This window comes from Plectropomus leopardus, chromosome 21 (assembly GCF_008729295.1).
Source record: "Plectropomus leopardus isolate mb chromosome 21, YSFRI_Pleo_2.0, whole genome shotgun sequence".
NCBI classification, from domain to species: domain Eukaryota; kingdom Metazoa; phylum Chordata; class Actinopteri; order Perciformes; family Serranidae; genus Plectropomus; species Plectropomus leopardus.
In genome coordinates this window covers 25514488-25802845 of record NC_056483.1, presented here as the reverse complement: position 1 = coordinate 25802845, position 288358 = coordinate 25514488, and the positions used below count along the sequence as shown (strand labels likewise).

The 288358-nt window shown below is 40.1% G+C and overlaps 4 protein-coding genes across 4 annotated transcripts in view; all 4 read right to left on the bottom strand.

Moving 5' to 3' along the window:
• The window catches only part of abcd3a (ATP-binding cassette, sub-family D (ALD), member 3a), a 29421-nt gene extending 11660 nt beyond the window's left edge, over nt 1-17761 (bottom strand). Inside the window, exons 1-11 of the mRNA XM_042510913.1 lie at nt 17604-17761; nt 12726-12762; nt 12541-12639; nt 11403-11491; nt 6745-6814; nt 4924-5021; nt 4068-4191; nt 3159-3215; nt 2063-2205; nt 1909-1978; nt 1387-1456 (exon numbers count right to left, since the gene is read on the bottom strand). Of these exons, the coding sequence (XP_042366847.1) occupies nt 1387-1456; nt 1909-1978; nt 2063-2205; nt 3159-3215; nt 4068-4191; nt 4924-5021; nt 6745-6814; nt 11403-11491; nt 12541-12639; nt 12726-12762; nt 17604-17746 (1000 nt within the window). The 5' untranslated portion in view covers nt 17747-17761. The remainder of the gene's footprint in view (nt 1-1386; nt 1457-1908; nt 1979-2062; nt 2206-3158; nt 3216-4067; nt 4192-4923; nt 5022-6744; nt 6815-11402; nt 11492-12540; nt 12640-12725; nt 12763-17603) is intronic.
• A 36794-nt stretch (nt 17762-54555) lies between these two features.
• On the bottom strand, nt 54556-78937 carry palmdb (palmdelphin b). The gene is made up of 4 exons (XM_042510030.1): nt 78917-78937; nt 56373-58773; nt 56163-56254; nt 54556-55798 (listed from the first exon to the last, which is right to left on the bottom strand). The coding sequence occupies exons 2-4, from the start codon at nt 58681-58683 to the stop codon at nt 55715-55717; spliced, it is 2487 nt and encodes an 828-aa protein (XP_042365964.1). The 5' UTR covers nt 58684-58773; nt 78917-78937; the 3' UTR covers nt 54556-55714.
• Nucleotides 78938-99278: 20341 nt separating this feature from the next.
• LOC121960373 (palmdelphin-like) lies at nt 99279-156662 on the bottom strand. Its single transcript, XM_042510031.1, has 8 exons — nt 156511-156662; nt 137008-137057; nt 118265-118345; nt 116559-116689; nt 111471-111585; nt 108582-108606; nt 107119-107226; nt 99279-100568 (listed from the first exon to the last, which is right to left on the bottom strand). Exons 2-8 carry the CDS (start codon nt 137050-137052, stop codon nt 99355-99357), a joined length of 1719 nt encoding a protein of 572 aa, XP_042365965.1. The 5' UTR covers nt 137053-137057; nt 156511-156662; the 3' UTR covers nt 99279-99354.
• A 14113-nt stretch (nt 156663-170775) lies between these two features.
• Nucleotides 170776-280878, bottom strand: cubn (cubilin (intrinsic factor-cobalamin receptor)). The gene is given in 69 exon segments (XM_042510417.1): nt 170776-170932; nt 171413-171648; nt 172705-172870; nt 173694-173875; nt 174923-175067; nt 178162-178370; nt 179464-179626; nt 180694-180893; nt 184182-184399; nt 185219-185348; nt 186681-186866; nt 186993-187142; nt 187317-187470; nt 190427-190614; nt 191842-192070; nt 192374-192495; nt 192599-192748; nt 194571-194774; nt 196519-196690; nt 197113-197297; nt 201225-201365; nt 201696-201905; nt 203491-203669; nt 205537-205711; nt 206023-206191; nt 208288-208475; nt 210721-210867; nt 213201-213398; nt 213625-213817; nt 219933-220114; nt 221204-221409; nt 224199-224301; nt 224304-224330; nt 224460-224493; nt 224495-224589; nt 225789-225902; nt 225999-226115; nt 226990-227146; nt 227706-227887; nt 228601-228769; nt 230771-230952; nt 233002-233161; nt 238155-238345; nt 239149-239305; nt 239894-240075; nt 241865-242025; nt 242994-243183; nt 244578-244708; nt 246641-246866; nt 247827-247992; nt 249129-249304; nt 250683-250839; nt 253676-253866; nt 256912-257074; nt 258623-258804; nt 260670-260904; nt 261272-261390; nt 261589-261781; nt 264378-264502; nt 265708-265803; nt 269001-269132; nt 270042-270210; nt 272027-272153; nt 272890-272993; nt 274490-274591; nt 274682-274720; nt 274981-275076; nt 279730-279859; nt 280760-280878. Coding segments are annotated over 69 exon segments (10884 nt in total). The 3' UTR covers nt 170776-170824.
• Between the last annotated feature and the right edge of the window lie 7480 nt (nt 280879-288358).

Genomic DNA, 288358 nt, shown 5'->3' with positions numbered 1-288358 from the left:
CACAGGTGACTCACTGTAAAGAAGTCACAGTAAACATGATGTGTTTATTTTTAAGATAAGCCTTACTTTATCATTCATCAAGAAGGCATCTACAAAACAAGACAACTGCTATTTTTGGCATTTGTTGACAGCAGGTCAGTTTGAAATACTGTAATGAAACAGCCAGAAGCAGCCACAATGAGCTGGTAGATAAAGAGCTGCAGGTGACAGCGTGCACACCTCCAACTTCTTAGCCATGTTATCAACTCCTTCTCCCTCATTAACATTATCAGGTTCCCTGTTAAACCTGGGTTTAAACTGTTGGCTCTTTATCTTTTTGCTTTAACACGAAACCCTCTGCCACTGTCTTACCAGTCAATTGTCCTTACTGGTTGATGAAATCAGACTTCTGGTACACTGTGCTGTGACTATTGTTCCGCTAAGTAGCGATTAAAAAAAAAAAAAGGCAAAACGACAGTGGTGGCGCTGGGAGCGTGGCTCAACAGATAAATAGACCTACCTCTATAACTGTTGAACCAAACTTGCAGGAAATATCCACATAAGTACGTGCAACATACCCGTAAAGTTAATCTTAAATCAACCACTAGGGGGCACCACAAATGCAAACAATGGATGCTAGACCATGTGTAAAATCATCACAACGCAATTTTGGATTTTTAAAAAACAAATTTTCGACATCTCCTAAACCATAGGTCTGACTAGCACCAAATTTTATGTGGATCATTGCTACACCAGGCTTATCAACAGTACTCAAAATCTTAATGATGTCTTGAGTTTTGAAAATATTGACCAATGAACTTCAAAAGAGGCATAGCTCAGAAACTATAAATCAGAAATTGCTTGTCTAATCATTACAAAAGTCACAGGATGCATTTCATAACAATGTACTGCATGTGGAAAATTAGACAGAAATGTCCAAATAATGGTCACCACCAGTTCCATGTTGGCCTTGATCAAAATTTGGCCATAAATGGAAAACAAGGCAAAACAGCAGGTCAATGGTTTATTTAAAAATCACCAGACTTATTGGATATTTTGAATAAAGTAAATGGCTTGGTAGAAACTTGGACATAAATGAATGAGCGTCTAAGTGATCATCATAAAACCTGTTGTCATTAATGCAAGTGTCAGAAACCACTAAAGGTCTTGATCCTTTGAAGCTTTACAATTCTAAATATAAATGCTGTTCTGAAACCCAGAGTCGCCTCTTGCGTCTGTATTTATCTTTGTGTTTTTCTTTGCTCAGCAATTTTTCCTAATATTTAATATGAATTATTGTAAAGGGAAGGTTTTTTCTCTCTACTTACATTTGGCACAGCAAGGCAAATACATTCAATTCAGGGATATGACCTAAATATTGTCAATTAAAGATATAATTCTACTCACACTTAGCAATTATGCTGTCCACAAATCCCATGGAGAAGCGAAAGAAGATAAAGTTATGCAAGTGGTCCACCTGGAAGACAAAATAAATTTGTTCACATGCTGAGGTTAAGAAAACACACACTAACATGAACACTGACATTACTTTGGATGTGTGGATTGAATTTAAGGGATCAAGCATAGGATGGTTCTCTGGGCAACACACTTTGAACTTTCTGTCTGCTGTTTTCAAAGTTGTAAAAAGTATGAAATGAAACTGTTGCATGTAAAGCACTGCCTTTCACTAAATGCTGCAGGATCACCCCTGAAAATATTGGTTTTACTTTCTAGTGGTTTACCTTTCTCCTGGCTTACAAGTCCTTACAAGTGTAATTAAGCACACTCTGACCTTACCCAACCACAGCAGTTACAGATGCTGCTGTGCTCAGACGTGACACCTACTCATTCTATTGTAAATTATTAATGAAGTCTTTTTATGGACTAATATTTTCACCTTGTAGGAAACACTGCTGAACTGTTACCTACCAGTTTCTTGAATGCAGTATAAATGGTCTGCTTTTCCCTCATGTTCCCATTGTAGAAGGCAATCTCCTCACTGAAGAGAAAGACAGAGATCCACGTAGTGTTGTAGTACACAGCTGTGCAGTAACAGGGTCTAAGCAGGTGCTGTTGTCTTTACCTGTTGGTAATGAGGCGAGAGTTGACATAACGATACTCTCCCTCGTAACGCTGCTCAGTGACGGTCATCTTGCCTATAGGTCTTCTCAGTCTTGTCAGGAACAGTCCTGAGATCAGTAGGTAGGACATCATGATGGTTGGGCCCTGGGGAGGAGAGGTGGAACAACTGTCATTTCCTGTTCTATTCTGAAAATGATGTCACAGCTAACAGCCCATGATAAAAGGTTCAAGCCACTGCTGAAGTGCTGAAACCAACCATCTTTTTTAAATTTTACACACACACACGCACACACAAACACGGGCTTTCAAATAATTCATTTTAAATTATAATAATTAATAGCAACATTTCTATAGTTGATCGCCATAATCACATATTTTAAATGCATGTTTTCAGTTCCATTATTTTGCATTTTGAACAGTTATGAAGTCCATATTGACAGGGTGAGGCAAAAGCAAAGAGTATTTCCTGTATCCTCCTGTATGCTTAAAATGTATTTGTTGTGGCCCACCACATACTGAGTTTTTAAGATAAGATAAGATGAGATGAGATGAGATAAGACTTCACTGTCCGTTTGCACGGAAATTTGGCTTGCATTACAAGCTCATCAATCCTCACAAACATCACACATGTAAAAGACATCATAAAAACGACAAAAGTTTAATTAAAAACAATACTGATGTTTACAGCACATAACAATATCGTTTTGGGGGGTTGCATGCCCCATTTCTGCTCTCTCTCTCACATTGAAAATGGTGACCTGAAGTACTAGAATTTGTTTTATTCTTGTTAAAATCTTTCATCACCACTTTCTGTCATAAATGCAGAAGTCCACACAGGGGTCTGCTCTGACCAGAGAGAAATAATGGATTGTCTTTGACGCTGACCTCTAATGGACAAGGCTGAAACACAGCTTTCCAGTTTTCTAAGTTCGATGCAATGAAAAAAAAAAGAAGATATTTTACACATTTTGCATTTAATTATGATGCAGTATATGTAAAGACGTTCACGTATATGAAAAAAAAAAATCCTCATGTGTTTCAGTGGTATGGTATAGATTTACTGTATAGCAAGAATATGCAGAAGATAACCTTCTTACCTGGGCACCGATGGCACTTGTCAACTTGAAGATGTACAAACCAATATCCAACAGAGGCTGCAAGACAGACACACACACGCAGGCTCCAGCATCATAAAGGTATGGTCAGAAATGTGTTCCTATTGCTAAGTGGACAGTGTGCAGGAGTTTGTCTGCAAACTGTGTCCAACCTGTTCCTCTGCTACACAGATAGCTGCTGATGACAAAGAGCTTTACAGACACTAAATGGAGAACAAGAAACAGCAGTTAACTCCAGTAAAATCTGGATATTAAATTAATCTTGTATCTTTCAGTGTGGCTCAACTTTTAATTGTTTAATTGAGCATGACAAATTATACCATACATTTACCAAACTAATCTCTTTCTGTGAATGCCTCTTCATTTATTGAGGTGTCACACAGAAAGAAGGCTGTTACACTGCGTTAAACTGCCTCTTCACAGGGCTACTGTTTTTACATAAACTACATGTGGGCAATTAAAAATGTACAAACCACCAAATTCGGGGGTTTGTTTGCCTGTGGGGCGAGTGCTTGTAAACATTAGCATCCAACCCTGCCCTGTTAAGAGTTAAATTTGGGATGTGTTGTGTGTGATTGATGGACATATGGAAAAAGGTCATTCCAATATTTTAACATGGGAATGATGATGTCTAGGTTACATGCAGGTTCTCAAACTGCTGGTCTACAGTGAGCCTGCAGTGAACACTGTTGGGTATATGAGGCTGTGGTATGTGATGCAGGAGGTGTGGGTCATAAAGGAAGGGGATCTGCCTGGCACACAGAACCTGAGCAGTGATGCCACTGAGGCTCAGCCTCACTGCTCCAATCAATTGATGCTAGATTTGTCATTCACAATGTATGCTAGAAGATATCTGATCATTAATCATTTGAGAGCCATTAAAGTTGGTACCTTGCTGAGGTTTGAGTAAAGGTCCACCACACTGTTGCAGAACTTCTCCACATCCTGTGTCAGCAGCTGGTCTGCGTTGGCTATCCGGTTGTCTAGGTTTCCCATTTTGTAGTAGGTAAAACCTCTGAGGAGCCAGAACACAGAGTGAAGACTCAAAGAAGCCAAAGAACACAATGTCTACCTGTGACTGAACAGCAGGAGAACCACACAATCTCCATGTCTGGGTCACAAGTTCTACACAGCCAAAAACACTCAGGTCAGGGTTCCTTCTTGTCCTGCCCATAGAACGGGACAATATGTTGCAATCTGCTGCTAAATTGCATTTGACTATGCAGGGCTCGAAATACTACATGCATATACACAGTAGTACATTGGAGCCATGTGAAAGACTCTCAGTTCTACATGAAGCGGTGCAATAAATGGTATGCACTAACCACATGACTTGCAAAATTGATACTTTTCACATTCTCTCACACACTGCATGTTTATTTTATACACCTTCATGCTAATTTGCCATTACTAGTTAAAATTATGATTGAAATGTACACTACATTAGTCTGATGTAGCACACTGATTTTCATTATTTATGTGTTAATTTATTTTACAGCTAAAAAGGATTTGATGTTATGATTGACAGCTGTGTGAGCTAATCGGTGTGTTTTAATCAATGGTGCTGCTTGCAATTGGTCAGACAAGTATATGTGATATCAAAGGAAAAAAGCATACTGTAACCTTTAAGATGCTGAAATCAGAGAACGCTATGTGGTTTTGTTTAATACATGACATGAAAGATTTAAAGATCATCAGAAGATCACATTTAATGAGAAAGCAGCGTCAGTATTGCTGTGGTACTTACTGCAGGTACTGGTCATACAGGTTCTTTGTGAGCCTCTCACGGAACCTCAGCTTCAGCTCGTACAGACCCAACTTCAGGAAGTTGTTCACCAAGGCTATCTGGAATGACCCAGTCACACATAACACACATGTATACATCTCTCAGTGTGAACTCTGAGCTTCAGTACAACTGGACATCTAGCAGGATTTTACAGTCCGTTAAGTTTTCATGCTGATTGCTTGGTTTTTCAATTAGAATGAAGAGAATGAAGAAAGCATGCAAAAGCACCATATTTAGTGTGATTTTACAAGAGCAATACAAGCTCACAACATAACGAATCAGGCTGGAGATAATCTATGATTTTTATTGTCTTGATGTATCCTACAAATGTCAGTGTATCCAAAGTATGATATACCTCATTCCCCTGTGCCATAGAGATACATGTTGTTCCAAAACCATCTACAAAAGCTGTAACACTGTTGCACTGGATGAAATTTTTCTCAATTAGCGTAAGCACACACACACACACTGCAGTTTATTTTGACTACAGAGTCAAATGGCAATTTCTGTGCCATTTTGAAATTATGAAACAATATTTTTGAGATGTTTTTAAGCTTGAGGCTGAGAGCCACAGACAGGATAGGGACTCAGACAATATTGAGAGATGGATCAACACATTGTTTTTTTCTATTTTGGGGATTTGTTGACAATAAAAATATATAGAACATGACCAGCCTTATCATTTTAGTTTGAGACACAAAGAGGTACATTTGCATAACAGTGATAAACTGCCCATGTTAGCTCAAAATAATGACCATGCCAAATGGTTATTTTTAAGTGCATGAAATCATTCATTAAAAATATCCCCCATCACCAAGAAATTAGTAATTACACAGTCAAAAGGATATACATCATGTTCATCATATCTGGCCTCCTCTGTACTCTTCTCAGAAACTTTAACTTCCTTAACTATTTGCAGAAGTAAAACCCCAATACCAGAAAATGTTGGGAGGCTGTGTAAAACCTAGATAAAAACTGATTGCAAATCCGTTGTGACCTATATTCAATTAAATAAAGTGAAAAAAACAAGATTCATGATGTTCAAACTGATAAAGTTTGCTGTTGTTTTTCTGGAAATATACTCTTACAATAAATGTGATGCCTGCAACACGTTCCAAATAAGTTTAGACATGAACAACATGTCCCCCTTCCAAAACCCCACCTACCACATGCCGATGCCTGTCCTGTCCTCATGGCTCACCTCCCCACTCAGCTCAAGATGTACCCCTCCAACCAACCATGGAAAAAGGTTTGGGAGCAACATGCGCTGCCATCCAGATTTTTTTTTTTTTCATTTTTAGGGACGTCCCTGCTTATTACAGCAACGCAATGTCAAACCAGATTAGGCACGTGTTCAAACAGCATGGCTTCATAGTAAGAGAGTAAGAGTGTCATCAATTCACTTACTGAGTGCTGTTAAAAGAAAAGGTGATGTAGCATAGTGGTAAACATGCTCCTATCCCAACACTTTGGGAAAGTGTTCAAGGTATCAAATTGAGAATGAGTGTTTATTAAAAAAATTAAAATAAAATAAAGTTTATCAGTTTAAACATCAAATATGTTGTCTTTGATCTCTATTAAATTAAACATAGGGCAAAAGAGATTTACAAATCATTGCATTCTGTTTATATTTATCTTTTACACAACTTCCTAACTTTTTAGGTTTGTGGTTGTATAGAGTGACAATGAACTTCAGATGTATACAGAAAATGTATTCGCAATTAAGATCACACTTAAAAGTGTGGCAAAAATAGAAAAGTTAACAAAAAAAAACACACTTACAAGTGGCATGAATTTGATAAAGCTGAACAAGAAGGTCTTGAAATCTTTTGTTGAGCGACCGATAATTGCACTGCAAACCACAACATGCACAGAGATAAGCAAACATTGGCAAGAGTCAGAAGGACACATACTGATGCTTGATAAACTTCCTTTTCCTTTGGAACCAATGCAACTTTGCTAAACAGCATACAGTAACAGTGGAGTCCTGACATAGATGAACTCAGGAATACCATTCAATTTATATATGTTCATGTTATTTTTATGGTGCACGCTGACTTTATAGACAAATAATGGACATAAAGGTAAATAATAATAATGGTTGTGAAGCCATACACTAGCATCTCTTCAGTGAGCCTGAATAATACTGTTAAATCTGATAGTCTCTGTAATTTTGTATTCTCTTAAATCTCTAGTTATAGTTTGACATTAGATTAGACAGTAAAAACTTCTTTCTACAGTTAAGCTGTCCAGGAATAATGTGAAAGGCACTGGAGGGCATGTGTCAGTCTCAAGAGAAATCAGAATATTGTTGAAGAAGATGTTCCTGAACAGCAATTAGAGAATTTTCCTTGTTACTACTGAGCTGTAGAAGTTGCTTTGCCAAGATATGCTGATAAAGTCTGAAAATCCAAACTAGCACTACTGCAGAAATACTGCAAAAACACAACCACTCAAGTTGCAGTTACAGTTTACCATCCGTGTCTTTCCAGAATTATATGTAGCCATGACAGTAGACAGTGTTTTAAGTACCAATGTTGCTGCAAAGAAGCTGTATTCTAAAACAGGGACACTTTACACACATCTTCCTCCCAGCCGCACAGATCTCTACCATCAGCACAGTCTCAAGGAATTAGTGCCACCAAATCAATATCTGACTAAATGTCTCCCTCCTCTGTTCCTGAGTTATGGCAAAGTGTTTTTGCATGTTATGATATCACCATAAAGTTGAACTTTAGTCTTTTAGATATGAAATGCCACGACTTCATCATTTTATCCTCTATGAAATGTAAAATGAAAACATGAAATAACATGAAATTAACATTTGAATTCGTAAGGCCAAATATGTGGGTTTTTTTTAGGTCACAGTGGCTTTCACAAAATGTGATCAGTTCACTTGAGTCCAAGTGAACGTTTCTGCAAAATTTGAGGACATCTCCTGCACTTCTGCTCAGCAGGTGTTATTTGGCATTTTCCTTTGAATGCTTTTAGTTCTCAGACAGAATTAAGTGTTCATGGCCTCTACTGAATCTTTGTCCCATGACTCATGCTTCACTCTACTCAGTGGGCCCCAGACATGACTTCCATTTAAACTACTGGTATAATTAAACTGTAGAATATTTCTGTTCAAATACTAGCGGAATGTTAGTTGAATAATTCAGTTTTTAATGCATAAATTGCCGTGCATGCTTTTTCACTAAGTGCATTTGCTACCGAATGGAAATTTCCTGATCCTGATGATTTCCTGATGATGATATGGCCAAACTAAAGTGAGTGTAATTTTTGGTTTTGTATGTTTAATTTGATTGTTATTCAAAGTACAATCAGTGTATAAAATGTGTATGTGGTTTGTAGTATGTATGTAGTACCTGCATATGTATATGTCGTAACACATTCAGTATGTAGCACAGTTCCTGTGTAGTGCTTGGGGTATGCAGTACATGCAGTAATTTTAGTATGCACTCAAAGTAGACAGACACACACACATGCACACACGCACGCACGCACACACGCACGCACACACGCACACACATTATTTTAATGTTAAAATTAGGATGTGCACTGAGTTGAATCTATTCTCACTGGGGACATTTTAAATTGTAAACGGGGACCTGTGGAACAATATGGATTGCATTCAGCTTTTTAACAAATTTGTGTGTGATTGATAGATACTGTCAATCTGTACTGTCCTCATTTGAAAAAATGTTTTTGCATATATTATTACACTATTCAACCAACCATATTTTTCCAGCGGTAGAAAAAAGTTTGTTTGGCGATACAAATGTTACTGTCTACTCAATATGACATGTAAACCTCTGCTCATCCCCAGCACGTGAGGTAAGCGGTATGCATCCCACCATCGGGGCCAAAGGACACAGTTAACTCATTATCAGCGTGTCAGGGAACACACCCCGTGTTCTTTCCTGATAATACTACAGAATGAACCACAAGTTGACATTGGCAGGAGAAGAGCTTGTTGATGTTAGCTGTTAGCAGCTGGTAGCTGGAACTAACAGCTCACTGAGGTTGCACTAAGTTACACTGATGCTTTCAAGCTCTCTTCAGAAAAAAATGAGTATTAGGTGAAGGTATCTTTGTAATGCCCTTATTATGTGCTCAATTGGAATCTTGTTAAATAATGTTTTGGGTGATAAATTTGTATGAATACAGCTTAGAGGGAATTATCATATATATGAAAAAAATGCTTCAGATGAATTTTTTCAAAAAGACTTTTCCATGTGAAAAAAGGTTATATTTATGGTTGTGTCAGAAATGTGTATGACTGAATTTGTGGTCATTCAAAAGTAGTGTAATGAAGGTTTGAATATTTATAAATTCTTATAGTGAAGATTTCTTTGTTTTCCCCACAAATAAGGGGAATAAATAACAAATACATAAACAACATCAAAACATCACTGATTGGACAAATTGTTATTTTAAACATCAGTATCGGTATTGGCTCAGAATTCCAAACCAAGTCCATCCCTACATGTTATACAATTGTATTGTTCATTGATTTTAAGATTTTATACATAAACAGTATGGATTCTGAATTGATGAATTTAACACTGCAACTTTCTAGCTGATAAAAATGACACATTTTTTTATTCTGTCAGAAAGTCATTAGTGATGGGAGAAAGCCCTATGTCCATTACTAAACTATACCTAATACATGCTATTTTTGCAATGCTCTGTTTATAACCTCTAATTAGAAATACCAGTTGCAGTAAAGTTATGAACACATAAATTGAATAGAATTCCTTGTGAAAATGTTTTCTAGTTAATTTATGTCAAGATTGATTTTACCACCTGATAAAAACCGCAGGTCAGTGTTATGGCTTGGAAGGAAAAGTAAGTGATGAAAAGGTCAATACGACACTATTACAAAGCATGATGTTAAACCACAGTGTTAGGGGTCTAAAGCTGGGTGTCACACTTTTATGAGAGGCATGTGTCGGACAGTTACCCCTGGTATGACTGATATGTAGGAATAAAAGTGCTTCTTGAATAGACTGATGTCTCTGCTTATAATACCACTGTGGAGAATCAAAAGAAAGTCATCAGTTCCTGAAAAAAAAAAATCAAACAGCAATGCATGATGGTATTCCCATTCTAATCTTACACAAGAGAACGTGAACAGATTTGTTTCAGCTACAGTGTCTTTTTAAAGACTCCCTGCTGTGACTGACCAAAACCTACATCAGCCAAAAGACAACTGAAACATCATTTTAATGCTAACCACGGAAAAATAATTGATAAGGGTAAACAGCAAGTAGGTCAGATTGTTGGCATGCAGCAATAACTGCTTCAAATCTGTCATCTTTTTGACACTACACTCAGTGATGAGCACTGATTAATTCTGCATTGATTATGCACAGTGACAGTGGCAGTGGCAGTGGCAGTGACACACTTTGGGCTACAACCTACACAGAAATGACATTTGTTTTTTTTCTTCTCCTTAACTAATAATTGATAAAAAATAATCTGAAAAAAAAATCTTCAATTAATGAAATGTAAAATTCTGGGAACAGACACAAGACTTGGATCCATGTTCATATTGTGGCCCATGTAGAACAGCCCCTACCTGAATGTAGATCATGTGGACTTGTCTAAATGGCACTGATGAAATATTAACCCTGTAGAATGAAGTGACTTTGCAGAGACAGCACTACATAACACGCACAGTTTGAGACTTCAGTTCCCACTATGTAAAGCAGGTTAAATGTGCAGTGCAGTTCATTTATAGCAGGACAGTGACACATTTTCTTCTGGACAGTTTACATTGGAGCTCCTTAACTGCTACATTTCCAAAGCCATATTATCATTCGAACAAAAACTATCTTTTTCATATTCCCTCCCCACCAAAATCAGTGCGCGCATGCGACTTTTTCAAACACCAGTAAACCTGCTAAAAATAGGCTATAGACAGCTTTATCATTGCCAGTAGAGCAGAACTGCTACACTGCTCAGTGTATGTGGACTGTACACTTTCCCACTGCATTGAAATGCCAGAAGCTAGCGGGTGTTAGCAGGGTTTTTTGTTCAGTGGGAATGAAACTTTAGAAATGTATCACAGAGTGAGATGCTTGTTGTTTAAGGGTAAAGCACCTTTTAGTCTCCTTATTAGTCTGCCTGAAAAGACAAGGTTGACCACAGCTAACACAAAATGATACTGACCTGATACTTTAAAGTCCAATGTGCTGGAGTACCAAGCTAAGCCCAAAACAATGTGTCATGTCCTGATACTCACAGACTGCACTGTTCCGTAGATATGTTTCTGGTCAGTCTCTTATTGATTTATTTAACTTTAAAGACAAATTGCGATGTTGTGACTGCATCATTGTGACAACATAAAACCAACAATTTATTTTCAGCATAATGAACAGCAAAATCTTTGTTTTAAACTGAATAATAATCTAAGCGTAAATCTAGAGTCTGACCTTTCAATCATGGTGCCATTCTGGATCATCCATACGTCACAGTAGGTCCTGGCCACCAGCATGGCAGCAATCAGGATAAGACAGCCAGTCTGTGGTGAAGACAACAGCCATAGGAAAGAGTCAGTGGAGCCTGTAAAACTCTGCAGATCATAAAGTCCTTTATCGTCCTGCCCTTGCTTCTGCTCATATCTACTCAACCGATCGGATAAGACTAAAGAGAGCGAGAGGAGCAATGTGGCTTTGACCTTGGCTCATGGAGCGCATATAACTGGGTCAAAGGGCTCTGCTGTCCGTGCAGCTAGTCACTATGACTTTCTGTCCAAAAATGATAAAAGACCTGATGTGCAATTAATGCACCCACATTCTCAAATTATTACACTCGGCCCATCCAGTAGTTTGGGAAATCAAGGCAATGCAGCAGTAAAGTATTTAATCCATAAGGGACGCAATTTGTCCCATATTTCTGTAGACACCCTACTCTAACTCATAAACTATGTTTTCACATGCTTGAAAAGATATGAGAATGATTAAAACCATTAAAACCAAAGCGGGGAAATATTACATCAGAAGTTGCAGGAGAGACTGACACAGAATAACAGGCCTGTCACCCAGCCGCATGGTTGACAGGGTTTCGGAGACCGGGGAAATTCACTCTTAATAATTCAAACACCAGGTTATCCCTTCCTTCAGACACCCAGTTTTCATCACAGTGCTATTATTTGTAGCAGAGTATAAATACACAATGCTCCCATTGCAAAAAATCAACAACATACACTGCCCTCAGGGAAACACACTTTTCTTTCGATGAGCAGAGGCAGAGCTATCGCCACAGCTGAATTTGTGGCCATCTTCTACACATTGTTGTTGTTCTTCTTCCTTTCACCAGCAGATTAGAGCACTTGTCAGTTTAACCCAGCTGCTCAGTGGAGCTCCACTGCTGGCCTCAGTGCTCCATGACAGGCTTTAGGCAGACTGTGAGGAGCTGACCAAATAAGCTCAGTTCTCTGCACTACCAACATAATTCACTCAATACCCTTAAAAATATCAAGTTGGATACCCAACCGTAAGTGTCAGTTGTTGTGACATTCCTACAACATGATAAAGACAATAGCAACCTCACAGCAGTGAGATATCATACCTCCATGCAGAAAACTCGAGGTACCATGATCCGCAGAATCTTGAAGATTCGGAGGAAAAAAACTCTGTCCACTGCTGCGCGGTCTTTTCTGCCATCTTTCTGGATGAAGAGAGAAAAACAAAAAGGTAGGTTGTGACACATCTACAGAAACTATTTAGGACTAATTTTAAAGTTTTAAGACATACCTCAGTATTCAGCACTAAATCTGAGACTCCTTTTTTACTGCGAAGAAAGAACAATAATTGAATCAGACAGATGACATTGCTGTGTTATAGAAATTAGACAGTGAGTAAGTCCAGATGGACGGAATGATGGATAATAATTTATCACCCGGGAAATTCACTCTTAATAATTCAAAAACAGGTTATCCCCCTCTTCATGAGTGAGAGTGTTCAATAACAGTTTTTATAATTTTTCAGGATTTCATATCAATTCTAAATTACAACTGGATTGTTAGCTGCCATTTGTGTTTTTTAGAAATTTTGTAAGTTGCTCTTGGGCAACAATTTAATCAACTTTATCAACTCTCAGTGGAATCATCATTTTGGGAGTCTAGTAGCTCTATAATATCTCTGCTTCTATTGGGAGTGCTGTGGCCAGAGTTGCAAATCAGTACACTTCATGGTAATACTGAATTTTGACATGGTTCAATGTGATGAAGTTCCTTAATATACTCCTTAATATATAACCAGGTACTTCAACAGGTACTGCACACTTAAATGTTTTTAAAATTTTTCGGCCAGTTAACTAAAACGACTAAATTACTACTGATATTTAAATTTTATCTATACTTTATACTTTAATAAATAATAATATTAATACTTAAATAACCCAATATCTAAAATATCCAGTGTGTTTTCAGTTTTCACACAGAAGCACTGAGTTACTCTCAGGCAAACCCACCCTGTCCCATCTCAGAGCCTCTTGTCCTTTATTCAACCTTCTAACGACATCCTCAGGCCCGTTAGTTACACTGTTCATGTATTCGTTATTACAGAATAGGTTTATGCTCTCAATTACATTTCAGACAAAAAAAGTTGAGAAGATTTTAAAGATGCACTCACTGAAAATGCAGATAGTCAAAAGAAGCGTAGTTGTGTTGGTATAATTTTATTTTTGTTGATTTTTGTTTTCTTTTTAAAGGAGCACAATTACAATAAATGGAATAATTGCAGAGTGTTAATTTTCTATTTATGCTGATTCTTCAATTTCTGTAAAGGTGGTCATTTCCTCAATGCCTTGCCTAGTTTTCTCTGTCATGTATGTAACTAATTTGCTTTTGAATGTGGACTTGAAGTTACTTACACATCCTTTTGAAAGATTTGTGCCTGTATGGTTTCAAATAGTATTAAAGCTGCAAGCAGCGATGAATGGGCCCTCGCACCTCCACGCACGTTGAGGCTACCTGCTGGACACCGACTGATGCGGCCGCGTCTCTCTGAGAAAGGGCTACATCAAGGGCTACATGCATGCATCAGTGAATAGTGTTTCCATGTAGTGGTGGAGCAGGATACTTGTGAAGTGTCTTTAGAAGAGGTGTTTGTGTCTCCCTGACACTCCCTCTGACACTTTCCTGCATTATATGGTCTGTGAACAGAGTTTTCCTATCAGCTCATATGGGAAAAAATATGGGTGTGGCTCATTTGCTCCATTATGTCTGTAAAAGGCTAATATCAGTTGCTAATATATGTATATTGAAAAATCAGTCAGGCTTTAACAGAAATGGAAAGCAGAAAATTAAAAAGTGTGGACTTTCTGTTGGGTTTAGGGCATAGCTCCAAGAGGGTTTTCACTAAGACATGGGGTTTTACATATTTCCTCCATGTAGTGCTAAGGGTGGAGATGCGCTAAGTCACTTTAGCAGGTGTGTGTGTGTGTGTGTGTGTGTGTGTGTGTGTGTGTGTGAGTTGTGATCTGCCACCTACAGCGCTGTTGTGAGCTTACTCACAGCAACAAGCATGGGAAAAAATTACAGTATATTTCTCCTTTTTCCTGATGATCTAAATAAGTCCCTAAATGTGTCTCTTGTTGCTGCTTAAATATATTGTGCTAAGAGGGTCTGAAAATTTGCTAAACACAATAATGTCAGCTGGTTAGCAGTCCTCTCCTTCTATACCATAGAACCTGAGGTCATCTTGTTTGTTTGCAGAAAGATGAGACCATTGTTTTTTAACATAATAATATGTAATTCAATGTTGCTTATTATAAAAACAGTCTTACTGACTGCACCACCGTCCACTGTTCTGCAGTGCTCTCTGTCACAATGTCCTTGAGTGCTCAAAGTAGTTTAACAATGGCGTAAGACTGCACTGTGCTGGACAAACTATAGAATGCAACCATTTCAAAACCACCCCAGCATCATTCACAGCATTATATAGTCAGTGAACAGAGTTTTCCTATCAACGCATATGGGAAAAAACTATGCACCAACGCTGATTTACGCCATCATGTCTGTATATTATCAGCTGATAATAAAGGTATATTAAAAAAATCAGTCAGGCCAACGCCAACGCCAACTTTAGGAAATACTGGTGTCCAGATGTAAAGTCAATCAGATGAAATCTGTAGGATAAGTGTTTGATGAAACAAAGGCTAAAATTACAAAAAATATAAAAATTCTAATCAAAATGGCAGACTTCCTGTTGGGTTTAGGACTTGGCTCAGGGGCTGCTTCATCGAAATTTTTCTAGGTGGTGCTAAAGAGCCAATTTTGCACATCAGTGCAAAGAAATCATATGAGATATCACAATTTAGGACTTTTGATGTCTGTGCCACATTTGGTGAGTACTGGTGCATGCCTTGGTCCTTAAGAAAGTGCTTCCTGTTCCTAATAGTGCGTAACTATGGCAACATCGTTTGATGAAAACTCAAAAAGTTTTTTTCTGTGCATCATGAAAGTCTTTGCAGTCTTATGAGTGCATTTGAAGTTGCTCGGTGAACTTGCTACAGGGGAAACATTAAAGTGTAAAAAAAAGTAACTTCCTGTTACCACTAGTTGGCCCTATGATAGGGATTTAAAATTGTACTGCAGATGTGTTTAGTCCTGGGCTCTTATCAAATGTGTGAAATTTTGTTAAGATCTAACCATCTGGGATCAAGTTATGACAGTTTTTGATGTCATGTCGCAACATCGAAATTCACTGTGGCATCATGGGAACACCATTAAACAAAAAATGACAATATTCATTTTTCATCATAACCAACATCTTAATGATTTTTGACACAATTTTGAGATCAATCAAATCAACCTGCCAGGAGCTGGACCTCTTAGTGTAAAACTTTGTCTTTCCTGTGTCAATAGGTGGCGCTCTCACTATCGCTGAAAATAGTCATACAGATGTGTTCAGGACAGGACTTCTATCAAACATGAAGTTTGGGGCAGATTGGATCATGTACAATAGATTTAAAAACTGCTTCCTGTTTGGTGGCGAAACATGTAACTTCTTGGCCTGATAACTTCCACACCGTTAATATTAGATCAAAACTGGTCGCAATCTGGGGTCCCCCACATCTGAAGGTGGGAATTACAAATTTTGAAGTCAGTCCGTTGAAATCTTTAGGACTATTGCATTAAATTCCAACACCATGAAATCTCAAAAAATGACATTTCAATTCAAAATGGCAGACTTCCTGTTGGGTTTAGAGTATGGCTCCAACAGGATTTTTGTCCGTTGTAACATGTTCTATGTACCTCCAAATTTGAAATGGTTTGCCAGGGCTGGCATTCAGGGGGCGCTACTGAGCTCACCTATACACAGGACCTATACAATACAAAAATTTTCATCAGTCCCCATAAGCATGCCAAATTTCATGAGTTTTTGAGTATGATAAAGCCCCCCGAAATAATAATAATAATAATAAGAAGAAGAAGAAGAATAAAAAACGGACCAATCACAATAGGGTCCTTGCACTGTTCGGTGCTCTGGCCCTAATTAAGACACCAGGCCTCAGAGTCAGTGAAAGCTGTGCTCTTAAACACTTTAAAAACTAGAGTAAGTTGGCTTGATTTCTTAAAAAAAAAAAAAAAAAAAAAAAAAAACACGGGAGGGGGCTGAGCAATTTAACAAGAGATGGCCAAAAACAAGTTTTAAGAAAATTAGCCCACGCACATAGAAAATAGTGTAATAGAGTAAAAAAAACAAACAAATAAAAAAAGAAAATTATCCCTGACAGGTTTTTTTTCCTGTTACATAATGTAAAATATATAGTTAGGATCATCATAAATATAGTTTAGTCTATTTTTTTCCCTAGGTTTATATTTTACTTGATGTTTTTAGAAAATCAAATAATCCATCCCAGCTTATTTGCAGATCACTTCCTTGTCACCCTTTATTTATTTATTTGTAATTTGTGGTACATTTCTTACCAGGTTGCTCATTCTGTTTTCCCTGTGTTTATGAAAGAAACCAAACCAATATCTTCAGGGTTCAGAGGTCAGAATGATTGTGAAATGTGTCTGTATGCAGCACAAGAAAACTTTTGTCGATCCAGATGTGAAATGGTTAATACTTCTCTAATGAGAGCAACTTCAAGGGTAAGTTAACATCACTTTTTGCTGATATGGCAGGTACACATTAACTAGCCATTACTAAACTGGAGATTGGCCTATCTTTTCTCTTCAAGTCAGAGAATCACTTTTTAGATAAAATGATACCTTAAGGCGATGTCATTTTTTTCATGACAACCATCGACAGCTCAGCACAGACACCGAGCTCACAGACATGAGCTGTAAAAGCTAAGGCTGTCACCAAAGTTAGCCAAAGTTCCGCAGCTCGGCCGGTCCCGGTGAGCCTGCAGCTGTCTGTCATGGTGAGTTTGGTAGCTGAACAAAAATTCTGAAGGTTAATCATTAGTACGGGCAAAATAGCTGGTCGGGTCAGTGAGCAGGGCGCCAAACTGCGCAGAAAAAGGGCTGTCTGTTAACAAGAAACGGGGGTGAACTCTGCAAGTCGCCGTCACCTGTCAGAACTGGAAGCTAGCGGCTAATTAGCATCCAGACTCAGAAAGTCGCGTTTTTCTACGATTTACAGCGAACGCAACGGTTTAGACTGTCAGCCACTTACCCGTCCCGCCTGTGCGTCCTACGTCTGTGTTTGAGCAGGTACAGAACCAGCAGAATGCCGCCTGCTATGGACGAGTTCTTCGCTGTAAGATACTTACTGAAGGACGCCATTTTTCTAACAGAACGACCGGACTGATGAGACATAGAACGCGGCTACAGCCAGACACGTTCCGTCTGAAGACTGATACACACGCCCCCACCAACTGTCTGACACGCCCCCACTAACCAGGGCGAAGGGTACTCGGGTAATTGAACCCTGCAATGGCGATGTAGAAAATACATATGAGGACAAGCATGATAATAGTGGACTGTACCCATTCTAAATGGAGACGCGATTCTCCTTTTAAGTAACAGGATGTAACCTCATGCGAACTTCAACCGCCTTCCTTTTAACCTGATAATATATTGGTAGCTAAATGCTAATTTAGCATGTTGTACAGAGCTTCCGCTTCCGGACCAAGAGGGGGCGTGTTACGAAGCTGTGGGCGTGTTGTGATACCGCTGGAGCCGCAGCCAAATCAACTCGGGAATTCAGACGGTTGCTCCTACTCGACGTTACTGCTGTAGAGACGTTCAGGGTCACTGGGAAATTCTAAGGACGAATACAGAGAGCTTAAAATGGGACTAAATCTAACTCTTTATGGAAATATATATTATCTTCACGATTATTATCATTTGCTTTGCCAGAGGTTGAACAAAGACATTATTATTATTGATATTAATGGTGAGGGACATTTTTTCATTCTTACTTTTTTTTATAATATTGCCTGTGTTCATGCATATGGTACACAACGGAATAAAATTGAGCAACAGTATAACAGTGAATCAGAATCAAAAAGGAAATTGATCATGACATAATAAAACAAACAAATATGCATGTTAAACAAAAATATGGGAAATCTTTAAATAATATAGCAACAACAGCAATTGAGGTAAGCATTTTAATTGATTAACTGTGTGAAAACCAATCTCAGCGAATAATGACAGATTAACTTAACACTTTGAAAACTGAGCAAACTGGCTTGACTTTTTTCAAAGACATGTAAAGAAGGCAACCAACAGCTTCATAAGAAATGACCTAAAGATTAGCAAAATCTTCACAAAAAGTTAGGCCTACAAGACAAGTACCAGAAAGTAAACAAGAAAAAAAAGGAAATTACCTGAAAAAGGTACTCAAATAAAATAATAATGATAAATATAACAATAGCTACATTTAGTCTGTAATGTAATTTTAAAATATATAATTTCAATAATAATACATATTTTCCCTTTTTTAAAATTAATATAACATTCTCATGTTTATCTCTCTCTTTCTTTTAACCAATTTTCAGGTCATTATCTTGTCACCGTTTGCTTATTTCTTTAAAAAAAAAAACTGACACATCATGACAAGTTCCTAATTGCCTTTTATTTTTTGCCATGTTTTTGGCAGAAATTCAACCAGTTTACTCAGATTTCAGAATTTTAAATGCTTGTGAAAGCACAAGGAAACAGATATTGATTCAGGTTTTAAATGGTTAAACTGCTGCAATGTATGCTTACCATAATGAATAGCAGCAGTTACATTTTCACCTAAACATCCATATATGATAGCAATGTGAATGTGTATCTTTAAGCGTGTGTGCAGGGAGTTGGGGGTGTTCGGGGTATATGTAGCAGTAACATCTCTGAAGGTCTGGAGAAGAACCGGTCTCTGTATCAGAAAAGATCGGTCCTGTGGTGTCAGATAAAACATCAGCAAACAGGTGGCAGCTGTGCTGAGTTGACCTCTCCCTGATGCTGAGGAGTTGCATGGCTGCACTGCCTCTGATGACTCTGTTTCTCTGTCCATGTGGTTTCTGATTGTGTGATATCTGAAGAGGAGAGAAAAAAGTCACAAACACAGATGTGATAGGTCAGGCTGTGGGGGACAGGAGCAGGAGCAGGAGCTCTCAGTTATCTGCCACTGGCATTTGTGTTGATGAGGGCTGAATTCCTCCCTGATTTATACACTTCTTCACCCACACTGAACAACCAGTTAAGTAAAATGGTCTTAGAGCAATATCCCTTTCAAAGTTTTAAAATGCTGACTGGGCTAATAAACAAGCCTAATATCAGGGTGGTCAAACTCATTTTAGTTCAGGGGCCACATACAGCCCACATACGATTTTGATCGTAAGAGGGCCTGATCAGTTAAACCTAGACTGTATGTAAACATAGACAACACGCCCCCATGTTCCTGTGATGGGGGAGTTCCCACTAAAACAGCCGTCTTACCAACTGTGAGCAGCTCCATTGACTGGGTAATATCTGATGTCAAATTAATGTACAGACTGTAAGTGAAACATGCAGTCTGTGAGCTGTTCAAAGCAAGCTCACTTGCAGCGTGGCTGTCAGCTCTGGCAAATAGTGATCCGCTCAGATTAACTGGTGATACATCTATAGGCCATCATAGACTGTATCTTAAGATGGACAACATGACAGCTCCCCCCTTAAGTGTAACTTTTCACTTTGGACCGCCCCCTGGTGTCTCTCTGCAGTATAGCTCATAAACCCCGCCCCTCCATGTTAGTGAATGGACATTTTAGTCATGATTAGTTTTTTAATCATGCAAAGCGGGGATTTTCTGCCATGATTGACAGCTGTGACAGCCAATCCATGCGCTCACATTCAATGGAGCTGCTTGCGATTGGTCGGACTGATGTTTTGGCGGGAACTCCCCCAACATGGATACTACTTACTACTGTCCAGAATCTGGCTCTCAATGACATTGCCACTGCAATATGGCAACGCCCCTTTCTCGGATATTTTAACCTTACTTAGGCATAGTGGGGGTAAGTGGGGGCGTGTCGTCCATCTTGGTCATCTATGGTCATCAACCAATGCTCATGATTTATATTAAAAAACCTAAGACATTTATCACTGTCATCATCACTTTATCACAACGATATGCTACACCATTGAGTGCACATTCATCCAGAGTAGACATGATTGTTCAGCCGAAGCTGTGTCGCAATTCAGGGTCTGCATCCTTCGGAAGACGCAGCCTACGTGGCCAGGGTGACACCAGGCAGGACTTTAGACTAAACAGAGAGTCTCTTGCAGTGCTGCTGGACCTTCTCCACCATGAGCGGAGACATGGGTGGGGTGCCACAACAGAGACCTTGGTGTTCATAGAGGGTGGTCTCCATGGTGTTTGGGATGCCTCGCCCCACTGTCCACTGCATAGTCCACCGAGTCACAAAGTCATCTACCTCCCAAAGATCGCTGAAGACCTGGCGACAGTAACTTGTAGGTTTGCAGGGCTGGCAAGACACAGAGCTTTTATAAAAGCTGCTGGAGCAATCGATGGCTGCCATGTCAGGATGAAGCCACCAGGCAGCCCTGAGGGTCACTGTTACAAGAATAGGAAACTGTTTGCCTCAGTTATCCTGCAGGTAGTTTGTGAGCATCAGGGCTGGTTCATAGATACGTATGTGGGCTGGCCGGGGTCGGTGCACAACTTCAGTGTAGTCCAGCACAGCCCACAGTACAGGAGGGCCATCTCCCCTCCTCCAGGGCACTTCGACCTGCAGACGGTACAAAGTGTGGGAGCCCAGCGCTTCAACAGCCATCATTCCAGGGCGCACGCTATCACTGCACGTGCCTTTGGAATGATTAAGACCAGGTTTGGCTCCATCTTCCTGAAAGCGCTGGAGGTGCACCACACCTTTGTGCCTCAGGTAAGTCATCACTCAACAGGATTTCATTTTAATAGTAAAGCAGAAAAAAGTCAAAATTAATAATTCCTTTTTTCATTTTATTTTAGGTCATAACAGCATGTACTGTCCTGCACAACATCTGCCTGGGGACGACATGCCGGAGGATGAGGGGGAGAACGGGTTGGAGGCCATCAGTGGTGCTCCGTGACTGGACCAGCTGTCTGCTTGGGTGTCTGCCCTAGAGGACCACGAATATCTTTTGTAGGCAAGTAAAATCATTTGAAAGCTTTTATTCCTATTGAAAGTGTTTTGTAAACAGTTTTGTTTGTTGGAATAGTTTGTGGTTTGTGATTCTTCTTTCATAATAAGGTAGTGAAGTACTTTGTACTTTTTTAAATACCTCATATGAAATAGAAATAACATCTCCACAGTCACAATAACAAATAAGTCAATCTGTGAACGTCTGACATTTGAAAGTGAAGGCTTTTAAGGCTTAACCTCTGTAGGGATTTTGGCTTTAACCCAGGGCAACCCTTTCTGTGATTCAGAAATAATTAATAATTAATGATTTTTAAAAAATAATTATTAATTATGTTGAATAATGTGACTTAATCTACATTAAATCACCTTGTGGGGCACAATTCCCAGAAGGGGAAAATGATAGCCAATCAATAAAAACAGTCTCATAAAATACACTAAATTATCAATTTGGGAGTCTGATCAATAATTAGATTAGTAATTATAACCAAAAACATCATATTAATAATAAAGAGTGAAAAATTTACTCACTTTTGTACATTAAGCAGACAGCAAGTATGATTCCAAAAACATATATTCAAAAATAAAAGCAACACTAAACAAAACACACAATATAACCTAACAGCTAATATATACAAGTATATATACAACTATAGATGTGTAAATGTGTGTGTGTGTGGGTCTGTGTGCGAGTGAGAGAGAGACAAATAGAAGGTGTGTGTTGGTGTGAGCGTGAACACAGCAAGAGGCAGAAGTGGACAGACTAACAACAGAAGCTACAACAAAATGCCAGATTCAAGATGCTGGATCAAAGATGAGCGCAGAGCGGAGAAGGTCTTAGCTGACTATGTGGTTGGTCAGACAAAGGAACAAAGGAAAGGCAGGCTCTTTAAGTTCTTTCTCTGTGTGCTTCTGTTGAGAGCCAATATTTGAGTACATGTATGTGGTCTAAAATGTAGATAAGGTGCTTTGGTTCGTAAAAAGGTTGTTTATCTGCATGCGAGACCCTGTGTGAGGCATTAACAAAGTAACTTCCAGACTAACCAATAACCCAGTAACAAAGAGATCAGAAAAACGACTCATTCAATAGCATTAACATCAATACATGTTACTCATGATTTGACAAAAGACAAAGTAAACAGTCTTGCCCAGCCTGTACTTATGTCCTAACGCTTTGCCCAGATGTTACTTGCCAATCCAGGAGTGGTAGAAGAGTTCTTTGGGTTGCTGGCTGAAGAAAAGAGGTTCTGGTTCAGCCACTTCTGTGCAATTCCAAGGATCTGGGAGGAGGCTGACCAGTCCTGGTGTCCTTACAGAGATAGCAGTTCAGTGCTATCTCGGTTCTGTTCTCCTTTGACTTGAGAAGTCAGCTGTGGCTCTCTAACTTCTGCTAAGTCCCTTAAAACTTGTAAGTAGAGCTGAGACAAGGCTGCAGCTCCTGCTGAGAGCTTAGGTGTGAAAGGGGGAAGGGTAGCGCAGGTCCTCCAGAACCTGCAACCTTCCTAGGAAGAGGTTGGGAGCGAGAGCCAGAAGATCAGCAGATGCGTCTCTTCTTGTCTCTGTGACATCCTAGGGTGTCACAGTGGTGGACCAATCATGTCTGAAGATGGAATCTGTGGGAGAATGTAATACATAGGTGTACCTGAGGCACTCTGGGACATTTCAGTTTCAGAGTTCAAATGGCTGTTTTTTGTTTGAGGAACAAAGGAGACAACAGTAGCCATTTTGAGGATGAAACTCACTGGACATGTGACACATGTACAAATCATATGTGGAATTCCCAGGTCCCTACACTTCCAAAGGCTGAAACTGAGCTCCTGGCATCAAGCTAAATGGGCAGCAGAGCCTTGCTTGGTGGGCAGAGCACTCCTCTGCTGCGCATAGCACAGCGGGGCGACAGCTCCGAGCTGGTTCTACATTCCGATAGCTAGTATGCTAAGTGGCTACATGTTAGCATTACTAACATCATGTATTATAACAGAAATTAGGAGGTTTTAAGGTCCCTTGAAGTTTACCATACCTGACATTTGATTTTAAAATGAGTGAAAACCACTAACTTACATTTAAAAGTAAAATCCACGCTCCGGTCTTTGTTCTGTGCTGCATAACGACAAAAAATTTTTGAAGATCGCAGGTGTGCAAAGAATCTTGGGAAATGGAAGGCCGTGAAGGATAGTGGTGGTGTATCCTCCAAAGAGAGGAAAAAGAAGGCTGCATTCGTTGGCTGCATTTGAAGGAGCCTTCGAATTGGGACAGCATTTGCGTGGCGTTGTGACATAATCGGCCTTCGAATGCAGCCTCGATGCAGACCCTGAATTGCGACACAGCTCGAGTCTCACTCCGAAGACGTCACATTGTGACATTTGGCCAGTGACCGTCCATGTCAATTTATAACATGTCTGGTACCCTGGGCACATCAACATTTGATGAGGTCGCAGTAAGAATCGGTTGCGTTAGGCGGGGTGTGGAGAGATGGATGGGCCAAACAAACAAACGTATGTGCAGGAGTCTGGAGTTCGAGTCCCGTGTGTGTGTGTATGCATTTGTGTCCCCATTCGTGTTGTGTGTGTGTGTGTGTGTGTGTGTGTGTGCATGTGTTTGTGTGTGGTTTCTACTACTTACCACGGCCCATTTTGCCTAAACTTAACCACCCGTGACTGTGGTGCCTAATCCCCAGTGTTGCCACCTCCTCTGAAATGGAAGTAGCTGTTGGCTCTCCCAAAAGTAGCTAGAAGTATCTAGATGACATAATCAACTAATTTGAATAATATGCAATGCTGAAAGAGGCAAAATTATTAGAAAAAGCTGACCATATAGTTTACAAACTAAGTATTAACGTAAATGGTAAAGGGTAAATGGACTGTACTTGTATAGCTCTTTTCTAGTCTTATTGACCACTCGAAGCGCTTTTACACTACATTGTCACATTCACCGATTCACACACACATTCATACACTGGTGGCCGAGGCTAAAAACATCCTCCACAAAAAGACAATTATACAAAAACGTGGTCTTGTAGTTTATATTTGGTCAGAGGAACAAGAAGAGGGACAAGGAACTGACTGACACTGTGTGTGAGTGAGACTAACTGAGACAGAGAGAACCATGTGAGGGATTTTTGGGTGTGAAACTAAAAAAGACAAAAACATATCTACAAATATGTACTGAGCAACGGCTCTGCTGTAACTGTACAGAATCGTCTGTGATTGGTTGTAAGCTGTGCATGTGTGACTCATATGCAGAGCAGGCAGCTCTCAAAGCAGTCACAGAGTCCGCTCACTGCAGGTTGGGACTGTGGGGCTGCTGGTCAGACTGGCTGCATGAGCGCTGTGTGAGTGGTGAGGAGGAGATGGCAGCCGCCCTTGCTGTACTTGGCTCTCGTGAGCTCGGCTGTAAAATGAACCGCGGAACACAATCAAATGACCAGAAAAAGTCGCTAGATTTGTCGCTGGTCACTTTTGACCAATTAAATCACCAAGGGGGTCTAGAAAGACACTAGATATAGCAACGAAGTCGGCAAGTTGGCAACACTGCTAATCCCAACCAAATGTGCATTTGTTGATGTCAGGGTAATGGACTGCGTCATCCCACTATGTGCATTTCTGCAGCAGCAACCCAGCAAGTCATATTCTGACATGGGAGGGCAACCTAAAACGTTAAATTGACGTGGAAGGTCATTGACCAAACATCAGTATGTGTTGAGTTGGGAGTGAGAATGTGTTGGACTGTTAACCCATTTAGCAACTGTAATGGGATAAGAGAAAATATGTAATAGCATAACACAGGTGCAGCTAACTAGAATAATTAGGCATGGGATTGGTCAACAGGTAGGATCTTTGTGGGTTTTTACGTGAGGAGATTGAACAGGTATCAGAGAGAGAGACAAAGTGAGATTCAGAGTGCCAGGATTACAGAGTGAAAGAGGGAGTGAGCGTTGATTTTTCTTGTGAGTGATAGTGGGGGAGTCAGTAAGATATGCTTGTGTGTGCTTGAGAGAGGCTGGTATTGTAGGTTTGTGTGTATTTGTTATTTTTCTTGTGCATCTGTTGTATTTCTTTGTGTGTGAAGAGGTGATATTAGGTAGGAGCAGGTAGGAGTAGTGAGGTTCAGGAGGGAGTAGGTAGGTCATCAGTGGGTCAGGTCCTCTACTCCTTTTAGGTAGTTACATTTGACAAAACAGAAAAAAACTTTGGAAAACATGTCAACACTTCAGAAAACATAAAAGAGAAACAAAAAACACAGCATTTCACAAAACACAGCAGACCTAATCACACTGCAGACCAGTATAAAACTCTATGAACAGTTAAACATAGCTAACAGTGTATAAATGGAATTTAGAGTATAAGATGAAACAAAACTTTAAAACTTTTGTAGTGGACTGCCTTGTTTTATGAACCCAGAGGAGTTAACAGAGGGTTCTAAATTAACTTTGTTGAGTCTCCCCAGTTGACATCTGCAAACAGGTTCTGCTTTTAAGTCACAAGTGTAAGCCTTTGACACTTCCAGCTCAAGATGCCCTGGGAGATAAAAGTTTTGGGGAGTCTCTTCCAGTTCACACCAGGGTGTTGTGACATCTGTCAAGACAAATGAACTCCTGAGGTCATTTGGACCTACAAAATTGTGAATTAAGGTAAACCTAGTTCCCTAATCTTTCTCCTAGTAGGTCAAAGTTTATCTCTGTGTTTTAATGAGTAAGTAGAACCAACTCCCAGGTCTTAATTATTTAATTTGAAGGAGTAAGGTAAAATCATATTTTATTCCTTGTCTGTGATGGAGCCATACTGCCATCTAGTGGCCTTAGTGATTCGTAATTCCGTAATCAACTTTATAGTTCTATCGTATTTTGCATTTATTGTATAATGTAATTTTTTTTTTTTTTTTTTTTTTTTTTTTTTTTTTGCTATTTATATAGCCCATTATCACAAAACAAGGTTTGCCTCAGAGGGCTTCACAGTGTACGACATCCCTCTGCCCTTAGACCCTCACATCACCCAAGGAAAAACTCCCCAAAAAGAACCCCTGTAACGGGGAAAAAAAAGAGGAAGAAACCTCAGGAAGAGCGGTAGAGGATAGTGAGGGATCCCTCTTCCAGGACGGACAGACGAGCAATAGATGTCGTAAATAGCAAGTGAAATACAATCATGGCAAAAAAGGAAAGAGAAAGAGAGGGGGGGAGAGGGGGGAGAGAGGGGGGGGGGCACAGAACAATAGAAACAGATGCATGTCATATTACAATAATGGTAGGTGTGAAATTAGTAATTGCTCTCTATGATGATGTTGATAGAGATGATAACAGTCTCATGCATATGTGAAAGGGAGTTGTCCAAAAGGCAAGATCACGGCATCGGCGCAACCAGGACCAGACCACGATCAGGGCGAGCGGGGGGCACAGAATCAGCACAGCCACAGCACGAGCACAACCAAAGGCAGGGTCTCAGCATCAGCACAGCTATCACCACGGTCAGGCACAGTCAAGGTTACGGCCAGGATCCAGGGAAACTAGGAAACAAGGGAGCAGGAGCGCTCCCGAGAGGCAACGGGATTAGCGTAGTGCAGTTCAACAGACCCAGGCTCTGTAATCGCGAGCCCCAGGTGGTGAGAGTACCACATGGCTATCACAGAGCTAAGTTAAGCTTGCACATGGCAATGCAGTAAACAGACATGCATGATTTCTGATGGCAGCATTGAGAGAAGGAAAGGAGCTCAGCATATCAGAGGAAGTCCCCCGGCAGGTTAAACCTATGTCAGCCTAACTATGGGCTGGACCAGGCAACCTGAGCCAGCCCTAATTATAAGCTTTATCAAAGAGGAAGGTCTTAAGTCTACCCTTAAAAGTTGAAACGGTGTCTGCCTCCCTGACCGAAAATGGAAGATGGTTCCATAGGAGAGGAGCATGGTAGCTGAAGGCTCTGGTTCCTAACCTACTTTTGGAAATTTTGGGAACCACAAGTAACCCTGCGTTTTCAGAGCGCAGTGATCTAGAGGGTTGGTAAGGAACTATGAGCTGTGACAGATAGGATGGAGCCTGACCATTTAGAGCTTTATAAGTAAGGAGGAGGATTTTAAATTCAATCCTGGATTTCACAGGGAGCCAGTGCAAAGAAGCTAAAACAGGAGAAATATGATCCCTTTTCTTGCTTCCCGTTAAAACACGAGCAGCAGCGTTCTGCACCAGTTGGAGAGACCTAAGAGATTTGTTTGGGCAACCAAATAATAGGGAATTACAGTAATCCAGCCTAGAGGTGACAAATGCATGTACTAATTTTTCAGCATCTGTTTGTGATAGGATATGTCTAATTTTTGCGATGTTACGCAAGTGAAAGAAAGCCGTCCTTGAAGTTTGTTTTATATGGGAGGCAAAGGATAAATCCTGGTCAAATAAAACTCCGAGGTTCCTTACAGTTGTGCTAGAGGCCAAGGTAATGCCATCTAGAGAAATTAAATTGTTGGAAAAGGAGCTTCTGAGGTGTTTTGGGCCAAGAACAATAACTTCAGTTTTGTCTGAATTCAACATCAGGAAATTACGGCTCATCCAGGCTTTTACATCCTTAAGACATGTTTGAAGTCTAGATAGCTGATCAGTTTCATCTGGTTTCATAGATAGATATAATTGCGTATCATCAGCATAACAATGGAAATTTAAGGAATGTTTTCTAATTATGTTGCCTAGAGGAAGCATATATAAAGTGAAAAGGATTGGTCCGAGCACCGAACCTTGTGGCACTCCAAAGCAGACCTTTGTATGTGCGGAGGGTTGATCATTGATGTGAACAAATTGGGAACGATCTGATAAGTATGACCTAAACCAGGCTAGTGACGTTCCTTTAAGGCCAATTGAGGATTCAAGTCTGTGCAGTAAGATTTGATGGTCAATGGTGTCAAATGCAGCACTGAGATCTAATAGGATTAAAACAGAGACCAGACCTGTGTCAGAAGCGATAAATAAGTCGTTATTAATTTTTACTAGTGCCGTCTCTGTGCTATGATGAACTCTAAAGCCTGACTGAAAGTCCTCGAATAAACTGTTGTCTCGGAGAAAGTCACTGAGCTGATGAGCAACCACTCTCTCAAGGATTTTAGAAATAAAGGGGAGATTAGATATCGGTCTATAGTTAGCTAAAATCTCAGGATCGAGAGTGGGCTTCTTTGTGAATTAAGGTAAACCTAGTTCCCTAATCTTTCTCCTAGTAGGTCAAAGTTTATCTCTGTGTTTTAATGAGTAAGTAGAACCAACTCCCAGGTCTTAATTATTTAATTTGAAGGAGTAAGGTAAAATCATATTTTATTCCTTGTCTGTGATGGAGCCATACTGCCATCTAGTGGCTTTAGTGATTCGTAATTCCGTAATCAACTTTATAGTTCTATCGTATTTTGCATTTATTGTATAATGTTAAACGGTAATCCCATACCTAAGTAATTACTAAATTCTCTATAGTCCATTGGATAATGTTATGTTATGTGTAACCTTAGGTCTTCTAAAACTAAACCCCAGATGTGCGGCTGCTTGGCGCGAAGGTTCGCTACCCCGCCTTCCATTCGCACCCCAAAATTCATAGATTAAAACTTAGTTCTCAAACTGAGTTCTCATCTCAGGGCTTCTTTCTACTTTTCTTCTTGTGTATCCTCACTTGCACCTTTTTCTTTCTTCAATTTTACAAGAGGAGTTGCAACTGCCTATCAGAGCTGTGCTGAACTTTAACTTTTGAAGCTATTTTCTTTTAAATCTCTTTGAAAATAGTAATCAAAATAATAATTTAAAGTGACTTTGTCAGACCAAAGGGACTACTTTTGATTGTTTTTGCGAGTTTTATCTCATCTGAAATTGAAGGGGTGAGTTTTAATTGAGAAGGACACTCCGCGACCCGCCGTCAACTCTGCCACGGATCTAGAAGCAACACCTGCTGCACAGGTATCAGCATCCGTTGCCTGCCCTTAAAGACTTTGTTTAAAGACTTTTACCAGTTCACTGAGGCAGACACCGAGGCCAGTTAAAGACCGCCGTACACCGACTTCACCTGTCCTGCCGCTGCCGCCTATAAGCGGGTCACCTCTTCTGGAAGACGCGCAGCAGCTCTCCACTGGAGTGAAGCGACGACCTGGACCTCCCCAGAGACATCTAATCAAGTCGGCAAAAGTAGGCAGAATAACATCTTCTAGTGACCAGTGTTGATGTTGTATAACTAAGCTTTAATGCCACATTTCTAAATTCTACGTCACCATTCAGTGTGCATCCACGCTTTAGACGGTCACGTATTTCCACCCACTATCATCCATAATTAATCATTTATCATCTGTTATAATTTAAAATTTAACAAATGGAGAATGGTGCCCCTATTTTATGAAATGCTGTTGTGTTTCTTTTAAAACATTGGAGTTATTTTGTAATGTAATGAAAAAAATGTTGCGTTTTCCAAAATGCTGTGTTTTTAAATGTATGTTTTCCAAATGATCAGATTTGTCAGTGCATTCACAAATCTATGTACACATTTAAAGATCTCACTTGCAAATCTGATTGACTTTTTTTAAAGATTTAATTCATGTCTGTAATCAGAGTTTCTTTGTGCATAATCTGATTTGTAAGATTGTAAAAAAAAAAAAAGACAAAATCTGTGTTAAGATTTGCAAGTGAGATTTGTAAATGTGTAGACAGATCCTTAAATGCTGAATAGATCTGTGAATGCACAGACATATCTATAAATGTGAAGACAAAATCTGTATGTGCTCATAAATATCAATGGCTGAAAAGTTACGCTAGAACGCTAGAAATACAGACAAGTCATCAGTTACAACTCAGGCAGGCCTCTCAGTCGGCTGTCCTTTTACACATGACTTTTGTTACACTTCTGCCATGACACGGATCTGCCAGTGTGTGTGGAGGCTTGTCTGTGCCGTCTGCCCACACTGTGCCCCAGTGGCTATGCAGCCTACATACCAACAGTTGGCGGTAGCGCCCAGGAAATTGAAGCATGATATTGCTGGCTTGGTTAGTGATTATGGCCATAGACACACACAGTATAAACTGTACATAGAGGCATCAATATCAATGCCATATGGGACCAGGCAAGACTGGCCTGAGAACAAATACAGGTGAACATGGGACCTGTCAATGTTTACATTTCTCAACCAATTTCAGTGAGACATTTTTATATGATCTACATGGAGTGGGAAAAAAAAAAGAATATCGATTCATTGTTAATGCGTGGGTTTCAGGGAACTGAATTACTTATAGACTAAAAGGACTCTCTCATCTCAGTAAAGTGACATGGTGGTATAACAGTGTAACATATGATATGGTAAGAAACAGTAAAAATATAGTGCAGTATTAATAGTATAGAATATACATTAAGTTTAAGCTTAAATGAACAAAAATACATATTTTTCCTCTTTCCCATGGAAGTGTTTTATTGCTCGTTAGTTTGTTTTTCAAAGTGTTAGAGATATCAGCCATAGAGATGTCTGACTTCTCCCAATGAAATGGAACTTAGATGGCACTCGACTTGTGGTGCTTAAAGCACTGAACATACATTTGAAATACTCAGCAGCCATGTCCCTTTCCAGAAATCCTGACTCTGTTACTGGATGTAATCCACAGACCTTGTTGTTTTATGATTTTGATAGGATCCCCATTAGCTGAGGATTAACATCAGCTACTCTTTCTGGAGTACACACAAGTCATAAAAGACCAGGCTGTTCTTATTCTGAAGTCATAAAATAGGAGCGCTTTGATGGTGCTTTTGGAGTAAATTTGCAACGCCAAAAGGCACCTTTCCTGTGCGCATGAAGCGCTGCTGCAGTAGGTGAGAATGCGGTCAGACAGAACCATTCGTGGTGCACGGAATCAATCTACATGAAACATGGCAGGACGGTGTCAAGGCAGGACGCTGCTGCTAACAACGTAACATGAGGAGTGCAGGTGGCCTATAGGGCGGGCAGCAAGGGGTGGATGGGTTCCCCGAACCCCAGACTTTCATGTGGGAGTCTGGCGTTTGCTTTCCGTCTAAATGTGATGTCTTTTTTCTACACCTTACCATGTGCCTCCTTCCCCTCACCATGTGCCTCCTTCCCCTCACCGTGTGCCTCCTTCCCCTCATCCTAACCATCTGTGCCAGCATGTGCGTTTGTTGATGTGCCGGTGTTGGTAGTCATGTACCTTTGTTGCCTAAACATAACCATGTGCCACATCATCCCACCATGTACGTTTCTCGACATCATGATAGTAGCATCCCTGAATGTAAACAGCAGATGCAGGGTATTATACCTATAGTATAATATGTAAACACGGAAGTCCACTGCAAAGCAGCAACATGTGACAAGTTGGGATGAGAATGTGTTGAAATAATCCACAGGCCTTGTTGTTAACATTTTTATGTAGGATCTATTTTAATTTTACTGAACTACACCCACCAATCGTATCACTGTGCAGAAAGAAATATGCATCGACTGGAAGCTCACTTGAGTTAGCTTAGGTCACAGGCTTGCCAAGAAGGATGGCATTAATGTTTCTATTTTGTGCTATCATAAGCATGAGCCTCTCGTCCATGAGTATATGCAAGAAAATTGTTCCTACATGCTGCTCTTACTGCTGCACTCAAGAAAACCACTTGCTTCACCAATCTGCAGGTGCAGGTGCGCCTGTCTTTTAAAGGGATTGGGAGAATACACTGTGATTGGCTGGATTAATTTTACTCCCTAAACACACATTTGAGTGATTAATGGAGTTAAAACAACACCTTTGCTCCTGTGCTTTATTTTGTGGGCAGATTAAGCATTGTTTAACTTGATAAAATGAAGCTGGACAAGTCCTAAACGCACTTGTGCTATGTGCTTCAGATTGTTTAGATACGACCCTTATGTTGTGTTTTTTTGTGTGTTTGGGTTTTTGTTTTTTGCTGTTTTCTTTCCCTTCCCCTCCCTGTTCTGTTTCTCTACCTACAGCGTGTGGCACAAGGCATGGCTGGCACTCTCCTGAGTTGGCAACGAGGAACACCTGGTCTCAGTCACCTGCATCTACTCCATATAAGCCTGGTGTTCACTCCACCACTCTGCCAGATAATTCCGTCCTGTTTGTGTGTGCCTCGCTGCCTAACTGCCCATGGTATGCCTTTTACTTCAGTTTATTTTCCTGTGTTTCTTCTGGGAACTCACCTGCTCAGGTGTAGAGATCCTAAACAGCCAGCCTGCCTCCTGCCAGCTTTTTTTGTGAACTAATTTTTTAATTAAAACTTTAATCTGCTCTGTGTCCTTCTCTGCTATTTTGGTTCCAGGTCAGAAGAACCCTCACATCAACCCTTAGTCTTCACAGCCTTTCATAAATATACACACATACAGGTTTATGTATGCCATTACAGATGACATATTTGCAAATTGCAGTACACTTGCTGAATAATAATTTAGAAATTATTTATACATGTTTACAAATGCTATTATGCACACACGATTCTGAATAGACATTTACTTGTACACATTCATAGATGTGACAAGGCTGATCTGTTCATGATTATGATGACGTGATATGATTATTATTTTGGTTAGGTCAGTCTGAAGGTAGTATTTTCTTCAGTAAACTAAACTTTATTTCCTTAAGGAACGTGTTGTGCGATTCAACTTCTGCTGTGAACTCACTATTCAATAACTAGCTCGCACTGTTGTGCTTGTTATGTTTGTATGTTCCCCAACTTCACTGTGGTGTGTATGACTGAATGACTCAGCCCTGTTAGTCACATGCTGTTCTGTGGAGTGTTCAATCCATCCCAGCATTTGTTCATCCTAACTCACCGCAGAGGCTGAACCACCATAGTCTCTGTGCAAGGCTTAACTTCCGCAGCATGGAGGTGATGAGGGGTGTGCTGGTAATGGAGGTTTGATGCCTGCTGTGGATGTGCTATCTAGACTGAAGGTGGACAGATGCACATGATTAACACAGACCTTGAAGAATCACACTTCTCAAAGCAGTTAGACGGATTATAACTTCCTGTCTGGGTAGACTGTGGCTTTTTTACACATTTATATATATTTGTCTATATGGCATATAGTACAAAATGTACTATATGCCATAAAATAGCACCAAGGCAACCCCTCCCCCTCCTTAAATTTCAGATGAGAATTCTTAAAGAATTCTTTAGAAAATATTTTGTTTCTAAAAAAGAGTAAGAAATATCTTGACTCTTAATTAACATTTAATATTTTAGGTTGAAATATATCTGTGAGAAATATTTCAACCTTCATCCCGGGCATGTACATGTGGAGGAACATCTCTGCAGCCCGGACATTGAACCGCTTGCTGTGGGAATGCGCCCTTATTATTTGCCGAGAGAGTTTGCATCCACCATTGTGATTGCTGTTTACATTCCACCGTCAGCTGATGCAGCCGGGGCCCGTGACATCATCTGCTCCGCCGCTGCAAAGCTGCAAGCTCAACATCCTGATGCATCCTGATGCACTTCAGGTTTGCTTTGAGATGACAGACTGGGAAGTGCTCTGTGAGCCACATGGGGAGGACATTGATAACATGGTTGTCTGCATCACAGATTACATCAGATTCTGTGAAGACACCACCATGCCAGCCTGGACAGTACACTGCTTTCCGAACAACAAGCCATGGATCACCAGGGACCTGAAAGAACTTCTTAACAAAAAGAAGAGGGCTTTTAGGTCTGGAGACAGAGAGGAGCTGAGGAGAGTCCAGCATGACCTCAAGAAGATGCTGAGGACATGTAAAGACAATTATAGGAGGAAGCTAGAGGCCAAGCTCCAGCAGAACAGTGTGAGGGATGTGTGGACTGGAATGAAGCACATCACTGGGCTTAAGGGGACGAACAGACAGCCATCAGAGAGCCTGGAGAGAGCAAACCAGTTGAACCAGTTTTTTAACCGGTTCAGCTCACCATCTGTCACCCCTTCCACACTTTCAGCCCCCCACACACCTACACTGTCCCAATTGCCTCAGCCCCTCCCCCCTCACTCTCCAGCTCAGCTCCTCTCCTCCACCTCCTCCTCCTCCTCCTCCTCCTAGAGGACAGCACCTGCATGACCGTGACTACAGGCCAGGTTCAGGGACAGCTGGAAAGACTTCACCTGTGGAAGGCTGCAGGCCCTGATGGCATCACCCCCAGGATCCTGAGGACCTGCGCCAGCCAACTGTCATCTGTGCTGAGCTACATCTACATCCTGAGCCTGAGTCCTACTGCTGTGGAAGACGTCATGCCTGGTTCCTGTTCCCAAGAAGTCGACTTCAGGTGACCTGTCGGACCATCGACCAGTGGCTCTCACGTCTCACGTGATGAAGGTACTGGAGAGACTGGTCTTAGCCCAGCTGAGGCCACAGGTGAGGACTCTGTTGGACCCCCTGCAATTTGCCTATCAGCCCCATGTTGGAGTTGATGACGCCATCATCTACCTGCTGCAACGAGCTCATTTGCATCTGGATGGTGGAGGAGGCACAGTGAGGATCACATTCTTTGAGACAATAACAACTTGGCCTGAGAATGCACTCAGCGAGCTCCAGGACTGTTTTGAACTGACGGACTGGGACCTATTTGAACACCAAGACCTAGAAGCATTCACAGGATCAGTACTGGACTACATCAAGTTCTGTATGGAAACTGTGTCTGTGGTCAGAACCATCTGGGTTTTTCCAAACCAGAAACCATGGATGACCACCCAGGTCCGCTCTCTCCTCAGAAACCGCGACTCTGCTTTCAGGTCAGGTAACAGAGCTCTTTACAGCACAGCTCGAGCTGACCTGAAAAGAGGAATAAAAAACGCCAAAGCGGACTACAAGAGGAGGATAGAGTCCCACCTCGCCAGCAACAGACCACGGGAGGTGTGGCAGGGATTACAGAACATCACAAACTTCAGAGGCTGCACTGCTACACCGGGTGATATGAGCATGTTGCTGGCAGAGGAGCTTAACTGCTTCTTTGCCCGTTTTGAATCACCACAGCGACACCCATCTGATCCAGCCCCACCCACACCTGGTCCCAGCACCCCCCCACTCACTGTAGAAGAGCACGAGGTGAGACGGGTGCTCCAGTCAGTTAACTCCCGGAAGGCCGCTGGCCCAGACGGAGTACCTGGCAAGGTCCTCAGAGCATGTGCCCACCAGCTGTCCCACATCTTCTGTAGGATCTTCAACCTCTCCCTGGCCCAAGCAGTCATCCCCACCTGCCTGAAATCTGCCACAATCATCCCTGTCCTTAAAAAGACGACACCCATAACCAGCCTCAATGACTACTGCCCTGTTGCCCTCACACCCGTCATCATGAAGTGCTTCGAGAGACTGGTCCTACAGCACATCAAGGACTGTCTTCCCCCCACACTGGACCCGCACCAGTTCGCATACCGGGCGAACAGATCCACGGAGGACGCCATCGACATAGCTCTGCATGCAGTACTGTGTCACCTGGAACAGCAGCAGAGCTACGCCAGGATGCTCTTTGTGGATTATAGCTCGGCATTCAACACAATAATCCCGGACATTCTGACCACCAAACTGACCATCCTGGGCCTCCCTCCCCTCACATGCAGCTGGACAACAACCTGGCACTAAATACCGCAAAAACAAAGGAGATCATTATGGACTTCAGGAGAAACAGAACCGACCCGCCCCCCCTCTACATCAACGGTGAATGCGTGGAGAGGGTCCACACATTCAGGTTCCTGGGAGTCCAGATCTCCGACGACCTCTCCTGGACCGACAACACCACAGCGGTCATCAAGAAGGCTCAGCAGCGACTACACTTCCTGAGAATCCTCAGGAAGAACAACCTAGACAGGAAGCTGCTGCTGGCGTTCTACCGCTCGTCCATCGAGAGCCTGCTGACCTACTGCATCACCACCTGACACAGGAGCTGCACTGAGGCAGACAGGGAGAGGCTACGGAGGACAGTCAGAACAGCCCAGAAGATCATTGGCTGCCCTCTCCCCTCCCTGGAGGACATATACACCACCCGGTGCCTCAGCAGAGCACATAACATGATCAAGGACAGCTCACACCCTGGCGCTCAGCTGTTTGACCTGATGCCCTCAGGCAGGCGCTACAGGTGCATCAAGGCAAGGACAAACAGACTGAGAAACAGTTTCTTTCCGAGAGCCATCACCACCGTGAACTCTCACAAATAACCACCCCAGACACCACAACAGACAATAGACATTATACATCACATCCCTACCTCAATCCACCCGGTGCACACCCTAATTATCTTCCATGTGCAATATATTTCCTGTGCAATATATTTCTATCTGTGCAAAATACTTCACATACTGTGCAATATGTCATGCAATACACCGAGCCGCCCTACTCATATTAATTATTTAACTTATACCTCCACACCCATGTACATAGCTGTATATAAGTCTATTTTTATTTTTTATTTCTATCTCGTACTTAATTCTGTAAAAAGCTTTTGTACTTTGCACTGAAGGAATGGAGAAGCTCTCCAATCTCGTTATACACTGTATAATGACAATAAAGAGCATTCTGATTCTGATTCTGATTCTTTGATTTCCAGTGCTTTCAACACCATCCAGCCAGTGCTGCTGGGTGAGAAGCTGCGGGGGATGGGTGTTAGTGGCTCTGTGATCTCCTGGATTACTGACTACTTGACAGGCAGGCCACAGTTTGTCCGTCTGGGCAGTGTCGTGTCTGATGTGGTGGTCAGTGATATAGGAGCTCCGCAGAGGACTGTGCTCTCACCTTTCCTCTTCACGTTATACACCACTGATTTCCAGTACGACTCCGAGTCATGCCACTTGCAGAAATTTTCTGTTGACTCGGTGGTTGTTGGGTGTATAAGAGAGGGAGAGGAGGGGGAGTACAGGTCTCTGGTGGACAACTTTGTGGAGTGGTCTGAACAAAATCACCTGAGGCTGAATGTTAACAAGACCAGAGAGATGGTGATTGACCTCAGGAAGAAGAGGACGTCGTCACAGCCTTTACAGATCCGGAGGGAGACTGTGGAGGAGGTGGAGGCCTACAAATATCTGGGTGTAGTGATCAATAACAGACTGGACTGGAAATCTAACACTGACGCTGTGTACAAGAAGGGGATGAGCAGACTCTACTTCCTGAGGAAGCTACGATCCTTCAACGTGTGCAGCAAGATGTTGGAGATCTTCTACCAGTCTGTTGTCTCCAGTGCCATCTTCTTCGCTGCTGTTTGTTGGGGTAGCAGCATCAGAGCCAGTGACACCAACAGACTTAATAAAATCATTAAGAAAGCTGGCTCTGTGGTGGGTTTCAGGCTGGAGACCGTGGAGACTGTGGTGGAGAGGAGGACACTTAAAAAACTGCTCGCCATCATGAACAATGCTGAGCACCCCCTCCACCACACACTGGGCCGACAGCGGAGCACCTTCTCCAACAGACTGACTCAGCTTCGCTGTCGAAAGGACAGATACAGGAAATCTTTCCTGCCACAAGCCATTCATCTGTACAATAACTCACCTCTGTCTGCTCTTTAAACTCTGGTCTTAGCTCCATGTCACTCTACATTGCTGACTCTTGCACCTACAGTCTATTTATCTTATTTTTTTAAATTTTTATTTATTTTTTTATTCAGATACTGTCGGTTGTCTTATATTCCGGTCAAATTTTGCTTACTGTACCTCTGCAACTACAGCCACTCCGCACTTTACACATGTATATATGTATATATGTATAGTCTCTTAGTTTTTAGTTTTTTAAGCGTATTCCTTTTATATTCTATTAATATTGTTTGCTCTTTATTCTCTTTGTTCTTACTGTATGGCACTGCTACACCCAATTTCTCAGTTTTGAGATCAATAAAGTATATCTATCTATCTATCTATCTATCTAACCTAAAACATTAAATCCCTGAATCCCTTTTTAAATCTCACTTTAACATGCGACACCCATCACACCTATCCTGCCCATGGTCCCATCATCCCTGCTGTTGTGTGCATACAGAGATCATTTCTGTGCTGTTGCTACCTCCTATGGCCCCTTAAAAACAAGACCACTTATAAGACCACATGTTATATACAGAACAGTGAGGTGGCATATTGGCATCTTATTCCTGCATCAAACAGGCAGTGTAAATATGGCTTTTGTGCCTGTGTTTGCAGGCAAGTGAAAATTTGAAAGTACAATCTGATGCTCCTGCAATGGCCCTAGAGCCTCACATCCATTGACATCATCCAGTGGATCTGAGTAGGGAGATCTGGGTTTTTGTAAGACATAGAGAAGTTAAGCATATTTCATTTACATATACTATCCATGTTAGTCCAAGAGCCAGACCACCAATCGCAATAGAAAGGGTGGACAAATTCTTGTTGCTATTTTCTTCTTCCCATATGTCCACATTATATTTATTTATTAACTATTGGATGCCCAGTTTCAGAGTCAATCAGGTCAGTCTGTGTCCATGATCATCATGTCAAGGTCACCCTCTTGGGGTTGATTGTCACATGTTTACAACTTGCGCAGGTTTGTATATTTCAATCCGCAGCTCCTGGACAGCAGCTGCAGCACTGGAGACGACAAGTCCATTCCAGGGTGAGCTGACCATCAACATTTAAACAGGATCTTACAGGTCTTCTGACCTTTGATAGATGTCCTGGTTTGGCTTCATCTAATGGCGCAAACAAATACTATCTGCTGGGCCTTTCTGCAACTGCAAAGGTTATACTGGCACACAAGTTCTGAAATTTTTTTGCCCACTATTTGCGTATAGCAGTTTTATGGTTAAAGTAGTGAATGGATGATAAATATTGTTAAGCTTCTCTTCTGCAAAGGTTACAATACCAATAAATAATGTGGACATATAAAAAAGAAGAAAATAGCAACAAGAATTGGCCCACTCTTTCGATAGTGATCAGTGGTCTGGCTCATGGACTGAGTATGTTGTGATTTTCATCAAATTCGGACACAAATGTATCATTATTGTTACAGTAGGGCTTATTATCATTAGTATCACAGTAGGGCTCTTGATACAAGGAAAAAAATAACATTGAATTGATTTAGGCACCCTGAGTAGTCAAAAAGCCCTTGGAATTGTTTATAGTACCGAACAGGCACCGTACACAATCCGCTATAGGGGTCCACATATTTAATTATGATAACTACCACTATAAGCTACCTGTCTGCAATGGATATAATGCCAAACTGTAGATGAGGGATGTCTAGTAAGTCAAAAAAATAAACTAGAAATTGCCCACTCGTTCAATTGCCGTAATTCTGGGGTCTTGGCTCATGGACTATGTTGTTATGACACAAAGCTAGTTGAGAATTGGCAAAGTATCCCTTAAAGTGTGTATGGCTGCAGCAGTGTGCTGTGGCAGATTTGTTGATTAACTACTTCTCATTCATGCCTTGTCTGTGATTCTGCTGTGACTCTGAAATGTTCACAGACCACCTGCTGCATCTCCTCCTGCTCCTCACAGAGCCTTTTGAACTTAGTAGGTCTGCAAAGGTTTCTGCTGCACTATGGCCTTAGGCTGCTTTTAATGATATTCACACCAGTCTGAAAATATAACAGCTAAGATAAAAAAAGCTCATGTACACTTCAAACAACACTGCTCTTATCTCTTCATGATCAATGCTGTGTGTAGACCTAGAAAAATAAGAATACTACATGTTGAATCCATATCTATGTGTTTCCATTGATTTTATCAGAACTGTCATTCACAATATTTATGTGAGTGCTACACAATTGTTATAGACTTTCAAGAGGACAAGTGGATGTAGGCTAATCTAAAGCATTTCAAGACCAAAGTATTATCACAGATTACCTCATGTCAGTTGAATGATTTTTATCTTCTCTGCTAACTGGGACCTTATGACCACGTCGGGACAATTTTACAACAACACACAGCCATCCACATCACCAGTGTCCAGCAGTGCTGATTGTGGACTCTGTCTAACCAGGAGTCATATAGGGGTGTAGCAGACAGATTCGGTATATCCAAATCCACAGTCTTAACACATCTCCATCATTTTTGTTCCCTGGTCAACACACGTGTCTTATCACATCTAATAGCCCAGCGAAGAAGCTATTTAAACATCCCAGTTACAGTTTCAGATAGCTGGATTTCCAAATCCAGTGTGTAGTGGATGGATGTCACATATCAAACCACACTGCAATAACCCCAGAGCCTATTACAACCGCAAACTACTCTATTCTGTCATCCTCACCGGCTTCTGTGACAGTGAGCGGCACTTCTGTCATTTAATTAGAGGTCACTCTGGAAGATGGCATGACTCTAGAGCATTTAGAAACACTGAAGATGGATGACTGCTGGAAGTAGATCCCCAGGCCCCGGTCCCACAGGGAGTGCACATCATTGGTGACTCAGCCTACCCTCTCGTGAGGCATCTACAGGGAAGAAGCCCTTCAGGGATAATGGGCACCTAACCGCCAGGCAGAGGTGCCCATTCAGGAAACTGAATGCAGCTTGTGTGGCCATTGAGCATGCATTTGGAATCTTGAAGTCGAAGTCTAGGAGGCTCAAATGTCTGTACATAAAAACAGAGCCAGACATCAGTGCAACTGTCACAGCATGCTGCATTCTTTACATCTGCTTGGATTCAGTTGACCAACTCAATGCAGAAAAACAGGGTCTGGCCCATGAACTTCAAGATGATATTGAGGATCCACGCCCACCACAGCTCAACAACCAGGATGCATTTCATTACAGAGACAGGATTTGTGCCCACATTGAAGGACAGGATACACCCATCATAGTCATTCCTTTTCATTAGTTTTCTTTTCTATTCAGATCTTTGTGAACTAGTATGCAGTGTGCCACAGGTTGATAGGACTCACCTCAAATCAAATGGCAAGTTTAAAATCAAATACTACGTATTACAGTGTTTTAAGGAATTAAGTGAATAACCTTTTCATTGAAGTGCCTCTATATCATCAAGACTTCTGCTGTGCCTCCAAGTGGCAGTTCATGGTGACTGGGTTGTAAGAACTCAAGCAAAATCCGCAGGGGATCTCGGAGTATCAGTGGCTCTAGAGGTTCATGTGTCTAGCTTGTGAGTTTCAATTTACAAAACAGTCTTCAGTTTTCTGTTTCTTGACAACATATTGAAAAGACAGACACTTAAATATCATTTCACATTTTTATTTTTTATTGTTCTCTTTTAGAAAATCAATAATTTGTTGTTGCTGCTTTTCCATCTCCTTCAATTGATCCAGGATCTCACCCATGCATGTTGTCATTTTCCTTTCAAAGGCTTCTTTTCTCTTTCAGCCTCCTCCACCTTGTCCCCTTGGATGATGGGGTGTGACTGGGGAACAGTGGTGTGGAGATTATGGTGCCTGGTGGATCACTCCCGACCCCAAAGCTACCAAATATTTCATCCATTTGCTGTAAAAGAGAGAAATATCAGTCAAAATAAAGCCCACAGTGGAATTTTTCCCACTTGTCTGCTGCTTCCCCCTCTTCAATGTTGTAACTATGGGGCCCTGATGAAGCCTCATAAATTGTGTGTGGCAAAATACTAAACAGGAAAAAAATGGAAGCTTGATACACTTCAGTAAGTCCCACTAACACTGAAGATATATGTACAAAGCAACACGTATTGACTAGCATTTCCAAGTGATTTTGCCCTCTCCTGTTGCCTTTGTCCTTTTGTATGTTGTCAGTGTGTTACCAGCTTTCTTCCTTATTTTGTCATTTGGAAAATTATATCCATTTGCATTGAAAGTCTGTTCCAGTTTTTTGTAGAATGCTATTTTGTTCTGATTATAAAGGTGGTGATATGTAATATAAGTAATATTGTCCTTGGTGTGAAATCTGTAAAAAACATAATTTATTGTTAGAAATAAAATTATATTCTTTTTAAATCCTTACCCGGGACTTCCACTGCTTGCATGTGCGTTGTGTTATGGCTCTGCTGCAGTTTTGCTCTGTGCTCCCTCATCAGTCAATTCCCACTGATTGCGGTTTGAGTCTGGCACGGCGCAGCACTACTGGAGACCCAGCAGTTCCTGTGATAATTACAGAATCACACACATTACATCAGTACAGAAGAAGAAGTAGCCTAATAACTCCATTTACTCCCATAATTCCCAGTAAGTTGTTCTACACCATTTCCTTTTTATGTTTATCCCTATAAAACCGGATGTGTGGTGTCATAAATAATTTTGTGAATTTCCATTTCCATAATTAGCTTCTCTTTGTCCATGTTGTCGGTAGGCACCTCTGAAAACCTCTGACCTGTTGACTCCAGGCCTGGATCCGATCATTTTGACGTTTTGTTGATGCAGTTAACTGAAATATGCAATCAGCGGAGTGTTTTATTCTGAAAATTAACCGGATGTTATAATGTTGTATTGCTGTCTGACTTCCTTTCTGCTCTGTGTGAATTTTAGTTGAACTGATGTGAAGTGCTCTGGTGTCCGGCAAAAATAGGAGCCTATCTGATCTGCAAGAGTCCACACTGCCGTAGCTGAGACGGAGTTGATCCACAACGCAGAAGAGCCAGTGGAAATTGACATATAGACTACAGCAGGGGTCGGCTACTAAATTTGGCCTCAGGCCAATTTTTTTCTAAGCAATTAGATGGCGGGCCAGAACATAATCAAAGGCTAATTTAATAGGCCTAAATAGATTGTTAAAAAAATATATATAAAAGAAATTTGCAATAGACTGCCTTATAGGCCATACGTGTGGGATATGCAGAAAATGGATAAAAATAACATTAAAAAAAATAAAATTATAATAATAACAAATAACAGAGGACATGAATAGACCCATTATAAAATTCCATCATGAATTTCATTCATGAAATTGAGTCATGAAATGCTCTTAATGAGCTTCTGATGCCTACTGATCATGCAGGAGCCTAACGTACTCTAGTAATTATTTGACATAGTTTTACTCTCAGAATTATTTCTTAGTATTGGTGACCCCACTCCTGGTGTACAACGTAGCCTTTTAAAAATATTGTTTACATGCTGGAGGTATGATATAACGTTGAGTGCAGAGTGATGTTAAACACACACACATGCTACATACAGGTGTCCCTTTCCGCAAGGTCCGCTACTTGCCGCATAGAGGTTGATGTAAGAATGGATTGTCCGGAGGGAGGTGAACAGTATCTCCGCAGAAGATCATCAAATGCTCACAGTGAAATCAACCAGTCACAGGAGCATGTAGTTTCTGGCAGATTTTGTCAGTTTATCCGTCCCATAGACTGTATATAATATCTGTGTCTTTACATACAGTCTATGATCCGTCTGCAACATCAAAGTTAGATTATTTTCTCAAAGAAGTGGGGAAGGAGTTTACTACTCACTGTATGGAGCGGCATTACAGTGACAAAAGTGAAGAAATTAACAGTGAACAGTTGATTTCTTGCTAGCTAACGTTAGATATAACCCGGGTAACTGCACTCTCTTTCAGTAATTTTATAATTCTGCCGAGTTAAATCTCCATTAAAAGTGAATAATGTAAAAAATACAAGTATAAAGTAGTCCAATGGAGTTACTCAACTAAGGCTACCTCAAATTGTAACAAGCTAGATTACCTGAGTAAATATCAACCAGTATCAATAATTTACAAGACACTCATCATTGTGCTCTGAGTAACTCCTCATTCAACTCTAAATATCATTTCTCTTTCAGCTTCAACTGAACAAAACAAATTTACGTTTTGTGACACGTTCATGTTGTAACCGCTTTTGAGCTGATTTAAAAAGAGGTCTGGACATTCAGGCTGAATCTTTAAACATTTAATTAGCACGAGTGCAGTCCATGTAGTTACTATATGAATCTAAATAGTTACTATATGAATCTCACAGTTAGAGAAAGCTTTAGGTCCTCAATGTTAAAAAAAAATCTGCCAGAAACTACATGCTGGTGTGATTGGTTGGCTCCGCTGTGAGAATTTGATGACATGCAGCGGTGATCCCGCCCATCTCCCTCTGAGTGATCCATTCTAGCATCGAATGTGACAAGCGGTGGTGGACATTTGAAGCTGGGGAGTGTGGCACAGGGTGAATGTTGGAGGCTGAGTGGTGGAGAGGACAGGAGGTTGGGAGACATCACAGCTTGATTGTGGGCTTACTTCGGAGAAAGGCTTGGGCATCTAATTAGGATGCCTCCCGGACGCCTCCCTGGTGAGGTGTTCAGGGCACGTCCCACCGGTAGGAGACCCTGGGGAAGACCCAGAACATGCTGGAGAGAATATGTCTCTCAGCTGGCCTGGGAATGCCTTCGGATCCCCGGGAAGAACTGGATGAAGTGGCCCAGGAGAGGGAAGTCTGGGCTTCCATGCTTAGGCTGCTGCCCCTGCGACCCGACTCCGGATAAGCGGAAGAAGATGGATGGATGGATAGATGATTATTTATATCAACCACATCACATGCGTTTGGCAAATGAATCTTTATTGCACAACATGACACTAATCACCCACAATCTTAAATATTATAGTTAGCTTACACTGGATATTGTAATTACACAGAGGACTCTGATTTTCTACAAAACACAGTGTTTGTTTTTTACAAATGAGAGCCAGTCACGGAGGTATCTATTAGTTAAGATTTTGACCCTAATCCCCTTAAAAATCCTCACATTTAACTTACCAGAAGTCTTTTTGTTGCTAAATACTTCCATTATTTAAGGTGTGTGTGTGTGTGTGTGTGTGGGTGTGTGTGCGTGCATGTGTGTGTGTGTGTGTGTGTGTGTGTGTTGGCGTGAGCGTGATCCCCCTCCCTGGTCTCTCTGGTTCCTGTCTCTGCTCATCAAGCGCACCTGCTTCTCATCAGCTCATCAGTGTTTCTACCCTGGCCCTCCAACCGCTTACCGCCAGATTGTTGTCCAACCTTTGTGGATCATCACCCACCTGCCTGTCAACTCACCTGATTACCATGCTGCCTTCACCGTCTGCCCACACCTGCCCATGCCTGCCCACGCCTGCTTCATCTCAGCCTCCTCCACACGGACCCTGAACCCCAATCCTCCTTCCAACATTTTCATCTTTCCTTGTGGTAAAATGAACCCTCTTTTCACGGGACCATCTGTATCTGGGGGTTTGCTTTGTGTTTTCAACACTACAGACACAAGAGAAAAACATGATTTCATAATCCTTAAATTGTTTGTCCAATGCAAGCAACAACAAGTTTTGAATTTGGGATAAATCTGTGAACATATATCCTCAAATTTACATTTTTATATGTTTATGGTAATAAATAACAATGATTGGATTATTAAATTTGTAGACTAAGGAAATCGGCCTATTGATTCGAATTAAGTCCTTCCACAGTTAACACACTTAGGATCAGACCCAGGAAGGACTGATCATCTGTTTCAGACAGCCAAGAGTGCTGCTTTTAAAAGCATTTTCTTTTCATTTCAGCTACTCTGCTGACTATGCTGACTACTATACTTATCATGCCACATCTCATGCCACTTTCTGCTTCTACTCCACAAAATATCAAACCAAAAAAAAAAAAGATAAAAAAGAAGCCTAGTTGTGCTATAGACACATCCTGGCCCGCAAATCACATTCCAGATTTCAGGGAATATGCTTGTTTGGTACAGACCCCAGCAGAGACAACAACAACATCATCATCATCATCATCATCATCATCATCATCTCATTTTAATTTTTTTTTTCAGTGAAAATGAAAAACAAAACAGCCACTCCCAATAAAGTCACCACTCATAACACAACTGCAAAATCTATTAAAAACAATCTCAACAGGATTTTTTCATATCGTGCAGCCCGAATTTTGACTTTTATAAAAAGTCTAAGATAAACTGTGAAAACTTTGTGAGGACTTACTTTATCCCCTGGAGCAAATTACTGATCGTGGAGATTAACATAAATTGAAATCATGTCCCAAATGTTGTTGTGCCTTACGAATAGTGCCTAGTGCCTGGGCTTTAAACACATGATGATGTTCACAGTGTGCAGATCTGTTCACTCTTTGCAAACACCCTGATCAGATGGACCTGCTGGTGCAGTAGTATGATCCCTAGTAGAAATCCTCGTTGTCTAGTTGTCAAAGAGTTATTTGTTTTTGAGCTTTTCTAACAGTGATCACTGAGTGTGTGCTTTAAAGCTGTCAAAAACAACTCTTGAGAAATGCAGGTTTGTAAATGTATAGAAATTATTTCTGGTAAAAGGTATGTCTAAATGGAATTTCAACAATTGATACAACCTGTCAAGTAGTAATGTCTAAAGGTTTAACCTTCTCAGACATTTTTAGTGTTTGTTAACTAAAACTGGACTAAAACTATGAATGGTAAAAATGACTAAAATGTGACTAAAAGTAATAAGCAATTTTTGTCTAAAGCCTAAGACAACACTGCACCAGGCAACTCTTCAGCAAATGTGCTTTTAATGTTCTCTCCCGTCAGCTTTGGATTTGTTATTATTTACTGGAACTCACAGTTGGTATTACTTGTGTGTTTCAATTAGTGGTGAGTGCTGCTGCTGCCTGCACTGAGAAGTCTGTTGTTCTCATCCAACGCATTATGAAGCCAAAAATGATTATGGCATGTATTTGTGTGTGTATTTGTGTGTGTATGTGTGTCAGAGGTGGGTGTATTTATGTGGGTATGTGTGAATGCTAAGTAGCTTGGAAATGTCAAATCTCTTTTAATGGCAGGTCTAATAACCCTGCCATCATTTCAGAGGAACATTAGAGGGAAAACTGTGTGCTTTCACTATGCAGTGAAAAAAATGATTTGCTCTAAAACTTTGTGTGTTGTTTGGTATGTTTACATTGAGTCAAACATACATGACTCAATATTGCATATGTATCAACAAGAACAGTGATAATATTTAGTTTGCTCAGTTAGAGAAGCAGCAGCATGGAGAGCTGAGACTGACACCACACTTCTCTTTTTATGTGTTAAATTCATGTTATTGTAATTGCTCTTCCTCGCTTTATTGATTCTGCAAAGTAATTTCTTTCTTTCAGGAGTCCAAAGTCAAGACGCTGGTGTTTGTGGTATTCCTTATGGGGAAGACAGGGTCCCATGCTGTGTTTTTCAAAGCTATAGCAAGTATGTGAATGTCATAGATGATTATCTGTGATTATGTCTTGAAATGCTTACATTTATGCTTTTCAGGGACACCTTTTATCAGTTATCATATTACTTGGTGCAGATAGTTAATTTCCAGAATAATAACTCTGTTAGCCCTGGTGTATGATACTATACTGTATGGCAAATTCAAATGCTTTGCCCAGTAAAGGGATTGTTTGGACTTTTTGATGTTGGCTTGTTTGAGGTACTTACTCATAGTCAGGGTGTTACATTCAGATGTCAGTCAACATGCCCCAGGCTGGAGTCCCACACAGAAGCAATACTGCTATGAAGAGACCAGCAACAAAATGTGTTTTAACAACCTAAAAACAGTCCCAATTTTAAAAAATCAATATCAGTTTAAATGTAAGCTATATTGACAGTATTTTCACTGCTTTAGCATTCCATATACTGCTGCCTCCATCAGTATAGTTAGTGCTATTGTGTAACTTTGGTGTTTCTGAACTAACCTTTTCAAACACCAAAGTCACACAAAAACACAAACAGGTTAACTGATGGAGGCCGCTATAGACAAGCAGCTCTTGTGTTCACTGATGTTAAATCACTGTTTTTCTCAGTGGAGTCTGGCTTTGAAGGGAGCGATTTAACAGTTTCATTTTCCTGCTGGAATCCTGGGGGATACATTTATTTGACAGGCTGTGGAGAAAGGGGCATTAAGAGGGCAAATGTCATAATAATGAGAGAGACTGAAGGGGGAGATGGGTCAGCTACCCAGGTCATGTGACTTCATGCCAACATTAAAAAATATATTCATCATTAATATCAAAATTCAACTCAACCCCCCCCCCCCTTTCTCTTTCCTTTTTGCCATGATTGTATTTCATTTGTTATTTATGACATCTATTGCACGTCTGTCCGTCCTGGAAGAGGGATCCCACATCATCCTCTACCGCTCTTCCTGAGGTTTCTTCCTTTTTTTTCCCCGTTTCAGGGGTTCTTTTTCGGGAATTTTTCCTTGGGTGATGTGAGGGTCTAAGGACAGAAGGATGTCGTAAACTGTACGGCCCACTGAGGCAAACCATGTTTTGTGATAATGGGCTCTATAAATAAAATTGACTTGACTTGACTTGATGGAGGGAACCTGGGTCTTATTTAGAAGTTTTGTCCATCATTCCAATCAGTAATATAATATCAGACATAGCTTTGGGTTTGACACATTGAAAATAAGTCCAGCTGGTCAAAAATCAAACATGAGTGAATTTTTTATGTAGAGAAAACAAGGGTGAAGGTTGAAATTATTATCTAAGCGGTTGTTAGAGTCCATCTATCTCAATTCATAGCTGGTCACCAAAAATGGAAAAAAATGTGGTGTCAAGTATACCATTTAACTTATATGAAGGTCAAAGTTTTTAATGATAACACTTATTTTTAAAAAGGTGCAGTTATTTCGGAGAAATTTCTGGAAAAAAAAGCAACACAATGTCTGAACTTTGTCTCTCTCTGACAATGGCCTGGTAATCTCTTATCATTGGCAGAACACGCTCATGTACCTAAACACATAACACTGACCAACATTCATTATATATATCTTTTATTGTCGCACTAATCTTTTAAATACTTGCACGAGGAATACAAAGTAAAAAGCCCCCGCATATTTAGTCATATATAGCCCAATAAACCCAGGAAACCATGGGAGGGACTTTTTCACAGAATGTTTAAACATTAGCAAGCAATCCTTGAGATTTGTAAGCTATAATTTAACAATGAAGCATACAAACATAAAATGTAAAACAATGCTGTTTAAGGTCAGTTGAATCAAAGGTCAAGAAAGTACCAAGCTCTTCAAAGCTGCTTTCAGAGTAGCTGGAAATATTAAAGCTTTGCAAATATTAAAACCTTTAAATACCAGTAAAGGAAGCCACAAAAAAAGTGCTTAAAAATGAATTCTGCACGATTCCCCTGTTACATTGAATTTGAAAGAAGTGCTGGATGTTTGAAGATAGTCAGAATTTGATTTAACATCAACAAGAAGTTCATGTGAGTATACTGTAGTTTCACAGTAAGCAAACATTCATTTTATAATTCTATTGCATAAAAAATACAACACTTTCATTTATGAAATTTTCCAAAGCACTGAGATTTAGGATAGTTGATGTCCACTGCTCATATTGTGCCACTGGTCCTTTAGTTCTGAGCACTTTGACAGTACTGTTGAGAAATACCTGTACTTATTGGATTGTCCTACTATAGATCAGTTAGAATAATGTGACGCTAGTTAAGGGTGAATTCCAAGGATTTTGTGTCCTGAATTATCCCAGTCACTCAGAGAGCAACCACAGCTTTATATTTACTCCTTCTAAAATGTTGACATTCCCTACTGAAATCATGTTATTATTATGTGTGCAAGGTATGGGTGTATTATAGTTTCTATATTGTGCTGATTTATGTCCATCCAGCTCACCTTTAAGTATTAATTAGCGGCAAAAAAGCAAAGTACGAAAATACAATTAATATACACTCAGCAATGTAGCATTTGCTTTATCAAGACATACAATAACATCAAAATATGCTTTCAAATCTGAATTACATTTACAATGTCCAGAAAAGCTTAGCAAAGAGAAGACTCAATGATACATTTGTCTAACATTCAGGCATCCTTTAGTTTACTGTCGGCAGATTGTTGTCTTGTAAATAAAGGAAAGTTTCAGATTAAAAAAAAAAGTTTTTGTCTCTGTCTCAATAAAATATTCAAATGTCATATATATGTTTAAAGACTTCACTGTAATCATTCCTCATATCCATATCTGCCTTGAAGCAATCTCTTCATAGAGGTAATACACTGTAAAAGATGTCCCTCAGTCCCTCTCTGCAAAAATACATTCTTATGTTCATCTGAAACTAATACTGTATGAGTCAGTCTCTGCTGTTCTGTGTCTCCTTGTTGAACTGCAGCAGAGGAATACTTCTAAAGTCATTGGATGCAGAGTTACTGTTGGGATGCTGCCCCCTCCCCAGTTTGGCTCCTGATGAAAGCGGCATTATGACCATTATTTTCATAATTCCAATAGATCTAATGACTTAAAGTAATGCTAAAATTGTTGCTCACAGTCACTACATTTACATGATGTTAGAAAATGTCGAGGTAACACTTTCTATGATTATAGCTCTATAATGCATTATAACACATTATGAACATACTTAAAATTCATTATAATACTCCTATAATGCTGTATAATTATAGTTATAAGCACTCATGGTTATTTATAATGCTTTATAAAAATATCATAACTCATTATGATGCCAATGTCTATAATGAATTATGAACACACTTATAATGTGTTATAGTGTGCATATAGTTGTAAGCATTTCTAAATATACAGAATACTTTAGAACAACAGTCATCATTCTGTAACATAAAAGTCGTGTTTGTTATGTCTCCAAATCCCAAAAATTCAAGGTTTTATTCTGAAAACTCTTTCTAATGTGAAATGATGCAGGGTTTCTGGGTGATGAATTTCACCCCAGCTCAGTACGGCAGCTTCATACAGGACTGATTTTGTGCTTTAGGGTTTTACTTTTGTGACAACCAGAAAACACTGTTTTGTTCTTCTAATTGACTGCTTAACTGACGTTACGGCCATTCGCATTCACATTCATTCATAAATTCTGCTGCTCCCTTGCCCCCTTGTCTTTCTCTATCTCCCTTGTTGAGCTGAGGAAGAGTTATACCTCTAAATCATAGCTGAATAATACAGAAGACAATCTTCCATCTTCATGCTCATATCTGTATTATTATCTCTGTGTTGTTTTGAATGTTCATCATCACAAAGTTTGTACTGTATGTACATATCTGTTCAAAACTACGTTTTACAGCATATTATGTGCTGTTCTTTTTCTTTGTCACTTTACTTAAGGCAAACAAGGACCACTTATGATTTATGCACATTGCAACACATAATAAGTATGTTCATAATTCATTATAGACATTGGCATCATAATGAGTTATGATTTTTTTTTATAAAGCATTATAAATAACCATGGCTGCATTTAACTCTCATTATACAGCAATATAGAGGCATTCTAACACATTATAAGTATGTTTATAATGCATTATAATAAATAAGAGACATGGGCTTCATAGAAAGCGTTACAAAAGTTGTATTATTGTGTTAGTCCAACTAAAACTGGACTTTTACAACACATGTAAACATTCCAGTCTGACTGAAATTGTACTGAGACAAATTTCTAGGAAGTCAGACTAACACACCCAGATAATGCGGTTGAGGGTCGATTTGAATTTTTCATGTATACGCCTCAGTCGGACCTGAACTGGCCTAGGTGTTCAGTGCATGCTCAATGGTCCCCTAACCGGACTTTGACCAAGAAGTCCAACATCATAAATCTGGAGAAGAAAGCCAAGAAAAGCAAAAGAAGAAGGGAAGAAAACAAAACAAGATGAATTGCACAGCGCTGAAAAGATTCACCGTTCGACATGCAACACGTTTGCTGCTTGCTAACTTGGTATGTGATGTAATACATCAACTGGAAGCAGGTCCAATAGCAGCTAGCTAAAAGGGGCCATATCTCCATCTACTGTGGCGGAGTAGGACATACTCACATTGATTAATGAATTCTCCCCCAGTGCTCGTATACTGGGACAGGGTAGTCCAATTAAATGGCCTGATCTAGCTATAACCGTTGCTCCACTTAACTGTGCATGTAAATGTACTGACTGGTTTATCGACTTATTATTTTTATTTTTTTTTCAGTTTCTGTGCAGTCATTAACCCAATATCCAGAAGCTGCAGGCAGCTGTTTTGTATGAAAAAAAACTCTGATTAACTCACAAAATAAACCTCCTGCAAAGCACCAATCAGCAGACAGACAAAGTAAAATACTAGCTAACAAGAGCCATATGTGTTTCTTACATGTTAGTGGAGACCAGACAAAAGCTTAAAAGAGAGTGAATATTGGACAAGACTTCAAATGAATGACACTGTTCTGCCACCCAAATTGCCAGGATATATGTTGGCAATACAGGCCTTTGCAAACCATGGAGATGTAACATTTGTACCTTATCACAGGCTTCCATTTTAGGATCCCTCTTGTTTCATATCTGTATGTTTCTGTTTGGCCAAATCATACAAAGTAATAAGCTAGTCTTCCATAATTATGCAGATGACACGCAAATATACATATTGCTTTCACCAGGTGAATATAAACCCACTGAATGTCTGTGTTGTTGTATTGAGCAAACCAGTGATTAGATGCATCAAAATTTTCTCCAGCTCAACAGAGATAAGACCAACATCATTGTCATTGGCCACTGAAAGAAAGACAGTGTGACAGTGTCAGCTCTCACCTTGAGTTCCTCTCTCTCATAACTCAGAGCCAAGCCACAAACCTCAGGGTTATCTTGGACTCAGGTTTGAATTTCCACAGCCACTTCAAATCAGTAAGTTCATCTGCCTTCTACCATTTATTAAACATTGCCAGAGTCAGAGGACTAATGTCAAAGCGAGACCTTGAAAGGCGCACCCAGATTAGATTATTGCAACAGTCTGTTCAAAGGCCTTTCAAAATATGCTGTTATCAAGCAACTTCAGCTTATTCAGAATGCTGCTGCGAGAATCCTGAAAAAAATAAGAAATATGACCACATTACTCCAGTTCTAAAGTCCTTACACTGGCTACTCAGAGAACTGATCTGACTTCAAAATCTTGCTGCTTGTCTATAAATTACTCTGTGACTCAACACCTAAATATATCTCTGACATGTTTATGACATATACACCTTCTAAGACCCTCAGGACATCAGGGGTCGGCCTGCTGACCACCCAGTGAATCAGAACTAAACATGGTGAGGCAGTATTGTGTTATCACGTAGCACACACCTGGAATAACCTCCCAGAAGATGTTAGACAAACTTAGACCATGTTCCATTTTAGCACTGCCTACTCCACCCAGTAATGACTGGGACTTATTTTTAAACTGGACTCTAAATAATTTAAAATAATAATTTTATCTTGGCGCACCTTGCCTGCACTTGTGCTATTTTACATTTTTTTTTAAATTTATTGTAAATGATTTAGTAATTAATTTTACCTTTTATATATTTTCATTTTACTCTTTTACTGTAAGTCTCGATCCTTTAATATGGTTTTCTATTTTATTGTTCTGGCTTGTCAAGCCCCCTTGCCTTGCCTAATATGTAGTGTTGGACCTTAAAAAAAATACCTTAAAATGTCCTGTTCCTTTGGTGTCAAACTATGCCACTGGAAATGCCACCGAGGTGTTGCTAAGACACAACTGCTTTTGTTATTTGCTTGTGCTGAACAGTGGTCGACAATAATCTGAGCAACACCTCTTCAGAAAGGTTGATATGATACCCTTGAAATGTACAAATAGAACATATCTGTGGTTTGGTTCAAAGCCAACATTTTTGCCTGGCGGCTGGTTAATGTTTTAATAATGTCAGTGTTTTGCTTATAGCTTGTTAATGCTGCCCCCAATAAATCAATTAATCTAAAGAAAATGTAAAGGTCCAGACACTTCAAACCGACATCAGAGAACTAGCAGTGATGAAAGCCCCGTGTTGCAACACTGCCGTGTCTCAGCCAAAGAATTGCGCATAAACACACGTTCCTTCCATCTCTCTCTCTCTCTTGCTGTGTATGGGTGAGTACTCTATGTTGGCAGCTGGGTGAGGACTAAACAATCTGTATTCCTTTATTAATATTACTAATAAGTATGCTTTACACCCTAATTTATTTTATTTTGTGCATATTTGTTATGTGAAGCACATTGAGCCGACATTGTATGAAATGTGCTATATAAATAAAGCAAATGACTTTATTTATATAGCAATGACCAACCAGCATGTATGCAATGCACGTGCATGAGAGCAGATACCCCTCCATACCGACAGTCATCTGTTATAATCTTTCAAACAGGGAAACCGGGAGACCGTTTTGATGCTAGTTTGCCAGTTAGCACATTAGCAACACAATCTAATGTTGAAAGAACAAAGCAGATTTACCAACAAAACAAACCATCAGGAAACGTTTCTTTTCAGAGCCCATGTCAAAAGAAAAACAGTCTTACCCTATAGAATAAATTTGTTTTGACCCAAGTCCCTCGACCTTGTTTACATTTTTCAATTCCACTTGTCTTCTTGTGTACTGTGCTGAACCACCAACCAACTTTGACTGATGGACCATCGGCTTGGTGTGACATGGCCTTTAGCCCAAATTCCAACAGCTCACCTTTGTGGTATCAAACCTCATCCTAGCAACAACATAAATTATGCCCTATGTTCAACCTTAGAGGGCAGGTCTACAGAAAACACAAAGGAGGAAAATACTTCAACACAAGACCAATATACAACACTACAGGCAGCATTATACCATAAGTCTGCAATTGATGAGCACTGGATTTGTAAAACTCAGTGCTGAAGCCTCATACTAGTTTCAGTTGAACTCTCTTTACAGTGACCAGTAATTCTTTTAATGTACATATGGCATGTTATTCTGTATTAAGATAGTCTCAGCCTTTACTATCCTCAAACACAAGGCAGTTTTTTTCTTTTCTTTGAGATTTTTTTGAGATTCTGAGCTTGTGTATTGGACCTTTTAAACACTTCAATAGGCAAGTGGTAACCCACGAGAAGGCATACAGTTATAGAAAATTATTGCATGACACAAAAGCTTATAACTAGGGTTTGCCTCTCATTTATATCATCACCACTTGAAAAAACAACAACAAAATAATTAGTTTTAAATGGAAACTGTGTATTGGCACCATCCTTGTCAGTATTGTAATAAACCTTACTTCATAAAAACAGCAAGTTATAGAAGTTTTGGTCTAACTGGAGATAAAACCAGCAGCTCTGAGAGTTGATTAAAAAGGGATGAGGATAATTTAGTGCCATGTGGGGATCTGAAAATAGTGCATGATCTCAGACCAGAATCAAGGGTTATCTTGTTGATGGTACAGCATAATACTGTTTGGTTCTCTATTAACTTAACCTAAAGAAATGTGGCCACAAACATTCTCATTGTCTTAGTTTTGCCCAAAGCATCACAGAAGCGTTTAGTTTATGACACGATGTCAAGATGAAACAAACAACTGCAACACTGCATTTAACCTGACAGGGTAAAACACTGACAATTGATGCTTTTAGATGGCAAAATGTTGACTTGATCCTCTTCAGTCGTTTTTTGTAAACTCGCCTGCCTCCCAACGCAGAGCCATGGCACTCTTGCGTCTTCCTCCTGTGTAGACCTCTGGAAACTGAGAAAGACAGCTGATTGTTTACCTGCTCTCAAAGTGCAGCATCCACCTCCTCCTCCTTTACTTTCTCCCTCTCTCTCAGGTTATTAGACTGAAGGTGGAACAAGTAAATCACTGTCATGTAATGCTAATGGTATGGTAATTGCTGTTCAGGGTTACCTAGCAACACTTTGCTACAATTATGTCTTTTTTTGTAGACTAAGACAGGATGCACTCAATTGATGCTTACAAATTTAAATGATGAATTTGAATGAATAGTTTTATTAGGAGAAATGTGTATAAAAATGATTTAAGATAATTTCCATTAAAAAGTCTGTTACATAAGTATAAATAGTAAAAAGTATATATTTGAGTTAGAGCTTACTCTGTGATCACAGGATAAAGCAGAGCGATCCATCCTGTAGGCTGTTTTCATTGGTGATGATGGAGAGGACTTGCACTTCACTGGTACATCAACTAATAAAGACGAAAGATCATCATTAGCTTAAACACAAAGGTAGAAACAAGAAAAAAGAATGTGTGCAGAATACTGTAAATAATCTATTGTTCTGTGGTAAGTATTTTGCTGACATACCTGAATGGCCAAATGACAAAGTGTCCATGTGATTTGACATTATCCTTTCTGTATTGAACCTGTCTTTGCCATATAGATTGGCCCTCTCCTTCCTTAGCTCATCCTCCCTCTGCTTCACCATCTTTATCTCTTCATCCACCAGTGATATTGTGCTTCTTGAACGCAGTTTGAAAAAGGGATTGTTAAGGAACACTTTTTCCTGGGGTTGCTCGCTGGCTTTATTGAGTGAGAACTCAGAGGTACTGCGAATAATCAGATTGGATGTCTCTAGGATGATGACATTGGAGCTGCTGTCCTCAGAGCACCACTCATGGGACTGAGCTGTCATATTGTCTTTGTCACGTCTGGGGCCGGAGGTAAAGTCATTGCTAGGGTCGAGAATGATGACATTGTTTGCTGATACTTCATGTTTCAGTGGTTCCTTCGTGGGTGAGGAGGTGATGATGAATGATGGTGTCAATGGAGTGCTTATGGATCTAGGCATACTTCGTGATGGAGCACAATCAGTTGATTTGCCCATCCTGGAAAAGCCCCTCTCTCTCTTGAAGTTTTCTTCTCTCTCCATTGATATGCGAATCTCCCTTTCTACTGGTGTTTCTGGGTCATCGTAAGGGGACCTGTAACTGGAATCGTCCAGGCCAGAATCCTCTGAGCAAGGGCTGAATTGGGTTTGAGGATAATCGCTAGCCAGATTCAAGTTCTCCAGATCATGTGCTTTCTTGTGAGTTCTTTCGATGTTACGGACAGGTGTGTACATGAAGCTGTGGCTGCCATGAAAGCTGGGCTGCTTGGTTGTAGGTAAGACAATCTTGTTCATGGTTTGCTCTTCCATTTCCCGCCACTGTTTGCGAGCCAGCTGGAAGTCCACATGCTCTGTGCTAACATTCTCGCTCATAGTCTCTTGTATCACACAGAAGTCTTTCGGAAGCTTCTTGTTAGAATCTGCAGTGATGTGCTTATGGTTGGCGTGGTTATGACTGGCATCTCTCCCATTTTCGCTCTCATCTTCAGAGATTTTAGACAAACCTTGGAGGCCTAAAGGGTTGTATTTAACCTCTTGTAGAGGGGTAGGAAAGGAAATGATATCCTCAGGTTGTTCAAGAACTTGCTCCACTTGTGGAACCTCAAAACGTACCTCTTCAAAATTGTTGTTGTCTGGTTCCTCAAGGTCTGTCACCTCAACCCTCTGCACAAAGAGCTCCTGGGCACTCAGCTGAAGACTGTCCAAATATGAGTCATCATCTTCTTTATTTATTGAAGAAGAGAATATTGTTCTCCATTTTTCATCTGCCTCACTGTCTGAGGAAGCTGCTGCAATCTCAACTCTAAGGCATTCTTCCATTTCATCAGGCTCAAGATCATGGCAGGATTCATTGGAAACATCTGACAATGCATCTTCCCGAATACACTGCTCTAATATCGACTCCTCTGTAATGGGTGGTTCAAATAGGATGTCTTGGTCTTCCTCTGTGTCTATTGCCACATTTTGATAATCATCTCCGAGATTAAGCTCATTATCCTCAGAATCTGGCTCATGGTGTAACTCTAGGTCAGGATATTGCTCTGGCTCAGGGTACTGCTCTGCTTCAAGGTCTTGTTCTGGCTCAGGGTAGTGCCCCAGCTCAAGGTCTTCCTCTTGCTTGGGGTATTTTCCTGGCTCGGGGTATTGTTCTGGTTCACGGTATTGCTCTGGCTCAGGACACTGCTCTAGTTTGGGGTTTTGTTCTGGCTCAGGGCACTGGTCTGGTTCAGGGTATTGCTCTGGCTCAGGGCACTGGTCTGGTTCAGGTTTTTGCTCTGGCTTAGGACACTGGTCTGGTTCAGGGTCTTGCTTTGGCTCAGGACACTGGTCTGGTTCAGGGTCTTGCTCTGGCTCAGGACACTGGTCTGGTTCAGTGTCTTGTTTTTGCTCAGGATCAGGCATGTCCTGCCTCTTACGATGAGCATCATTCTCATAAACACTGTCAGCACTGGAGGGCGTGTCTGACACAGATGAGGTGATTGACTCATTCCTGTTCAGCTCTTCATGCCCTGATTCTAATATCAAAGCTTCCATTTGATCCTGACAAGGTATTTCAGTGCAAACAGTGGTCTCAGAGCAGTCAGGCTTGTCAATCTCACTTGTGCTGGCTGGCAGGTCAGTTAATAATTTGCCAAGCATTGCTGTTTTCCCTGGGAAATCTAATATGTCTGTCTCAAAACAAACTTGCTCATCATCTGCACTGAAGTCCTTTCCCTGCTCAGGTGAATCAACCACAGCGACCTTCTCTACACAGTCTATCGCCAGCTCTGATTGCTCAGTGGTTTCCATGGTGACAGAGAAGGAGTTGTGATTCTCAGTTGTGCTGCAACCTTCGTTCAGGTCTTTTCCATCTGCCTCTCTATCCACAGAGGTAGCTTTCTGAAAAAAAAAGGAAAAAGGAGAATAGACTTTCATTCTCTGGGAGGGAGAACGAGAATTGTACCTTTGGCAAATGCATAAATTGAGTTGCAAAACATCATCAGCATTTTCACAGTTGCCTTGCTTCACCCCGAATGCTGAACTTCTAACACATTATGTCAAGGAATTATAATACTTTATGAAAAACATTCTAAGTTGTCATACATGATTATTACCACTATAATAGCATACAAATGTGCTTATAATGCATTCTAGACATATCATTTACAGAAAGTGTTACCAAAATATTTTTAAATTTCTCTATTGACATGTCCATTCTTTGAAATTGACTTTGACAAATAAAACCCCAAATTATTTTTATGTCAATACAGAGCTAATCATCAGTAACAACACAGACGAGAACACTGGAATGACTCAATAACACTTGTATGTTATTGTGACTGTAATCATCACAATGTGGCAGATCCTCCTCAGCAAGACTCTTGAAGTGTTATAAGGGTTGTCCATGGACACCACTTACATGTTCTGTGTCTGGTGGACAAACTCTGTCTGATGTATCTGCAGAAGGGGAGGGGGGGTGGTTGTAAGTTGTGGGGTGTGTGTGTGTCTGTGTGTCGGGGGGGACGGATCTCTCATCAATGTTTGCCATTGCTAAGTCAAGTGGGTTATGTGCACAAAGAGAGAAAGCTAGTGAAAAGCAGCTGAATTAAATGACATTATAGCTGTTCTTACGTATGCCGGGTCTGCCTCCTTTACACAGTAGAGTGCCCTTGCAAGATGATTGGCTGAGCCCCACAATCCCAGTGTTCACACTTGTACGCACATACTCAGACATTTAAATTACTATTACTTTTCATTGTGAGAACAATCTCATTCCTTGACATTTCAATTTCAAGATACAGTCCCTTAAAGCCGGCATTGGCCCAATGGTTTAAATCAAACTCTATACATACAATACAATAATACACAAGAATACTTATTTAATGACTTATATTATCTCAAGATCAGTGGGTTTTTGAATGGGGTTTTTGGTTAGAAGTCTGAAATAAATAAATGAATGCTTTGCAATTTTGTTCTACGTGACATTGGTGTGAAGGACGAGAATGTATTTATACCAAAACTGCCTGCCCTAACTTGGTCCTACATAATCAGCTACACTACACCTCTGTTATTAAATCGTCCTCCACCAACATAACTGATGTATTATAAGACCTCTTCCACACTGTCTGTCTTTCCTAGACTCCATTGCCTCCTTTAAAACTAGAGCTGGTAGGACGATTCAGTAAGACACATTTTTATTTAGATAGCCCAAAATCACAAACCACAAATTGCCTAAGAGGGCTTTACAACATATGACACCCTCTGTCCTTGGGCCCTCACAGCAAACAAGGAAACCACTGCAGGCCCCTGGGACTGCTGGAAAACAGAACATAAGTGTATAAAAGACAAACTGTCTCCTAAGAAATGTCTAATAGTCCTCCGTTTAACATTCAAAAGCAAAATACCTTTCAAATATCACCACCAAAAGCCGTCACAACTGATTTTGTCCCCAATCAGCTGTGAGCTTTAAATATATATATTTTAAACAAAATGGACAGCACTAAATCAAGCATTCCACACCCCAACAGAGATTTCTCACTGGTTATTGAGAACCCTCTGGCTGCCCAGTCTCTTAGCTTTGGACACATTACAGACATGAAGCCTGCTAGCTATCAGTTTAATATAATTCCAATCAAGCTCCTGAAACATCCATTTGAAGCAATTGGTCCTGGCATAGACTACTGACAAGTTTTAACAGTAAAGTTCCACAAGCCAGAAAGCTGGTGTTGACCGAAGTTTTCCATATAATTAAAGGCCAGTTCTAAAGTTTTCCTTCTTATCCAACCAGATTCCATCCATGTTATAACAAAAAAACATTTTGTTGAGAAATTGCAGTCAGGTTTCCAGTAACACCAGTGCAAAGTGACAGCTCTCCTAAGAGTGACAAACGATTTCATCTGTGCTGCAGATGCTGGTAAATGATCTATCATAATTCTTCAAGATTGCAGTGCTGCATTTGACCATGCAATCCCTGGAGTGCTTGAAATGAAGTACTTCAAGTGTGCACTGTGAAGCTTTATTATATGGGAAAATAGAAGTATTGTATTGGGACTTGGTACTGACTTGGATTATGATCACAGTTTCTGTAAATAACCGGAATGATTAGTCTATTGTTTATGGCGTGCAGTGTTTTGCTGTGGACACACATGGAACTCAGCGGAGTGGAGGAGAGTTGATGACGGCTGCACTGGTTGCATTACTGTGCATGACATCGGCACTTCAATACTGATCTGTGAAATCAGATTGATACATTTTAAAGAAACATCCATACACAGTCATTCTCAGATGACCCAGCCTTTGGAAGCAATTCAAAATTCAGTATCTCGTCTATGGACACTTTTTACATGTAATCCGCAAAGACCAGCGACCTTTCAATTGCCTTAAATCCTCACTAACATAAACAGTACACAAATAGCCTATGTGATTCACAATTACTTGTATTGTACGCACATATTTGTTAAAATGAAGTTAAGACATACTTTAATGGTGAAAGAGCTAGGAGTGCTTATTCTGATGATTGGCACTTTGAATACTACAGTGAAGTCTGCCAATTGTAATACTGTTTCGCTGGACCTGCACTTGTATAGAGCTTTTCTTGTCATTTTGAGCACTCAAAATACTACACTACGAGTCACATTCACCCATTCACACACACACACACACACACACACACACACACACACGCTCATGGCCGAGGCCACTGTAAGATGCTACCTGCTACTCAGTAATCCTACACATTTACACACAGATGGAACTAACAGACATCCTGCTCTTCCTTATGAGCCACAGCCACTAAATATCCCCTCAGAGTCCCCTGTGGCCACATAGTTCAGTTTGATCAAGTTCTCTTGAGAATTAGCATGTTTTAATTAGATTACCTGTCTAAATAAAAAAATGTAAAAAATCCCCATACTAAAACCCTTTGACAAGGCAACATTACAGTTCATGATTCATTGGCACCTCTACATTCAAATTTCTATGAAAACAGGTAACAGTAACCTACTTGTCGCCGGCTAGCTACGCTAGGGATTAGTGGTGTCCCCTCATCCCCAGGGACAATAGAAAAAGTGTTTGGAACAAAGACAAAGGGGTTTTCGTATATATAACTATCACGTAGAAAATCACAAAGTAATCAAGTCAAATCAATTTTATTTATAGAGCCCATTATCACAAAACATGGTTTGCCTCAGAGGGCTTTACAGTGTACGACATCCCTCTGCCCTTAGACCCTCACATCACCCAAGGAAAAACTCCCTAAAAAGAACCCCTGTAAACTGGAACAAAAAAGGAAGAAACCTCAGGAAGAGTGGCAGAGAATGATGAAGGATCCCTCTTCCAGGACAGACAGACGTGCAATAGATGTTGTAAATAACAAATGAAATACAATTGGGGGGGGGGGCACAGCAACAGTGGAAACAGACACATGTCATATTACAATAATAATAGGTGTGAAATTATCAAATGCAAGCAGCTTCAGCAGCACATATCCTCATGCTGTTATCAGCAGAGGGAGAGCTAGTTAGCTGTTAGCTGCTGGCAGCTGAGTTCTGTTTGTGGTGTTTGCCTAAGTTAATTTTGGCAGAGTTAATGCTAATAGAGCTTACAGAAAACAGAGCCAAGAGTTTATATACAGAGAAACATAAAGCATTAAACAAGCATTCGGACATTCTTTTTTTTCCTTTTTTTTGGCAGAGGACAAATGTGATTTCAGTGTTTGTGATACGCTACTGCAGCTGTGCCTGTCACACACACAGTGACAGGAATGACCATTTTACTCAATGGTTTTTAATAGGTTTATTGACTTGTAAATTGAATTGTATGCAAAACGTTTTCTATTTCATCAAATTTTTAACCAAAGGTCAACAAAAATATTTGACAACACATCTGAAGCCAGCAGCATGATGTGAGATTTTTTTTTGGCATTTTGTCACTAATGCTCTGACTATTTTCAGTGCTTTAAGCTTAAAAAAACAATACATTCCCCAGTTTTGCATATGTAACACTGTTGCCACAAGCTGTCAGAAAGTGTTAGAGAGGTGATGTCCTTCTGGTGGCACAGTGAGTCACCTGCTCTGTGGATACAGACTCTGAAGGATCAAACCTCCAGATGAGAAAAGCCAGAAACCAGCAGGTTAATTCTTTATTTTTATTTTTTTTAAGGATTGTGTCCCCAAAAGTTAAATTGTTGCAAATATTTTAAGTTGTGGGTCCCCTCTCTCTCTGCCTTCTGCTTCTGACTTATCCTTTTTATCACCTGTATGGCAGGGTTGAAGAGATCATCAGGAAACTACCTGCACCCTGGGTATTTTTGACTGTTGCAGAAGACATTGCTCAGGTCCTTGGTTCATCAGTTCAGTGGTAAGGTGGTTGACATGTAATGCAAGTTAGGCGTTCAAATCCTGCTCTTGCCATCTTGCAGGCTGTCTAAATTTTTGCATTTTTATGATAACTTTGAACACTTTTCACATTATAGCACTTATGTATAGATTAAAATAAATGGGATGCATTCAAAATCTTCTGAAATAAAAATTCTATGCAAATGTAGTCTAACAAAACACACTGTCACTGAAGATCATAAGCCACATCAAATGTTTTCTTTCCTGTCAATTCAAAAACAAACGATGAGTGCAGCTTGCAGCTTTAATTGAATATTGGTATTTTATGCCTGAGTTACCGTCTCACTCTATGAAAGGCTCTGGCAAAATCCACCTCCCCCTGCAGCTGAGGTCATGTACCCCTGCTGTCAAGTGTCAGGGCAGCAGCGAACCAGGGCCTGTGTCCTCTATTCACTCCAAAGCTGTGAGTATTTAAAGGATCCCCACAGCTGCTGACTCCAAACATCAAATGCCACCAGCACCAGTCCAATCTCCACCAACTTTCTAATCCTTCTGCTTTCCCCTTTCTCTCCATCTCTGTTTGAATCAGTCACAGTGGGCACATTCCTTTCATCAAGCCAACTCTTGCATCATGGGATTAAGCAGAGTCTAACCACAGTCTGACATCAGTGTTGGTGCTGCAGTGGTAGTTATGATGATGCCTCAATCTCCCACAGATCAATGATGGTGTGTGAGTTTCTGCAGCAGGGTGAAACAGCACAGAATGTACCGCTCTGTGCTCAGGATAACAGCTCTGAAGCAGCACTGGACAATATTTGAATGTAAAAATGACTGGATCATCTTGTTCTTTACTAATTCTAAGGCCTGATTCACATTCATTGCCCAGATATATAGCTATGGTCATTGCAGTTACTGCTGGAATCCCCATACAGGAAATGACAAATGCAAAAATAAAAGCACATTGATTTTCTCCTCTCTGTCCTTTTCAGATCCAGTGCATCAAATGGAAATATAGCTGAGTATATTCTTATCCTCAATGTTTGCCTGTTAGAACAACATTCTTGCACAGTATTGTGAATCAGTGAATCTTATCACTGCACCTTTTGCTTCAGGCTCAAACTTTAACTTAACCCAACTGTTTGTCACATCACATCATCATTGTGTAACTATCAATCATGGACATACAGTATCTAGATCAGTGAAATGTGTTTATAGTGTATATAGATTTGATCCTATTTAATTTTTATTTGAGCTAATTTTGTATTTTCAAGCCTCTGTGCCGGCAATAGCCGAGGCCAGAGGCGTTTTGTTTTCGGGTTGTCCAAAGGTGGTCTGAGCTTGGCACGCTTCAGAGGGGTCTAAATTCATTTAGAGTGTTCACATATGTGCAAAAAATGCTGAGTCATTGGTCTGAGTCCACTTGGAGGGCTGAAACAGACCAAGTGTAAAAACACTGAGGGTTTTTCATATCTGGGTATATGTGGTCCGTACCACGGGAAAACATGATACATGATTTATTTCCAACTAGCCCTTTTCCAATTAGCATTGATAATGGGCACACTCTTTAAACAGACTGTAAGGGAATTTGCACTGCCTTTAACAGTCCTTTTGCTTCCTCTGGACTTCTTTTTGAGAACATCACAAGTCAAGTGAATCATATCCACAAACCACAAGATGAACTGGATGATACTACTCCACAAAGCTTCAGTATGTCTGCTTTTAGTCTTAGGGAAGTTACTGATGTGTTACTTGCTATTGATAATAAGAAATCAACTGGTGCTGATTGTTTAGAAGCTTTTTTTCTTTAACTCTCAGTGCCACTAATTGCAGAATGCATAACTCATATATTCAAATTAACTATCTCCACTGGAATAATTCCTACAGTGTGGAAAACAGCTCATGTTCTTCATGACCCATACATAAAGGTGGTAACAAAACTGATATAAATAACTATCATCCCATCTCCAAATTGTGTTGTCTGGCTAAAATCTTGGAATCCCTGGTAAATAATCAGCTCAGATCCTGTCTCTCCTTCTTTTCGGTATTCTCTCCCATTTGACCCGGTTGACTGTTCATTACTTCTGAAGAAACTTTCTTGTATTGGTTTTGATTCCCTCAGTTGCCTGTGGTTTGCAAACTACCTCTCTAACAGAAGACAATATGTAAAGATTGATGATGTTAATTCTAATTTTTTAAATATCACTAAAGGGGTTCCACAGGACTCAGTTTTATGACCCACATTGTTCTCAGTTCATATGAATGATATTGTCACTACCTCTAAATCCTGTTAATTTCATCTTTATGCAGATGACACAGTTTTATATTGGTCAGCAAAATGTGCACATTCAGCCACTAGTTACCTGCAGTTGTCATTTGACTCCCTGCAACACTGATTACATAACATATTATTTTTACACTCAGAAAAAAACAAATAGATGCTGGTCCCCAAAGCTAATCATTCAGAATCTCTAAATATTCATTCTACAAATGGCACCTCTATAGAGTGAGCAACACAATACAAATACCTTGGTACCTGGCTGGATGATAAACTAAACTTTAAGCACCATATTGACTTCCTTACTCATAAATTGAGAACTTTAATTTGGTTTTATACAGAAACAAGAATTATTTCCATTTTGACATAGAAAAGGAATAGTTGAATCCTTTTTATTTATCTGTTTAAGATTATGGTGATGTCATTCATGGAAAAGCTGCCGCCTCTTCATTAAAGGCACTGGATGCCTTTTATCACGCCTAAGGTTCATAACCAGTGGTCCTTACAGCACCCACAACTACCATATTTATCAAAAGGCCGGCTGGCCACATTTGGCTGTGAGGGGGGATCAGCATTGGTTCTTATTCATCTATAAGGCTTTGAAACAGATGCTTTCTCCCCATATTCCATCCCTCTTACCTCTAAATGCACATAATCTTGGTACCTGGTCGCAGAATAGCTTGTTGCTCTACATTCCCCAAATCAGAACTGTACAAAAAAAAAATATTTTCTTACAGTTCGCTTTATTCATGGAATAATCTGGAGAAGAACTTTAACTTGGACACTTTGCCACCATTACAATTGTTCAAATGCCTTATTTCAGATCTTTCTTTAATTGAGTGTAAATGTTACTAATTATACTTCTACACCATGACATGATTGCTATCTTGTGTTTTTATTTTGTAACTATTTACATTGCTATTACTGTTTTTTGTCTAATTTTATTTATATTTCAACTCTTATTTGTTTGCTTGTTAATCATTTAAAATGTCTTAATTTCTTTGGGTGGTGGCACGGTGGTGTTGTCGTTAGCACTGTTGCCTCACAGCAAAAGGGTCTCTAGTTCGAACTTGGGTTGGAACGGGGTCCAGTCTGTGGGCGGGGGCCGTTCTGTGTGGAGTTTGCATGTTCTCCCCGTGTCTGTGTGGGTTCTCTCCTCCCACATTCCAAAGACATGCAGGTCAGGTTGATTGGTGACTGTGAGCATGAAAGGTTGTCTGTCTATATATGTCGGCCCTGCGCTAGTCTGGCGACCTGTCCAGGGTGTACCCCACCTTCCCCCCCATGGCAGCTGGGATTGCCCCCCCCCCACGACCCTTGTGAGGACAAAGCAGTTACGGAAAATGAATGAATGAATTCATTTTTTTGGGTCTCCCTCAAATGATCTCCTGACTCTTGAATAGAGGTTTGAATGAATGAATGAATGAATGAGTGAATGTATTTGCACTTCTGGTTTGGTTCCTGTTCACAGAGACTTTTAACGAATGAAACAAGACGAGTAAACATGAAGTTTCACCAATAAACAGGTGAGAACGGGCTGAGACACACTATCTGTATCATTGAAAGGTGTATGGGGTGTATATAGATTTTATGTTATTTTATTTTAATTTTAGCTAATTATGTATTTTTATGCCTCAGTGCTGGTGATGGCCAAGGCAGGAGGAATTATGTTTTCCGGTTCTCCATCCGAACTCAGTCACTCTTTAGTGACATAAACTATTCTCCAACATAGTCAAACCTAAACCAAGCACACCTGAACCACCAGTGAACCTCATCTACAATGACCCTCTGTCTAACAATGTATTGCAATACCTGCCACACAAATTAAATATGATATACGAAGAGATTAAAAAAAACAAAAGAAAAATGAAAAGAAAAAAGTACAGGTAATCGTGGACCTCCAGAGCTGCCACTAGACCTTCAGGAGCAGTGACAGCTGCTGCAATGTTCTCCCTGATTTGGTCCCCACTCTCTTGATCCTGGTGGCGATAAGGCTAATCAGCATTATCATCAGGCCTGAAGACCTCCTCTGCTGGTTCCATAATGTCTCTGTTGGACATGTAGATGTTGTGCAGTATGTCACAGCAGGCAATAACTTATGGTGTGAAAGGTGGCTTTAAGAAAATCGCTTTCCAGCAAGATTTCATGATGCCAAAGGAGCGCTCAATAATTTATCTGGCCTTGGCGTGGTGGCAACAGCCATGCGCACTGTCTCCTTGTAGGGAGTGATGATAGCAATGGGGGCAGAGAGACAAGGGTACCCATCATCCCCAGGGAAATAAAAACCTTGGGGTTTGTACAGCTGCCTGGTGTACACTGGGCTGTTTTTCAGGACTCTTGAGTCATAGACAGACCCTGGGTAGCCAGTGAAAATATCAATATACATTCCCTGGTGGTCACATACTGCCTGAAGCTGGATTAATGGAAACAGTTTGCAGTTTATGTAACACTGGGCATCTACGAGGGGGGGGGGGGGGCCATGTGGATTCAGCAACCATCAATACTGCCCACTACCTTTGAGAACGCCAGGGATAAAGTGTCAGACGAGTGTGTCTCTGTCTCACTGCACATCTTTGTAACATCTGTAACACCTGGTTTACTCCCAGTGAACGGTGGTTTACCAAAGCCCGCCCGTCACAGCTGCCTTTCTCCTGGGCTTCCTCATAACTTTTAGTAACTCCAATTCATGTACAGTAAGCTCAAGCCACACTTCAAAATCCTCGTCCTTTCTTGCTTGTCGCACCCCACCCCTCCTCTCTCTCCTCTCTTCTTCTCTCCTCCCTCAACCTGACCAACTGACAGCTATGTGAACTGCGCAGCAACTAGCTGTTTGAACCTATGCTTACGCCATACTATAACATATCCCACTTTTAAAACATATCCCATTTTCACTCCTACACTAATTAACGTGTTTAATTTTGAACAGCCGTGAAGCGGAGTGATACATGCAGAATTAATAGTTAACAGTCCCAGTGATATTGTTCTCCTATATCAGCACTCATGGAATGGCTCTCGACCAATCAAATTACTTGATCGGAACGAACTGTTGTATAATCACATATCCAAGACTGTGACATATCCAAGACTGTGACTTTATAAAAAAAAAAAATCCCACCAGCCTCCCCTCATTTATTATATTGAAAATAACTCATTTTTTTGTGTGTATTTTTCATGAAAAGCAGTGAAATCATGCAATCAGACTGGCATTTAAAGAAAATCCTGAAAATAAATAAATGTTTGGTAATATTGATCAGGACTAAAGATGATCAAAAGATTTAACCCCAAAAAGTGGAAAAAAAATATTTATCCATAATATTTTTATAGCAGTTTTTGGAAGTTTTTGTCATTTGACATTTTTGTCCTTAGTGGCTTTTACGGGGTCCTAAATTATAAATCTGACTCTGCACAATATCTATTACTGTTATATTCCAAGTAAAGTTAGGTGTTGAAGTTAGCTATCATGTTAGCTAAGATTGGTTGGTCTATTTACCATCTGACGATGTCGGCGACATCAAAAAAACAAAAAAATGTCTTAGGCGAGCTTGCCTTCACCTCCGTCTGTTTCTTAGAAGCAGCAGTTGTGCTAACAGCAGACAAACAATTACAGGAACCATTTTCTTTGTGTAAAGTCAACAGTTTTTTTCTGGAAAGAGTTGTTAACCAGTAGTTTGCAAGCTAACTACAGTTATTTTCAGTTACTTGGCTCACGTGCGTAACTCTAGTTTGCTCGCAAGCTATATAGACTGAGGGCTATTGCAACTGGCAATCAGGACAGCGGACCATTTTTGACAAAATCACACTTCCACATCCTCAGAATTTCACCAGTTTATTTGGGATTTAACAGAAAACTTAACATGTGGCATGGATATAACCTCCGCTCATCTGTCCTCCTTAGTGCTTGATTGTTTATGTGAGCTGGGCTCGCCTGCTGCTTCACACAAATATCCGGCGATCCGCTGACGCAATGACATTCAGTGTAGTGTCCGAAACCTCGTTGGATTATTTCCTATATAGTTCACTATTTAACACACACTACATGGTAAATAGTGAGCGAGTGAGTGAATGAGGGGACGGTTTCGAATACAGCTTGACTGAATACATGACATGAACTTCTGCAGTGATACTGATTTAAATGTTCCTGTCTCATTAGTGAATTGCAGGTACGTTTTAAAAAGCTGAAGTTTTGAAAAACTTCGCGCAGCAACTGACTGCATAACTGACTGTACATTTATTTATTTATTTAACCAGGAAGAGTCCCCTTGAGATTCAGAACCTCTTTTCCTACTACTGTACTAGATAGCAGCACAAAGAATTTCAAATAAAAGAACAAGCAGACTAAAACACGACAGCAATTTTAACCAAACAGCATAACAATTCAACAATTCAATTAGCAATGTTCGGTAACCGAACATGAGCATTCATTGTCCAAATGGTTCTTAATCCTGTTTTTAAAATCTCCCAGGCTGATAAAAGAGACCAATTTACAGTTACTCTGCAGCTGACACCAAGATTTGCATTCTCACAGTTGATTCTGACAAAGGCCAGCACTGCCGCAAAGGGCACGTGCAGCAGCACAGCAGCGCAGGCATGCTTTTGTGTTATTATCAGTTATTAAAACAGCCAGATGCCTCTGCTGAGCGATGTTTTTCAAAAGTTAAGCTTATTAAAACAAAAGGACAGGAATGTCAAACTGGCCTCTCTGTCACTACAGAACTCACTCAGAAGCCGTCATATAAAGACCTGATTAACAGTCTCTCAGCAGGTGATGCAGACGTGTGTCTCTGTAGAGCCTCCAGCAGCTGCTGAAAAATGCATGTCTTCTGTAGTGGAACATACATGCAGAGTTCATAAAGTTTTGTGATTTGTCTTCTATAATGTATATGTAGAACAATGAAGCAATTATGATCACGCACCCACAGCAGCCCTGATAACGTGATCGATGTGCAGTCTAAAAATGGCTGCCTAATATTGCTTACAATCAGATTCATGATTTCTTTATGAGCTCTTTGCGACACCAAAGAACATAAAAATAAACTCTCTATAAACATTAAAGTGCTGCATGAACTTCTGTCAGTCACATCATTTGATTTCCCCACGTGAGTCCAGGATGACAAACGCAAAAACTGGCCAATCAACAGTCACCTGTCAGTCAGCAGATCCTCATGTTTATTCCTCTTAGTTCAGTTGACAAAGTGCAGTGTGAATGCAAACCAAACTAACTTGAATTGCCACAATGTTACAATTTCACCCCCCCAATCAAACCGAGCCCCCAGACTATCAGTTGTGAAAATGACCTAAAAGCACTTTCACCAAAGACAGTGCGGGCTTGAGGGACAACATACAAAAGTTGTCCGTGCAACTGAAGGTTGCATCTACTGACAGTTTTAGGAGTCAGTAGAGAACATAAATAAGAAGGCAGTTCCTGTAAAATGGCCTTACCAGTGTTGGACTTCAGAAGACAAACCAACTTTCTCATACAATATGCAGTGGTGAGTGCAGAAACCTGATTCAGTTACAAATCACAATGCAGCATGATACACCAAATTCAACATTTTCAAGCAAGATGTATGAGCATGCATGTATAAAATGTCTCAATAATCAATTGCAAACATAAGTGTCGCTTGGATTTCTTGCACTAAAAGAGAGACAGTGTTTCTGTCTGTAATACAAACCCAACTTTACCCTGAGCTTTTTGGCAAGAGACTCTGATATATGATATTTAAAAGAAAAATTGACTTCTAATAAAAAAAAAAGGCCTTTGGAAGGTCTAAAAATAAAGCAGCACATTCATGTAAAAGTGCACTAATGTGGGCTCAGTCCAGGTTCATTTTAATTGAATCAAACAGAGTAGGTGTGAAAGCACCCCCAGAATCCGTTTTCACTGTTCCAGAAGCAGTATGGTGCTTACTTCTTTATCCAGCTCTATACTTTGTCTCCGTGGTGGTGGCATAGGTGACAGGCATATAAAAATGCAGAAGTACAGCCTGTAGTTTGAGCAAGAGCCATCGAATCTCTGTTGGACAAGGTAAAATATGTCATCTGGCGGAGTTTCTTCATGGGTGAAGGAGGAATATCTAGGTGCTGGTTAGATGGAGGGACGTTTACCACAGTTCATCTACACATACTACCCACATTTTTTTGATACAAACTGGTTGAAAATCAGCAAAGTATCCCTTTAAGCAAAGCTCGATGTGCCAACAAATCTTTGAACCCTTGAATGATCACATCTAACTGCGTCATAAGGAATGTTACAGCTGGTCGTCATGGATATATGATTAAACATGACTAAGTATCTGAATGGCGTTTCTCAAATGTTCAGAAACCTGTTTTGCTTGATAGTTGGTCACGATGAAATGATCACGCTTTTTTATTTAGAGCTGCGTTAGACCACATTGTTTCCTGTTCACACCATGACACCAGTCAAACTTTTTTCTTTGTCTCTTTTCATCCACACATCCTTGTTTGCCAGTGGAAGTTTTCACTAACACACACACACACACACACACACACACACACACACACACACACACAAGGACACATACATGCAACAGACTGAGTGCCATGGTAACCATCAACAGGCCTGACACTTAGTCCACTGCTCAGCTGTCACCGCCTCCACCTCCCCCTCACCACCTCATTGGCAGACTGTTAAATGTGATGGGAAGCAGTGCTGTGTTTGTGCAGTGTGGGACAAAAGGTAAATTCAAACACCCTACTTTAAAAAGTTCACAATGTCACATCAGAAAAATCTTTGCCATATGTTTGAGCCACTGGATTGACCATAAACAGTGTTACTGCTTGCCAGTGAATCTTTCTACGCTGAGTTTGCCTTCATTATGGTTCTGTTAACAAATGAGGGGATTCTGTTCACGGAAACGCTAAAGCATATATATATATATGCAAATGTAATAAAAGGTGCAATGCTGCTGCTATGATATTAATATCAATAACAACAGATCATTTTAGCTGTTTTTGCTGCAAACTGTGTGTGTATAGAAAAAAGCGGCAAACATGCTGAATCTGTAGATCTGCTGCAGGTGAGTGTTCCTTTTACTACAGAGAAAAGACAGAGATTGTAATCCTTTTATTACATTTAATAATAATTTATTGTTATCTTTTTATTCCCTGTTTGTTTTATTACTTTAATCACTTCTACCAAATAACTTGACTAGACTTTACTGTGTGCCTTTAGTTTGTGACGTTATTTTGCTTTGCTGTAAAATATGAAAATATGAAGCAATGAGTTCTTCTCATAAGACTAAGAGCATAATAAACGAATGATTCAACACCAAATATTTCAGTATCAAGTCCCAGAACTAGTCCTGTGAGCTTGGTCATTATCACTGTATTCATTGTAATGATATACATTGGGAGTAAGGCTTAAAACTCAAACTGCAGATATTTGACACTGTCTAACATCTTTACAAATTGACAATTGTCTTTTTAATGGCATATATTCATTGTCCAGAACTCTTTTTTTTTTAACAAAAAAAGTTGTTATGTTATGTATCCTACACATGCGTGTGTATCCAAGGTCTGATGTATCTTCTTCATGCCATAGAGCTCGATTATTATCCAAGGACAATTCAAACAACATCATTGAGCCACACTGTTGCAAAGTGTACATACCATAAAGCTAACCTACCGTTAACAAGTAGGAGATCATCCACAGAGAAATCATATCCAGGGAACAGCTTCCAGATAACACACACAAATGAGACAAATGACACAAGCACTGCTACTCCTCTACACTGCCCATTTGGTAAGGACTGTTAGAGTGATAACTGAGGAAAATCAAAGTCTGGACAGTTGCGTTTAACACGTACATGCATGGACACACACGAGTATTGGTTGAACTGTCATTAAGATGAAGTTGAGATTGGAGATGAGGCTCCCTTAGGCTGTTTCCTATTGACACACACACACACACACACACACACACACACACACAGAGAGAGAGAGAGAGAGAGAGAGAGAGAGAGAGAGAGAGAGAGAGAACTCTTGTGATTGTGTTAATAAGTTGCTGAAGAAAAATAACTGTAACTGTTCCACTCGGTGTGTCGTCCTACATGGTCAACATGTGTGTTTACATGGACATGAATAACTCCTTTATGATCAGGTTTTTGGAGTAGTCCGTTTAGGTTGTTCGAGCATGTAAACAGAATATTATGTCTATGTGAAGCCTGAATATGCTAGCGGAAGAGTTCTGAATGAAACTGGGGCGTAAACACAGAATGTGAATAACCAGATTTATCTGCTCATGTAAACAGAATATCCAGAATATCATCATAACCAGAATAAGCTTCATAAACGGGTCATATATGTCATGATTTCAAACTAACAGAGGCTCAAATGGTAGTGTGACATGGTAATATAGCACAGTGTTTTTGACACGCTGCTGGACGGATGGACTGGACCTGCTGCAGCAGCACACAGACAGAACCTGCCGTGCTTGAATGATACGCCACAGAACAGTGTCACGTTTAAACACTGCCGGCAACAACGTTATATAAGAAGGGCAAAGGTGGGGCGCCCAGTAGCACAGTTGTTTGAGCGGGTGCCCCATGTGCAGAAGTTATGTCCTAACTGCAGCAGCTGCAGGTTTGACTCCAACCTTAGCCTTTTGCTGCATGTCATCCCCTCTCTCTCTCTCTCTTTCCTGCTTACACTGTTCTATCTAATAAAGGCAAAAAGCCCCAAGAATAAAAATCTTAAAAAAAAAAAAAGGTAGAAGGACGAAGGTCCTTATTGGGTGGGTGGGTGGGTGGTGTAGTATATGTGTCCATAAAACCCCAAACTTTCATACAGGAGTCTGGTGTTCACTGACCATCTGAATGTAATGTTCTACACCTTACTATGTGCCTCCTTCCTCTGATCCTAACCTTCCATGCCAGCATGTGTGTTTGTGGAATTCCCAGCATTGGTTGCCAGATGCTTGTTTTGCTAAAAATAACCACATGCAGCATGCAGGAAGATACCTAGAGCGTAATGTGTAGATGTGGAAGTCCACTGCAAAGCAGCAACATGTCATTTATCACTGCCTCCTTAAATTTTCAAATCATTACAATAATAACTCATATCACAGTATTGTGCCACCCCCATACCTTAGCTTCAGTAGGGTTTCAGAACTAAAGTTTGGACAAAGAGGGGAGACCAAACATGGTGAATTGTAAATTGACTACACTCGTATAGAGCTTTCTTTTTTGACCACTCAAAGCACTTTCACATTACATGTCACATTCACCCATTCACACACTGGTGGCCAAGGCTACCATTTATGGTGCCACCTGCTACTCAGTAACCATTCACAGGCAGGCACACTCCGACAACGCAGCATCAGGAGCAATTTGGGGTTTAGTATCTTCACCAAGTATACTTCAACAAGAACTGGAGGAGCTGGGTCCAAACGGCTGACCTTCTGATTGGAGGATGACCCACTTTACCTCTGAGCCATAGCCCAACATTAGCTGTATTTGATGGAACTAAAGAGCAATGAAGCTAAAGCCTAACACAACCAAAACAAAAGGCGAGTTAAATCAGAGCAGAGAGAGATAGTTTCTGTTCCTCCATCCACCCACACACACTCAGACACCCCGACACACACTAAAGACACTAAAGAGTTGTTGCAACTTGTCTGCAACTCTGCTGACTTGGCTTAAGTAGGTACCCACAATGCACCATGTTGTGATGTTAAAACAGCAATTACAGGCAGTGAATTTAAGAAAATGGGCTACAGTAGGCACATTTTTTAAACATAATGTAAACGAGAGACCTAGTTTCCAGAATCGGGGTAGGGGATCAGGGAAACCTGATTTCCCCAGGTAAATTTCTCCTGGAGATCAGTGAATGCTCTGCCATGTGTACGTAAAACAGGATTCTAAACAGTTTTTTTTAAAAGTATGCAGCTGCATTGCAAAGACTGCAGATAGAGACAGAAACTTCTCAGTGACTGGATAGAGACAGAGAGCATTCCAGAGCAATGTTTCCTTGTATTTAAAATGATTCAAAACTTAGCTAAACTTCTACATGTCTGAGTTGGTCTGTTAATGCGGCAGAACATTTTATTACCTGCTGCTGTGTGTTGACGCTGTAGAAACGGAAACACACAGGTGGCATTAAGATTCATACATTCTGAGACTGTTTTTTTTAAGAAGTTGTTGGGTGAGATGAATATTATTTTAGTGAGGAGAGAGTTGAAACAAAGAGAGGAAGATGTGCTCACAAATGAGACTGGGTTAATGTGGATGTAGTCTTAATGACCCATTGAACACGCTGTTGTTAAATCATGGTTAATAAAGACTAGAAGGTTAGGATTAGAAAAAAAGAGTGGTCATGGTTAAAACAACTTTAACCGTCTGTAAGAGATGCCAACAGTGGCCTCCAGCGTCAAAGACTGACATGCATTCATCCATTTGTGTTGCTGATATCAATGTTACACTTTTTCCATCTTTCATCAAAATAACCACGTGCTGCATCATCCTGCCATGTCTTGTGTGACATTATGAAAGCGCTATCCCAAAATTTAAACAACAGATGCAAAAAAACGATTTAATAGACGCAGAAGCTCACTGCAAAGTGGCAACGTGATGAGTTGGCATGAAAACGTGATGCTGTTACACATGTTGCTGCTGTATAATTGACTTTGTTACATGTACATCAAATGAAAGACAGGGGAGGAAGGATGTCACAGACATAAAGAAAGAAAACTAACCTTTTGAATTTTCACATGAATGCATCTTTAAAAAAAAATCTGCAAGCTGAGTGAAGAGCAGTCCAGACATTTAAGCCTTCATTGAATGTCACGTTGAAGTTGTGAGGTTGGACACGTGCCAGCTACAAACTGATAGAAGAGGCACTTTTTTCTCATAAACCTTTCAAAGTGCCTCTTCTATCAGCGGTGTGGAGTGTGTGTGCATGTTTGATTACACATGAAAAGGCTTCTTTCATTGTTCTTATATAGACTGTATGTGAAAATCCTTTCCCCAAGGAAATAAAAGACAATCCAGTCTGTCATCATAAAGAGACAAAATGCATTGCAGTGAAGTCACTGAGTGTGTTTGCCCTCCATTAAAACACTGCATGCCTCTTCCTAAATATATATCAACCTGTCAATATGAAAGATAAAGATGAGGGCTGTTTGGGCTTTCTTTGTCTTCCAAACGACACACACACACGCACACACACACACTCACTAAGCGCATTCACTTACTTCAGTCCAACAGATGAGACAAAAATGATAGAGACAGCACTGGTAGTTTGTCTAAAGGAATACAAATCTGTCAGAGGGATCCAGATGCTCTGTGTGTGAGCTCACGTGTAAGTGTTTGTCGCAGCTACACACAGGCACGACACGTTTCTGTTTGTGAAAACCTTGAAAACCCAGGCTCCCCCTCTGCACAAACAATTTGAATGCAATCATTGCAGTGGACTGAGTAAGACAGCTGCAGGCTACTGCAAATATAAATCTATAATTTTATACTGTCTGTTAATAAATAAGCATCACTTGAATTAATGTTGAGCAATTCATTAGGTATTTAAAAAGAAGAATGTCAATAATCTATATTTTCCTCTGTGCCTTAGAGCTCCATTGTAGTCCAGAACTACTAAAACCGCATCAGTGAGCAACATGGTGTCACTGATTGACATGTGAACCATGAACACACACAGTAGTTTAATTTTATTTAATATTATTGTTAACTGTAGATCAGCTGCTGAAAACAGCCCCCAACAAATGCACTAATTCCTAACTCATTCTCATCCCAAATCATCACATATTGCTGCTTTATCAGTGGACTTTTGCGGCTACATATTACGTTCTAGGTATCCATCTGCTGTTGACGTTCCAGGATGCTACTACTGACACTGGGATGTCAACAAAAACACATGGTTATGTTTACGCAATAAAAGCACATGGCAACCCATGCCTGCAACATCAGCAAAGGACATGGTTATGATTATGCTGCATAGGCACAGGGGATTAGATTTAGGCAAAAAAAGGTACATGGTGAGGTGTCGAAAAAAAACCTCAAATTCAGACAGGAAATGAACATCACACTCCACGGTTTGTTTGGTACATCGACTGCCCCTTCCACCCGCCTTATAGAGAACTTCATGCTCCTTAAATTATGTCGTTACCAGCAGCCTAACACTGTCTCCCAGCCATGATAAGTTCTGTTCAGCCACGTCCTCGACTGAATCTGGATGTCATGCTATCACGACATATCACGTATCATGCTGCTGCAAAAGGTGCCGTATAGTGGTGTATGATACAGCTGCAGAAGGTGGCTTTCAGTGTTGGAATTGTGTGCTGAAATCACTGTAAAAGCAGTAGAATTTGACAACTCCTGAATGAGAACAGGCTGCTTTTCCTTTGGATAATGTTTGTTAAAAAAAATGGGGTTGAGGGTTACAGAGAGTGCTGGCAAGTCATAAAATATTGAGAGGTCTAACACTATGTTGGTTTGTTTCTTTTCATGGGAAACACTGACAATACAAAAAAATAGAACAAACTTTGTCTTGCTCTTAACGCACAACATTCGACTGACTGATTGCGAGCCACAGTGCCCTGCCTAGATGCTTAAGTTTTATTTAAGAAGGAACAATGGACAGTAATCTACAATCAAACAAATAATAACAAGTTTTCATTGACATCTAGAGTGATACAAGATGGGCTTACACTACAGTGAGACAACTGAGATGGTCATGTAACAGATGATGATGATGATCATGATGATGATGTATAGTTTCACCAGCAGCACAGAACAGAAATGCCTTATAAGTTTGATAGATATAATGTTGCTCATTAGGCATATCTTTGCATATGGGAGACTTGATTGCTGAAGTGAGCACTTAAGGACTGGATATACTGGAAAAAATACTTGCTGGAGTTTGTTTGGTGCATAATAATTTACACATGCGGTGTCTGTGAAATTCTCACAGACAGATGTCTCCAACCTGGACAAATCCAGCCAAAGCTACCTATACGGCTAGATGCCACTACCAAGATAATATATTTACATTTGCGTCAACGAATGCTTTAAAAGTCAGTATGATCGGCTAATGACAGCATCTTCAAAAACGCAAAGCATTTCTCCACTCCATACAAGGACAGTCCAACCTCACAGCCTATTCACACTCTAAGCCTCCAACACACACACACACACACACACACACACACACATACACATACACAAAGGCTACTGCAGCTAGTCGATGCACAACATATTATCAACCCAATAATTCTGCTCTGCCGCGAGGCATGCGGCATCCCTCCACGTCAATACACAACACAAGACTTATTTCCATTTTAGTCGCTGCAGCAGATAATGCAGCGTGGGTCTATACTCTGACACAAAGGAAAACATTTGCAAACTTTCAGATGTGTGTTTGTGTGTGTGCGTGTGTGTGTGTGTGTGTGTGATGATGGACCTACCTGAGACAGTGTGGTGTGTTCACACACAGGGCTCTGCTCTGTCTCTGTGTGCAACCTCACACTGGCAGCTCTGCCTGGCTGATGCCGCCTCTGATTGGACGGCTGGTGGAAGGGGGGTGTACAGGAAACAGCCAATACTTGCGCTTTCTCTGATTAACCCACACTCAGAGAGAGGAGCTCATCTTGTGCTCATACACACACTATATCCCATAGTGAGATTGATTTGAGCCAGCTTACTCTTCTCCAGTAGGAGGAAAATGCTCGAGTGGTAATTTTTTTCTGAAACCACACATTGTGTCTGTCTCATGGAAGACCCTGTTTGACAACACTTTTTGGGGTAATTCGGCAAGAATTTTACAAACCAATCATGTTTTAAAGTCATGCTTTAGTCTGGACTAACCCTTTTATTGCTAAACTTATTCTAACACTCAGACCTGCATCAACTAGTTTTATGTCTACCTGGGGGCAGAAACAAGTTGTCAGCACAAAACTCAGCTATCATCATCTCTTGAGCTGATAAACTTACTGGCAAACAGTTGCTTGTTTACGCATCCAGCAGTTAAGGATACACACATGATGGTAGTCAAAGAATCTGGGCAGGTGAGAGGATTCTCAGGTCAATGAGAATAAACAAATAATGAGACAGTCTACAGGCTTGAAGTGGCACATTTGGGCAGATGGTGTAGGGCATTAACCTGCTCCTCAACACCTCGAAGACCAAGAAGATGATATTTCAAAGCCCAACAGTGACTGTTTATCTTGAGGAAGCTGAAACAAGCCCTGCTCCCCCACCAACTGCTGTTGAACTTCTACAGGACCATCACTGAGAGCATCCTCACAAACTGCATAACTGTGTGGTGCAAGCTGCACAGCTGCAAAGCAGGAGGACCTGCACCATGTGGTGAAGATTGCTCAGTGCGTTGTGGGGATGGAGCTCCCACACCTAGACGTGTCTGCACCAACCACCTGAGGAAGATGGCCAGCAGCATCCCCACAAACACTACTCACCCCAGTCACCCACTGTTTGAACCACTGCACTCTGCTAAACGGTTCAGAACAATAAGATCCTACACAAATATACTGAGGAACAGCTTCTGCCCCTGAGCTATGGCCCCCTCACCCCCCATATCCCCCACCCCTCACCCCACAAACCCACTACAATAACTCAGACTGATTACACACCCATCCTCAGGTATGACTGCAGATGCAGTGTTGCACCATAAGATCCAATGGTGCTTCTCCTGATGGACTGTTAAAACACTGTATATTGGATCCTTATATCATGTACACCAATTAGATTACACCAAAAAACCTTCAAACCACCGACAGGTGAAGTGAATGACATTGATTATTTCCTTTAATACAATGCTCAGTTGGGACACTCATGGTCCTAGCATTCATGTGGATTCTGTTTGATGTGTTCCACCCATCCAAACACAATTGTGTACCAAGTACTTCCTCCTCATGGCAAAGGCACTCCCTGTTGGTCAGGAAAACGCACCCTGCCACACTGCTGAAACTGCTCAGGAATACAATATGATAGTTATTCACGTTGGCGGCAATGACAACATCAAATCTTACTGCACAGACTGGAACTGTTTATTGGCCTTAAAGGAACTGCACTAGCCTGGTTTAAATCATACTAATCAGATCATCACCAATTTCGTCACATCAATGATCAATCCACCGTGCATACTAACAGCAACAAATCTCTTAGGTCTCTCCAACAGGTGCAGAACGCTGCTGCTCGTGTTCTAACGGGAACCAAGAAAAGGGACCATATTTTTCCTCTGAAAATGCAGGGTTACTTGTGACTCCCAAAGTTTCCAAAAGTAGGATAGGAACCAGAGCCTTCAGCTACCACGCTCCTCTCCTATGGAAGAGGAGACACTGGCCGAGGAGGAGGAGTTCCTGCTATTTTTGATTCAAGCTTAGCAATTCACACTAAGGCTAAGCTAAACTATTGCTAAACTTTGAACGCCTTTTTCTTAGTCTTTCTCACCCATCCTGGAAAACTCTACAGCCAGTTCTATTTGTTATAGTGTACCACGCCCCATACTCAGCCCATACTCTGAATTTCTATCTGATTTCTCTGAGCTTATATCAAGTTTAGTGTTTAAATCAGACAAAATTATTATCGTAGGGAATTTTAATATTCACATGGATATTAACAGTGATAGCCTTAGTTCTGCTTTCTCCACACTTTTGGATTCAATTGGCTTCAGTCAGTGTGTACATAAACCCACCCACCGCTACAATCACACCCTCGATCTAGTCCTTGCATACGGCATCGATATTGAAGATTTATTAGTCTTTCCTGAGATTCCTGCTCTGTTAGACCATTATTTAATAACTTTCAATTTTTTATTACTCGACTACGAGCCTCTCAGGAAGAGTTACTATTCTAGATGTCTATCTGATTCTGCAGTGGCTAAATTTAAGAAACTTTGACATCATTACGTCCTTACAGCGACTGAGAATACTCCTACTAACTTAAGTCATTCTCAAATTGACTGTCTCATTGATAATGCTACTGGCTCACTGCGATCAGCTCTTGATTCTGTTGCACCCTTCAAGAAGAAAATAACTAAACAAAGAAAATTAGTTCCATGGTTTAACCTCCAGATCCGCAAATTGAAACAAACATTGCACAAATTTGAAAGACATTGGCGTTCAACCAACCTGGAAGAGTCCCGTTTAATCTGGCTGGACAGTCTTAAGGTGTATAAGAAGGCCCTCCACCATGCCAGGGCAAACTATTACTCATCATTAATTGAGTAAAACAAAAACAGTCCCAGGTTTCTTTTCAACACTGTAGCCAGGCTGACTCAGAGTCACAGCTCCATAGAGCCTTGTATTCCTTCAGCCCTAAGCAATGACGGCTTTATGAGTTTCTTTAATGATAAAATTATAACTATAAAAAATTGATCACCTCTTGCCCTTACCTGACCTGACCCCGGACACAGATAGCCCGGCTATGGCAGCAAGGCCTAAAATTTATTTGGACCATTTCTCCCCCATTGACTTTAATCGACTCTACACTTTGATTTCTGCATCTAAGCCATCAACATGCCTGTTAGACCCCATCCCAACTAAGCTCCTTAAGGAAGTTTTGCCCTTATTAGACAACTCTTTATTAGATATAATCAATGCGTCTTTTTTAACAGGCTATGTACCTCAGTCCTTTAAAGTAGCTGTCATTAAACCTCTTTTAAAGAAGCCCACTCTCGATCCTGAGATTTTAGCTAACTATAGACCAATATCTAATCTCCCCTTTATTTCTAAAATCCTTGAGAGAGTGGTTGCTCATCAACTCTGTAACTTTCTCCAAGATAATAGTTTCAGTTTCAGTCAGGTTTCAGAGTTCATCATAGTACAGAGACGGCACTTGCAAAAGTAATAACGACTTATTTACTTCTGACACAGGTCCGGTCTCTATTTTAATCCTATTAGATCTCAGTGCTGCATTTGACACCATTCACCATCAAATCTTACTGCACAGACTGGAAAACTTTATTGGCCTTAAAGGAATGTCACTAGCCTGGTTTAAGTCATCTTATCTTATCAGATCGTTCCCAATTTGTTCACATCAACGATCAACCCTCCGCACATACAAAGGTCTGCTTTGCAGTGCCACAAGGTTCGGTGCTTGGACCAATCCTTTTTACTTTATGTATGCTTCCTCTAGGAAACATAATTAGAAAACACTCTATAAATGTCCATTGTTATGCTGATGATACACAATTATATCCATCTATGAAACCAGATGAAGCTGATCAGCTATCTAGACTTCAAACCTGGATGAGCCGTAATTTCCTGATGTTGAATTCAGACAAAACTGAAGTTATTGTTCTTGGCCCCAAACACCTCAGAAGCTCCTTTTCCAACAATGTAATTTCTCTAGATGGCATTAACTTGGCCTCTAGCACAACTGTAAGGAACCTCATTTAATCAAGATTTATCTTTTGCCTCCCATATGAAACAAACTTCAAGAACAGCTTTCTTTCACTTGCATAACATGCCAAAAAAAATTAGACATATCCTGTCCCAAACAGATGCTGAAAAATTAGTACATGCATTTTTCACCTTTAGGCTGGATTACTGTAACTCCCTATTATTTGGTTGCCCCAACAAAGCTCATAGGTATCTCCAACTGGTGCAGAACGCCGCTGCGTTCTAATGGGAAGCAAGAAAAGGGATCATATTTGTCCTGTTTTAGCTTCTTTGCACTGGCTTCCTGTGATATCCAGGATTGAATTTAAAATCTTCCTCTTTACTTACAAAACTCTAAATGTCAGGCTCCATCCTATCTGTTGCAGCTTATAGTTCCTTATCAACCCTCAAGATCACTGCGCTCTGAAAATGCAGGGTTACTTGTAGTTCCCAAAGTTTCCAAAAGTAGGATAGGAACCAGAGCCTTCAGCTACCATGCTCCTCTCCTATGAAACCATCTTGCAATTTCGGTTAGGGAGGCAGACACTGTTTCAACTTTTAAGGGTAGACTAAAGACCTTCCTCTTTGATAAAGCTTATAATTAGGGCTGGCTCAGGTTGCCTGGACCAGCCCATAGACAGGCTGACATAGGTTTAACCTGCCAGGGGACTTCCTATGATATGTTGAGCTCCTTTTCCTTCTCTCAATGCCGCCATCGGAAAATCATGCATGTCTGTTTACTGCATTGCAGTTTGCAAGCTCAGCTTAGCCTTAGTAATTTAGCTTAGCCTTACATCTGTGATAGCCATGTGGTACTCTCATTACCTGGGGCTCGCGATTATGAAGCCTGGGTCTGTTGAACTGCACTATGTTAATCCCATTGCCTCTCGGGAGCATCCTGCTCCCTTGTTTCCTAGTTTTCCCAGATCCTGGCCGTAACCTTGGCTGTGCCTGATCGTGGTGATAGCTGTGCTGGCGCTGTGACCCTGCCTTTGGTTGTGCTCATGCTGTGGCTGTACTAATACTGTACCCCCCGCTTGCCCTGATCATGCTCTGGTCCTGGTTGCGCCGATGCTGTGATCTTGCCTTTGGACACCTCCCTATCAATATACACATGAGACTCTTATCATCACTCTCAACATCATCATAGAGTACAATTAATAATTTCACACCTACCTATTTTAATATGACATGCATCTGTTTCTATTATTGCTGTGTCTCTTTCCCCCCTCTCTCCCCCTCTCCTCCCCTCTCTCTTTCTCTTTCCTTTTTGCCATGATTGTATTTCATTTGTTATTTACGACATCTATTGCACGTCTGTCCGTCCTGGAAGAGGGATCCCGTATCATCCTCTACCGCTCTTCCTGAGGTTTCTTCATTTTTTTCCCTGTTACAGGGGTTCTTTTTCAGGAGTTTTCCTTGGGTGATGTGAGGGATGTCGTACACTGTAAAGCCCTCTGAGGCAAACCATGTTTTGTGATAATGGGCTCTATAAATAAAATTGACTTGACTTGACTTGACTATGGAACCATCTTCCAGTTTCTCAGGGAAGGAGACAGACACCGTTTCCACTTTAAGGGTAGACTTAAGACCTTCTTCTTTGATGAAGCTTATAATTAGGGTTGGCTCAGCCTGCCTGGAGCAGCCCATAGTTAGGCTGACATAGGTTTAATCTGCCGGGGGACTTCCTATGATACACTGAGCTCCTTTTCCTTCTCTCAATGCTGCCATCGGAAAATCATGCATGTCTGTTTACGGCATTACCCTTGCTGCTAAGCTCAGCCTTGTATATGTGACAGCCGTTTGTAAGCTTAGCTTAGCCTCATTAGTTTAGCTTAGCTTTGAATTTGTGGTAGCCATGTGGTACTGTCACTACCTGGGCTCATGATTACAGGGCCTGGGTCTGTTGAACTGCACTATGCTAATCCCATCACCTCTCTGGAGCATTCCTGTTACCTTGTTTCCTAGTTTCCCTGGATCCTGGCCGTAACCTTGGCTGTGCCTGATCGTGGTGATAGCTGTGCTGGCGCTGTGACCCTGCCTTTGGTTGTGCTCGTGCTGTGGCTGCACTGATACTGTACCCCCTGTTTGCCCTGATTGTGGTTTGGTCCTGGTTGTGCCAATCATCCTCTACCGCTCTTCCTGAGGTTTCTTCCTTTTTTTTTTCCTGTTATGGGGGTTCTTTTCCTTGGGTGATGTGAGGGTTCAAAGGCAGAGGGATGTCGTAAACTGTACAGCCCTCTGAGGCAAACCATATTTTGTGATAATGGGCTTTATAAATAAAATTGACTTGACTTGACTTGACATTTTTGAGTATATGAGGTGCACCTGAATGGACCGAAGTCCCCATCAGAACTGGAAGCAAAAGACCAGCCGCTCCACTGGGTTGCCAGGTTAAACACGAGTTATCATTTTAGTCGAATGAATAGTCAGCTTCACATTTCCCTCCGCCAGCCTCTCAGCCACCAGCGCTGGCCTATCATTGGCCAGATCTGTAGCCAGCAACAGCAAGGTTCTAATCTTAGTTTTCCTAATTTTGTCCCTCATACTTCAGCAGTGAAAGTTACACTTTCCCCTGGATTTGTTTTTCTCCTTTCAAGGCTGTTCAGAAGAGAACTCTGTGTTACTGACACAAATCAATCCACGATGAGTAGAACGTGAGTCATCTTATCAAGCAACAATAAAAAAAAAAAAAAAAAGATTTCTCAGTCAACAAGACACACTGTTCCTGTTAGAGGAGCACAGTGGAATGGATTCACACAGTGGCCAAGTACACACAGAATATCAGTGGTAGAAATAACTGTGTCCACATTTTTGTTGTACATGAAATTTCTGTTATATAACTGTATCCTTTTAGTGTGATGTGTAATTAACTGAAGTCAGCCGTCAGTGTGTGTCTCCATGCAGACAAAATGCAGAACAAACCAGCTCCCTTGGCTTTATACACAGTTACTTACACATACACCGGAACACCTCCATATAAGCAGATCCATGTTTTTTTTTTCCCACTGTAAATAAAAGCTGTGTTCTTCTGTTAACTCCAGCTTGAGGTTGCTTCCCTAAAAGTATTATTGAGTTTGTTATTGAGAAATAATTGAAATGAGAGTCTAGTGGAAACTCTGAGTAAGATGACAGTACAGTGGATGGGTTCTGCTCACCCACTAAGATTAACGTTAATTTAGGTGTTACTCCCCACTATTTGGAAAAATTACCTTCCTGGCAGCACACAAAACCATCAAAGACACAAGCTCTGAACTAAACAACACTTTGTACAAGAAAGACTGAAAAGAGGCAGAGCAAAAGCACTACACTGCTGAGCGGCTTGATAACAATAGAGGACAGGGCAAAAAGCTGTACAGGATTGCATTTAAGTGCTTAAAAAACACAGCCTAAGAAATAATAAAGAAAATAATATAGATTAGTTGAGCTTAAAGAAACCAACAGAACAAGGGTACACTGGAGAGGTGTGTGAGGAAAGTTTTGAGTGAGGGACTTGGAATTGATGTGGGAGATGAATTTTAAATAAACAGAGCACACCATGTATAAGCCCTGATGTCCAGTGAGGATCAGCCACTGAGAGTACTACTAATTAGATTTACTGAGAGCTGCCAGAGAAAAACGTGGGATCAAATGGGAAGGACTCCGACTATCCCTGTTGCCCGAACTGTCAACACATTCGAAGAATGTTCCCCAAATATTTCTATTAGGTTATGCAAATGTTACCTTTGAAAGTTCATTTTTAAAGTGTTCTTAGCTTTGTTAACATGTAAAGTTAAAGACAGTTTCTGTGAAAGACCGTAAGTTACCTTTACTCTGGACAACATTCACAAAACATTCTCAGAATGTTGAAGTCAGAATTCCCTTCTTCAGTCAACATGCAATGTTGCAGTAACATTCTGTAAACACATTGTTAACCTATGCTCTAGACAATGTCTTCGAATGTTGACATGAGAACACTCTATTTTTGTTAATACATAATGTTGCTTTTTAAAACATTCTGTAATCTGCCCCAACACAACAATTTAAAGATGTTCTTGGAAAGTCAGCTTGGTTAACCCTGACGAAACATTCTGTGTCCTTCAAAAATCCAAAGCACACTGTGGGAATTTGTGCAAAATTAAAATGCCTTTATTTTACTTGGCAGTTTGTATTTGAAATGACCAATACTTTGCTCCAACACAGGTGTGCATCATGACCAGTGCTTCATTTCCACAGTAGGAGGTCCTGGAACAAAGACAGAGGGATGCTCACAAACAGAAGTATATAGATTTATTAATCAGAGTACTCAGCTCATTCAAAGTCAGCAGGATGAGAAGCGTAACCCACTACGAAGAAACGGTTTTGCAGTGCTTACTCTCTCTCATAAATTATAAACTTATACCTTCGGCCAGGTTTCTACAATGGGAGACATTGGCATCAGGGTCGAATTTCCTATTTAGAACCACAAAGAAGCAGGCTAAATGACATCTGTGCCTCCTTTCTGTTTCAGCACTACGGACAGCGCTGCACCAACATTCCCATCCTCTAATAAAGCCACAAGTGTGTGTCATCATTCACCATCTAACAGCAAAAATGCCTACCTGCTTGTGGGGCTTACAGTAATATATGCTAAAAATATGTAGACATAAAAAAAATTCTAACCACATAACAGCATATACATTGCATTAATTATGTTATCAACACCCTCTAAATCAATGATCAGCACAGACACAGCAGAGAATAACAATAAAAATACTGCCTAATCCTGCCTTCATGCTAATTTGTCCAAAACAGCCAATAAAACATTCATAGAGCCCTTGGCTTCCTTTCCCTGCTTGTTTTTTTTTTTAACTCCTCATGTCTCAGACAGTTCTTAATTCAAACTGCAGATTCAGATCACAACATCAGCTCATGTAGGAGCACAAAATTCCCAAACTCCACGCACTGCATGACCTGAAGTGTTCTCTCTCTCTCTCTCTCTTTCTCTCTTTTCCTCTCTTTTAAATCTAATTTGAAATGCTTTTGAAAAAGGGAGTATTTTTGTGTGATTTCAAGAAATAAAGAGTAACAAGACAGATAACATAAAATATTTGACAAAAATGAATTTAAATATTTCACAGTGACACAGGAGGTGCCGGGTCCAATGTGGGAGGTGCAGGATCCTGTTCCAGCAGGATCCTGCACAAATTTAGCCCTGGTCATGACTATGTTCACATTCACAAAATAGTATGGATTTTGGTCCTTTTCTGAGAGAGACAATATTCCTACAAAGCTGTTTACATAGTAAATGAAAATGAATATTCCACTTATACTCTTGGTTACATACAGTTGAGCATATTCTGATTAATATGCCCTAAGATGTCATTTATCACTTCAAAATAAAGGAAGGTGGGAAGTCTGAGGCCGCTTGTCAAATTGCTGAATGCATCAAATAGGACGGTGTTGGATGTCTTGGACCATGTGAGCTCAGCTCTTTCATGGGTCAGTGTTGTGACATTTGTGTACATAGAAACACCTGTTCATATCCAAATCTTTCATAAAGTTCAAAACAGGTGTGTTTCTCCGTCAGGCTAGAAATGAGGGCTTTCCTACAGCATCTCCACCACAGCTCTCTAAACCTTGGCATGCTGGTTTGTATATAGTGCATCCATGACAGCACCCAGAGCCAACCATAAACACACAGCAGGCCTTGTGTCGGAATGTTTTGCATGTATGTATGGCTCTTATGTCACTGATAAAACATAAAGTCAGATCATACCCATTTACTTTTAATAACATATGGTATGTTATTGTATGGTATGTCCAACAATACTACTACTACTACTACTACTACTACAACAACTACTACTAATAATAATACTAATACTATTAATACTTGTTTTTATTGTGATTTTTGTTATTATATTGCAATTATTATTATACAATTATCATTATCAATATTATTAGGTTGTCACTTGGACAGCCTCATAATAATGATAATAAAGTTATTAAAGAACAACATGAGACAGGTTAATATCATTCCTATTGAAATCAAAAGTACATGATCTTATCATTTCATTAAAGCATGATTCACTATTTTTACCTTAGATATACAGTGTATGGTGTGTGGCTGGGACTGTTTTTATTTGCCTTGATTAATGATGAGTGGTAGTTTGCTCTGGCATTGCTCGGGCCTTTCTATACGTTTTAAGACTATCCTGCCAGACTAACGAGACTCTTCCAGGTTGGTTGAACGCCAGTTTCTTTCACACATTTGCAATTTTTTTTGTTCCCGGGTCTGGGGGTTAAACCATGAAGCTAATTTTCTTTGTTTCATAATTTTCTTCCTAAAAGGTGCAACGGAGTCAAGAGCTGATTGCAGTGAGCCAGTAGCACTATCAACAAGACAATCAGTTTTACAGGAATTAAATCCGTAATAAATTAATATTTAAATAAACAATTAAGTTTATCAGGGTCAGGGTATGAAAGTATAATTCATTTTCAGAGGGGATTGAACTACATGAAAAATGTTTACTCATTTTAAACCATTAAACGAGAAAGTTAAGAGCCGTTTTTCCATGATCCAATGTTTGGTTTTAAACCACAATCGAGAAAACGAATTTCAAAATAATGGTCGAAGTTTGTTTATGTTAATTTCTTTTTGTGATTTAATGGAAAATAGTGAAAAAATGAATGGGGACGGTCACGTGACGCAGAAGTAAAAGTAACGATGTTGAAATAAAAGCCCAGGGAAATAAACCTGATAGACAGATAGATAGATACGCTGGGGCCTAATGAATTTATTACTTTTTAATTTTTTTACCCATGTGATACGTGGTAACTCAGGCAGGACAGCTCTTTGAGACCTGATTTTTTTCAGAGTAACTCATGCTTGTCAGTAAGAAGACTCGCTGCAGGTTTGGTGTTGATCAGACCACGCCATGTCATTATAGGCCGTAAGTATATGAATTTCAGAATCATAATTCATAACTCTTTAAGGGAAGTGAGCAGAGATCTATATATATTTATTGTGAACGCCTATAAAGGAGAGGAACACATGCTGACAGTTTGAAGCCGATGCATTTGTGCACAATTTACAGTAATATGTACAGTAAGATGTGTGCATGTCTCTGCACAGGAAAGTTGCGCAGCTCTGAATTTTTGTGTGAATTTTTCCTCACATGAATATTTATCATCTCTGGCGTTTTGGTTGAGATCCGTTGAGGAGTTATGATTTGATGAATTATTACAATTTTATGACCACAAGCGCATCTCGGGCTGTGAAGGACCTGATCAGCTGATCTGATAAAATCCATCACCTCTTGCCCTCAATGGACCTGACCTCAGACACGGGTAGCTTGGATATGGCAGTAAGGTCTAAAAGTTTTTTAGACTTAGTTTTTCCCCCATTGACCTTCACCAACTCCCTACACTGATTTATGCATCCAAGCCATCAACATACCTGTTAAACCCCATCCCAACAAGGCTGCTTAAGGAAGTTTTACCCTTAAATGACAACTCTTTGTTAGATATAATCAGTGTGTCTCTATTAACAGGCTATGTACCACAGTCCTTTAAAGTAGCTGCCATTAAACCTCCTCTAAAAAAACCCACTCTCAATCCAGAGGTTTTAGCTAACTATAGACTGATATCTAATCTCCCCTTTATTTCTAAAATTCTTGAGAAAGTAGTTGCTAATGAGCTTTGTCACTTTCTCCAAGATAATAGTTTACTCAAGGATTTTCAGTCAGGATTCAGAGTTGATCACTGCACAGAGACGGCACCAATAAAATTTATTAATGACTTATTGATTGCCTCTGATAAAGGACTGGTCTCTGCATTAATGCTATTTGATCTCAGTGCCGCATTTGACACCACTGAACATCAAGTCTTACTATACCAGCTGGAACACGTCATTGGCCTTAAAGTAACAGCACTAAGCTGGTTTAAATCATACTTTTCAGATCGTTCCTAGTTTGTTAATATTAACGACTGATCCTGCATGCATACCATAGTCTGTTTTGGAGTACCACAAGGTTCTGTGTTTGGATCAATCCTTTTCACTTTATATATGCTTCCCCTAGGCAACATTATTAGAAATCACTCTGTAAATTCCCATTGTTATGCGGATTATACGCAATTGTATCTATCTATGAAGCCAGATGAAACAGATCAGTTATTGAAATTACAAGCATGTCTTAAGAACATAAAAGCCTGGATGGGCCACAATTTGCTGATGTTAAATTCTGACAAAACTGAAGTTATTGTTCTTGGCCCCAAACACCCCAGAAACTCATTTTCTAGGGATATAATTTCTTTAGATGGCATTGTCTTGGCCTCTAGTACAACTGTAAGGAACCTCTGTGTTATATTCGATCAAGCTCTATCTTTTGCTCCCATATAAAACAAACTTCAAGGAGTGCCTTCTTTCACTTGTGTAACATTGCAAAAATTAGGCATGCCCTGTCTCAAACAGATGCCAAAAAATTAATGCATTCATTTGTTTCTCCCTATTATCCCGTTGCCCCAGCAAGTCTCTGAAGTTTCTCTAACTGGTGCAGAATGCTGCTGTATGTATACAAACAGGAACCAAAAAAAGCTTTCATATTTCTCCTGTTTTAGCTTCTTTGCACTGGCTCCCTGTAAAATCCAGACTTGACTTTAAAATCCTCCTTCTTACCTACAAAGCACTGAATGGACAGGCTTTGTCTTATCTGTCACAGCTCATAGTTCCTTATCAACCCTCAAGAGCACTGCGCTCTGAAAACGCAGGGTTACTTGTGGTTCCCAAAATCTCCAAATGTAGAATGGGAGCCAGAGCCTTCAGTTACCATGCTCCTCTTTTATGGAACTATCTTCCAGTTTCCGTCAGGGAGGCAGACACTGTCTCCACTTTTAAGGGTAGACTAAACTTTCCTCTTTGATAAAGCTTATAATTAGGGCTGGCTTGGGTTGCCTGGACCAGCCCCTGGTAAGGCTATCATAGGTTTAGTCTGCAGCGAGACTATGATACACTGACCTCCTTTTTCCTCCTCTTCATCCTTCCATCTGCAAATGCCCATGTCTTTTTATTGCATTACACTAACTCAGTTACCTCTCCGAATCATTTGTGCTCCCTTGTTTAGTAGTTTTCCTAGACCTTGGCTGCAATCTTGGCTGTGCCTGGATCGTGGTGATGGCTGTGCTGATGCTTTGACCATGCCTTTGGTTGTGCTCATGCTGTGACTGCACTGATGCTGTACCTCTGGCTCATCTGGATCGTGGTCTTGGTTGTGCTGTTGCTGTGGTCCTATCTGAAGCTGTGCTTGTGTCGTGGGACTTGGTTGCACTGATGCTGTGATCCTGCTTGACGCGACCCTCTACTGTCATTATTGAGCCATGCCTCCACGGCATGTAACATCACATAATTTTACATCCATCACTATTGTTATATGATATATTATTGTTACAATTATTGCTGTGCATCTCTCCCCCCCTATCTATTTCTCTCTCTGTTTCTCTCTCTTTGTCTTTCCTTTTTGTCATTACTGTAATTTAATTGTTATTTACAACATCTATTACACGTCTATCCGTCCTGGAAGAGGGATCCCTCCTCAGTCACTCTTCCTAAGGTTTCTACCATTTTTTCCCTCCATTACAGGGTTTTTTGGGGGAGTTTTTCCTTAGACGATGTAAGAGTCTGAGGTCAGTGGGATGTAAAGCCCTCTGAGGCAAACTGTGTTTTGTGATAATGGGCTTTATAAATAAAATTGAATTGAACTGAATTGAACTGAAAACATTTCAAAAAGTTGGAACAAGAGCAACATAAGACTGAGAACATTTCATGACTGGGTATGAAAGGGGCATCTTCAAAAGGTTTAGTTATTCACAAGCAAGGACACCACCAGGTGAAATAGTCTGACAATTTAAGAACAGCATTAATAGATGAATGATAGCAAGACATTTTGGATTTCACCATCTGCAATCCATAATTTAACAAAAGATTAAGAGATTCTGGAGACATCTCTGCACATAAGGAATAAGGCTGAAAACCAACATTAAATGCCCATGACCTTCGACCCCTCACACTTCACTGCATTAAAGCCACCAGCTCTCTGCTTTTTATGAATGCACCTGATCATTGCCTAAAGAAATTAGACACTGTTTACCATTGTGCTTTACGTTTCATTACTGGCTGTAGGTACTCCGTACACCTCTGTACATTGTACACTGCTGCTAATTGGCCTTCTCTGTCTGTCCGCAGACTCTCACACTAGTTGATTTTTTATATACAAGAGTCTACTTGGGCTGGTTCCCTCTTATTTATGTACTTATATGTGTAAAAACCAGAATCAATATGGTCTGCACTCGCACAGTACTCTTTTGATGTCGTTCCCCAAGGTTCATGCAGAACTTCGCAAAAAAGTTTTTAAATTTGCTGCCCCCTCCACTTGGAATAACTTACAGAAGGACTTAAAGCTGTCTGAAATGATCACTATGTGGGAATTTAAGTCACTTTTAAAAGTCGAGAAAATAGCATTATTTGTCAATGTGACAACTGAAATTTGATGATTGCACTTTTCGCTTTTTAACTGGATTGTGTGATAAATAAATTTGTTTGACAGTTGTATTTGTCTGTCTGTATTTATTATTGTAACTTTGTTTTAAGCTGCCCTCTTGGCCAGGTCACTCTTGGAAAAGAGATTTTAAATCTCAAGTGAGTCTTTTACCTGGTTAAATAAAGGATATATGTATTTTGCAGTAACTGGGATGATATACATATATATATATATATATATACTGCAAAATACAAATAAACAAACAAAAAAAAATATATTGGGCAACGAGGAGATGCTTGACAACTGAATAGTACATTACTTGACCATTATATTATAAATAACAAAGCCAAAATGTGGCAAATCTTTACAATGTTTCCCTTTTTAACTAGTAAGTATTCAGTATAATCATCATTTGGCATTTTGACATTAGCCACAGAAATGAGTTACAGAGACGTTGCTCTCATCTAAGTTCCAGGTGTGTGTGTGTGTGTGTGTGTGTGTGTGTGTGTGCGTGTGTTTAATAGCTCAGTGGTCAAGTTGTCATACAAAGCACAGCAAAGCACAGTATTCTGCAGATCATAGATGTTGGTAGAGATCATCATATTTATAATAACAGCTCATAGAACACCAGCATGAAAGAATTGTAATGGTATGGAAAGTTGTCAGAGAGGGATTCTTTGTCAAAGCCTGTCATGGTTTTAGGTTTATAGTGTGGACTTTGTTTTGGTTGTTTTCTGTTTGTGTTCCATGTTTCTTGTTTTTCATATTCTGTTTCCTGTTTGATTTTGTATTTTCACTCCTCGTGTCATCTGTGGTTTTTCGTCCCGTCTCTGTGTTTCCCTGATTTGGTTCACCTGTCCTATCAGGCTTGTTTGTCCTTCCTTGTTAGCCTCCTGTTCTGCTTAAGTCTCGTTTGCTCTACCCTAGTGTTCCCAGCCACACCATTATTTGTTAGCCAATCCCTGTGTTTCTCTCATCTTCCCTGTGTCCACCTCCCCCAGCTGTGTGTCATTGTACTGATTAGTTTCCCGTGTGTATACCTGTGTGTTTCCTTTTTTCCCTTGTCAGTCCGTCTGTTCACCCTGCTTTTGTTCTCTCTGCTGTTATCCGTGCTTCTTCTTACTCTGCGGTGATCCTGCCTTATTACCTTCCCTGTGATCCTCAGTGTTTCCTCGTGTCTTCACCTGTGATCTTCAGTATCATCCTGATTTGTTTTGGTTTAGTTTTGTTTCGTATTTTATTTGTATCTTGTGTTTTTGACACCTGCTTGTTTTTTGGTCTTCAGTATTCGGCATTAAAGCTCACCTTTCATTTGCACACCAGTCTGTTTATGTGTTCTGCATTTTGGGTCCTCATCCTGCTTCAAACCGTGACAAAGCCTGAATGAAGATGAGCTGAAGATACTATACAAGCTCATGTTTTCAGATTCTCTACATGTTCTCATTGAAGTCATGGGACCTGTTCTGTTACATTATGCTCAGTTCTGCTTTAGTAAAATCTATTCTACATTCAACTCTGAAGACTGTTTAAGTTTTTTTTGCATCTGCAAATCATGTGGAAAATGTCTGAACCATCTGGCCCTGATGAAGATTTCTATTCCACAGCATATGGTGAGGCTTACATTAGGATCTCTTCTCTGACATACCAAAAAAGATCGGGACACAACAAAACTTGCTAATTTTTGAGCTGTGAGTTCGATTAGCTTGGATTGAAAGTTTTTAACTAAGAGCTTGGCGCTGTGCCTTGTAAAGGCACTTCTGACAGAGGTGTTTATGGAGCCTGATGTGATGATTGTATCTTGAAATTGTCAGCATTAATAGCACCATGAGAAGCGTAGCTCTGGAACAACATGCTGTATGACTATATCACTTCATTGACAATAAATACCGCAGGTGTTTTCGTAACCTAATCATTAGAAATCACCTTACAGAGCCCCCGTACAGGCTGTCATATTTTAATAAGAGGGACCACTTTTGGATATTTCTTGGTCTGCAGTATGCATGTGCTCTCCCAATAGTAATTACTGTTATTATATGTTGCTATGATATCCTGTGTAAATACTTTTCTATTCCATTCATTCATTCATTTATTGTCAATAACCTCTTGTCCTGTCGCTGAGGGGCTGTAGCCTATCCCTGCTGTCATTAGTTCACCCTAGACAGATGGCCAGACTATCTCAGGGCTCAAATATAGAGAAAGACACCCATTCACACTCAATTCACACCTACGGGCAATTCAGAGTCACCAAATAACCTACGTGTCTTTGGATTGTGGGAGGAAGGTGGAGAACCCAGGGAAAACCCACACTGACACAGAGAGAACATGCAAATCTTTCTCATTTTCCATTTATCATATATATTTGCTATGACACTGGTGTTACATCTATTGTCACAACGAAGTCTCAGTGTGAAACAAGCTACTGTCATGTGGATTAAACAAATACAGTTAAAAAAAAATCTTGTCATATCTCATTCGTATATGTGAACTGGGTTGGTGGGTAATACAGTTTAATAGAGCTCACTTTAAATTAAAAACACTTTAAAGCAGTAAGTTGTGTTAACATGGAAGAAAGTCTTTTCATGTGCTGTGTTGTTTAAAGAAGTTTAATTAAACAGTCATGTCCCAGTGCCAAAAACAACAGCATCACAGTTAGTTGATGGATAAATATTTTTTTAATCACAGAGAAAATAACAGCACATAAGCCAGTTCTACAAAGTAGAAATTAAAACAAAACCATGCGTGATCTGCGCTGTCAGTTGAATAAAAGGCACCCTTTAGACAAAGCCACACACATGGCTTTATTAATAATGAATACATGATATACTAATGCTTTTTATACTAGAACAAAGTACTGTGGGCACATAAGCATCCCTCTTACATGTGATTTTGACACAAGGGGCATTAATGAATCATTCTTCTGATTTCAGGCTTCCACCTGTTTTTGGAAGCTGACCTCAGAGATTGTCTACCACTCATAAATAGGAGCAGTAGTCAGGTCCAGTGCCGTTTTTGAGTGATAAGGCTGGGCTCACAGCTGGGAGTCCACTTCCTCCCAAAGCTGCTGGATGGCTTGAGGTCAGAGCTCTGTGCAGGACACTCCAGTTCTTTCACACCAAACTGGGGCACTATTTCTCTTTCTGATTTTGAGCACAGGGGTGGTGTTGAAACAGGAAGGCAACAAATCCAAACTATTGATACAAAGCTGTAAGAACAGTATTACCTAAAATATCACTGTATGCTATAGTGTTAAAATTTCCCTTCATCTGAGCCAAGGGGCCAAGAGCAAACTAGGAAAAACAGACCCAGATCAAAATTAATGTCCACATACTTTTGACCATATTGTGTAGCTCAGTAACAAGGCATCCATATATATGATGTCCGCTTTTCACTGATTTGTATGCAGCATAACTTTATCTGTCAAAGTGCTCCAGTTGCATCAAAATCTATTAACAATTTATCAACACTTAGAATTACAGTGAGTCAGCCAAGAATGATCAGGAATTGAACTTTAAGTTGTGCAGTTAAAGGGCCATAACTCTCTCACTGTCTACAGTAAGGAGCCATCAGGTCTAATGTTATGTGCCTCAGGATGGTCCATTTGTCCTTTGTAAACAGCGCTGTACCACAAAGACAGATCAGTGTCTCAGCGAAGTATTGTGAGTCTAAAGCCTGGGTTTTCCATCTTAAGAAGGCAACTCTCTTGTAACCTGGCTCGATCGCCATGGTCACTGATGGTATCATTGTAACAGCTAACCTGGTCAGGAGCAGGTTATGTTTCGATTTTCGACTTGAATCAGCTGAAAAGCTCCTTAATCAGCTCCTTTGAGTAGCCACTCTATGATCAGTGTCAGTTAATGAGCCATACAGATTCTTAGCTGAGGGAAGATGTTATAAATGCACTTTACACAGTTTGGTGACATTTATGTAACATTATGGCTCAACAAGTTGAATAGTCACAGTAGCACTTATTATATGCACTGCACTGCGTTTTTTTTCTTTTACACAGGAACCTACAGTAGATATTGGCTATCAGTGATGAAGAAAACTTGAGCAGGAATACAGTTTATTTTATTTACATGGTTGTTGTTGCTCTTAGTGAACCACTGGATGTGTCTGTAGTGTTCTGGTCCACAGTGACTCAACAAGAAGCTAATATAAACTCACAGGCAGCATTATAATTTAACACAGCATTATATTTTTATCAGGATGACCTTCACTTGCATATGAAATGTGGAATAATTCCTTCACATCATACCGTAGTATTTCCACTGTAGGTTATGTTTATATATTTATGTTTATATATTTGGTTCTGATTTGCTGCAGCCTGTTTTACACTGCTGCTGTGTTACAGCTCATATAGTTTGTTAATATTTATCACACATAATATTCATTCAGTAAAATGAATTTCCCTTTGATTTTCACTAATACTAAAATGATTAATACATCTGCTTCATTACAGGACACAGTCAGACCTAAATATGATTGTAATGTTTTAATCTACTGCATCAAGTTTTAAGTTTCAGTCACAGCTGCAGAATAAGCAGCTGTCATGTTGGAAATAACTGTGAATAAAGAAATCAGCTACATGAACTTGTGCATTCACACAATTTTCAGCCATCATTTCTTTCTCACCTTAACTGAAGTGACAGTTTTTACTGTGACACTTTAAAAATTGTCTTCGAAGGGAAAAGTAGGCTGCATGTGATTGATGATTTAAAAGTGACGCCCTGAATGCATCTTCATGTGAACCACATTAAAGCCTGAGGCAGAAAGAGTGAGCAGAAACAGGTGATAACCATCTTGGTGGTAGCTGTTCTCTCTGAATGAGATTGCAGGTCTGTCCAGCAGCTCAGAGAAAGAGAGCCTGGCTCTGTTGATCTGGCTTTGTGGTTCAGGCCTATGGAGTCTTTCTAATGAATTACAGCGATATCTGAACTAAACACCCAAATAAACCTCCCATCAGTGCTCTTTCAGAAGCTCTGGTAATATTCCACTGTTATATATCATGGTATAACTCCGCTCCTCGTGGACAAGGTAGCAGAGGAGGGCGATTAGCCAACATCGTGTTGTTTGTTTCATACTCAAGAGCCAAGGCTGAGGATCAACACTGGATTTTTTTTGTGCACACAGAGAATGTACAGCTAGCTGATATTCACTGAATTTGACAAAAAAAAAAAGTGCATTGGATTTGAATAACTGACTACAACTTCAGTGCAATAAAGCACTTTGTTGAGGATGAGTGTGAGAAGAGGGAATGCAAAAGCAAAGATCTATTAGCAGCTATTGCTGATCATTCTGTATAAGGAGAGTTGTGGGTGTGGGAGGGGAGATCAGAGTGGGAGGAACACCTAATCCAAAACTTTAGGATGTCCATAATAGAGGTTATAAAGCAGTGAAAATGGACTTTATCTCTGGTAACTTAAAATACATAAAAATAGCTTGATGCTAATTTAAAAGGCATTAATAAAAGCCATTAATTTACCATTAATACATCTATTTTACACAACTTATAAATCATTTATGAAGTTTAACATTTTGAACAATGAAACCAAAAACAATCAAATTGCTGTGGTCAGGCTGTAACAGTCTCTGTGCTGATGTTTATGTGTCTTTCTAATGAATATAATTAGCCAGCAGGTGGCAATTAAGCTTTCTGAATGACCTTGGCAGAAGGATAGGACACAGTGTCAGTGGGTGACAGTTGTTTTTCTCAATAAGGACAAATCACAGCCAGGACAAGACAAGGCTTTCTGCAGCAAATGTAACAAGGAGAATAAGGTTGTTGCCCTCCTGTTCCATATAAAGGCATCCACAGTAAGGCTGAGGAGCAATGTATGTTAGACATTTACACACCAGATACTGTGTGTTCAAACCAATGAGCCATGGCAAAACAAGGAACAAAGAATCACTGAATAAATAGCCTAGTCCTTTCTTTTTCAACGCCCCACATTCTTAGGAAGTGGTGACAGTCCATCTTCCCGTTGAACAGGGCTTCATCTCCTCCATATCTCAGCTGCCTGGGTTTGCAGACTCATCCGCCCTCTGTCCCTGCAGGCAGTGACTGTGCTTTCCAGTCTTGTGGATGAATGTTGGCTTGTGGAGTCCTAAATCTTTCCAGTTTGTGTAGGTGTCTTCGGTAATGTTTCTGCAGCCTGTGACCTTGGCTAGACCCACCTTGGGTCGGAAGACTTTGCTCTTGTATCCCTCTGGGTGGTATGAGAGATGCTCTCTTTCAGATTCACCACACTGGGCCTCATCATTATCATCATCCTCATCACTGTTCCCTATGATCACCAGCTCAGCCTGAATGTCTTCTTCTTCCTCATCATCAGCGTTCTCGTAGCCCATAAAAATCATGGTGACTTGCTCTGACTCAACCTCCTCTGGCAGAGCGTTGACGAGGTTCAGGGAGGCACAGAAGGGTGAATGTCTGTTTAAATCACCTGAGTTCTCTATCAAGGCATCAGGATCAGACTTGTGGTTGTGTAGTGAAGGACTACAGCTGTCTATCCCCCTGTAGACAGGCTGTAGGGGTGCTGGCATTCCTGTAGTACTGGCTCTGACTGAGACGAGAGCTACTGGGTTTGGACTGCTCACATCCACCTTGCTGATGCTGAGTCTTGGTGGAGTTTTATCACCAAAGTGAAGCTGTGACATTAAATGTCCTTCACTCTTTGTTTGTCCTGGAAAGGGTAAAGAGGGCAGCTTGGTTTCTTCTCTTGGTCTTTGCACTCTGGATGTGGAGTCCTGTTGGATGAGACTGGGACTGGGTGTTTTGCTCGGGGTTTTCCATCCGTCCAAGTCTTGGCTGAGCTGCTTTTCCTTTCTGAGGATTTGAGCACCATTTATGGATTGGACTGAGCCCTGAAATGGGCTGGGGCTGGGTGTTTGTGATTTGTTTGGTGTCCTGGGTGTTGAAGGTCTGCTGCTGCCTGTATAGGGTACAGAGTAGACCGGCTGATGGTACTGCACCTCAGTGGGCACATTGGTCTCTGTGGCCTGATGCAGCAGCTCTTCTACCTCTGTGAGTGTCATCTCTCCAACTGCTCCATTGTGCAGTTTGCCTCCATCTGGGTGCAGTGCATATACTGACTTGTGCCCATCATCATACACCTTATATCCCCTCTCCTCGATGGTGTCTGGGGTGATGGTCGCTGTAGAGACCACCTGACTTTTGCCTGTTTTTTTATCATGCTCCACACTAATCTCCATCGCAAATGTAGCTGCAATTGAGAAAAAAACTTATATGAAGGTCTCTGGACAAAGACTAGAAAACATGCTGTTCAGTGACATGTCTCGAAACTGTTGTGATGTTATATTCTTATCTACAAAGATGTAAAAAAAAAAAAAAAAAAAAAAAGATGCATGCTTGGAAAACTGGCATCATGCTAAAAACTTTTGGGATCAGAGTGTTGCACTGGGCTGTAAATTACATCATCATTCAGCCTGTTCTCATTCCGAATAGTCAAATATCGCCACTTTGACAGTGCTTTTGGCATACAAGTCCAATGCCAAGTGGCACCTTTTGCTTCCACATGATGCGCCTCTTGATGGTATCAGCTGAGAACACAGCTGGACCAAACCTGTCATGTCATTATTACATGCTGCCAAACACATGCCATGTCAGCCTGATCTGCAGATGGAACCTGTCACATGGGCTTTATACGCATTAGCTTGAAAAGCTGCTGGTAACGCCATGATACAAGGAACGTGAGGGTGCCTATAGGGTGGTTGGGAGGGGTGCTGGATGTACCTAACAAACCTTTTACTTTCATGCAGGAGCCAGGTGTTCACTTCTCACCTCCTCCTTCCCCTACTCCCATCAGTATGTGCATTTGTTCACGTCCCAACACTGGCTGCCATGTGCTTGTGTTGTCTAAATGTAACCACATACAGCGTCATCCCACCGTGTGCATTTGCTGACATCACAGTAGTGGCATCCCGGAATGTAAAGAGCAGACGAAGAAGGATACCCAAAACATAATATGTAGACATGAAGGTCCACTGCAAAGAGGCATTATGTGATGACTTGGGATGAGAACATGCTGCATAATTTATACATGATATTATATCCTGCATCAGCTTAGAGCAGAGCTTTACAGAGCTTAACATAAGATTACTCTTGAAATGTTGTTTGTTTTCTAGCATAAATGTTAAACAGCCATCAATGCCAGCTTCTCGGTTATAAGGGTTTTTGTTTTTCTTTGTTATCCGAGATACTGAACTGAATATTGTGGGGTTTGGGACTGTTTGATTTGAAGATGTCATCTTGGGCTTTAGGGAATTGTTGACAGGCATTTAAACTATTTTGACATTTTTTAGACACAAAAATAAACTGATTATTTGAGAAAATAATTGGTGGACTAACTGATAATAGAAACATAATCATTAGTTGCAGCCCTACATCAAAAAAGCATGTAGTCTGCAAAACTCTCCTGGTGAGAAGACGTTCAGCAGTGAGCAGCTCAGTCGAGCTCAGGTGCTTCTTAAGGATAATAAATATCAGAGAGGAATGACTGGAGCACAATGATTAAAATGTCAAAGGATAGAAGGCTGAACAGAATTTCATATCTACAGATTAACTGATCCACTAACTATACTTATCGCATACGTACCGATGGAAAAATATACATTTAAAATCCCTGATGAACTGCAGCAGCACAGAGTGTATCTGAAGCTCAGTGGGAGGCTTCAGCCTAACTACCTGCTGATCCAAAACTGTGCAAAGAAATGGAGCAGGGGTGGAGCTGAGCCAGACAGGATGAAGCCTGATTGCTGAAACATACTCATCTGGATGAAAAGTTAATGGTGAATTCAGCAAAATAAGAAGAAAATCACGGTATCTGACAACCTACGCTTGATTTTATAATGTCATATCTGTTGCATACATGGTGCATATGGTACATCTTTGGTGCAACCTCAAGTTCGTGTCCCCAACAGTATCTTCTTTGGCACACTGTTGCACCTGTGCAACCTGAGGTGGGGGATTTGTTCCATTTCTCTTTCATTTTATGAGGCAACTCAAAATGAGCTAAATTGATGCTGAGTTGGCTGTTGGCGAGATCATAGAAGAGAGTTGCAAAGTGCTCCACAATAGAATTGACCTCCTCTGGAATGCTTTTTGGAACCTTAGTCAGAGTAATGAAGGCCTCTGTTGCCATATCATTAGCTTTGCAGGTATCTCAGGCTGTCTTCTTTACTTTTCCCTGGTTGCCAACTGTATCACAGCCGGTGAAGACATGGAACAAGGTAAGGGTAATCTTGATGTGTCTGAGGTTCTTGTCAATTCTATTTTAACCTCCATAATATCAATTGTGAAACATGGTTAAGTCCATAATATCTGGGTCCACTGTGGAGGGTAATATTTTTAAATCCTTGTCTTGCATCCACTGTCTGGAATGTCACTCTCGTATCTGCCTCTTACATGTGCAATCTGATCTGGTTTTCTTCTGGATGAGATAACAGACCACTGCGTGCATGAGTGGAAATGAGTGGTGACATGTGGGACTGGCAAAGACTTTAATCACAGCCTCTGGCAAACCAACGCTCTTGCTGTGTGCCAGCTGTGGTACAGCATCTGCCACTAGGGAAAGAAGACAGCATGGAATACACGTAATAGTGATGACATGTTAACAGAGGCCTTCATGGCTCTGTTAAAGGCTCCAAATGCTCCATTATTTTTACTATTATAGCATTGATTATTGGTACTATTGCTACTGCTGCTTCCATTATCATTACTTTTGTTTTTTTTTAATTGGATATGCATCTCTGTTGTCAAATCTTATCTCACTGTACAGCATACATATGTCCCATCATTGTGTACAGTGGTCCCTCGTTTATCGCGGGAGTTACTTTCTAAAAATAACCCGCCATAGGTGAAATTCATGAAGTAGTCAGATTTATTTTTTTACAATAATACAATAATACAATTTACATTTTTTTTTATTATAGATGTTTTAAGGCTGTAAAACCCCTCACTACACACTTTATACACTTTTCTAGGACAGGCATTATCATCATAACATAACACATCAACACAAACACAAAGTTCAAACCTTCTTAGAACAATAAGTCCAGTATTATAGAATGAAACCAAAGATCAAAACCCAAACATTTGTTTGAGAAATAAAAATATAAACGTTTTCCTATAAATAATTATGATGGCTTTTAGAACTAACAAATTTAATTTTAACGATCATCCTACGAGGTTGGTCACATAAGAAATTATTAATAGTGACTCACGAGTATTTCACAGTTCCTCCGAACGTGCCTAGCGATCGAAGATTTATGGAAATTTGGCAAGCTGAACGCATTCTGTACTGTACAGGAGACACGGCACGGAGGAGATTGATTGACAATGGTCTACAGTCCCTTAGCCAATCAGGACGCAGAACACAATGCGTTGTAAAAAAAAAAAAAAAAGCATGCAAAATTGAACTAAAAAAAATCCGCAAAACTGCGAGGCCGCGAAAGGTGAACCGCGTTATAGCGAGGGACCACTGTATTTATTTAATCATTCTTCAGCATTCAGTTGTGCTCCTGCCTCACTGGCATAATGTGCACACACGCACACACACACACACACACACACAGAGCCCTATCTGTGCTTATTTTCTTTTGTTTGTTTATTTGTTTATTTTCTTTTTAACTTTTTTTTAAACTTTTTTTTTGTTTTTTGTTTTTGTCTTGGTTTTACCACATTTCTGATACACATTTGCTAAAACATGTGTTGCATCCATTTTGATTTGTAAGGTATCTTCTTCACTATCGGTATGTGTCATTGTTTGTCTCCCTTAACTGTTTCCGTTATTTACTTTTTTACTGTTTTCACTTGTTTTGTTCACACTGCAATTCACATTTTTTTTTATTATACATGTTTTAGGGCTGTAAAATTTAATAATTAATAATTCATTTTAAATTAATTTAATGATTTCAATTTTTAAATTATAATAAAAAAAAGGCTCCGAATGGCACCAAATGTGCCATCTCCATCAGACTGGGCTGGTTGGACTCATCTAATTGAGACCTATTGTGGGCAACATTAAGCCTGCACAGACTACCCAGTCCATCTTTGAACTCTTTAGCTGTGGCTGCAAGAAAGGCTACCAGGGCCTTTGCAAATGTTAGACTGTGAAGCAGACAGTGAAGAACAGGTTTAACAACAACAAAACAATCTAACACATTTTGGAAATAATTATTTTCAAGTACAATTTGTGTTTGACACATACTTTTAAGCAAAGTTGCTGATGTCAGATTGAGTATTGTTCTACTTTTTACAGTCACTGTGTTATTAGAGTTAATGAACAAAACAATAAAGCTTTGAAACAGGCATGCGACAAACATAATATTACAAAGTCCAGCCAAAGTTCTCAGATTTCCTTCTTGAGTCACTAAATTCACTGTTAACCATTCATCTGAACAGTTTCTATAAATGTTGTATAATTTGGCTGTTATCCTTGATCACTGACTTTCATGACTTTGAAACCTGAGCAAATTGGCTTGATTTCTTTTAAAATCACATGAAGAAGAAGGAAAAGAGCAACTTTTGAAGAACTGACCCTAAAATTTGCAAGAAATAAGTAAAGACTACAAACAAATATATGAAAATTTGGGACACTGGACAGCTCCCCTTTCTATATTCACCAACACTACAACTTGACAAAAACACTACCACAACTGACAGGTGCTCAGCTCTGCCTCATACATAGCCCAGTGTAACTTTAATGTTATGTTAGCATTAGTATTGACAGTTTTGTGTGGCCATTGCATAACATTAGCTTACTTATGCATTGGACCTTTATTTTGAAAGGAGTTCATTATCAACCTAAATTCTTTGATGCTTTGGCTAGCATATGCTCCCATTTGCATCATTAACATTGCTGGGTTCATCCAAGGATAATTCATGAGCAAGACAATTATCTAGTAAAAGAGCCAAGCAATATTATTTTTTGATATTAAAGAAGAAAAAAAAAAACCAAAAGGCATCAAAATCATACACACGTTCAGGAGGTCAACGTCAGTGACTAAGCTGAGATGACGCAGGCTTGCAAACAGCTAGTGGTTGGCGGCAGCACCCAGCTGATATTCACTGTGTCCATGCCCTAATTTATGCATAACTTTAAGCCTTAATGTATTTTAGGTAGGTAAGCTATGTTAAGGTAAGTCATATAAAAATCTTGTCCCGGTCCAGCTATCATAAGCAGTGAAATCAGCTATAGAGACCAAAACATTTTTTTTTTCTTCTTTTTTTTTTTTGTATCAGCCTGTAAACATGTTTATTTCTTCAGTAACATTGGGCATTTTAACATGGGGGTCTATGTGGATTGACTATGTGGATTGACTGTTTTTTTGGAGCCAGTTTCTAGGGGCCGGTAGAGAAACTGCAGTTTTTGGCACTTGTGCCCTTTTTTCAGCCTTGGGTGTTGATGTTTGAGCAGCACACAGGTTGCATACAGTAAATGCTGAAAAGTATTTGTGACATGGTCTAGATGGGACATCAAAAAAAGTTCTATAAGATTAGATAAGATGAGACACAACACTGCAACATGTACAGGAAACAAGGGTTATGTTTTTGCAGGAAATCATGGAAAAGCTCTGCAGCAAGCGCATATTTTTCAAATTTTTTCAACCCTCTATTCAAAAAAAAAATGACACTTTTCTTCACCTCAAAAAGCTTTTCAAAAGTGGATCTAACATTTTAGGAATTACAAAAAATCTCATCATCTCCTTTAAGGTGCTGACATAAGTCACGGCTTCACAAAGAGGCATACTGGATCATCCTTCCAGTTTTCCAAAAAAAACAGTGTAAACTGTATGTAGAACTCACCTCCCTGGACTCTACTGTTCCAGAAAACGTTTTCCATCAAATGGTGACAGGGAGAGCACAGCACCCGAAAAACAAAGCATTTCCTGTGCAGGAATTTGTTTTGTACACATGAGCACAGCAAACTCTCCAACAGAAGGATAACTCAAAATTGCTTTGTTAAGCAACCATTCAGCAAAAAAATGTCTGGAGCATGAGCAGTGAGCCATTTGGATAGTGCTGCACAGAAAGTTCTGCTGTCTTTTGTTAGGACTGTGTGTTTACACTGATATGCTTATATTTTCCCATAGAAAACTGACCATATTAACCTTAGATGAGTTGCTGATATTTTGCTCATATTGATGTAAATAGAAGGTAACTGTGCATGTGGGTTCTGTTGTGATTATAGTGCATGAGGTGTGGCACGTCTCACCCTTGGATCCATTATCAAATAGATTTGAAATCCTGTTCAACCTTTTCTTTTATGACATATTCTAGGCGGGTGCATGTATATCTGCCTCATGTCTTTGTGCGTCTGGACTCTGATGAAAACGCAGAGGCATCAACACATGCTGAAGGCTGCAGCTCAGTGAAGGGGCTCCAGTCTTTTCCTCCTGATGGAAACATTGCTGTCTCTGATGAAAAGTTTAAAACTAGTGGGAAGGGAAATGTTCAGTTCTCCTCACAATGAATCTAATTGCTTCATATCTGGAATCCTGGTGAAATTAAATGACAGCTTTTGAAACAGCATTATAGAACCTGAGAGAGACAATGTGAAATTACTGGTGAGCATCAAAATCTGTCCACAGTGTAAATGATACTTCTTTTCTGTCCCACTGTGTACCTCTTGTGACCTGTCATATTTCAAACACCTGATGCTGACAACATTGTGATCCATCATCAAAGGACAAAATGATGTTCATGCACACACACACACACACACACACACATACACAGAGTGACATCTATACCTTTCTTTGGTGCTTCATTAGTGAGCTCATGTATGGGAGGTTTTTTTGTTGTCAGTGGGATGAGTGATGGGATATCTGGGAGTGACAAGGGTTCATGATGTATCAAATCTGAGGAGAAAAATGTCACCAGTGAAATACAAGAAAACACTAAGGAAAGCCATGCTTAGCAAGATTTATAGGATCACCATTTAAGGATCTCCTAATACTGATATGTCAGAGCATTATCATGGGTTGGATTATGTCCTGATAGCTCACAAGAAAACAGTGGTGTCTGTGTTATATGTCTTAAGCCTATTATCACAAGGTTAGAATTTAAAGGGACAGTTTGACATGTTTGAATAATATGTTTTTGTTTTTTGTCTGAGAGGAAAACATTCAGATGGAAATAATCTGTTTGGGTTCAGTACACGTCTGAGGTCAGGATGTGGTCTGGCTGGAAGCAGGAGGACACAGCTTCACAAATACACTACTAACACTTAGGTCACTGACTTACACATGATGTCTTGTACATGAGCAGTAATGTGAAAGGGGACAATTTGGAAGACCAAGAATCTCTCCAAATAGCTCAGGGACAAAGTTCTACACGATCAGAAAATAATGTGTCATTTTTTTCCCCATGTTATTGAAATGAATTTGATGGTGCTCAGTGGGATGCTAATAGTTTCAGATGTTTGTTAGAATCAATCTCTGAGCTGTACTTCTCTATTTCTTTGTCCCTGACCTGGTTTTGGAGAGCTTCTTGGCCTTAGTGGTGCTGCTTGCTCAGTGATAAACCTTACATTGTGCTGCTGCACACTCTGTGTCCTTTCACAACAGCTGTATATACCCTGAGATCATGTGACTGTGAGACTGAACACAGGTGGACTTAATTTAACTAAACATGTCACTTTTGAAGGTAACTGGTTACGCCAGGTCTTATTTAGGGATTTGATAGCGAATAGGGGTATATACATATGTACACATCAATTTTGAGTTTATTAGAAATATTTCTATTTTTTTCTGAAATACGTTTTTTCTCAGTCCACTTTACCAATTTTGACTATTCTTTGTAGATGTTTTAGAAAAAAAATCCAAATGCATTAAAATCATAGGTTGTAATGCAACAAAACAGGAAAAACACCAAGGGGGTGAATTACTGTTGCGAACATTACATTATAAGCATTACATAATAAAATACATCTAATTATGATCATAAAACGAGACCTTAAAATGAGCAGTCATTGCTGTCTGTGCCTGAATGATAAACAACAGAGGTTAAATAGATTAGTAGCTTATATCAAAAATACATTATGACATGATGACTATTTAAATCATTTTTTGTTAGTTAATAACAATAATGTCAGCTCTATTAATACTGCTGCAAATCAAACCTTGTCTCACAAATCATTTAATTTTTGACCAGAAATAGAACTGAAAGAAAAGCTGTAACAGATTGCAACACAAAATGCCATAAAAGTGTTTACCTGTGTGGAAGTCTGCATTTATCTCCTATGTGTGAAGATAGAGCAGTTGAGGGTCAAAGTGTCCAGAATAGCAGGAAGTGAACATCACAGCAGTGCTACACATTCATGGTGCATCAGCAGTGCATGACAGTCACATCAAGGTACAAGGTGCAAGGCAGATTCATTGTCATTTCCTCTTAATGTGGTTTAAGAAGAAATGAAATTGAAGTTGTTCCTTAATCCTATCAGAGTCACAGTTATTTCACTGGATCTTTCAGTCACGATACAAACAGCAACCAGAGAGCACATCATGCAGATTAGTCCCTGCGCACTGCACACTGCACGCCCACCATGTGAGCAGCGCATTTACCTACAACCTTCACTCAAAGCAGCCTCTTGTGAAGCAAAGCACACCCACACAGTCCTCAATGACTGCATCTTGTTAGCAACAAGCACAGATTAGAGAGGAGCAACAGGCAGCAGGGCTGAGTGGATTTAGCAGAGAGGAGAATCAAAGAAAGTGCTAGATTCTGTTGAATATCCCAATTCTTATAACCCACACAGGAGACAGAGTCACAGCTTTCTAGAACCTCCAAGAGACACTGTAAGGTTGAAGCTACACTGTGCACTGAGCTGTGCTGTGATTGGACCTGAGGCTGGTAATGATCTGAGGCTGCACAGGCAGCTGCAGTAATGTCATACTGACCAACCACACACTTGAGCTGCAACAAACTAGGCTACTAATAGAGTTGACATCGTTTTTTACAATGTATGATTTTAAGGTATACTATGTAGGAACTGTTTTTTTAGCACTGTGTCCAAAATTATCCCAACTTTCCAACCTCACCTGCACACTGTACCTAGGGATGTCCCCAACACAGCCATATGAAAGGAAATTATCATATCCAGGCAGAGGGCAGGGTCTCTGCAGACAGATGGACCACCACACTGACAGTGACAAGTCTGTACATTGATTATTAGGACAACTTTTACATTTGAGAGTTTACATTTGAAACAACAAATCCTTATATGGAAACAAGGGCTAGTTGTTGCTGTTTCGCAATTCCATATTTGATACAAATTAGATACTAAAAGGTGCACACAATGTTTAGACCACATGATAACATTGACATCATCCATCCATTCCAATGGACATACATTTTTTTAGGAATACGAGATCTATAATTCGTGTCATCTGACACCTAGACCCCCAGGAAAGCTACTCATCCTTGCAGCAAATTTTTCATTGCTGGCCACTCACAATATTACAGCAAAAAATCCCCTGCAGCCCAGAAAGCATGTTCCTCATAGACCTCCATTATAAAAGAGACATCTGTCAAACTGTTGACAGGACACCTCCATCTGCAAACAAGCTTACCTATGACTCTTTCTCTTCTGAATTTTTTAATCTTGGTTATATATTTGTAAGCCTTTCCTGGAGCCAAGAAAAGCTATTTAAAAATCTGTGATGTCATCATGATTTAAAGTCTATGAGCTGGGTGGTCACTCATGGGCGGGGCTTGCAGGAGGAATGGTACTACTCCACTGGAATGAAAAGGCACCATCTTTGGTTCAGTGTCTAGCTTTGATTAAAGTCTATGCACCACCTTGATGCTCAGACTTATTAGATGGGACATCTTTATGCCAATCAGAATGTTCCACACTTCAACAAAGCCATACCGCTTTTTTAACAAATGTGGCTGACCAAGAGGAAAGGAGGAAGCACAGCACATTTCAAACATGGGATGTTATATTACTAATACATGCTAAAATATCATCTAAAAGATTTACAGTGTTTACTTGAGAGTAAAAAAAAATTCACTGCAAAATTAATAATATATAGGTAGGAAAATATGGCTCTGATTTGTTGTTTTAATGATACAATTGGATTATAATGCATATTATTAATTATATTTACAGAGTATTCATCTCTGGAGGTTTGCCACAAATGGTTTTCAGGAGAGACTCAAGTAATTGAGGATGTTTAAATCAAAAGTACAAAAATGCTAAACAAAGTATATGTAATTGGGTTTAAAATGTCATGTTTTTCATACATGTGTATTAATTATTCATGAAAAAGAAATACTGTAGAAAAAGAAAAGTTCATCAAAAAATATCTGTTAAGAACATTTACTGTCAATTTTACTATATGACCATTTCTGTGTTAAGAAAAAAAAAACCCAAAGTATTCTAATCATTATAATAATAATAATACTTGCTAATGATCTATGAGTGCATTAAGAAAAAAAACTCCATAATTGCAATATTTTTTTGTGTGTTTGGGAAATAATTGGGTTCTGAACGTGAAGCTTGGGTCTGATAATGATGCAGCATTAAACCTACACTAGGATTGTGTTTTATGAAGATGGAGGATGAAATGATTGAAGTGTCTTGAAGTATTATAAATGACTGTTCAGTGATTTCGATTTTGTTACTGAAACTAAAAATCCTCTCTGTACCCGAAACAATTTGGTCACATCCATTTTTGACCTGCAGTGCTGTTTTCAGTCTAAATGAATCAGCTGTTTATTAATTGTGATGACACAAAGAATTTGCTTAAAGCAGTGATGGGACTTTTATCATTGAGAGGGACCATATTTTCCAGCAGAGGAGCACAAATCAAGCAGCCTGTGAGTGCACAGTGTTTCTCCCTCAGTGTCTGCTACAGCTTCACTTCTTTTTCAGCATGTCTGTGAGGAGCTTCAGATACATACACCCATGTCTTGACTTCACATCAGAAATCAGTAAATGAAGTTTGTTAAAAGCTAAAGGATTATTAGAGATCATGATGACTGATTTCTGAGAGGGGAGGAGTTGTTTGTGGCAGTAGCATGAATCAGTGAGCAGCTCACAGCCGTGTTAAGGGCAGTACAGGCACACACCATGAGAGAGATGTCTGTTTGAGCCTACCTTGATAATGTCCTCAGCAGTCCTCTCCACCTCTTTTAATTGTTTCAGAACCACTTCTTCATTGGCAGAGATGACAAGCTCCTGTGTTTCCAAGGTCTCTATCTCTTCCTCGATTCTGTAGAGCAAAGAGCTGTGTTACTGCAACAAGAACTCTCAGCAGTTCTGTACTTACAGCAGCATATGTTGGAGTGAAGTTTATTAAAGCAAGCAACACACACTTGCTGTAGGTTTTTTTTTCTATTAAATATAGCATTGCAGGTAGTAATGCAGCGTTTTTTTGTAATGTATTTTAATACACAATTTTCTAATAAAAAAAATGACCTTGTGGTTATGAATGTTAAAGCTTCTGCTTTGAAGTGATGACTTAATATTAGTTCATGTAATGTGAAGTTGGTCTCAGCCCACACTCATTATGAACTTGTAAAAAAAACCCGCTTTGAGAGTGCTTTTGATGTAAGTTTGTGACGACAAGGCACCTTGCCCAAAAGGCTGGATGGTTTCGGGTGGCAACACAGCTGGACAGAACCAGTCATGATGTATCATGCTGTGTCTGCATGTTATACCGCTGAACGGCGCCAGGCTCAAATGCTGCCGGTAATATAAAGATATAATATTAGGAGCATGAGGGTGCCTATAGAGGGGAGAAGTGAAAGACACCAACAAATCCCTGACTTAAATGTGGGAGTCTGGTGTTTGTATCCTGTCTGAATGTGATGGGTTTTTTTTCTACACCTTACCATGTGCCTCAAACCTAACCGTCCATGCCAGCATGAGCGTTTGTTGATGTCCTGGTATTGGTTGCCATGTGCTGTTGCTGCCTTAACATAACCATATGCAGCGTCATCCCCCTGTGTGCATTTGCTGACATCATGGTAGAAGCAGCCCAGATTGTCAACAGCAGATGCAGAAAGATACATGGAAGTCGACTGCAAAGCAGCAACATGTGACAACTTGGGATGAGAATGTGTTTTCTGTCTCACAGACTATGTGCTTGAACTCACCATTGGTTGCTTATTTTAGCTGGAATTTTTTTCCCTTTCATTGCAGATTCTCTCAAGATATCTAACATGTTAAATCTATGGACCTCTGTGGGACCTTGTCTGCAAGCTACAGCTAATGAAAGCAACACAAGACATGGGTTGTGGATAGAGACTAGCAGTGTTGAGGTGATTTAAAGGTGTTTAGTGTGTGTGTGTGTGTGTGTGTGTGTGTGTGTTTGTTCTAATGAGACTAAGCTACGTCCACATTACATTCGTGGTGTACATGACATGCCCCCTTCAAACCGTACCCACAACCAGTGCAAGACAAACTCACTAAGATGACAGTTAAATTCCTTGCACTTCACTTCATACTAGCTAAGGGTTAACTATGGGCTTCTACTTTGGAACCAAGGTGCGCAGGGGACTGATTGCGAACTGACAGTGGACAGGTCACGTAGCTGCTCCAGCCACAGCTATACCTGCTCAGTTTTATTGGGATGAGACAGAAAGAGACAAAGAGAGAGAGAGGAAGAGAAGGTGGAAGATGAACTATTGGACACAATGTTTCTATAACTTATTAGCCCAATAACTCACATGAAAATCACTATTTCAAAAAAACCTTCTCAAATAAAAGTAAAAGAGAAGCTATCCTGGTTAAGAAATTACTCAAAGTACCACTCATTTTTTATGTGGTACAGTGCAAAATAATGAAAAAAAAAAGCATTTGTTTTGATGAGCAGCTCGGAGACTAAAAACAAAGCCTATATAACCGAGATATAAATAATCATCATAACATCAAAGATTAACATTACATATGAAAAATTAACACAGCTAACGTTAGCTAGCTAGCTACATTTTCACATAGAATATGTGTGACTTTCTTCAATGCAGGTTTCCCCCACAAAAGTGGTTAGGCAGCCCCTGTCAAGCATCTCTTGACAGGGGCCTGGTGGACAAGTGTCTTTTTTGACAGGGGCCAGGTACACTTTGTATGGATTTTTATGAGGATAAAACAATGCATCGAGTGAAAAACTAATATAGCCAGATGTCTGTTTTCTGTTTTCCCATAAAACCAGCATAGTAGCTGTTTGATAATCTTTAATGTACATGTATAAGTCTGTGGTAGGAAGGAGGTCAAACCTGCTCTGGAGGTCAGGAGTCTCAGTGACTACAAGCCATCATCATAAGCCATCAGGCCAATGCAGGGTATTGATGGGCTATAAACCAGAAAATGTGAGGAATCCATCATCACATCATTTCAATTCAGGCCCTTGCTGGCTATGGAGGCTAAAGCTCCAGCACTGAAAGATCCTATTGGCTACATCAAGGCGTCTATCAAAAGGTCAGGAGTTGGCCTCCGTTTTGTCATCTGTACTGGAGTTGCTTGTTTTACATGTGGGACAAGAGAAATTATGGACAATATGTGGAGAAATATGAACCCTTGAAATGATGCCATTGCAGTTCGTGGATATCTATGGATGTAATAATGGGCTTGGATAAATTAGTTTGCTGGATTTAGATCGTCTGGAAGTGTGTGAGAATTGTAGAGGGACTGTTTCTGTCTGGATGATATTGATCTGTGGATTAAAATTATGCTTCCTATGTGAGATATAGCTGTTTATTTGCTTGACTAGTGGGTTTACTGAATGTGCTGGTGGTTATACCTTGAAATGGTCCGCATCAATTGGACAATAGGTCTCATAAGTAAACATGTTAATAATGCTTTTCTTCATGTTTATGCAATACTCATCATATAAAGCACTATCATTCAAAGACTTGTTTTGATATAAAAAAAATTATGTAGTATGCTGTGATCACTAAATAATAATAATGAAGAAATATGTAGTTATAAGTTACAAGGATGAAATGGATCAAATTTGTAAATGTTGCACATCCTTACTTGATGCTGTACAGCACACTGTTAACCAGAGTTCCTTCCAGCAGCACAGAGGACTGCGTGAGTGTAGAGGCTGTGAAGCTTGCATGTCTTGTTGTTGTGTACAGACTCTAAAGCTAGGGCTCATTTGTGCTATTATGTAATGAAGAAAAGGTTAACCGTCTATGCTCTGACTGACACACATGCTGCTGACAGGTAGTTCAGGTTAAACTGTCTCGTCCTGATCCCTCACTGCTTCCCACAGTGGACCTCACTCACATCACACAGGCACCTTGCCAACCTATGCCTGTCAGTGTTCCCTACTCCTGCACATCTGCTGTCAGAGAGCATCTCAGGGATAATATGTTGATGAAACTAATGTCAGGCAGCTTCTTACATCAGCCTTTTGTTATAGATATTGTAATTTAGGAGTCTTTAGGAATCTTCACACAGCTGCAGGAGGAACTGCCAACTGCAATGTTTTAATCTGCACCTCTTATAAGCCAAAGAACAATTAAATAAAGAAATACCAGACATATTATAGTCATTTGGGTTTAAGGTGTGTTGTGTTTTTCATTTACTGTCAAATAAAATGATAATATAATGGCATAAGAGTACATGTATTACTTTTACTGAGAGGGCATCTTTCAGTGTTGGTCTGGTTGCAGTGGTTCCCAACCTAAAGTGACGGTACCCACCGCAGTAAATCTAAGGGATCATGAGATGAGTACTGAGTAAAAGATGAGAACAAAACACTTCTCATCTTTTTGTTCCTATTGGGAAATTTTGTCTGCTGTCAGGTAGCTATGCCATCTGAGTTTTTTCTGTTGACAAGAAAAACTTTAAAGCAGATACTTTCTGATGATCTTAAGCAATTAAATCCTTGACACTGAATAACTCAAATGGGAAAAAGTCTATTTGGTCCCTCTGTGCACATAATCACATTCATTGCTGTTGGCATGAGATGTTAATACAGGTGATTTTTCCAGTTCCCTGCTGAAATTTATATGGCCCCCATGTGAATTTTAAGGTACATCCTCGCCATGTTTTTCTCTTAACTTTATTTCTGTCTCTTTTGTTCTTTCCAATTGAGTAAAATGATTTTCTTGGCCACAGGCAAGAGGAATGTTTGGAGATGCTTTGGGACTGTGAGTGAAGAGAGGTCGCCTGACAGGGTTATGGAATGGGAACTTTACATTCACTGTGTAACTTTATGTATTCATCCCAAAACTGCTACCACAGTCATCTTGTGTTATAGCTCTTCAAGGGGGCCCTATAAGTCTGTCGCTGGCTGTCCTCTTGGATCTTCTGACCACATCATGGTACATCTGCTTCCCTCATACAGGACTTTGCTACATAGGGTCAACAGGGCAGATGAGTGAAGTCCAGGTGTGGAGCAAGGAGAGAACTCTGGCCCTCTGGGACAGAAAACATCTAACAGCATGGATGAATTGACAGATTCAGTATGCTGCTATATGTCTTTCTGTGTGGATAATGTGATAACAAGCCTTGGATCTCCAAAGACACTGCAAAGTCTGCTTCAGAAGAAAAGGGCTGTTTTTTAAAAATGGGATAAAATTGCTTATGCTGAAATTAAAAAAGCTGTTTGGGTTGAAATTGCAAAGGCAAAACTAAAATATAAGGGAAAAAAACAAACAAAATAACAATCCAAATTTAATAAGACCAACCTCAAATCTGTGTGGGATGGCCTAAAACTGATGACAGGTCTATGTAAAAGCAATAATACTGTCTCCGTGAATGGTTTTACTTTAGATGTTATGCTGTTCAGCTGGCAAATAAATTAAATTGTGTTTATTTGAGGTATAATTTTTATGAAAAACCATTAACATTTGCTAACTCGACAAGCACACCACTTCTTTTAATACTGATGTTGCCACAGTTGCAAAGCTTTTTAAACAAACTAAGAGCCCTGGTCCAGACAGAACAAGTGGCTGGTTGCTGAAGTGCTGTGCTTTGCAACTGAGTGGAATTTTCTAAGTAATTTTCAGCCAGTGTGAAATGTTGTTTGACCCATGGAACTCCAGAGTCTGTTATTTGTTTCTGCACCAATGGATTGTCTCCACTGGGATGAGTTAAGTTTCACTCTGTCTGTAAATGATTCAGTGCAGCTGAACCAAATATAAATGCTTCACCCACATGATATGCTGTCTGTGTCAGCTCTCTGCCTGCTGTGTCCAGTGTGGGCTGCATTGTGGGATTTACTGCAGGTACCTGAGGATGTTGCTCTGCAGCTCATCACTCTGCTGCTGTATGTCCTGAGCCTGGAGCCTCATGGCTTCCTGTTCCTCCTCCGACTGCTGACTCAGGCCATCCATCAGCCACTGCTCCCTCAGGGCTTTCTTCTGTCAATCAAACACACCGACACACAGCCATCTCACTTTTACCTGCCAACATTAGAGTTCCATTCATATTTCAGAAGTTGTAAGTGACAAGTGCTCACCTACACTGCCGACAAGGGTAATTTACTAAATAAAACAGATAGAGCCTTTCTGTAAATGCAGACCAGATTTCATTGTGCATGTGCTGTAGCCAAGTGGTGTGATGTCGTTTAAGACCATAACCTCTCTCTCTTTGAACCTCCTTTTTGGAGCCAAAAGTGTTCATATTTGGATGAGGGGTTGAAGCTGTGGAGGAACGAGAGGCTCATGCCTCACAGACAGCAAGCCACTCAAGCAGCCCCAGCCTTAGTTATACATAACTCATGAATTATGAATCATGAATCATGAGTGTTGAAATTAGCAGCACAGGCCAAAACTGTTTTATGTGCCAGGGGGTAAACATGTTTATTTCAGTTGGGCATTCCAGTATGGTCTTTTCAGCCTCTAGTGGCTGTCAGAGGAACTGCATTTTCTTGTCACTTGTTTGAAACACATCATCAGTACTATGATCAATGTGAAGCATCTCGATGTCTCTTAGGCCTGTTTCACACTGCACATGTCAGCAGTGTGTGAGCAGTGCCGAACGTGTTGTTCATTATTTCGACGCCCATGTTATCAAGAGCATGCACACTGCTCGCCAGCACTCATCAGGAGCTTGTCAGCTGCAGCAAATCTAGAGAAATGTTGGCTCGCTGATTTTCCACACTTGCAGCACGTGTTTGTGAGCAGAAACAAACAGTGAAAATGATGTTTTGATGATTATACTGACTTTATACCACCTTTAACCTTGGTTTAAAAGTCTCTCTCTGTTACAGAGATGAGGAAATAGAAAAGATGTTGTCTGTTTTGCTCCAACTTTCCTGCTACCTTTTCAAAATAAAAGTCCTCTGACAACATCTCTGTGGACAGAATCCCATCAGCTGCTGGTACAATGCATTTTATTTTTGAAAGATTTGCAGAACTGTGTTGTCGGCAATGCAGGAACTTGCATGATTTCATACATGAGTGGAATTTATGCTTATTAATGTGGAAATACAGTACTCGACGCAGCAGTGATGCAGCGGTGACATTGCAACACTGCATGTGTGAAATGGGCCTTACTCCTCTTCAACTGAAAATGAGAGAACTGTTTTAGAAAAAAAGACTGTGGGCCAGCTGAGATTGACTGTGGCACTAATGTAAGATTGAGATCGCTCTGGGTAGAATAGGAACAATAAAGTTATAATATAATGTTGATGAAGAGGGACTCCAGTCATTGTTATTGAAATGAAGGTCTGGCCTTGCTTTACATTGTGTCTGAGTTCTTACAGAAACAAAACAGAGAATGTTGCAGAGTTTATTACTTACACTCATACATAAGTAAATTAAATCACAAAACCTTCATCCCAGAGTTCATCCAAGGATATGTTACAGTCTGTGTTCAGTGTCTGCTGGAGACACATTCTACTCTGTAGTGTTCTTCATTAGGATGCAGCTCTACATGAAAACCACCTTTCACACAGCCCTTGCAGTACATTTTATCCCTGCTGTTAAAAGTACCTTTATGTACTGGAGTTTTAATTTCTCCTCTTCAATCTGTCTCCTTTTCTTGGCGATGTTCTCCTGGATTCTTCTTTTGTCCTATGGGGACAAATCAAACATGTTTACATCATGTCACTGCATGGAAACTATTCCACCTGTTGTTCCTTATGCTGACACTTCAACCTTGAGCTGACAGCTGGACAGTCATAAATAGCTAGGAGCAACACAACCTTTATGACCTGACCTTACCTGTGTGTGTTTGTGTTTGTGAGTGCATGTGTGTATGTGTGTTTGTATGTCTCCACTTGTTCACGACAACTGCTGGAACATTCCCTTCTAATAAACACTTAATACTGAAAAGATAACTCATCATAAATAAAGTTTGTTTATCTGGACATTTAAAAGTAACTGAATGAGTAAGCAATCTCCCCACTTTTGGCATGAGTGCCTTCTCCCTGAACTGTGAACAGTTCTCAAAAATAGGCAGGGCTAGGAGGGGGGGTTAAGACACATCCAATCACCAACCCAATCAACTGCACACACACAAAGTTCTTAGTTGTTGGTGAGAGGGTGGTGACGAGGCAGTGACAGGGTGCTGGTTGGTGTTGAAAGCAGCTCCTGCTACCAGGATCAGCTGATAGCAAAATTCAGCTGCAACAGCAGGTTTCAACCTTTAGAGGGCAGTCACTATGGATATTTATACACAATGTTAATGCTTTGCTCTCAAATGTCAACAGTTGGACCTGAATCAATCAGCAAAACCACTAAATACCCATGAATATTGCTTTTAACTGAAAAAGTGGTTGGGGGTTTGGTTACTTTTTAATAATGGACACATATTTGTCCTGACTGGATAATCGCAGAAAAACACATTGCTCAGACGGCTTTGATTAAGTATTTTATGGCTGGAAAGATGGTCTTTTAAAAAAACTAGGCTGTCTCAGCAGTACAGAAACACAGAAACTACTGGAAAGTTGGAACTGCTCGAGCAGTTAAAACAAAGGAAAAAGACTATGACATTCACTTTAGCTCAAGATGAGGAAAACCATCAACTGCCAGAATGCACTGCGCTGTACCCAACCAATTAATGATCCCCTGATGTACTGCAAGTTCATCTCTTGTGACACATAAAGCCAGCTGGTAGCAAACAATCTTATTTGACACTTAAACAGTAACCTCAATGATTCTGAAAACATTTTAGGTGACAAATCCACAATGCAGTAACAGAGTATGATCTTGCCTCTAGGAAACAGTATGGTGCCTAAAGCCTGTTGACAAACTCTCATGTTACAGCTAATTAGTACACTAAAATTATGTTTGTGAACTAGGCAGTACTGTAACAGAATCTTGATTAACAGTCTTAACAGAATCAGCACTGCCTAGTTTTACAGTTTCATCAGAGTTTGGCCCAAGTTTAAGAGAGAGAGAGAGAGATGGCTCTCTTTCCGAGACACTGTGTGTCCGTGGTGTGGAAGTGTAATCTGTATTTGAGCAACAGTCCTAGAGCTAGTGAAAGGTTTTGCTTTATCCAACAGATTTGAGCTGAGCAACAGTGCTGGCAAGATAGGGGGAAGTTTACCATAGTTTATCACACATACTGTCCTGTGTTCCTGGATGTCAGAGTGACAGGGGTCACTGTGGGCTAAAGTTAGCTCAAGGATCTTGGATCAGACTGGCTCTAAGCTCCAGTGAAAGGGGATCTCCCTGATTACCTCTGCTGGTATCTATAGTCCTATCTTTGTCTGTGTCTGACTGTCAAACTCAGACACTCAACATGGCTGTTTTCCTCAGGTATGCTCAGGTATGCAGAGTTCAAATGACGGTGTTCTGAAGAAGAACATCCAGGCCACACAGGTGCAGTCTGGTATTTTCAGGGCCTCTAGAATTTTTCACAATGTTACTTCGATCCTACCGCAACCATTTACCTCTAACAAAATAATGTTTCTCCTTTTAAAACTTAACTTAACTTAACTTTTTGCAGCAGCAATCATGTCAAAGCGACTAATGTGAGACATTCTATTATCACCATTAGAAAGAAAATAATTAAAAAACAATGAAAAATATTTAACCCTTAGAGCCTGTGAATGGGCAGTCAAATCACAAACTGTAGCTATAGTTGCCCTACACGTAGCAGTAAACTGACAACTGTGTTTACACCATGTTTACACCTTCTTCTTGAGGGATATACACAGTGGTGTAAAAATTAAGGACAATGCCATTTGCATTCAAACTTTATTTATGGTGATGTCAGTTGTTGGTGCATTTTTTAATGTTCAGTTTGCCACAGCTGACAAGCTGCGATCTGGTCACTTTTTCCTCAGTGCTGTTTGATCACAAATTCAGCAGTCTGAGGTGGGACAGTAACAAGAAAATTACCTGAAATTTAGAGAAAAAAAAGGTTAATAGGTAAAAAAAAAAAAAAAAAAAAAAAATAAAAAATATTATTAATAATAATCAATAATCAATAAACAATAACAATCAATATACTTTTAGAAATACTATTCATTTTTAATAATTTGTCTCTTTTTTTGACCAATAACTGCTGTCAGTATCACAACACATAAATATTAGGACAATAGAGAAAAAACAACAACAGAACATAACAACAAATAAAATACATATTTGACAATCAATCAATCAATCAATCAATCAATAACAGCCCAGACATCCTTACTATCATGACAAAGACAGTAACAGATAGGTAGAAGAATAACAAAAAAATATAAACCTGCACCATCTGACCTGCCTCCTCATTTCTCTAAATTCCATTGTACAAATTCATGTCATATTTCATGTTAAGTCCTCCCCTGCTTCAAGCATAACATGTCCTGCAGCGTTCATCCCAGCAACAGAGAGCTCCACAGATAAAAAGGTCAATCAAAGAATAAACCCACTGTTGAATAGAAAGAGTGTGTGGTGTGTAGTCTGTTTTATAGCTACAGTACATGCTGATAGTAACAGCAGCCTTTGAGTAGAGTAAAAGCTCTGCCTTGAATCATCATTAACTGGCATACATGCTGTTGAGCAGTCTATTCTTACACCCACAATTCTAGATAAACATTGTCCCAGTTAACTTTTATCACATCACAGAAGCAGTTTGAAGATATAATGATCATTCAATGTTGTTTAGTGTCAAATAAGTCTGATATGTGAAATTCAGGTTTATTAATTTATGATTTAGTTTTTGTGAAGAAATTGAAACATTTCCTCAAACTCAGGTCCAGTCTACTGATGATTCCGAGCACTTCTTATTCTAAATCTTCAATACATCAATCAAAGTTTGTGTGTGTTCTAACAAAGTATTATAAACTGATGAGACCTGTCCTTTAATTAACCCAGATAATTTCCTGATTAGATTCATTACTGCATAAATAACAAGTAGAATGTCTCTTAAGAGATTTGAAGCACGTATTGTAACATCTGCAAACAAATTAACAACCCACAAACGTAATTAACGACAAAGGTAATACAAATCTGAAGCTTTTGATGTAATAATCCCACAAATGTAATAAATCATGAAGTTAAAACAAATCTGAAGCGTTTAATGTAATAAACCCACAGACATATTAAATATCACACAAACGTAATGGCAGTTGCCTACTACAAATGTGATGTCCTGCAAATGTCCAGAAAATAAATCTATATGATGTCCAGAAAAGACATGTATACTATATCCAGATAAGACATGTATACTACGTCCTGAAAAGACATCTATATGACATCCAGAAAAGACATGTGTACTACATCCAGAAAAGACCCCCCGTCTCTCTCTCTCTCTCTCTCTCTCTCTCTCTCTCTCTCTCTCTCTCTCTTTCTCTCTCTCTCTGTCTCTTTCCTTTATGTCATTACTGTAATTTCATTGTTTTTTATGACACTGATTGCTTGTCTGTCCCTCCTGGAAGAGGGGTCCCTCCTCAGTTGCTCTACCATTTTTTTTCCCTGTTATAGTCTTTTTGGGGGGTAGTTTTTCCTTGGTAGATGTAAGGGTCTGAGGGCAGATGGATGTTGTATGCTGTAAAGGCCTCTGAGGCAAATTGTGATTTGTTATAATGGGCTTTATGAATAAAACTGACTTGACTTGACTAGTAGGTCCAAAAAAGGCATGTATATGACATCTCTGACGTCCAGAAAAGACACCTACATGATGTCCAGAAAAGACATCTTGTTGGCATTGTTATTACACACCGGTGGATGGCCAGATGCAAGGCACACAGGCACTTGAGAACATGGACCGGATGGCAACTGTTGCATGCGTATGAAATGCTGAAGGAAAGCGTCGAAAAATAAGGCTGCCTGTTACCGTGTAATGTAAGGTGTGTGAGTGCACTTATAGGGCAGGCGGGTGGGGATGTGGATAGACCAACAAAAAAAAAAAAAACAGACAACACCTAACTTTCATGCAGGAGTCTGGTGTTTGCTTCCAGCGTGGATGTAAGGTTGCTTTTCTACACCTTACCATGTGCCTCTTTTGCCTAAACCTAACCATCCGTGACATTATTGCCTAACCATTGTGACAGTCCATGTTGGTTGCCATATGCTTTTGTGTAAACATAACAACATGCCACAACATCCCACCATGTGCAATTGTTGACATAAGGATAACAGCATCTCGGAGCATAAACAGCTGATACAGACGAATACCTTAAACGTCATAAGTAGAGGCAGAGGCTCACTCACAGAGCGGCACCATGTGACAAGTATGGATGAAAATGTGTTGGTTTACCTGAAGTATACTATTAGGGAGGGGTAAAATATCCAGAATGAGTTATAATGAAATATTGGTGTATGCCATTGTGAATTGCAGTTATATATCTTATCAATTTAAAAAAATAGAATTGTGTAGGCCATTATTTGACCGCACCTCGCTCTACATTTTCTAACAGAGAGGCCTAAACATAAAATGTCATTCAAGTGAACTGGTTCCACCAAATTCCTCTCAATATTAAGCCATGGAGTGGAGGTGTTTCCGCTGAACCAATTTGTCAGTGGAAGAGAGGTAAGAGCCTAGAAATAAATTGGATGCTGATAGTCCATCAAACTCCCTCTTTCGTTGTAAAGTGACCAGTTTTATTTTTAGACGTCTGCCATTTCACAGGAATCTAGTGATAATACTGTGTATTTTTCCTAATATCTTAAAGGGAATACCAGAGGTTACATATAAGTACAGATAATCATTCTGGAGAGCACATTCATTTACATTTTTCAGATTCTGCCGCTTTCAATAATTTTGCTTGCCTACTTTGTTTTTAAAACTTATAATCATGTGTGGGGCATCTCTTGGCAAGCTGCCAATTGCCTTATTAACAGTGTTTAAAAAAACAAACAATTTACCCAAGTTTACTCAAGTTTCAAAGATTTTAATGCATGTAAAAGTTGTCTGAATGCAGCACAAGCCAACTGATATTGTTCCAGGTTTCAAAGGGTTAAACTAAGAGAGAGAGAGAGACTCACTGAGAGAGCAAGAGAGAGAGAAAGAGAGAGAGAGAGAGAGAGAGAGAGAGAGAGAGAGAGAGAGAGAGACATTCTGACATTCTGAGAGAGAAAGCTGCTATCTTCAAGAGCTCCTAAAGATATTCACTCTTTTCAGTCTTAAAATGAGATAAACTTCAAGTTTCCTGACAAAATTAAAAGAAGAAAGAAGAGGAAATAATTATTGAGAAGAATTTCCTTCCTGGAAGCGCGAAAACAGCAAAACTGGGGTAAAAAACTTCTGAGAGGCTCAGCAGAACCAACAGCCAACTGACAGCTAACTCCACTGTCCTGCTGGTGAACTAAAACCAAGCTGAGAAGAGGACCCCAGACTCAAGTAAGTGAGATTGTCATATATGCTACAAAGGGATTTATACATACTACAACAATAACTATTAAGCATCAAGCTAGCTTAGTGTTGAAACTGCAAGCAGAAAATACTGAGGATAAATGCTGAGACACTCTTTTCTGATCTATACAAGAGTGGAGGCGTCAGCAATCTGATCTTCCTCACAGACCAACCACTAGCATGGCACTCAACTACCAGTGCCCACTACGCCTCTGTGAAGAAAGTGTGGATCTGCAATAGCTGGAAACTCAAATTCGAAGAGAAGGAAGACCCAGAAACTGTCATGATGACAGTCAATATCTATAAGAATGGAACTGTCATGGTGCGGGGGAACATCAAACAATTTGAGTGGGACTTTCTCCTTATAAAGGAAAGGGCCCAACAGGACATAGACTCCAATGGCAAATTCCTAAATGGCAAAAAACACTTCCCCACCCACAAAGTGGCTAAAATCTGGTGTCCAAACATGCCATGGAACTGCTGTCAGAGGAGTGTCTCCAAGCCACATAATCATCCACACTGGCACCAACAACCTGAGGAACCAGCAGGAGAGAGTGTCGTAGTCACTCTGGAGAGTGATAGAGAAAGCCTTCACCACCTTCCCCAACGGCAGAGTGGTCATGTCAACCCTGCTCCCAAGGAAAGACTTCCACCCCGACACCATCCACTGGATCAACAGCAGCATGCCCAAAGACTGTGTCCTGAGACCCAACGTCCACCTTGCCCACCTGCCCACCACCCAACTCTAGATATCAGCTGACTCTACGATCACGCCCACCTATCTAAAAACACAGTCCCCATCTTCGCCCAGACGCTGAAAGACGTCGGTCTCAATAGGGACCAGTCCACACCCCGTAGAAGGAGCAGCTTAACCCACAGCCCCCTTAGACTAACAAGGCATCCCACTGGTCCCTCATCCAGACAACCCCATTGGAGACCAGATTATCCTCATCTTCCTCATCATGCCCCACAAAGACCCCACCAGGGCAACTATGATCCTCCTCGAGCTCCACCCAAATCCCAACAACCTCCGCCCACTGAGCTATGCTCAGGCAGTGAAGAGACCTGCAGGCCCAACCATCACCAACCCAACCCCTGCCCCTTAAAAATGGAAACAAATTGGACCCGAACAATTATCAAGTCATACGGTATGTGTGAGCAGCAACCTGGGGAAGTTATTCTGCATCATCCTCAACTGCCAACTGCAAGACTTCCGACTTCCGACTTCAGAGATCATATTGCCCTGAGAAAGAGTCAGATTGGATTTACACCACAACATAGAACTACAGACCATATCTATACCTTCCACATCCTTGTTAATAAACATGTCCACCAAAACAAGAAGAATCTTGTTTTGTCGATTTCAAAAAAGCATTTGACTCAATTTGGCATAATGGTCTGTTCCTGAAATTAATTGAAAAAGGTGTAGGGGGGAAATCTATAATATAATTAAAACAATGTATACAAATAATAAATGTGCTGTGAAAATCGGTAATACGGAAACAGATTTCTTCCCCTAAAGTAGAGGGGTGAAACAGGGTTGCAGTCTCAGCCCCACCCTGTTTAATATTTCAGAATCAGAATCAGAATCAGAATCACATTTATTGGCCAAGTTCAACAAATAAGGAACAAGGAATTTTTTCCGGGTTGGCAATGCTCACAGTACAGGGGAGGGAAATAATATATATAGACAGACATAGACATGTAATTGTATTTACAAAAGGAAGAGATAGAGAATATATACAATATATATAAATGTATATACATTTATGTTGATGATCTGGCAAAACAATCAGATATTCCCGGCCTCACCCTTTCTGACTCTGCTGGCTCCATTTAAGAGGCCTTACAACAGCAACTGGATCATCTGCAAAACTTCTGTCAGTCCTGGGCCCTGACAGTTAATCTGGAGAAGACTAGGATTATGGTCTTCCAGAAATGACCCAGATGTCAGGGAAACCCAACTAGGTTTTTGCTGGGCTGAAGCGACATATAACAGACACACATCTACACATATTTGGGACTAAACATTACCTCTACAGGACATTTCAATCTGGCCCTGAATGATCTCAGAGACAAGGGGAGAAAGGTCTTTAAAAAAAGTCTTCAAACATTTATATACCCATCAGAATCTGGCTCAAAATATTCCAATCCATAATCAAACCAATAGTACTGTATGGTAGTGATGTATTGGGTCCTTTTGTAAATCCGAACTTGATGGGACAAGAAAAAATGGGACAAACACCCAATTGAAACCGTACACACTGAGTTCTGTAAGAGCATCCTCAAAGTCCACAGGAACACGCCCAACAATGGCTGCAGGGCTGAACTAGGACAGTTTCCCCTTTTAATTAAGATTTAAAAAAGAGCCATTAAATTCCACAAACACCTAAAAGCAAGCGACCTCAACTCCTACCACTACAAAGCTCTTCACTGCCAAGAGGAGAACATAGAGAAGAGTCAGGCTCACCTCCTCTAACAGCACAAGGCCTCAGGACAGCCCTCACACAATCTGGCTCAACCAAATTATAGCTAAAGAAAAAGAACATTACATTAACTATTGGATATCCATAACAAATACTCAAGGCAAACTTCCATGCTATTTGACTCTAAACAGACAATACACAATGGCCAACTATCTGAGCAGCGTGACTGATCAGAAAATGAGAAAGACATTGACTATGTACAGACTCAGTGGTCACAGCTTGGCTATAGAGAGCAGCAGACACAGAAAGACCTGGCTGCCCAGTGAAGACAGGCTGTGTCAGCTCTGTCCACAGAGAGAGATGGAGACAGAGACACATTTCCTGCTACACTGTAGCACAGGGGAGCTAATTTTAAAATGACAAAGTCGAAATGATTATAAATGCTAAACATATATTTATTCATATATATACTGAGTATACTTTATATATACAATTTAGGTTGGTGTACCTTGCATAACTGCATGAACCTGTATGGCACAATACAACTCCGCACATTTTTGATCATTACCGATGACTTACACTGAATGGAATCAGCCAGGGTTGCATAGCCTGGACAGTAGCTGCTGATAACCAGCCTCAAGCAGATTTCCAAATGATCATCAGTCATGGTGGAACGGTATTTGGACTTAATAATCTTCATGTGGGAAAAGACTGACTCACATAAATAAGTGGAGCCAAATAATGCAGTCAAGGAGGTGGCACATTTTCTCATGTCTGGGTACTTTTCCTCTGTGAGTAAGTTCCAGAACTGTCCCTCGGCTATGACTTCACAGCACTGTGTAACTATACTTCTTGATAGCTGGAGAGCTTTGATTGAAGATAATATTTCCGTTTTGTTTCTAAAGTCCCAAAACATCGAGTCAGCTGTTTCAATGAATGTCTCTTTTATCATCTCTCCATCTTTGAAGGACCTCTTGTGCTTAATGATTTAGTGACTCACCCGCAACGATGCTTCAGTGGTCGCCTTCGCTTTTGAGGCCAGCCATGAGAAAAATGACTGCTGTCCAGACAACTGTGATTTTAGGTCCTTCACCTTTCCCCTTCTCAGTTTGCTTTTTGGATGGAAGTGTCATCATTTTTATCAACAGTCTCAAAGTGCCACTCAACATTTCCCTTCTTCAGAATAGCGATGGTAGATCGGCAGATCAGACAAATGCACTTCGAAAATGACATTGTGAAAAAAAAGTCCTCCTCCCATTCCGGATGGAAGTGGTAAGTTTTTGATATCTTACTTGGTCCAGCTCCCCCACTATTTTTTATACCCTTTCTTTAGTATAAATAAACTGGAAGGTGAACTAGGTAATTAGCTCGCAGGAGTTTTGCAGTAAATCGCACAGTTGACCGCGCATGCGTGGTGACCCGTGTGTTAGAAAAGATGAGATTTCAGACTGACTGCCCTGCAGGTCAATCAAGGGCCAAATTCCATGGTGAGGATGGATGATAGGCTAACATCTATTTTTTTTTGTAATGCCATGAGATCTACCCACACTACCTTTGAGATTGACCAGTCGATCATGATCTGCGTTTTATTGGCACCCCTGCTGTAGCACATATGATAATATTAGAACAAATGAGAAAGAGAGAGAGAGAGAGAGAGCGAGACCTCTGTTGTTCTCTCAGGTCAGCTCAATGTCAGTGGAACACCTCAACACCCACTGCCACAACTCTGAAGGTTTGCCTCTGCAGCTCTGTCATCCTGCAGTTACTCACCCACAGTCCAAGTTCTGCTTGGAAATGTCTTCTGCTTCAGTGCTGCATCATGGCATCCTGCTCAGACTAAATATACAGCGCTAAATCACACACATGCAGCTAGTTATATTGCTTGAAACAAACATATTTTAAATTAATTATTTGCAGATGTTTCAATTATGCCAATTCAGAAGAGCATGAATCACCTGAGAAAGACTTTGTCTCCGGACTTAAAGGAAGATTTGTGTGGAAGATTTAGGGGAATTTTATGGTATTGAGGATTTCAACCAGCTGAAACTTCTCCTGGTTAGAATTATCTCAGTGCCCATTGTTCCCATTGTTCAGGAGGTTTTTACCAAGAGCTGAATTATCCACAGAGTTCTCTTCCTTTTCAAAACAACTGATTTAGACCAGCGAGAATACTGAATAAAGCAGTTTCAAAGTACAAATCAGTGTTTCTCTGATGCAGTTTAGCTCGTTGGAAACTGGCCACTCACCATGCACCAGCAAATGTGTTCTCACCTCTTCACAGATCCAAACATTCAGGGGGATTTTACCTTGATTATTCACAGAGTCATCTTCCTTTCTAAATCAAACTGACCCTGTCATTAAAACCAGTAAAAACACTCAATAAAGCAGTATCACTTTAAAAATTGAAAATCACTACAATGGCCAATGTGAAAATATGAATGTCTCTATCTGTCACCAGTGTTTGTTGCTGAAGCCAACGAGAATGGTTTATTTTGTTTTTTTTATTTATTTATTTTTTTGCAATATTGTAGAAAATTGTAACTAACATATTCAAACAAGGCTTAGCTGTAACTGGAATAATGTTACTGTGCACCAGTACTTTATATTACTTTATTATTATTTAAACTTTTTGGATTAGATTAAAACTAGTAAGATTAGATTTTCGATTTTGAATGCTTGAATGCTTGTGCTTGTCTTGTCTCTTTTGTCCAGGTTGAATGTGTCCCTTTGACAAAACCCTTGGCCCCAGTTTGGCCCCCCCAGTAAAATTGGTCTAGAACCGCCACTGCAACTGCGCTGCCCCCTTCTGTTGGGCTTCCTCATGACTTTCAGTAACAGCAATGCATGTACAGTCAGCTCAAGTCACGCTTAAAATCCCCGTCCTTTCTTTCTCGCCCCCGACACCCGACACCTCTCTCACTCCTCTTCTTCTCTCCTCCACACACACACACACAACACACACACACTCTATCACACCCACACACATATAATATAATTATAAATATAAATATATATATATATATATATATATATATATATATATATATATATATATATATATATATATATATATATATATATATATATATATATATATATAGAGTTAATGTCCATTTCCTCATCGAGGCCCTTGGGTGACAAAGTGCACCCAGAATAAGTGCCTACACCCCGCCTCATAGAGGTGTTGAGCATGCACATCTCAGTGTTAGTTTTCAGTGAGACGACAGCTTTTACAGTGAACACATTCCTCGTGTGGGTGATGGAGCGTCTCGTTTTTTTACACTGTTGACAGCTACCAGTTTGGTAGGACTCAGAAACTAGGTGGGGGTTAGATGGACAATTTCTGTCCATGAACAGTCCATGTTTGTGACATTAGGGGTCTTTTAAAATGATCTGTGGTGGGTTGTCCTGGTGTCCTGTAAGGGCAGGGTCCATGCAGTGGACAGTTCTTTGACCAAAGGTGAGCACTGATTATCACAGGTGATCTTGCTGTTTTAGTCCTGGTGGGGTTCCAGCACTCTGATTGTGTTGGGTTGGGAAACTGTGAGACAACTTAGGAATGACACAAGGAATGACACAAAAAAAGATTTAAAAATTAAAGTACATGCATGCTTTTAAATACCCTTAAAAATCACTCAACAGGACATCCTTTCATGCTGGTAATTGCAGCCATAACACCAGCTTTTCATGTAAGTCTATAAAAGCTGCAGTTGTACTAATGATAGCCGGCCTGGCAAAATAATTGTAGCTGCCCAAGGCTCCTTAACAGATCTAGTATCTGTATATGTAGACTATGTCTTTCTGCCCAAAGTCACATCCTTGCCAAAAACTCTGAGGACTTCATTATACCAATACAAGCTTTCAGACCTAGCACAGCACTCTGTTGCTGACCATGGATATTAGCTCCATAGAACAGGGGCTGAGGGCAGCTCAGGGTTTGTATTTTCCATATGCAAGATCAAAGCTCTCCTAAAATAAGCTTGCATGGCACAGTGTGTATTTTGGAGCTGACTGAGACCATGTTCTTTATAAGCTACTGTGGCAGTGACTCTCTGCAGGTGTCTGGAGTCAGCATGGGCTCTAAGATGTGTCCCAGTTTGGCCTCGCTGTTTGTTGGACTGTTTTAGCAGGAGATTGGAATGGATCCCTCTAAGCTGTTCTTTCAATACATTTCAACAGAGGGGACAATTTTACAAGGACATTCACTGACAAAAAATCTCTGAGACTTTCACAACTTCATGAACACACAAAATGCACAACCGTGGTTCACTTTGGCCCATGACCTCTGAAATGAACATGCAGGTTATTAATGATAATGAGAGCATTAGCACAGGCATGCTGACAGAAGCTCACTGCTACATCAACACCTGTTTCACCACTTATTTAAAAAAAGCTTCCCTTTTTTGTCAGTTCACACAGCACGTTTTCAGCTCACACACTGAATTAAAAAAAACAAACACACAGATTTTGAACGCCATTTCCTTCAAAAAGGGAAGAAAGGACAGTGGACCAGTTAAGCCTCCAATCATTTTTCCCAGCTCAAAATTGGGAAAAAAACATGTTGGTGAAGGAGAATTGTTCATCTAACCCCCCACCTAAGTTTTAATCCTACAGATGTGTCAGTCGTGTAATTTCACTCACAAAATTCAATTCAATTTCCATTCATGCATCCATCCATTGTCTACCGCCTAACCAGGGTCGGGTCGCGGGGGCAGCAGCTTAGGAAGGGAAGCCCCCCCCTCTCCCTTCTCACTTCGTCCAGCTCTTCCCAGGGGATCCCGAGCAGTTCCCAGGCCAGCTGGGAGACATAGTCTCTCCAGCGTGTCCTGGGTCTTCCCCGGGGCCTCCTACCAGGGGGACGTGCCCTGAACACCTCACCAATTTCAATTTTCAATTTTCTCTATAAAGCCTATTATCTCAAAACACAGTTTATCTCAGAGAGCTTTACATCATATGACATCCCTCCGCCCTTTGACCCTTACATCATCTAAGGAAAAACTTATGGCAGGTCAAGAGACAGTTGGACAGACTGAAGCAGGGACAGCAGACGGACCGGATGGAATCAGCCCTAGACTACTGAAGACCTGCTCCATACAGCTGTGTGGAATCCTCACCCACTTTTATTTAATATGAGCCTGCGTCTCCAGAGGATCCCTGCACTGTGGAACACATCCTGTATTGTCACGGTTCCCAAAAAGAGACACTGCACTGACTCACATGACTTCAAGGCCACTGCCAACTTGACACATCATGAAAACACTCGAGAGACTAATCCTTGATCATATCAGGCCCAGCGTGCTCACAAACAAAGATCCTCTGCAGTGTGCTTACCAGCTCAACACTGGAGTGGATGATGCCTACATGCTGCAGGTCCACGCACACCTGGACACACCTGGATACACCTGGCACTATGGTGAGGGTTATGCAAGATGAGGGGTATGCAGGTGGAGCACTCATCTCAACCTGCAGATCACAGTATGATAACCAGAAAATCCTGAGCAGCTCGGGGGCCCTTGCCTCTTCACCTTATACCTTATTTCTGACACAACACTGACAACTGCTTTCTACAAAAATTAATAGTGAAAAGTAATAGAAATGGTGCTGATGTGTGCAAAGAAGTCCTGAAGATGGTTAATTACAGTGTAGTAAAAAGGGTAGATCATATGTTGGTGTGGAAATTTAGGGGCTACAAGCTCACAAAAATAGTTAACACTGCCAGCAAGACTAAAGGGAACCTCCAGAGACAACTGAAGCTGTACACCACACAGACCAGCAGGAATGCTACATTCATAATTCATGAACCTCCACACCCTCTGATTGATGAATTTGAAAAACTCCCTTTAAGAAGGCTACACAAGGTATCCATTACAGGGTACACACAGCAGGGTATGCATAGCTTGGGTACCTACTGCGGGGTAACCAAAGCTAAATACCCACTGCAGGGTAACCACAGCTAGGTTCCCACTGCAGGGTACCCACAGCAGGACACACACATCTGCGTATTCACAGCAGGTTAGACACAGTGTTGAACTGCAGGGTACCCAAAGCATTGTATGCACAGCTGGGTACCCACTGCAAGGGTAACCAAAGCTAGATACCCACAAGGTAACCACAGCTAAGTACCCACAACAGGGTCACCAAAGCAGCGTACCCACAGCTAAGTACCTACTGCAGGGTAACCACAGCTAAGTTTCAATGGCAGAGTAATCACAGCTAGGTACCCACAGCAGCATACTCACAGCATCCATCAATGCTGAAACTATTTGATGTTGGAGGGAGCAGGACTTATCCATAATTTTCAGAAGCCTCCTCATATTATTAGATAAAAGCTGCACTTAGATTAAGTTAAGTCAATTTTAATCATAAAGCCCATTATCACAAATAACAATTTGCCTCAGAGGGCTTTACAGTATACTGCATCCCTCTGTCCTTAGACCCTCACAGAGACTAAAAACTGTCTGTATCCAGGTGGGTTATCTGGCATACAAGTTATTTTAAGTGTTTTTAATTCTATTTCTTACAAAAAGGTTTATTATCATTGTTAAGCAAACTCAAAGGCCTACAATTTAGCTCCATATGGTCTATCACATATTTGGGCAACAATGATATGATGGCTGTCTGCAGTGCATAGATTGCTTCTGTATAAAATTATGATGCAGATAAAGTAAAAGTGAGATGGTTTCTTTTGAAAAACATTTAGAAACTTAGGAGTGTATCCATCTTTTCCTAGTTGACTTCCCATTTGATACGTGTGTATGGATGTTGTGAATTTTCATAGGCATTAGAGGCTTCCATTTCTTTTCTTGTTTATTTGATTTTGACAAGTAAAGAAATGATTTAACTGTTGCTGTACCATTCTATATTTGGGATTATCCAGCTATGACAAAAACTCCACAAGCCATTGATGCCTTTTGGATTTTTTTATTTATTTATTTTTTGTATAGTAACGTAACATCGCTGCCACTACAAGGTTGTTAAACTGTGTTCAGCACGGGTTGGTGTGATGACATTTTGAAGTGTCATTAAGCCACTTGTTAGCAACCATTCCTCCACTGATCTAGTCCAGCCTGCCTTAACAGGTTGACCTTGTGTACAAAAGGTTATCTCTGTGCATGCCCCTTTTCCTTGTTATTGTTGCCGCAACTGTAAATTACCACAGCTGTGAAGTCATTGAACGCACCATACACAGACCGCTCTGCAGAGTGACGATCATCTGAATTATCTGCCATGCCTCTATTGAACTGTGAGTGGTGATGTTTTACTTTACGTTGCACTCTCTTAGAGTTATTAAGAGTGTATTTAGGTCGTTAAAGAGTGGTTTTTCTCTGTTGTGAATGTTTAATTTGCATAAATAGCTGATAGCTAATTAAGCGGAGCTAACTGCAAACTAGCATCTATCAGTGAAGTTTATGTTGCTGTATTGCTAATCTCTGTTGATTAAATATCTCATGGTGAATGTTAATTAATCAGTAAAAGTACGTCCTTCTAATTTGTATATAAGAATGTGGAGTACTGCTGATTCATGCTTATTCCTTCTCATTCGTTTAATTTCATTAATGTTGATCTGAAATCATTGCTAATCTGCAGTAGCTGCATTTCAGTTGTTATCTAGCTAGGTATTTTATTTCTAATCAATCTGTATTGTTGTGATTGTGTTTCAGAAACCACGCACTGTAAACCACTCTGCACAAGATACTGTACATCCTCAAAATTCAGATAAACAGTTGAACTTTATTATGGACTCTGCCTCTCCTTAAAGCACACCTGAACATAAAAAGTGTCCTGACCCGACGCCCTGGGGCGGTTGCTGCCACCTAGGATCCTCACACACAGTCTAACATACACCTTGACTAGACCTTTTTTCACATTACGTTTGTGACTTTGAGCAACCTGGACCACAAAATGCAAAACCAAGACAGCTCAGGAGGTGCAAGTGAGAGAACCCTTCATTCCCACTCCTGGCACACAAATCCCTTGAGGAATCTCAAAGGGATTTCTGCAAGCTGCCCATGGACATTGCTATTCTGCAGCAACAGATGGCCTTCAAGGAACTAGAAAAACAGAAAATCTTGAAGGCTCTTAAGTCAGAAAGGGCCATCAGGAAAGAGGCAGAATGTGAAAAGAAGAAGTTGGCAAGAAAAAAGGATGAAGTGATTCGCTCACTTCAGCAAAGTCTGCCTGAAGCACTGAAAGAGACCCATTCTCTGCTGAAGGAAAAGGATGAACTGATCTGCTCACTTTAGCAACAACAGTGTAAAGCACAGAAAGACACAGTGGAAGTCAAACACCACTGGAGTGTTGAGTTTAACCGGGTCTCTGAGCTCTGGAAAGAGCAGCAGTATGAGAGAGCTGGGAGAAGGAAGTCAGTGACCTCAAACCTGCCTCAGCCAACTTAATGGCCTAACAAGCAGAATGGGACAACATGTGATCAGCAAAGGTGGAGGAGGTAAACTCCAAAGTCAAAACTCTGCAAGACGACCACAAAAGAGAGTTGCGCCAAGTTCGCCTGGAAAAGGACAATCTGGTTGCACAATTAACCACCAAAAAGAATGCTCTTGAGGCCAAAATCTTAGACTGCGAGACCAAGTTTCAAGAAAAAGACATAGATCATTCACAGCTAAGCAGAGTGGACAGTAAGACTTACTGCTGTGGAAGCTCGTATGAGGCCTGAGCCGGCTGCAAAGGAGGAGAGCTTTGTCAGAGAAGGTTGGCACAACATAGTCTGCCAAATGGAAGACATCATCAAGCACCTGATATAGCAAGACACCAACCTCCAGGAGTGTCAAGTCAGTCTCCAGGAGCTAGAGAAAGCCAGGTGAAGGTTATCAAACTCCTGACTGAGAAAGCCTCCAGGAGCTGCTGAAGATCAGCAGTAAGAAGGAGGAGGAGTTGCACCAGAAAACTGGTCAAATGGATGAGGAAATCAAGCTCGTGACGCAGGACAACATGAACCTCCAGGAGCTTGCCAAGAAAAAGGCAATGATGAGGAAGGAGGAAGAGAAGGCAAAGATGCAGAAAGAAAAAAGGCTGAGGGAGGAGAGGGAGAAGAGGAAGGAGAGAAAGAAGAAAGAGAAAAAGGAAGATGAGAAAAGAAAGAGGGAGGAATTGAAAAGACAGAAAAAAGAAATGGCAGAGAGGGAAAAGAGAAAGAGGAAGGAGAAGGAAGAAAGGGAGAAGAAACATAACAACATAATTTTTTTTTGACGCATATTGAATTCAGGAGAAAGACAAGATATTTAATGTTCAAACTGATAAACTTCATTGTTTTTTGTTTTTTGGTTTAAACATATACATATTCAGAATTCGATGCCTGCAACACATTCGTAAATAGCTAAGACGAGGGCAACAAAAAACTGGGAAAGTTATGAGATACTGAAAAAACACAGGGTAGATCCTGCTCAATTGTTAGATAGATCACATTTTGAGTCACTATATCTTAAAGAAAAATGTTGAACTTAGGGTCAACATGATTGAGCTATCTCTACCATTGGATTTAAGAACATTATGTTAAAACAATTCACTAGATGATAACTATTAATCAAATCGATTGATAGGCTATAAAATGTCATCAAAATATATGCAATATGATCTATGATCTTTGACTGAGGATAAAATGCATTTGGTATTGTTTGACGTGAGCAAAGTTTTTATGTTTTTCTTCAAATAACGATTAATTGATCATTAATTTTACCAATTAATCGATTATGGAAAGTGCTTACAATTTGCAACCCTATTAGACATCAATGAGTCTTTTAACAGTAGGCCTTTGCAGTTTGCCTCTTACAGGAAATTATTAACCAAAAAAAAAAATCACACCAGACATGAGGGTGCTGGGTTGGGATTTTCAAGATTTGAAATATTTATGAAGTTATCTTCAATATTTTTGAAGATAAGAAACAAACAAAAAAGTATTATTTAGTGTGTTGAAACTGATATAACTCATCAACAGAGGCACTCACAGTGATTCTGACTTTTGGGGGAAAAATTTCAGTGTTGCCATTCAAATGAGACCATGCATGTACATAAAAAGTGGAACAAGAACAAATTTCAGTTTACTTTGGGTGTGTATTTTAGGTGAATTTAGGTACATTTCATAGGACATGTTAGCAAGTAAATTTCATCCAATATTTTCATGAGGTATGATATGGGGCACGTTATGACTTTCTATTGTCAGCATGACTCGATATTAAAATTAAAAGTAGTTACATTATTTGTGCAAAAACAGCTTACCTGATTCAGTAAAAGCAGCAGTTTAACAGCCTTGTTTTGGTTAAGAGAGTTATGTTAAGTCATGCAACTGTGATGTAATTCTTTTATAGCCAATTTTTAGCTTTTTACTTTTTACTGTTGATTGCATTTAAGATTAAAAAATTATTTAAATTTTGTTAATCTGTGGAGATTATCTTTAACAAGTAGCTGAAGTCATCCAATCAAAGCATCCCTCTACATGTGTCACCAATATGATTTGTATCCTTGCTTCCTCCTGTTAGTGCCAGAAGAACAGGACCAGTCCTTACCGTGATGGCCTGCAGCCTTTCCTTTAGCAGGTCAGCCTCCTCCATGATGCCTACAGGACAGACACAGAATGACAGAGAATGAATGACGAGGAGGAAGTGAGAGGACACATCAAAATCTAAAAAAAAATCTATATTTATTTTAAATAGGCAAAGAGCTCCTACCTCAAGACCCTTAATGTAAAAGCACGCAAGCAAGTGACAAACAACAATGTAACAATAATAATGGAGCTTAAGCAGAAGTGGAGCCAAAAGAACCTGAAAAATTTCAATGACAACCTGCCATGTCAACAGATGAGAAAATACTTCAAACGTTTTACATAGTTTGACTTTGACTGAAAGACACGTGGAGACTTACTGTGAGACTGTGAGTAACATGTGAATGCAGCAGTTCGTGTTCATGTCATATAAAGTAATAATAATAATACGCTATTGTGACTATTTATTAATGTTAATACTACATATGGGGGAGCTATTTGTCAAAAGGTTACTTTGACATGTAGACTGAAGGAGTCTCTCAGCACAGGCTGCAGTACAAGAGACAGAGCACAGCAAAGCCTGGCTCACTGTGGCTCACTGTGGCTCCATAGGACAGAACCAGGCAGAGAGGACCAGGGGTCTGTGCGGTCCATGCCCACTGTGACTGTCCTCTAGTGTCCACACAGCCCTGTGTGGAGCCTGTTGTGTTTAAGATTGTTACCCCGTCCACTGTATCCACATGTCCACATGTATTACCCCTACCTAAACATGACCCAAACCCTCTAAGGAACTGTAGGTTATTTTTTTCAGAGGAGGGCAGTGGCTAGGGTGATTTTTCTTTTATCTCGACACTCACTAAAGCTCTAAATGTTTTTCCTAATTAATCACCCTCCCTCCATAAAAAACGTTTACTGATGAAAGATGAAAAAAAATTACACCACAGCCACCCCGGCCTCTGATAAATAAAGTACAGTCCCTTAGCAGCCGTAGAGACAGCCCCTCAGTAGCAGTTTGAATAAAGCCAGTGCAGACCTCATCTCCCCAGGTTAGGCCGAGCGCTGCTGCCTGCTGTGACAGCCCTGCCTGGGTTAGCAGGTTAGCTCTGGCTGAATTCAGCTGCTACAGGGTGTCCGTATCCTCTGTGGCCACTCTCATCACGGCAAACGTTTCTCAGCCGTTCTAAGCCGTTTCTAAGCCAGGTGAGGCAGCGATGAACCGCTGTGTAAAAACTCGCAATGTACACAGAAAAACACTGGAAAATAACTTAATCTACAGAAATAATCAAAGTCTGAAACATGCTGAAACACGGAAGCGGGGCAGGAGAGGCGGGGTTCGTCTGAGGTTACGGCGACAGAAAATGAGCCACCTCCCGCTACCAACTATCATTCTGGCGAATGTGCAGTCCCTCAGCAATAAAACGGATGAGCTTCAAGCCAACGTGCTCCATCTACGTGAGTACAGAAATGAGTGTGTCCTGGCCCTGACTGAAACCTGGCTTTCCAACAAAGACTGTGACACGGACTTAATGATTGATGGTTTCAGGGTTCCTGTGCGCACAGACAGAGAGAATGACGTAACAGGGAAATCACAAGGAGGCGGGGTTTGCCTCTATGTCAACAAGCAGTGGTGCAATAATATTACCTTCAGAAAAACAATATGTACTCCAGACATTGAATTACTGGTGGTGTCAGTCCGCCCGTTTTACCTTTCTAGAGAATTTCCTCAGATTTTATCACTGTGGTATACATATATCCCAAAGCCAACGCCAAAAATGCTGCTTATTAAATCAGCCAATCTACTGAGAGACGACAGTCAAAGATATCACATTGGGCCCCACCGCCACAGGCCATGCCACTACAGTAGTTTTTAAAGTATCTAAAATTGACTTCACATTACAAATTATAACAGAACCAAACCATTACATGAAAACAGATGGGGGAGGGGGCAACAGAGACTTTTTTTGGCCAGTTAGTAAAGACAAAGAAATTGTTGGTATTATTTAGGATGTTCTAAATAAAAACTTAATGATGAGAGCCTTTTAATTTTCTACTGAAAGAGAGAAAATCTTCATATTCTAATATTTTGTAGAGCCCCTATAATCATCCTGAATTTGCACATTGCATATTTGCTCGACTGTTAACTTTTGTATAGTCCATGCTAAATATTTTTTGCACATCTCTGCACAAACATTTTCATCCCTTTCAATGTGCCCATTGTATGTTCATTGTTTGCACCAAAACCTAAGCAAATCTCTTACAAGTGAAAACCTGCTTGACAATAAATCTTTTTGGATCGTGATTCTGATTCTGATGTGATTCTTTCTTTTCCATACAGCGCCACACCAGTCAAAATAAATTGCAGTTTGTGTTTTGAGGTAATGAAGGCACATGTCAGCCAGTGCAACAGTGTGGCTCACTGATGTGTTGGGAGTACACCAGACAATGGAGTCCTATGGCACAGAGGAAGAAGATATATCAGCCTTTGATACACACACACACACACACACTACTTCTTAGTGGATAGTGTTGGTGTGAGAAACATAAAAAATACGCTGTATTTGAGAACTTGCATCGCTTTGCCTCACATCCACTAACAATGTGGAGGACCAGCGACTCAGTGTTCTGCTATGTTTAATAACTGTTTTTGTTGATGAAGTCTGGTGTTTTTGATGTTGGCTACAGTTTCCCTTGGAAAAGGCTGTCTGACAGAAAGGTAAAGTGATGGAAATATTGTAAATATAGCGTATGCTTAAACTGGTAAAGTGACTAAAAGCTAACTAATTGAGGCTATGTTAACTCTGCACCATTACATTTTATGTACATGATGTTAGGATTTTCTATCAGAGAGTAGATGAAGAATTAAACAATATAATTCAGTCTAAACAACAGGTCCAACCAAGTAGTTTGATTGGACAAGAAGCATTGTGTGAGTGCTGATAAAAGTATAACAGGGACTTTTAATTAAGCAATATCACACGAGAGGGAGTGATGTTGTCCTTGTGTATCATCATGGCTGTGATTTGTTCATAGGCACGAGACTGGAGATATTCACAGCCGTGATGATATACAGCACAACACACGACATCGAGTGTGATATTGCTTTCATACAACAGTTCTACAAGTGTCTTTTCTTTGTTAATAGTAACAAGCGACAACAGATTATGATTTGTTTGTTTATTTAATGATTTTTTTTGGCTCCGCCGCCACAAATAGTTCTGCAATTGCTGGACGCAACAGCTGTTGCCTAGCAACACATAAACATTTTCCTGAACAGTGCTCGCTAATCTGTGTTAGCTCAGTCTTCATTTTATGCACGGAGCAGCTGCTTAATATCATGAACATTTATCTTTATGTTTTCAGTGAAATCAGAGTCTGTTAACAGACACTTTGGCAGCCTGTGTGATTCAGATGAGTTAGTTTGATCAGATTGATTGTGAGTCCGCTCGCTGCCGTGATCTCCATTACCTAGAGTACTGTATCAGACAGCGTTTGTGTGTGTGTCAGTGTCTCAGGCTGTGTTTAGTGTCAGACGAGTGTGTCCCTGTCTCACTGCACATCGATGTAACGGCGGTTTACTGAAACCTGTCCGTCACAGCTGCCCCCTCCTAGGCTTTCTCATAACTTTTAGTAACCCCAATGCTACGTAAACAGCGCCAACTAGCTGTTTGAACCTGTGCTTACACCATACTATAAACATATCCCACTTTAAAAACATATCCCACTTTAACACTAATTAACGGATTTCGAATGGTTGTGACGCAGATTAATACATTGCAGAGTTAAAAGTTAACAGTCCCAGTGATGTTGTACTGCTATTTCAGCTAGCATGGAATGCCTCTCGACCAATCAAATTGCTTGGTCGGAACTAACTGTTGTATAATTAAGCAACATCACACCAGAGGGAGTGATGTTGTGCTCGTATATCATCAGGGCTGTGATTCGGTCGTAGGCACAAGGCCGCAGGCTAATTGCTGAAGATATAAGATACAATATATTAGATATAATATATTGTTATAATAGATATAAGATAAGCAACAACAGATTATGATTTGTTTGTTTATTTAATGATTTTTTTGGCTCTGCCAACACAAATAGTTCCGCAACCACTGGAGACAGCTGTTGCCTAGCAACACAAACATTTTGTGTTGCTTGCTAATCGGTATTAGCTCAGTCTGCATTTTATGCACAAAGCAGCTGATTAGTATCATGAACATTTATCTCTGTGTTTTCAATGGAATCAGAGTCTGGTAACAGACACTGTGAGATTCAGATGAGTTAGTCTGATCAGACAGTTCGTCACTGCAGTGTGTCCGCTCACTGCCGTGATCTCCGTCACCTCAAGTCCCATATCAGCCAGCATGTGTGTATGTATGTGTGTCTCAGGCTGTTGACAGTATCAGATGGGTGTGTCCCTGTCTCACTGCACATCCTTGTAACATCTGTAACAGCTGGTTTACCCCCAGTGAGCAGCAGTTTACCAAAACCCGCCCATCAAAGCTGCTCCCTCCTGGGATTCCTTATAACTTTTAGTAACTTCAGTGCATGTACAGTCAGCTTAAACCACGCTTAAAAATCCCCATCCTTTGTTGCTTGCCCCCAACTCCTCCCTCTCCTCTTTTCTTCTCTCCTCCCTCAACCTGACCAACTGACAGCTACGTGAACAGCGCCAACTAGCTATTTCAACCTATGCTTACACCATACTATAAACATATCCCACTTTCACTCTAACACTAATTAACAGCTTTTGAATGGTTGTGACGCAGAGTGATACATGCAGAGTTAAAAGTTAACAGTCCCAGTGATGTTGTACTCCTATATCAGCACTCATGGTATGCCTCTCGACCAGTCAAATTGCATGATTGGAACTAACTGTTGTATCATCCTGCATGTATCACTCCACCTCACAGGAGTTCTGAACCGTTAATTATCTTACATCAGGGACTGTCATCACAAACTTTGCACCACAAAGATGAGCAGAAAAAGTTATCAGACAGAGGACAAAAGGGAAGAAAAGAAGCCTGGATACTTCACTGCAAACATCCAGGTATGCTAGGTTTCACTGTTTGCTGTCTGTTAACTCATCAGCATCACACAATGCCACCAAACCGACTATCAACAGACTTTTGTTTCACAAACATACAGATAAATGAACAGGACACAAAGTGGCTGGCCCGCAGTAACGTGTAGGTGTCGATCCACGTAGCAAGCAGTGTGCAAGAACGTTTATGTGTTGTTTGGCAACAGCCCAGTCCAGTTGCCTGCAGCCTCATGCCCACGACTGAATCACAGATGTCCTGATATTCAGAAAGCAGCACTCTCTCTCATGTGATATTGCATAATTGATTTGTATTTTATACAGTAAATTGACACAAACATACTGTGACAGGATGTTTACTTCCAGTTTGTCAAAGTTCAACTGAACAGTTTGTGTTCGTGCAACCAGTCATTACCAGAGTACATTCTAACACACAATATGGATGTGCATATATCAGCCTTGACAGTTAGGGAGCCAGAAAGAGAAGTAGCATGGCTGTGTCACATGATCCAAGCCTGAGGAATGGCACAATGACACAATGTAAGGAATGTACTATGACTGTGGTGCTGTTCTGTATTGATGATTACTCAAGGTTAACATGCAGCTAACTATCTGCACAGGGGGGACAGAAATCTCTCATGGTGCTGTCTGAAAACACATCTAGGGCCACGTGAAGGAGGACTCAGCAAGCCAAGCAAGCAGTAATAGTGAAGTGCTGGAAAAAAACAGAGAGGCAGAAAGGGAACCCACTTGTTCTCATTTCAAGTCGTCACATGTTGCTGCTTTGCAGCGGACTTCTGCGCCTACCCATTACGTTTTCGATATTCGTCTGGGGTTGATTTTCTGGGATGGCACTACCATGATGTCAACATAAGCAGATGGTGGGATGACACTGCTTGTTGTTATGTGTAGACAACACAAGAGCATAGCAGCTAATGCTAGGACGTCAACAAAGGCACATGCTGGCACCGATGGTTAGGATAAGGGGAAGGAGGCACATGGTAAAGTGTAGAAAAAAACATCACAAACAGACGTGAAGTGAACAACAGACTCCTGAAAAAAAATCTGGAGTTTTGGGGGTTGAAATTGCATTGGAGAGAAAGGGAACCAAAGAAGCTGACTTGTAACAAACAGATTGTTTTTCAAGTTGGAAGCTTTGTCTTTTCCCTGCCCTCTCCTATCCTTCTCCCTTTGCCTACAATTTCCTCTCCTTGCCTCCCCTCATCTCCTTCCTCATCTGTTCCTCCTTTCTATGTCCCCTCTCTGTGTCTCTATGCAAACAAACACTTGAAAATGCAGTAAACGGACTGCATTTGTAAAGCGCTTCTCCAGTCTTCTGATTACTCGAAGTTTTTTTATACTACATGTGACATTAACCCATTCACACACACATTCACACATTGGTGTCTGAGGCTACTGTACAAGGTGCCACCTGGTACTCAGTAACAATTCACCCATAATCACACAGCATCAGAAGCAATTTCGGGTCCAGTATCTTGGACGGGTATGTCAACATGTTGAGTGGAGGAGCCTGGGATTGAACAACCAACCCTCTGATTGGTGGATGACCCACTCTACCTCTAAGCCACAGCTGCCCCATAAGCAGGTTTTTTTCTAATATAAGGGGCGTTGGAGGGGAATGCAGATGCAGTACAACCATCAAGGTACAAGAACCAGCTCTTCGTTTGACCCCCCAGGGATGCTGACCAATGACTCATTTAGAGATTTACAATGGCCTGCAGACAACAACGATCAAATAAGAAGACCTCTTCTTTCAGCCGTGGCCACCAAACCAGACCACTGACCCAAACCACCTGTGATCCCTCAACATCTCAAGAGCCACAGATTCAAAGTCCAACTCACCCCAGTGTGAACTTTATGTAACACTTAGATAAATATCCCCCAACACTGGCCATAACTCTTATGTCGCCTCTAAGAGCCAGTGATCCACTCAAACTTGCTGACATCAACTTTGATCTCACTGCAAACTCAGATCTATGGTTTGAATTCCATTTTAGGGACATTCATACAGTGTATTAGAATGTTTGTGTGTGTTTCTGTAACCATATGTTTTCTTCTGTTATACTGTAATTTCTCTGCCCTGAAGATAGGAAGTGATAACATCCAGCCATTCAGCAGCATTTTATGTGCACGTGAAGAGTGGCTTTTTGCGTCTTACACCATAAGCACAGTCACAGTGCTATTTCATGAATTTGGAACGAGAACAGGCTGATATGTCAGTTCCTTTGTATCCTCCTCTTTCCTCTCTCTAAATGCGGATGTTTTTGCAGGCCTTTGAATACAGCACTGGTGGAACTCTTCATGAGTTTTTTTCCTCAGCAGCAGTTTGTGGAGTTTGCATTGTGGGGTGGATAATTGATTTGTTGATCGAATCAGAGGCTAATTAAGACTTGTGATATTGGACTTGATCAAATTCATACTGAAATTGAACTGAAACTGAACTCAGCCCTTTGGGGTGTGCTTTGTGAATGGGCAACAATGAACTTTGACTTGATTAATCAGCAAAAGGCTTATTGTTTTCTCTGACCTCTTGACACATCCGCAGCTAACACACAGGTTATCTCTAGCTTGACTGGCCATGTGCGGGAGTACACACCTCTGGTTTGCTCCATCAACTCCATTTCACTGTATTCTGTTATAAACTTGTTATCACTTAGAGAAGATTGAGATCAGCTGACTGGCAGGGACAGGGCAGGCTCCTGGAAATACATACTGGAGGAGGCAACATGATCCTCAGTGATAAATCAGCAGGGACATGTTTATTTATTTGGTGCCAGTGTTCACGCTGCTCGTAGCACCTGAGGTGGCTAAATGTCATCCTGTTCATGTTCACTGCTGCCTGCTTCCTCACAGGGGATACACGAGTTCATGTGCAGTTACAAGGTAGTGGCGTTCACACTGACTACATCAACGCTATCTGTGGCATTTTTAGCATCTCTTTGTCAAGGTAAATGTAATGCATGAAGCTGTGGTGAAGAGATGGCAGCCTGTGTCTTGCAGCCCCCCCCACCCCCCTTTATATGCACTTTCACACAAAAGCAGCTGACAGCGGCATGATTTTGCTCCAGTGTGTGGTTATACACCCGCGATCTAAAGAGGCATGACAGGTGTGACTTTACACAGACACACACACACACACACACACACACAGAAACATCTGTCTCTAGTGTGACACACTTAACCTCTCTGTTATATGACAGCTGATCTCGTTCTCTGCTCGGAGGGTAAGGAGCTCCCGAACCTCAATGTTTTAACAGTGGACATTTATGGCCGCAATTCTTCTTTGAATTAGCCGCTATGCTAAAGGCTGCTTTATAAATCTCCTGTGGTGGGTCGCATGCATAAACACACTCTAAAAACATCACACACATACTTCCCACGGTCACGTCGTTCCAGTGTTACGTTTTCCACAGACCTCTGCGCTGTTACTATTTCCATTCCCGGCTTAGAGGCGAGACCAGTCTGCCTCTCCTTTCTGGATCGGATGTTATGTACAGAATGGCGAAAGTATAACAGCATGATATTCCCACCTTGAACAGGCAGTAATGACCTGTGCAGCCCCATCTTGCCCCTCTCTTTCAAGTCAAGCCATTTCAGTGTCCGTGTGAGGAGCGCCATATCACAATGTTAAAACCTGCACCCCAGGTAAGGGCCTTCTAAATTCTCCTCACTGGCTCTGATGTATGTGACAAAGAAAACTTTGGACCGAAAGATTTTTTTTTTAAGTATTTGATGTATTTTATGTCAATATCAGCGCTGGAAATGCATTAGAACATAATCACAAAAAAGTGTTTAAGTCATCATGATAAAAAAAATTTAAAAAAAGGCCAAAACTGGATGCAACTACACTCCCTACCTCTGGCCAATATCAAAACTGTCATCTGTATCTGAGGTCCTGGGGAAAAAAAAGTTCTGTTACAACCCAGCCAACGTTTATATTTGGGGCCCATGTGGGTAGTAAATCGGCTAAAAAAATGGGCCCCATATAGGAGTGTCCACAGGTTCCAAAATGGTCTCATTGTTTACCCATGGGCCCGAGATAACATGCACATTTTGGCACCAAAGTACCCAGCTTACCCTTGCGTAACCCATGTGGGGCCCACCTCAGTAAATACACCCATGCGGGCAATAAGCATAGGGCCATTTTGGAACCTGTAAGCATATAGGGCCCATTTTCCAGCCAATTTACGACCAACATGGGCCCCACATACAGACGTTGGTTGGGAAAATAGATCCCAGCATTTTGGATTAATTCTCCTCAGGTTTCAGTTCTGAGTTTACTTTGAATGGTCTTATCAGATATTGAAGCAAGTCCATAAAATGTTTTCACAATTGACTCATAAACCCCAAAATCACAGCTTGAAGCTATATGATATTTAAGTGTTGTCATGGTAAACTTAAAGTCGTACCTGGTGTTAAATGCACAATAACGTACATATAAGTAAATATCTTTGAATTTATTTTATGCTGTTTGATGTGTGCATTTAAAAGCTGCAGTACGCTTCACCAGTGACCATGAGTGTACGTGCGGGCCAGTACAGCCTGGCCTGCTCCTCAGCACTCCCTGGAGCCAGAATGGCCAGAATGGCCAGACTGTGATGGAAATGTGATGTTGAGACACCGCTGATGAAATAATAATAGGACTTTGTTTTGAGATTTGAATTGGCTTATATATTTGAAAGGTGCTCATGGCGTAGCACACACATAAATAACACTGCTGGCTTGAATAGAGTGGATCTTTAAATAGCATGTGATATAAGTGAAATTGCACGTTCATTTCTACAATCTGGATTCTATTCATCATCTCACCATCTGTGTTGCCAGTTTCCCCTCTTTGCAATACACGCCTACACATGGGTCAGACTTTCCGTACAGGTGCAAACATTCGGGCAGACTACATACATGGGACACATGGGACACAGGCATTTTGGCTGTCAGTGAGTGACGGTGTCTTTTCCTGCAGAGACTCTCTTTATTTGCTATGTTTGAAACGTTTATGGGTGTGTACCCCCACAAGGTTGTGGTGAGGTTTGGACTTTACAGCTTTTCTCAGTTGCTTTGGTACATTTCTCAGATCAGACCTGAATTTCTCAAAACTTCTTGTTAAAACTTCACATCATTGTGTCACTTGTGCACATCAAAATAGCAGTTTCTCATTTCTTTGAACAAGTTGCAAATGCTTTGGTACATTCATGCAAATGATTATGTACAATTCTCTGCTGTTTCCTACATTTTCAATTGCTCATGTCATGTTGATCAAAATGTATTATAATGGGTTGAATAGTCTCACCCCCCACAACATTTAGGCATTAGTTCATCGCATAAGTCTTTACATGCAAAATGGTTGAACAAGTTGTCATAATATGTCAAGCATATTTGTACACATTTCCATTAGACTTTTTTTTCTAAATCTGTCCTGAATTGGTAAATTGCTCCCAGGTGAATCTTGACTTTCTCTAACGAAGGGGAATGTGTGAGGCATTAGATCAACCAATGATCAACCGGTTTTCTGAATTAGCTCAAAGGTGCATCTCATGAACCATCAACTGGCAAATATATATATATATAGCCGGAGCACAACACAATGTTACAATGTCTGACAATGGAAGGACAAAGAATTGGACAGGGTCAAGAGCCAGAGAGAAGAGGAAGAAGAAGAGGAGTGAAGCTGTGTGGCGGAGGAGTTGGGAGGCAAAACAGGGGAAGAGGCAGAAGAGGCCGAGGACATATGCACGTTGCTGATGAGATAAGAGCCATACTTGTAGACCATGTTCTCAATTTATGGGCTTACAGTGGCTGAGGCTGGTCGAAGGGTGCAGCCAAATGTTGGAAGAGCAACTGTGCCCTCAATCATTCAGACTTTTTGTCGACAGAACATGTAATCTAACAATAGGCACTGTACTGTAATACTGTATACTTTCTGTAATTCCTACAGCACTGCATGTCCAGTTTTCCCTAAGGAAATTGTCCTATGTTTACATTTCTACTTTTGTTTTTTTGTTTTTTTTCTTTCTGCTATGCAGTGCTGTCTTTTCTTATCTGTATCACAATGACATGGTCTGTCAACAAATTACAGTATAAACAGTAAAAGCATAAATGTAAATCTTGTCCAGTCTCTTGCAATCAATCTCCCACATACACTGAGGTGTAACTTACAATTTACGATAATTGTCATCAAAACTTTAGCCATAGTTAACATCAGAACATCCCTCCAGAGTACAGTATTATATTGACAACATGACTAAGCAAATCTTATCCGAACCTAATGACACAAGGACTTGTCATTCTGATGGCACTGACATGTTCATAGACACAGATATTTACTTTTGAGAGATGCGCTAAGGATTTTGAGCAAGAGACTGTCTTTTGCAGGTAATCCATGGTGTTTTGCTATTTGTATGAATTGTTTTGAGAAATGCACTTACAGTTTAGCAAATGTCGAGGATGATTCAAGAAATGTACCAAAGCGACTGAAAAAAACTGTAAAAAAGGTGAGAAATAAGGTACCAGACTAGAAGAAGCAGACATTCAAGACTCAAAAGGCCAAAAAAAAAACCAAATATGGCATGCAATATTCCAAAATATAAACAACAATCCTGCATAATATAGCTTTGTCTTAATCAGATATTAAGTATATGGATTTAGTTTAAGAAGGGATCACCTGTTGCTTGAGGGTAAAGATACCATAAGTACATGCGGACAGGGTGAATGGACATGTCCTTGACAGTCCTCATTGTATATAGTACTGTAGCCAAGAAGGAGCAGGGGGATCACATGAACTCCAGTCATGTCACTGCACATCTGTTGTAAATACCATATTGTATTCAGATAGGCACTTATATTTTTACGCATTCATGCTCAGCCCTCCACACACCCACACACATAGCAACTAAAATCAGCCCTCCACCCACACACAGCCCAGGCACATGAGTCATTTCACACAGGGAACACATGCTCATCTGCATGCATTTCAGCCTGTAGTCAGAAAGTACTGCTTAAGTACAACTGTTGGGAATTATGTAATCTGTACTGCTATAAAATACATAATCAAATACAATTACCACGACATTTTGGTCACAGGGAATCCAAAACAGGTTCAGAAACACACAACCAACGTTGTCTTTATCCAATCCCAGTTCACATATTGAAACTCTGGCTGTTTTAAAACTGAGTTTTCTTCATGCTCATTTTCTGCAAAGAGTAAAATCTGCCATAATTACTGTGTATACTATGCTATTTGTATGTAAACGCCTAAAGAAAGCGTCACATCTTCAAAGTAAAACCAAAATCTACATGAATCTCCAGAGGAAACATTTGCTGCTTCAATAACTTTTCTCCATCTCAAAGAAATAAATAAGCAGACAGATAGACAGATGGATAGATAAATAGATAGATAGATAGACAGATAGATAAATAGATAATCTTCTTACTTGGAAATAGCTGTGCTCATAGGCTTCTCTGAGGTTTCAAAGCTCTGAGAACAGATAATAAAAACAGAGTTGAGGCAGTTTAAGTTTTCGTTTGTATCTTACTTACTGTTATCTCAAGCTGATTATTTCATACAAATAAAGATGCAGACAGAGAGGAAAAAATAATGGTGAATGGTCAAAATTTCGATGTAATACTGAGCTAAATGTCTCAGAGAAAAAGGCTGGACAAAGACTTTTTTAAATTAATTTTACTACTCGCCTTTTTCCATTAGAAGATAGTACCAGCTTAGTGTAGCTGGTCGTCATAGCGACGCCATGGGACACTCCCACTTTGGGGAGGCCCATTTTCTGGTGTGCACCATGATTTCAACACGTAACATTCATAAAGTGTGCGGCAGCGCGCGGTCAATAATGTGAAAAAGTTTTTACTAATACCATGGATGTATTATACCCGCCGGTAACATTTCCTCTCTCTCTCTGTCGGATGATAAGGAGTTCAGGTGACTGCGTAAATGTAGGAAGTTGAGTGCAGCACTGCTTCACGCACAGATGGCCGCAGAGTCTCACCAGCAAGGTGAGGAACGTTTGCACCTCCCCTAGCGACCACAGTTCCGTTTACCATTTTGGGAAATAAAAAAAATTATACAAAACTGCAGCCGCTACAATAGCTTAGCTGTTTGTGCTGTTCAGGGTGTTCCGTGCGTGTCGTGCATTGATGATGCAAAAAAAGGCAAGTAGAGTAGAGTAGAGCTGGTACTATGTAGTGGAAAAGCACCATATGTTATATAGCAGGACTTTCCTATCACACCAATTACAAGCCAGTCCAACAAGACTGTTGTCAGTGGTAATGACAGCATGAGTCATTTATTCAAATGTCCAGTGGAGGAATGCACAGGCAAATACTGTACATTTTACTCCACTTTATTTGCTACAGTCACAGACTGCATTTTTTTTTTTTTAAAACCCCTCCTGTCCAGTGAAAATCATGATTCTCCAGATATGTTGATCATGAATGTTGGTGATAAACTGTATAACATTTCTACAAATTATGTTTGTAAGAAATTGCTTTCATGAATGCATTGTGGTGACACCATAGTTCCTGCCTGGAATATGTTCAAACAATACAACTTTGAGTTAATGATAAACTATATTTATGTATCATGCTGGAATCGCAGAGAGGTGGTCAGTGTGGACAGTGGACATCACCAGTGCAGAACTTTAACATCAGAGTGGTGGCTTTGTGTCCTGACTCCTGTCTGTTGTCCAGTTCAGGCAACAAAAGCAGTTTGATAATGTTTGGAAAAGATTGTGATTTTGGTTAAATGTTGACACAATAATAAATAAGTAATGCAGTAATGACTACGAGTAGATAGTATATTGCTAGATTGCCTTTTTTAGAGGAAAATAAATGAAATACCTTATCACAGAACATTTTGCTGATATGTTCATTTTTGTTACTTGTCAGTACATTAATTAGCAACATTGTTCATTATGTTCATAGAAAACGTATTTTACTCCACGTTACACTCTCCTCAAAAACAGATTTGTTGTGTCAGATGAGTTGTATGCAATCATATTTTCTAGGAGACAGGGCTGAACTGAAGAATGAAGTGTTTCTTTATGAATTGTGAAAATTCTTTAGGGCTCTCTTTCTGACTTTTTAAACATACATGATTCTCACTAGACAGCCATGCTACAAACGTACAGATATCTTATAGAATGTGATGCATTACTGTAGATTAAACTACCCAGCAGAATATGAAGGTGTTAAATGAGCACAGCCTTAAACATTTATAGCAAGAAAATGCAATGTACACATTAATGCAAAAAAAAAATGAATCTAAAAAAAAAAACCATATATGATATTGAAACACCAACATTTTACTAATGACTGCCTCTACTTTTCATACTTTATGTTCATTTTGCTGATAATACTTGCACACGAAAACAGATAAGCCTGTTTCAAGCTGCAAACCTCACTGTAGATGGCAGAGGTCTGTGCTGCCATCATATACATCCCGACATGTGGACAAAGAATTCTTTTCATTAATTTCTATCTTGCTTATACTATACTACACTGCATTCATGGTGGTGCTGCTTTGTTTTATCTAATCTGTGAGCTTTCAGAAAACATGCACAAATATGGATGAAATGAGGTAGACAACAGACACAAGGCTCCATACATCTCTGTCTGACTTTCCATATGTAACATTGAGCATAAATGAGCCCATACATTCTTAACATGTCTCATTTATCCAGTCAGATACTCAGTACTTCCAATTAAAAAAAAAACAAAAAAAAAACTTCAAATTTCAAACTTCAGTAATGCAGTCTGGCTTTAAGGAGAGCAGGATAGATCCACAGAGAGGCATGTGGAGGCATGGAGAAAGCACGTTGAGAAAGCAAAAGTTTTCTTCACATATTAAAGGTTACATAGAATGACTAATTGACATATGGTCAGATGGTCATTTTGTAACTTTTACTTGTAGTGGAGTATTTACACTGTGTGGTATGGCTACTTGCCTGTATTGTATTTATGCTTTTACCTAAGTCAGGAATCTTAAATACTCTTCCCCATTAAGAAATGAAGTATTTTTTATTATGATTCTGAAAATGTATTACCATACCCTGTGTCTATGTTTAACTTTAACAAACCTGCAGTGTACGTTATGACTCTTGGTCAGTCACAGAGGTGGATGTAGTGGTGTTGTTGAGGTAGAATGGTCAGCTGTGGATAAGTTAAAAAGTGAGTCTTTGGCATAGGAAACTTCCTCACCTCAAAGAAGTACTTTTTGGACCTCATCCTAACCAGACATGGCAGAGATGGCACATCAGCAACTAGTCAAATATGTAGGTTGTTGCAACCATCAAATGTAAAGGCTAACTCTGGACTGTTGTAATGTACAAGCTGCATGCTAGCTGTAAGCTTGTTGTTAGCTTATTGGAATGTGTATGCTTGTGTTCAGACCAGCCTCTAACTGGACAATAAGATTTCGGATTTCTCTCTATTGGAGACACAAGGAGTTACATAATATTCATCTTTGGATCTCAGTAAAGGAGCAAGCAAGCATGCAGTGGCATATGCTGAGGAATTTTGGACATTACAAAGTGTCTGCTGCAAGCATATCATAGAGAGTTGTCCTTTGGTTCTCGGGTAGTTTGACTGTAAAATGATGTAATTTCTAAGTAAGAAAACTAAATAAGCAGAAAAAACAGAAATGTATGAATTGCTTTTGCCCGTAAGGAAGGAAAGTAAGAGAGAGGCTGAAGGTAATGCTGCTGGTCAACCTGTCCATCTGTTGACACCCTGAAGGCTTGATCCCTGCCTGCTAAAAATAGAACCGCTGCCTGGATCACAGCTGGAGCAGCATGACACTGTGTGCATCTGACAGTCTGCATGTGTGTTTGCAGCAGGTGACACATTGATCCTTAAAAAAAGTGGTGGGAAGAAAACCCTCAACACTTGTCAGTCACACTGGGTAAACATATGGTCAGACATGTTGCCAGATGTGACCTGCAGTCAAACACATAAGACACACATTTAGACATAAACCAGTGAGCCAACTGAAAAGAGCTAAAGAAAAGCTGCTGTCTAGTTAATGTTATGCTAGAAAACCTGAGAAGCTGCACCTAGACTGATGCAATGGCCGGATCGAGCAGGGACACCAGGAAGAAAAGAGATAGGGCTAAATGCTACAGGCACATGCTAATGGAGGACAAAGCCAAGGGAGTCAACACCAGACTGTGGAGGCCATTACAGCTACAGTAATTACAGTGCTCTGGTTTGCCAAAGGTACAGTCACAGTACAACACAAGCTGTTTGGGCAGTTTCCAACGCTTCTTGGGTCATAGACCCAAACTTCTCAACTGTTCCCATGAAAAGCTACCTCTCATTACAGTTCATCTAATGCTAGCTCACCTAGCACCACTGAGCTCGCTCATGTTACACCTCAGCTGAAAACGCCATTCATGTTTACATCTCGCACTGTCACGAGCACGAGCCTCCTGTCCATTCGTAGATGCACTCTTTCTTCTGCGTAGTGATACAGCTGCTAAATATAGTTTGCAAGAAAAAAAAAGTTCCCATGAAACTGTTCACAAGAAGGTCTGTGGATTATCTTCAGTAACTAGCTTTGAGCACCTCAAGCTGAGTGCCATCTTGCTCCATTATATTGGAGAAAAGGCAAGTATCTCTACGGCTGAAATAATTCAGTAGTTCATTAGAAAACAATATAAACTGATCTAGCACTACAGGTAAGAAAAAAAAAATGCATTTTTTAATTTTGGTGTGAACTATTTAACTAGTCACATTCAGAGGCATAGCTTTGAGATCAGTATTCTTGAAACAAATTTGTACAATATGTGTGACCATGTGTAAAGGAAAAAGTGTTTATTGCTTATCTGTTGCCAAATTTAAAAATCCTGCTATAACAGCCTTCTACTGGCTACATCCCACTGTCTCCCCTGATCTCTGTCCAAGACCTCTTTTCATATTTCTTTATCTTGACATAATGAATTGAACAAATTAGGGCACGTGCTTGAGGACAATCTGTCCTTTTTATGCATGGCTTAGTAACAGTGACTTCATACTGTGACTGTCTCAGGACCATCAGAATGTCATGCCATCTGGATGAGCTAAACCTACAGTGAGCTGTCTTTGGTTCAGAGTGCCTCTGTCATTGCGACTTGCTGCTATTTTGAATTTTGGTTTGTCTGGCTTATATATACATATATATATATACATATATAGGTTACTCCTTGTGTCTCCAATAGAGCTATATTTTAGATAAATAAAAGGGTCAAAATATTGTCTGCTCATATTTTCAAGCGCTCCCCAAAGTCACTTTATTTTACTTCAACACAGAGGGGCTGTAATAGCGCTCCAGAAATAGATAGATACAGTTGTTAGCACCTCTCTCTCTACCTCACTTCAGTTAGCAGGTGTTAGTTAGGATGCCCACCCCTGTAGTTTTGAAAAGGCAGACATTGGGTTTTCCAGATGTCTTGTATTGTTTCCATTTAAATCCAAATGTCATCGCTCACCAACCATGACAAAAAGAAAAAAACAAAAACGTACTCCAGAGTTGTAATAAACAGCTCTTAACCTGACTGTTGTCAACATATGTTATTTCTGTAAAAATCACTTTACCCACAGTGGAACCCAGAGTTGGGAAAATGACACTTCTTCATTCAAAGATTTCCTGATTCACTGTAGTCAAGTAAAATCTTTTTGTGCAGACAGAGTTGGAGTAAAATCCCTTCAGGTCTATCTCTCAGAGCTCTGTCCATGATCCATGCTAGACTCCAGTCACAATGACATGACCCCAATACCTCGCTGTCTGTCTGGCCATTCAGCCAACATCCTCCTCACTCCTAATCCCTGCTCTTCCGTCCTTCTTAATCTGATTTCTGATGGATTAACAGACACAGAGGCCTTAACTAGCCTACAGCATGGTCTGCTAAACACCAGTATCAGGGTGATACTGGCATTTAATTAACTCTCAGGTGATTTCCATATAGTGTTATCAACTTTAAATGGACATCTAGTTTTATTGTGCCATCCTGGGGATATTGCCACATTTGCTTTATTATTTCCAAGCCAAAAAACTACGAGTATCTTCAGTCATTGCAGAGTCATCAATAACTTCGCCTGATGAGCCACAATCAAATTTTTCAAACACAAGCTCAACATACTTTTTGTATTTGCTCAAGAATTTAATTTTTTTTTTAAATATTCAGTTTTTTAGTGTGCGAAATTAAATGATTAATGTCTTTCTCATATGACATGTTTTTGGCCCCTCAGGGGCAGCAGAACAAGCTGAAAAACAACATTGACATATTTTTCTGATATGGCTTTTATTTGTGATTATATTAGTAATGTATCAACAAACAGTTGTCTGTTTACATATCCAGACACATGACATCATCGTTATATTTGGAGTTGTTTTTGTTGCCATCGTCCAAACTTTCAATATTTACTCTCCTGTCAGGCCTTGTTTGGTCCTGAACAACTCCTGATAAAATGATCTGGCTCTTCAGCTACTGGTGCCAGAAATAGTTCCAGCACTGAACTCCAAAACCATTAACTGTAAACCATAAACAATTACATGCAAGATGTTCATTCATGAGCTTTGGAGGTATTGGTAGGGGAACTTTTGGACAGAACCAAGCTGATTTCTGTCTCTATGATAAGCTCGGCCATCTCTGGATTTAACAGACATGAGATTGATATCTGCCTCAACATTGCACTCATAGAGAGAAAGCAATTAAGCATATTTCCAAACATGTAGCTTTTCCTTTATCTAGAAGGAAATCCTGGAATATGCTACTAAATATGTGAAGCAAAATGAATCATTTTCTGTATGAAACAATAAGTAAGTAGTACTTCAATTTATGCTGAATGTTCTTCATATGAAGACAGATATGTGAAAGTGAGCTCTCTATATACTTCCCTCCCAGTTTTTGCACGTGTGGAGATGTGGAAATGACTGGAATGAGTGGGAAGGAAAGAACACAGGGTGACTGGGTTTCTGCAGGCAGCCCAGAACAACAGCAGTTATGTGTAGTGAGTGTGTTGCTTTGCACATTACTTACACCCAAATACATGCAGATCAGTATGCTGAGAGCTCGTCAGTTTGACAGATTTTAGTGTTCTAACTGTGATTTCTGCAGAGCATGGAAATGATGAGATGTCATGCAGTGACGGCTGTTTGCTTGTGTGTGTGTTCATGTGTGAGTAAAAGTCTTGTTAGTTAAAGCCAGACCCCCGCTGGGAGGCTGCAAGAAGTCTACAGCTTAAAAGAATTAAGAGATTATAGAGTCAAAAGACCCTCATGGCTCATTTTAGCTTCTGTGACAACAAGTTACCTCAGGATAACGGACTGATGGTACGAGAGGAGATGACAACACAGTGGTAATCTCTTTCATCTAACAGGAGTATCTACCCCCTGAAAGCCCTCAGCTTCAAATATACAGTATCTTCTACATTAGTGTGGCAGAGGCAAACGCTAACAGTAACAGTCACATACGGATGTCTACTCACCAGGAGTGTGTGGTGTGAGTGTGTCCTCGAGCAGGTGGAAGCGCAGAACGTGAAGAAGGCAGAGCTCTCTCTCGCAGCGTATTCACATTACTGAGCCCGAGGTTGTGTTGGGAGATTGTGTAGGCTGAGAGAGATTCACACTGACTGGGAAGACTCTCCCCACTCTCTCTCTCTCTCTCTCTCTCTCTCGCTCTCTCTGTCTTCTTCTCTCTTGCTCTCTCTCTCTCTCGCTCTCTGTCTTTATCTGCTCTCTGTGATTCTGTCACACAGCCTAACCATGTGCCTGAAATGCCTCTGCCAAACAATTGCCTCACAAATGTGCAAGCACACACAAACACACACACACACACACACACACACACACACACACACACACATGCAACTGCACATTGGTGTGAAGGTCTCTTTCCCCGGTCCCACCTGCTCTGTCCTGCTAAGCCCTCTGACCCAGTACCAGGGGCCTCATGAGACATGAGCTCAAAAAATATATCTCATAATGAATTATAATATTACCTGTTTACACTGCTGCCATGAACAGCTTTGGGCCTGGGGAGACACAGAGGTTTGGCATGCATAGCATGATGATCAGTGCAGTGTAGTAGTAGTGTAGTGGTAACGTCTAATGTGAGATGTTTAAATAACCATCCTTAGTTAACACATTTGCTGCTTTGCAGTAGACTTCTGCGTCTACATATTGCATTGCTCTAGGTATCCTTCTGCATCTGCTGTTGACATTTCGGGATGCTGCTACTGTGATGTCAACACAAGCACATGGTGAGATTACGCTGAACATGGTTATGTTTAGGCAACAAAGCAAATGGCAACCAACGGTGGGACGTCAACAAACGCACATGCTGAAACAGATGGTTAGGATAAGGCAACAAAGGCTCATAGTAAGGTTAAGAAAAACATCAAATTAACACCAGAGGCAAACAATGGACTCCTACATGAAAGTCTAGGGTTGTTGGACCCATCCACCCTATAGGGACCTTTACATCGTTATCGGCAGTGTACCAACCATCTGTGTATCATGTGGACAATGCAGGTGCCATCCACTCAACCGGTGGCATATAAGAACTCCACAAATGTTTCTGTCTAGCAGGATTCTCAGCTGACGCCATCCAGCGGTGTCTCATGCAGACAGGATAGGTCGGGTTTGGCACCAGGAAACCAAGAGCTTGTAACAGACCTCTCTGCTGTGTGCAATAGAATGTTTGTATGTTTGTAATTGACAAGACTGATCTTCATTTGCTGCTGCTTTGCACGTCGGCATGCAAATGGGATGCAACTTCATACATTCAGCCAAGTTCTTTTCTTTAGTACAATACTGAGATACTTCAATGTTTTCTGCACTTCAGTGTTTCTATTTTATGCGTTGTTGCCACTAGTCCGGTCAGACCATCCTGATGATGTTAGCCTAAACATTGTGTTTGTTTCTCTGTATCAGGCTGTACTCGCTGCTGCCCCAAACACTTTCAGTGAGCAGGAATACTTGCCTTGACTGACAAAGTCCTTTGGCCAATCCTGACCTTAGCACTAGCCTCTACTTCATAAATATGTTGTTTGGGTAAATTGCATCTAAAAAACACAATTCATTTATATTCACTATTTGGATTTGTCTATTTGGATGTGTTCCTCATTTTCCTCAAGGTTTTTACGATAAACTGGCATGGTTGGCATATTTCTCCGTTTCTCATTTAGCAGCCAGCTGCCTCTGGACAGTTGAATAGCAGCTGTCAGTGTTCTTGTTTTCTGTCCGAAGCTTTGTGAACACTGTTCTGCAAGACAGCTTTGCAGCCTCTCGTATCTTCTGCTCCATTAGGCAATAAGTGACCAAACAACAGTGAACATGGATTTGAACCAGGAAACATCTTCTTTCTCGTCAAGACAGCCAACTGATAGATTAGGCTTTTGCCAAGCTGCCAAAAAGTATTTTCTTCTGAAAAACTCTGCAAGTGCATTCTCTTGTTTTATTGTTGTTGTGACTTAATTTCTGCAATAACTTCACTTATTTACTCTAACGTCAGAGGTAACATTTGTTGCCGTGAGAGCTGCCGTTACCATTCTGTAAGCCTGCATTTTACATCATCAACTACGACACAGTCCCTGATTGGTTGTTTATGTTGTAAACCATGGTGTGGGTCCCTGAATGGGCCAGAATGGATTGTAATTTCTGGAGAGCGTTTGGGCGGTAGAGAGTCCAGACTGACACACAGAGAGAAACAGAACATTGAGCTCATGTCATCAGGATGGTCTCACCAGGCTGCCTTATAGCTTTGCTCCACCACATCTCAGAAGCTAATATTGTAATTTTGACTCCATTTAGCTGACACCTTTTTGTTACAAGTTACTTTACAGATATACCTGAAGATTAACTGGATAAAAAAAACAGACAAAAAATGATAACGTACTATTACTGATTTAACTACCCAGTAATACAGTCATTAAAATGAGCTCCACCCTTACCAGCTGCAACATTAATGTTCTGCATTATAATCCAATAATAAAAAGTATTCTGACAATTATCCACAATAAGTACACTTTGTACTTTAAGTATAATTTGATGCTAATACCTTTTTACTTCTACCTCAGTATGCAGGGATTAATAATTATGAAAACAATTAAGTATTGTTTTTGGATGTTAGCATTTCATAATTTTAACACAAATAGACTAAAAAGGTATTGGTACATAACCATGCTTTCTTATTTAAGTACTACAAAGGTACAGTTTGGTTTGCAGCACACAGCAAATTTCTATTTGTGTGTGTCTGTGTGTGTTTATGTGAGTGTGTGTGTGTGTCTGTGTGTGTGTGTGTGTGTGTGTGTGTGTATTCAGCTGTCCATGCCTGTGTGTGTGTGTCCAGCTGTCCATGTCCATGATGGACATGCACAGACATCAGTGCTGACATACAATTAGTGTAGCACTCCTCCATATTTAGCTTCTAAGAATGCGAGCAGTGAAGTGTGGATGAGCAGATCTGTCTGTCTGCCTGTCGCTCTCTTTGTGACTCAACTCCAGTGCAGCTCAAACTGCTGCTCCTTTAACAATGTAAGAAACACTCAGTGTGAGCTATCAGGCTGTCACACAGCCATACATGTTATGCAGCAGCCATGAGTCTATGTAATAAGATGTCTTTGTTAGAAAATGGTGGTGGTGTATTTTTGAGTTCCTTTAGAAATCCATCTCTACCTAAAAGCTTTAATTGGAGAGCCTGCTGTTGTCATAGCAACATTACCCACTCCAAATCTGAACACTGTTGGTAGACAGACAGAGAGGAGCAATGCCTACCAGAGATCTGCTCCTCAGGCAGTATTTCTTCCAAACAGCAAATAGCTGTATATATCTAGTACAGTTTACTGTCAGTGCTGTTTAGAAAGATTACATCTCCGGATTCTAGTTTGTCTTTTTTTGGGGTTTATGGCGTGGGGTTGATACAATCAACTGAGGTGAATATAAAAGATACTGGAGACCCTTATTGGCATATTAGAAAGTGGACCAGGGGTTTGAGATTAAAAAGCCAGATATCCCAAAGATTTGATGACTAAGGACATAGTCACACTGACTGTTAGTGAAACTTTAGTGATTTTAACCAGATCTGTGTCACGCGGTGTGGGCAGTGTGCACAGATGAATGCTGTTTGTCACTGATGGTGTAAACTACAAACTAACAAAAATAACTCAACACCCAACATAAAACACCATGTTCTGTACAGACACATTATAAAATCTGACAGAAAATGACATTTGTGTTTCAGAACATAAATCAACAAACTTAACCACAAACTACTCTGTCCAGGCATGATGGCAATGTTGGCATCTCTACAATAAGTTGGCATCTGTCTGGGGGGAGATTGGCATTAACTAAATGTTTCTGTACATATTGTGTGGGATGCTAGCAAGCTAGCTTGTTTTACAAAGAGGAGATGGTTGTATGATATGGTGAAGAAGCTACAACAATGATATCTATAAGTTACCCACAAAAGTACTGTTGTGAATATGAATAATAATAATAATAATAAGGAAGTTCTCACCCATCTTTTTAGTGGTTAAGTCTCTGAGTGCACAGCTGATAGGTTTGTGGTTTGTTAACATGACATGCCAGAGTTCAATATTAACAGATCTAGTATGGAGGTGACCATATGACACGATGCAGCATGATATTCTGACGCTTGTATCTAGTAAGGACACAGTGTAAAATGACATAAAACAGGTGTGAAAGTGTGAGGGCATCTTGTAGATAGCAGGAGAGTGGCAAGGCAGAAGGTTGGGGAAGTGAGAGTGTGGCTGAAGAGAAGGCCTGAGCACAGAGGACGACTTGTGTCAGGTCTCTTTCATGAAGAGTATTCAGCGGTGAGGGGTCAGGTACCAGCAGACTGACTTAACTCAACCAAAGTCAACATAAACAGAATTTCAGAGCAGAATCTTCTGATCCCAGCATTACAGGAATTGACCAACCTTCTCAAACAGTAAGAATGGCATTTGTGGAGTGCCTTTCTAGTCTTCTGACCACTAAAGGCACCTCTGACATTCACCTATTCACAAACACATTCAAACACTCACACACCAGTAGGCACAGCTTTCAAATTAAATGTGGGGTTCAGTATCTGGCTAATGAAAACAAAACATGTGGAATGGAGGATCAAAAGATCCAACCTGTTCTTATTCTGAACTTTGGTCGGTTCTATTGTTACTTTGACAGTGCTTTTGGCATAAGAGGGTGACGCCAAACAGTATTGTTTTTGCCATAGGACTTCAGTTGAAAATGAGCCATTTGGATAACACTGCCACATTTATGCTGATGCTGTGAGATAAACAAGAAATAAAATAATAAGAAAATAAAACCAGTGGTTTATAATACTATCTCACCACAGGGTTTGTTCAGTAGAGCTTTTTAAGGGTGTCAGGATCTTCCTTAAGAGAGGTTATCTGAGTAATTGTTTCCACTTATCTAGGTCTTCTCATCTATGTTAGCCTAAACAAGGGGACTGAAAGCTTCCAGGTTTGGAGATGCTTTAAATGATCTTGTGAACATGATCAATACAATCCAATCTAAAGATACCATCAGAGCACCAATGATGCAAAGAGCAAAGTACCTCTACCTTACCCATTCATCCATAGCAGTCATTTTCATCATTTCATCCCTATCCTCATTTTCATTATCAACACACCAGTACTACTCTAGTGCTGTTAGGCTGGCACTTCCGTTTCCATGGCAACCACTCAAGTGAAGTAGAGTGTCTTAGCTGCTCCAGTCTAAAGATAGAGCCCTTATAAACACACCAGTTGGGCAGCCCAAAATCAGTGATCGTTACAAGCAAAGACAGAGAAAGAGTGGCACTGAAAAACTGGCACACACTGGAGGACAAAAAGATGCTTTTTACCACTCTTATATGATCATCCCCATGGGCTGTGTGGATTATGAGAGGGTGATTTTCTAGGGCAGATTTCACACCCAACTGTCCAAATTATGATTTATCGTACATACTTATCCGTGATCTACCTCTTATTATAACCTCATCTGCTGCAATACATACATGTTGCCAATATCAAAATGGCTGCTGTGTTTTGCTTACTTTATGCAGGCTACTGTCAACTGACTGTGGATATCCTGTGCAACTGTCAGACTCTCATTCTCTGCAACATCCATCTTGAGATGACATTTAACATTTTTACTTTGCGACTGTCAAAAACAGACAAGGCACATAAGCCTTTTTGATCAGCCGAATAGGTGGCCGCAATCCATTCAGATAGCCTCAGCAGGATGCCCTAGAGGCACACTCATTACATTGTTACGGCAGTGTTTTAACCTTACACCGTACTGTAGTGTATCTTGCTGACACGAATGAAGTGTTTTTGATGTTGGGAAAATATGCCAAAATCACTTTAAAAACGGCAGTATTTGACCACTTAAGGCTGGCTTTTCCACACCCTTCTGCATGTTGCTGCAAGTCAAATTTCTACTACACTAGGGTGACCATATTTTGATTACCAAAAACCAGGACACTCGGCCCGGCAATAAGATACTCAAATGATACTCGAGGTTTACTTAAAGATGCCTTATAATTTCAGTACATTTAAAGTATGGCCCCTCTGTATGGATAGAGAATTGTTATATTACCAAATATTATCTATGACCAAAGACACAAATTCAGATAGGCTTCTCAGGGGTTACTCAACATGTTTTATTATGAGTTTCAAAAATAACAAATGAAATAATGATAGAAATAGTGTCTCTTCTGTATTAGAAAAATAAATAAATAAATAAATGATAAATAACTAAAAAATACCTCTGTTATATTAGCAATCCAAAAATAGCTCTCTCAAACTCATATACCTCTTATATATCTTTTTTTTCTTCTTCATCCTCATTTTCCTCTTCATCCTGTTTTTCTTCTTCATCCTCCTTATTTGCCCTTCTATATTTTGCTGTAGAGCTGATCTTTCCCATCAGTTTTTTGTTGCTTAACAAATAAGCATGAAAGTCTTTGCAAGAAGTGTCTCTGAAGTTGTATTGCTCAAATAGAATCCCTTTCAATGACTCAACAGAGAGCTGGTTCCTCTCCTTTGTCCACTGGCTCTGCATCAGTGACAAAACCCTCTCAGCATTGCATTGTGAGAGGGAAGTGCAAAGACAAACTGTGCCATCTTCAGTAGTTCTGTGTAGCATGCAATGCTTTTGACCTTCTCAAAGAATTTGGTCCACTTCTGGTGCACCTGCAGGCCAATGAACTCCTCATCACTGTTGCACCTTTCAATGGATTTCTTCAGATTGACGACCTGGTCAAAACACTTGACATCATCAACTGGCACCCCCCTCTCTTTTAGGTACTTGATGCAGGCCTCCACATCATTCTAATCTGGTGGCTCACTCATATCCATCCACATAAATGTTGAGAACTCTTCCATGGGAGTCATCCACTTCTTCAGATACTCCCGACATGCACTGTGCAGGCCTTGCACATCAGCACAGAACTTGTCACAGTCCTCGCCAATTCCATCTCTGCCATTTTCTGCCAGTAGTCCCTTAACTGTAAGGGACATGAAATTGTTGCTCTTACGTTCAAGAACAATGTTGTGGATACTGTTCAATATTTTCTTCACCTCCATGATGGAGTTGTTCTCCTTTTCCATTTGCTGAATGTGGGTGTGGAGCACAGACATGAGTGAGTGCATGTGCCACAGGTAGATCTCACTGAAGTCATTCTCAAAAAATGTCTTGATCACTATGGGTGGCTTTTGCTGAGACAGAAAGAATGCCTTTAAAGCTGGAGACATCTGTATCATCCTCTTATTGCTTGGGAACAATGACAGCCACCTTGTCTTGCTGTGAGAAAGCATCCTCCTGTATTCAATGTCAACAAAATCACAGTACACCTTCCGGTTCTCAGTGTACACAGTGGAAAAAGGAAGTACTGGTCGATTTTAAACATGATATTCTTAAGGTCAACATCTATTCTGTCTGCCCCATGATGAACAAAATTATTCAATATGTGTGCTGGGCAGCCCACACCAATCAGAGTCTGCAGCAACCTTTTCAAATTTGCAAACATATTGTTTCCCCCTTCATCACGTCGGATTCCACCACAATTTGTGTTGCAATTGTCTCCAGTAAATGCAATGCATTTTTCAGACAAACTGTTCTTTGCCAGTGTTTCAGTGAGATAATTTTCTCAGTGGTTTCTGCTGTCCCATTAGGTGTGTCTCTCACCTCAATTAATTTTGTTTGCACACTGCCCTTCTTCCTATCAAAGTACTGGATTGTGATCAGGAACATTTTCACTGCTCCGTGGTTACTTGCGTCTGCACAAATACCACAGCACTGGATTTCTTTCAGTGATTCATGTGCGACTTCAACAGAGTGGGGCGCTAAAACACCATTCACAAAGGCTTCGGTCTTAGTGCGGGCACTATCAAACTTTTTTGCGGTGTCAGAATCTGGGAATGCCTTTATTAGCAATGCACCAGTGCAATCCATGGATCTGTAGCTGTTGTGGTGTTTCACAGTATGAAATGCCAACCCACCCTCCGCTGCATTTACAGTGTCCTCTTTTTTTCAGTCCAACAAAGAACTCAACTTTGTTGAACTACTCTCACCTCGCACAGCCTTTTTATGTTTTTCGGTGTCTGTGTGAGCTTTAAGATCACTGGCACCCCCATTGGACACCGAAACATATGTGCCAGGTCTGCACACCGTGCACGCAGCGTCCCACTTTTGTTGCCATATAATTATAATGTTAGTTGTTTTTCTTTTTTTAGTGACCAAATGAATGCAGAACAAAACAAAAATGTGGTTTGTAGCTTATATTTGGCTAGAGGAGAGGGACAAGAAACTGACTGAGTGTGTGAGTAAGACCGACTGAGACAGAGAGAACTGTGTGAAGGATTTTGAGGAGTGAAACTAAAAAAGAGTGAATATTTAAACAAATCGTAACCTCTCTGCTGTAACCGTACAAAATCATTGATTGCGCTTGGTCGTAAGCTGCACATGCGTGATTCATTTGCAGGGTCTCACTTGCAGCTTTAACTCACAGTGGTCACAGAGTCTGCTGCAGGTCAGGACTGAGGGGCTGCTGGTCAGACTGGCTGCATGAGTGCTGTGTGACTGGTGAGGAGGAGACAGCAGCCACCCTCGCCGTACTCGCCTCTCGTGAGCTTGGTTGTAATGTGAACCACCGAGCGGGATGTGATAGATGCTTTTGGCTGAAGCTTTGTCAACACAAGTTGTTAGATTTGCTTTGTTATCACAATCATTCCACAAATAACCATAAAAAAGTTGCTAGATTTGTCGCTGGTTGCTTTTGACAAATTAAAGTCGGGTTTGGAATGTCACTTAATATAGCGACAAAGTCGCCAAGTTGGCAACACTGCTGCTCGCTCTCTGTGAGTGTAAAGAAAGCATGGATCTTTTATAAATCTGTATTCAGCCGTGGGAGCAGGACCTCATTCATTTCTATGAGAGCTGCTCAGTGGCACATGAAGCAGAGAAAACTCTTTTTCCAGGTTTAGAAAAGTGTAAAATACCCGGATCTACTGGCCCATAGAGCATGAGTAGAAGTGATTAACGACAGCCGAGTGCGGCTGAGTGTACCCGAACATTGACTCCGACTCACTGGCTCGCACACACAAGTTACCTGAGTCGAGTGCTCGAAGCAAACAGTGCTCGTTCATGAGCATTGCTCTCGTAGTAGCTTAGCTTATTAGCAACAGCAGCTAATTGGCGGTATAACGACAGTGGAGCTGTCAGTTTTAATATTTACGTGATAATCAGATAATGGTATATTTATCTCTCTCTCTCTCTCTCTCTACACACAAACACACACACAAATATAGAAACAACTTTTCAGGGAATCATATCGTAATCACGACCGGAGAAATTAAATTAACAGAATCAAAATTTGTTGTGCCCTCAAAAATATAATAAAAGGTGGTGCCTTGTAATATTGCCCTGTATATTATTACAAAACTCAACTGTAAGTAAATACTACGTTCAGTACCGTTTAATAACTGTCACTAGTGCTCTGCCCTGCTTCCTGATAACCGGTGGAATACAGACCGTAGACTGTATATACGGTCTCTGACACAGACACAGTGAGACATCCATATTGCAGGCTTTACAGCCAACAGCGTATGGATGTGTTGTAAGATGGTCAACCCACACGGAAGCCTCTCAGGGATTAAGTCACATGCAGCAGGTGCAGAGTGCCCGAGTGCCAGTCAATTTAGGGGCCCAATGAAAAACAATGAAAATCAGGACATTTTCATCATTTTATAAAAAACAACCAGGACGGCCAGGATGGGACGTGAAAACAGGACATGTCCTGGGAAAAGAGGACGTTTGGTCACCCTATACCACACGTAATGCTTCATTGAGTGAGGCTAGCAGTTCTCCTTTGCTGCAAGACTCAAAGTATCTTTGTAGCTACTGGGCACATAACTGTTAAGTTATATCAGTCTAAATTTAGGTGCAATGATTACTGTTGTGTTCTGTTAGCATTAAGTAAACTGAAATGGCACTAAAGGGAAAGGGCAATGAGACAAACTTACAATTACCAGAAATTAGGTTCAATAATTGAACAGGAAGAGACTCTGGAACTCCTTCGCCACCTGACCACACCACATTCTCCACTAATGAATGGAAATGTAACTGTGCTGTCATCAGTGGGCCAAACTGTTCTCATTCCCAAATGGTCAAATACCAACACTTTGTCATGCTCCCTGAGACACACAGGGCATCCTTTATTAGCATCTGAAGCACAGCTGTCTCCTGGGTGGAGACAGGACTGCTGGCAAATGGTTGCAATAAGTTTTAGGCAACAAAACTAGCCTGGTGAGACCATGATACGAGCTCACCTTTCTGTTTCTCTCTTTGTTTCAGTCTGGACTTTCTGATGCCTCAAACACTTTCCAGAAATTACAATCCATTTGGGCCAATCAGGGATCTGCACTATAGCTGACAACACAAGCAGCCAATCAGGGACTGCATTGTAGTTGAAGATGAACACCCAGGCCGCTGCTTGCAAAACAGTAATGGCTGCTCCAGCAACAAGCGCTTACTCTAACATTAGTAGAGTGAACAGCGTAATAAGTGAAGTTAAATCAGTAATTGAGTCGATAACAACAATCAAACACCAAGAAGGATGCATCTTTCTTTGAGGAAAAGACTTGCCCATCATTTTTTCTGACTGGATTTGGCCAAAGCTTGATTTACTAACTGGCACTGGTGGTGATAAAAAAGATGTTCCCCAGTACAAATACTGTCTTTATTGTTATTTGGCCTCTGATTGGCTAATGGAGGAGCAGATATGAGAGGCTGCACAGCTTGGAGTCATGGCCATGCAGATCAGTATTCATGAAACATGTCACATACAAATGATAAATGTAAATAAATAGTTATTTTTAGATCTACTGTTACTGTCTTACTACTATAATGGAGGCTAATGCTAATGTCAGGATTGGCTGAAGACGTTTGTCTGTAAAAGCAAGTACTCCCGCCCACTGAAAGGAGTCCAGACTGATCCAGAGAGACAAACACAGTGTTGAGCAATTGTGATCAAGATGGCCTACAAAACTACTTGGTTAGTTTCAGAAAAACCTCATGTTTTGGGTTAAAATAAGTATGTAACCTAATGTAAGTATGTCAGGTAAGTATCATAAGTAACTGATGTACTTATGTAAGTAGCAAAACACTGGGCTAATCAACGCTGGCTTTTGCTTTTACATGGGCTACGAACAGTCCTGTGTTTGTTTGACCCATCCAACATCCTTCCTCCCTAACCACCTAATGCAGAATTTAATGTTCTTTATGCCATGTCAGTAGCTCTCAGTGTCAAACATTGTTGAGTTTGTTGTTAAAGCCCAGTACATTTCACAGACACACCAAGGGGTGTCTTCAGTGTTGGGGCCAAAGGGGCATAAAAAAGCATTAGTATATGATGACCCGAGAATGAGAACAGCCTGGATGGGTCTAATGTAAGGTTGCCTGTCTCTCTGAAAAGGCCTTCATAACACATCCACAGCTTCCTACCCACTCAAATTCTGTCCTGGAGACAAACAAGCAGAGAATATATTACATGAGAGAAACACACAGCATAGCCAGCAGTGATTTCACAGAAAAATAAAGGATCATTCCTTGAAACAAGTATACTCCATAGCTGCAAAGTGCCAACCTTTGACAACTTTGATGCAATAATGTGATGAAAACATAGCCTGATCCGTAACAAGCATGTGCAATACAGTTCTTCAGCCCCACAGCTGGACATGAATGACTTAACTGTATTTTTAGTGTAATGTATTCAAGAATGTAATGTCTCACTGTTGTGCACTGCACAGAGAGTATATATGATGGATGGTGCAGCTGGTCCCAGGCCAGTCCCAGTCATTAGATACAACATATCTCGCCTCATTATCTTCAGCCTCTTATTCACAGAGCCTCATGCCACTGACAGTAACGACATCACTTGCCAGTTATCATCAGCTGACAGAAATAGCTCTGGTGTCATGCATTTGTTCCTGTGAAAACATGTCCTGCAGTTGAGATGTTACAGTGGAGATCACTGAAAGATAAGGCAGATATTTTGTCTAACATACACATTTTAGTATCTGATTTCAACAGTTTTTCAGAGAAGAGAGTTGTGAAGGCACATATCTTTACATGGGTCACACCTCAGCGTGAGTGCAGTTTACATTTGAATTTGGAGCTGCTCCATCAAAGTGGTTCTTTGGATGGAAGTGATGGTTGAACCACTACTTTGACCCAGAAAGAATAAAATGAAATGAATGAAATATCTCAGCAACTATAATGGTAAATGGACCTGCACTTGTATAGTGCTTTTCTAGTCCTCCGACCACTAAAAGCGCTATCACACTATATATCACAGTTACTCATTTATACATTGCTTGCCGAGGCTCCATACATGGTGCCACCTGTAACTCAGTATTTTAACCATTTATACACACCACAGACTATATAAAAAGATGGAAGACACATCCCCACCTACCCCACGCAATGCATAAGTGAAGCTATAAGTCTACGCTACAGTAATATCCATGGTGGGGAAGTTCCCGCCAAACAAACTTTCCAAACACCAAACACACGCAGCCCCACTGAATGCAAGCCCATGAACTGGCTGTCACAGTTGTCAATCATGGTGGAAAATCCCCTTTTTGTAGAACTGAATAACTCTTTTACACCAACTTCATCATAAAAACAAACACTTTAATAAACACCAGGGTGATGAGAACTACATTTAGTGACAGAAACCATCTTTGAGAATAATTAATTTGGCATGTACTTTGAGTTTTTACTTCGGCCTATGTCCCATTCACTAAGATTATATAATACACTGCATTGATGCATAAAGGGTGCCGCATGTAACAAGCTGTACGCCGTTAGTTACTGATGTAACATTAACAAGCTTCCACACTAACATTTACTCCAGGCAGTGGAAAAGTATATAGTCCTTTCTCTCACAGATATCACAAAAATACCTTTAGCATCTGCCAGAAAAAGACCAAAGGTTACAAAATTGCAACCATAGTTCAGTTAGCACAGGTGGAGCCCTCTATTGGACTCTATGGTTATCATAACCTTCCCTCTATTTCACAAGCTAACAAACACTGTCGCAACATAACAATGACCCAGCCACACTGATCCTGACTGGCTAAAGGTTAGTTGCTGCAGCCTGCCTACTTATAACTTAGGCCACTTCAGGAAGGAAGCAGGGAGTAGTATTAATTGGTACCCGGGTCGATACTTATCAATAAGCTCCATGAAAAACAGTGCTGCAACCTATATTTATGACATAAATTGTGTAACATTGATTGATTCTAACCTGATTCTAACAGACCTGGCAACTTGCACCTTGTGGTGACATAGCTGCCAACATCACGGGATGATGTATGACGTTTATTGCTGCGGACTGCTCTGCTCTTAGTAAGGCGAATGTTGCAAAAAAACAAGCGGTCAAGAGTGTGCGCTTATGGCCCCCAGCCAGTGCCTCCAGGAGTGGAAGTGCATTGTGTTTTGTTCTTAGAAGTGAATAGGCCTGATTTATGTAAACACCGCCTCAGACACTTGTATGTTTTTACTCACAAAGCTATTCTTGATAAAGTTCCTTGTTACTTGTCTTCCCTTTTAAATTTGAATTTTGGAAATAACAATATCTGTTCGCAGGACTTTTTGCATTTGGTCGTTCCCAAGTTCCCACAAAAGCTTTTAGTTTTTCTGCACCGAAGACAAAGAACAATCCACAGACTGATCTTAAGCTTCAAAAATACTAACCCTGGATGAGTTAAAAACTTCAGTGGTCTGTGTGAGAGTGTTTTATCTGATAAGATTTAATGTTACTCAAATCTATGTGCTTTAAATGTTGAACCTATGTGTTACTGCTATTCTTGGCAATAACTTGAGCAAAATAGATCTTTGATTTCAATGGGACAAACCTGGTTAAATAAAGGCTAATAAAACATACATTTTTTGAAATAATTAAATTGTAATTGCAAGAATTTCAGATTCCTTAGGTTTGAACAACTCTTGACTGTCCAGATTGTGTAGCCTGTTGCATGAGCAGGTCAGTGGGGCTGTTGAAATGTTTAAAATGAATATGATAAAACTAAATCAAACAACAAAGAAACAAACAAAGAAAAACAAATCATGTATTTGTTATGTCGGTATAAATTTATTAATTTTTTAAATTTTTTTGTTTACATTTAAAATATGATTAGAAAATGACTCAGCAACTGTCTGTGTGTCTGTGTGTCTGTGTGTGTGTGTGTGTGTGTGTGTGTGTGTGTGTGTGTGTAGACGGACATTCTCTCAGCTGCTCCAGGTGAGTCTGAACCCTGAAGGCAGGGTGGCGGACTGGGCATGGAATACAATGTAGACATGATGGGAGGAGGCTGTGAATGGAGCGATGTTGGTCTCCTGAACAAATGACACATAGAGGAGACACAAATCACATCCTTGTAGGCTATATTCAGACTATTGATTGTTGCACTTATTGGCTTAGCTTTCAGAGATTGATATACTGTGTATGCTTTAGGGATAGCCTACACAGAAAAAAAACAGGATCTAACTATCTATCTCTGCTGTCTTTCACATTGGCTGTAGTAGCTCCTCTGTAACTGACATTTTATCACTAAAGAAAATGTATGAAGGTGCACATGACATGAATAAATTGTTTTCTAAAACTACCACCTGTGCAGATGGTGGATCTCTTATTTTGGAACCATGATTACCAATATGTATTTATAGAAACACAGGCTATGTGTATGTATATTACATATATTTGCACTATATTGTTATTTACCTTATTTACAAACTGCAGTAACAACTTAGACGGCAAAGATATCCTGCTAAGTCTGCATCACAGTTGAAGCAGTGGCTGTCTTTCGGGTTACATACCGCTCCACAGTAAGGCCCAACAGGCAATGAGGAGGCGTCTGGGCCATCATACAACTTTAAGAAGTTGTTCAGGCAGTCTCCAGGATCATCGATACTGATTTGGGCAAACGTGACGGTCACCACACGACCTCTGGGTGCCCTGATACCCCACTCACAGTGGGTTCCGTTGGGGTAGGTGCCTGGGAAGTTGGGACTTGCAAATGAACCATGGTCTCCGTACAGAGTGCCACCACAACCTAGCCCACAAACATATGAAACATAAACACTTCAGTGAAGAGAAAAATGGGAAGCTAACAGGAAGGCATTAACCTTTTCTAAAAACAGTTATAACCATTAAAAAACTAGCAATGGCAAAATATTTAAAAAATAGCTAGCACATAAAGACCTAGAGAGTGAAACTAGGTCAACATAAGCACATTTGGTTAACAAGGTGTTCCTATAGACTGACAACATTCTTTGTCTAAAAAAATGTGTTTTACTGAGTTTTCATTTTTTCATTGAAACAAAATCATGGCAGAAAAAGACATAATTTGAAAATGTAGCACTCAGCCCAGTATAGTCATGTTTTGATAATGCATACAAATAAAAATGTTTAAACTTTTGTCTAGTTGGACATGCTGCACACACGGTTAGCTTGGTAAGGTTCTCTACAAAGTCATTCAGTTCATTTTACTGACAGTATGAGCGCCTAAGAAAACAGTATCATCAGCATAGTAAACAAGAAAAATGCAAAAAAAAGAGATGTAGTAGATGTACAGGACTATTTTTCAAAAATTATTTTACTTATTTTAATTATGTTAATAGCCCGGACATGTACATTTAGCATTTCCACCGCAGACAGAACTCTCACATGTGACACACAAGATAAAGTAACTGCAGTCCATCAGCAAAATCACTGTTTGAAACAAGAAGTCATAGATTTCACTCACCCTAGGTTCAAGACCAGTGCTGGAAGTGGACAGTACTCACATGTGCCAGCACTTTTACATTTTACTCTGTTGCACTGGGACTTTTTCTTGCACACCTGCTTCTCTTTTTTGCCCTCTCCATGTCAGGTTCTCTGAGCAGTCATTATGGCCCGAAATATGCCCCCCCCTACACACACACACCCACCCACCCACTTGCCATGCCAACATGTGAGTAATGTTGGAATATTGGAAACTGTTTAAGTAACTGTATTAATCAGTAACAGAGACTGTGTTAGTCTTTTTAAATGTAAATCTGCAAGCTGAAGATGTTTGATTGAACCTGGTATAAAATTATGTAGACATTATAAACAGCTGAGCTCTGACCATGAGGGGAGGATGTCCACGTCGCCTCAAAGCCATCACGGGTGTAAGAGAAGTCACTCACAAAGCGTAAATAGAGCAGGTTGGATCGTGGAAAGATGGGGTCGGGCAAGGTGCTGCCGCAGAACCGACCAATAAACGGTGAGGTGGCTGTGCTGCCGTTATGAATCTGAGAGACAACAGACAGTTATGATGAATTGAGACACTGAGACACCGAGGTCAAATTACATGGACACTCCAATCCACATGAGTTTGACCCATGTAGTGTAAATAGACACAATAAAGAAGCATCTTGGCTTTGTGTGATACCTATTTTTAGATGCTGGTCAAATTACATTTTTAAATATCAAAAAGTGACTATTTTACCTTATAATTATACTTAGTTTATTCAGTTTTCATCAGTTTGAAAACATCCAACTTGCTCAAAAAATCTAATTATGTGCAATTATATCCCTTAATGTACATTAATTACAGTTTTTACGTAGTCACCATCATAAACAGAAGAGATCTTTGCATTCCTGTGCTGAAGGTGAGGTGAGCTCAGATATGTTGGACATATGTATGTGTATATAAATGGGGGGGGGGGGGGGGCTAAATTTTGGTGCTGGAAAAATAGCATGTCCATTTCATAGGGGTCCCTTGACCTCTGACCTCAAGATATCTGAATGAAATTGGATTCAATGGGTACCCATGAGTCTCCTCTTTACAGACAGGGGTTAGGTGTTAGGGTTAGTAACCTTAGATCATATGCATTTCGTATGCTTGTCGTATGCAGTTTTTTTTTTTTTTGGTTGCCATTTGATTCCTAATCAAGACAATCTGGTAAGAATTGCTTGGACTTTTCAATATGGACTTCAAAACTGGTATAAACACAGACAGGTAAAGAAATTCCCTGAAAGTCCAGAAGCTACAAGGCAGTATCATGTACAGTATGTGAGTGAAATGATGAATGTAGCCAGTGGAGGTGTGTGTGTCTCTGCCGCGTGCTTTACCTCCAGGTAGTCAAATGGACAGTTGACGTTACTCTCCAGATCAAAGCTGTTAAAGAAGAGAGAGATGGAGCTGTTCTGTGGAGCCTTCAGAATAATGGTACAGTCCATGTTGTGGGGGTAGATGTCTGGCCAGCCCGGACTCTTTAGGTAGCCATACTCTTGTTCATAGGTCCGGCTGCAGCCTGGAAATCACCACCACAGTCAGGCACCTAAAGTCCCTCAGTACCCATCATGCCCATAAATGCTAAACCTGGGGAATATATTTCTTTGGGAAAATGAGTCAGTGAGATCTGTGACAGTGTTTTCTGTGGGTTATCCAGTAAAACATGAACACTGGGGAAAAGATATGTTGAGTTGTGGCAAATGGTGTAATGAGATAAATCTTTGAGATCAATATCTGACAACCTGCGAAATTAAGCCCAAACTATCTTGAGCAATACCACTGAAAAGGGGGGGTGATTTGGGTGACCAAACATTTCAAAAGAGCTAGCACTAATATTGCAATATTTACTTCGATTAAAAGAAATGTCTGAAGTATGTGAAGCTGTGCTGACTGGAGAGAGGGTCTACATACGCCTCTATAGATCGCCCAGGGGATGATGTTTTTTTCTGTTTGCTTGCATGGAACTTTGCATTGCCCTGGTTCCCTCGTCACAAGGCCTATGGGATTTTTCCATTGGATTTTGGGTCATGGCAGAAAATAATCTCTGTGGTAAATGAATGTGTATGATACTTGCACAATTTGTTCAGCAAGATAATCTTCACTAATGAATACCATTTTTAGGATTATTGAAGCCTAAATGCAATTGGCACAAAAAAAATAGTAAAAAGTTAATATTAGACTGTAAACAAACCAATGTACAGTCACATGATTTAATGTTGCCACCACAACAAGTGTATTCATCTGAAGCTTGTGTTAACCACAGACCTTATTTCAGGCATCTGACAAAAATCCCAATCAAAAAGCCTGACGAGTGAACCTCATTTGAAATACTAACTCATTTCTGGGTTTTAGGACTCTCTCCGGTAGCACACTGTTGGCTGCTGGTTACTGGCACTATTGGGACAAAGTTGCAAGTAATATACACACATTTGTAGCCCTCAATTTTTTAAGGATAAACATCATATACGGTATATACAGCTAAACAAATAATATATATCCAAGTAAGTCTACTTTAGTAAAATATTTTGATTGGTCATGTGAGCAGAGGTTTATCATGGGAACTTACTGGCGATCTGATAGTTAAATTTCAGTCCGTTTCCTGTCATGAAGGCATCAGATCTGAAGTGCACATGGATGGTTCTACCATAGCTGTAGAAGTCTGGTGGATGATCATCTGATGCACAGAATTTATGGGACTGCCCGTAGTCTCCCTGAAACACAACAGTGAGCTCACTCACAATGGGATATTACACTTTTGAAACAGTGCAGGACTATGGGTCACTCAGTTATTGCTGGGGTGTATGGTATGGGTGCTAGTCGGATGTTGAAATATCCCTTGTTTTAAGAAGCAACGTCTCAGGTCATCTCAAGTCCTTTTTCTTTTGTGTGTAAGCCAACCAGGTGTTAATTGTAAGTTTTTGTAAGGTGCTAATTTGCTATTAGCCAGTCAGTGTCAATCAAACACAAGTATGTTAACCTAGTGGGTTTTAGAGGAGGAGGAACTAGAAAGAGCAAAAAAAAAAGACGGAGTGAAGAAAGAAGGCAAAAGTACAGAGACTAGTTGTAGTGCTAGTTGTAAATTCAGTAGGGCTGGACCCAAATATTCGGCTATTCAAGTATTAATTAATTGGGTAGGCATTCGGTTTTCACTATAGGCATACAGATATTCTCTTTTTTTCTTTTTTTAAATTTGTAGAAGACGAATGCCATTTCAGTGTTTGTGGTCCTGCTGCTGCACCTGTCACACACAGTGACAGAAGCGATCATTTTACCCAACGGTTATTATGGGTTTATTGACTGAGTTTGAACCATTTCTGTGTCTCAGCCCAGGTGGAGCACTGTCCTGCAGCACAGAGCAGGTGAATTTCAATATCTTCCATAATGAGGACACTTATCATTTCAGAAGCACAATAAAATTTAACAGACTAATTTACAACACTGGACACAGATTGTTATACTGTGTAACTATTAGAATTTTTTTTTTTTAACTTAAGAAATTATTAAGTGTCATGACTGCTGACAAGCAGTAGGAGGCACACCAGGCTCTCTCTCACCTAACACTGAAGCTCCGTAGTGCATGGTGCCTCTCTCACCTGAAACGCTGAAACTGGCGGGTCAGGATTCCATTTCTCCCTTAACCTTCCTTATCTGTGAAATGAATGGTCTCTCCCTCATTCACCTGATGGGCTGGGGTGGTCAAGGTGTCAGCATTACAGTATATATTAAATCTAGCAGTGTCTGAGTCCATGTTTTTTTTCTTTCAATTTTCATGTTCCCGCTTAATTTTTACTGTGTGATCCAAATGGTAAAAAATGGCTTGATCCAAAGAATCTACATCAAGACAACATTGAGATTTAGTTGAGGGTCTCAGAATTTAATGGCCAACTGGAAATACTGCCTCTCATAAATGCTGTGCATTTTCCCCATAAGTATCATTTTTGTTGTTTTTAGTACAGTCCCATCACGTTGTATGTCACGTTGTTAATGCTGCAATTATTTCCAGCTATGGAAGTCAGTCCTACATAATGTATGAAACATAAATTAGAAGTTGGGTCAGTGCTTCATGGCCAAAGGCGAGCAGTCGACTCTTTGATGATACACTAAGCTAGCCTGGTCTTGTTCTGAAGTCATTAAATGTCCCCACTTTGTTAGTGATTTCAGCATAAGATAAAGCCACCTTTCGCTGCGGTATGATGTGCTTCCAGTCAGCCAGATGGCACCAGGCATAGCAGTATGATACAAGGACAGACGGCGTCAGTGGATAACGCTGCCAGAAGGAACCTGTTGGGGCTGTCAGGTTGAAATGCTACGCGTAACAATGTGATATAAGGAGCAACAAAGGTCCCTATAGGGTAGCATATAGAAGTACCATCATTTTCCAAAATTCACAAGATGCTGTTATCTAACATTATGTTGTGCTTTAATCCATACATGATGGCATTTTCAAAAACAACATTTTTCACTGTAGTCACACTTACTAAACCTATGTATCTCATCATGCCTAGTGCTGGACTGAGTGGTTTTGTGTTTTCAGTTTGCTGTTTTAAATGTCACTTTTTGTCAGTATTTCTGTGTTTTGTTTTTGAAAATGATTGTTTATTCTGGTTATTATTGTCTTTGTGTGAGTTCGTAGTTTACACCATTAGTTAGTTGGCTGCCACACTACATCATAACAGCTGCATTTTTCACCATTTATCTTAGTTTACAGTATCTGATGTGGGATGCTTGGTATTGACGAGAATTGTCATTTATCCACTGTAATCCAAAGTAATAATCAAGGTTAGACGTTGTCTTGCTTGAGTTAAATATTGGACAAACAGTATCAGCAACTTCAACAAAAGACAATCATGAGTATCTGTTTGATAATTGTTTACAAAATATCCCAACAACCCATTCTTCTCATCCTCTTCTAACTGTCAGTCATTTTCTGTAACTGCTTGTCCTCATAAGGGTCGTGGGGGGGCTGGAGCCAATCCCAGCTGTCATCAGGCGGAAGGCGGGGCACACCCTGGACAGGTTGCCAGACTATCGCAGGGCCGACACACATATAGACAGACAACCATAAGGGCAATTTAGAGTCACCAATCAACCTGACTGACTTTGGGAGAAAGCCGGAGACCCCGGAGAGAACCCATGCAGACACGGGGAAAACATGCAAACTCTGCACAGAAGAACTGAACCCGGTTCCAACCGGGTGTCGAACCAGAGACCCTCTTGCTGTGAGGCAACAGTGCTAACCCGTCGCCACCGTGCCGTCCTCTTCTGTTCATCAAAATTAAGCCCAACATAACCATCCAAATTAACAAAACTATTGAGTTTGTTGCAGTTTTGTTCCCTTCTTAAACCTAAAAACATTCTTTTTTGTTAAACCTAACTATGTTGAGGATCTGCATTTGTAACCATGTGCTTTTACTGCCTGAACCTGACTTTGATGATTGCGGCCTTCCTTAACATCACCAGTAAATGCAGGAGGATACCCAAAGCGTAATATCTAGACACAAAAGTCCATGGACAAAGCAGCGATATGTGATGAGGAGATGAGAATGCTGATGAGAATGACTTGGCTACTGCTTAGCATTTAGAATGAATGGAATCTCACCTGTGAGCCCTCCTTTAACTCCTCACACACTGATGGTTGTATCCACCTTCACCAGCTGGTGGGATGTATTTAAGGGTTAATTGGGCAAGGTGTCCAGTTTTTTACTCTGTTGCACGTGGCTTCACTAACTGTCCACAGCAGGGCATAGGCGCCCTGAGCCTGAGCCTCCACACACATATACATTTGGTCACCAACAGGACACTCACCAGAGGCCAATCCTTCATCTCCAGGTAGTTGTCAGAACAGCTCTGGCTGGACTGCAGGGAAAAGGTCTCAACTGACACTTTGATGGTCTCCTGGACTGGAGCATCCAGGATCCAGCGGCAAGAGGTGTAAGGAGGGTAGGCACTGGGGAAGGAGGGGGAGGTCAGGCTCTGGATGGCCGTTGTGGCATTCAGAGTCCCACCGCAAATCACTGAGGGACACAGTGAGAAGTTTATGAAATGCATAAAATTAAAAATATAGCAGCAACATGTGATTCATTAGTTTATAACTGCAAGGATTTGTTTTATATTCCCTCAAGAATTTCACAGGCTATTTTTGGGATTGTCGCAGTGTGAAATGTCTGATTTCATGGCATCAGTTACAGTTAACTGCTGCCGATCAGCTGTTGCTTCTATTCGATACAGCGCTAAATGACAGTCTCTGTGAACTGCTCTTCAGCTCTCTCTGTCTGATTAACAAGAGCTAATAACACAGCACAATGTAATCTTATCCTTACACGTCATATTTTGTCACTTGGGTCAGCAGCAGTTAAAATCCAACACTGAGCAACAATCTCACACCAATAACAAACTCCATCTGAGGACTGTCAATAAACCTATTAGTAACTGTTGGGTAATGTTAGCTATGTGATGCAAACAGCTAGTCCTGTCACAGTGTGTGTGACTGTGTTCCAGGTACAGAGCTTCAGTCCCACAGCAGCAGTCTCATGAGAAACAGAAACAGAGGCTAAGCTGAGAGAAGGCTCTCAGCCATTCTGTATTATTTCCAGATATTCATTGTTTGTGGTTTTGCTGTTGTTAAACCTGGTCCCCAATCAATCAATCACTGTTTGCTGTTTTTTTTTTGTTTTTTGTTTTTTTGTTTTTTTAAATTTATGATCAATATATCCGTTGTGTTAGTCATGTGTCTAGTGTGATGTGATGTTGATATTGATATTGATATTGATATTGATATTGATATTGATATCGATATCGATTCACTGGAGTACCTTGTATGATCCAATGTGTCAAATAAAAGGTTGACTGACTGATTAACTGATTGATTGTTGTGCTGAAAACAAATTCCACCGACCTTGGTGGTGCGGTCATTAATATATTTTAATATATTTTTGACTGATGGACTGGGCTAAGAACCAATGAGGCAGCAGCAGATAGTATCTGAAAACAGTTATTTGGGGGTTAAGTATTGCCGGTGTCGTGCACTTAAACTGAAAAGAAAATGAAGCCTGGTTTCTGTGGCAAACACAGTGCAGTGTAGTAAAAGGGGGGGGGGGGGTGTCTTACTTGGCAGAGCTCTGTAGGTAGCGTTGAAGCCTCGTTTCTGCACAGAGCTATCAGTGACAAAGTGAACGGTCAGGAAGTTTCCACTGGATACAAAGTAAGAAGGAATGACGCTTCCACAAAATGTTCCAGCCAGCAGGTTGTGAATGTTTTGACCATCATACACCTGACAGAGATACACACACATTAAAAACATCAACACAAAATAGCAAATCCATTGTTACATATTATACTGGCTGTGTTAGTGTTTTCCTACAGTGCTGAAGTGTTAAAAGCAGGACATATCTTGCATTTCTAAAGTGTATCTGATTATTACGCTCAACATTATAAATCGCAGACATACATCGACACTGAAGCAAATACACAACTGTAGTCAATACAGGATAGTACAAATCAGTATGATCTTTACTTATTTTTAATTCACAAAAGTAACCCACATTGAGTAGTTTATGCACAGATAAGTGTATCAACAGTTACAGCCCTGTCAGGCCATTTATTTGGACTACTGTCCTCGTCCCAGTATACAAGCACTAGGGGAGAATCCATTTATTGAAGGAAATATGTCCGACTCCAACACGGCAGGGGGAGATATGCTCCCTGTCAGCTGGGTGCTGTCAGACCTTCTTCCTGTTGACCTAAGCAAGTAGCATGTCGAAGGATGAAATCATGGATAACTTTTCGGTGTTGTACATTCCGTACATACTTTATGCTTTACTTGGAACCTTCATCTTGTTGTTTTCTTTGTTCTTCATTTATTTTTCCCCGGCTTTCTTCAACGAATTTATGCTGTTTGACTTCTTGGGGGGGACTATGAAGCATGGGCAGCACGATTAGGCCAGTTCAGTTCTGGTTGAGGTGTATACATGAAAGAGTCAATCAACCCCCAAACACATTATCTTGATGTGTTACTCTGACTTTGAGAAATCTGACTTGGGATGATATCAATCAGCATGTGTTCATGTATTTTAAAGTCCAGTTTTAACAAGTTTAACACAATAATTGGACTTTTTTCAACATCATGTAAACATACTGAATGAAAGCATTCTCAGCCCACAGTTAACTGATGTGTGATGTCACTCTTGATCAGTCGTGACAACTGATCTTATGAACATTAATTTGCAGTTGGACATAATTGCCTGAGATGACACAATGCAGCGACATGTTGCCTTATGTTCAGTCATGTTCTAATGGAAGAAAAGTCGTATTTGCAATAAATCAATGGCTGGTGGTTACCTTGACATAGTCGAAGCGGCAGGTAGAGGAGCTCTCCAGGTCAAAGGAGCTGAAGGTCAGGTTGATAACCTTGTTGACTGGCATTTCAATGGTCCACAGGCAGTCCATCCTGGGCTCATACCTCCCATCCAGGTTAGAATCTGGAGAACCAAACATGCCCATGGGCATGGAAAGGTAGCCACCACATCCCTGTGCTGGACCTGCAGGCAGTACAGACACACAGACACATGCATGCATGTACGCACGTGCGCACGCGTGCACACACACACAAGCAGGACGCACACACATTTAGACTGCAGTCACAATTGTTTCTCAAATCTAATCTTTAAGTCAGACTGTCTGCACTAGTAGTTAATTATATCACATTTGTGTGCCCAGACATCACAATCCTATCTGCATGGGTTGCTGTGGTAACAACTTAGACCTAAAAAATTATCCAGATGGTGACGCTGTGGCCAAAAATGGTTGGATGAAATAAACTGCAATGTGGTTATGAGGGGGAAAGACAGATGGTGGGCCTGTTTTTCGTAAACTCAGGGTCAACCCAGATCCTCTCTCACAAACCAAGAAATACAGATCATATTCTTGTTATGAAAAAGCAAATGCATGCTTTTATACTACATTTGATTGATGATTTCTTTAAAATTGAAAATATTGAAAAAATTAAAATACAAGTTTTTTTTGTCTCCTATATATATTTACCTTTGTATCAATTCCTTTATTTATTAACTTTCCTATTTAGTTTTCCCATTAATTTATATTATTTTATTTTTTTTACTTTTGCCTTTATTTATTTTATATTTATTTTTTAATTGATTTATTTACTTTTAAATGTAATGAATCTATGTATTTATTTATCATTGTATTGTTTCTCTTTGTATCCAGCCCCATTTGTTTTCTCAAACATATTTATTTCTGTATTATGGTCATCTCTTTTAATAAGGGTAGGGACAATCCCACCTCACTGTTCTATGGTTGGCTAGCGTACGAAATGTTTTTTGTCCACTCGTAGTGGAGAAATGCCATGTTCCGAGAGCAGCGGCACAAAATCCCTGAAAATAAAGATAAAAGTCCACAGCTCCATATAAGGAAAATGTGGATACGGAAGAAAGCCATCAGAGGGCCCTTGGCCATGAGCATTGACCCGCTGACCCGCTGACCCGCTGACCTGCTGACCCCCCGCCCTTCCTCTGGATCTGTAAGTGAAGGAGCAGAGCACAGCTTGGGTCAGCGGGACCTGCTGGAGGCCCCTCAGGGGCTGAGAGACAGAGCCAGCCTGCATCTGAGAGTCAAACAGGGCCAGCAGAGCCTGCTGGAGAACCAGGGAGCGCAGGGGGTCTGTGCCCACAGGTATGAACCCTTATATGCTGTCCTCCAGTCAGGGATGAAAGCAGATCGAAGTTTCGATATTACTTATATAAATATACATTCATTTTTAATATTAGTTTTGTACATTTAATGGCATATTAATTGGTTAATTGAGTCATTTATTTTTGGCTGCCTTGCTCCATCACAGAAGGCATGCTGTAATGCCCGCATACACAGACCAGCATGTATTACTCAACACCCAATTCTTTAAAAGAAAAAAAATTGAAGCCTTTTTTGTTTATCTATATGTGATTACATATACGTTTGCGTCTGCATGGCCAGGTCATAAATGTGATTGTAATCCATGTTGGCTCGAAGTCTTCTTCAGTCCAGGTAGTGGTCTATCCATAAACTAACACACACACATGGACGGATCTTATTTATAGACTGTGTGTGAAGTAAAAGTTGTATCAGCCTCACAGCTCTCCCTCACCCTCAGTGCTCTCTCACCCACGCAGATCATTCAGGGCTGCAACTGATCTGGAAGCAGATGAACTTACGGTGCACCTTCTTTCTAATCGTGTGTATTGAAATAACGAGTCATTTAACGTGAGGTTCTGGTGTGCTGCTGTTCTTACATGAGACAGCTGACATGCTGTTAGGGCTGTTCCTCTACAGACAGTTACAGTTAGGTGGAGTAAAGATGCATCTGAGTCTTGGAAAGACATTAGCATTAACTCCTTGTAAAGGTCTGGATAGATGTGTCTCAAACCACCTCCAGAAGTGCTTACAATTATTGGAATGAATCTTGAAAGCATCTTGGAGGCTTTTACATTCGGCTTTATTGAGATCTGCCTGAGAACCTACAAGAGACAGAATGTAAATGGGAGCTGGTTTGTGCTAATTTGATTGACTACAGATATGTTTGGGAAAGCACATCACAAAATACAATGTCAAATAAAAGATAAGAAAGGTCCTGTCTCGGTCCATCTAATGAGGGGCGTCCTATGTCATAATCTACATGGCAAATATTTTTAACTGGAATAGAAATTAAAACTCCATCCTGAACCGCCATCACAAATTAAGTAACCCCGATGTACCCGAAGAAAAAAACATTTAAATACAAAAAGGGAAACAGGGTATGTTTGAAAGGGTTTGGGGATCATTTACTGCTGTATTCTGTGATAGAGACCTAGGCCTTCAGGAAAGCAGCTCAGCCTTGCAGTTTATTTTCCTAGAAACAATGAAAAAAATCCCAATCCACCAAAATGAATTTTCCTCATAGGCCACGATTGTAAAAAAAAAAAAAAAAACATCAAACAGCCGACAGGAAACCTCCAACTGCAAACAAGCTCCATTATTACACCTGGATCACACTGCATGTGTGAGCAGCACGTGATGGCAACCTCGCTGAACTGCAGTGTGTTGCACGCTTGTTGTGTCCACACTGGCAGCGTTGTTGATGTGACACTTCTGCAAGGCTGCCTGCTGCTATGAGTTCTGTATTTACAAATTTAGAAGCAAAATGTTAAATTCATTTATAACTCATGCAGCTCCTGCATTGTCAGCAACACGTTTTTTTGCAAAAATGCCTTATGTCAACAACTGATGGGATTCTGTCAATAGAGACTCTGTTCGAGCACTTTTATTTTGAAATGAAAGCAGGAAAGTTTGAGTTAAACAGTTGTATTTTTTATTTCTTCATCTCTGTGACAGATAAAGACATTGAAACTGTAATAAAAGGTGGTATAGGGTCATGCAGGCAGTGTCGCTGCTCTAACTTGTTAACATGGGCGCTAAAATACAAAATTAACTCCTCGCCCCCCTCACGTGCTGCTCACACATGCAGGGTGTTCCAGATCTCACTCTTCCTATACTGATTTTTTGAGCCATGGTTATTTTATATATGTAAAACTCTCCTGGAGCTGGGAAATGCGATTTAAAAATCCATGATATCATCACAACTTGAACTTGTGGCCCTGGGAGCACTACTGCACATACTCACTGGGCCACAAAATGCAGAAGTAATCAAGAAAGCAAAAATGTTTGGGGCGTATGCGCCAGGTGAGCAACTCCACTGGAATGAATAGATGTCATTTAATCTATTCCCAAATTAAAATTGGTTTAATCTCCTGTCACTCAAATAAAAACAAATTTAATGAAAAAAAAAATTGACCTACCAAGTGTCTCACTGTACGTCAGCCTCCAGCCAACCCCACTCACTGAGGCATCCGTACGGAACACGATGAACAGCTGGTTGGTGGAGGAGCGCAGGTTCGGTGGGAGCACGGTACCGCAGAATTTTCCCAGCAAGGGTGCCAAGGTGTCTGGTCCATCGTACACTGCCACATAGTCATATCGACAGGAGGAGGACGCCTCCAGGTGGAAGGTGTTGAACCTAGGCACAGAGAAAAGGGGAACATCCTGATTCAGTCACAGAGTTACAGATTACTAAAGGACCTACATACACCCTTCAGTTTGTGCTGTGGTCACAAGGGAACAGTCCAGTACAACCTTGATATAGTTTTTTCAGGTTTAGCACACCTAAGGATACAAAAAAGAGCGCAGCCAGAGAGCACCTGAGCAGACACCATCCCTTAATTTTTTGCGCAATCTGCTATAACCCTCCAACGTCTAGGTACAGTGCACATGTGTCACACCCCATAAATTAGTGCAGCTATGCTCTGAGACACAGATTTTAATAAACTTGGGTGCAACATCAGGTTTGATCTATACAGACTGTGTGATGACATCACCTACTGAACCACAGGCTAACCTACATCCATTGACATCAACACACAAGAAAAAAAGGCCCTTGGTGTGCTTCATCCATCTACGCTGCTGTAGTGGTAAGAGCAAAATGTCAACAAACAAATCGAATGAGGAGGAGAATGTGGATACAGTCATGGCTGGGGAACAGAGGCCAACTTGGGATGCCAATTTTGCAAGTAAGTAAGTATAAGCATCTACTAATATTAAGCATTTAGCAATGTCGTTCTGCTCAGTGCATCATTTCATGCTGCATTTCTATTGGTTGGTTAGCAGACATAGTTTGTAACAGCAGTCACACAGCGTGTGTGCGTGTGTGTGTGTGTGTGTGTGTGTGTGTGTGCGTGTGTGTGTGTGTGTGTTTTCCGTGTGTGTGTGTGTATGTGTGTGTGTGTGTGTTTTCCAGCCAAGTCCAGAAATATAGTTGATATAGTTAGTGCAGTCTTACTTGATATCTACCACTCTGTCTGCTCGGACCATGATGTGGTAGGTACAGTTGATGTTGTGGTGGTAATTGGCCATGGAGAGCGCTGGGCTGCTTATTGAAGCCATACTGCTGTTGAAGAAACCACCGCATGCTGTAGAAACACAAATACAGTATCACCATATGTGATATATACCAATATCCATCCGCATTTATACATATATATTTTCAGTATTTCCACACTTTGTTACTTGTGTTGGACAAATACTCCATGTACAATGTGCAGTGTTTTACCCCTGACCTTTTCCTCAATACAGGGTACAATAGTGACTGTGCTGTGCCCTGTAATAGGGTCACTCCTGAGGCTAGCTAATTACTAACCTGCTCTGCAACAGGTTCACATCAGGGTGTCAGATCACAACTTGTCAAACCTCTGACAAATCACATCACTGGAAAAAAGTGTACCGACATGGACACAAGTACGGAGTGACTAGAGTGACAGGTAAAAAGAGTTCAGACTTTTTTTTATAATGTTAGTAGAATCAATCAATGCTCCAGGCCTCATATTTCCACTCTGTATTTAAAGCAGATTCTAGCAGAGAGAGACAGAGAGAGGATGTTTAGAACATTGAACACACGAAGATGTATTTTAATTGTTCAAAGTTAATTTATCCCCACAGTGATATCTGACATATATCTGGTTATAAGAGTGTCAAATCAGGCTGATTTGACACTCTTGATTCATCACTGCAGCTCAGAATAAAATGACACAACTGTGTGATGATGAATGGAAATAATAACAAGATTATATTTATTAGAAAAATAATCCACACACTACTGACTGGCTCCTGTTAGTATCGATGCAACATTTCTGTCAAGTACAGCTCATCACTCATGAACTATTTTTCCACTCTTTACTGAGGTGTTAGAAACAGTCTGGTATTACTTTATAGGGGGTTTTATGTGAAAGATTAAGATTAGTTTTGTCACATCCAACTACAACAATAACAACAAAAATAGTAATGTTAAAAAAAAAGTAAAAAATATGTTAATATTTGGAGATTTACATCTTCTTTGGTGCTGTGAGATTAGACGCTGTGATTAACATTTCCTTACTAAAAAACTTGACTTTTTCCTGTCCAATAATTTGTATCACTGATTCATAGCCTATCATCTTCTAAGACGTACTTCATTCATGGTTGTGATGACGTTGCTTGTAATTAACAGCCCCGCCTCTTTCATGAGAAAACGCCTGTGGCTGGAGAGGAAAACCCAGAGCTGACTGCGCGAGTTGATAACCAGCTTTGTGAAACTGATTATCCAGACCGCCACTGTTAGATTTAGTCAAGCCAGATAACTTAAAGATAACCTGGGTATGTTGAACTTGGCTTCATAATACAGGCCTCAGTTTTCCAACTTGAACACAGAACATTTGGTAAATTTGCTCAGGAGAAATTAGCTTCTTTCTCTTTTCATCCTTACTTACCAAAGGTTCTGTATGTTGCCATGAAGCCACTGTCGCTGATCACAGAGTCCGAGTAGAAATGGACCAACATGGGGCCAAAGCTGGAGAAGGGCCCAGGGATGTTGCTGCCACACACAGTGGCAGTGGGAGGGCCACCAGTAGCCAGGCTGTAGATTTTCACCCCATCAAACAGACAGGTGGAGTGTGCTACATAACAGACACACATACACAAGAAAATAACTCAAACAACCAAGAAAACAAAATAATTTTAAAAAGTTCAGAAAGCAAGGCCAGACATCTGCAGGTGATTGTCTGTATGTTGCTCATCCTTGCCTTCTATCTGGAAGACCTGAAAGGTGAGGACGACCACAGTCTGTTCTCCAACATCTATGGTGTAGTTGCAGTTGGAGTAGTTAGGATAGTCGGCTGGATAATTTGGAGAAACCACACGACCGCTGGGGGCAGTGAAAGTTGCACCACACCCTGAGAAACACAACACATCAGACTTTGTTTGCACTCTTTTGGAACAGAACACCTCATACCTCACTCCACTCTCCTGATCATCAAGACTACTGTGTTTCACATTCATGAGCTGTATCTGTCAGTCAGTCAGGTCATATGGACACTGTGGAGCTGTCTTTTGTGCCTGGTTCTTACTGGTGCTGAAGACCGCTGAGAAGCCTCTGCCGGCGTCAGTGCCCTGGAATCGGGTTGTGATGATGTTGTATGGAGCAATGATGGGGCCTGGGGCCACAGAGCCACAGCCTGTTGACAGCAGGGCCTCAGCAGTTTGGGTCTGACCAGACCACACCTGCAGGAGAATGCATACTGATTCACAAAGTGTTGTCAAATGGAACATTGTTTTAAAGATACAGTCCACATTAGGCTTAAGCACTACATAATATTTCATATCTTCATACCTTCCTGAAATTTCACAGAGGTATACAGTGCATGATGGTAAAAGAGTGCAGCATTAAGCAAACCAAGTTAGCCGTTAGCTGCCTCCCCTAGTTAATTAGCAGCACAGCAAAGCTGTTGAGGTTGAATTTTTGCAAGTTGTAAAATGCTCCAAAAATACTCAAGCGGCTGTGTATGCACAAAGTAATGCGCTGTGAAAATTCTTTATCCAGTGTGAATACAGTATAAGACATGAACTAGCAAAATGTAGGTAGCCTACAGAACAAATGAAAAGTGAAGGTAAAATAAGAATTAAAAAAAGGAACTCTCTCATTTTTAAACAGGACTGATAAATTGACCTGTTGAATTGCACTACGCTAATCCTGTTGCCTCTCGGGAGCGTTCCTGCTCCTTGTTTCCTAGTTTCCCTGGATCCTGGCCGTAACCTTGACTGTGCCTGACCGTTGTGATAGCTGTGCTGATGCTGCGACCCTGCCTTTGGTTGTGCTCGTGCTGTGGCTGTACTGATACTGTGCCCCTCGCTCGCCCTGATTGTGGTCTGGTCCTGGTTGCGCCGATGCTGTGATCTTGCCTTTGAACACCTCCCTTTCAACATGTCCATGAGACTGTTATCATCTCCCTCAACATCATCATAGAGTGCAATTACTAATTTCACACCTACCATTATTGTAATATGACATGCATCTGTTTCTATTATTGCTGTGCCTCTCTCCCCCTCTCTCCCCCTCTCTTTCTCTTTCCTTTTTTGCCATGATTGTATTTCATTTGCTATTACGACATCTATTGCTCGTCTGTCCGTCCTGGAAGAGGGATCCCTCATCATCCTCTACCGCTCTTCCTGAGGTTTCTTCCTTTTTTTTCCCCGTTACATGGGTTCTTTTTGGGGAGTTTTTCCTTGGGTGATGTGCGGGTCTAAGGGCAGAGGGATGTCGTACACTGTAAAGCCCTCTGAGGCAAATCATGTTTTGTGATAATGGGCTCTATAAATAAAACTGACTTGACTTGACTTGACCTCAGCTCAGCAGGGGGTCTGGGGGGTGAGCTCTGCAAGGGGCCATAGGTATCTGCAAAGGGCCAGTGGCCTCCCTATTGTCTGGGTGTGACCTAGAGCAGCAGAACCAGTGATTGAAATGGGGAGACCTAACCAGCTTCCTGAGCTCTATTGCCTCGACCACCGGCAGTCCCTCTTCCCTCTAATCTGTCTCAGCACGCATGGACCTAAACAAGTGAGTGTCCTCAATAACCATCCATAGCATAATAAAAAAAATTGGTTTGCATATTAACAACAGAAACAATACCATCATGCCTGATCATTTTTGTATGTTTGTTTGTTTTCTGTTCTGGCTTGTCCATTAATCCATTGCCTACCCCTGTTTTCGTTATTGTTTTTGTACTGCCCTTTTGCACTCAATAAAAAAAGAGTCGAAAAGAGACTGCCTTGTAATTGGTACGGAAGCATATTGCTGCCACTCTAAAATAAAAAAAATATGGATCAGTTTCACATAGTTTCACACAGTTTCATAATTTATACTGGCATAGACAGTGACAATGATATTTTGATGATTATATTGACAACAGTATATACCCACGTTTTACTCCAGTTTTAAAAGTCTCTCTCCCAGTCACAGAGATGAGGAAACTCAAAGACGTTTGTTTTACTCCAATTCCCCACTTCACACACCACGTGTCACCTGTGTGTGTGTAGGAGCCACTGAGCATATATATTTTGTATTATTATAAAGATTAGTTTGATGAGTAAAGAGTACATTATTTTGACCCCTATATGGTAGTAATAACCTGTCGTCTACGACAGGTTCCATAGTTTCTGATGTACAATAGCGTGACTTCAGCCTCGCCAAGCTGCAGCATGTTTCATGCTTTTTGTCTTCACACATACAGCGTCGTTGCAACGTTGCTGCTGCGTCACTGCCCATGGATATTAGTACTGTATTTTAATATTTATAAGCACAAATTCCTCTCATTTATGAAGTCATACAAGCTCCTGCCGACAACACAGTCCTGTAAATGTTTCAAAATCAAATGCCTTGTATCAGGAACTGATGGGATTCTGTCCACAGAGGGCTGTCTATCATGTTTTGGTAACCTTGTTCTGTTCTCACCAAAGAAATACTTTACTGAGATCTCTGAAAATTGCAACCAAGCCAGATAGCACATGACTGTTTTCAGCCAATGTTAGCTTTAGTGCAGCCACATTAACTACCACGTTAGTTTATCGAGATAGCAGCTGGTGTGACCATCATACATTCAGTATGAAATTTCTCCTGCCTGCCTCAATTGAGCATAGCATTAGTTTACGCAGGCCACCATGTCAAGCGCTGCTACTGTTGATATCAGCTGATATCATGCAAGCCTCATCAGGTGATGGCCAGCTGATTCACCTCTAAGCATCTGATATGCTAACTCACTCGCTCCGCCTTGTTTAAGCTGCTATAGCCTGCCTGCTCTATCCTGTTCCCCCTGCATGCTGCTTTGCACCCTCCTCCTCCCCGTCTCCTCCTTTGTGCATTCTGACTTGATCAATTACATTGTTGTCATTGATGCCTGCTCTGTTGTGAGTTTTGTTCTTTTTTTTTTTTTTTTTTTGCTGCTGCTGCTCTCCCTGCCTCAGGCCTTCCTTGTAGGCACAGGAAGGGTAGGAACGTGTGCTGTTCCTGTTTAACGCTTTCCACGTAAGCACGTGGAAGGACAGGGGGTCCCCAGAACAGAGCCATACCGCCAAATACTAACTGCAATAAGCTAAATTTAAAAGCCGCTAAGAAGTGTTCTTGACTAAGTAGTCCTGACTGAAATGAACACGTCATTGGAATGTGATTGCTCAGCACTGGTACCTTAACATAGTTGCTCTGGCAGGTTCCACTGCTGTCTGGAATCTGGAAGTCACTGCTGAAGCTCATCTCCAGGTGGTTCCCCTCATGGGCAATGATCTGCCAGGAACACTCCACATTAGCTGGGAAGTTCTGGGGATAGTTTGGAGACTTGATTGTTCCTGAATCAGCATGGATCACCCCTCCACAGCCTGGTCAGAAAAAATAATGTGAGTGCACAGTGCATGTATAAATGATCATACGAACAATATGAGCCAAAGATCAAAAACGCTCAGTATGTTTCCATGCACAGTTATATGCATGGTTTTTGATTTAGCACATGCCGTGTTGATAACTTCATCTTAATATCCTTTGGATGATAAAGTTAAAGTTGAGTTAAGTTGAGTTGTTGTTTTTCCTGACTTTCTCCTCGAATTTATATTTGACATCTGGGTCAAAACCTGGTGCAGGGACTGTGGAGCATGTGCAGAACGTCTAGGCCAAACATACAAATGAGTAAATTGACCACCAACCGCAATATCTAGGTGTGTTAGTCCAACTTCGAGAAATTTGACTTAGGTCGAACAGGTTTACATGTATTTTAAAAGTCCAGTTTTAGTCGGGCTAACACAATAATTCGACTTTTTTTCATCTTTAAACATACTGACTGATACAGGCGGACTTAATGAGCTTCCATTCACAGGTTTGTTGGTCTCATAGGTAGCATAATTTCCCTGGTAATAAAAAAGGGAGTGGGCTAATTTCAGAACAGAGTTTGTGAAGGCCTACATCTAACTGTGAATTAAATAGATTTCCTTCCAAAAAATGCAATGTAATTAATCAAGGGGATAATAACAACTGACATTGTCAAGAGGGAATTGGGCTGTCACTGCAAAATTAGGAGTGGTGTGTCAAGGGGTGTTAATTATTGTACTAATTTTGCAAGCATTGATAGAGGAAAACATGACTGCTGCTGGTCTGTTTATTCACCTGTATGATGAATGGATCTGCACTTTTATCTAGTCAACAGACCACTCAAAACACTTTCACACTTGGAGTCACATTCACCCATTCACACACACTCATACTTTGGTGGCCGAGGCTACCATACAAGGTGCCAAGGTGGTGAGTGCATGGCACAGGCTTGATGTGTGAGTTGGGAGCAATTTGGAATTCAGTATCTTGCCCATGGATACTTTGACATGTTAACTGGAAGAGCCGGGCATTGAACCGCCAACCTTCTGATTAGTGAATGACCTTCTCTACCTGAGTCTTTTGTTATTTTACTACACACAGTCACACAAAGGAAATGTATGCACATGCAGTAGTTCCGCAGTTGTCAGAATGAATGGGCAAACCAACAGTTCAGTGGTTCAGTATCCAGGTGGTGAGCAGCTCAGTACAAAACATGTGCAGCATGTTCATTTAGATAAACCCACCTGAGGAATCAGCAGACCAGGAGGCCACAAAGCCTCCTCTGGAAACACTGTGGTCAGCCAGGAAGACCACAGCAAGCTTGTTAGATCCCGACCGGATGGTTCCTGGGGAGGTGGTCCCACAAAACTGGCCAATCACAGGGGAGCCAGGTGATCCTCCTCCGTTGAAAATGGTGACAGAGTCCCAGCCACACTGGGAGTGGGGCTCCAGGTTGAAGTAGCTGAAGGTTAGCTGCAGTAAAACAATGGAGTGGAACCAATGAGTTTTTACACGGTAAATGGATACTGAGCAGTAGGTCCTAGGGTCAAACACACCTCAGCAACACATTCTCCCAACTTGTTAAATACCCCTCCAGCGTCAGTTATGGTGGACACTCAGGGACAGCGTTTATATATATATATATATATATATATACACACACACACACACCCACACGTATGTATGTCGTGTAAACTTCTGGGTTAATTCCTTGAGTTTGGGAAGATTGGTTAAAACACAGCATCCATTTTGCACCAGGCAGTGCTGCAGACTTACCCTGATAGTGTGGCCCTCTGGGGCTTCTAGCAGCCAAGCACAGCGGCTGGGGCTGGGGTAAATGTTGGGGTAGTTAGGACTGGCTAATACCCCTCCTTCACCTGTCTGCCAGCCTCCACACTCTGCAAACACACAATGATCCATGTCAGGACTGTAATGGTCACATTAGACCTGCTGAAGTAGACAGACAATAAAGCCATACTGTAGACCCTGTGCTTGTCTTACCAGAGAACGAGTACTTGGCCTTGAAGCCCAGGTCTCCCTGAGAGGCGTCAGTCTGGAAATGGACCCAAAGCTCGGGGGTAAAGACCACAATGGGAATTCTAGGGGTGGTCTGCCCACAGAACTTGGCCAACAGCTCTCCATCTGAGTCACCTGAGTGAGGGGGGGGAAACGTTTAACAAATAAAAACATAAGGATAGATACAATCCATCCATCTCATTCCTACACCTGCCTTCCTATGCTCAGGGGTGACTGGCTTCATGCCATCAATCATATAAAAACCTAGGTTAAGGACAACAGTTAAAAAAAATATTAAAAAAAAAACAAAAAACAATTTTGTCTCCTGTGGAGTTCTTAACTATCAGCACAGCCAGGAGAAATTCTCAAAGTTTTTCACTCCTTGTCCTAAAAGGTAAGACAAAAAATGTGTCACTCTAAGAATTATTATATTAACAGCTATGAGTAATTTCCTACTCTGTGAATCTTGGGCATTTAACAAATAATTAGATTTTGACTTCTATGGTGAAAAGTCCACACATAGAGAAATTACCACATATTCAATTTTATTTTACAAAATGTAAATAACGTGGGCTTAAAACATAATGAAAAACATAGTGCACAAATTAAGTGCAATTAGTTAAAACCAGGGGTGTTTCTAGGATTTGAGGACATTAGGGGCCTAGCCTGGACCTCTGTAGAAAAAAAAAGTTAAAAATGTTAAAAGAAAACATGTCATTGGTTTGGAAGGCATGTTTTCTTAGTTACTGTTCTCAAAAACAAAACAAACATACAAAAAACAACATCTTTTTCAACATTAGGAGACCGCACATCAGAATAAACAGTCTGGGCTAGAAATTTACTGTACTTTCAAATAAAGTGTGTTTTTCACTTGAGATGGTTACAAGTCCACATGTGCTTTGTGGACTTGGAGAAGGCATGCTACCGTGTCCCCGGGGAGTCCTGTGGGGGGTATTCCGGAAATATGGGGTATTGGACCCACTGATACGGGCTGTCCATTCCCTGTATGACCGGTGCCAGAGCTTGGTCCGCATTACCGGCAGTAAATCAGGCTCGTTTCCGGTGAGGGTTGGACTCCGCCAGGGCTGCCCTTTGTCACCGATTCTGTTCATAACTTTTATGGACAGAATTTCTAGGCACAGCCAGGGTGTTGAGGGGTTCCGGTATGGTGACCTCAGTATTGGGTCACTGAGGTGGCTTGGGCATCTAATTAGGATGCCTCCCAGACGACCTCCCTGGGGAGGTGTTCAGGGCATGTCCCACCGGTAGGAGACCCTGCAGAAGACCCAGGACACACTGGAGAGACTATGTCTCTCAGCTGGCCTGGGATCGCCTTCGGATCCTCCGGGAAGAGCTGGATGAAGTGGTCGGGGAGAGGGAAGTCTGAGCTTCCCTGCTTAGGCTGCTGCCCCCACGACCCAATTCCGGATAAGTGGAAGAAAATGGATGGATGGAAGGATGGATGGTTACAAGTCACTTGTGGTTAATTCAGACCCACTTTTGGACTACGACCCACCAGAGTGGAAGCACTGCTTCAAAGGTCTCAGGTGTGTCTACAGACTTTATGTTCTGGGCAGCATAAATGTGCAGAAAACTTCATGGCAAAACTTTAGATTTTGATATTGCCTGTAAACACATGCAAATTTATCAGGACGGTTGAGCTAAACTAAAGGTTCAAGGGTTACTGAATCTTTGTTCTGTGGGGATTAACAATCTGCATAATAAGTAAATGATTAACATAAAGGATCTGTCCACTCATCACTTGTAACCCAAGCTGAGCTTTTCACACTCTGATGATTGCCAAGAGGCTGGTAAGTGAACTCCCAGCATCAAACCCCCTCTCTGAGGACTATGGCTAACACTGAAAGCAATGCAGTAACACTTCTCTTGTAGTCAATGATTCTAACAACCTGTCAGAATGTGAAATGTATTTGCAGTGATGTTGTGTGGCACTAACCTAAGCGAAACTGGAGATAGTCAGACTCGCAGGTTGGGTGGTTCTGCAGGTGCAGGTCTTCTATCAGCACCACAATAGAGGAATTGACGTGCTGCGGGTTCTGGATCAGCCACTCACAGTTGAGGTTGCTGCTGTAGTTTGACATGAGGTACCCGGGGGAGGTGAAGTTCCCGCCCGCTGGGTTGTTCAGGACACCGCCACACTCTGTCAAAAGGCATCATCAATGTAGAAATGTTCTCTGTGCACACAAGATGACCATTAGATTCATGACACATTGCACTGGCAGATTTTGTTCTTTCCACCACGTTAGGGAATTTTAATCTTCTAAATTGATAGCCATGTGCATGCTATTAGCATACTGCCACGCCCTGAATTTCAGAAGAAAATATTGATGAATCCCAGATTCATGCATAAAACAGTTTAAACACAGATCTGTGCCTTGACAGTGTTTGTGAGTGAGCGCCAGTAAGAGGCACAGACACACTCACAACATGTAGACACCACAGATAAAGGTGGCAAGGTTGGCAACAGATTGTATTTAGACTGAAAAAACGTTGACACTGATTTTCCCTCAATATGGGAACACAAAGCATCATGAGACTTAAACACACAAAAGTCAAGGTACGAGTCTTTTTTTTAAAGATCTGGACACAATTTTAGCTGAAAACACTAAAACTAACTAACCCTATCAAAAGAGTGTGAAAAAGTAACACTTTGACATTATGTCCAAGATGCCTATGTATTGTACAGCAGTGATATCCACTGCTGAGCAGCCAGGAATGGGGCATCCCTTCTGTAATAATACATCCTGGCCTGAGAGGTGACAGTGAGCCATTATAGAGTGTGCTGCAGGAGAGGATGAAGAAGTTGAGCTGGCCGGAGCAAAGACTCGATGGATGCAGCGCAGAAGTGACAGTCTCTGTTAATTAGAAACAACGATGGCAGAAGCTTCAGAAAAGCACCTTTATCTCTGTCACAAGCAGCTCCCGGAAAGAAGCAACATTCCCCAGCAAAGAAAAGAAACGATGTAGGAAGAAGCAAAAGTTGAGTAAATATTGTTGTAGCTTTCCAATGCTGGAGACAGCTGTAAAAACATGTGGTTTGATGCTGAATTTGTAATGTTTCTTTAGACTGGTAAGTCACATCTAATGTTGACTATTTACTGAAACATATCTAATGACAACACAGACTGTAGGCTTACAGTTCAAGATTAACTTTTCAGATGATGATGATGTGACTGTTTTCTTGTTACTGTGGCATTGCTAAAGCTGAGCTAAGTTATAAAGTAAACTATACACAAATATGAAGATTATAAGACAGCAGCGTGATTTTGAGCGAATTGACTGAATTACAAATAGATAATTTAAAGAGTGAAATACCCTTTCCTGTTATTCTGAGTTTAAGTAACAGAAAGACAGGGAAGAGGTTAATACATCACATACCAATCCCAAAGACTTCTTAAATAGTGACTTCATTGAGGTCATGGTCAAGAAAGGCAAGGAATTGTGAGAACTAGCAACATTAAAGAGGAACTAACCCCCTCACTTTTGGCTTGAGTGCCTCCTCCCTGGAGAGTGACAAAGTCTCACAAATGGGTGGGGCTGGGAGGGAGAAAAATACTCCAGTCACCTAGTTGTGCCATCTCTCAATCCACAGCACATCCCTGACACCCCCACACCCACACACAAAGTATTCAGTTGGTGAGAGGGTGGTGACAGGGCGGTGACAGGTGATTCGGTTGGTGATGAAAGCAGCTTCTGCTACCAGGATTAGCTGATTGCAATAGCAGGTTTCAATCTTTAGAGGACAGTCACTAATACTTTTACTTTTGATACTTTTTCATTTTAATACTTTCACTCAAATGTTGGACCTGTCTCTATCCACAATGTTACTAAATACACACAAATATTGCTTTTAATTAAGTTGCATGTTGTGTAAGGTATCTCACCTGCAGGCTCTTCAGAGGAGTAAGTTGCTGTGAAGCCCCCATTGGACACAGAAGCATCAGTGACAAACACCACAGTCATGGTGTTGCCAGAGGAGCGTACCTGTGTGCCGGTTGGTACTGTACCACAGAATTTCTGCAGGCGAGGGGCATCGACTGCCACGCCATTAAGGATCTACAACACACAGAGGTTTTCAGGGAGACATGGCGGCACAGGGCCTGAAGCAAGGTAACAGCATTCTCAGGATGAGGTCTTTAGTGTTCTGAGTGTGGGCTCAATCAAATACAATCATACAGAAGCATGAGTTGCATTTATAAGTTTAACAGCAATTACAAACAGCCACAATAAAGTAAGACACCATCTAACCATGTTCACAGTTTGCCTTTCGAGGTTAGAGATCTGCTGTTGACTTCTCTGACACCACTCGACACATGTCAGGTGAAGGGAATATATTTGGGGTGTGACAAGCATGAAATAAACCCCTGCAAAAAAACACTACTTCTACAAAAGAAATCATGTTCTTACAACTACTCTGTGGTTAACATGCCAAACTGGAAAAAATAAAGGGATGAAACTATCTGCAAAAAAGAACACACCTCTACATAGTCAAATACACAGGAAGTGCCGGAATCTTCCAGCCGCAGGTCATTGATGGTGAGTGTGACCCGGCGGCCCGGTGACATCACCAACTCCCAACGACACAGCCGGCTGTGTGGGTACAGGTTGGGGTAATTGGGGGAGGAGATGGTTCCTGAGGGGGTGTTCAGCTCTCCTCCACAGACTGCCGCAGGAGGAGAGGAAAAGTCAAACAAAGAGAGATTTTCAACAGGAGAAATAACATTTTATGTGAAAATTATTTATTTATGTCTGCCAGCATAAATCAGTTATACAAAAAATTATGTATGAAGAGCAATGTATGTATGTAGAACCAATAGGGGTGCAAAATTCTGGGAATTTTCAAAGTTGGAAACTTTCCATGGGAATTAACAGGAATTTATGGGAATAACCAGGAATAAACCTAGAATTTACAAAATTGAAGGTTGGCCTTTAACAGGAATTTTAAATATATTTGGAGAAAATATATTTTAGCATAATCTTGACTAAAACAACCAGATTTCATGTAAGTACACTTTATATTTATCCTATTCCTCAATCTCATGCACATTGCACACTGCTACATGCCCCCTACATGCACTGTGCATTCCTCCATCACATGCACAGATGATTTCTAGAACCCTGGACTATTGAGGCCACATCTTTGAGCCCAGAGCACAAGACTATTGCGGTCACACATTTGACCCCATGGACTACAAAGAGTGAAGTAAGTTTTGATGATATTATGGGGTTAATATATTTGATGTACAGTATTGATGTTTAACTTGCAAATATCACATGAAAATGTATTCATACAGTAAATAGCAGGCTGATAAGTTAGATGCTAAATGTAAGCTATAGCTAGCACCATTTCATTGACCATTTAAGATATCATGATGCTAGCTACCTCAAATGTGATGCTGCTTTTTCTGTACATCCATTGTAAAATATTTTGAAGACCATCCTGGTTGTTTGGCTAGGCTAACTATTTATATATCTGTTAATGCCATTGCATTAGTATTTTTACAAGCTGGTATCTTATTCTACAGAAAAATGCCACATGCGCCATCCAATGTGTGGAGGCATTTCACACAAGCTAATGTTCAAGGAAGGTCTTTGTATATGTGTAAACATTGTGAAAAGACATATGTGAAGAATGCCACAAAAATGCAGCAGCATATTTCAAAGTGCAACAAATTTCCTCAAGGCTCAAAAATGTGGCCTTAAAAGTCCAGGGTTCTAGGAATCATCTGTGCATGTGATGGAGGAAAGTACTGCGCATGTAGGGGGCGTGGCCTCAATACCCCTGCAGTAAGCAGTGTGCTATGTGAATGTGAGTGAGGAGAAGCATAGATATTCTATTCTCGAGTCTACTTGCATAAAATCTGGTTGTTTTAGTCAAGATTATGTTAAAATATATTTTCCCCAACTATATTTAAAATCCCTGTTAAGGGTCAGCCTTTTTTAATTTCCAGGTTTATTCCTGTTTATTCCCATAATGTTACGGATTTGTGCACCGTGAGCTAGAGGTGGACCCAAGACCAAAACACAGACAGGGTTTGAAAAAACAATCAAAAGGGTTTTAATGAGAGTGGATGGTGGAGGAAGGGAATGGAGGTTAGGGGAAGGGATCCGGGGAAGGGATCCAGGGATTGTGAAGGCAGAGGAGGCTGGTGAGGCTAGAGGTTATGGTGAGGCTGGTTAGTTGAAGGGCGATGGAGATCTGAGGAGGTGAGGGAGGCGAGTGAATGAGCACGAAGGTGATAGGGGCTAGGTGGCGAGGCGCTGGAGCTCAGAGAAGGTAGGCACACGGGTAAGGTGGAACAACAATCTGGCGCCGAACAGGAGTGAAGCTGAGGTATTTATTTATGCTGCAGAGGGGTGATTGCTGATGAGGAGCAGGTGAGGAAGTGTGCAGTGAGCTCCAGCACCACTGTCATGTTAAATACTAGTATTAAAGTCAACAGAACTGTAAAGATATTGTAGCGATCCTGGGGTCGCTGTTATGCTGCTCTATTCTGCATGCCGCAAGGCATGCTGGGTTATTGTTCTGGGGTTATGTTATGGGCTTATTTGAGTTAATCTGTTCTATGTTGTTAATGTAATTTACTAGTTTTGTTCCGTTCTGCCTGTCTTGTTCATTATTAGTTATATGTGTGGGGGAACCGTGAGTGGGGCGGGTTTTGGCCGCCATGGCCTCAGGTCCCCGGCCTGCGGGGTGTTGTTGAAGATTTCCTGCTTGTGAGCCTTTTCAAAATAAAAGCCCTCGCAGATGAGAGAAGTTCTCTGTCTTAATTCCTGTTTAAAGTCACTGCTCGCCACAATATCATATTTTATGAATAAGCTAAAAGTGTTGTTAGCTTTGGTTAGCCACTGTGCATGTGAGGAGGGTTCCCTCTGCAGAGGAAGGCCTCATCTGTAGTTTCCCCTCAAGGTGTGGTCTGGCAAACCAATGGCATTCTGACTGCAATGTGCTCTGTGTACATTTACAGCTGCATTAACATGTCAGTCAGTAAGTTCCCATGCACATATAAGTGAAGCTATGGTTATAGCTCCATCAGGTCACTTAACTGGACAACTGTCTGTGTCCCAGTATACAAGAGAATCCATTTATGTATGGAGGTATGTCCGACTCCACCACTGTAGGTGGCGATATGCCCCCTTTCAGCTAGTTGCTATTAAACCTTCTTCCAGTTGACCTATTACATTACTTACAAAACAAGTCAGCAATCAGCAAACAGGTTGCATGTCAAACTGTGAAAATATGGTTAACTTTTTGGTAATCTTATTTTGTTTTCATCGCTTCTTCTTCTTATGTTTTTCCCGGCTTTCTTCTATAAATGTATGCTGTTCAACTTTGGGTCAAAGCCTGGTGCGTGGACCTGGGAGCATGTGCAGAATGCCTAGGCCAGTTCAGGTTCCAGTTGAGACATATACATGACAGAGTAAATTAACCCCCAACTGTTTTTATCTAGGCCTGCAGCAGGACTAACATGTTTATATGTATTTTAGGTCCAGTTTTAATCAAACTAACACAATAATTAGACTTTTTCTAACATCGTATAAACATACAGAGTGTTCACATGTTAATACCAAGTTCTGATTTCCCAGATGGTGTGAGTTATAACTGTTCACTTAAAAATAAGTGAAATGGGAACTCCGAAAAAATTCTGACCTGGAGTAATGTTCAAGTGATGTTCAGGGAGCTACACTACATTACAGAAGTTAAAAGCTGCTATGATCATATATAGTCAAACTTCATAGGAGCTGCGTTTTTTTTAAATTTTAAAAAATGAATCATTGTTCCTTAACTGTTGAAACTCATGCATCCATTCATTCATTTCCATTTGCTTATCTGGCACCAGGTCACGGGAGGCAGCAGGCTGAGCAAAGTACTCCAGACCTCCCTCTCCTCAGAAACCCTTGCCAGCTCCCCCTGGGGGGAGCCAGGCCAGATGAGATATATAATCCCTCCCACATGTTTTGGGTCTGCCCTGAGGCATTCTAGCAGTTGGACATGCCCACAACACTTCTAACAGGAGGCACCCAGGAAGCATCCTGATCAGATGCCTGAACCACCTCAACTGACCTCTTTCGACATGAGGGAGCCACGGCTCTACTCCAAGCTCCCTCTGGATGTCTGAGTTCCTGACCCTATCTCTAAGGCTGAGCCCAGACACCCTCCACAGAAAACTCATTTCAACCATTGGTATCATTTGTTTGGTCACCACCCTAAATTCATGACCCTACGTAACCATTGGCCTCTTAGAAGTTCTGGCAAACTGTTGGGAAAGCAGGGCTAGTCTCAGGCTGTGTTCAGCAGGGGAGGATAGCTGCTGACCTAGACTGTGGATATTGTTGAGCAATGGAAAGAAAACATTTTCTTATTTAGATTGCTGTAGGAGATGTTGATGTATCAAAGAATGTGGATGGTTTTTAAAATTGAACTAACCCTCACTGAGAGATGGTAATGAGTTTCAGCGGAAACATGAGCTCTCTGTTACCACCATCTCTGTTGGTAATATCCTGCATATGTAAATATCATGTGAATGTCATGTAGCCTGTGATGGTGCAACAAACAATCCCTTGCCAATCATCTTGAAAATGAGCCTACCTTCAGTGCTGGCTTCAAACGTCAGACTGAAGCCAGCTGCATTGCCGCTGGTGTCACTGACAAACCTGATGTAGGCAAAACTGTCAGAGGTGTCCATTGGGGCTGGAAGGTTACTGCCGCAGTGTCGGCCCAGGAGGCGCCCTGCGACCACAGGACAACACAGAAAATATATCTGATCATGGCTCTTTGACTTGTATGACAAAGGGAAGTGAACCCCGGTGGCTCACTACATCCGTGTAGTGTTTTTCTCTGGATCATGTTTACTCACCATAAACAGCTAATGCATCAATCAACACTGATACAAGCAAGCTAACAACACACACAGATTTGTAATTGAAACATTCTCAACTTTTGCAGATGTGTTATTGTAAATCAACTGAAAAACTGCTTATTTTTTAACTAATTCTATAACCTGGTGATGGCTCTGAAGACACAGACAGGGGACCTGAAAGGATCCTGATGTTTCCTTACCTGAGGCATTGTACTCTCTGACCTCTACATAGTCAGCGGAGCATGCACCAGAGGACTGCAGGTTGAAGGCTCCATAGCTGAGGGTCAGGTAGTGCCCTGTGGGCCCCTCCAGGTACCACTCACAGTTGGAACTGTCGGGATAGTTGGATCCTGGGAAGCCGGGGCTGCGGATGGTGCCACTCTGACCTATGTAGGTTCCTCCACATGTTGCTGTGAGGGAATACGGATGTTAAATGAGAGTAGGGCCAATTGCTGATACTACAGTAAGTCATTTTTTACTGCATTTTTATCCAGGCTGTCTCCACAAACTGTTAATTTTTCTATGATAGGTATTACACCCAAATTTGTACATATTCCAAGTATTTTAAAAGGCTGTGATCATATGATCAATGCTTTGATGGGAGTAAACACAGACGAAGTCCAGAGCATGGAGTCCTTGTATGGAGGTGTCCTCAACATGTTTCTTCTCCCACACTTTACTTACCTGAACCTAACCTCCATAAGTTTGCAGTAATTATGTAACTGTACATTAAGGACATGATGTCATTTGTGAGTTGCTAATTCATAGGATATCGAGTGCATTTTCATAGGATATCATACGAGCAGTTCTGTGAGCATATGTTGCTCTATCACAATGTTCAGAATTTATTGGTAGTGGTTGCAAAACATAAACTTCTACTGTGTATCAAAAAAACTACGAGCCTATTCTCCAAAGTTTTAAATACAAATGTCAAAAACTCTTGCAGTGCTTTCAGTGTTAGATCCCTACGCCAAAAGCCATCTTTTGCATCCATTTGAAATATCCCTAGATTACATCAGCTGAGAATGCGGCCAGACAGAACCGGTGGACGATTAGATGGCACTTGCTGTGGCAGCTCGATACTCCGCTGGATGGCATCAGGTTGACACACTGGAGCGCAAGGGACTCTATACAGCAGGTGGGAGTGGTGGTGGACATATCTAACAAACCCTATGGGATCATGTGGGAGTCTAGTTTTCACTCCCCATCTGAATGTGTTATTTTTTTCTCTACAGCTTACCATATGCCTTTTTTCCCTAAATCCTACCATCTGTACCCTGGTTTCCTAATCCTAAGGATGTGCTTTTTTGACATCCCAGCATCAGTAGCAGCATCCTGGAATGCCAACAGCAGATGCAGAAGGATACCTAAAGAATAATATGTAGACACAAAAGTCCACTAACAAAGCAGCAATATGTGACAACTTCAGATGAGAATGTGTTGGAACTACAGTGGCTGATGCAAAAGGGCAAAAACATGAACATCCCTATCTAGAACCAGTGTTTGGTTTGTCTGTTCTGGGCTTCTGTAGGAATAACATGGCAGATTCTGAGGACCCACTATGCATGTAGATAAAAACTTCTTAATCTAAGGTAACAAAAACACAACAACTTGTTTTCTGGTGATGATAAACAAATGAAAACTTGGTTATAAATATTATAAGCCATTTCTACTGTTTCTCCTGTGTTAGATTTGAAAAGTTTCCTCTTTTGAGAAAGAAAGAAATGGTGGGCGCTCACACTGGGTGCTCTGAGAATTGAGTGGCTTGAAGTGTATGTGTTTTTGTACTTCTACAGATTATACATTGTAATTGTTTGGTCCTAGTCAACTAAATCACAATTAGAACAGATTCAAAACTATAAATTGCCTCAAATTTGAAAAAATATCCCTGTAGGTATTCTTGAGATATTAAGTTAACAAGAATGGGCCGGATGAACAGATCGGGCCACGGCTATCTAATGTAAGAGGGCATAAAAACGTGTGTGGTTTTCCTACCTATGGAGTACTTTGCCTTGAAGCCTTTGTGCGTGACGCTGGTGTCAGTGCGGAACCTGAGTAGCATGGAGGAGCCCGTTGAATGTTGGGTAGATGGTCGGGTGTTGCCACAGAGGCGGGCAATTAAGTCAGCATTGGAAGTTGAGCCATCACGCACCTCCAAGTAGTCATAGCGACAGCTGAGGAATGCAGGAATAAATCTCTGAAAACAGGTCTTGTGGAGGTCATGATTCCCAAAGTGTTACTTCAAGATGACGGAATGTGAAAAAAAAAAAAATAAAAATCACTATGACCATTGTTTGTTAACTTCTTAATAACAGATTGCCTTCATGAAAGTTCTGGTTTAAGAGCTTCCTCCAACAATGCCTGGCAAGAACTTTCAATGTGTCACATGAATTACGTTGCAGTTTATTTGCTGGAACACAAGTTGGGCTAATATCCAAATGATGACTGTTGTCATTTTAAGGTTGACCAGTACAAATGAATTTCACTGCATCTATCACTAAATCATGGCATGGAACACTTCAGTTTTCAAATACTGTACACAAACAACCAACGACACTAAACATACATTTAAGTATTTTGCTGATATAAAGATGGCCCTCACGTAAAAATTGTCTGTTTCAGCAGTAGAGAGACACAAATACTTTTCGGTGCTACATGACCATAGAAAACAGAGAAAAATCATGTTTTTGCGTAAGAGGTGGAAAACCTACACGTAACAGAATGCAATGCGCCTGCTGGTGACGTTATATGGAACGGTCTATATAAAACAACTGTGGCCATCTGGAACGCATATAATGGTTATATGGTAATCTAAAACATGTTTCTGAAAACACTGGAGGCGAGACATAGACAACTCTGTAACAGAATCTTGGTTTGTATTTGATCAACATTGCTTAATTTAACTTTTTGATCTCTGTTTTTTTTACCACTATTGTTTGGCTGGACCGCAGAATGCGGGCAGCCAGAGAGATGGGGTTGTCCATGAATGAGTGAGTGAGTGAATAGAGTTGGCACCATTGTTCAGTGTGACTGAGGATGCAACATTGCTGTTTCCCCATTGGCCGTTGTTCCTTCAAATGTAATGGGCGCAGAAACGGTGGACATGCAGACAGATGCTGACGGTCCTGTATTACTGTAGTTATTCCTTATTCTCTGTAAGCAGTGTAACATGGCAGTGTGGTGGAAATAGCAAGATAGACAGCCAACTAGTTATCCACGGTCATTGTGCCAGTTTTGGAGGGAGGAGAGATAGGATCACCTCATCAGTTTGTTTGAGGAACAGCCATTTCCGTAAAACAGGTGCCCCACAGTTATTTTAATTTATTAACTCATATGTGTTACATTGTCAGAATGATTGGTGCTGCCGTTTTAAAGACAAGAAGAAAATCGGGAAACTGAAGAGAATATGTCACAGTGTTGGACCAGGTGCCGCTGCCAAGACAGAATTCTCCGTTTGTTAATCAGCAGTGATAAGACAATTCACAAACTCTTGGTATCAGCAAAGCTTTTTTGTGTTAGTTTCAGGCTCAGTCAGACTTTGGATGAAAGTAGGCTATTTAGAGTGCATTACTCCGTGTCTCATCCAGCCGCTGGCACTGAGCTGTTATTATTATTATCAGGCGCAGGCGCAGTAATTTGGGTGCCTGAGGCCTTATTTTGCCTGATTTTCAACCTTTCTCTTAACTTAATATGAGATGTCCCTTAAATATCACTTTCGTGTACTCAGAGTTGGTAAATAAGTTCCTGAGGGAAAAGGGTTGGGAACCACTGTACACGGCCCAGCCATTTTCAAGGTTTAAACCTAGTCTTGTTACTATTCAGGTAGCAGTTTGGAGTCAACATCCCATTCACAAACTCTCGCCAAACGGGGCATTAAAATACATTCATGAAAACTTTTTAGGTGAGAAATAGACAGTGCAGCAACATAATCTTGATTTATGTTTGATCAGCACCGCCTAGTTTTACTGTTCGTTAGGATTTCAGTCGTAAATGTAAATGTAATAAGCAAAGCACACGCTGAGGAGGGAGGAGCAGGTGTACCTGGTTGTGGGCTCAATGTAGAATTCATCCTCAAAGTCAATCTGGACAGCTTCTCCATTGGGCACAGTGATGACCCAGATGCAGTCGATGTTCTGGGGGTAGTTCTGAGGATAGTTTGGTGAAGTGATATACCCTGGAGGATCATTATCATTCAGCTCGATGAAGCTTCCACATGCTGCAGGAACACACAGATCATAACTATATTCATTTGATTCCGTAACCTCAGGTGCCTGATAGCAAATATATCAATTCATGAAGGCAATTAAATTACAACAGTGTATTTATTCAACCAGCAGAATTTTTGTGTATAATTTTAGTTTCACAGAGGTAGACAAATGAAAGTTCATTATAAAATTATACACAGCTTTCTCTTCCCACTGAAACCCTACCCTCCAAACCCCCCCTCTAGCCCATTGCGCCAGTAAATACATAGAGACAGATTGTTATAGATTCTACTATGACAGAGACACCAGAAACAAGTTTTACCCTGACTGTGAGCTTCAAAGGTCAGCTTGAAGCCGCTGGCCTCATTGCTGGCATCAGATATGAAGCGGATGAAGAGGTGGTTGTCAGTAGTCTGGAGGACAGATGGTGGACTAGAACCACAGAGACGAGCCCCCAGTGGTGGAGATGAACCATCGGGACCATTCCTGAGCTGTGGAGACAGCAGACAGTAAACAATGACCGGCTGATGAAATAAAGACGCAGTTGAGCATTAATGGTGGATCCAGAGAGAGGTCAAACCTAGATATGAGAGCACCACTGCAAGTTGCTTATATGTGGCATTCTTGTTCTCACTGTATTAGTGATTGACACTCTGCTTTGTTGATTTTATAAATAGGCCAATTTATCTTCGCTAATAATGTGTTGGATTTATGTTAATGTGCCCTGTCAGACATATGACACTTTTTGAAGAATAAATAAATTAAACTAATCAACCCATAAAACTCACTGTTTGAAGTAAGTCTGAGGACCCTGATTGGTTGTTAACCCTTTGAAACCTATATGAGCATCAGTTTTCTTGTGCTGCATTTAGAAACCTTTCATAAGTATTAAACCCTTGTTGAAGCTCCAAAGTTCTAGAGGCTACCTTGTGTTAGTTTCTGTTGTAGAAGCACTTTGGATGGGATTATTTTAAATGACAGAATACAACTTGTACAATACAAGAACCCTCTGTGTTATGATCTATAAATGCCTGCCTTCAAGTGATGATGTGCATACTGTATGTGGCCGCATGACCGCCATGGGACTTTAGGAACTCTCCTCAACACACATTATTCTACCTAAACTATTCTTATGTGACGTCAGTGCATGCCAATGAGCTGAAGACACCTGTAGGGTATTCCAGAAAGCAGGTTATGTAAACACTGAGTATGTTAACCCTGAGATGAGGGAAACTCGTGTTATCCATTCCAGAAAGAGGGTCAAACTCTGAGTCAATCACCATGGTAACTGACTCTGTGAACACAACCTGCTCGCTGGCAGGTTTTCTAGAAGAAACACTGAGTTTCTACCTTGTCTGTATTTTTGCAATTTGATCGATATCGAAGCAGAATATGCAGTGCCTTACGTCGGGAGAGGATTTTCAGACCTTGATTGGATGTGCTCTCATTCCTCAATGTATATTTGTTATAATGGAACAGTTTTTCATTACACTCAATCATTCATCTTAAAAACATTCTTTGGCTGTACATATCCTATCTCACACACCGCCTTTCTGTTGGCTGAGTAAAACTCAAATGTTAGTTTTTTTACAATTAGTATTTTATTGAATATTTACACAAGACCAGGGTTTTAGTCTACAAATCAATGACTCCAGTATGGATAAAATAAATAAAAAATAAAATATAAAATATTTGATTAATATATTAAAAACAATAAAATATAACACAACTCCAATAATAAATTTAATTTAAAAAGCATCCAAAAAGCTAAAATATAACACATCATAATAATTCTCAGTCCCATGAAGAAAGTTAACATTGTGTCTATGATGTGTGCTTTATATCAATATCCATCCATCCATCGTCTTCCGCTTATCTGGAGTCAGGTTGTGGGGGCAGCAGCCTAAACAGGGAAACCCAGACTTCCCCTCTCCCCGGCCACTTTGTCCAGCTCTTCACCTACTCAGAGTTGACTGAAATAATTCAGATCAGCTGTTCTGGAAGCGAATTCCCATCTTCCCATCTCAGAGTAAATCAACTCAGAGTTCAGGGTAAGACTCAGAGTTTGATGAACCTCCTTTCTAGAATACCCCCTTGGTCCTCCCAGCAGTCTTTAGAGCTGATGAGGGCTCTGGGTTGATGGCTCTGACTCAGTTAGAGTGGATATGTGACCTGGATGATAATGCTTCTTCAAACATATGCATGTCTTCATGGTATTCACAGAGAAGGGTGTTATGGGTAACCACAGGTTGTAGAGGGTCACAGAGGAGAAAAGTGTACACCTCCCAAACTCTGTGTTGTAGGGACCTGCACATCAAGCAGGTTGTTTGATATATTGTAAGTTAGGAGGTAAGTTAGTGTTGTTATAAAAGACTAATTTGTAAGTAAGGATAATTTGTTTTATCTTTAGAATTCCCAAGGACCTCTGACACAAGGTTCATTTGTGTCTAAAGAAAACAGAAACAATACCTGAAAGTGAACAACAGAAAATCTCATACTGAAGCTAACTAACTTGTCACTGGCAGTCATTTGGATGACTTTGCACTTTTCCTAAACAAACTGATTTTGTGACCTGTATGCTGTTTACCTCCAGGTAGTCTCCTGTGGTGCATCCTCCATAGCCTTGAATCTGAAAGGGGCTCTGGAAGGTGACGGAAACCTTAAAGCCGGACGTCACCATCACATGCCAGCTACAGTCCAGACCGGGCAGGTAGTTCTGGGGGTAGCGAGGACTGCTGAGCACACCCCTGTCCACATGCAGGAGGCCACCACAACCTTCAAAGAACAAATATTAGGATTGCTATCATGAACATGATCATCAGTGGTGCGGAGTGTGACAGGAAATATGTGGTCAGCGAAAGAGATAAGACACAGGGAAAAAGGTTTAAGGAAATAAATAAATCTTGGATCATAAAAAAATTTCTCCAGTGAAATGAGAGTGAAGCTGTGTCTTAAATAACTCTGTTTACTGTAGAGTTCAATGTATTTGCTGTACACGACTTTCTGTTAACAGTTCAACTCTGCAACGTGTTGTATCAACTTAGAACTTAAAACTCCACCTCTCAGTGATGATTCTGACATGTCTGATCATGAGCTAATGGAGCCTAACGGGAATGTTTAGAGCCGGCCTGTGTGCTTACTTTCCCTCTGCAGCGTGCATCCAAACTCAGTGGTGTAATGTAACAAAGTATCATTACCTCAGTACAGTGCATAGGTATTTTTGGGAGTATCTGCACTTAACTCAAGTTTTCATATTTCTTTCAGCTTTTACCTTTACCCCACTACATTTCTCCTTAGCACTTACTGACCTAAAATGAAACAGGGAGGGATGGAGGTAGGGACAGATGGACGAATGAAGAAATGGGAGGGAAGGAAAAGCAGGATTTTGTTTTTGAAATCTTTTTAGTTGTAAGAATGGCCTTGTTTTTCTTCAAGTCTATTATCAGCCTATTCTCATTCTGAACTAATAGATAGTGCTGCTTTGACAGTGCTGGTGGCTTAAGGTGGCAATGCCAAACATCACCTTTTGCGTCTACATGAAATGCTGCTGGACGGCATCAGGTTGAAACGCTCCCAGTAACGATGTAATATAAGAAATGCGAGGGTGGTTGGTTTGGGTGGTTCATTTGTGAGTCTGATGTTCGCACAGTCTGAATGTGATATTTTTTTCTACACCTTACCATTAACTTATTTCCCCTAATTCTAACCATCCGTGCTAGCATGTGCCTTTGTTGACGTCCCGTATTGATTGTTATGTGCTGTTATTGCCTAAACATAACCATATGCAGTATCATACCACCACATACATTTGTTGACATCATGACAGCCATCCCAGAATGTAAACTGCAGATGCAGAAGGATACCTGGAGCATAACATGTAGACACCAAGGTCCACTGCAAAGCAGCAACATGTATTGTACATGTAACATGCAACTTGGGATGAGAATATTTTTGGCCTTTTGCCTTTATTGGGAACAGGACAGAGGACAGAGCAGAGAGGATGACATGCAGCAAAGGGCCGAGGCTGCAATCAAACCTGCAGCCGGTGCAGCGAGGACGTAGCCTCTGTACATGGAGCACCCACTCAACCAACTGAGCTACTGGGCCCCCCCACAGGCTCTATTTTTAAGGTGGTGTATGTTACCAAGAAATACACTTCATAATCTTCACAATTCTGACTGCTCGCTTTTGTATTACCAGCATTTACTTGTACTTTTACTTTCAATACTTAAGAATGACATCAAATCACTTTTGATACTTAGGTACAATAGATATCAGATTTTTTAAGACTTTCACTCAGGTAACATTTTAATAGGTGACTCTAACTTCTACCAAAATCATTGTCCAGTAACATCTGAATATTTACTCAAGTGTGGCTTTCAGGTTCTTCATCCAGCTCTGTACACCCTGCATCATCTTTGGCACTATTCAGCTTCTAGAGGGCACACACTTCACACATCTGTACATTACTTTGATGGATGACCCCTGAACCCTGTTGTTTATCTGACTTATTTTAAGTTTTATGTTTATAAATTCAAGTCTTGTCACCATCCTTATCATTTTTGATTCTTTCTCCCAGTGTGACAAACAAACAATTTAGTCAGCTGTATTTTACACATTTTTATCACTTGGGGAAAATTAAGTCTAGAGACTGATTAAAATGTTTTATGTGTGCAAGTCTCAATCACTATCACTTTATGACTTTCTAAGTCGTGATCTCATCTGCAGCTCGTCCAGAGTGTAGCAGCCTCCTCAGTGACAGCACAGTCCTCTCACTTCTAACACTCATCACTCTTTGTGTGCATGCACAACAGTCCGTCTCCTCTGACTCATAGTTGAACCAAAGCAATGGCATGGACTGTGTCAAAGTCTACACAAACACACACACACACACACACACACACACACACACACACACACACACTGAAAGCAGCTCCTGCCTTTGACAGATGTTTCCTGGCCTGTCTGAAATTTTTATTAGAATACTGACAGTGATAACAGTTTGGTTCTGCTGTGATACCTCTGGAGTACGAGGCGTTAAAACCTCGGCCGCTGATGCTGCTGTCTGAGGAGAAGTGGATGTACATGGAGTCTCCTGTTGAGTGGAGAGAAGCTGGAGGATCTCGACCACACACATTGGCCAACACCGGGGAGAGACTGCTTGCACCTGAAAACACACACACACACACACACACACACACACACACACACACGATACATGACACAATAAATAATTCTAATAATATGTCAAACTATTGTGATATCCTGTCTTTTGGTCCCTTCTATGACTCCAAAAAACACCTGATCCTACACTTTCCATAAGGCTATAACTCTTTGTGTGTAACAAAGCCCATACAGTTTTAAATTTAATGTCTCCAAACCCAAGATAATTTCAACTGCTTCATCAGGATTACTGTATCAGGTCTTAAGAGCCACAGAAGAGTCACACAGGTGTTTTCACATGCTGAGTTTGATGTGTAAAGTTGCAATGTTAACCCTCTGGTATCCCGCCCAGAGAGGCCCTTCCTAACCACCGAAAGCGCGGATAAGGGGTATTATCGCACAAAAAAATCTCATACAATTTTTTTTTGTTACTTGAATTAAATTTTTTGTATTTCATCAACTTGAGCCGTAAACAAAAACACCAAATATTTAATAATTGCCATATTTTTTTAACCCTTTCAATGCCATGTTTGTAATGTAAACAAACCACATTTTTTGATGCAAAAAACACAAAAAGTGATTTTTTTTAGTAAACTACATAAAAAGCGGATTACTTTTTTTTTTATTTTTTATTTTAGCAGCCTGGCATATGTCAATTATTAACAGCAACATTGGTTAATATGCATCATTATTATTATTTGAGTATAAAATGCACACCTATGAATTAAGCTATTATATCTTATATTGATTTACATTTCTACTCTAAGTGAATTTTATTTTTGTAAATCAAGGTCAGCCCTAATCATAAATATCAAATACTCATTCATTTTACAATTTTTTTAACCCTTTAAATGCCATATGCTGATCATGATGTCACTACATTTTTCGTGGAAACAACAATGATTTTTTTTTTTTTTTTTTTAATATACTGCATGCAAATTGGATTACTTTTTTTTTATTTTTGCAAGCTGGCATATGTCAATGATAAACAGCAACATTGTGAGTATTTTAAAATATTTGACTTAGCACAAAAAAATAATAATGTATATTAACCACTTATCAAACTACATAAAAAGCGGATTACTTTTTTTATTTTTTTTATTTTAGCAGCCTGGCATATGTCAATTATTAACAGCAACATTGGTTAATATGCATCATTATTATTATTTGAGCATAAAATGCAAACCTATAAATCAAGCTATTAAATATTATATATTGATTTTTGTTTCTACTCTAATTGAATTTTATTTTCTGTAAATCAACAGTCAGCCCTAATCATACATATAAAATACTCATTCATTTTACATTCTTTAACCCTTTAAATGCCATATTTGGATCACGATGTCCCTATATTTTGCCATGGAAAATACACACATAAAAAAGATTTTTGTTTGTCTCCAACTCCATCACCACATTGAGGGGTTGCTGAACCTCCTCAGCACTGAAATCTTACTTCATTGTGTCAGGTAGGGATGCAAAGTAAGAAATGACCACTTTTCATCTACTGCCCCTCTTCAAAACTGACTGCAGCCGCAGGTTTGTAAACAAAGTTGGAGATTGTTTAGGTTTGTCTCTCTTTCTCTCTTTGTCCCCTGTTCATGTACTTCAAAGCTGTGTAATACTTCTGTGTATGGGGCTCTTGCAGGTGTGTGCGATGTGTGTTTCAAAATTAAAGAAAAGCAGAAGGATTTTGATCTTTTGTAGAAAAAGTACACATGAAATAGAGTGATTGAAAAACAGCGCAACCTAAAAGCTATTTGCGCTTTTTGTGCACACAAGATCATGTAATGTACACACCGTACACATGCATACACGGGCACTCGCATGCACACACACATTGACTCACACACACAAACCCGCATAAACTCGCTGCCACAGAGTCTTTGTGAAGCTGGGAGCAGGGAACCGTATGACACTGCCATCTAGTGGAAAAATCATGTATTTTCTCCCTCTTCCAAATATGGCAAGAGTGATGTCACAAGGTTAAAAAAAAATCAGAAAATGCATGATTTATGTCTTAATGGCTTATGGATCAAAAGTAGTGGTTTGAATGGTTGTCAATGAGCATTTTTTACTCATTTGGAGAAGGGTGCTAGTATAGCAATTTTCCATTGTTTACAATGGGCTGATTTTAGCGGCTGGGTCAGAATTTTAAAAATCATGCAAAAATGAACTTATAAAATCTCGGCCAATATAAATTGTGAAAAATAGTATCTTTTTTAACATGAAGTGCAAAATGTGCATATTATACTCACCTGGATACCTGGGTTAATACCATATGCCCACAAAAGCTTTTGTTTTCATCACGGTCTCACCCTGTGGGCTGCCATGGCTTACCGTCTCTGATGACCAGGCTGTCAAAGTAGCAGTTGGGGTAGTCCTCTATATCCATATACAAGAGGTTGAACTCTATGGTTGAGTCTGGAGAGCGGATCAGCCAGGTACACTCCTGCCCAGGAGGGTAACTGTCAGGCCAACCGGGAGAGAAGAGGAAGCCAGGAGTCTCCCCTGTCATCAGCACTCCACCACACGCACCTAACACAAATGCACACACACACACACACACACACACAGGTTCAGTCAGATGATGCTCGGAGTATTCTGAAATAGCTGGAGCATGTAATGTGCTAACCAGCTTGTACAAGTCTACCTCCTCATAACCATCCTCCTCCTAATTTTCCTTTGCTTCTGTGTTAGAGAGAAGCATTTAATTCATTTGACTTATTGTGTAGTTTCTGCAAAAAATCTCAGACTCTCTGACCTGGTGTGATAGTGGGTGGTGGTCCGGTATCCTGGACAGCTGTCCATTCCACTAGGAAACCACGTCCTCCCACCGATGAATCTGTCAGGAACTGCAGGGTGACAGTGCTTCCAGAACTTCTCAGAGGAGGGGGTAAGGCCAGACCACAGAACGTCCCAAGGGGGTAGTAATGAATACTGGGGCCGTTAAATATCTGGACAGAAACAAGGTTGAGGACAGAGTTGATGAGGTTGTGTCATATCAACACACTGTATTCTCCGTCCCCTCATATACACCTGCACACTGACTGTCACAACGAGTTTATGAGCCAATGCTGCTCAGTTTGTAGAAAGATGATGATAGTCACACACTTATGTTTGAATCATTAAGATATTTCAACATGACAGCTTTTGCCATGGTAAAGGATGTTAAAAAAAGGGCTGAAAATGTAGTCTTAGGTTTTTTTTGGGGGGGGTTATGTCAAAAAAAAGTCACAGCAGAGTCACGTGAGATCACCGAGCAAGATGGTCGCCTGGTAGGAGATGTACCATGTATGTATTATAGTAAAGTCTGGATACAGCCATGGGAGCGGGGCCACGTTCATTCCTATGAGAGCTGCTCAGTGGCGCATGAAGCAGAGAAAACTTTTTTTCCGGGTTTAGAAAAGTGTAAAATACCTGGATCTACTGGCCCATAGAGCATGCAAAGAAGTGATTAACGACAGCCGAACGCAGCCGAGTGTACCCGAGCATTGACTCCGACTCACTGGCTCGCTCACACAAGTTACCCGAGTCGAGTGCCTGAAGTGAACAGCGCTCGTTCACGAGCATTCCTCTCGTAGTAGCTTAGCTTAAAAGCAACAGCAGCTAATCGGCAGTATAATGACAGCGGTGCTGTCTGTTTTAATATTTACGTGATAATCAGATAATGGTATATTTATCTCTCTACACGCACACACACACACACACACACACACACACACACACACACATACACAAATATACATACAACTTTTCAGGGAATCATATCCCGACCGGAGAAATTAAATTAACAGAATCAAAATGTGCTGTGCCCTCAAAGATATAATAATAGGTGGTGCCTTGTAATATTGCCCTGTATATTATTACACAGCTCAACTTTAAGTAAATACTATGTTCAGTACCGTTTAATATCTGTCACTAGTGCTCCTAGCTGCTTATTGATAACCAGTAGTTTGAATACAGACCGTAGACTGTATATACAGTCTCTGATACAGACACGGTAAGATGTTCATATTACAGCTTTACAGCCAACAGTGTATGGATGTGTTGTAAAATGGTAAAAATGATGAATTATGATTAAAATATATCCATTACTATGGCCAGCACGAAGCCTGGGCTGTGTCAGGGACTCCAAGAATTACATAAACGTTCATGCGATAGAGTCCCACGGGTCTTATGCGCATTCATTTTATGTCTGGAGAAATACCGAAATTCCAAATATTCATTTGGAAAATGGAATGTTAATAATGTTTTTATAGTGAAATTTACATTACAGAATATGACTTTTAGTTATAATACTTTCTATTGACTGTTATTTATTTATCTATTTTTGCATTTTGGCACAAGTTAGCCTTTACATCAGACACAGTGAGTAGGTATGCACAATTTGTGCCAAGACAACTGAATGTTGAAGTCGAAAGGGCAATGCGGTCGGTATTTTTATTTATTTTTTTGTTTTACTTATTCATTTATTTTTATTTATCACACTTTACTTTACTAATAGAGCTACATTTTAATTTTCTTTAATGGAAAATGGGCATAACTTTTATTTTTAGAATGAGCAAGACTCAAAGCTGCACATATATTACTGCCAAATCCTGATTGGGAAATATCACTAATCATTTGAGGGGGGGTGGGGAGTTTCTGACAGCAACCACTTCAGTGTGACTCATGGACACAGTTTGTGGTGGGTCTCTCAGGAGTGAAAAGAGGGCAGAGGGTGGGTGTACAGTTCTGTATTTGGGGGTTTCATATATTGTTCCCTGTCCTGAAGGGGTTTTGTTTATGGATTATTATGTGTTATTGTTTATGTGGGTTTTGACAGGCAGCTGGGTGGCACCTCCCTTTTTCCCTTCACGCTTACTATTTCTTTTCCTCTGTGCCAGTTATCATCTCATTTTTAGGGCATCTAAAACACATCAGGTAGGCTATGACTATTTGTGTAAGAATAGTATCCTGGAATGTAAATTGGCTCCAAAATCCTATAAAAATAAATAAGTGTTTATCCTATCTCAAATCACAACACGCCCACTTAGCCTTCTCACAAGAGACTCGTCTGACCAACTCAGAGGCTGTTAAATTGAAAAGAGACTGGGTTGACCAGATATATCATAGTTCATGTTCTAGCAAAAAACATGGAGTAGCAATTTTGGTTCATAAAAAATTTTATTTTGTCAATATCAAAGAACAGAAGGATGAGGAGGGAAGAATGATATGCTTAGAAGGCAAAATTAATGGGATTAAAATTAATTTATGCAACATGTACGCTCCAAATATTGAAAACCCAAGCTTCTTCCATTAAATAAATAAATTAGTAGGGAACTTTGTGGATGGACTTAAAATTCTAGCAGGAGATTTCAAGTTTTAGATAAGGCTCTGGATAAAATGTCTTTTTCCGATACTGCTCTGAAAGACAGAGTGGCAATCATAAACTGTTAATGAAGGATCTTTGGAGGAGTGTCATCCTGAGAGAGAGACAATACACATTCTATTCACATAACCATAAATCTCTCTCTAGGATAGATTACTTTCTGATCAGCAAAGATCTGGTAGCGAGTATCTCTGATAGCTCAATAGGGCCTATCGCGCTCAATGATCATGAGGCTGTATAGTTAAGTTTAGTATTGGAACCAGATAGTGTTAAGAAAAATGGGTGGAGGTTAAATATATCTCTGTTTCAGGAACCAGAATTTCATAAGTTAATAGATGGGGGACTTGATAATTTATTTCAGGTAAACGTTGGGTCAACAAGTAAAACTGGGACAGTCTGGGAGGCCTCTAAGGCTTATATAAGGGGGAAGGTTATAGCCTACTCCAGTAAAAAAAAAAAAAAAAAAAAGAGAGAGAGCAAATGCAAAGGGTTAAAAATCTTGAATCTCATCTCAAAGATCTTTATACATCTGAGGCTAATAGATCAGAAGGATTATTTGAACAGCCCCATAACAGTGGTTGAGGTCAAGACTGAAATGGTCTGGAAGGTTTTCTGTCGGAATATTATAAGAGGTATGTTGATAAAATAGCCCCTACTTTAACAAGTGTGTATGAAGAATAATTCTTATTAGGAAAATTACCAGAAACATATAACAAAGCCCTGATTTCCCTAATTGTTAAAAAAGATACAGACCCCACTAAACCAGAAAGTTTTTGGCTGGTTAGCCTGGTCATTGTGGACTGTAAGACTCTAACAAAGGTTCTTGCTATGAGACTAAAAAATATTTCACCACTACTCAAGCACCCCAGTAGCTGCCTTTTCATTACATGCCCAAAAGGCAAGGCTTCTTGCAACATACTCTTAAAATATATGGCTGTGGGGAGGGTTTTATTAACTGGGTAAACACTATTTATTCAGATCCAAGGGCAGCAGTAGTAACAAATGGAATGACAACCTCTTTCAGCCTACCATATGGAATGAAACATGGAGCCTTTACGCCCCCTGCTTGAAAAGCAGAATGTGATATTAAAGGAGTCTTGCTAAAGGAAAAAGGAACACAAAATGTTCCTGTATGTGGACGACATTTTATTACTGATCAAGGACCCTTTGATGTCGATCCCCTATGTCCTATCTACAGTTGAATCCTTTTCTAAATTTTCAGGATATGAAATAAACTGGCAGAAATCTGAATGCATGCCTGTATCAAGGGGGTGCAAACCAATTGGATTGGGTCTTCCAAACATGGAATTGTACAGTATAGAATTCAAAATTAATAAATTGGCAAGACACTGAGCAAGTTATGAGTCTAAACCGGGGTGGGTGGCTCCATTGGGGATGTGGAAGTGTTATCATAGAAAAATCCGGCAAAAACGACAAGGGAGGGAAATCTGATTTTACAATATTCTCAATGGGCATGGGCAAAGGTATTTTTGTGGGAGTCATTGTTGGCAAATGGTTTACATATTGTCAATTACCTTTACAGAGATAGCTCATTCATGTCTTTTGAGGATCTTAAAAAATAGTTGATGGATAAAGCAGATTTTTGGAAATACCTACAGCTGAGGAGTAGTGTAGGATCTGTCATGGGACTGAAAAGGGAAGAGCAACAGAACAGACATAAGGTTCAAGAGTTTTTAAACTCCCCCCATACTAAACACTCAGCCTCAGAAGTAAATTCATTCACTATAAAATCGTACATAGATATTATTATACACCCTTGAAACTGTTTAAAATGGGCCTAACCCAGGATAATAAATATTGGAAATGTAATAAAGAAGTGGGTACTTTTATTCATGCTCTCTGGGACTGTCCCTTGGTATTATCTTTTTTGGAGGATGGTACTGAAAAATTTTGAAGGGTGGCTCCAGTGACCTTTACCAGAATCACCACGAGTGTGTCTATTAGGTTACAAATCTCACTAAAGCAGAATTTGGATTGACAGTAAAAGGTTTTATCGTAGCAGCTTGGCTTATTTTGTGCAACTGGAAGAGCCCACACAGGCCAGAGTTTACAGAGTGGCTTAAACTCATGTCAGAGACTGCTGCCTTTGGAAGTATGATAGCCAGAGTGCATAATGTCCTGAGCAAAACTAGTCAAACATGACAAATCTGTCTGGCTCATATCAGAGACGTTAAACATTAGAGGTGGTGGAGGGCATTAGGGGATGGGATATTTGTGTATGTATGTTTATACTGTACAGTGTATGCATATATATGTATATATGTGAGGGGAGATTAGGGTGCCGAGTGGGTGTGGGGGGAGGGAGTGGGGTGGGTTTCTGTAGCTGCCTGTTAGGATAGATGTTTTCTTTTTTTTTTTCTTGTTTTGTTTTGTGATTGTTTTCTGATTTAACTTGTCTAATTTGGTCTGATTTTGTTTTATTTTTGTTGTTTCTTCTGTCTGACTGTGGATCCATTTATTTCTATATAATTTACATTTTTGCTGTAATTACTTAGTATAAAAGTCATTATAAAAAATTTGAATGACAAAAAAAAGGTCACAGTATAGTCGAAAAAAAAGGCTGAAAGGAATGATTTTTTTTAAAGTCAAAAAAAGTCATAGTATAGTATGTCGAAAGAATGCCAGATAGAGAATATTTACAATTTGAGATCTGATGCAGTGGGTAACATTGAGATGATGTAGGTAATCCCTCATACTTAATGACTATTTTGGCAGATATCGCTTCCAACCAGCCCCGTATTGGGAACACCCCCCCGATTGTCATAAAGGGGCAAATCAGACCTAAAATCATCTCGACTATCCTTTGGTGTGTTCCAGCATTAAACCTAACCACAACTGTTTGACAACATGAGCCTTATGTTACAGTCAATATGTTTCCATGCACAAAAAAGTGCAGCTACAGTTATAGCTCAATTAGCTAATTTAATTGAACTACTGTCTTTGTCCCAGTATCCAAGCACCAGGGGACAATCCATTTATTGATGAAAGTATGTCCAACTCCTCCATGGAAGATGGAAATATGACCCCTTTTAGCCAGCTGCTATTGGACCTTCTTCCAGTTGACCTTTTAGATCACATAGCAAAAAAAGCTAGCAAGCAGCACATTTCATGTGCTGTGCATTTCATACGTACTATCCTTTAAATGTTTGCTTTGTCTTGTTTTGTTTTCTTCCCTTCTTCTCCTAGGAATTTATGGTGTTTGACTTCCGGGTCAAAGGTTGGTGTGGGGACTATGGAACATGTGCAGAACGCTTAGGCCAGTTCAGGTCTGGTTGAGGTGTATACATGAAAGAGTCAATCAACCCCCAACCATATCATCTAGATATGTTAGTTGACTTCAAGTGATTCAACTTTGTACGATTTCAGTTGGAATAACATGTTTACATATATTTTAAATATCCAGATTATAATTGGATTAACTCAATAATTGGACTTTTTTCAACATCATGTAAACGTAGTGACTATGTGTCTATCACTTACAGAGGCTAAAGGGCTATCACTATGGGACGCTGAGGGACATGACAAAGTGTTGATATTTGATGACCTGGGAGTCAGAACATGTTGAACATTCTGACTGTAATTAAATATAAACTTACAAAAATATAAATATAAAATATGAAACAAATCATAGGTTAAAGCAAGGACATGGTGTGATTTTACAGCACATGCAATCTTACTTTGAGGTGGTCGTAGATGCAGTCCTGCAGATCCTCTATGTCCATGTCCAAAAAGCGGATCTGGATGTAGCTGTCTCCATCCACAGTTATGGTCCAGTGGTAATGGGCATTATTGGGGTACATCCTGGGATACAGTGGGGATGCTATCTGACCAGACTCCCCCACCAAATCATTACCGTACACTGAGGAACAGCAAAGAAGTCCAAGTTAATCTCTCATTCCCCTCTCTCACTTTTTTTTAAACATATATTTATTGCACATTTTGTTAGTTATAAAAAGTGAACAATGTAGAACAAGAAGGCACACAAAGAAGCAACAATAATATTAATAATAATACAGAAAATATATGGAGTGAAATAAAATAAATTGAAGTGAAAAAAAAAATAAAAAAAATAAAATAAAATAATAATAATAATAATAAAAAAATAAAAAATGCTTTCACCTTTTTTTGTTGCCCCATTTGCTTATGCTTGGTGTGATTTTCATTAATTTAGTATTTGATCAATTGGGATTGAGACCAGGATGCATAGGACATGGTGCTTTTATGCCACAGCATCAAATTTGCTAAAAAATGTTACTATTTGGTGCAGCAACTAAATTGCCAACCTTCAGTAACTTAAAAACTAAACTTTTCTTTAACAGGCATTGACCATATTACCTAACCATAAACACTCTGAAACCTGGAGTGACATAATTTCATTTCCTTTTTTGTGCAGCTTTCAAAACGCCTTTCACAAACCTTTGAACTCTTGGAAACTTGGAAAGCATGGGAAAAAAGGCAATAGGTAACTAGCAAAGAAATATTCCACAAATTGCAAGAAAAATTGTTAAAAAAAAAAAAAAACAAAAACAAAACAAAACAAAAAAAAAAACTAGGGGGTCTTGGGAAAACAAAAAAAAGTTTGCAAATTTATTAAATATCATTACTACATATTTTCAATTATTACAGAATTATTATTTTTAAGCACTTTTGTTAGAGTTTTTCACTTGCTTGTTTTTGCTTTTTTTGTTGTCATTTCCTTTCCATTCTTTTTTGTTTTGTTTGTGTTTTTATACAGATTTCTTACATTTTTGTGGTAATTTCTTCCTTCAATGCACATTGCCTTCTTCCCATCTTTTTGAAAGAAATCAAGCCAGTTTGCTCAAGTGTCAAAAGGGTCAATATTATTAAATTATGGTAACAAATTTCCTGTTGGAGATGCTACAGTTGATATTAAAGTGATTTTAATATAAGCAGGAGTAGTAAATTGTGATGGCACACAGACACTCACAGTGTGAGAACGAGGCTCTGAATCCTGCTCCACTAACAAATGCATCTGAGACGAACTTCACCCACAGGATGTGACCAATCACAGAGGTGTAGTTGGAGGGGAGCGAATTTCCACAGAAACGACCAACCAGATGCCCAGTGGAGTTCCCCTCTCTGATCTCCAGGTAGTCATTGTGACATCCAGTGTCTCCCTGCAGCTGAAACATACTGAACACAACACCAGAACACTGTCAATAAAGTATTCTCTGAGCCAAAGATTAATAAAAAGGATGAAACATTTAACTCTGCAGTGCCCAAACTGGAAGCACTTTATCATGCCAGCAACCTTCTATCCAGCTTAGTTTTACCTTCTCCATTCATGTTTGTGAGCCACACATCAAAAACATCATGACCGGCTATCAAAAAAACCTCAGTATCACACAATTGCTATCCTTCACAATTGGTGGGTTTCAATGACAGATTTGCACAAAATTAAATGGCTATTTTCAAAATTTTAATTAAACACAATTGTGAGATGACAGCGTTTCCATTAAGTGATATTACGCAACTTTCCTCTCACAATGTTACTGGATTTTCCTCTCGAGATAGCATTCCAGTAACAATGCCGATGTATGTCCAAAACATTGGCAGGTTCATTTCTAATGCAGCCACTCAATGAAGCCAATCTAATATCTCTGTAATTTCTTTGTCTCGTATAGAAGTTAGGAAGAACTCCGTCTCTTCCTCTGTCTACACATACTGAGCAAGGTTTATAGAATGTCATGTAACTTTGTTGTACTTTTTCTTCTTTAGCATCCATAAAGTTGCATGTCTGCCATCTGGTGTTACACTTTTTTTTTAATAAATTACCTTCATGTTTTGGTAGTTTTATATTCCAGTCTGATCTTAATAATTCAAATAATTTGCCTTTCAGTTAAGACCTCCTGAATGTCTGGATCTCAAGTTACAAAAGGCGACCTCACATTAGCATGTGTTCGACTTGCTGCCCGCAGCAAACTGCAGCCAAACTGCAGCCAAACTGCATAAAAAAGTAATCAGATTTTTAAGTTAAAACCGCTTTAACTGCTTTTATTTTTTACTCTTTATGAGTTTTTAATCAGCAGGTCTGTTTTTTTTAGGGGGCGTAAGCTTATTGTTAAACCATGTTTTTTTTTTTTTTTTTTTACCAACATGCCAACACTGAAATATGAACAAAAGCACATAGTTAGGATGACTGACTGATGGTAAGGTGTTGAAAAAAAACCAACACATTTCCACATGAATCACATTCACATGGGAAGCGAACACCAGACTCCCAGATGAAAGTCCTCAGTTTGTTGGATGCATCCACCACCCCTTCCATCTGTCCTATCAGGGCCCTTGTGCTCCTTATATTACCTGATGCTATCCAGAGGTGTATCATGCGGACACTCCTCCCCATCCATCCTGACACTGCCACGTTCAGGTGCTTTGTGGACAATCACAAATGGGCGTGGCTCAGGTGTGATTGGTCACAGGTATTGCCGTCTAGTGGCAGAGGAAGTGCCGCACAGCCCCCTGTGGGGCTCTGGCTGAGTTTGTGGGCACAAGTAGGCTCGAGTCAAGTTGGACACTGATCCGAGGCTGAACAGATGGACAAGCTGGAAAGACCATGAGTTCGGTCTTAGACAGATTTAGCTGAAGGTGGCGTTCCTTCATCCATGTGGAGATATCAGCCAGACACGCTGATATCCGAGCTGAGACCGTTCTGTCATCAGGTGGAAAGGAGAGGAAGAGCTGAGTGTCATCAGCATAGCAGTGGTAGGAGAAACCATGGGAGCGGATCACTGCACCGAGTGAGGTGGTGTACAGAGAGAAGAGTAGGGGACCAAGCACCGACCCTGAGGAACCCCTGTCGATAGGCCATGTGACCTAGGACACCTCTCCTCGCCATGACACTCTGAAGGATCTGTCTGTGAGGTAGGACTTGAACCACCATAGGACAGAACCTGAGATGCCGAGCTCAGAGAGTGTGGAGAGGAGGATTTGATGGTTCACCGTGTCAAAGGCAGCAGACAGGTCCAGCAGCAGTAGGACAGAGGATTGACCAGCAGCTCGAGCCAGTCTCAGTGACTCAGTGACTGACAGGAGTGCAGTCTCAGTGGAATGGTCACACCTGAAGCCAGACTGAAAGGAGTCAAGTAGGTTGTTGATTCCGCAAGTGTTCAGAGACCTGGTTAAATACTGCGCGCTCCAGTATTTTCGATAGAAATGGTAGAAGTGAGACTGGCCTGTAGTTTTCAACCTGGGCGGGGTTGAGATTAGACTTTTTGAGCAGTGGGGTGACATGGGCTTGCTTAAAAGTAGCAGGAAAAGTGCCAGTTTTTAGGGAGGAATTGACAATGTGTGTGACTGCAGGTTTGATAGTGGGCAGGATGGTCTGCAGGATGCGGTTGGGTATTGGATGGAGAGGACATGTTGTAGGTTTTGAGCTCAGAAGAAGTCTGGAGACCTCATCCTCGGTCAGAGGAGCAAAAGAGCAGAGTGAAGCGGCAGTAGTGGATTTGAGCTGACTGGGCTGGTCAGACTCAGAGAACTGGTTGCTGATTGCAGCCACCTTTTCAGTGAAAAAGGAGGAAAACATGTCTGGAGTGAGTGTGGCGGAAGGCTGAGCAGCTGGAGGAGAAAGCAAGGAGTTAAACACCATAAACAGTTTTCTGGAATCAGTAGCAGCACAGATCTTGTTCTGATAGAAGGCTTTCTTAGCGGACTGCAAGGAAGAGGTAAAGGAAGCAAGTTTCTGTTTGTATGAGGACAAATCAGTGGGTTCTTGGGATTTACGCCACATCTGACACCAGAGATAATCTTTGACCAGAGACAGGGACATATGATCACTTGTTGTGACTAAAGGTAAAGAACTTTGGTCATGTTATGACACCTGATTAAGTTTTATTTGCTGAGGAGGCTTGTGGAATAGAATAAAAATTCAAAAAGCTAGAGTTCAAAATGTTTCATCACTGATGCTCAAATGGACTCACATGAATGAGAGCTGGAGACGATTCCCTGGTGAGCTTCTGATGGTCCACACACACTCCACATTAGGCGGATAAGTATCTGGATAGTTGGGACTGTTAAATGCACTGTCTCCATCACCAGATCTCCTCCACAACCTGAGAACAAGAGGGGAGAAGAATGAGTGTCAGAGCTTCTGTCAGTATCAGTATGTAAGTATGGCAACAGAAGGATTATGAATTTGCAATGTTCCAGCTAGAACTGTAGGCACTGAGGGCATGTCTTACTGGAGGTGGATGCTGAGTAGGTGGCTCTGAAACCCTCTTCTAGATACAGAGTAGTCGGAGATGAAGTTTACCACCAAAGAGTTACTGTAGGATGTCACTGGGTGAGGTACTTCATTTCCACAGTAGCGCCCTGAAAACAAATTTGAAAGCTCAAAATTTGAAGCTTCATATATCTCTAAAGCAGTTGGCTTGTCACATTTAACCAAATTTCAGCTCAGTAATGTCATAACATATTGTATCATTGTTAATTATAGCAGACTTGGCTATTGCTAAAAAACAAAACATGTTACTGGGTGTTTTTTGTGCAATGTAAAAGGAAGTAATTCCTCTAAATCATCGCTTCTGACCACACTTAGTGTGTGGTGGTGAATCTATCTGCAGAAATTCAGACCAATGCAGACCGGTTAATCTGTATGCTCTCACTCACAGGATGGATGAGTTGACAGGACTGCCAAAGGTGGAATTGCCTGACACTGACTCTTAACTGATGTGTATAGTTAAGTATATTGTGTGTAGTTAAGTATATTGTGTATAAGCCCTTACATGCCAACAACTATGTATTAAATGGTCATAAATGGTCAAGACTTTGAATACTAAGGTTTAACTAATGACTTTTGTGTCATGCGGTCCAAAATTCTGCCAACAGGACAAAAAGAGAGCCACATACCAGGCTTGGCCCACAGAGCCAATAAACTACATTTTGAAGGTGCACTGCACTTGCATGGCTGAGTAAGTAGCAAACCTACAACTTATATTTAAAAACAACCTAATCAACCTAATTACATAACTGTTTAAATATTTTTTAAATTATTGTTAAATTTAACATTAGTTAGCTTCGATTTTTGTTCTGGTTTGTGATCAAATTTGCGGTGGCAATTCATGTTTCCTTCCTTTGTTGTGCCTCCAGGTAACACTGTGATGTCATTGTGATGTTGGCCCTAAAGGAGTCTATAGAAAGGTAGCAACCAGGTGTCAGACTGTAAGCAGTGGGTATACACAAGGAAGCTGTTTAAGATTGTGGACAAAGTGCAGAAAAAACACAACTACAGCAAGGTGAAAAGTGAAGCAGACAAAGCGACAGTTAGCTTTCACTTTCCCTTTCACTGGTAATGCTCTTACCAAACAGTTATCAACAACTCCTGCATCATATACCTTCAAAAAATTTGCCTAGTAAAAATAATCTAACACAGCACACAGTGCAGGCTCTGTCTCTCTCTGTCTCTCTGTGTGTCGCTCTCTCTCTCTGTTTCTCTCTCTCTCTCTCTCTCTCACACACACACACACACACACACACACACACATGCTCAGCCACACACGCAGTATAACTACCTATAACAGGTGCATGGTAGTTGTTTCCATCCAGGACCCTCACAGCATCATGGGAGCAGTTGGAGTTAATCATCTCTAACTCAAAGTCGGTGAATGACAAGGTCACATGGTTGACTGAGCACATAGACGCAAAGAAAACATTTTGTATATAACACCATGTATACAACAATCTTGTTTTCTTGTGTGGGGGTCTTTACGAACACAACTCACATGGTTCCTGTGCTCTGAGGATCCAGCTGCAGTTCTGATTGGGTGGGTATGGTGATGGGTACCGTGGCGAGGCAATGGCCCCACCAATGTCATCGGTTATGATGGTTGCACCACAAGCTGTTGAAAACAAACAAAACGTCAAGGTCTTCCACCCCTCGACTAACAGATCATGAAGTTTGAGCTGCCTACAAACCTACATGGACGACTTGACTACTGCAACAGTAGAAGACTTTAATTTATGTAGAAGGTCTCAGTGCTGTTGAAATTAACTGATTTATGCCTGTCTTGAATCAAGCGATAGAATATTTAAAAACTGTGTTCTAAAGAGGGGTCATATCCCACTCTCTAAAACAATGCTGTAATGATGAATACATTGTTGTCTTAACTGAGTGATTAATGCAGCTTTAAAAGTTGCAAAACTGTTTTGATGTGAGTCTATACAGCATCAGTGAGCACTGAATAGAGGTGTCTAAACTGTCTAAATCCTTGCCACAATTTGATTTACAATTTTAAAGAGAAGGTTTTACTTTCAATAAAAACATTTTTCAGCACTGACAGCTAAGATCAGCAGTTTATTGTTTTGATGCATTCTGCTTCAAAAGGAACATAGTATCGTGTGTGATATATGTGCCATATTTTGGGGGGAATGTACCAAACAAAGAACATATGGCCGAAATGAAATAATTAATTGATAATGTAACAGCAGTTACTTATTTGAAAGCCTTTAGATGGAAAAACGGGTACAACAGCAGGAGTTTCACCATTCACATTACAAACTCGTACCACTCAACAATGCTTTTGGCGTATCCCCAGATCCCTGATTAAATTTTGATTTCGATTATTGAAACCTAAAGCTCATTTCATCCGATGTTCAATTTAGAATAGAAATGGTGACACCACATGCACTGAAACAGGACTGATGAACGGGTTGACTGATGTGATATGTAATCTATACTGTGGAGATAAAATAGAAAGGTTAAAGGAGACACACCCTGAGAGAAGCGAGCACTGAAGCCACGGTGGCTGCGACTGGAGTCAGACCTAAAGCGAACATAGATGGTGCTCTGGGTGGAGGTGATGGCAGGAGGAAGACTGGCGCCACACACACGGGCGAGCAGAGGAGAAGCTATGGACAGACCATCATGGATCTACAGAGGGACACACACATGGTTCAGTAAAGTTATGGAGCATCAGCACTGCTGCAGAAAAGGAATTTAAAATGCAGCTTTGCACCTCTCATTCACCTATCACACACACACACAAGGGGAGCGGGTGTAAAGCTTTTAATATTATTGATATGAGATGTTACCAGAATTCCTTGCAATAGGTGCTACAGGCAATGGTGGTTCTGAGCAGGGGCCAATAGGGGCCAGTGAACACTGTATCTCGACCCCCCTGACTGAGACTGCGCCTGGCTATCTCTCCTGGGACCAGAGAACCAGTGTTGAGTGACAGTCCACCAAGCACCCACCCACACATCCACACACTCACCAACCCCCACACACACACACACATACACACACACTGTAAGCTGTGGAACTGCCACTGGCCTGCCCATTGGGATTCAGTGCCTCAGTCAGACACTTTAAAAAGTATATAGGAAAAGTCCGGATAAAACCATCAATCCTGTGTTCAGCAACATGACAAAACTGCTTTGACACAATCTTCTTAATCTAAAATTAAAATGTTCCTAAATGAGTCACTCACAGCTACATAGTCCCAGGCGCAGTTGCTATGAGGTTCAATGTCCAGGTCCGAGAAGTTGAAGAAGACACGGTGGTTGTGGTCCACACTGATAACCCAGGAACAGTCCACATTGTTGGGATAGCTGTTGGGATACTGAGGAGAGTGGATCTCCCCTGATGGAGCAGTGACAGGGCCTCCGCAGCCTGCATGAACAATGACAGTTCATTAGAGCAGACATTCTAGGTCTTTTTCAGCCATGGACCCTGTGCAAGACAACATATGTACCAGGGACCAGCTCATGTCCCTTGGAATAATATCACCTCCACTATTTTTCCACCTCTATAGTCTCAGTGAAGTCAAAGAACACATGGGAAATGTATATAAGGACTTAATAAATGTATTAAAAATATTTGCACCATCCCAACAAAGAATAAAACAATGCAAACAAAGCAGAGTTTTGTCTTTCCTATCATTTAACTGAGTTAAATGATCTAAAGAAAGACGTGCAACATTAACTGAGCGTCTGACTTCCCAAAACAACGCTGGTCAGCAGGGCCACCCAACATGTGACTTCACTTTTTGTTGGTATTGTACCTAAAATAGTTCATATTGTTTCTGATGTGCTTTGTTTGTTGTTTGGATCAACTAATCTCGTAAAGGTTGTATTTAGTAAAAGCAACCTCCACTAAAGCTAACATAGCTCTTCAGGGCTTGAATCTTTTTGGGTTTTTTTTGTTGTTGTTTGTTTTTTTTTTTGTTTTTTTTAATTTTAACAATCCAATCAGTGATAGCATACAGGTTTATGTGTCAAGCTGAATTACCCACTCTTTCCCTTTGATGATACACATACACAGTCTGTAATAATGTGTTGTATTCTTTGGTATAGCAGACAGAGGTATGACATATAGCCACTCACCTCCCTGAACTTCAGCCCAGCTTGCATTGAAACCTCGCCCGCTGACGTAGGCATCAGACTTGAAGCGCACAGTGAGCAGGTTGCCGGTGCTGGAGACCTGCATGGGGCTGGATGTGGTGGTGCAGAGCTTAGCCAGCTGAGGGGCAAACAGGTCGGGGCCTCCATATACCTGAGGAGAAGACAGGTCATTTTCAAAGGGCCAAATACAAAGCTGTTCACTGTTTTAGAGAGATCAACAGTGACACCGTTAAGTCACTTGTTCAGTCACTTATTACGAAATACGTATATTGACTTTATATCAACAAAAGTGTCTCAGTAGTTGTCTTGTCTATTGTCTCGCATAATACATTGGTGTCCCCATTACCTTAAAACATCACCAATGTTATTTATGGCAGTACATCGAACCATCCAAACAACCACTCAGATTGGTTACAGTGAGGAACTGCTGTCAGTTCAAGACCCTGGTGAGGTTGATACGCATGCATATGAGCTGCTCTGAGATGTTTCTGACGGTTTGCGCAGTAATTCTTCAGTTGTGCAAACCAACTGTTGCATCAGCTGTTCAGGAAGCTGCTCTCAGGTGATCTTGCAGGTGAAGATGCTGTTTGAGAAGGTCCTGATCTGGTGTGGTTACACTTGGTCTGCTGTTGTAAGGCTAGTTGGATGAACTTCCATATTAATGGGAATGACATTGGAGACAGCTTGTAGTAGTGAAAATAAACATTCAGTTCACAGGCAACAGCTCTGGTGAAGCAGCTACATCAATACTAGCTCAGTCTCTGACACATGGTGTCCCCAACTGAATATTTTCTGCTGCCAGCTTTACTGCACTGTATCACCCTGCTACAGTGTAAACATGAAAATTTTCATTCTGATTGAGATGGACAAAAATATATTTGTTACATTTTTTTTTGTTACACATATTTTTTTCTTTTCTTATTAGGCTCATATAATATAATCATTGCCTTAAATAAGCATTTCACTGTTATAGCGTCCTCACATAAAACAAATCTGTCTCTGCAGTTGAATCACAAACATTTTTGAAGTTGGTGCTACATGACCAGAGAAAACAGAGAAAAATGACACTTTTGCTCAAGAGGTAGAAAACCTAGAACTACCAGAATGCACTGCACTGTACCAGACCAACAAACACTCCTGCTGGGGGGTGACGTAATGTGGGCTAGTCCATGTGAAACAATAACGGCTGGATCTCATATTTCAGCTAAACAGTACGCTAAAACATGTTTCTGAAAACATTTAAGGCGAGAAATACTGTTTGATCTCAGTTTTTGTCAGCCTCCATTTTTACTGTGCAGGAAACAGTGTGTCTGTTCACAGACTCTTGCTATTACAGCTAAACAGGGGATTTTAAATGAGTTTCAAACATTTAAGCATAGACCACACAGTGACAGAACCTTGGTATATAACTGATCAGCACTAAGATCAGGTAAGTCTCTTTGTATCTGTCATGGTGGAAGTACAGCCTGTAGTAAAATTTGTCATTTGGAAGAATTTTGCCAGGGGGGAGCTATGCACTGGTTAGATGGAGGGAAATTTACAGCAGTTCATGTACACATACTTCCCACACTGTTTTGATACAAAATTGGTTAAAAGTCAGCTAAGTATTCCTTGAAGAGTTATCATCCTTTAAGTAAGACTTTAGTTATCGACTAGTCCTGCATTAAAAATTATTTCAGAAGCTACATTACAATGGCAAGTTCAAGTTGATGTAAAATAATGAGATGACTTAATGTCCCATTGATTTTTCATAGAACTGGTTGCATTAAATTGTTGGCTTTTTAGCATCTTTCCCACCTGTTCCCTGCTCTGTATTTGCTCTGTATTTGGATATAAAGCACTGCAAAAACCTCATTTTTTTCTGACAAAAATGTTTTGTTTTGTGTTGTTGTTGTTGTCCTATGTTGTCTCAGATGAGTCCTATGAGTCTCTCTTTGAATTAAATGTAACCAATGAAGTAAGCTGAGAGGATGTCTCCAGCTCAGAGAAGTTGTCTGATGGAGTTCTAATCTAAGATGACCCTCACTGTGCTGCTGGAAATATCAGAAATCACCATTTCACCTTATGCTTACCACCTCACCACCCATAGCAATGCTGCAATAAGTACAGTTGTTAGAACTATGCAGTGTCCACAGGCGGACGGATATCTTACTTCCAGCACATCATAGTTGCAGTCTTGGTGGAACTCCACATCAAACTCATGGATGGTGAGGGTGATGCTGCTGCCGGCTGACGTGCTTATATACCAGATGCACTCCCTGTTCTCTGGATACCTGTTGGGGTAGTCTGGACTGTTGAAGGAGCCACTGGGACCAGAGAGTTCCCCACCACAGCCTGCAGAGAACACAGCAAGTCAGAGGGGAGTAAAGAATCTGCTTCCAATTCTTCTGACAAGTATATGAAAACATCAGGCTATACTGAAAAATATCTCTCATGTAGTGATGATCCAGACTCGAGAATTACAGCTGTACTTTTCCAAGCAACAAGTGGACCAGTTAATCAGATTGGGAGCCGCATATTCACAGTTGAACCTGAATTAACATCTCGGTTCATTTTACCTCATATTTAAGTTATTTAAAAAAAACGAGAGTGTAAAAAGCTACTGGATGATTTTATTTGTACTCTAAGGGCTTTCTTTTGCAACAAACCCCCAACTTTTACCTGGGAGCCTGGTGTTTGCACCCTATATAAATGTAGAGCTAAACTATGATGATTTTTTTCTAAACTTACAACCTCGTTTTGTTGCTTTATCCAAGCCATGTTCTTTTTTTATGTCCCAGCTTTGGTTGTAGCATCCCATAACATTAAGAGCACCCACAGGAATGAACTTGAGCATGATATGTAGAAGCAAGAGTCCACTGACAAAGCAGCAATATGTGACAACTTGGGATGAGATTGTGTTGACCATTTTTACTGGCATCTGCCATCAAAGACAGCTAGTAGCCTATACAGCAGGCCTTTAGTCGTGTGACTTATCACAGTTATAACAGCCATCACCTTCAGGCATCTGTTCTACCTGGAGTCTCTAACTAGAAAATTTATGTTCTGTCACAGTTCAGCACACCAGATCTAAGGCTGTTACTAAATAACCAGAAAAGGCAATGTGCTATCCTGCACTCAAACACACTATTTTGAATTCATTACCAGTCAGTTAGTGTTTGAGGCTAAAACTTTGAAGGCAGTTCACACAGTTTCATACAAAATCGCAGGTCAAGTAGAATTTCTCTTCCCATTAAGGACCGTCTGTCCCCACTAATCCTCTAAAAGTGTATTCATGCAAATGACTGTGTGTGTCACCATATTCTGTGGAATTTGGCAACAGTAATGTCCAGAGTTCTGCACTAGGTCAAATTTTCAAATAGCATATGTCCACTACAGTGGACATCATACACTAAAAGGGTATATACGTATCTGTCTACTGCAATGGACACCATGAATCAATGGTATAAAAAGTGAATATTTACATTCAATTTACATCTAAAAAATATGTCTGTAGGTAAGTACTTTCCATTCATACCATTGTCTTTCAGTAAATGTATATGCATATGATATTCAAACCCTTATTGAGTCCATTAAGTTACTTTTTATACCACCAATATATAATGTCCAAAGCAGTGGACAAATACAGAATTCCTTAAAAAAAACATATATTGTGGCATTAATTTTTCACTTGTTTTGAAATAAAAACAAACTTTGTGACTTAATAATTTAGCAGTAAAAGGCGATTTGTAGATGGTAATTGTATGTATTATTGTGATGCCAAATAAAATCACAGGAAGTGGGCACAGAAAGCATGGTGACCACAGGATATTCTGAATCATCTTCAGCATTTCCAGAAACATGAATTCAGTGTTAAATATCATCTGCTCCTGGCACTATGTATTCAACCTGACATATTCATTCATATGGAAACTCTGCATGTTTGACGCAATATTTAGTGTCCTCTGAAGAAAAGTTTGAATTCGTTTTCCAAACTCTCAGTGGATCCTGACAGGACAGACCTGTGTTTAAAGGGCAGTAGAGTAGAGAATGTGATTGGCAGTTTGTCCATGACTCCAACACACCTGTCTGTAATGTCTCATAACGCATCCTCTCCATCTCTCCCTATATCTGAGTTGAGTTGAGTTTGTTTCACACACATAAATACAAACATGAAATAATGAATATAAAGTGCACATGTTTGTGGTAGACACCAAGTGTGCCACAAATCAGCTGGCACACCATAAACATGCTCAAAATTCTCCTTACTTGAGCATCACAATCTGACGAATTTATCTGATGCACTTATTCTGTATCTTTAAAAGAAAAATCTTAGCATGAACACATGTCTGCATGCTGTGCTGTTGATCTGTCTCACAACAACAGCAGACCCTTCCCTCTTACCATTCTGGTACCACATCATCTGGAACCCAGACATGGACACAGAGGAGTCAGATTTGAACACCACGGTGAGAGTGGAGCCTGTGGTTGTGTTGGCTGGGGGGGGCGAGAGTCCACAGAAGGTACCAATCAGAGGAGCTTGTTCATTCGGCCCGTTGAAGAGCTGGGACAGGACAGATAGTGGGATGAGTAGAGAGTTTAATACAAAGTCACAAAAATATATCCATATAGTATTAGGTTGAGAAAAATAACAGGAACACCAACACTATAATACTCTGACACCATGAACTTAAAAACTGAGTTTTGAAAACTGAATTTCATTAAGGAAAGGTTTATTTGCAAATGTTGCAAAAGTGTTTCTCTCAGTGTTATCAAGAGAGTCGCATCATCTCCTTTTGCTCCAGTGGACTGTTTTTTACAGCAGTGGAGTTTTTTATATTATCAGCATATCTTAACTAAATAAACATGCATTAAAGCATGATATTTCATTAACCCCGCTAAATTAGTAGATATATGAAGCAATGCCATGATAACAAAATAAACTAACGTTAGTACACTATAATGTATATACTGAACACATATCATTAGCTACTAACAGCCTTTTAATATAAAATGCCCTGCTCTTCAATAATTTCATCTAACATTAGGGAGTTAAAGCGGAGAAAAGGCTTGTGTGATTTATTTTTATAGGTCAGTGTGAGTTACATGTCAGGTTTGTTAAATATAACATGGTGCTTGTTATATGAGTGCTATTTTGTGGTACATTAGTATTGATATGGATTCAGAGTGCATATATTTTTGATAGAACTTTAAAAAAAAAACATTACTATAAACAAAAACGCAATATAAGGGGGATGGTTTTTAGCTTTGTGATTTTGTTGACTCCATTTGTCTATATTATGTTACAGCTCAGCTGATTTTCCATTGATGGCAAAGGGAGGGAAGCTGAAAGACCTGAATGAGATCACAGCATAAGTCATTTAGAAAAGTGAAACACAGTAGGCTCAAATAGTTCTAGCAATAAGGAATCATATTGACATGTTAGCCTGTTATACTTTATATTAAAGATAGATGTAATTCTACTAGATATATCATATACACTGTTGGGCAAGCAACTTTAAAACAATTCTACATAGATTTATACATAGAATTATACAATTATATAGAATTTATACAGATTATAGATTTACAGAATTTATACATAGAATTATACAATTATACATATACATATTAGTATATAGCTTTTATTTAAATTAAATAAGTTACTGTACAATATTACTCTCTGTGGAGAGTAATGTATTACCAAATTTTGCATTACTTTCACCAAAATGACTTCAGAAGAATGGCTAGACATAATAAAATGCAAGAAGGTCATGCTGTTTCGAAGCAGGTTATAAAAATGCAGTTCATTAACGTATAAATCCAGTAGAGGGCAATATTACACAGCCTAATGAAGGCTCTCCTCTGGAGCACAGATCTGACTAATTCATGCATTCACATGCAGTGGTTTAATCTTTGTATTAAAATCACTCTCTTATATTCTCTCTCATATAACAGTGGTGTGATGACATAGAACAATGTATTAGCCTAGACCTCTTTAAATAAAGGAAAAAGCTTGGACACAGGCTGACAAAGGATCGAAGTCTGATATATTATTAAAAAAGAATCAATATTTGTAGGCTTATCATATGAAACACTATAGACAAATGCTGAGGTTAGCAAATCAAAGCTAATTTCCATGCAAGTAATTCACTATGAGAAGCACAACTAACAAAGTTCTATAATTGAAGTTGGGGAACAAACACACCCCGTCTCCCAAAGTGGTTTTCTACCAGCACCTATAAAGGCATGTCTTCTCTTCTGTCCTTTCCTCCCTCTCTCTTTCAGCAAAAAAGCCACACGGGATTCAATGGAGTCATCCCTCATCCTTAGTATCAGCTCCCTGTCTTCTGCAAGTCTTTCCCTTTTCCTTATTTTCATTAAATCATATACAAGGCCCCTTCTTTGCATGTTCTCCCCGTGTCTGCGTGCATTCTCTCCAGGGTCTCCGGCTTCCTCTCACAGTCCAAAGACATGCAGCTCAGGTTGATCGGTGACTCTAAATTGCCCTTAGGTGTGACTGTGAGCTCGTATGGTTTTCTGTCTATATGTGTCGGCCCTGCGATAGTCTGGCGACCTATCCAGGGTGTACCCTACCTTCCGCCCGATGACAGCTGGGATTAGCTCCAGCCCCCCAGCGACCCTTACGAGGACAAGCAGTTACAGAAAATGACTGACTGACTGATTGACATATACAAGGCTTCCCAATGGGGAAGTGTGCTCTTTGTTTGGGTAAAATGTTCTAATGCAGTTTTTGAAAATGATAACCTCACATTTTTTTTGTAGTTGTAATCTGTGGTGACTGTAAAAATACTTCTGATGGCATTACTCAACAATATTCTCCTTATCTGTGTGTCAGCATGCCTTTCTCTAGATGCCTGGATCATCCCCATGCAGCACAGCAAAACATGGTGGAGACTATCTGAGAGGACACCACAAAAGAAGGACACATACCAACTGCATGATGTGCTATTTATGTTTCTGAGTTTAGTAGATATTAATGAAATTAATTAATTGCGGTTAGTAAGTCAGTAGAAAGACAAAGATAAATAAGATACACGTTTATATATATATATAAGTATAAGTATAAATATAAGTATAAATAAACAGCAACCTGCTCCTTTACCATGGTAAGGTAAGTTTAAAATATGTCAGCATAACCATATATTTTAAATCCACATCACTCATATTTATATTATGTAATTATACATTTTCATATAAATGTACTATATACTGTATGTGTATATAAATATATATATATATATATATTATATATATATAATATATATATATTATATATATATATATATATATATATATATATATATATATATATATATAGATAGATAGATAGATAGATAGATAGATAGATAGATAGATATAGATATATATAGATATAGATATAGATATAGATATAGATATAGATATATATATAGTGCTTTACAATATATTTTGTTTTTGTATTTTAATCATATTTTTATCCTTGTTTTAGCACTCAGTTGCTTTTTTTTCTATTGCCTCTGACTCTTTAGCTGCTGAAATGTATGAATCTCCCAAGTTTGAGATTAATCAGTTTAATCTAACCCTAGCTGTTAACATTAATCTTCAGATATTAGCACGTTTTACTTTAAAAAAACAATATAATAATGAAACTATATACTATGTGCTCCATGTTTGTTGTAAATCAATGCGGTTACTGACTGCTTGTCATTACTCTGTTTATTCTAGCGCACTAGTGTTATCCACGTGGACAGGTGGCGTCAGTTGATAATACAGCTAGATGAAACATGTTGCAACTGTATAACATGCTGATACACAGCATCGGGTTGAAACACTTCTCTTAAAGATTAAATATTTTCGTCATATAAGACCTTTTCTCACTTTAGAGTCAGCTAAAATGTATATGCATGCAATGATATTTTTCTCACCTATCATACTGTTATACTACCTGATCACATACAACAGCAAGCACTTTAAAACCCATCAAGTCTCTCTTCAAGAAAACACTCAAAATTTTTGATAGGAAACCTTTGCATTTTCATTACTGCAACATCCTAAGTAACTCTAATATTTTAGATATCGATAGTTATAGTTCTGTGATGTTTGTTTTATTTTTTAAGGTTTTGAAATGGCTTGCCCGCCCCCACCATTAAATTATTTCATACAGAAAAAAAACAATAATGGAATAAAACACTAGGCGCTAACTAAGGGAGACTGTAATATACCGGCATAGGACTAAATTTACACGCATTCTTGGAATAAGCTACCAGCACATATTAGAGACTGTGACAACTACTCAACCTTAAAAAAAAAAAAAATTGAATATTGGTTGAAAACAAAATCAGTCATGTACCCATACATAAACTACTTTCTCCTCTGATGCTGGTCCTGGGGGCTTTTTTAAGCTTATCGTGTTTATTCATTTATTTTTTTTACTATTTACTGTAGGTAGTTTCGTTCTTTTAATGTAATTATAATGATGCATATTTACATTGATGCTTACTGCTGATATATTGATTAATGTGCACTGTCCAAACTCAATAAACTGTATACTATATATATACTATATACTGTATGTATAATGTAGAGCTAAGCCATGATGTTTTTCCTAAACTTAAACACCTACTTTTGTTGCCTAAACCTTTTATTGACAGCCCGAAATGTCAACAGCAGATGCAGGGGGATACCTGGAGCGTAATATGTAGATGCAGAAGTCCACTCCAAAGTAATATGTGATGACTTGGGATGAGAATGTGCTGCAATGGCGTACATGTGTGGGATTACACAAATGCGCCCCACATTGGTAACGCTTGGGCAACCTGAGAACCAAGTGGGTATGGGCCCAAATGGACATCTTATCTGAAGGCCACTGTGGTAAACCCACCCATGTGAGCAGTTGTAGGTGTGGGCTCACTATGGAATCCATACAGTCCCATATAGGGCCCATTTTTCACCCACATACATATGTTGGCTGGGTCTTTGTCATGATGTCTGTTAACAGATTGTTTGACTACCATACAATAGTCTCACTCAAGTGTAATGAAAGCTCCTGCAACAACTTCTGATTATCAAATCTTTTTCAGTGCAGCTGATGAAATACATGTAGTGTTGTGTTTTTTCAGGTGTGTGATTTGACAGAGGGTCATACACAGCAGTTGTAACTCCATAAATCATGTAGATCTTTGGACACAAAATCAGGATCTAATGGTAATTATACTACCAATAATAATATAAAGAGCTGGGAGGTCTGTATTTGGTGAGAAGGAGGGGTAATGGATTGATGGATGCATCCAACAAACCCTGGGCTTTCACGCAGAAGCCCGATGTTTGCTTCCCGTATGAATGTAAAGCTGATCCAAGATGTTTTTTTTTGTCGTTGCTTTTTTTTGCCAAATCCTAACAATGTGTCTTTTTGGATGTTCCAGCAAACAGCAGATGCGATATGATATGTGACAACTTGGGATGAGTACGTATGAGGATGTAGGATGTGTGAATGTTGAATTTTGACATTGTTGAACAGTGTGTGTGTGTGTGTGCGTGTGTGTGTGCGTGCTCACCTTGACGTAGTCATAGCTACACAGACTGGACGTGGTCTCCAGCTCAAAGGATAAAAAGGTGTAGTTGATGGTGTTTCCACTGCTGGCCTGAATGGTCCAGCTGCACTCAGTGTTGTGTGGGTACTTGTTGGGATAGTTCAGTGACTCCACCAGTCCAATGTGACGGCCTGAGATCAGCACATTGTTGCATTCTGGGAACAAACACAACCCACGCCTGATGCAAATGCAATAGGCTACAAAACAAAACATCTGTTTTGGATGACTCAGTTGGATTCTGGCCAGTTTAGCTAGTATTTGCTACATACATTTTATGAATCATAGAGTGTAACTTTTCAGTCTGGGTTGTCCCCTGGTGTCTGTCTGCAGTAAAGGTCATAAAGCCCACCCCTCCATGTCAGTGAATGGACATAGGCCAAACTAAAAACTCAAAGTACACACCAAATACATTTTTTCCAAAGATGGTTTCTTACACTGACGTTCTCTCTCATAGCCCTGATGTTTGTCCAAGTATTTATTTATGTGATAAGTTTGGTTTTATTGTGTTTTTTTTTTTACAAAATTTTTACGAAAAACTGGGTTTTTCATCATTATTGACAGCTGTGACAGCCAATCCATGCGTTCTTATTCAATGGAGCTGCTTACAATTGATCTGACAGGTGTTTTCGCAGGAACTCTCCCACTGCGGATATCGCTACTGTGCAGACTCTGGCTCTTATAACGTCACCAGCGCAAGATGGTAATGCCCGTATCTCAGAGATTTTAACTTCACTTAAGCATAGCTGGGGTAAGTGGGGGTACGTCATCCATCTTTACATACAGTCAGATATTATCAACATGAGGAAACAGGACCATGGATTATTAACTGAATATATGTTTCTTTGGCTTATTCACAGCCAGGGGTGTTTCTAGACACTCTGGGGGCCCCAGGCAAGAGGCACCTTGGAGGCCCCCACACTTGAGGTGTGTTTGTGTGTATGTGTGTATGCTTTCATACTAGTGCTGTACGATGTGAGGAAGCCTCCTGTGCTGACGCTGTTGTCGGTGCGGAGTTTGACGTAGAGCTCATTGCTGGAGGAGTTGATGGTGCTAGGCAGCTGATTCCCACACAGCCTGGCCAGCTCTGGAGAGCTGCTGCTGTTACCGTCATACACCTGCACACATACACATACATAGCACAGCCACATAGTAGTTAAATGGTAAAATAAGGGAAAAAAAGATCAATGGCTTAAAGGCTACCAAAGTTTAGCTCTTTAAGACCTGGATCAGCACCAGTTTTCCTGTGCTGCCTTCAGACACCCCTTACAAGCTATTTAACCCTTTGATTGAAAAAAAAAAAAAACATGGGGAAAAAGGCAATGAGCAACATAGCAAGAACTGTCACATAAACTGCAAGATATAAGTGAAAGGTGTCAAGAAAATGATCTGCGTAACTTATCAATATATATATATATATATATATATATATATAAACTATATAGGAAAACTATTGTTTTTTAACTTTCTTTTTTGCTTAATTTCTTATAGGCTAATTTTCTTTTTTACAAACTTCTTGCTAATTTTTGGGCCATTTTTTGTTGAGTGGCTCAATGCCTTCTCCTTATGTTCTTGAAAGAAATCAAATGACTTTGCTCAGGTTTCAAAGAGTGAAGGAAAACTAAAATTGAACTTGTTTGCTGGGATTTTCTGTCTACTCAATTTGATAAATTCAGGGACCACACACGGCGAGAAGGAGTACTCACAGCCAGGTAGTCGTAAGCGCAGCTGGAACTGGACTCTAAGTGGAAATCAGGGAAAGAGAGGAGGAGCTGGCTGCCCTGGTTGGTCCTGATGGTCCAGTAGCACTCAGCATTAGGGTGGTATGGGAACGGGTAGTTAGGAGAGGCAAATCCTCCAGACGGTGTCGTCAGCACCCCTCCACAGCCTGGCAGATAACATGTTTCAGTTGTTTAGGTAGGCATTATAACAGAACTGACTAGTCACTCAAAAAATAATGAGATTATGTTAAGGTTGCTTTGACTCAGATTTCACAACAAAGAGCCACAGTGACAAAGCTGCTTTTTTACATTTAAACCTAAAAAATAAAACGTGGTGTAGGGAGCAGCATTATTGCACCTTTCATACAAGAATATTAATATATATGAAACTCAAGTCCACCTAAAATCATGTCAGCTTTTCTGGCAAACACATTTTTCATTGTTGTTTAAGGTAAGAAAAAGGGCCTCTGGAGATTCATCAGAAACATTCCTTTAGCTGTTGATTGGTCAGGGCTACAGAGAGACAGGTTAAGCACTGCTAAACACAGCTTATAGTGCTGGATAAATGGTACTTTGTCAGCAGTGCTACTAAAAAATAACAACCACGCAATAAATAAACAGACTGTTCTTGACGTTCTCCATAATGATATGAAGCTGCTCAGGTACACAGCTGATGACCTGTCTCTGACCAAGCACGTAAACTAACATCGAGAGTTGACGTTAAAGGGATGATTGAGAGTTTTTGAGATGGAGCTGTGTGATACATGCAGTAAGTGGTGGTTGACCCACAGTTTAAAGAAGTAGGTTGGAGTCTGACATGGAAGGATATTAATCTACTGCTTTGGACAAAGTCAGCTAAGCCTCTGAAACGAGAACTAATTAGTTCTTTGTTCATCACAAAGTATTCAATATTACACATGAGTACAGTCAAAACAACATCAACAGTCAAAAACAACATCATTTTTTGTGTATTTATTTTTTTAAGAGATAATAATTACATTTATGAAGAAATTAATAGCTGTGTGTTGCTAAAGGGGGCTGGGCCTGATAGACATCTGGCCAGCCCATGCTTTCTTAGAAGACGAGAAAAAACTTCCCATGAACAACAGAATAACCTCATGGACATGGGAAGAAACCTCTGGAAAGGCAATTCAAAGAGAAATCCCCTCTCCTCAGACAACTATGTGTGTGTGTGTGTATGTGTATGCATTAGTAACTACATATTTGTGAGGACCAATTCTACACCAGGAACTCACTTTTCCTAGATCAGTTAACTTGTTTCTGTCATTGTATGATTTTGTGTTTAAAAGGGTTGGTTCGGTTTCAATGACACTAGCTAACTGATAAAGCAGTAGTAGAGCAGCAGCTCCTGTGTTCAGAAAGTTAAAATGACTGTTTTCCTCAGTGGAGAAAGGTAAAGTAATGAAAACACTCTTAATATAGCATACATTTAAACAGGCGGGAGTTTTTGTAGGTGGCTAAAATATGTTTTGTTGCTGATCCCTCCTCAGCAGTAGATTGCTTAGTTCCCATGTCAGATTCCAGCCTGTTACACCAAACTGGGAATGCCAACTGGCATCTGCTGTGTGTAATACACGAACTGTGGATAAGTATCCCTTCAACCTGAAGGGTGACCGGTGAATGTTTGGTTGTTGCTTGTTTATCAAAGCAAAATATAACATAAGGCATGTCCATGTGTATACTGTTTAAGTGCTGTGTTTCAAAGTATGATGCTCTATGTGTGTTCAGTGTAGTAAAAAGTAACATCATCAGAAATGTGCAAATTAAATTAACTTGGACCTTAATATAACAAGAATGGTATGAAGTATAAATTTCCACGAGGATGTACCATTTGACAGTGTTCTCCATGAAGTGCACATGAACACAGTCCACATTCTCTCCATGTGGTGCTGGTCATGACTCATCAGCCTGAAATTGGAAGTACCAAGCACTCACCTGTCTGTGTGCCATCCCAGTGGGCAATGAATCCAGGACGTGTGTAGCTGGAGTCTGAGTGGAATCGAACCCAGAGACGATTGCTATGGGATGTCAGGACCGGAGGCCTCTGCTGGGAGCAGAACTTACCAATCAAGGGAGATATGTCATAGCCTCCATCCCTGCAGAAGATGGGGGAAAATTCAGGATGAAAGTGGTGAATAACGAGAGACAGATGTGTCTCTCTTTAGAAATCACATAACATTTGGGCACCTGGAGGCTGGTCTTTAAGGCACATATACTGTAAAATAAAAAAAAACAATCTTGGAAACTGACTGCCTTGATAAAGGAAAGTAAATATTACCAATAGTCTTAATTTATGTTTACATTATATCTAATCATTAGTTCACTCAAATATTCATTTTGTAAAGTTGTTGCAACTTAAAAATGACAAGTGAAATGATCTTGAATAGATCATATGTATATGTAAGAATATGTATATACGGCACAGTAAAGTTGGTTTAATGAAGTTACTGACATTTAGAAAGATTCATTAAACTTGTCATATTTAAGTTGCTAAAACATAAAATTAATAATATATAACTAAATTTTAAGTAAGTTGGATATACATAACCTAAGATTAATAGACATATTTAGTTTTATTTTTAAAGGCTATCAGATTCAAAAAAGAAAATTAATTTATCAAATTTCACAGTGTCTCTGTCACAAAAGCTGCTTCATTTACATCATTATTTTCTCCTGGTCTGCTTTTTTCCCTGCAGTACTAACCATGCTGGTGCCACCCACCTGCTCACCTGTTCCTCCTCTCTCATCAGCGCTGCAGAAAATCTAGCAGCCCTCTTCCAGCTGCTCCCTGTCAGACTGTTATCAGTGTTTCAGTAAGTGTTTCAGTAGGTGTTTCACTGGCCTGCCTGTTGTCTGCCTGCATGATGCTCTGCCTGACTTTTGGACTTCTGTCTTTTCCCTAATCCCTGCCTGTCTAAATCTGCCTTTCTTTGTTGCTTTGCCTGGCTGGTTTTCTGCCTTTTTTTGTCTTTGACAAGTTGAACCTTTGTGTCCCTTGGTTGTGTTTTTGTATCCAAACCTGTGTTCCTCCCAATAAAGCTTTGCAACTTGAAGTCATCTTTACCTAATCTCCAAAAAGTCGGAGCTGCAGGATGGAGGCAAGCCTTCCAGGTCAAAGCTGGTGAAGTTGAGCAGAATCTGCATGTTAACTGGTACAATGATTTTGAAGATGCAGTCTCTGTTGTTGGGGTAATAGTCTGGGTAGTTGGGTGAAAAGAAGGTCCCTGTAGAGGTGGTGAAAGTCTCACTACAGTCTGAGGAGAGAGAGATAAGGTTTAAGCACAGCCTTGTCATAGATGAAAGTCTTCATTTTATCCTAATTAAAAACCACCATAACCACAACCTTGTCAGTGCTGTCAAAACTTAATTAGAAATGATAATGAATGGATTATAATTCAGTGTGACATTGTGCATGGTATACAGACATTTTATATTGTATTTCTATGGGGTTTTAAATGGGAATAAAATATCTGTTTAGACTCAGTCTTCCACTCAAACTTAATATCATTTACTCACCCACTCTCTCTCTCTCTCTCTCTCTCTCACACACACACACACACACACACACACACAAAGTCAGACGTTTGTTGGCAAACATCTTTGGTCTTTGAAATGGAGTTGCAGGTGCAGCACCAACTCTTAACATATTCATGCTCAAAAACTGACACTTTTTTGAAATTTGTCCTATCTACAGTATCTTACCTCTCTGAATGTGCCTCTTATCAAGACTGACAGAGGCCAACAAAACTAGAACAAACCTGATATGTTTGGTGCATCTGCAGCTGCATTTCAAAGACCTAAGATGTTTGTCAACAAGGGTCTGACTTTTGGGTTTCATTCACTTTTCATTTCTCTCTGCACTCTGAACACAACATGCATGGTTCTTGAATCACCACTACCTAAAAAAATCTAAATCACCACTCAGGCCTGTCAGCTCATTTTTGAATGTTTGATATATCACAGGGAAGTTTGATGCTAGACTTGGCCCATCCAGTCTAGCATCAAAATTTTGACAGTGCTCCCTGCTGGAGGCTGCTGGTAACTACTACTGTTGATGTTAGATTTTGCATTTTGAAGATAAAATACGAGAAATCACAAACGCAGTGTACTGTAACTGCTGCAAATGACAGTGACCACTATGACCATAACTTTTAAGTAACATGAAAGTGCTCATATATCAGAATTTTAATAATGGGAGATGCATGTTGTGTTTAGAGTGCAGAGAGAAATGAAAAGTCCCCTGGTGGTGCACCACAGCCTCTCGTGGTCAAAATGAGTATTACAAAAAGAAACTGATAGAAAAATTAGCCTTATTTCTTGCCCCAAAAAAATAGTTTTTATTCCTGCCCCTCGGGGGCTTCCATAGTTCTGGACAATGTGTGTATAAAAATTATTAAGATCTGATACTCCTAACTTATTGTTTTGGATGTGTTTTCATGGGAAATCAAAAAACAAAAAAAAAAACCCTTGTGAACAGATACTACAAAAAGTATGTTACAAAAAACAGGTACTGTAGCCTCACATTTTGATTGATTTGAAAAATTCCAACTGATATGTTTTTAGGTCAGCTCGTAGTTTAAATGAACTTCCACTAAGGACATTAATGAGTTAACAGAAAAAAGGACTTCCTGACTAAAGTTTTCTGTACCTGAGGTGGCATTGATGGAGACATATCTGGCAGAGAATCCCTCGGTGACTAAACTGGAGTCAGTGACAAACAGCAGGGTGAGCAGTCTGTCAGTGCTGGTGATGACTGGAGGAATTGAGCGCCCACAGTACCTGTACACACAAAGCACCAACATATCTTCATTTACCAAGTGCAACAAATACAATGCAACTGTCACCGGCCACTTCATTAGGTACACCTGTTCACAGGTTTACCAAAACTGGACAACAGAAGATTGGAGAAACTTTGCCTAGTCAGATGAGTCTCAATTTCTGCAGAGGCGTTCGGATTGCAAAGTCAGAATTTGGTGTAATTAACAGCTGGATCAATTCATCCTGCCTTGTATCAATGATTCAGACTGGTGGTGGTATAATGGTGTGTGGGAGATGTGGCACACTTTGGCCCTCTGAGTACCAACTGGGCATCAGTTGAACACCACAGCCTACCAGAGTATTGTTGCTGACCATGTCCATGCGTTTATGACCTCAATGTACTCATCCTCAGATAGCTACTGACGCGCCATATCACAAAGCTCATATTATCTCAAACCAGTCCCTTGATCATGACAATAAGCTGACTGTAATCAAATGGCCTCCACAGTCACTAGAGCTCAATCCAATAGAGCACCTTTGGGATGTAGTGGAACGGGAGATTGACAAAATTTCTGAGAAATGTTTCCTTGTTGAATATATGCCATGAAGAATCAAGACAGTTCTGAAGGCAAAAGGGGATCTGATCCAGTACTAGCAAGGTGTACCTAATAAAATGCCCGATTAGTGTATGTTTATATAGAAATGCTCTGATCATTTCAGTTGCTGATCATCTATGAGCCTCATTGGCGGATACATGACTGATACTGATGGTTTATTTGTGTTTTGTCTAATGTAGTTGTGTTACAGTGTGTACCAGTTGAACTGCTTTGTAGTGTGTTGGTGTCTCCATCAGATGGCAGTGTAACCTCGGCTGTAAATGCTGTGTGACTGCACAGTGCACAGTGGGAATAAAAATGTTTTTTTTTTTAAAAAAAGTGAATCTTTTTCAATTCTTATTCTGTCATTCTTTCAATAATCTATCAACTTTTTATTTTGATTTTTTTTTTTTACCTTGGATTAACATTGGTTTATTATTGTTTTTTTACTTTATTTTATCCCTGCTGCTTATTTTTATTCTATTTTACTTATTTTATTATTGTATAGACTTTTAATTATCTGCTTGTTTGTTTGTTTATTATTTTATTGTCTTGTTGTTATTTTCTAGTCTTGTGAAATGTAATATATATAGTTGTTTGTGTTACCATTTAAATTGTGTCTGCGTCATACCAATTTTGCCATGTGAAGCACTTTGGGTTGCATGTTTGTATAAAAGGTGCTATAGATAAGTTAAAAGGTATAATAAAGTGAGCTATAATAACTTAAGTTGAGTTGAGCTGATACCCAGTGCCCAAATAATTGTAGCATCTATGATAAATAAACTAAATAAATAAATGTTTTCTAAATATTTCATATTTACGCGCTGTCAGCATCAATTTATTAATCATGCTGCGATTACGATCTGTACATAACACATTTTTTTTTATTTTAAGATTCAATTAAACATATTATTATTATTATTATTATTATTATTATTATTATTATTGTTGTTGTTGTTATTATTATCATCGTCATCATTGTTGTTGTTGTTATTATTATCATCGTCATCATTGTTATTCTTATTATTATTAGTATTCTTATTAAAAATTTGGCAATGGAAAAACACAATGCCATTTCACAGGGGTCCCTTGACCTTTGACCTGAAGACATTTGAATGTAAATGGGCTCTCTGGGTACCCATGACTCTCCGATTTACAAACATGCCCACTTCATGCTACTCCTTTGCATTTTTTTTTTTTTTTTGCTGTCATTTGATTCCGAATCAACACAGTCTGGTAAGAATTGCTTCACCTTGTCAATATGGAGTTTGTATCTGTTCATAAAATGTGATTAATTGGGATTAATTGTTAAAATTCTGTGATCAATTAATTAATTAATTAGATACATAAAGGTTACCTTCCAATCTTGGTTCCAGTCTGCACAGTGCCGTTGTCATACACCTCCAGGTAATCATAGTTACAGTTGATGTGGTACTCCAGGTTGAAGGAGTCAAATGATAGCCGCACCAGGTTGCCAGGGGCAACGTTGATGTACCAGGTGCAGTTGGCACCGTGGGGGTAGTTGTTGGGGTGGCCAGGGCTTGTGATGGTGCCTGTGGGAGTTGTCATGGTATCACCACAGCCTGACACAGGACAGAAAGGGACAACTGGTCAGGCTTTGAGATTAGTGACTAGTAGTGATTAGTGAGGATCACTGACGCAACCACTGACATGTAGATACATATTATATTTGTAGATTATAGCTCTAATGGCATGAAGCACACAGCCCAGAACACAGCCCTGAGACACTCACACTCACAGTGTATCACAAGCTTATTTACCACAGATACTCCATACTTGACTTTCCTGTTGAACATCTGTAGTTTTTTGTCACAGTTTTGAATTTTAACTGCCTTTCCCCCAAAAATGAGAGACAGTCTCTGAACTGATTACACCCAAACAGCCCACTTTAGATCATGCGTACCAGTGCTGCATCACAACAACAATCAGCAACTTTTCCTCACACTTTCTGTTTTGTGATAATTTTAGGGTGGAAGAGTGTATCTGCCCACTCTCACCACGTGGGTGCCGCCTGTCAGGAGCTCCTTGAGCTTTGTGACCAGCCTGGAGGGAACTATGGTGTTAAACACTGAACTGAAGTCAATGAACAGCAGTCTCACAAAGCTCCCTTTCTTTTCCAGGTGAAATCAGCTGGTGTGGAGGATGTGTGCTACGGTGTCCTCTGTCGATCACTTGGTTATTTTTGTTGTTTTTCTTGCTGATTTATATTTTCTTGCTACAATACAGGTTGTAAAATGTTATCATAATGAATATTCAAAATAAATAAAAGGGAGAAATCATCAAGCGGAAACCTGAATACCTTGAAACAGACTAGTCGAAAAATGCTACTTATCAGGACAACAAAAAACAACAACAAAAAAAAAAAAAAAACAGAGAAAATCAAACTACATAAACTAACTCGAAAAGCAAAAGGCTGAAAGGTACAAGTGTGATATACAAGACTGACAACAAGACTGTTTTTTTTTTCTTTTTTCTGGCAGCCGGAGTGTCTTATCTTTTCCAAAAATAAGTATTTCTCTCACCCTCCAAGGCAGATCCATAGGCTGCCTCAAAGCCATTGTTGGTGACAGAGGAGTCGGTCTTGAAGCGGATGTACATGGATCTCTGGGTGGACTGCAGCCTAGGGGGACTGTTAGCTCCACAAAATGTCCCCAGCAGAGGAGAGCTAGATGATGAGCCATCCCTGACCTGGAGGACAGAGGAAACATGCACCATAACAACTGATCCACTATCCTCCTCTTCAGTCATCAATAATCTACCCAAAGACCATACATATAAAAAAAATCACATTTTCATTATTACTTTTCAGTAACATAACACAAAATGTGACAAATGTGTGACATATGTGAGAGTGAGAAGTACAAATACAGCAGTACTTAGTTACTCTCCACCTGTGGTGATTATAACAGCGGAGACAAGGACATTGGGGTATGGATTTCTATGCAAGAGGACCGTGATGGCCTCAGTATTCAGTAGTTAAGTTGTTAAATTAGCATTTTTACTGTTTATATGTTGCTTTTACTTATTTATCTCCTGTTAAAACAAACGTATTTATTTTGAAGAAACAGTACACAGGCAGGAAAAAGACGGACCCTGACTAAAAGGAAAACACTTAAGTAATGTTAAGACAAACACAAGCAAGGAGAAAATATAAGTAAAGGGGGAGAGTTTAAAGCGAGGTAAACTCCAGTCGACTGGGCAACAAATTATGAACTGAATTTATTTTTGTCAAACTGTCTCATAATTTAGAGTTCCTATTTATGTTATTATTTAAATATGTCATTGGGGCACAAATCAATGTATTGTTTTGCTTTGCTTTCAGTTTATTTAATTTCTCTTACTTTGGTCAATAAAGTTCAACATGTAAAAAACTACATTAGACCATCTTTCCAGGCTTGTTTTTTATTCAACTGGTACACTACAAGGACTTGACAGAACAGTATATATGTGCATTTATGTTTTATAATAATAATAATAATGATAATAATAATAATAATAATACTACAAATAATAATAGTAGATTATAATAATTATTATATTCTTTTATTATTAATTATTATTATTATTATCATTATTATTATTATTATTATAACAAAGAGAGTACCAATGTTGCCTTTTTTATTGATCACATTTTTTTTTCATTTTCATTTTTCTTAGTTTTATAATCACAACCATCCTCACTGTAAAAATAAAATAAAATAAATGAGGGGGAGAAAAAGATGAAGAGGAATGGTGTTGCTGTTATTCTGTATTAAATTTGAAAGTAAAAACTTATGAAAATATTTAGATCCACAATTGATTTCATGAATATAATGTGTGTTTACCTCAACAAAGTCATAGCGGCAGGAGCCTCCCTCAACGTCAAATGACAGGAAGTCGAGGGTGACCACATAGCCCTGGGGCTGGTTAATGACCCACACACAGACCTTGTTGTGGGGATAGGCATTGGGGTGGTAGGGAGAGCGGATCTGTCCTGTCCCAGACAAAGTGCCTCCACAACCTGGGGAGAGAAAGGGTTAATGCTCAGTCAGTGGCATAAGGAGCTTCAACTTTTGTATGGATTTAGATATTTGCCTGATGATTCCTTCATCATAAGTTCCTGGTGCTCCTTCCTTTTCCTGTCAAACATTACCTGTCTGTAACAAACACTAAAGACTGAATGTGTGTTTGCCTGAAAACGACTCCTGAATAACCAGTCTTGGTTCTGCAACACTGTCATTTGACTTTGACTTTCTGTCCTTCTCAAGATAATCTTCACCAAAAGTGTCAGATCTCTCCTTCCTCTCACTTTTGATCAGGGACACATTTTCTCACACTTCTGGCTAATGTGCCTTGCAATGTATGGATTATTTTCATTGAATAAATGAAAAGTGATACTAGACAACATCTGAAACTAGACAACATCTGAAATATACACTTTTTTTCCTTAGAGTGCACCAGAACCAGCTCCTCCACCACTACTATGGTGAAGGTGGGGTGCTGGTTAGCCAGCCCGTTTTCATTCCAAAGTCGTCAAATACCAGCGCTTTGTCATTGATTTTAGCATATGATACACTGCCTGATAGCACTCAGTGAGGCCGTATGATATACAGACGGGTGGTAGAGTCGGTTCATAAAGCTACTGAATGGAATCTGTGATGGCCATGTGATACGCTGGGAAGCATCAGATTGAAACGCTGCCAGTAACAATGTTATATAAGAATCTCAAGACTCCCTATAAGACGAGCAGGCAGAATGGTGGATGGGTCCAACAAACCCTGGACTTTCACCAGAGAGTCTACTGTTTACTTCCTGTATGAATGTAGAGCCAAACCATGATGGGTTTGTTTTCTAAACCCAACCGCTCCTTGTCTAATCCTAAACATGTGCTTTCGTTGACATGCCAGTGTTTGTTGCTGCACCCCAGAATTTCAGCAGCAGGTGCAAGTGAATACCTAGAGCATAATATATAGACATGGAAGTCCACTGTCAAAGCAGCAATATGAGACGACTTGGAATGAGAAGGTGTTACACTTGCATATGGGGCTTTCTCCAGACTCTGAAGAGGCCATGCCAACCATTTCCTAACAGCCACACCTGGAGACTGAGATCCCTCTTGGTCATTCCAAGTCTCTACCCTCTGCAGCTTAGCCTGCTACAGCCGTGCAGTAAGAGGGACTGGATATTTCAAAGAACATGCAGACGCCCTGGCCTTTTTACTCTAGCTTGCAGGTCCTGACTGGCCAAGCATGCACAGTACAGACTTTAGCAATGTACACAGTGATCACAACCATCCCCCACTGGCATCTTTATCCCACAGCCCCAACAGGTGCAGCCAAAGGGGCTTGCTATTTTCTTCAAACATATAACAGAACAAACAAACACAATGCCAATCTCACCAACTGTGTAGACAGCCCGGAAACCAGCCCTGCTCACTGAGCCGTCGGACCTGAAACGAATCCATAGCGAGTTGGAAGATGAAAGAATGGGAGCTGGCAGGGATATCCCACAGTACCGCCCTATCAGAGGGTCAGTCTCCATTCTGCCATCACGAACCTTGAAAGAGAGGGGCAGAAGAACAGGAAAGGTAAGAGGGTCAGAGGCAGTGTTCATTTCATCAGCAAAGACTATGAAACGATATTTGTGGCCTGTTCTATCAAAATCATTTGGATGACCAAATGACTAGATAGACTAGATTCTACTAGATAAAAGTGGATTCATGTCAACATCTTGGTCACTTGGGGGTGTGTTTGACTGTTAACTCTTTGCCAAATTCAGAAGCTTGTAACGCGCACTCTGCTCCTATTCAGCGCCATTCTCCCTCCCTCTATGTCTCCCTGAAATAATGAATGGAAGGCTGATATTATCAAGGCAAGGTCCAGTAGACTAGGTTTTCATCTGATTTTAAAGAAACAAAGTCTCAACTTTCAGAAAATCAAAACTTCTTAAATCCCATGAGGTTGCAAGCAACTTGCTTGAGCTAAGATTAGTTCTAAGGGACTTACCATCATGCATCAAAATATAACCGTTTAAACTTTTCTCAATATGGAAATGCTGCACATCGCTAGTTAAGTTTGATTCTCCTCAATTCAATCTCTCAGGTCATTGTATGTAAGCCATGACCATTAAAGTATAAGTCTTTCAGGTGCACTGGCGTGGCCCATTCTCATTCCAAAGTTGTCAAATACTTCCACGAGATCCCAACACCAAAAGTCTCCTTTTGTGTCCACATAATGCACTGCCAGATGGTGTCAGCTGAGACGGACAGCACCTGCTGCATGATAAACAGACAGTTGGTGTCAGCTAAGACTGTGGCTGGATGAAACTTGTCACCAGTTGAAAGGCTGCTGGTAATAACAGGAGTATGAAGGTCTTTCATGCGGTAGTCAAGTGTTCACTTTCTGCTTGAATGTGATGTTTTCTCTTTACACCTAATTAGGTGCGTTTTTTCCCTAATCCTAACCATCCATGCCAACATGTGTGTTTGTTGACATCCTGATGTTGGTTGCCATGTGCATTTGTTGCCTAATCATAACCACATACAATGTAATCCCACCATGTACTTTTCTTAACATCATATTAGCCCCATCTCAGGGTGTCAACAGTAGATGTAAATGGATACCTAGAGAGTAATATATAGACACGGAAGTCACTGACAAATGGCAAAATGTTACTACTTGAATGAGAACATGTTTGGCGAACAAAAGAGATGAAAAAGGTGGTAACTTTCTATCTCTGAAGCATTCCTAAAGTCTGAATATTTGCTAATTTCTTGATTATTTACATTCCCTCTGTAAGGTCTTTCGATTGATTTGGGTGGCTGTGGCCAAGGAGAAGAGCGGGCCATCCACTAATCAGAAGTTCAGTGGTTCAATCCTCTAGTCAGCATGTCAAAGTATCCTTGGGCGGGATTTTGAACCTCCCGATGCTGCGCCATTGGTGTGTGAGTGAATGGTTACTGAATAGCAGGTAGCAGCTTGTATGGTAGACTCAGCCACCAGTGTGTGAATGTGACATGTAAGTGTGAGAGCACTTTGACTAGTCAGAAGACTAGAAAAGCCCTATACAAGTGCAGCTCCATAATCCAAAAAACCAAAGGGTTTTTCCTAAAAAATAATCCAAGTTGTCAATATTGGTTATTTCTGTTTTTGTCACCTTGCTGGCTACAAAATAAAAGCATCCCCAAGCTTTTCTGTGTACATTTGACTCCAGGAAAGCCCCCGTAGGACAATATGCACTCTCAGTTTGAAAGGCCAATATTCTTGGTCATGTGTTTTTGCAGGCTTATTGAACAAAATTGTGTTACTCAACAAGACAACCATTCATGATTGTAGCATCAGTTTGTTAGCAAATGTTTTCCTTCAGGGCTTTTTGCTGAAAAGCTCTTTCTTGGTTAGGATTAGAAAAAGATCATGGTTTGGATAAAACTCATGCGTGTACAATGTTGGCTGGGATTTTATACTTTCAGTTGGCTATCTATCATGTTGCTTTCAGTACGAATGAGAAAATTCCACAATGGTTGTCAGCCATCTAAATCTTCCTTGTCTAGACCTTCACCAAAAAGATATCACTACGTTTGCCAACATTTCAGCTTCTCTTCTCAAGCTAAACCCAAACAGTGTCTTATTGAACAACTGAGAATCCAGCATCTCAGTCATCATCAAAGTCAGTCTGTTTTATCACTGCAGAGCAGAGCTTTTTGTGTGTGCGTGTGTGTGTGTGTGTGTGTGAGAGAGAGAGAGAGAGAACAAGTAAACAATGTCTTTTCCAATACCCCTGTGAGAGATCCTGTAACCATGGTAACTGTACATGTCAAAGATGTTGACAGCTGTAGCCTCAAAATGTTCAGAAGAAATAAAAAGTACACGACAAAAATCAATGTCATTTTCAGACGTGGTCTACATTAAAATGCCCTTGTGTTTTTGTTGGCTAAAATTAATCTAATAACTTAATTTTCAACCCCTTTCATTTGAAATGGATCTGCAGACTATTTTCCACTGCTACAAAACCTGCTCCTGCAGCTCCAGCAGGAGACCTTCTGTCAGTTGGGGAAAGACATGGGTCTAAATAGAATATTACAAAGTCATAGCTGACTTGAAGCACAAGTTGGGATGTGTTGCACATCATTTGTAGACTTGAATAAATATTTAAACAGTAAAACTCTTCCCTAACCTAACCTTGGATTTTATTTGCATGAACCTAAAAACAGGAACTCCTGTTGGACTGGAAGAAAAGACTGCCATTATAAGATCAATGAAACAATTATGTTTCAAAACCATATTTGACAAAACAAATAGTGTCTAAATGTATTTGTATTTTAAAGTATTTATCAGTACTTTAAGCGTTGAGAAATTAATCAGGAAATATGTTTATGTGTCATAATCAATCTTACCTCCACATAGTCAAACATGCAGCCGCTGTGACTCTCCAGGTTCATGTGAGTGAAGTTGAGGGAAACCTTCTCACCAGCTGGCAACCGGATCAGATAGATACACTGGCGGTTGTGAGCATAGTTGTTGGGCCAGTTTGGAGAGATGATGATGCCCTCACTGTCAGTGAAGGTGCCACCACAACCAGGATCACCTGAAACACAACACATAGGGTAAGGAGTTCTGGTACCTGTGTTGCTCAGTATATAAAGTAGGGCATTGACACTGTTCCAAAAAAAAAAAAAAAAAAATTTTTTTAAAAATCACGCACTCATATTCATTGTGACTTTTCTGACAGAAGTCCAGATGCCAGGACGGTAGTGGCAATCCTTTATGATGCAAATAAAACTACACTTGCAAGAAAGTATAACGGGTTCCAAAAACGCTGATGACTTTTGGGCCCAGAGGCTCACCAACCTAAGGCAATAAATTAAAATAGGGCTTTAACCCTTTGAAACCTGAGCATATTGGCTTAATTATTTTCCAAAAGGGTAAAAAAATTAAATAAATAAATAAAAAAGAAAGAGAAAATGTTTAAAAATAAAGTGAGGCAAACAAAACTTGGTAAAGTGCGTAAAAAACACAACAATTCTGTAAAAATATTCTTAAATATGTAATTATTGTGATAATAAATAGTGTTTTCCCTTTGTTATTTCCTTTTGTTCCCCTGGAAATCTATTTTTTTTAAATAATAAATAATTTTGTAAGTTTACTAATTTCTGCAAAGTAATTTTGCAAGTTTATTTCAAAATTATTTTAACATGAATGTTTCTCAACGTTTATTATGCTGCAACATCAACAGGTTATAAAATATAAGATAGCAGAGCTGCTATCCCACTACAGGTTCTAAACTCTCTGTCTTTCTGGAATCAGGACTATTATCCTTCTGCCTACTAGGAACGCTACCCTGCATGAGGACAGCCAGACAAAGGCCTAGTCCACAGCTGCAAAGCTGTTTTTAAAAACAGGACATTTCCCTCTGTCATTCTGTCAAAGTCCCATCTACACAAGCACTGTTATCAAAAAAAAAAAATCTCTTTCCAAATGAAGAGGCAATTATATATAAAAAGCATGCCAAACCAGCAGGTGTGAGCATAACCCTCACCCTAAAGCTACGCAGGGTAGAAAAAGATGCTGGTCAATCACACATCTGAAATATATATGTGTGTGTGTGTGTGTGTGTGTGTGTGTGTGTATAATTTAAGAACAAATACATGACATAAATTACATTTTAGGAACAGTGTGGAAATAAGTCAGAAGTTTGATGAAAGGTGAAGGATCCTGAAGAAAATCAGCATTGTGAGAAAGATCTTTGTGTACATACTTGTAATGCTGTAGTATGCATGCCAGGCCAGTAGTTGGAGGTGTAACTTTGTCATTACACACCACAGAAGAACACTATGGGCATGCCTTATTTACAAGGCGACAGAAGTGGTGGTGTGTTAAAAAGATTACACTCTGAAACATGGATTCAAAAGTTTGCATTTTCAGGCCCCCGAATCGCTGTTGTTGTGTGAATTAAAGGCCAAACTGCAACAAAACTAGCCACTGCCATGTAAACGGCCCCTCAGACTGCACAGACACTGCCCCTCATTCCTGTGGACAGATTTTCACTTGATGGTCAGTACACCTCCCTGAGTTTTTAATACTGATGTTAAAGAAGTGCCTGTTCCTACCCTGAATGAAAGCTGCCTTAACCAATTTTCTAACTGCTGTTTTGCCTTGGGGTTAATTTTTATGTATGTTATCTCTGTGTTAGTTTTTAAAAGTGAATTTTCTCAGCAGTAGAGGAGGTGTTTCAATTTCTCACCTGCCCATTTCAATATTGTTTTCTGTGTTTTAGTTTGAAACCTGACTAAAGGGGGCAGAGTGTGGGCCTGTTATAGCCAGGGCCAAACTCCATATCCACTCTCATTGCACTGTTGAGTGTTGCTTTCTGTGTTTGCACTTTGCAACTTTTCTTGAGTTTTTGTGTCTGTGCGTGCAACATCACTCCACCTCTATTTTACATTAGCTTGAGTGGGTTTTCCTTAAATTTCCCCCTCGCTTGGTAGACAGTGTCCCTCCCCCCTGGCTCACACAGCACCTCATCTTTATGTACGGATTGCAGCTCCTCCTGTTGGTATTTTTGGTCACTTTATGTTGTGTTCATGGCTTGTATATTTAATAAAAAGCTTTTTCTACTTGGAAACTTTGTCTCTGCTAATCTCTCAAAGTTGAATTAGTCTAAAACTAGACTGTCTGAATTTGTTCCAAGCCTTAACCTCTGGTCACGTATTTTACCATGTGTTCATACTCAGCTAAGCACAAATGGTGGCATGCAAAATGCAGACACACCACCAGAGTGCAGTCTGAGAAAACAACTAAATTGTCATATTTCAATTTCACTGCACTTTTGTATGTAATCACTGATATGACAGTGATTACATACATCCTGCGTGAGCACATTTCAATCTATTCATTTATTTGGAGCAAATGTTTGCAAAGCAGAGGGAGTGACACATCATATAATGTTTAAATGATTGTCTCAGTATAAAGAAATGGAGATGACAGTCCCTGCCATAATGCCCCCCTCACAGTACTGGGCAGTTGACATATAACATCAATACCATCAAAAAGAAAAGGGCCCAGCAAAGGATAAACTTCCTGTTCCAGCTCAGGACATTCAACCTGCTTCAAGGGCTGCTAATCCAGTTCTACTCTGCAATCATTCTGTCTGTTTTCTGTACATCACTGTGTGGTTTGATCAGCTACCATACATGACATAACAGTCCACAACATACAGTCTGGACTACAGACAGAAAGAGTGATGGCACCCTGCCCCTCCATCCAGGAATTATACACCTCCAGAGTCAGAAACCATGCAGGTAACTTCACTGCGTGCCATCATCAAGAATGTGTTGTTCTAAACTTGCTGGCACTGCTCCAGCTCATGTATCCAAGGACAAGAGGTCTACGGTTACTACCTGTCCAACACAACTTGCATAAAGCAAGGACTTTACTGTAGGTAGATACAGAGTTATAAATAGTTGTATAAAGATGTATAATCTAACACTGGGACAACTGAAAACACTTGAGACATTTGTTAAAGAACTGATAGCAAGTTAATGTTACCCTGTCCTATCATTCTGTTCCAAAGGTCAAGAATCTTTAAATAAATGTAATCTGAGACTGTTGCATATATATGATATTGCCTTACTTGGTGATGTTGTGTATGTGATGTGGAAGCCTCTGTCAGAAACACTAAAGTCAGAGTGGAAGTGGATCCAGGCAGCTGGACCAGTGGTCTGCAGGGGAGCAGGTGATGCAGTACTGCAGTACTTTCCCAGAACTGGGTCTTCAGGTAGAAGACCATCCCTGATCTACAATCACAAGACAATAAACACAGGAACAATTGGAAGAAGTTGCCTATACTATACTGTAAACTTTTTGCACAAGCGAAACACAATGCACAAACCTGACAACATAACAGCTGTACCAGTATTAATGTTCTTGGGGTTTAGCACTAAGCCAGCTGCTTTGTGTAGGTGACCAGGTAAGCAAATTACATACATAACCTACCCTTAAATTAAATTGGGTCACCTTGGGTAGTTTTGCATAAGAAGTGCTGTTTTTTAATTCGACCCACACAATCTGTCGATCAGTACATGTACATGATATTAGAAAAGCTGAATAATTGTGTTTGACTTTTAAAATACATGTAAACATGTTTGTCTGTCTCAAATCATGTTAAGTCGAATTTCCCAAAGTCGGAGTAACACACCTAGATAATGCCATTGGGGTTCGATTTACTCTTTCATGTAAGTGACTCAGGTGGATCTGAACTGGCCCAGGCGTTCTGTGCACCCTCCGTGGTCCCCGCACAAGACTTTAACCCAGATGTCAATCATTTTTAATTTGTAGCAGAAAACCAGGAAAAACAAAAGAAGAAGAAGAAAGGAAGAAAACAAAACAAGTACATATGTAAGGTGCTAAGTTATCCATGTTTTCACCGTTCGTCATGCAACCTTTTTGCTGCTTGCTAACTTGTTGATATGTGATGTAACAGGTCAACTGGAAGAAGGTCCAATAAAAACATCACCCCAAGAGGAAAATGTTTTGGGAACTCACATTTGAAAGGGATTAACTGGCAAAGAACATAGCTTTTAACTTATAAATTTTGTATTCCTAACAAAGTCAAAGAATTAATTTCAAAATGTTGCATAACATTTATCCAGTAAATTCTATAATTCCCAGGTATACAGATGTTGAAAACTCTTGTTCTTTCTGTGGGCAGGAAAAATGTTTAGGCTCAAAAGCCTCTTTTAATATTTTTTGATTGATTTTAATTCAACCCTTGCCATAAATAACAAAAAAGCAACACATTTTTAGATTACTACAAAAAAAATATTCAGTTAAACCCCTAATATAATGTGAATATGCATTATTTTTGTTACCTTCCATGTCATTATAGTTTATCTTTTTTTTAATTTTAATAACATCTCAAACATCTTTATTGGCGCATGCATTGATATTATATTTATTAATATTTATTATCTTCTGTGTAGAATGTCATTTTTTTTAAAGTGCTCTCATGTGTTTGTGTTCTTGTTTGTCTGACTTATTTTGTACATATCTTTTGTTAAATAAAGCTGGAAAAAAAGCAGCTAGCTGAAAGGGGGCATATAACCTCTTACCATGGTGGAGTGGGACATATTTTTGTCAATAAATAGGTTCTCCTCAGGTGCTTATATACTGCAACAAGGACAGCAGTCCAAATAAATGGCCTAATCAAGCTTTAACCATAGCTCTACTTAACTGCATGTGTAAATGTACAGAATGCCAGCTCAACTGTCTTCAGGTTGACTAAGTCTATTGAGTTCTCTGTGATGGTTTTGTTTATTGATTTGATCTAATCAAGCATTTCTCACCTCTAGGAAGTCATAGTTGCAGTTGGGGTGTTGCTCCAGACTGAGAGTCCCAAATGCAAAGGTAATGAGCAAGCCAGGCGCCACTGTCACTGTCCAATAGCAGTCTCGGTTAGGTGGGTAGTCTCCAGGGTAACCAGGTGAGTTGATGTTGCCATAGGGGGCAGTTAGTTCGCCTCCACATACTAAGAGAGGAGATTTCAGGGTCAAAGAATGATTGCTTCATACTTTGGCCTTCAAAACCCTCTGGGAGCTTGACCACTACCACTTTGAAGCAGTTCATGGACAGTTGCTCTCCAGCATTTTCATTCTTCATATTATAAGACTTTCATGGCTCAGTGGTAAAAGCCAATGAGCTACGAATAATAATGATAATAACTGTAATATTAATCATTCTTTAGTGTTGATTTGTGATGTTTAAGGTCTATGTGTGGGAAAGAGGTGTAGGCTGTATATATAGAACAGGACTATGACGTCAGCAGTAGTGAGCGGCATTGTAGGACTTTTGGAACATTGAAGCTAGTGTAGAGACCAAGTTCCAGCAGACAATGGGGTTTTGTTAATCTAGTTATTCAATTTATCCAGTTTGAAAGCACAGTGGAATGGTGACCTTGCCTTCTCCCAATCTTTTCATGATAGTCAAGCATCTGAACACTTTTTGTCACAGTTTATTGATTCGCCTTTCATCAGTGTGTGCAGTAATTTTGAATTATGTTTGGATGGATGCCTCCTCTTTTTATTGCAAAACAAATCTACCTACAGGTACAAATAAAGTGACCTGAGCCTGAACCTGAACATTTGTTGCATTATCAACTGCCATAACTGTTCTTGGCGTGGAAAATGGATCACTAATGGAGGATTTTAACTTTCCAGCTTGGAGGCAAAACAATGGATCTCAGGTCACTGACTTAACAAAGAGGCATTGCATTACATCATGGGTAGCGGACAAGCAAACATCACCTTCAGCAACATTTTCATGTGATGTAGTTGTTCTTAACTCCACTACAGGGCCATTGCCATTATATATCTTTGTTAGTTACTAGTATAAAAGGAATGTTTAAAAAAAACCCCAAACAATCAAAGTACCTTCATGTTTACAACTTAGGGTAATCACCACGAATGACTGTTTTCTGGTCACTTACTCTAAAAATCTGCTGGTGCTACATCCATTCATTTGTACATTGAAGGCTGGACTGAAGAGATTTATAATTTCTGAACTGCTCTGGAGTTATTCCACAAACAAATTATGAAAACACGCTCTTTAAAATCACCCTTGGCCCTCATTTATCAAATGAAAGTGCGACAAAAAACTCATGTGTACAGTCATTTCGCACAAAAATTTATCAATGTGGATGTTGGCCGTATTCACCTCTCCACATTGTAAACTCTCAGGGCGAGGCCTCTGAATCTGGAATATATCGGGGCAATATATGTAAATGACCATAGTTTTCAACAGACACGTATCTACAGACGGTCATTCTTACGCTGTGCTCAGCAAGACAATAATATTTTATGAATCACACCTGAACCCTGTCATAGGATGATTTCTGCACTTGGATCTGCGCTGGATTGTACGCTGGAATAATAATCAGGCCGTTAAATTCATTTCATTTTCCTAAGCAGTGCTCTTTTGCTTATTTCTTCAGCTTTTCTCAGTAGGGTATGCTGCACTTTCTCTTGGACTTTTTCACTGTGTTTTTTGGTGGATTGCAATACCAACTTTTAGGTGTATACTGCCACCTATAGCACTGGATTTATGTCTCCCTTGGAGTGGTGTCTCCTAAAGTATGTCCAGAATGCATTGCATCATGATCTCTTTGCCTATTTTTTCTTTTTTGATTTGTTTAATGTTAGTCACAGCTTCTTGTATCTCCTGTGTCTCATGATAGTTGTGGCTGCCACTTTCTCCTCCCAATATTTGCGTGAAAGCAGTTAACCTCTCAACCAATAAAGTGTGTGTTTATTTAAACTTAATCAAAACTTAGTACTAAATCACCTTCTTTTTAATTATTACTTATTATCGAAACCAAAAGAGAAAAAACAGTCCAACCTGGATCCTGAGACTGCCAAGCCACTGAGAAGCCACCTTTACTGATGATATGGTCGGAGCGAAACCAGAAATATAAGGAATTGTGGGAGCTGTAGAGCTCCGGTGGGTTGTTTTGGCCACAGTATTTTCCAATCATATGAGCCGAAGGACTATCCCCATCATGAATCTGAAGGAAGTCAAAGTTGCAGTTGGTGCTGCTCTCCAGGTCAAAGAAAGGAAAGGTAATACGCAGGATCTAAAGAGGAGAGAACACACAATTCAAGGCATCTCATCTTTCAGCAGGCTATCCTCACAAATGGTTTGTATGCCTCCATAACTGTATGTTAATGACATAACTATACATTAAGGATATAACATCATGTTATTTTCATAACAACTGTTTTGCATGCATTTTCGTAGCATACCACATGAACAAGGCTATGAGAATATGTTGATTGTATTTACACAATCAAATGTATTGTTTCTAGTGCTGCGTCTTCTTAACCTTGTTCTATTGTCCTGACTACTGAATTAAAGAACTGAAAGTTTGACATGAAACTTTTAAAGTAAAATAGAAGGCAGATTCAAATCTCTGGTGTCAAAGTAAGAGGGACAGCAGCTACCTGGTTTGCGTCAACGCGGACCACCCAGGCACAGCTGACATTGTGATCATATTCATCATGACCTGGGGTGTTGGGATAACTGAAGGTCCCAGCAGGGCCAGTCAGGTAACCTCCACACACTGTGAACACATACACAGATTTACAATTCAATCTTACAATTCTTCTTCCAGTGCCTGTGCATCCATTCTACACTCTCTATCTTGTCCGTGCACTTTCTCCACCTCCACCTTCATGTGGCCCATCCCTCTCTAATCTTCCCTTCACCTCTCCTTCTTTTATCTTTCCAGTCCCTCAAGATGGTATTGTCGTGCTGATACCTTGCTGTGCAGTCTGGCAGAGAGGGCCAGTCCACTGGGCAGTGCAAGTGCATGTAAATCCATTAACACCGTCGTTGCAGGTCCCTCCATTCTGACAGGGGTTGCTTAAGCATTCATTGATGTTCTGGTCACAGTTAGGTCCTTGCCAGCCAGAATTGCAGTTGCAGATGTAGCCAGGAGCCGAGGTGGTGGCCTGTGATTGCAGTAGTGCACTGGTCAGATATCATGCATTTGTTTTACAGAGAGATTTAATTCTGCATTTTCTCTTCTTGAGAACATCCTTAAGACAAAGGCATAGGGGATTTATCATGAACTCAAAGACTGACTCACAACTGTGTGCATAGCTCTTGTGTGTGTCAGAGTTTATTATGTGTTTAATTTAAGAGTCTAGGGACGAGGACTGCAAATTAGCTCAGACTAGAAGTATATACATTGAATGATTTGGATTTCATGAAAATGTTACATTGCGTTTGAGTGTCTGCAAAGTCAAAAAAGTGATTAAATTAAAATTTAAAAACAGAACTAAACATGTATTGTGTGAAAATGGAGTGTGTTTGAGAGGCCTGTACTACGAAGCAGGATTTAGGGTTAGTGAGGTACCTTCAGGGTTAACTCTGGGTTTTCAGTACTACGAGGCTGCTTCAATTTTTACCAGGATTTCACCGAGGTAACTTATGCCAAACAGCTAACCTGCTCCACAGCTGGTTAACTTCAGGGTGTCAGATCACGACCTGTCAATTCTATGATTCTATCCCTGCAGTGATATCTGACAGTGTGGCTGATTTTACACTCTGATTCACTTGAGTGATGACAACTGGAAATAAAAACAAAATATTACATTTTATTAGAAAAATAAGCCACACACAATTGGCTATTATAAATGCAACATTTTGGTTAGACAGATCTCACTTAACTACTTTTCCACTGTGTACATTGGTAGCAGAAAATGGTAGCAGAAAGGTGTTTTTATTTTACATATTCAGAGAAGTTTCTTTATCATCCAACTAAATACTAGAATACTCTGTAGGCTATTTATTTCATGTATAGTCTTGGCCTGCTTTTAATCCTTGTCATTTGTTTTTAGTGTTTCTACAGCTTCTTCTGTGGTAAGTTTATGGGCTGTCATTTACATTTGTGATACATATGACTTTTTGGTGTCCCATAAATAGAACATCACCAAAGTTTAGCAGTATCAGTGTTTCATCTGGTATCAGAAGAAGTACTTCATTCATGATTCTGATGATGTTGCTTGTTAACTAACAGCTACCACCTCTTTTACGTGAACACACTTACGTGAACAAACCCAGTCTGGTTATCCAGACTGCCAGCGTTAGAGTTAGTCAGACAGATAACTAAAAGACACGTTATGTATGTTGAACTGGCTACATAGCACAGGCCTCTGGGAGGTATACTACAGAAGCAAGTTGAACAGAGCCAGGCTCTGTTTGACTGAGCTGGCTTGACAAACCCTGCAGCCTCGGTCAGAGCTAACAAGGTACCACAAAGGTGATTATCAATTCTCTTTGATAACCCAGACTTTCTGCTTCAAAGTCTGTGCGTGTTCACAGAAAACAAGTCAAATGATGCATTCAGTAAGGCATTTGAAACTTAAGCATAATTGATCATATGCCGCCTACTTTTGCCCTTTGAAGAATATTAAAAAATATTACGGCACAAAGTGACACTGTTGCTTCAATAAACACAACAAATGGCGTGTAGTGAATGCACAGGTGAATATAAGTGATCTATTTAGGCCTTTAAATCACTATTATTTCTAACATGTCAGCTGCACATTTTGCAGCTCTGAAACTTTAAACTTGATGCAGTGGATTTAAATATTATAATCAAGAATTATATTTAGGTTTGACACTGTCCTGTAATGAAAAAGACATATAAATGACTTTAATTTTCAGTCAAATGAATTCTATGGATCTAATAATATCTGTAATAAATATTAACAGATTAATGTATTAGCTGTAATATAACAGCAGTGTTAAAACAGACTACAGCAAATCAGAACTAAGCACATGAACAGAAGTGGTAATGGTATGTATGATTAGAAGGAATAATATCACATTTACTGTGAAATTAACGTCATCCTGATTAAAAATATATGGTGACCTGTTAATGTATCTGTAATCTACGTAATCTGTGGGTTTTATAGAAACTTATTTTAGAGCCACTGAGGTCAAATTGACCAGCAAACACCACAGAAACATTCAGTAGTTCAGTGAGAGCCACAAACACATGAATAAGGTAAAAATATTCTGTCTCAGATTTTTTGCATCACTGATAAACTGCAGGCTGCTGTGGGTAAAGTTTTGCAATGCATATATCTATAGCCTACTGTAAATGCGCATCTTTATTAGAAGGCATTTAAGTAACATTATGGCTCAATAAGTCGTATAAAGTGTATTACTACCATTTTTGGTTCATATGCTGTCACTGATTACTGGGTGATGCTCCTCAAAGAAGCTACTGAAACTAAGAACATAACCTGCTCCTCACCAGGTTAATTTTGACACATTCATTACCCTGGTGATCCAGCCAGTTTAAAAGAGAGCCACCTTCATAGTACAGGAAACCCTGGCTTTAGACTCAACAGACCTCACTAATCTTGCTTCGTATGACAACCCCCTGATCCTCCCCTTCCAGTCAACAAACTCTGCTGCACATGTATCACAGCCACCATTTGGAAAGGAGTGGTACAGACAGTGCAGATACTCCACTTGGTCCACACAGCATCCCATCATGTCTAAACATACATGCGCACAGTCACACACACTCACCACGCACTGTCCGTTAACACAAGGGTTGTTGGTCTGACAGATATTGCTGGTCTGGGTGCAACCAGTCGGTCCGTAACCATTGCCTATGTAGCCCGGAGGGCAGGTACACACAGGGAGGCTTGTGCCTGGTGGATGAGGGAGGATGGAGTGAGAAGATGAAGACAGAAGAGAGGAAGAAGGACATAGACAGGAGAGTTTGTCATAAAATTCCAATCATACTTTGGACACTGTACACATTTTCTTGACCCAAGTGAAGTTTGTGAAGTCTATCAGTTCTTTTATTAAGAAAGTGGTTATAATGAACGAAAATGATTGGGCTGGTGAGGAGGGCTGACCACTGGGGTGGCTGTGACTGAAGGGAAGTGCGGGTCAACCTCTAATCTGAAGGACAGCAGTTCGATAACCCGGCTCCTCCCATCAACATATTGAAGTATCTTTGGGCAAGATACTGAACTCCAAATAGCTCCCAATGCTGCGTCATCGGAGTGTGCCTGTGAATGATTACTGAGTAGCAGGACACACCTTGTATGGTAGCCTCGGCCACCAATGTGTGAATGTGTGTGTGAATGGGTGAATGTGACATGTAGTGTGAAAGCGCTTTGAGTGGTCAAAAAGACAAGAAGAGCGCTATACAAATACAGTCCATTTACCATTTACTTTGACACCTTGTAAGGCCTCACATTCCAGACAGCTAAAATTACACAATCATCCCTCCTGTATGTAACCTGTATAAACATGAAGTCTGCAGGGACTTATATAAGTCCTGACCAGATGCCTTGTCTGTGTTTGTGGCACACCCAAAAAGCTTTGTACCAGTACAGACTTGTTACTTGCAAATACCTCTAGCTGAAATTCAAGCCCTACCTATTAACATAAGACCTGAACTGCTCAGAAATCAAATATCAACACAGAGCTAGCTGCTCCAGGGTGTAGTGAATAGGGGTACCAGGGTAAAATAGAACAACTGATTTAGTTTTCTATTTTATTTTTACAATTAATGTAGTAAGGGAATAATTAAATAAGATTTGTTGACAAAAGAAAAAAAACCCTCATTTAAAAAAATCATTCTAAACCCCCTTCAGCAAATAAAAAAAAAACACAACACTACTTTTGTGATTCCTCCGCTTCCCCAAATAACTTTCGGAAATCCCAAATGTCACTGGGATTACAGGCATCACAGCACTGTGCATCACGCACAGTGCTGTGATGCACTGATTCTCTTTAATCAAATAAACCACAAATACTATTCCCCAGGCTTTTGGCAGAGACAAAATTGACAATGACTGGAAGACACACAAAGTAATAAAATCATACATATGTTTGTTTTTACCTGGAGTGGAGGAGCAAGTAGCTAATGGGTGACAGCCTCCATTGTTGGTGGCGCAGATGTTGGCCTGGGTACATGTTCTCCCATTCCCCTCATAACCTGCATTAATACAAGATTAGTCTTTAAAATCACTCACATTGTTGGACTTGTGGTGTTTTTTTGTTGCTTTTGCTGCTCAGGACTAATGGTCTCAGAATTACAGAGCATCACAGGTACATGATGGTTCCTAGGCTTTCTACATTCACTCATTTTCAAAATTGTACATTATAATTAACATTGGTGTCTAGTAGTTTGTAGTTTTGCTCTTTAATAAACTAAAACACATGAGCAGATATTCTACAAAGGCAGTATTCAAATAATGGTGGCATATCAAATCCTAACCACACAAACAAGTAATCCCTAGTTCTTGATAAAGTGTAGCTAAAATGATACTATTGCTCCCTTATTAAAAAGGAGTAAAAGGAAAAAGATGGAACTTGAAGGTATAAGGAAGGGTTGTCTTTGTTAGAATTTGTGGTGGTCACAATCATAGATGATAACATAATTACATCATGTTCAATAAACATACAGCATTTCATCCTTCTTGACCACCAGGGAAGTCTCTAATAGTTAAATATCCAGCACATGCATGAACAATATACCAACAAAGTTATAAGTATGACCAAGCCAACACAAGTGACCTGAGAAAGAAGCCTTACACCTAGCAATCATTCCCTTTCATCTTCTCATCTAGCAGTGCAGGCTGGGTTCAGTATTCACTTGCATTTTATCACTTATGTCAGAGACCTCACAGCTGATTGCTTGGAGCTATGTCCTGTCTTCTTCCCGTATAAAGAAAAAAGGAGTGGACAGTTCAAATAAGTTCATCTCAATCTATGTACTTCATAGTTCTAAAAAGGGTGGCGGTTTTTGTCTGAGATCTCACACATTTGAACCAGGTGCTTTGAGTGAACATGTGTTGTACAGCAGAGGTTTGACAGGATGCGTCGGGAAGATTGTTGTATAAGGAATGATTTAAAGGATGCTTATATTCTTGTGCTAGTGGCACTGAACAACAGGCGGTTCCTTTGTTTGGCTTCTGAAGGCAGGTGTACCACTTCCAGATGTATTTGGATGACTGGCTGATATCTTCTCAATCTTGATTTAGAATTTTTGGGGAATTTTTTTAGTATCAGGCCTACAAGAGGCCTTGAGGTCATATACTTGACCCCCACAGCTGCCTTTCTTTATCTTGGCCTCAGTAGATACAGTGTCTCTTCTTGGTGAGGTGCAGTTGCATAGTTGGGGAGACAAGCAAGGTGATTTAGGTTAACATGGTGAGCACACTGTTTAAAATTAGGGACCAACAGAATCTTCTCTCACTCATAGATGTATGCAAATTAACTTTAATTGGTAGCATGTTGTGTCTTTCCAGGGACGACTGTTGTGGTTAAGTACCAGCCTCAGACAAGGACACTTCAGAATCTCTGGACGGCATACACTGTGCCACAGTCTGTATGTGCAACTGTGACTCTCCTTGATTGAGTTTTTATTAAATTAAGAGTGTAATTCATCAAAGTCTCCTGAGTTTTTCAACAGTTGTTGACTCACCAGCTCACACTGTTTTTTCTTTGTCAAAACTCAGGATAATGCAATTTGGGACACAACAGCTCTTGTTACCCAGATGACTCAGCTGGACCAGTCAATGTGAGGGGTTCATCAGCGCTGAACTCATGTTCAGATGTCCTCATCTCATTGTGCACCTCTGAAGGACATGGTTTCTTGTGATCTGTTGGCTTTTAGCTCGAGTACTTACATCTTCTAGTGATGCAGGATCTTTTGCTGTAATTAGGGGAGTACATGTTTATGTATGCTTATGTTTAAGACTCACTATTGAGTTCCTGTGATTAGGTTAGGTTAGGAGTTCAGACTATTCTTAATTTAGGAGCATTCATTACCAAAATTCTGTATGCCAACAGAAGGGAACTCTTTTCTGGTTGGTGTAGACAGTTAATCACATGCTGCCTATACTGCTCAGTTTTTTTTTATTTCTGGACCAGGGGTTTGCAGTCTCTACTTTAAGGTTAATGTTCCTGCCATCTCAGCTTGGCAGATTTTAGTTGCTAGTCAGACAATAGGGTTTCATTATCGACTGGTAGAGGCTCTCCAATAGAGACCACTGCATGATGTACTTGTGCCTTGCCAAGAGGCATTGTTTTATCTACCATTTAATTGTCAGCTACAGTGGCTGATGTCTTGTGCAGGAAAGTGAAATGGATGAAATGGGACTTGGACTGGCAGTACAATGGGAGATCAAACGCTTGTGCCCACATCTTTTCTGAGACCTGGCTCCATTCTGCCATCCTGGATTATGCTGTTGCATTTGATGCAGGAGGACAGAGTTCTGGTGGGACAAGGGCAGGTGGGTGGGTATGGGTAGTGTATACAAAATGGTAAATTAAAGCTATGCCAATGCATGTACCTGCAGCAGTGCTTGTACTTCATACCACCCCTACATAAGTTAGTGCCCCACCTCAGGCCACACCAGGAAAAAAAACAAAAAAATGTATGGACAGGCCCTTGGCCTGCCATTTTATCCGTTGAAAGAATTCAATAATGTTTTTGTTGCTGACGTTTGCATTCCTTCTGATGCAAATTAAAAACATGCATCACAGGAATGTACAACTCCTTTTGTGTTGTTTAAATTTTGTTTTTCTTGTGTAGCATAAAGGGAAAACAACTGTATGTCCTTGTTCAACCCTGTGTTGTACAATGACAACAAATGAACTTTGAATCCATTATCCCTTCCTAAAAGGCTTTCATCTTTATACAATCAGTTTGGCATCAATTTGGCAATTTTTACTCCGCATCCAAACCCGCTCTGAAGGATGTTCCACTGACTGACACTGGTAGACCTTCATCCCGCACCTTTGCCCTTTTCAATAGTTTTATTGTAATCTAATCCTGTGGCAACACCATTTACATCTTCACTCTGTAACTGAGGCACAGTGAGTGCAGATTCGTGTGGCCATGTTGGTTTAAGGCAATACTGTCTTTCGAGGTCAAGACAAATCAAATTGAACAGAGCAACAGTTCAACTGTTCTATGAATTCTGAATGACCGCAAGAGTTCATTGTCATTTGCAATGAGAAGATACCATAGGAGAAAATTGCTGGGTGTCAGTCTCCTTTATAAAGTTGCTTGCATCACCATGTCAAGTGTGTTACTAATCTCCTGCCAATGGTCATTGATGGATATTAAGATATTACACGACAACTTTCGTGGTCATACAAAATTAATTTGTAACTTGGTCATACCTGGAGGGCAGGGACCACAGTGGAAGGAGCCCATTGTGTTGAGGCATTGCACCATGGGAGTGGTGGAGCAGCCACCATTGTTGGTTGAACATTCATCCACATCCTGACAGCTGTAGCCATTGCCTTGCCAACCTGAGACATATTAGAGGTAATTAGAGCAAATCTCTACTTACTCAAGCACTGGCAATTCAAAAAACTGCAGTATAAGCTTGAATTTTATGCACACACAAACTCATGTACAAATGTAATGTGGTACACCAATGTCCAATAGAAACCAAATGGTTTTTTAATTTTTTGTAACCAATTGCAAACATTCTAAGAAAATCATAAATGAATGAGGCTCAGTCTGATTTCTGAGTGGAATGTGGCCTAGGAATGTAATGAGTGTGATATGGAGCGGCAGAGTGTACGGCCATATGACCTAATTCATTTTGGGAAGTAATGGTTCAAACAAATATCAATAATACCACAATAACCATGAGCTGTTGCTGCAGTCATCATGAATGCAATTCTCAGAATAGACGTGATGCAAATCCAGTGTTCAGTTAGATCGCAAGTCTTTGGCTGAATTTCAATGAACAGTGCAGATCTACAGGCTCACAATGATAGCATTCATGGGCTTGATCAGACATAAAGGTATGAAATATGTTAATCACATGTCCTTCATAGTCCCAGGGTCAACAGTCTCCGCTTACAGAGGAACAACAATTCAAAAGCTGTTTCTTTCCCTTAAATAGACTTCAAAATTGAAGAAGACACCTTGTTAGTCAAAAATGATTGATGATTGGCATCATCTTGTGATGTCACATTCAGAGTATGTACACAGAATAAAGCTCTGTCGGCCATGAGAGTTTGCAGTACTATACTGAAGGCCTCTACTTTCCACTCGTGACTCTCTTTATGCCACATGCAGTCTCTAACAGGACTGTGGACTGAGTGTCACCAGAGTGACACCCCAGATCTGCCGTTTACATGTTGTGCACTCTTTATCGTGCTGATGTAACAGAACCACAGAGTATGAGTGCTGATAGTGATTGTTACCAGCAGGACAGGCTCCACAGTAGAAGGAACCCTGAGTGTTGTAGCAGGGAACAAGAGGGTTGGTGGAGCAGGGTTTCTTGGGCAGGTTACACTCATTAACATCTGCCACACAGGACGGGTTCCCAGCTGGAGCTTCCCAGCCACTGTCGCAAATGCACTGATATTTGGGCTGTTTATTGAGAAGAAAAACAGTCATAGTTTAAAAACTATCATCCAAAATCATACCGAAAAACAAAGACATGGAAACACAACAGCAGCATAAAAAAAAACCACTGAATTGTTTGGCCCAGTCACCTAAAAATGATGTTTGATCTTTGAAGATATCAGCAAAAGGTTTCCAAACAATGGATTTCACTTGTTTTTGGTAATATTGCAAAGCTTATCCAGCTGTAGTAACTTAATCATATTTTTTATGATTTTTTTAATAAACATTAACCAAACAACACATTTTACTGAAATTACAATATTTTCCTTATTTTTTTTGCCTACACCATCTACAGACAGGATTCCTGCACTTACCAGCCATCTCCCTGCAATTCTAGTATGGTACATGAATGAAGTGTTTTATCAACTCAAAGAATCATTGTCTCCAAGCATCCTCCTGGCAGTCATTACACTAAATTTGGCACCTAATTATGAAAACAGTTTAAACTAAATTTCTAGGGGCAGAGTTATAATTGTTATAAAAGAACAGTTTGTAACTGTTTCCATAAGAATGGCCATACTGCCCAAACGGAAAAAGGTCAGTCTTATTAGTGTCTTTGATGCACTTTTGCAGGACTATTTGCAGACTTTGATGTCTTCTTTTTAGCATCACAAATCAAGGTGGCAGTTGTGGATGTCGCCATACTTGACTCAAAGTCCAGATTTGTTACCAGAAAATGACTGGTACAAGTTAAAGTCACCTATTGGAATATTAATTCTGTGAAAGCCTTAAAGTCTCAGATACTTACTGTACTTAAGTGTCAAAAGAATTTTATCACATTAAATGTACCTAAGTATTGAAAGTAAAAGTAAATGCTGTCACTAAAAAGCAAGCGGGCAGAATTAAAATAAAAACATCTGTTTATTTCTTACATACACAACCTAAAAATGGAGCCCTTATTTTACTTGAAGAAAAAAGGTTTACCATGCAATGTAAAAGATTTAATGAACAAAATCCAGGGTTTCCTTCCCTAGCCATTCCTTAATTGGTTCTTGCCTCCCCTTCACCCTCCATCAGTCCTCTGCCTATTTTGTACTGAGTAACTAAAATGTTTAGGAGAAATGTAGTGGAGCTGTCAGAAATATATTAATTCAAGCAAATCAGAGATAGCCCTTAAAATACTTAAGTACTATAACAAAGTATCATTACTCCATTACATTACACCAAGGCATTGGCACTGTGTCAGAGGGTCATAGTCACTTCATTAATATCATGAGTTATCATTAACCTAAGACTAAAACTGTATTCACACTAACATATTTTTCTGTGAGGTAATATTATAAAAAATGGCACAAATGCAATAATTTTGGCTACTTATTGTGTAAGTTATATAGAGCAGGATGTTTAGAATAAATACATCACTGGCTTTTAATAAAGCAGCAAAATTGTTCTGACTATTGACACATTCAGTCTCAGATTAAGTGGAAATCAGCCAAACCTTCTGCTCTGCTGCTTTTTTCCAGTTGAGTTTACATACAACCTCTCTGTTGTCCTTCGTGATAAAACGTTGATGCTTATTTATGCCTTCACAATCAAACATTATTGATCCTTATAAAATATTAAACTACACTGTGCAATTCTGTATAGGTATACAGAAAAAAAAGAAGTACCATTTTGTTTAACCTTGAAATAAAATTTAAACTTAAAATTAAATCTAATGATGTGAATTTTTGCTTTTTTTCTTCAGTTGATACAGTGGTGTAAAGCATTGATTCTATTGTGTTAACACTACAATAATCATTACTCTGCCATATATTAAGCAGGCTGGTGAACTGGTTACCTGTCCAGGTGTGACCCGGTCTACATCAATGCATGTGCCATGTACACAGAGGTCCTGTCCGGCATTCCTGCAGTCATCATACCGAATCGTGCAAAGAGTTCCGGACCATTCTGGAGAACAGGTACAACTACACAGAAACACAACTATTATTATCATGATCAGCACCATAAGGTGACTGTACGAAGCACTAAGTTATTTTAAATAGACTATCAAAAAGTATATATGTATATAAATATATATGAAATAGAAATGTATTAAATATTGATATCTAACAAGGGCCATTAAGACATCAGACAAATACTTTATCACCTACTTTTATGGTATTCAACCACACAGAGAGTTTTCAAAATACTTACAATATATCTGACTGTCATGCTTGTCTGCTTTCAGAGAAACTAATTACTAGGTTAAATTGCATTCAAATAACTTTAAAGAACGGGTGCTTAAAGTTTTGATGAATATGTACCATTACAGGAAGCCAGCACAATGAGGGCCGTACAGGAAAAGCACAGTGCAAGTTGCCCACCGGAATTGCTAACTTTAGCCAAAAGCGTTAGCATTATAATAGAACATGACTTCAGCCACACTATTGATGTGCCAGTCGTTGTCATGCAACCAGGAGCTTTCTTCATGTTGTCATCCCTAAGCTGACAGATGCTTTTTGGGGTGCACAGTATGACACAGTCTCTTTACTCAGTATATGCCATTTAAGCAATATTACATCAGGTGGTGAGCTTTAATGTAATTTGTGCCAAGACAGTGATGTGGACATTCTTAACTGTGGTCATGTTTCGGTAAAAATCCCAGCAAACAATACCTTTAAATTGAATACAATCCAGTACTGAGAGGAGTTAAAGACATACGTGAATGATCCAGCAGTGTTGACACAGGTTGCTCCATTCTGACAACCTTGAAGTGTTCCTGCATACACCTGACATTCATTCACATCTGTCGCACAGTTTGGACCCTGGTTGACACACACAAACACACACACGGAGCAAGAGAGAAGGAAATGGGAGAGAGAGACACCTTGTTTACAGTCAGCCAGAAATATTAACATCAGATAAGATGAAATGTCAGTGATCCTTCACTGTGTCATCACTGAAAAGAAATAAAACATGGCAAAGTGTTCAACTGACATTAGAGACAGAAAGTTATACAAATATGCACAAACTATCATTTTACCACAAATTAATATGAATGCTGCAGGGACAGACATTTGCCATTTTCAATATTGGATTTCATCTTGGCAAAAAGGGTAACCTGTCCCAATCCCCGAAAGCCTCAGACTTCCTGCATGTCATCGAGGTTTGCATTTAGTCATACTGCATTACCAACATTATCTCATCCCAAGTCACAGGCTGTGACTTCAAAGTCTACATATTAAGCTCTAGGTAACTTTATGCATATGCTATTTGCGTTCTGGGATGCTGCTACTATACCATTAACAAGCACACATGCTGGCACAGATGGTGAGAATCAAGGGAAGGAGGCACATGGTAAGGTGTACAAAAAAAACCCCATCTCATTCAGATGAGAAGTGAACACTCACCTCCCATATAAAAGGTTCATTGCACTGTCCCTCCTGCCCACCCGCCCTATAGTGAGCTTTGTGCTCCTTATATTACGGTGTTACCAGCACCGTTTCAACCTGATGCAATCCTGCTGCTGTTTTTTCAAGTGACACGCCCATCTGCGAATCATGCTGATGTGGCAGGTGCTGTGCAACCATCCGCCGGTGTATAGTAACCACCATGGCCAGTTCTGTCCGGCTTCACCCTCAGCTGACGCCTTCCAGCAGCTAATCATAATATTTTGGTGTCAGGATTTTACACTGAAAGCACTGCAAAAGAGCATCGGTATTTAATAACTTTGAAATGAGAATAGTCTGGTGTATGGCTAAATGCAAACATATTTGGAAATGTGCCACTAAAGCTTAACACAAAATGAAATGGGACATTATATATATATCCCATTTCACACACACACACATGTGTGTTGTGTGTGTGTGTGTGTGTGTGTGTGTGTGTGTGTTGTGTGTGTGTATGTATGTATGTATTTACATTTTGTGTCTTTGTCTTTTTAGTGATATGCTCTGACTGACTATAAAACTATAAAACTATATGACCTTGTTATACATATGATCATCTGGATGCATCTGACCTTCGCCAACATACTTAGACTTTGACTGTAGTGTGTAAAGTATGTGTCAGCTTAGTCTTGTTCTGAGAACTTTGTTTTTTAGTGTATTTTGTGCTCATGTGGGGCATCCCTTTAGATAAATATTGATTCTGATTTCAGAAAAGAGAAAGAAATCTGAGACAAAGTAAACTCGAAGCCAAATAGTTTTACGGGAGAAATAATAGGATTTGGGGGCTCTGGACAAAATGTAGTTACAGTGAAGACCCAGTGTGATAACAACTTCCATATTGTAACAACCATAACAACCATAGTGGAACTCACAGCCCAGTTGCTGGGACACACACAGTGGTATGAGTTGAGTAAGTTTAGACATGTCCCTCCATTCTGACAGGGGTTACTGCTGCAAGACACCTTCTGGACTGTCTGCAGGAGAAAATGCAGGAGAGAAACATGATATGTATGGTACTGTCTGTAGTTTGAGCCATTACAACAAAGAGCTGTTAAATATCTCACCGATTCAAGAACAGTCACTTTATTCTCAAGTGTTGATACCTGGAGAGCATGGAAAGAAGCGGAAAGAAGCGTGGGAAATAGGTTTCCTGGCACTGTATATAGGTCATTCAGCTTTTATTACAATCTGATTGCATCAAATTAATTAGCTCAAGAAAATAGAGGGTGACTGAGTTAACATAAATAAACCAAAAAATAAAATATGCAATGTGTTTATGCTGCAAATGGCATAGTTAGAATATGAATTCCATCTGGACTGAATTGGTTTAAATAAAAGAAGGTATAGGATTTAAAGATCTTACCCTGGTGTCAAGCTGGGTCAGTTTATTGGTTATTTCAGGGGGAACTCCACCTCCGTGAGTTTTGATGTCATTAATATCATCTTTGTTGGTTTTGATCTGAAATCAGACAGTTTCAGACACTTCAGTACAAAAGCTGAAGATAAATTATTTTCTGAAAAAAAATATCCTCCATGTGTATTGAAGAAATTAGCACACTGTTGTGTAATTAACCGTTGTGAAATAAACTCTGAATTATTTTGGTTGAACAAAAGTCCCACGAATGTAAGATATCTCTTCCATGTATCCTTATTTTCTATTATTTCTGTTGAATTTCCTTTATCTTTAATCTGTTCTTACACATCTAACTAATCAATAATTTTACTAAATAAGAGTTTTACATAAATTTTAGATTTAAGTATATGATGTGATGATAACTGTTCCTTGGACCTTGAGCAAGGAATATCCGTCTGTCCATCTGAATGTGTGTGTGTGTGTGTGTGTGTGTGTGTGTGTGTGTGTGTGTGTGTGTGTGTGTGTGTGTATACTTCACCTATCACTAGAATCGTTAAGGGAATCACAGTGATGAGTCTGAAAACCTAGAAATTTGTTAGCATGTCAGCACTCCTGGTTCTCCCACCTCAAAGTCTATCAGTTTTTAGTTAGAAGCCTGAAATAAGGTGTGTGTTAATACAAACTTAAGAAACTTTCATGTTTTGTTCTATGATATATATTCCATCAGTAAATACCCACTGTGAACTTTGAAGCTTTCATTTGTTTTAAAAAAGGTGGTTGCTAACAAGCCAAACACGGCTTTACAGGCTCGGTGTGGTGATGCTGCTACAGTGTGTTTGCCTTAAATTAGCTTTCTGGTGACTGCATTCTAGCTTCAGTCTGAAAAATGGTGTTCATTAATGAAGATTATCTTTCTGAACAAAACGTGTAAGTATCATAAATGTTTGTTTGCCACAGAGCTCATTTTTTTGCAATAATCCAAAATCCAATGGAAAAATCCCAGAGGCTTTTTTACGAGGAAACCAGAGCAATGCTAGCTTCCGTGTTGGCCTACAGAAAAATGTTATCCCGGTCGCACTCTTTAGACATGTATGTATAAGTATATACCAAAGTGATTGTGTCAGCCAATTGCTGGGATACATCAAAGTTACTGCCACAGTGGAGAGAGTGAGATTTGTCTGTATTCAGAGAAAAAGCTCTAAAAACGCACTGTGCACTTCCTGCTCAGTAGCAAACAGCTGACAGACACAGATGTAGAGACAAAAAACAAAGTTAAAAGAGAGTAAATGTAGCACTTAAATTCATGAGACAGACACAGACACAGCTTTAAGTGAATGTTCATGTTGCTCTATAACTGCTGGATATGTAAACAAGCAAGGGTTGGCTAACATCTTAGCTATAGCAAATTAAATTAGGTGAGAAGTCAGTGTTTTGTTCACAGTTTATTCGCAGCCCCTACATGGACTAATTACAAATTTAATTCTGTTCATGGCCAAAGGTGTTGTGTTGTGTTTTTTTTCTTTCTTGTTTAAGTTGTCCACCCATCCATCTGTATGTCTGCTTCTTTCTTGTGAATACCATATTTAAACACCTTGAGGAAATATCCTCAAATTTGGAATTGTCGATGACCTGGTAAGATTTTAGTGGTCAAAGGTCAAAAGTCTAGATCACTGTAACCTCTGGTCTTTCTTATTATAGTGAATGTGATATCTCAAGAAAGCCTTGAGGGAACCCCCCTTAAATTTGGCACAAACATCCGCTTATACTAAAGGATGAACTGAGAATTTGGTGGTCAAATATCAAGGTTACTGCAGTCTAATTAACCATATGTGGACTGTGGCACTAAACCTGCCATCAGCTGGCTGATTATGACTGGCAGTCCTCCTTCCGTCTGCGATATATGTGTAACCGTTAATAAATCTCCTTCATTATGAGAAACAATAACAGCACCCACCGAGCTAAGAACCTACACACTGAAAAGGTTTTGCTGAAGGTTTGGATCGTAAGTTATGCCTGCTTTGTTCTTTTGGTGAATTGTTGTAAAGATCTACAACTAATTTGATAACTTGTGAATGCACCTCGGAAATACTGAGACTCTGTCTCTGGCAGCAACATGCATTACAGATGTTTTTTGTGGGATTTTCTTTTGTGGAGACATTTTAATGACAGTACTTGCCTCCCCTTGTGCAAATGATCCACCAAAATGAGAATGCAGGGGCACCTGTGGGGCATCCTGGGCATGTTACTGCCCAAGACCTATGTGACTGGTTTAAAAAACACATACTGGCCTGAGCTTGTTTTATCCTTATAGCACAAAGGTAATGTGTTTCAGGGGCCAGATGCATAAAACTCTGTGTCAATTCAGACTAAAATTGTGTGTATGCACAGAGGCAGAAATATGCATACACATTGTTTTGGTCAGATGTATATAGCCCTGTGTATGCCTGATTCTGTTTTATAAATCACAATCATTTCCACAACCACAGTTCACCAAAGATGAACGCAGAAAAGCCCTGAAACATCTGTTTGCATATTCATCCTCCTTCATCATTCCACCTGTCAGTGAGAAATACAGTAAAGAGTGAGCAAATTCACCAACTGAGTTGCATCGAGCAGCCATCATCACACACAGCTGTGGATGTTTGTAGTGTCTATATCCCGATTTTGATTGTCATTATTATTAAATATCCAAAGGATCAATGATTCATTCAGAGTGCTCATGTGGAAACTGACTTTACAAAATACTTCACATGAAAAAAAAAAACATCATGGGGAGGTGACTGTAAATAAAAACAATGATGACATAAATCACTCATAAATAATGTAAGATTAACTTTATGAATGTGCCTGTGATTGACATTTTACAGAATACAGTGTAAGCAGCAAAAAATAAATATATAACAGTGTCAACAATCAGTAAAGCTAGCAAAAAATAAATAAAAAAAACTGTTACTGACTCTAAATTTATATTTAATCTCCTTCTTCTTATCTGACCTGCAGCTCTCTAAGCTGAAACCATGTGTACACTGCTCTGCAGAATGTTTGAGATGTGCACATTCTCAGCACATGTTCTTCCTTCAAAAATACCAGTTTACATTTAGGTACACATCGTTGATGCATCTGCCCTCAGGCCTTTTTCGGTAATGTGTTGTACTGAGGTGCTTGTATTACAAGATGCTTGTTAACATTATTATGTGTTAATACAACTACAATAACTGTTAATAACATTTAAATATGTTAATCATTAGATTATAAGGCATTTATAAGCACTTATAAGAAAAGTATTTACACTTTATAGCCTTATAAATAATATTAATTTAAAACCCCTTATGAGTTTGTCCTTGTGCTTATTTTCAGATAATGTTCTTGTCTTTTTTTACTAATTTTGGTGTCATGTTATTATGATGTTCACTTCCTTCTCCCAGTGTTTAAGAAACCAAACCATTTTGTGTGGGTTTCAAAGGGTTAATCAAGGATCCATTAACTCCTCCCTGATCTTTGGTCCTGGCCAAACTGCAGTGTCTGCTTCCTCACTTGAGAATCATTAACAGCCTCACATGATGAGCAGGCTGTCAGGTGTGTAAAAGCTGATAAGAGGATATCACACAGATATGGAGCACAGTAGTGAATATGTTGTTTGGATAAGCTAATTGGTTTGCTGCTGTGATGTTGGTGAAGTGCTGGGAGCACAACCAGGTCCACCCACAGATTAGAAGAAAAGCACCAAAACAACTTCTAAACAGCATTTTACAACTGCAGTCAGCAGCTGCTCCTCAGTATAACTGAAGGTGACTGGAACATGGTTACTGGACCTTTGTAGTCCTCTGACCAATCAAAGAGCTTCATTCAGTTCAATTCAGCTTCTGTTGTTGTTCTTTTTTTCTTTTTTTTTTTAAACAAAGCCCAATATCATAAATGACAATTTTCATACAATTTTGTGACATGATCTTAAATCTGTAATTATGATAATTATAAATACAGTTTTCCCTATCTTTTTTTCTTTTTCCCCCGTACATTTTACCCAGCTTTTTTATTATGTTATGTTATTTTTTTTAAATCTACTCATTTCTTGGAATTTGTGAAACATTATTTGCCAAGTTGCTCATTGCTTTTTTTCTTTTTTCAAAAAAAACCCCACCAATCTGTTTAGGGCTAAGAGGTTTAAAAACTTGTGAAAGGCATCTGAAAGCAGCACAAGACAGGTGATGGTGTTAAAATGAAACATGACTACACATTAACACACTGATGGCTCGGCCAAAGGGAGCAAAGGGTGTTGCTCGTTGATATTTTAGACATAATTTCATACAGAGTATGCGCAGGGGATAGATAATTCTATCATGGAACAGAAACACATTGATTTTTCACTCATGTGGCTTTCATGTTTTTAAAGTTAGTCCTTATTAGTTTGCATTTTGTTCATAAAGAAGTCACTTTATTGCATCAGTATAAACCATTTCTTATTGTAGGGTGATTGATGGGATGCAGACATGTTTACAACACACCTGTACAGTTTCTTCTTCCTGGTGTTTGAAGTCAGTTATGAAAACAAATCTTCACAACAGTTTTATCTGCAGTAAGTTTCAATTTGTCATGCAGTATGAAGTGTTAAGTTTTTATGTTTTGCTTTAAAATGAATCCACTTGTTATCACTGAAATTCCCACTGTATGAACCTTTGAATGGTTTCTGATTGTATGAGCCACAGCACATTTATATCATGTGAAATGTACATGTTAGAAATGGAAAAAGTCCAGGCTTACCTGACTCAGAAGCTGGGTGAGGTCTTCATTATTCACTCTAACCCGGCCTGATTCTGATGTCTGGAAGCGGATCTCTTTACTGCCACCAGTTGTGAAGGTGAGGTGGCCTTTATCTGACAGCATGCGAGGCCTGTTGTATCAAATCAGCCACACTCCATTGTTAGACTCTGTGCTAATATATTCTCCAAAGAGCAGTTATATTTAGGTCAATCAGGTATTTGTACAAAGAATAGGTCAATCCTTTGAAATCTGAAAAAAACTGATTTCTTTTAAAAACATGGGAAGAAGGCATCAATAAAAGAAGAAATGGACCAAAAATTAACAAGAAGTTAAAAGTACAAGAAAATTATCTGGAAATTAGTAAAAAAAAAAAAAAAAAGAAAAGGGAAAAGGAAAAAGAAAATGACTTTGAAAAAGTGCTTAAAAGTAAAATAATTTTGTGACAATTTAAAATATATAATTGTGATAATTAGCCATAAATAAAGTTTTTCTCTCGCTTTTTACTTTTACCCTTAACATTTTCATTAGCTCTTAAAAATAAATTTCTAAAACTACTCATTTCCCACCAACTTGCTCAGGGCTCAAAGTACTCAAAGGAGTACTCAAAGCAGCACAAGAAAAGTGATGTCAATCCAGTTTCATGCAGTTAAAAGTCAAATTGTTTAACATTTTTTAGCATCTTCAACAACCTTATTCTCTGTATAATTTAAAAACCCTAAAATGTAAAGTAACACAAGAAAAGTGATGTCAATCCAGTTTCATGCAGTTAAAAGTCAAATTGTTTAACATTTTTTAGCATCTTCAACAACCTTATTCTCTGTATAATTTAAAAATTTGAAAATACAAACCATTGAAAATCTATATAGGGACCTGTTCAAATATCACTATAACTCAGTGAATTCTGGCCAGCTGTATATAAATTGGAGTGCTGTTGCTATTATGCATATGTACGACTGAGTAATGCTAATGAAGGCCATCAGTTTTGATTCATCTCTGTTTAACAGTTAAATCTCTACAGAGCTCCACTCACTGGTCATCGCTACCACTCCTCTGTGCTTTCTGCGCTGCGTCCTTCGGCTCTCCCTGCAGTCCCACCAGAAGGAAAGTGAGCGTGAAGAGAAGCCATGAGAGCTGCCGTGTAGCAGCCATAGAAAGATGTGTCTTTCCTGAGAACTCTAAACAACTTTACTGGGATGTGACATGCTGTCACACTCTAATGCTCCCTGCCAAGACTTTGACCTGACAGCATAGCCATAAAGAACATCTCAATTAACAAAAAAAGGTTCACTTTGTTATTGGGTGAGAATGTCAGTCACATGATTGTAAGAGATGAGTAACCTGATTCCTGTGGCTTCATGTGTATGTGCTCTGTAGATGTCAGGAGGTTCACCGTGTAGATGAACATGAGGTCAAATTATTTATAAATATTTTAGTCCTGCCTCAAAAGGCATCATGAACATTATTAATAAGATTAACTGACAGTTGGTATAACTTCTCAAAACATTTTCTTCATTCTTAATTTCTGAATGAATTTTCTTTTTACTTATTTGATTTTTTAAAAAGTCCCTTCACAAGAACTAATGTCACACAAACAAACTTATTAAATGATGCAATCACATCATATCCATTATCAATAGATCCATTTTTAGCATGCTTTTGTGGAAAAAAATTAAAAAAAGAAACTTGGAGCCCACAGGCCAATCTCCAAACTCCAAAATCTTATAAAGATTCTAGAAAAGACTGTCTGCATACAATTAACAACTTACATGAACACTAACTTTTGAAAAAAATCAATCAGTCTTAAGAGAAAAGTACAGCACTGAAACTGCATGGTTACAAATGATCTCATCCTTGGTGCTGAGTGGGTGAAGGGTCGGCCATAACACTGCTCGACTTAAGTTCAGCTTTTGATACAATCTGCCATCTGAAAGAAACTAAATATAACTTTCTAAAAGAAATTTTTACACTAGTTTAGGAGGCAGGCATTTTTGTCCTCCAGAGGGAGTTTTTGTTCAATCTGAAACTGCACGAAAACAAAAAAGCAAAGTAAATGTTTTTGCTAGAATTAACATGCACCAGTCTCTTAAAAAAATAAATAAAAATAAATGTTCCACTCAGCATATAGTATACATAAAATAATTCAATTTATTTATTCATTTTATTTAAAAAACAATCAAACAAAAAACAGTGGCATCATGTAAACTGACTGGCATATAATGAGCTAAAATTCTGAAAAATGAAATTAAATGAATGGTAATTTGGCTTAGGACTGAAGTTGCTTAAAATATTTAATTTATACTTGTTTTTTGACAAGGTCATTTTTGTCATCTAATTACATCAAATGATATTTTTAAGTGAGGCACAAGACATAGAAGTCAATGAAAGTGGTCATCAGTTAGTGTATATGTTAAACTGGCTGGTATGGAGGAACACATGAGGCCTTCAGTCAATCTAACAAAATACTTATGACATAATAGTTGGCCAGGTTTGCCTGTAAAACATGATGTACAATAAATTACATTTAAAAATGATCCTCATAAGTATTGTTAGAGGTATTTGGTGGTTGTGAAATTGTCTAATATTGAGTTACTTTTTCATTTATATTTTACTATTAAACCCCCTGTGTGCAGGATTTACATTTTCTTTCTTTGGCAAATTCTAGCAGTTATATCACTTAATCCCAAACAACTAGAATGACTTGAATGTAACACGTATCAGGTTTGATCGGTTAACCTCAGTTAGGTTTGACAGCTTGTATGCGAACATTATACATGTTTTACACAAAGCGCAAAGTGCTGTTAATGCAATTGCAGGCTTTACCATCCCTCATTAACCTCTCTGAAGTAAGCATTTCTCAGAATTCTCACGCACGCACACACACACACACACACACACACACACACACACACACACACACACACACACACAGGAAGTTCTGTGTAATCTCCTGAAATCATGTGAGACAGCCAATAAAGTTAACGGCTTCCCTAAAATTTGATATTTTTATGATGTAAATACCAGTGGCACCATGACAAAGCACTCCAGCTTACCAGCATTCTGGCTTTTTACACTGCATTGCATCCTTACTGAAGTTCTCAGATGAAAAAACATATAAGTTAATGTAAGGTGTTCATGTAAATTTTGAATTTTGCTATCTTACTTCTTCAGGTGACAAGATTCTAATTCAAGACAGTGGAGAACTGAGGGTTTTTCAGTTTCAGCTTTAACAGTTCACCTGTGTAGCCAGTGCACTCTACAAGTGATGACCAAAAAATGAACTGGACTGTGCCATTTTACAGGTTCCAGACATTTTGCATCATTTTTTCACATGTAATTTAACAGTTTTGTTTCTTTGCTATAAGAAAACACTTTGGTCGCAAAATACACTTACTGCCAGGTTTAATTCACATTTTAAACATATAAACATTAGAGGGACGTCAAAGGTCAGGTTAAGGTGAGATATCCATACAAACATTTTCTTCAAAGAAAGAAAGAAGAGAAAAAGAAAGAATATATTTATAAAATGTATTCATGCTTCTCTCTCTCCATCACAGATGTAAATACAAACACACTAGTCTGGTAGTTTCTCCCCATCTCTCTATAATCTATGTTTGAAGACACAACAGCCTCAGTGGTTTTATACACGTCCAAACACACACACACAGACACACAGGAAGTACTGTGTAATCTCCTGAAATCATGTGAGACAGCCAATAAAGTTAACGGCTTCCCTAAAATTTGATATTTTTATGATGTAAATACCAGTGGCACCATGACAAAGCACTCCAGCTTACCAGCATTCTGGCTTTTTACACTGCATTGCATCCTTACTGAAGTTCTCAGATGAAAAAACATATAAGTTAATGTAAGGTGTTCATGTAAATTTTGAATTTTGCTATCTTACTTCTTCAGGTGACAAGATTCTAATTCAAGACAGTGGAGAACTGAGGGTTTTTCAGTTTCAGCTTTAACAGTTCACCTGTGTAGCCAGTGCACTCTACAAGTGATGACCAAAAAATGAACTGGACTGTGCCATTTTACAGGTTCCAGACATTTTGCATCATTTTTTCAGATGTAATTTAACAGTTTTGTTTCTATGCTATAAGAAAACACTTTGGTCGCAAAATACACTTACTGCCAGGTTTAATTCACATTTTAAACATATAAACATTAGAGGGACGTCAAAGGTCAGGTTAAGGTGAGATATCCATACAAACATTTTCTTCAAAGAAAGAAAGAAAGAGAAAAAGAAAGAATATATTTATAAAATGTATTCATGCTTCTCTCTCTCCATCACAGATGTAAATACAAACACACTAGTCTGGTAGTTTCTCCCCATCTCTCTATAATCTATGTTTGAAGACACAACAGCCTCAGTGGTTTTATACACGTCCAAAGGACATAGATTACTTGATAAAGAGTCAAATGTTTCTGATGATGAAGAGATAAAGAAGCCACGTTCTTACAACCACAGAGAGAGCTGCTATGGTGGGTTGTGGCAAAGTTTGCATGACTCTCACAAGCAGAGCTCTGCTTTCTGCTGTTTGCTCACATAATCAACATTCCTGCATTCACTCTGACGCCTTCCACCTCCCCAAGGAGGCCAACTCTTGCCTGATCTCAAGATGTGTTGATGAGGAGAAGCTTGTCCTGACCTCTGGTACTACAACTCCACAGCACCTGGAGACTTGAAACAAGGACACTCTCAAGCATTGTGGGGACACCACACAACAGCATCAAACTGCATCATTGTCAACAAAACCCCCCAAAACTCACAGAAAAGCTGAAATGGAACCCCCCAAAATTATGATACTCAGGAGCCCTCAGCTGAGCGTTGCTGTGTTGGAGTTCTCTCTATAGAAAAAAGAAACACTTCAATGTGAAGGCAAGTCTCTGGCTGTTGTTGTATTAACACTTGATTTGGATAGTCCATCTAAAAAAAAAATTCAACTCCTTATTAACTGACAATCAACAATTAAACATCTATAGAGAATATGTGATAACTCATGAACATACCCTCAGAATAATTTAAACTATTCATTGAATCTATGCAGCACAGGTTGCGTGAATAATTCAAATTCAGCTAAATAATTCTAATAATATATAGTGAATTGTCATGTGTGCTCTATTAGCATCTACAGACATAGCAAAAGAGTTGAATTGTTGATTCTGAACTAATCAAGTGTTAACATTTTACAAATAGTCTTTAAACTACCTGTAGGCAGACTATCTGAATACAGTGTTACTGTTGTTTATGTTTTTGCACCAAACAGCAGGTCAGAGTACCTGGCCTTCTTAGAGTCTTTGGGTGTCGTCCTGGAAGGGACACCATCTGAGGACACCATCTGAGGACTCCATAGTTCTGCTGGGGGACTTCAACGCTCAAGTGGGCAACGATGGAGAAACCTGGAGGGGACTGACTGGGGGAAAGGGCCTGCCTGATCTGGTGTTTTGTTACTGGATTTCTGTGCTAGCCATGGATTGTCCATAACGGATACCATGTTCCAGCATAGGGAGGTTCATAAGTGCACTTACCAGAACACCTGAGGCCAAAGTTCGATGATCAACTTTGTGGTCTTATCATCAGATCTGCAGCAGTATGTCTCGGATACTTGAGAGAAGAGAGGAGCAGAGCTGTTGACTGACCACTAAAGAGTTGGATCAGATGGTGGGGGAGGCTGCCAGACAGACCTGGCAAACACAAACATGTAGTGAGAGTGGACTGGGAAGGTGTGGCTGAGGCACCTGTCCACAAGGTCTTCAACTTCCACCTCTCTAAGAATTCCTGTTGTTCCTGGAGGTTGGGGTCATGGAATCTGGGAGCAATGTACAATACTGTCATTGTGGAGCCGGGATTTGTGGTAAGAAAGGTTGATGGTGCCTGCCATAGTAGTAACCAAAGAACCTGCTGGTGGACACTAGCAGTGAGGAAGGCAACAAGCTGAAGAAGGCAGCCTTTCAGGTTTGGCAGGCCCATGGGTCTCCACAAGAAGCAGACAATAATCAGTTGGCTCTATAATGAAGCTTCAACATAAACAATAAAACTTGGTCTCCAGTTTTTACTATTTGATTTCTGGTTTTAATGATTATAAGCAACATATCATTTGGTGTGTAAAATGTATCTTATATTATTGTTAAGAGCAGAATATCAATTTGTGCCTGGACTGCTGACTGCATTTTATTGCATCTACTTACCTACAATTAATAACAACATTTCTTGTCTTATCCTTTGTATGCAGCCTTAAAACTACCATACAGCCATGATGCTCTGTGCTAGCATGACGTCCTGGGCCCTTTTTCAGAAAGCAGGCTCAACAAACTCTGAGCCTGACCCGACCTTCGAGTTGATTGAGCCTTAGCAGAAAAACTCTGAGTTTTCGGTTCCAGGACAGCTGATCAGAATTCACTCTGAGTTTAGCCTGAGAAGGGGAGTTCACAGTGAGCACAGAAAGCCATCATCAGTCAAGCGCAAATAACATGACAACCTCAATCATATTTTTTTTTATTTCATTTAACAGACACATTTTCAGTTTGTCACATGTTCACTTGAGTGGACAGCATGCATTTAAGTTTTTATTTGAAGATTCCGTGCCTGGCTGCAATTCCTCATCACTGCCACTAGCATCATCCTCGCTTGACTCAGATGGTATTTTATCCACTATGCTGTAGGCTTGTCTATAAAGCCCTACACTGGAGCTCTACCAAATGGAAGGACACTGACTGACACTATCATAGTGGAACTAATCTGCACAAAACAATGTTTTTGTTACAAAAACTGCAAGTTACAGCCTAATAATCCGAATCAATTGAGTTACAGAAAAAAAGTTACTGCAGAACAAGTATTTTGAAGAACAACAAAGTTGCAGTAAGAGCATACATTATAATAGAAATATAGCCAGCAATGCATGCCATCCAATGTAGTGGACAGACGATAAATCCGAATTTCCTTCCAATGTAAAACTAATACTTGGTAATTTCAACAATATTATTGCTCCTTAGTTGTTACTCAATTTCCAAAAACATTGTTACCTGCAAGGATCCTCTAATATAGAAGGATTTTTAAGATATTCTTGAGCTGCATGGTATTTCTGACCCTCCATCAGCCATCTTGGATTTGACAAAATTTAGGTACACTTACAACAGTTGGCCAATGGGTGGCAGTGTGTGATATGACTTACAAACACCCACTGAAGTGGCTGATGTGCAACTTTGACATCAAAACCCATGCATATTCTAGAAAACAGCTTTTAAATAGTCTACTGGAGTGGCCTTTATGCATGAATGTGTTAACAATGTATAATTTGCTAAATCCTCTTATAAAAAATCATGATGTGAAATAGTCTATTTGATATATATGGACCGAGAGACTGGAGACACAGAAAATAATGCCAATAAAGTTAACATTTGGAGTTCCACAACAGTCTAATTTTACTGTTTTACTGAAATTATTTGTGTATACATGTGTTAGGCCAATTGTCCATCCTCTTACAGAGATGAATTATTGCTTAATTTGAAGCAGTATATTGATTTTAAAGATAACTTTATCAGAATAAGCCTACTCAGGGTCAGAAACACAGCTCAGAGGTCCAGTTCTTTTCAATACAGCTTTATTCCAGTGTTGCTATCTTTATGTACATGAAATATGATAAGACCATAAGTGAAAAACAAAACAAAAGCATAACCATGGACAACAATTAACATTTTACATAGCCTTCCCATAACTTATGCATTGGGACCACGCAATACAGCTTTATTTATCTGTTGTACATTTTACTTTAGTTTACTCAAAACCTATTTATAGCCCTGCTTTATTAAGACTCCAGCCTTTTTATTACAACTTCATTTATCTGTTTCTGTCTTTTTTTACACAAATATGTCACATGCTATGTAGAAAAAAATGAAATACATGACAAATAAAAGCATCATCTTGGACAATGTACAATTCACTTTAGCTTACTCAAAACATTATTTATTTATAGCATTGTTTTCTTAGGCTCCAGCATTTTTATTACAACTTAAATCATCTGTTGCTGTCTGTTTGTACACAAATATAGAACAGGTTATGTAGAAAAACTGACAACAAATAAGAACAGAATCTTGGACAATGTACATTTTACTTCAGCTGACTCAAAACCTATTTATAGGTATATCCTTTATTTAAAGCTACAGCCTTTTAACTCACTGAGTGCCATTGACGTATATATACGTCATTCAAAAGCCAACACTTGAGTGCCATTGACGTATACACTCACCGGCCACTTTATTAGGCACACCTGTCCAACTGCTCGTGAACGCAAATTTCTAATCAGCCAATCACATGGCAGCAACTCAATGCATTTAGGCATGTAGACATGGTCAGGACGATCTGCTGCAGTTCAAACCGAGCATCAGAATGGGGAAGAAAGGTGATTAAAGTGACTTTGAACGTGGCATGGTCGTTGGTGCCCGACGGGCTGGTCTGAGTATTTCAGAAACTGCTGATCTACTGGGATTTTCATGCACAACCATCTTTAGGGTTTACAGAGAATGGTCTGAAAAAGAGAAAATATCCAGTGAGCGGCAGTTCTGTGGGCGAAAATGCCTTGTTGATGCCAGAGGTCAGAGGAGAATGGCCAGACTGGTTCGAGCT

What these genes read in the sequence shown, in the direction of transcription:
- LOC121960373 (XM_042510031.1), bottom strand. Translation starts at nt 137,052, where the DNA reads ATGGAGGAGGCTGACCTGCTAAAGGAAAGGCTGCAGGCCATCACG. An exon ending in TAAAACTCCAGTACATAAAG is followed by an intron (nt 116,690 to 118,264) that starts GTACTTTTAACA and finishes TTTGATTGACAG; the next exon opens with AAGAAAGCCCTGAGGGAGCA. An exon ending in AAATGCAGACTTCCACACAG is followed by an intron (nt 107,227 to 108,581) that starts GTAAACACTTTT and finishes TTTTCTCCTCAG; the next exon opens with ATTTGATACATCATGAACCC.
- palmdb (XM_042510030.1), bottom strand. Translation starts at nt 58,683, where the DNA reads ATGGAAACCACTGAGCAATCAGAGCTGGCGATAGACTGTGTAGAGAAG. An exon ending in TTTGTCATTTGGCCATTCAG is followed by an intron (nt 56,255 to 56,372) that starts GTATGTCAGCAA and finishes CGTCTTTATTAG; the next exon opens with TTGATGTACCAGTGAAGTGC. An exon ending in CTTTATCCTGTGATCACAGA is followed by an intron (nt 55,799 to 56,162) that starts GTAAGCTCTAAC and finishes TGTCTTTCTCAG; the next exon opens with TTTCCAGAGGTCTACACAGG.